The sequence below is a fragment of the Echeneis naucrates genome, chromosome 23, assembly GCF_900963305.1.
Source record: "Echeneis naucrates chromosome 23, fEcheNa1.1, whole genome shotgun sequence".
Lineage (NCBI taxonomy): Eukaryota > Metazoa > Chordata > Actinopteri > Carangiformes > Echeneidae > Echeneis > Echeneis naucrates.
The window spans coordinates 5401759-5687054 of NC_042533.1; the positions used below are offsets into that span (position 1 = coordinate 5401759).

General features: G+C 41.4%; 9 protein-coding genes across 20 annotated transcripts; 3 read left to right on the plus strand and 6 right to left on the minus strand.

The window, feature by feature from the left end:
• Positions 1-1519: 1519 nt before the first annotated feature.
• LOC115036512 (voltage-dependent calcium channel subunit alpha-2/delta-1-like) lies at positions 1520-70506 on the minus strand. 3 transcript variants are annotated; one of them, XM_029494700.1, is made up of 40 exons: positions 69769-70506; positions 56481-56562; positions 55022-55138; positions 42225-42284; positions 38990-39025; positions 38201-38324; positions 31035-31166; positions 30313-30382; positions 29672-29722; positions 28507-28606; positions 24904-25062; positions 24288-24392; positions 24123-24201; positions 23751-23800; positions 23501-23590; positions 22786-22848; positions 22025-22108; positions 21848-21922; positions 21299-21370; positions 21118-21189; positions 20978-21039; positions 20567-20643; positions 19391-19399; positions 17891-17899; positions 17320-17380; positions 17115-17221; positions 15268-15352; positions 15122-15184; positions 14098-14213; positions 13928-13999; positions 13535-13602; positions 13399-13437; positions 13240-13311; positions 11181-11330; positions 10058-10110; positions 9502-9557; positions 8470-8596; positions 7591-7703; positions 6930-7012; positions 1520-4187 (listed from the first exon to the last, which is right to left on the minus strand). In XM_029494700.1, exons 1-40 carry the CDS (start codon positions 69846-69848, stop codon positions 4065-4067), a joined length of 3246 nt encoding a protein of 1081 aa, XP_029350560.1. In that variant the 5' UTR covers positions 69849-70506; the 3' UTR covers positions 1520-4064. The 3 variants fall into 3 exon arrangements, with proteins under 3 accessions (XP_029350560.1, XP_029350562.1, XP_029350561.1); XM_029494702.1 differs by lacking the exons at positions 17891-17899; positions 19391-19399 and having other exon boundaries at positions 15271-15352; XM_029494701.1 differs by lacking the exons at positions 17891-17899; positions 19391-19399.
• Positions 70507-79333: 8827 nt separating this feature from the next.
• LOC115037198 (protein piccolo-like) lies at positions 79334-130047 on the minus strand. Its single transcript, XM_029495698.1, is given in 29 exon segments — positions 79334-82453; positions 82567-82712; positions 83379-83513; positions 84421-84482; positions 84667-84798; positions 85856-86054; positions 87165-87422; positions 88007-88253; positions 88343-88414; positions 88988-89081; positions 90211-90237; positions 91874-92004; positions 92231-92274; positions 92626-92814; positions 93280-93344; positions 93701-93809; positions 95830-95955; positions 97174-97249; positions 97470-97552; positions 98118-98165; positions 99846-101907; positions 103097-104640; positions 104975-106927; positions 106930-109024; positions 110494-110567; positions 111882-112116; positions 124212-125246; positions 126662-127621; positions 129680-130047. Coding segments are annotated over 29 exon segments (12540 nt in total). The 5' UTR covers positions 129875-130047; the 3' UTR covers positions 79334-82309.
• A 10840-nt stretch (positions 130048-140887) lies between these two features.
• On the minus strand, positions 140888-169952 carry sema3aa (sema domain, immunoglobulin domain (Ig), short basic domain, secreted, (semaphorin) 3Aa). 2 transcript variants are annotated; one of them, XM_029494887.1, is made up of 17 exons: positions 169295-169952; positions 157265-157425; positions 155797-155859; positions 152354-152473; positions 151534-151624; positions 151322-151441; positions 149224-149366; positions 149016-149130; positions 148829-148898; positions 146351-146495; positions 146021-146240; positions 145433-145524; positions 145307-145348; positions 144982-145139; positions 143279-143346; positions 143033-143181; positions 140888-142264 (listed from the first exon to the last, which is right to left on the minus strand). In XM_029494887.1, the coding sequence occupies exons 1-17, from the start codon at positions 169398-169400 to the stop codon at positions 141527-141529; spliced, it is 2601 nt and encodes an 866-aa protein (XP_029350747.1). In that variant the 5' UTR covers positions 169401-169952; the 3' UTR covers positions 140888-141526. The 2 variants fall into 2 exon arrangements, with proteins under 2 accessions (XP_029350747.1, XP_029350748.1); XM_029494888.1 differs by having other exon boundaries at positions 140888-142255; positions 169295-169400.
• A 59578-nt stretch (positions 169953-229530) lies between these two features.
• On the minus strand, positions 229531-241217 carry tspan11 (tetraspanin 11). 3 transcript variants are annotated; one of them, XM_029495580.1, is made up of 9 exons: positions 241139-241217; positions 239002-239109; positions 237284-237475; positions 235462-235536; positions 234289-234393; positions 233775-233933; positions 233389-233475; positions 232237-232361; positions 229531-231054 (listed from the first exon to the last, which is right to left on the minus strand). In XM_029495580.1, the coding sequence occupies exons 2-8, from the start codon at positions 239086-239088 to the stop codon at positions 232284-232286; spliced, it is 783 nt and encodes a 260-aa protein (XP_029351440.1). In that variant the 5' UTR covers positions 239089-239109; positions 241139-241217; the 3' UTR covers positions 229531-231054; positions 232237-232283. The 3 variants fall into 3 exon arrangements, with proteins under 3 accessions (XP_029351440.1, XP_029351439.1, XP_029351441.1); XM_029495579.1 differs by having other exon boundaries at positions 241117-241184; XM_029495581.1 differs by lacking the exon at positions 232237-232361 and having other exon boundaries at positions 241117-241184.
• A 2545-nt stretch (positions 241218-243762) lies between these two features.
• LOC115037096 (E3 ubiquitin/ISG15 ligase TRIM25-like) lies at positions 243763-246897 on the plus strand. The gene has a single exon (XM_029495573.1). It carries the CDS (start codon positions 243853-243855, stop codon positions 245206-245208), a length of 1356 nt encoding a protein of 451 aa, XP_029351433.1. The 5' UTR covers positions 243763-243852; the 3' UTR covers positions 245209-246897.
• An 883-nt stretch (positions 246898-247780) lies between these two features.
• On the plus strand, positions 247781-257751 carry LOC115037097 (protein arginine N-methyltransferase 8-B-like). Of its 4 annotated transcripts, none has more exons than XM_029495574.1 (10): positions 247781-247879; positions 248570-248794; positions 250157-250312; positions 250983-251046; positions 252115-252257; positions 252606-252693; positions 253868-253983; positions 255592-255742; positions 256669-256790; positions 256943-257751. In XM_029495574.1, exons 1-10 carry the CDS (start codon positions 247811-247813, stop codon positions 257024-257026), a joined length of 1218 nt encoding a protein of 405 aa, XP_029351434.1. In that variant the 5' UTR covers positions 247781-247810; the 3' UTR covers positions 257027-257751. The 4 variants fall into 4 exon arrangements, with proteins under 4 accessions (XP_029351434.1, XP_029351437.1, XP_029351435.1 ...); XM_029495575.1 differs by having other exon boundaries at positions 247811-247897; XM_029495576.1 differs by having other exon boundaries at positions 247811-247894.
• Positions 257730-267130, minus strand: cracr2ab (calcium release activated channel regulator 2Ab). Of its 2 annotated transcripts, XM_029495568.1 has the most exons (17): positions 265914-266691; positions 264705-264816; positions 264097-264286; positions 263852-263998; positions 262951-263041; positions 262741-262836; positions 262326-262513; positions 262019-262090; positions 261797-261845; positions 261614-261696; positions 260621-261341; positions 260354-260489; positions 259795-259876; positions 259442-259556; positions 259234-259335; positions 258939-259015; positions 257730-258721 (listed from the first exon to the last, which is right to left on the minus strand). In XM_029495568.1, exons 1-17 carry the CDS (start codon positions 266064-266066, stop codon positions 258634-258636), a joined length of 2502 nt encoding a protein of 833 aa, XP_029351428.1. In that variant the 5' UTR covers positions 266067-266691; the 3' UTR covers positions 257730-258633. The 2 variants fall into 2 exon arrangements, with proteins under 2 accessions (XP_029351428.1, XP_029351429.1); XM_029495569.1 differs by lacking the exon at positions 257730-258721 and adding an exon at positions 267054-267130 and having other exon boundaries at positions 259015-259335; positions 260354-260492; positions 260621-261248; positions 265914-266285.
• A 254-nt stretch (positions 267131-267384) lies between these two features.
• ccdc59 (coiled-coil domain containing 59) lies at positions 267385-269565 on the minus strand. Its single transcript, XM_029495578.1, has 4 exons — positions 269408-269565; positions 268750-269119; positions 268119-268227; positions 267385-268007 (listed from the first exon to the last, which is right to left on the minus strand). Exons 1-4 carry the CDS (start codon positions 269556-269558, stop codon positions 267843-267845), a joined length of 795 nt encoding a protein of 264 aa, XP_029351438.1. The 5' UTR covers positions 269559-269565; the 3' UTR covers positions 267385-267842.
• A 671-nt stretch (positions 269566-270236) lies between these two features.
• Positions 270237-280264, plus strand: mettl25 (methyltransferase like 25). 3 transcript variants are annotated; one of them, XM_029495571.1, is made up of 13 exons: positions 270237-270453; positions 271642-271824; positions 271976-272082; positions 272205-272771; positions 273053-273194; positions 275208-275302; positions 275466-275495; positions 276025-276098; positions 276802-276895; positions 277169-277243; positions 277709-277780; positions 279623-279752; positions 279913-280264. In XM_029495571.1, the coding sequence occupies exons 1-12, from the start codon at positions 270237-270239 to the stop codon at positions 279728-279730; spliced, it is 1764 nt and encodes a 587-aa protein (XP_029351431.1). In that variant the 3' UTR covers positions 279731-279752; positions 279913-280264. The 3 variants fall into 3 exon arrangements, with proteins under 3 accessions (XP_029351431.1, XP_029351432.1, XP_029351430.1); XM_029495572.1 differs by having other exon boundaries at positions 280115-280264; XM_029495570.1 differs by having other exon boundaries at positions 279623-280264.
• The last annotated feature ends 5032 nt before the right edge of the window (positions 280265-285296 follow it).

Genomic DNA, 285296 nt, shown 5'->3' on the forward strand with positions numbered 1-285296 from the left:
CATCAGTATCCACCCAGCAGCTCTAAGACATTAGAATATAACATTGGGACAGCATGCTGATGCACACTTCAACATAAAACATTATTCATGGTTTAAAGTTGATGGGATAAAACTTGCTAAAGCACTGGATGGTCTTTAAATTTCATAATGAATCATAAATGGCTTGAACCAATCAGAGAGATTGAGAGTAGTGTTTCAAACTTCAAACTGGCCCATCATACTCCTTTTTCTGCGGTCCAGTCAGGCCGGAGCGGAGCCAAATGCTGTCTCCCCAAGAGAAAGGCAGTAATAGCTGATCATCATACCGTATCATATCATGAATAAATACCTGACACCCAAGATATTATGCTTCCCAACATTACACACCAGAGCGGGAGCACAGTGAATATGTAATTTTTTCTTTTTTAAACGCAGTATCAGCCACGACCATGCAGTACTGGGAAACACTTTTAGACATCTTGCCTTGGCAACGTTGCAAAAATGTTATATCCAGATAATCAGGTTTCTCCATGTGAGAATAAGAGCGTTCTATATGGCACTTGATCTTCTTGAATATTAGTGAACATAAAAGGAGCATAAATACAGTTGTTAGCTTCACCACACTGTTTTAAATAGGAAGGTTATAGTTTAAGATGGATAAAAACATTGAGTAAAAAGTACAGATCAGACAACATGTAAAGTTACTGACGATGATGGCAGTGGTTTGACAATGGTGTTGAGTGACCATTCCTTGATCTGAATGGCGGAATGAACACAATTATAAAAAATGACATCACTCACTGTGTTGTAATAGCAATTTTTGAGCTAAAGGAATTGTGAAGCAGTTCAGAGACAATGATCAGTAATTATACGGTTTTCAGGTTTCATCTGTGGTTTCCTGCCAACGTGTGCCAGTATTCAAAGAGACACGCTGGGTTTTTCTGGTGGTGTTGTGAACAAAGTGTCTTCAAAAATTTCCTTGGGTATTGTGTATGTCAACCAGATGGCATTTCTAATGCAACTTTACACTAGTTGATATAAACAGCTGTAATATAATAGTTGCTCTTCAGATGTCAGCCTTCTCAGTGAATTAAAAAGGCAGCATCTCTGTAAGATTCTGGTAAGAAAAGCGTGACTGAAACCTTTGGTTTACACAAACATTTATAATCTGTTATGTTTTTGTTGAACACACCCATTAAGTATTCACAATGTTGTTGTGTAAGTAAATGAACCTTTTGATTCAGCAACTGGTTAGACCTGCTTTGGCAGTTTTTGGCTGCTTTGGCAGTAATAACCTGAAACAAACTCTCCCAGTACTCGCAGATAGGCCCTGAACACTGTTCAGGAGGAATTACAGACTTTTTTCCTACAGAGCTGCTCCAGCTCAGCCACATTTTTAGGCCAGCTGTGTGAGCAGCTCACTCAGCATCTCTGCTGGATTAAGATCTGGCCTGACTTGCCTGAATGTGGTTTCATTTGTTTGAAATTATTCTGCAGCAGATTAATTAGATGTTTACGGTCATATTACTTTGAAGCAGCCCCAGACCACAGGATGGCAATTTCATGTTGGCATGCAGTGCTTTTTTTTTTTCAATCCATACATATTCCCAGTAGTGTTGTGGAGTGTTAAGCTACTCTTTGGCTAAATTCAGGTGCAGTGATGTTATTTTGGAGAGCAGAATCCTCCCCCATTTAGTTGGACTCTATGCTGCATTTAAATCATGCGCCATGATTTGTGTATGGCAGACTCATTATCAACAAAAGATATTAACTGTGAGTCTTTAAGCCTTGAGCGGCGTTGTGTTTCTTCTCGGGAAACTATCCACAAGACTAAATCATTCCCATTTACAGAAAGTTTGACTGTGGTCTGATTAATATCTAAACTCTCGTCTTAATCTTAAATCCTGTGAGTTAGGGTCATGCTCATTTCAGCAGATGTTTCTTGCAAAGTAACTAACACACACCTCCAGTCTTATTTCATTGATTGACTTTTCAGCTGAAGGGTTCATACACTTTTTCATCCACCGCAGGTGTTGATCAATGTTATCGTAATAGGCAAAAACATTAAAATGATTTATGTCATTCCTATAAATAGATTGTGTTCGTTAATAAGAGTTCAGGCCACCTTTTTGAAGATGATCATTTAGTTACAAAGCAGCTGGTTTCGTTAAAACGCCATTTTTGCATGATAGATTTAAAACTTCTTATGTAAATAATCTGTCTGACTTTATTTACTATGTAATTACATTTTTGTCTTTTATTGAAGATACAGTGTGAGCACAATAATTCTTTTTTTCATGACAGATTTATATTTTAATTCTGAACTTTTGACGTCAAAATGCTCTCTACCTTAAATTTTACTGGCAAATTTAGAAATACACTGCCATAGAACTGCTTTAAGAGTTGAGTTTTTCTCCAGCGTGAGCAAAGCAGCAGTTTGGCTGTTTAGCATGTAGCAGTTATTTATTTTTCCTGCCATCTTAAGGATGACACTATTTCAAAATAAAAACTGTCTACAGTAAATCAGTTCAGTCTGTTCTTTTAATGTACTTGACGCAAAACAAAATACGCAAATGAAACAAGCTGAACTAATTGGGAAAAATTAAATCAAATGAGAATCATAAAACAAAAACAAAAACAAAAAGAATCATACGTACAAACTGCCTGCTGCATAGTGAGTTCCACATGATGGTATCATGCCACAAGATAATAAATTGCAAGTGGGACTCTCATTACCAAAATGAGATATCGGCTGTTGTGGTGACGTGATCAATCTGCAAAGACAAATAAGAACTGCACTTTGAATTTCAGTGCAGATAGTAGTCATTTAATTTAAAAAGTGACAGCAGTGAATATGAGTGCACTTCCTTTTCTTTTCTTGAACAAAATGTCCAGGACAAATGCTCATATTACCCGCAATCATCTTCTTTAGAGGTGACAGTAAAAACAAACAGTAGCATGCCGTCCTGACTCTTCAGTTAACATTAAAAATAAATAAAAACCACACTTGTCTCCAATCAGTAGCCACAGTATACAACGCTAAAGGGTTTGTCTGAGTTACACAGTCCACATGGCACTAGAGATTTTGTCCACTGAGCATACACAAGACACCAACCAAGGTCGTCCTGGTTGGATAATGTGTGCTATGGCAACACAGTTTGCACTGGAGTGACCCAACACAAAGGCAGTAAGTCCAGATACATTTGCCCCTCCTGACCAAGGCTGATGGTTAGATGTGTCAGCTACAAATTTAAAATCCAGACACTCAAAAGCAGGCGCTCCCTCGGTTTCTGTGCATAAACATAACAAGGAACATGGTTTCCACACTGCACATAAAGTATCTATATGAAAAGAAGACCAGGTGAAAGTGAAGCCGATGCCGTTGGGAGGCATTGGGAAAATGTTCTGGGTGGTGCTATCTAAAAACCACTCAGAGACAACATCATATCATCAGCAACCCAGCTGGTGCAAATGAACACCTCTTACTGCGATCGGAGCCAAATTCTCAACCATAAAACAATTAAAACCTAAAAAACTAGCCACTGCAAATCAATTCAAAATAAACTGTATGCTCACAAAGGGCAGCACTGATTCTGGCAGTGGTGAACATAACTGCTCAACATATTTCATAAACAGCAAGTCCCTTCCATTGTGAATTCAGTCCCTCCGATACCAGAAGACAGTCCGATCTCCCTCATCAGTCACATCAAGCCAGAGAAAGTTCAGAAGCCGCAAATCAAAATTCATCTCTGGATTCTTCTAATCTCAACTGGCGGGAACCATTGAAGGGATGAAGGATAACTGCAGTGTGGGGTCTTTCTTATCGTTTGCTTCTTTTGTCACTTGTAACCTTTACACTTTGAGAAGCACATGAAAATGTTATCCAAAAAAAAAAAAAGAAGAAACTGTCAGAATGTGTTGCTCACTGTTTGTTTTTGTTTTCTTTTTTTTTTTTCCTTTTGGCTTATTTGTTATAAGCATTTCTCATTAGGCGTTCATCATTTCGGTGGCAGCGTTGCATGCTGGTTGCCATGTTGGAGATACGGAGGGAGGGCAATCGAAGGCGCAATCAGATTGTTCAGAGGTCATGATGGGATGGCATGGTCTCTGGAGCCAGTCAGAACCCAGAGCAGCAACACCTGAAGAGCCATCATTAACCACAGTGAAGGACTCAGGCCGGATGCCCCACCACAGTCAGCGTCCTCCTCCTGGTGGCGCGCAGAGAGGAGAAGAAGTGACGTTACAGTCTGTTCAAACCAATACAACACACATTTTACAGCTTGCCATTTGCTAAACTCCTCCTTCAAAATGCTATTGTCCAACCACAGATGGATTAAGAAGTTGGTGGAAAAAAAACCCAAAAAACTACTTGGCTAAAAATAATTAAAAAGTCAGTGGATGATGAAATCTACCAGCCTACTCTGTTGTAAATCGAGCTAAGAATTTAAGGAAGTAAATCTTCCTGCTGCTAATAAAAAAAAAAACTGCAAATGTGAGAACTGAGAGCCTGACAGCCGTAGCCAGCTAGGAAAACGAACACGGGTGAGTCTTGGCAAATGGTCGATTGCAACTCTGCAGGGAATAAGAGGTCAGAAAATATAAAAACGCTTCAAAATGTTTTTTTATTATACTTGACTGGAAAACTTTGAGCCATAATGTTTGACCAAAACGGATATGATACTCTCTGTGTGCTTAGCATCTGGAGAGGTACAGGGGGAAAGAATGTCTATCCTAGTTATGTTTTTGGCCAAGAACACTGAGAAGTATTAAGAGACGCACAAACGTCTGGATGCAAATGAGAAGTAAGTGGCGTATTTAATTAATGTCTGTCTATGTCAGCAATCAGATCTCAGCAGAGATAGACGCTGGAGTTCTTTTGCCTGAGATGTATAATGATAAAAGGGGAAAGGTACAAAGAGCGTAGCCTGAAGTTCAAAGTCAGATGAGATGTTGAAAATGTTGGCGAGAATCAGACAGAGACAATGAGGCGAGTGGGGGAAGTTGAAGATGGAGGGTGGTAGAATATAAGAGGAAGTGACAGGTAAGGATGACAACTGAAGGAAAACGGCGAGGAAAGAGACATGAAGTAGTGGAACAAAGCGGAGATGTATAAATACAAGTGGAGATAAGGTGAGAAAAACAAACTAAGAATAGAAACACCGGGGGAAAGAGAGTGAGAGTTACACGCCAAAGGCTGTTAGATTGAATATAAGATAATGATAAAACGTTCATGAGGGAGGGAGAAAGAGCGAGCGTTATGGGACTGACCCGAGACAGCACATGAACAGTGGCAGCAGAAACATGAGCAGAGAGGAAACCAATGGGGAGCCTGCGCTCCTTCGGCACATGGCCTCATCCTAACCATCAACAGCCAATCACAGAGTGGGAAGAGAGAAAGAGAAAGAGAATCATGCAGCAAAAGGTTCACATAGTTAGCAAGAGGTTAGAAAGCAAATATGAGCAGAAAAGGTAGGAAAACTAGTTTTTTAAGTTGGAAAATAGTAAAAAAGACGAATGCATTCACTTCTGAGACAAGAGTGTGAGAAAGAGTTAGTGTGTGGGTGGGGTGTTTGCGTGCATATGTGCGTGTGTGTGTCTGTGGGTGAGCAAGACAGTGCAGGCATAAGAGTTAATTTATAACACAGAAAAACTCTGACATTGGAAAAAGACTATAGAGTGAAAACAAACAATCAAAGCACCGAGGTTTCACAAGCAGAGATTCTCATAAAGATGTTTGTTTAGCTTAGTTATTCACAAGATGAGTAACAACCGACTGTTTGTCTTTGCGTGGGAAATCTGCACACATACAGCTTTTGAGGGTTTGCAAAAGAAACAAAAACAAAACGACATGCACCATGTCAAGATATTAGTGATGGAAAAGTGCCATGGGTAAGATTTCTTCACTGATATAGTGCTTCCATATCAGGAGACCAGTTTTGGGATTTTGAGTGATTGCCAGAGAGGCTGAAATTTTTACCTTAAAAAAAAAAAAAAGTCATTCTGTTTTCTTTTATTGGCCTCTAATGCTGCTGCTGCTAGAGCTTTAGAACTTTCAACATAAATTGTCAAAAAGATCAAAATCTGTCATGGAAAAAAAAGAAGCCAGATAATATGGACCAAAATGAGTTTTACGATAGCCTTAACTATTTTCTGATCAATTGCAGTCTATCAGTGAAAGATGGGACTTTTTAGTTTAATTATTGGAACATGTTGACGACCTCCTCCATTTATGGATCAAATCACCTGAGTAGCCCGACTTTGCAGATAGACTCTTATTTTGTCTTTCAGATTATTTCTTGCAAATGAACTGTTTTGTTCTGCAACATAATTGAGCTACAAACCTGTACAAACCCTGACCACCAGTGAACTGAGTGAAGGAGTTATTACTTGTATAATGGTAGCTACATAAAAACTATAGAACCAACACTGATTCTCCAGGTGAATCTGTAATCCTCGCCTGGATATGTGAATAGTCAACACACCGACCATATAAATCATAATGTATATAGTCATAATATGTTACTGATGTGTTAAGATGATGTTATGTGGCCAGACTAGGTGATATAGGAAAACAGGGTTTACTGCCCAGGTCTACCTCTGGATATGGAAAATAAAATGGCAGTTTCAGATTTATAGAGGTTTAGTTGTTTGGTGCTGTATCTCTTGAGTTAATTGTTTGTCCTGTGAACTATCATCAAGCTTCAACTGTTCCTGACATGGATTGATTTTAGCAGTGAGACCTAAACAGTCTCAGGGGCATGAAATTTAAGTTGAAAGGCTTTTTCCATTTCAGGCTTCAACTTCTTTAATTTGTATGAAAGTAATAAAGCAGCAGCAGTGTCACTGTTCAGCATCTTGGCCATATCATACATGAAACCCTACACAGAGCAGCCTTTGCAACACATTTGTCCAGCTCATATCGCAGTCAAAGTTTACTGAAAGTGACTTACATGTTCATTGTTATCAAAGCAAACCGCAGGACCTTTCCTGTACCGCGGACTCTCTGCCATTTCGCAGGGGTCAGGGCCTTTAGCTGGGTGGGTGCGTTCAGGAGCATGACGATTTCTGAGCTACTCTATGTGAACAATCGCAGCCACAAAAGAACAAACTAAGGCCTGATGACCATGTGTGACTTAATGGAAGGACTGTGAAATAAGTGATTGAATAATGTGGCAACCGTTTATGAACATTGTGTTTCCAAAAAGCCTAATCCATAATTGACCCCAGCCTTGTATGATAAGCGAATTTAGACTTGTTTATAAGCAATTCATCAGATTTCTCCTGCACATGTGCTACACAGACACCCAGTGACATGAAGACATGTTTGAGTTACAGGCCAAATTTTTTAATGGCCATTAAAACCGAAAACACTCTTCCTGTTTAGACAAGATAAATTGAGAAAAGTGATTCAAGAATACAAATGACCAAATGATTCCATAGAACTGTTTACAGAAGTGCCTAGAAAGAACACAATTTTTCTCGTGAATTTCAGCGTAAAAATCTGCAAATTAGTTATCATCTGAATAAATTTATCTTCAGATGGAAACATTTTAAAAGTCACTGAATCAAACGGGCACAATGTCTCTTAGCTGTGTTAGATAAAAAGGATACATTGCTCTTCTTCCTGTTTCATCAAGGTGGCGTCACAAGACGAGCAGGTGAGTTTTGCATCAGCGATGATAAAGACCAGATTCGTCTTGGGCAGCTTTTCAGCGTGGTAGAGCCTTTAGAGGAGCACACACACGGGAGACACGAGAGCAGTTGTTAACACGTGGGCTTGAGTCCAGGAAAGGCAGAGATACTATTTCAATCAGACATGCTCACATGATATGCAGGTAGCTGAATGTTTAGAGAGCAAAGAAAGGAAGATACAGATTCTGCTGCTAAATTAGATGACCATCGCACACATGTTACTAAACAACACCGTACAACCCTTAATCTAAAACAAACCCCTCAAAATGTGAACACAATGAAGAGAGCAGTGTGGATCACTAAATCAACATCCCTAACTGCTTTTATTCATAAGGGGACAAAAACCTGCTGTGCCACCCCACTGTCTTCTGAGACCTTTACTGAAATGCACATGTCGTTGGTGCACAAATGATTTTCTCTGCTTTTTTTTTTTTTTTTTTATGGTGGTTGTTAAAAAGAAACGTGTGTGTAGCTAATGTGCAGGAACGCTGCACGGCATGCGGGCAGGCACTCCATTAGCCCGGCACGAGGGGGCCTTAAAACAGCGTACGTACACAATGAAGTGCACAGTCTCACACGCTCTCACAGACACGAATGTGCCAAGACGGTGGTCCGTGCTCGTGACTTGACTTCACCTTCATGGCATGTGAATTTTTACAGTCCACCTCTGGGGACTTCATTTGTATCTCATGGATGAAAATGTGTCGGTGCAGCTCAGGGAAGGTGTTTAGACCTTGAACTTTACCTGAGGGGTCTGTGTGTGTGTGTCTGGTTTGAAGCTGGATTTGAAGCCGTTACCTGGAACAGTTTTCGCAGTCGACTGTGCCTCTGAAAGTCACGTTGGTGTTCATGAAGTAATACTGAGTTTGCTTGGTGATGCAGACTTCTTTAAGCATGGCATCTGAGACTTCATCATCCATCTCAGCTGCAGAAGGACACGTGATCATATCAATAAATATATTACTTTTTTGCTGCGTGATTGGAGTTCATGAAACCAACACAATGACCTGTGAGAAGAGATGGGAACTAATATCAAAATCTTTTATCCATTTTATCTACATCATAAAAATAATATAGTGAATTTGAAAATTCTGTCTCTGCACCTGACCAGCTTCAGCTGAATGTGCCACTCCTACTGTACATCTAGATGCACAAGAGCATTCTGGACTTCCATTTAATAGCCGCTTCTGACTCCACGGTGCTTAATCCTGGCTCTTACTGACTTGTTCCTCCTGTTCATCGCTGACTGCTTCACTCACTCCAATATTCTTACTTCTTGCAGATGGCTTTGGTTTTAGTTTGTCTGGTTTTTATAGATAATTTAGGTGAAAAGATGCTTTAACAAGTATCATCTTCATCATTAGACACAGACAACTATAAACCTGTCATCTTGTGTTTTTTATTTGTATGAAGATTTATTTTGGGGCTTTTTTTTGTGCCTTCATGTTCGTCAGTAACTGGCAGGAAACAGAGAGAGAGAGGGGGAAACGACTTGCATCATAGGTCCCGGGTGTTTTTAATATGCTGGTGGTCAGTTTTTTTTTTTTTTATTTAAAACATATTTGTATTCAGGAAAAAAAACAAAACACAACTCCTCACTCGGCTATTTAAACATTAATTCTTTCTTATATTAATGAGCCATAAACAGTGATTCTATATTTTTGGTGTACGTGAGTATTTTACCAAAATGTTATGACAAACACCACGCAAACAGTGTGTTGAAGATCTTGCCAAAGAGTCTGAAATTGAACATATATTGCAATTGAATTTTTTCGAGGCCACTGTTAAAAAAAAAAAACAAAACAAAAACGAGAACAACTGGGAACTCACCTGCATCCAGGAAATTGGGGAATGTGATGCTGACCAGGAGCTGTTGTAGAATTGACCTAAGTAAAAAGGACGAAACCGCACAGATGACAACATGTCTGGATTCATTGGAACATTACTTACGAAAATTCGCTCTGTAAACACTGTTTCCAATCAAAACGGAACAACATGTTGCTGGTCTAAAGTCACTCCAATGTTTCATTAAAATGTCTTTGTTTTGCATGATGATTACAATGTGTGTGGTGCCAATGTTCTTTTTTTATTGAACATATTGTTAAACAAGCTGATAATGATATCAAGACATAGAACATAAATCAAGGAAAGATTGTGAGGAATGTTGACTGTCTCGAGAATAATTCAACTATTAAACAGATGCCATACATCCATTGTGGAGGAACAAATCCTTGCCTGCTTTCCATTAGGATCTGAAGTTCAGGAATTACATTGTTGTATCTATATTATGTCATTTTGTTATTAATCGTTAAATAAAAAAGGGATGATATTAATGCCAAACATACTGGAAATGGGCAGTAAAAAAAAAAAAAAAAAAAGGACTCACCAGGCTGCAGCTGTTGCCCACCATCCTAAATTCAAAATATCTGCTATTGTGGGCTGAAAAAGAAATCAGAGATGTGTATGATGAAATGTCCCTTGAAAGACTTAAAGCAGTTTGAGCCAATCTGGACTTCCTGCTGGTGTTTACAGTGACTGCAGACACTTCACTTTTGCCAGGCACAGAGACCAGAAGGTCCAGCCAGAGATTTTATTTTGCTCCCTCTCAGGAAATTAGAGCACAATCCTCTTCAGCAGATACGAACATAAATATGTAAACAAAGAGCGAGTGAGAAAACAAAGTAGCACACGGTTTAAATAAAAGGCCTGACATGTTGCTTTGATTAAGCTTAGCATGCGAGGGCCTTGTTTTGGTCAGTCAGTGGTGTATCTTTTCTCCTCAGTTGACGGTGTGTTGAGTCATCAAGGAGTCTTAACTAACCGTGTTGGAGGCATCACTAGTAGTTGACAATGTCTTTGATCAGAAGGCACATACAGCTTTCATCTCACCTTGGTCACTCGAGCGTGCTGTACACATTTATGGGCCAAATTGGGAAATTATGTGGAAATTTGTTTGATAGCAAGGGGGGGATTTTTTTTATTTTTTTTTTTTTGGCTTAACCCATACCTAATGCTTCACCCTTTCTTTGGTATGGGCTTATTCCTTCTAGTGTTTTACTAGTAGTATTACTGTGGACAATCTGCATCATTTCACTGCGAGTTGTACGTTTTGGAAATGATGAAAAACAGTGCCCCTTTCTGCAGCACTTGGCGCGCTAGCCAAGCACACCAGACCACCTAATCCTGTTACTGTTACTGCAACTCCTGCTCTAACACTTTCACCATATCCTCTGCTTTCCTTCTCATCTGCTCTACACAGATTTATGGTTCCCTGGTGAGTGACAGCTTGTGTTTGTGTGTGTGTGTGTGTGTGTGTGTGAGACACACCACTTGGAAGTGTGTAAAAATGGTTGCATGTGTACTTGCATCTGTCTGCATGCTCATGCAGGGACATGAGTAAATGAATGGATATCAAAATGTGTGAACATGTGAGGGTGGGCATGCACACATGGGTGCTTAAGTGTGTGTGGTAGGTTGTGTGCATCTAATCTCTGGCTTACATAACTCACCACATAGACAGATCGCAGCCCTGCGGCCGCCTTGCCCTCTTTCTCGGGGTCACAGAGTGACTGGTAGTCAAAGGTCTGCTTTAAGGTGAACAGGGAGTCGTTCAGGCTTCTCATGAGGACGGGATCGATGACACCAAAGAAACGTCCAATCTGATGTTTGGAAGGAGAACACAGAGAAAAGCAGGAAATTTAAAAAAAAATAAAAAAAAATTGGCATACGTCTCTAAGAGGAAATTTCTAAGATGGCCAAAAGTAGTGGATCTTTTACTTTCTGTCTGCAAAAGTGCTCACAAGCAGTTTGATACCTGCCAAGCTTTCACACAAAAGGATCAAAGCTTCATAAGGTGACCCACGATAAAGGTAGAAATGAACTATATACCTCACATTCAAATACGGAAAAGATCTTTGCACAGATAACCATAACAGACCTTGTTAAAAAACAGGACCTAACCATACAATAACATACACCAAAAGACTACCAGCGTGTGACCTCACAACTTCATGGGGGAAATGATTTCAGTGACAAAGGCCCACTGAGAAATGTTTGAACCCTCTGTGTGAGCAAAATAAACTTTTAAAATACACATTGTGTATGTCACTGACCGAGGATTTCCTCAATATTTCTCATTTACAGAGTGCTTAAACATTTTTATACTTTGGGCTTGGAGTAGTTAAATCTATGTAAACCACATGCACAAAGCTGGCTAGAATGTGTAAACGTGCAGAAAGTGTTCACAGTAAATTTATAGACACACACACACAGTAAATCTCCCTCAAACCAGCATGATGGACTTCACTTTAATCTGATTAACACAGTCCACAGGGTAACTATAAATTTCTACTTTGAGGAAGTAGTTTGTCTCGCCCTCTCAGAGGTGTGACATGACCGTGCGTATGGGAGTGTTGAAGTATTTGTGTATGCAGGAGGGATTATGTAAAGTTAATACATTCATCTATCTGCATTTGTGCTTAAAGTTGGTGAGCTGAGCATGTGCTTGGATGCATATGTGCGTGTGTCCATGAGGAAATGCCAGCCTATCCCTTTCCATGCAGCTTGTAAGGTCACTGTTAACAAGCTGTCCTCCACATATCCATTCCTCTTTGGACTAACAGCCAAAGCATAGATAAATCTTTCAATTTATAATGCAAAGAAGGCCTTCTCTTGTTCCCCTGTGCAATAACGCAAATACTGAATTAACAGTTACAACTCTGTTGGCTGCAGACTCCCTGAGGGCTGTGGAGAAAGAAAAGGAACAACCGGGAGAGAGAACGACGTAAAGAGCGAGAAAAAGCGTGAAGCATACCGAGGGAGAGAAACTTTGCTCCTGTAGGAAATATGATTGAGGGAACACAGCCCTTTCCAAAACAAGGCCTCAGGTCTCCGGGTTTTAGTGCTGCTGCCAAACTTCAGAGGGCGACTGATTTATCCAGCGCACACCCAGCCCTGATTAGGAAGGGGCCGAGCTGCATGAAAAAACATTTACTCAGACGACAGTGGGGGGCCCACTCTTAGTGCTGAGGATAGGGCAATGGGGTGAGGGAAGAAATGTGTGTGCTTCCTTTACACTGTATGTGTTTGTGCATGTACCTGTCAGTAATTGAAGAAGATGGTCCATTTGTGTTTCAAAGGCCTCACAAGCTTATTTTTGTTGGTTGGACAGGATGTTTATGAATTTACAATGAGTTGGTCTTTATTTATCATACGAAGAGTTTATATTTGATTTTAGTACAATATGAAAAGTAATATAAGAACCATGCAGTCAGCGAGGTGAGTGTTAAAGTTCATTTCTAGTAGTTTGAGGAACTTAATTCAACTCATGGTCAAAAAGGATGAAATACTGTACTAAAATATCCAAACACATGAATATGAGAAAGACAAAATAGTCATGTGGGAAACCTTTTTCTGATAAGGTTCTTGGATTAATTGCCTTCTAATACTTTTCCACCAGTTTTAATGTGAGGCTCTTGTGGCAGGTCATTAAAATTTTGAGCACTTTTTTTTGGAAAAGGGCTACCAATGATCTGAACTTAAAAAAAAAAAAAAAATGCAGAAGCCCACCTGATCAATATACTCATCTCGGTTGGACATCACCAAGAAGCCTCCATCATCCAAAATGACACAGTCCACGTACTGGGATCACATAGAGATGAATAAATATGGCTTGAATTCTCATCATCTTTCCATGAATAAAGGCTAAAACGTATTCAATACTCTTACCACATCGTTTCTCTGACAGCCACAGATCTCATCATAGCACTGGAAACACAGTGAAGCAGATAAAGGGAAGAAAGTCACATTCTGGGTCAAGTGTGTGTCCTTCAACATGTGTGTCATTCAGACAAAACATACTCACATTCATCCTCTGTGTGGTGTTGATAAATCTCGACATCCAGGCACTGACGTCCAACTTCACGCCAACCACTGGGATAAAACAAAAAAGCCAGACATCCTAGATCATGTTGGACCTCTATGTCAACTTTCCTCCCTGAACTTAGAAAATGCAAACTTGGCCAAGGATTACAGGAGACGAGACGACCTGAAGTGTGGTTTGTGTGTGTTTGTGTGCATATGTCAGAGATAGAGGGTGGACAAACGAGGAATAGCAGACTTTGAATAAGTGCTTTCGAGTTGGTCAGAAGAAACAGAGGCATGAATAAATGCCAAGAGAGAAATTCAACTTGTCAAACGGGGAGTATGAATGTACAAATACATGACTTTCTCTCAGCATGTGAACGTATGTACTCACCAGCTGGTTTAAGTATGATGCCATCAATATTGAGGTTAACCGCTTTACTCACCAGGAGTGAGTCATCAGTTGCTGCAAGAAGAATAAATCACTGCACATATATATACACTTATACACTTTATATAAATAAAAAAAACACATACCAACAAATCCCAGTGGCTTGTACTCACCGTTCTCTTTTTCGAGGTACGGTGTCGGAGTGAAGATGTACAGATCATTGTCTAAACTTCGCTTATAGAAACTTGACTCATATGTCTCTGCTTCTTCTTTCCAGTAAAACCCAGCACTGTTAAATACATTTACACATAACGTACACAACACTGAGAAACCATAGATGCCTCAAACAACTAGAAACCCATTCACAAGGTGAGACAACCTGTTGATTGCTGTTGGTTTGGGTCGTCCATGAATGAATTTACATTCATATTGAAAGTATATTGACAGAAATGGTTATGGATGTGGATGATTTGAACACAAAAATGAGTCTCTGTCTCCAATCTCTCCTCTGAGGTGCCTCGGCATTTGTATTGGGCATCATGTGCTTCCCATCAATGGATGTCTACTTGGCAAAATCATACGTGAATATAATGTTAAACTACATTATATGCTGCTGATAAAGATATTTATGTTTTCAACTACTGACTGAAGCTTGTTACAGAAAAGGAAGCAGTATTTGCTCAAATCACAGGCAATTATCTGCTGTGTATACGCTCCAGCCTTCATCTGGGGTCATGACCTTTGTGAGGTGACAGAGTAGTTATTTGAGTGCCTGGGGTCACCCTAATTGGTGAGAAGTTTGGACATGAACAATCACAATCCACTGACCAGATGATACCCTACTGTAGGATCCACAACTTACATATCCCATCTGTCCTGGGAAAGCGTTGGAATCCCCCAAGAGAAACTGGAATAAGTAGCTCAAGACAGATAGTGATGAGGACATATTGGCTGCTTTGCTTGGCCTATACTTCTTTAACCCAGACACTGACAAGCAGGACCTGATGTATGGATGAGTGTTGAAAATTTAGAAAATCTGGATTCATCCCATTACTCATAAAACAAAGAATTCCATGTGTAAGAAACAGCTCTCTTGGCAGACCACATCATTACGCCTTATCAGATAATCCCAAACATATTATCTGCTCCTTCCCATGCTCCTAAATCACCTCTGTTGTCTCAGCATTTGACTTGTACCTTTTGGGGTAAACCCTTGTGATTCCTCCATCGGTGGCAACAAATCTGGCCAATACACCCTGCCTGACAAGCAGAGGAGATAAAGCTATAAACCACATTTCACTTCAGTTTCACTGGATTGTGAAAAGCTCGGGCATTTTACTTACTGCAACTCGGTTTTCTTCCAGTGCTTGATAAGCTCCGAGGTAATGCCAGCATCCAGGAGCAACCGGTTCACCAGCTCCACATTACCTGCAGCGAAGACAGTACGACTTGGATTTCAACCCGCTCTGAGTAACAACTGTGCCTGCTGAGTGAGTGAACAAGTATTGAAATGTTGTCTCATCTTTGTCAGACTTATGAGCATCAGGTTTGGTCAACATTGATACTTCACATTAGTGTTTGAGGAACATCAATAGTCAGGATGAAAAATTATGTAAGAAGAAAGAGAGAAGGAAGGAAATCAGAACATCATATCATATCCAAAATGGAAATTGTAGGTAGTTCCAAGTGGGAATAAACTTCAGGCAATATATGCCTTAATTTTCAAGATCCAAAAAAGTCCAAAAGTGAGCAAAGTTGAGAAAAAGGAACTAATTACAAAGTGAAATAATATTTCTCTCACATTCACACACAACCGAAAATGTACCTAATACTGCCAAAGTGTAGATGGCGGTTCAATATAGGTGTAACACATTATTTTCTGAGACATCCGACAAGACCACATGACAAACAGAACAGGCGATAAAACCCGCTCGCCCATATTTTGGGCCTTGTCCGCCTCTTTGAACCCTCTGACGACCCGCTTCAGTCCATTAACATTGAGGCTCGTCGATACGCCCCCACCACCTCCACCAACCTTTATGACACACCACACACATCAGAGAAAACAGCTGGTGTAACACTTTATTTCCCCCCCACCTTCCCTCCTTGTGCAGTGGTTTTCATTAGGGATCCTTTATTGAAGGCAGCCCAGGAATTCCTAATGTACTTCAACTTCTTCGCCACTGCAGTGGCTTAACCAAGTAAAGCGTGTAACGATACTCGAGCTGCCAATAGTCCACATGGGCCATACTCCTCTCCCTCTGTGCTCCCTATGGACTCCATTAAACTAGCAGCTAATAATGGTGAAAGAAATATTTCAATTGGGTGAAAACTTTTATTGGATTGATCATGTGGAGATATTTGAAGCAGCCTCTTAAATGCAAACCATCAAATTATACTGCAGAACACAATAAAGAAGTTCTTTTATAAATATCGGGGGACATTTTGTTTTACGCAATAGTCAGAAAAGTGAGTGATGCATATCAATGAGTATAGAAGAAAATGGCAAAGATGTTAATGCATTGGTCAGATGTTTGGGAGAAGGTGAACTGGGCCCTGATTTGTGTTTTATTGCTCCGCTCGCGCTCTTGGCTTGACGTGCCCTGCTCTTTCTCACAAACACACAGTAATTGGATGAGGTCGAGCGGCTATAGGTGGGGTGTGGAAGGAATATTGCTGGTGAATATTGTGTGTGCACGAGCATGTGTGTGTCACATCTAAGCCGACGTACCTCACACATGTGCACTCAGGCGTATGATGGTCAGACTTTTAGAGTTAGCATCAAATGGGTAACACGAACTTTGGGGTTCCACATTACAAAGCTCTGCCTGGTCATACAGACCAAACCGTGCAGCCAGACCTGTATTTCACTGGAAAGAGAACCCTCTGGGAATAGGCTGCAGTTGGCGCTCTTCCATTAAATGTTCAACGCACATCTTAATGCCAAGCCAGATGGCTGAGATTAATTCACATATAAATGCTATATAGCAAATACTGTGCGTTTTAACAGCTCTTTGAGATGTAAATCGGAGTCTGTAGTGAGAATGGGGCCCGAGTGCACTGCAAAGTACATGAAGCCTTTTTATAAAAGCATTGATTCTCAAGGAAAATGTCACAGTTGATGATACCAAGAGTATGTTCGTGGGGAAGAGACATTTCAGAGAGAAATTCTTAAAAATGTGATACTCACACATGGGGTTGTTTGGAGTCTTTGTGTCAATGTAATTGTTGAACTCCATGAGAAACTCTGTGTTGTTTTTATTCTTGTCTGGTGGCTTCAGGTCCTTGCAGTACACCCTTTGGAATTCACAGTGAACCAATGGAAGAAGGGAAAAAAACATTTATTTTGAATTGTTTGGAAAGCGTTATTTAAAATCAGCTGCATGCCTCCTTACCTTGGTGCAATAAATGTGTAGCCATACTCGTCAAACTTGTCTGCTAGCAGGCTTTCAGAAACTGGTAAGAAGTACAATGTACAATGAGTTTCCCAATATGAGCATTTACTTTTCAGCTGAAATAAATGATGTTATACTAGACTGTACTCATTTGGACAGTGTAACACCTGTTCAGTATTTACCAATGAACCGGTAAAAGACAACTACAGGGATCAAAAACTGAAATGAGATTTCATCTGCAGGCATGACTGAGCAAATAAATATTGATTATAGCACACATTTCTCTGTCTTAAAAAAAATAAAAAAATAAAAAAATAAAAATAAATCACTTCTGCTCATGTTAGGTCTCTTTTTGGGTGGGATTCTCATGAATTCTGAAAATTACAAAGAAACTCACAAGTAAAAGTAGTAAACTAACTAAAATAACGCAGAGTACAACAAATATCTGAGTCTTTCATCAGCCAGGTATAAATAAGAAGGATAAAAAATAGACTTGGCCAGACATGCTGCGTGAAGGACCAACAAGGCTCAAGAACAGGAGGGAGATGAAAGTAATGGAAAAAATACTTGCCATTTTTCCCTGGAGTGGAAAAAAATCCCAGCAGAGAGAAAGTGAGCGAACAAGAGAATCAGCCCCAAGGGAGGTTAAAGACGAGGGGGGAAAGAAAGGGAGGGGGGAAAAAAGACAGGGTGAAACCACAGGGTCAGAGGTGGCACAATATTTTATTCACAGAGCGAGTCCTGAATAAAAATATTGCATTCCAAACAAAAGGTTTTAGGCCTTTGGATGTAAATGGCGACAGTGCTGATGGAGAACACAAAAGGGAGGCTTAGAATGTGGTCAGAAGTGTTTAAAGTGACGAAGTAGACGTGTTCTCAGCATTAGTATTAGCATTCCTTTGGTGATATAGTAAATCTGTGGACTTACACTGCCCATCAGAATATTAACCACAGCTCATAACCTTGACGTTCCTTTGACATTCTCCAAAGCACGCAGTGTCGACAGTTGATTATACAGTACAGTGAAATTTCTCATGACGACATAGGCTACTCCTTGTCCTCTTTGGTGGTCATGATTTGAAAATAATTGTCCCCATGTGGTTTTCCTTTGATATTTCGTCACCACTTACTAATCCAACAAAGTATCTAGTAATGATGGATAGCAGGGAGATTTGAAGAGCGACGACTGCCTGTATTTCCTGCAGTCTTGTACGCCTTTTTACACTGATGATGACATTCCTGTCAGCGTTGTGATTATTTTTCACATCCCAAATGTGAACGCATTTCAGCACGAATCAATCTCATAGACAAGCGCATGCAAGACAAGAGACTTAACAAATGCATGAGAAATGGAAAAGGGAATTGGGATCTGATATCTTTTTCAAATTGTCATTCATATTGTGTTTCTTAAAGAGTGTACAACAGACACCAGTCATGCTTCAGTTTCACATAAACCACAGAGCTTAACAATGTTCTGTGAGGATTTGGGCTTCAATGGCCACAAACAAGACGAAAATGATGACAAAGCACACAGAAGGACAAGCAGAAGAGATGAAAGTTCACGTCTTTAGAGGGATCCTGTCTTTCATTAAGAGTTATTTAACAAGGTTGTAAAATGTGAAGTGAGTCAAAAAAGAGAAAACTAAGTGCAGACTCACAGTTTTCTCCTTTATGGCTTCACCTTTAAATAACACAAACATCTTGTGTTCCTGTTACAGCGGGTTGGTGCCAAAACCACATCTGAGGGCCACTGGAACAGGTGGGGGTTCAACACACACATGCACAGACACACACACGCGCTGTCTGCAACATGCTGTGTGGGCATACATTGCATGCGAAGCGCCGTTTCAGGGAGCAGATGCCGGCTTGATTCAGTACAACAAAATTGTCATTATTTATCAGAAGCCATCAAAGGAAGAAAAACAGATCATGAGAACAAAATGTTTCCATGTTTGTGAGTCTGTTTGCGAGTCTGACACCGCATTAGAAGGGAAGTTACATCCAAAGACTGGTGTTGAGGAAAGCAAGAAGACACAGGTTAAGAGGTGAAGCACAGGAGGAGAATACTTGCCCAAAAATGCTGAAGGGGGTCCAACACACCAGGAATGGTCAAGAGTTGAGCAGGGCAGGAGAACGGGAGGAAAAACAGATGAGGAGAGGAAACAGGGAATTGGAAAAGACAGCATGGTAGGAAAGAAGGATGCTTAATTCAACTTCAAGTTGAAGTAAGGAAGGGGGGAGGGGGGTTATTTTAGACAATTTAGGGTGAGAGGAGGGTATTCACGTATAAACTGTCACAACAGCTGAGGCTTTGGTTACTGTTAAAGGTTGGTTTATCCAGGCCGGTTATGGCTTTTCACTTGTTTGTCCTAAATGAAACTCAGAAGTGATGAAATGTTCCCTGAAATGGATTACTATTGTCAGGGAACCTTCAAGGCTCTGCCAACTGCTTTTCACAGCACAAAGAAATAACGAGCCAGAAAGGAAGGAAATTAGTCTAATATGGTATGATTTACATCAAGGAGTTTTTTAATCCATGGAAAAATAAAAGTAACTATAAATCCGTTTATCAAAGCCCACGTTCAGCAGCAGAGCGCAGACAGACAGGCTAACCAGGGATGGCTCCATCTTAACTGCATTTAACGCATACGCATGCACACGCACACACACACACACACACACACTTATGCAGTACTATAAATCTGTCCTTTGAGTAACACTATGATTCAATGACATCTTTTACTACTGGGAACAGACGGGGCTCAAAAGAGACGTGAGATGACAGCACCACACATATGGAGCCTCTAATCCAACGTAACCATGCAGTAGGCCTGAGTCTGAACACACACACACACACACACACACACACACACTTAAACCGATTGATGAGTACTGTATGTGTGAAAGGGGACACTGGAGCCACTCGTCCCGCTGTCTGGCGACAAAAACTTTGAACAGCACCACAACTGAGGGGTGAGTGTTACCATAGCGACACCAGAGGCGAGGGCACGCAGGGGTGGTGGAGATGTCGACGAGTGTGCATGTGCATGTGTGCGGGGTGCTGCGAATGATGGATAGGAACCATAAGCTGAGGCACAAGTCTTTCTCAGCCTTACAGGGAGAGCAGTCACTGGACAGCGTTAGCAGTCACCTTCCAGCCGGCACTGTTTTTCTACTGACTGTAGGAGCAGCAGGGAAAAGGTGAAAATGGCACAAAGGATTTGGACTGTTTTAAGATGGAGCTTACATTTTGCTTGAGTGATTGTGTCACCGATTGTGGCCCGGATGTAGTGCATACTGTACTCTGGGAGGACCAGGGCCAGGCTGAGAGAGGGGAGACATGTGAGACATGTGAAAGTCCTGTGGCAAAATATTAAATTTCTTTGTTTTGCTGCATTGTTGAACAAAATTTTAATTTCATTGCCTGAAATTTTATTTGCTTACGCATGATCTTGCTCCTCCAACAAATTTTAAAGCAGAAACAATGAATAAATAAGGGGAAAAAATACAGTCCTCTAACAATGCTTAAATGCAATTATGAAGTGATTACACAAGAAAGTGCAAAGCATCTGGAGTTTCTCTAAATAAAAAAGGAACTTTACAAATGCTGGTGAACATTAATTCATGACACATGAAACACAGATGATATGATTTTTACCTGTAATCTGTCCCCTTTACTGGTGCGAAGGTGTATGTCCTCTGACCTTGGTCCATGTAGCGCTTTGAAAGCAACCGATGACTTGTAAGCAACTACATTTATATTAAGATGTACTTATGATTGACAAAAACATAAATTACCTCATCCTGGGATTTCACCAGTGTAAATATTTTATAATTTCCTCTCAGTCCGTCAATCATTTTTTTGCGTATCTGTGAATCAAAAAAGCAAACGTAATCAATCACACCATACTGAGAAGTTACAGAGCTATTATTCCTGACATAAGCCCATGGACTCGTAGACTTCATAAATTTCACAAACCTCCACTTTGACCTCATTCTCTATTTCTGCATCCAGGAAGTCCAGCGTTACAGGTTCATGAAACTTGGCAGTCTACATAGAAATTTAAACGATTAGTCAATGCTATGATTTATCATTTGCCATGCATTTGATCTCCTTTTTTCAAAAACAGACTGAGAATTTGCAGCCTTGAAGAGGGAACAAATTATAAAGTAAACTTGACTTTTGAAAGCTGTGATCATCTGTGACAAATGTGTGTGTAATTTCAAATTGAAAAGGTCAATGGAAAACATATTGTTAGGTTTCAACAAAGATCCTGCAGCCATATGATCAAGTTATTTAGTTAGAAAAAGAACAGGAACTGAAACGTGGGGAAAGTGATACAAACTGACATGTCTGATTAAGGTGTATTTTGTCACATTTAACAGTGGGTTGGCTGTAACTCCTGTAGACTTTAAAAGATGCCAGGCTAACGGGACTTTGCATGGAGGGACATTATTCAGGTTACCAAATGACATGAAAAATCCAACATCGAGTTGTTCTGAATGATGGGTGAGAAAGCAGACCTACCGGGGGCTGCAGATTAGGGTGAAGAAGCACATATCCGTTGGGGTCAATGGCAAAGTAGTAACCATTTGGTCCAAACTGCAGGAGGAAGGAAATAAAGAAGGACGCATCTGTGAAAAAACACCCAATAGACCGACTTGTGTGCGTGAAAAGGTTAATTCATGTTGTGTGTGCTCTTACAGTAAAGCGAGGCGTAAGTCTCTTGATATCTTCTAGGGAAACATCAATAGCCATAACCCCCAAGATGAGCTGGTTTTGTGATTTCTGAGGGGAAACAAAACAGAATGAAAGAGCCACTGAAAGACTCATGTATGAATCCTGTTGTTCTTTCTGGATGAGTCAAGTCCCACTGTGCATTCTGAATGATTTCAAGGAAATGGGGTGCAACAGAAATCTGGTCAGTCTCATAAGCTGCCATGACTCACTGAAAAGGCATTTCCAGCCATGTTTTTAGTCATAGTGGAGGTAAACCCCGAACCCCTCGAGGTAGATCTGTAAACTCATCTTGAAGCATTTAGCTACTGGATCATTTGTCTCCCTGATCTGCAGGTTTGATCTCATTTTTGATCTGTACTTCATGACATCCTAAATTCCCTTCCTGTGGAGACACCAGGGAGAGCTTTGGCAGACCTCAGCGGCAACAGAGGACATAAGGAAGAGCCACAAGAAAGTGGAGGATAAAAGTAAAGGATGGGATGATAATTAGGGGTATTCATGTTGTATATTTATTTTTAGGCGTGTTGTGAAACTGCAGATTTGCATTCTCCCATGGGAGAATGTAGGAGACAGCAGTAACAAAGCAAATAAAACAAAAAGGTGGGATTTTTATTTATTTAACCCTAACCCTTTTTTTATTTTAATTAGATTGTTATAGTTGATATAGTAAACTGAAAAATTAGGATCTACATGAAATTAGTGGATAATAGTGATTGTCTGCCAACCTTTGAGCCTGTGTTGGTCTTGTTGAAGACGGGGAGAGTTCCGGTAATGACCAGGCCAAGCTTCTGCAGGACCAAACACACAACAAATGTAAAAATTCATGAAGTATTTAAACAATTAAGTCATGTCAGATTCATTTCTTCTGGCCGAAATTCCCAGAGTAGTTCATTTTGTTTTATCCAATGATGTCTGTGAGCATGAACGAGAGCTACAGCTTTGAAATAAGAAGTTTCCCTTTACAAAAGGCAGAGACGCATCTGGTGCTGATGGGGTCAGTACAGTCACAACAGTTGACAGCGTCTTATCAGTAAACTGATGGCAATATCTAAACCATTTGGCTGAGTTTACCAGTCTGCTTTCTTATCTGTGCGCTTGCCTTAAAGAAAAAAATCTTGACAGAAGCTTTGGCGGCAAAAAGGAAAAAGTTGCATGCAGACTTTGTGAAAGTACAGATTAATCTCATTTCAAAAACACCACTGGAGCAGAGTTGAAGTTGAGTTTCACCAAGACGGTAAACAGCAAATGTTTGGGACTACAAAACAAGAATTATCTGGAATTCTCCATATGACAGAAAACAGATTTTATCGTGTTCCTGTGAAGCTCAACAGATGTCTACAGATCACATGATCACAACTCATGTCTCAAACTTCACCGGGGTCCTTTAAACCCGTCTAACATCCTGTCATGGTGGATCTGTTTGAAATAAATAACACATACCAGGGCATCCAGGTAGACATTGGTCCACTGAACCTGCTTGGCTTTTTTGTCAGCCTTAACCATAGGCCTGCCCAAAACGTCCAGGTATTCCTGGAAAAAGAAAAAGAAAAATGAAAACTTTATTCTAACCTGCACCGTAGCCATTCAACCACAAGAGGGCGTAAGATACATATGGTTGAGTGAGAAAGCACAAAGCACAGTAGAAGGGGAATGCTGTTTGCACAAATAAGTACTGAGTCAGTTTCTTTACCTGAGTGTTGAGCCGAATGGCCCCTATAGATGGGATCTCATAGTAATAGCCTGAGACAGAGACATAGATTTATTTTAATCCATTGTGAAAACACATATAATGAAATGTGATGAAGTCAAATGAGCAGATGAGAAATGATTACAGAAATATTTCATAAGAGACAATAATTATATTTATCCACCCACTGCTCACTACTGGCTGACTATGACAAACTTGAGTCTGAGGGGCTATTGTGTGGCTGTGTTATTCTAGTCACTGAAGATCACTTGTCTACATTTGAAAAATACTTTTTTTTTTTTTTTTTTTAAACTTCATCCCATTAAAAGTCCACAAATCCAGTTTGAGTCTGAAGTCAAGCTGTCAGCCTTGTACCTTTATTTGCACAGGCCATCCACTGTATTGGTCCCTTGTCATAGTTGTGTTGACCAACTGAAAATGTGAAGATGCGCACCTGTGGGGGGAAGAAAACGTAGCGTCGTGACGCTGATGAAAGCCTCCTGCGTTCTTTCTGTGAACCTTATGTGTTATAAGTCCTACCGCTTGCTTTGGGTTGTATTTCTCAAAGATCTCTTCTGCTCTTTCCTCCCCTCCATCAGTAAAGAGCATGATGATCTTGTTACAGTTTGCCCTTGACACATTTACCTGGAAGATACAAAGGGAAAAAAGGGGGGGCGGGGAGGTGGATAACAAGAACAGGCTGAGGAAGTGATTGCCATCTGCATGTGTTGGCCTTGGACTCATTTTGTAGAGCGTTAGCTCTTGTGCTGAAACATAAAAAAAAAAAAACAAACAAAAAAAAAAACAAAACTGAAATTTCCATATCTACCAGAAGGGGTCGCCACATAACTCTTGATGGAAACACCGCTGGGACTGAGTTTTTATTGCATCTACTGGCCCATCAATATATTTTAATGGCTGAGTGGAAATAATAAGTTAAATGAAAAGAAGCATTAAGCAGATTTCAGATAAATGTCAATCTATATATTTTAATGCACGTTGCTCAGTAAAATGTTTAAATGCAAAAGATGACATCTTCTACATCACAATTCCCGCCCCCCCAATCCAAAAACCACATACACACTCCCACGTCCCTTATGTTAGACACAGGAAACACTGAAATATTCCACCATGCTCTCCCACGCTGACACATTACCTGTGCAAGCTGCTCGAAGGCCAGTTCGAAGCCGCCTTTGTAGTTGGTGATACCCTTAGCAATGATGTCCTTTACGGCGTCTTTGAGAATTCTCTTGTTGCGGACGTTGGCCTGCACCAGGTTCTTAAAACACGCTGTGTGTGTGGCCTTATCACTGAACTAGAGGGAAGAGGGAAGGAGGGATGATGGGAAGTGGTGGGAGGGCACTTGCACATATTTTCTTTTTAAATATGTGGCTCGTTTTCCCTTCGTTGCAGAGTCATGCAGTGTCCCTTAAACATATAGCATATCCTTCAAGTAAGATATTTTGAGAGAGATTAAATTATTCCATTATAAAATGAAATGAGAGTTGAGAAATGTCACAAAAATAGCTCTGCTTAGATAAGACTTTCACTTCTTTGCTGTTGTAAAAATTTGTCATGGGTGAAATGAAATCAGTTTTGATCAGATCTGCACAGACCGAAGGGATCTAAAGGAGCAGAAGGAAGGATTGGTAGGAAAGCAGGTAGGGACATGAAAACAGTGGCATAAGGAGGTAAACAAAAACACAAGGAAAAAAAAAAAGCTTGATTACAGTGAGATTTTGCCAGGCAGGTATTAGTGTAAGTATATTCAGACCACCATACAGTAAAGTGTTTTTAGATTAATATTGATGAATAGTTAATGTGGAGGAACAGATGGGATCAATCCTATTCACACAAACACACACACATACATACACATGCACGCAATCTATGGAGGACTGAGAAGTGGCTCATTAATACCTAACATCTGTTTAAGACTTGACTGTAACCCTCCAATTATGGCCATGTTCAAAACACAGACATTTGCATTCCTACTGTGCATTATTTTCATACACACGCACAAGATCATTTTTATTCATCCTAAAGTCTAGCTGGACTTTTCCTCAGCAGAGAAACTTTAATTCAGTGACACTTCAGCTTCAGTTATCATCCTGAAGGTTTTCAGAGCTCATCAGGCCAGCTGCCAGCTATCAAAGCAATAGTGAGTGTTTACTGGCACATCAGTCACAAAATTATAGTAACATTTTTCATTGGTACAACACAGAGAAATGTTAAGAGTTTGATGCAACATATGCCGAGCACTCTGTAAAGAGATCAGACAGGAGAACTGTGCCTGAAGTTAAAAAAAATAAAGGAAGAAAAAGAATGTTGTGAGATTAACAGAAATGCCAAAATCTCCAAGGAAAAGAAGAAAACCTCACATAACTTTTCCCAAGAGCTATTTTTCTCCATCTACTTGGGTTTATGTTTTTAGAATGCCAAAGGATGCTGCAGCTCACAATGTGTCTTTCCAACTATTCAACATGTTGGCGGAAGTTTCAGGGCAAATGACTGCCAAAATATCCGTACTCTAAACAGAAAAGCACGCCTACTCACATACTAATATAAACCAAAGTGATGTGATGGCCAGAGCTTCGTCAAACTTATAATACACGTCTTTAAATATCACAGACAAGGTAATAAAAGCTCAGCAGAGCTGCATGCTGTATGTGGGCATGCGCTGTACATATACACAACTGTATATATTTTGTGTGTATGCTTGTGTGTGTGCTTGTGTGTCAGAGAGAGTGTGCATGTTTGTGTAAATGCCTTCTAGTGCCAAAGCAGATCCTGAATGTAGCCTAGGGTGAAAAATGGTAATGAATGATACTGAGTGAATTAATTTTAAATCATAGTTTACCCCCTTCAGTCCTCCATGAAGTGCAGAACAGACTGTCTAAACATTTACAAAAAAGCTTACTATTGACCAAAGGCTCGATGATGTGAATTAATAAAAATGATAGTCATGGAAATATCAATAAATGCTGCTGAATAAAACATATTTTATCCAGATTTGACAGTAATTCACAGCCCTGCCATGAAATATTAATTGCCTGAAGCATCTTTGAGATGAAAAGCTGAATATCATCTTCAAAACCTCTCAAATTTCTGGAAAAATCTGGATAGAATATAAGAACAGCTACGCAGAGCCACAGAGCTGTAAACAGACCTACCCTAATTAATTGCAGTTGTATTATGAATGCTGTAACAGAGTGCACCTTCAGAAAGGTAGTGGAAAGTCTGCAGATTGAGCTGGATGTCTTCAATATATTTAATACACTGCTGCCTGATTTCATTAACTTCAGAAGCTCCTTCACTTAGCTGATTTGAAAGCTCCAAACAAAACATAAACCAATGCTTTATTAAGGGAAGTGAAAGAAAATGTATTTAATGGTTCATTTGAAAATCAAACTGAAGAGTAATTCATATTCCCTCCATTAGGAGAGAGAACATAAGAATCAAGGCGGTGTTATAAAGAGCACAGTTGCATTAAACTACATAATGTGGCCTGAGCTAAAAACGTTAATTTAAGTTGGTGCCATTTAGCTTTTGTGTGAAGTATCCATAATGAGATAAAATCAACTGAAGGAAAAGAAGATTAAAAATCAAAACGGCAGCGTTAATGAACAGTGACATTTTGGAAATTGTATTTGCCTTAGTCTTCATAGCGGGCCATTGTGATCAACAGGTATCACTGTTGTATAATTCTATTTATCGGAGACATCACAAATGTGACAAATAGTGAAATATTTTGGCAGTCACACAACGCTCTCCTCTTACAATCCATTTTAACCAGGAGGCAAAAGGACTATTTGGTGGTGATTCAATCCCCATCACTTTGATTCACCTGAGAATATGTAACTGCATTAAAACGTTGCAAGCGTCCTTCAGTTAGCTAACAACATTAGCAAGCTTAAGCTTTGCTCATTGGTTGACAGACGGCAGCAGAGCTTCAGAGTTGCTTAGCGACAGCATCAACATGAGCCTCAAAATCAAGTTAGAGCGATAACCTTCACATCCAGAATGATTGCCTCCAATAAATCTTCGCTCTGGGAGAGGCACATATCGATGACCATTTAAAACCGTATTATTTTTCCTTTCCTTCATTAATATCTCCAGGAAGCGTGAATTGGAATCCGATCGGGCCGTGGAGCTTTAAATGATGATGGATGAAATTTCCCTCATCAGCATGTCAGGAAATCCTCTGACGCCTGAGACACCTACAGGTTTTCAATTTGGCTAGCAGAAAGTTTTCCATGAAATGCCACTGATTCAGTGTGTGGGTCATAAAGCAGCACACATTCATTCGTCAGGCACACATTGGATTCAGCTCTGATGGTCTCGACATATTTTTCTCATACATTTCCCTTCTTAAACATGCTCCCATTATCATACTATACATAGACCGCATACATACTTTGTGTCAAATACATGAGCACACAAACATTAAAAGCACATATGCAGCCACAATAAAGATCCATCCATGTGTGGTACAGTTACCCAAAAGGTCACTGCCATATTTAAAGTAATGACTCAAACCACTGGAGAGAAGCTATTCAAACAGTCAAATAACAACCACATTAATATTCAGCATTGTCTGCACCTCGAATTTCAGCACACATTCAAAATGTAAACATAAAAAAAAAAAAAAAGAAAAAAGTTTGTGAATTGAAGTGGAAGAAAGTTGAATATTTCTGTGATGAGTATAGGACACTTCTGTTGGCAGTGAAATTAAAGTATTTGTTGTGTGAATACTCACGGAGACGACGTTCACGTAGTCGTCATCAGAGAGAGTCTCTAGCATCCTGCTGACAGACGTCCGGATGAGTTTGAGGGTGAGACCCGAAACGCTGCCACTCCTGCAGTTTGGAAAAAAAGATGCCATGTTATACAGCGTAACAATACCAATAAACGTGTGTGTGTGTTTAAGGACAGCTGACCCACTTACACAACATGTAGGAAAGCCAAAGCCAGACAAAGATGGGAGAATAACCCAAAATCATTTTAACAAATATTTTGCTCAGTCAGGTTCACCTTTGATATTTTGTGCAAAGAACAACTGGACCGTTTGTTTAGTCAGGGTGAACCCCTGCACCTCTGCCATAAAAATATTACGAGATATTCCATCTGCCTTCTCGTTTCTCACATTAATGTCCAGACTGCATGTGCGGTTCCATCCACCATATTAGCAAAATGCCAATTAATAGTCATCTTCATTCATTTCATTAGTTGAGTACCATCCTCTTGTCTCTGCTATTAACTGGTATACAAGCTATTGATGTTATAGTAAAATGCATATCCAAGATTCCTGCAATATTCTGTATTGAACCTGGGAACTGCTTCCAGACCATCCTTGAATAATATCATTTAATTTAATTAAATCCTGCAGGTCACATAATAAAAAAAAAAAGGAGTTTCAGCATGATGGGGGCAGATCTGAGTGCCAATTACCATTACTGTGTTAAGAGCTGCAAGTGGACAAATTTGGCTTTTTAATAATCACACTGCATTTAACCCCAATGCTGTGAAATGACTGTCATTTATAATGAAATTCCAGCCAAGTGGAGATGATCACAGAAATCACTTTAATGAAGACCTCCTCCTCCTCCACTGACATGCAACTGTGAAAATGCAGAAATTGGTTATCAATGTAAATACACCAGGAGATGATAATTTGATTATATCTGAGCTGCTGCTGTGAGAGATATCACTCCAGGATCCTCTGTGATCGCCCTCATTGTTCTAACATTTTTCAGGCGCACATCACAGAAAGAAACACCTGGACTATAAATGGTGAGGTTGTTCAGGGCTGAGGCAGTTGTGAGCACAGGGCTGTAGCGACCAGTCAGAGAGGAAGCATCAGGCCCACCCGGCACACAAAAAAAAAAAAAAAAGCTAAAATCTGACTGTAATGGATCACTCACGCATCCACCAGGATCAGCATGTCCTTGGGTGATGCCGCTCCTTGAATGTACCTGGTGAGTAATAACAGACATTGTGAGACGTTGAGATGGATATTGACCACATAAAGAGATGTAAATGTGCACACAAATAGCAAAAACTGTAGTCCAGAAAACTAATTCCAACATAATGCAAAGATTTAGCACCCCCCCACCCAAAAAAAAAAAATTAAATAAAAAATACACACGCGCACACACACACACACACACATACATTTTGTTCTTCTTTTTTAAAAATAAATAAATGTTAATCAGAGTTTGAGCATACAGAAGCCAAAGGGGCTTTTGAGACTAATGAAATTTAACAACATAGTTAAGAGAATTGGTGGCTTCTGGCCATGTTATAATGATATTTTGGAGACTAATGAAGCCTTTATATTGGTACCCGTTGATCCGCAGAGACTTAATCATCACAGTTCTGATGTGGTTGTCTTGCTTTGGTCGGAGACCTGGGTTTGATACGTGCGTGTGTGTAAAAGCACTTATAGTTAATCAATTGTATATAACATGCAAATCTAGTTTTTGCAAATGAATGTTTAATAGGACAATTAAACAGACCAGCTGAACATGCTTGACAATCACAAGAATAATGGCTGTACACTCACCATGGCCGTCTGCGCACGTCATAAAGGTCAATCTTATTGGGTGAATTGCTTGAGTCCATCCAAGGGGATGCTGGGATTTGGCAGAGAGAAGAAAAAGTGGGTAAAGTTATGTTTAACCTGTCTGACCTTAAGATTGGATTTGAGGTATTTAAATATGGGCATTAGTGGGGGAAAAAAAAAACCCAAAACAGTCAGCAGCTGTGTGACTGAACATCCCAGAAGTAATGGGGTAAGAGGAAGTAAAGGGGACTACAGATTTGTAAACAAGGTCACTATGTTCTTAATTACTGTTAAATACCACATGAATCTGATTATCCTATCACACCACTAAGTGTATTGCAAAACGGTCTCCCTCAAAAAGTATAAAAATATGCTTTCTGAGAAGTCCACAGGCCTGAAATTCAGATTCTTTGTTGAAACAGAAAACACACCATGTTTTTTTGGAAAGTTCTCCAACTAATTTTTGGTGAGCTGCTTGAACACTGTTCTGGTATATGCTTTTATAAAATGATTAATTCACGACTCACTCTCGCAGCCCACAGTCACAAGACGGAGATGTGACAAAGTCAGCCAACAGCAAGAGAGTTTGGAAGAACAACTTAGCTTGTGTTTTATCCGCTGGCAGCATGATTTAGTGATAATTTTTTGTCATCACTGACCACAGGAGGGTCAGCAGGCTGATGGAGAAATCCCATTTCCTGTCGGGATGCTGAGATGCTCACCTGGGTAGTAGCGAGCCAGTCCGGTGGCAGAGCCAAACACCTGCCAGAGGAGTGAAGGATCTTCCTCTTTGTTTTTCCGAAAAACATCCTCCAAGGCTTCTGTCCAATTTAGCTCATTCAAAATTATGGTAGCTGGAAAACACACACACACACACACACACACACACACACACACACACACACACACACACACACACACACACACACACAGAGAGAGGGAGAGAAAGAGAGAAGGATTAAATGAGTCATATTTATACAGAAGTACGAAATCTGAAAAATCACACAAGCACAAAATGTCAAGGCTTTTTAAAAAAATCATTTACTCTGAAAAAGCAATTCAATTCAGAAGGAGAAACCATGCCTCAAAGTCTCACACAAACGCACACACGCAGCTATTTGCAAGTGTTGCACTGCTGGCACTGATGACTTAGAGGAAGGCTCGTCACATTTACACTGAAACTGACATCATGCTGCATTGATGAGAAAATACTTTATTTAGTGTTCGGCTCTCAAATCACACACTCGAAAACAAACATCAGCAGCATTTACAGCAGTAAGAAATGAGCAATAATGAGGAGTAAAGCCACAAGAGGAGAGGAGAAATAGATAGAAGTGATTCAATTTGATATTTCTGGAATAAAGACAAAATCCTCTTCCGGGTACTCCGGGGACATACAGTAAATGTTTTGCTAACCTGTTTGTCTGTAGGAGCTCTTACTGACTTAATGCTCCAACAATCTAGTTTGATCCAAAAAGGCCACACTCTGCCTGGCAGAGTGGGCTGCATATCAAACTGATGCTGTGCATGACTCATACTTACATGGGAATGTGTGTGTGTGTGTGTGTAAATGCCCCCATCTATATGGGTTTGTGTGTGTTTCCGTGAAAGCACCAAGATTAAAGATGCAAGAACAAAAGAACAATAACACAAAAATTACAAAATAAAAAAATAAAAGCAAGAAAAAGGACATCCAGAAAAATATGGGTTTGCTTAAGTCGGGTCGATTGTAACAGATGACATGTGGGTGAAAAAAAAAAAAAAAGAGTTATGATGAGTTAGTGTGAAGCATCTTTACCAAAACAGAGTTAGAGAATTAAACTGACAAGAAAACCCAGCAAGAAGAACTGTGACAGCGAGAGAGAAGGAAAGGGAGGAAACTGACACCTGACTCAAACAACCTCAATGTCCCATCCATACTTTTAGACTCAGCACAACTAATCTTAACCCTAAAATTTGTATTTAAAAATAGTTCCACAGAGAAAAACAGTGCATTTAAAAAAACAAAAATATTTTCTCTTCACATTGCCCCCTAGCCCTCACCCTCACCTCCTGACTTCCTCTTATGCCAAGGGTCTATTCCCACGCTTTTATAGGATAAAGACAGAGTCGAGGCTTTAAATGGCTCCCTTTGGCATTGAAGAGCAAAGTGTGTCCCAATGATAAATGGTGACGATGTGTTCAGGCTTGAGCTCTGTACTCCCCCAGAATGGCCTTCAATGGATTAGTCCTGCCTGTTTCCGTGACATCAGTACAAGAAGTCCCATACAGGAGGCGTTGGTATTTTTCACCCCTTTCACAGCTCAGACTGAACAGAGAACTAAAGTAAAAACTAAACTAAACTAAATGTAATGACCAACCCCCTAGGTGGACTGTGTGTGTATGTGGACATGATAAACAATAAGACAGAAATATGTTCTTACTGTCTGTGTTTTTAAAGGTTTTGTTTGAGTAAAACTGACAAATCCCACAGGAATTTGGATTCAGCACACACACAAACACGTATTGGCTTCAAACAGGAAGAGTTGGGCACCACTGATAAGCCTCCAAATAAAAATCAAAAGGTACGGCATGGCAGTGTCCTCGAATATCAGCCAAATACTGGAACAACTCAGAGTTTCAGTGTAAACAGATCCATCTCTGTGAAGATGTGTCTGTTGCAGACTCGAGGTCACCTTGATGAAAGGACGAAATGAGAAGTATTGCCACAGCCATTCACGGTCCGGTCAGGCGTGCTGGAATGGCCTCAGATTTTGGGGTGAAATACTTTTTGCAGAGCAACAAACATGGTGGATTAACAATGTCTCTGCAATTTCTGCTAATATTTAGCAAAGCTATCATCTAACATTTTGTTCATCATTACATTTAATACAGACTTTTGAAGGTGGAAAGAGACACTAAGCTTTTTGAAGCTTGCTACACATAAATTAGCAAGTTTTCTTAGTTAATAGGACAACAAGATCACACAGTTCAGCCTTAATATTTGTGCTACTGGCTTGTGCCTCATGACGATCATCAAACTTTCTGTTATGTGAATGTTTTGTTCTGTACTGAAAGGAGGGTTAAATAAAAATGGATGCAGCTAATTAGCTACAACAGCCTTCCTTCATGTTGACCCCTCCAGCTCTCCACACCGCTCAATGGTGCAAGTTTGCGTGACAAAATTTGCAAAATGGAAATTCACATGAAAAATTTGCGGATAATCTGCCAAATTGAAATGGTGGTGTGAGCGGGCACTCATTCAGCAAATTAAAGTTTAATCAGCTTCATGTGCTACACTCAGTGAACACCATTTAAAAAAACATCTCAAAATGAGGACCTGACATCTCTCTGTTTCAGATAAAAAATAATTACGAAAAGATGCCCCAACAACAGCCACAGAAGCCTCAAACATTGCAGAATTCAAATACCACATGGTTAAGTCGGGGGAAGAAATGAATCATTCATGGAATGAGGAGACATGGGAACTGAATATGGAAGAGAAAATACTAAATATTCCCTGCGAGGCATGTAGATGATTTCAAAAACAAATCAAACAGGATTGGGCAGTGACTGATGAAGGTGGCGGTGGACGGGGATGAGGGAGACAGCGGAGGGAAAGCTACATGGTGCCATGCCAGGTGATGCCCTGCGGCACTCTCTCTCATCAGCTACTTGGTGGCTGAAACTGCCGCTACATTTGAAAGTAATTACATGGTGTGGGCTGAAGTGGTGAGAACCTGCAATCATCGTATCAGAGGGGGCCCTCCAGTTGATGATACGCCGCCACTCACTTCTGTCTCATCGTGACATGATCATAAGCACATCCTTAGATAAACAGCAATAACAGCCACATATAGCTTGTAACACAACATTAGGATCATCAGTTCAACAGAGACTGGCCACTTCCATTTTATGTATCCCTCCATAAACACAGTTTTTATTTGTCTTGATGATTAAAGAGGAATACATACTAAAAGGATAGTACACCGGCAACCAGTATTTAGGGCAAAAACATCAAAACAGGCCCACAAGACACAGCACCACATCTCTCAGCATCAGTACTCAGCAACACATGCCCCGACAACTTCAACTGTTTTAAAAGGCACAAATAGTTTGTGCAATGAGCATCGAATGGCACAATGATACAAGGCTGAGAAATCCCAAGAGAACACAAATCCATGTTTAACAAAACTAAACAAGAAAACAAGAAAGAAATCTTTCAAACATTGTTTGCTTTAGCGACTTACTCCCAAAGAGCTATATTTGGATGAATTGCTGGATGGACACATGGGAACAAAACCTATGAAAATTTACTTAATGGGTGTGTTCAGTTGAACTGGGGCTATGTTGGATTATATAAAAAATAAATTCAATAACAGTGATGTAAAATAGACTATTGATTGGTAAATCGCTCAACGCTGTTTTCACTGGAGTCAAAGATGAGTGCAGAGAAAATGTGTGAAAATTGCCCACAGTGACATGAAGACATCGGAACATGACACACCACGATGACCAGGAGGCAAAATAACAGAATATAGACAGACTTTCTGTAGCAGAAGGAAAGTGTTGAGATCATGTTAGTGAGAAAAGCCTCTTTTGAGCCTTACATTGACTACATTACAGAGAAAAGAGTCTATAATATAATGTACAAGAAAGCCTCGTTTTTTTTTTGTTTTTGTTTTTTTTCTGAACAGATGAAATAAGATTAAAAGAAACTTTGTGAACTTTTTAGCATGGAGAAGTATCCAACTGCAAATCCAAATCAGCTGATTAAAGCATTCTTGGAAGACGTTCAACTTGTCACAAGGACGTGGGTTGCAGACGTAATGACTTCACGTGGGGGGAGAAGGGGGAAGGAAGGCTGTACAAAGAGATGGAGAGGACGATGGATAAAAGTTTGGCAGCCAGCATTGTAAATGAAATAGGACATGTGTCAAGTGGCACAAGAGTTCAAAAAGGAAAATAAAAATCTTATGCTGTGAGCCTTGCCACGGGGGCCGTGACTTCAACACAAACACACTGACACACACAGTGTCACAGTATCACAGCACATCACAGTGTTTGCATGACTCAGGCTGACAGGTGCCACACAGCGTTGATGCAAACGGGCATCAGACGAGCCTCGGATCTTCTGCCAAGGCCGCGATGCTCTCCTCTCATTGCATCCACGCCAGACTGCCTAATGAGCGAGAGGACACGGAGACACAGCTGTGAGATTCGTATGCTGTACAGTAGGTGCATGTAATGTGGCATACAGACATGCCGAATCTCACAGCCCAAGTGTTTCTCTCTCTCTGAAACACATCCACACGTAGACAGGCTGATTCATCTTCACTGTGCACACATGAACATGATAATGAACCCCAGTCTGACCACCCACTCTACATCAGCTGGGAGAATAGATTTCAATCAGCAGGACTAATCCGGGGGAGGACAACAGTAGCACATTTGTTGTCACATACACCTCTATTAATATGCTCATTGATGTGGGGCAAAGGAGTGGTGCAGGTTGGGGTGAAGGGGTAAAGCTATGGAGGGAGGGAGGCAACAGAAGAGAGGAAAGAAGGTGGGGGTGAGCGAAGAAAAAACAAATCAAGGAAAAAGGACAAAGAGAAGAAGGAGGGAACAAGAAGTTGCAGGAGTCACAGAAAAAGTCACCAACAATTAAGGGAAAAAGGTGGATAACACAATTATCCTTCAGCATCAGGAAAAGCCACAAGGACCTTGTCTTGTCTAGACAAAAATCCCATAATCAGGTTACCAGCCTTCCCTTCGCACGACAAGATAGAAGATCAGGGCGTGTCCCAGTGTTTGTGTGTGTTTCTCCTCCTACACTCGCGCACAAACTCGAATAGACATCACCATGGCAACGCTGACAGTGCTGGCCGGCCAGAGTGGCATCAATGTGGCAAGCCGTCCTTTGAGATTGGGAGAGAGAGAGAGAGAGAGAGAGAGGACCAACACCATTCCAGCCTCATAACTGGGACTCCACCCAGACCCCACCCACCATCGCCTGCCCCACAACTGCGATGATCAAACACACACACACACACAGAACTGTAAAAATGAGGATTACTGAGTGGTCTACTCATTACAGTTTCAGAATACGTACAACTTAAGTTGTGTTTTGAGGGAAAAAAGAAAGGAAGTAGGGAAGAAGGGAAGCAAGCAAACAAGAAAGATACAGACCCATATATAGAAAGAGAAAAAGGGCAAAAGACAGACTAATGAATAACTGTGGGAGCAAAACCCCCCCATCTTCCGACGTCATGGCCCACCCCTCCGCCCTTGCATCATTATAACAGCTGCTCGTAAAAATAACTGAGTGCATTTGGCCATTTGGCAATGACAAAAATGTCTGCTCACAGAGGCCTCCGAGGCCCGTCACACTGCACATTTACGGTCCAACTTATGTGGAGTGATTCACTGTATATGGGCATTAAAGTCATGTGACCGAGTCCACTGCATTTAGCAGACCCGCTGTGACTGCCATTAGTGAAATTGATATTGAATGCTCAATCAATGCCAAGGAGGCCATAAGCCCATGATGTATTCCTGGGTATAAGGAAATTATTTCACTGCTGAGTTTGTGTCACATTCAGTAAATAACATTACATCATTTAGTTATGAGGTATCACTTGAAACTATCCGTGATGTGTTTATCGCACTAGCTTTCCTGTATCACTTAATACTCATCCTTTCATCTCATCATATATTGTCTCCACTTCTGGATGCTATTCTTTTTCCTCACCATCCTTTCTGCCAAACGGAGAGTGTATGTCCGCAAGGAAGATCGTGTGACCTCCCACGCATGTTTCAAGTGTGTATCAAGACATGCCTGCATCCTTTTGTGTCAGTCAGTGTCAGACAGGACATGTCAGTGTGCTCTGCTTCTGTGTACACTGTCAGTCCTCCAAAGTTAGCCTGTTTATGTCTTGTTATCTCTTGTGAAGAAAGCTGGGCTTGTTTAACATATTAGTGAACTCAAAATCACTAGCAAATGGATAGATTATTCACCATAAACACCCCATGATATCAGTACAAAGCCATTAGCCAGATAATATTAATTTTACAGTAATGTCTGTTTTGCATCTGGCACAGTTGGGTCATAAAGGATAAAAATCCAATTATGTGGTCCTTGATGACTCAAATTTGTCTAAAAGAGGTTATATAGCAGTAATAGTATTCTTTATCATTCCAGATTTAATTACTGCAAACCAAATCCAGTTTGAATGGTGGCCTGCTCTCTGTACTTTCCTGTGTTGTGTCCAACACATGATGGGAGCTGTTCCAGGCGGGAAGGGTGGAAAATTATCCCACTGAAGTCATAGCTCCAACTGTAGATCAGCTTGATATCAGGGAAGTGTAATTATACCAAACAGAGGCAGAGGATTGAAAAAAGTAAGTGTCTTAGATTTCAACTTGCACTTAAACTTATCCTGTTTTAGCTGAGCAAGATGTGCATGAATGCATTTCTGTATGTAATGTGTCCCTGTTAGCGTTTGTCAGCATGTTAATATGCTTATTGGTGCAGAAATTAATATACTACTAACAAAAAGACCTATCAGGCACTGAATTTCTGCCAACTGTCCTGGTAGGTCAGCAGGGTCAGCAATGAGCGGGAGGGAAAGGAGCAGCTGGTGACCAGGCTAAATAGAGGGCCTAATATGTTGGTAGCGGGGCTAAATATAGACTAAAATGGCCTGACCATGGTGTGGACGTGTCTACACTGCAGACAGCTCTGGGAAGTTGTGCTCCACATCAGGGAAACATCCTGCAGATACTGCACACAGTGATGACAGGGATGCTGCATCAGAAAGGTGGGAGGTGGTGGCAGCCATGTGTCACTATTGACAATATGAGAGAGACGTTTCTACATTACGTGTGTGTGTGAGAGTGAACTTACAGCCCTCATATATATCCGTAGGGATGTGCACGGCGGTGGTGTTGTAGGAAACAAGTCGTTTGAAGTCCGGGTCTACCTGGAAATCATCTGGAACATATCGGTTGATCTTCCCTGTCTGATTAAGCTGCACAAATAAAAGGAAGTTTTAAAATCAGAGTTTTGAAAAATAAAAAAGGAATTAATTTCTCTGGTTTGAAAGTGCTCATGTGTATGTATGTCCATTTTCATGGGGTTAGGGTGGTTCTAATTCCTTCTTACTATGCGTGGCATGATGTCAGTGGTGAGTATTCATCAATACGTCACAACAGACGGATGGAGATCGAGAGACTGAATCTAAGTTTTGGACAGCGAAATGTAAACCCAGGCAGAGAAGGATAACAGAGAGAGGGGGTCTGTCAGTCAAATGCAGAGTGACATTAGTGTGCCGTGGGTGTGTGTGGTCCCCTCCCAGTGGGACAGTGGAGAAGAATTAGATCCTGATCCCTGTTCAACAGATCACACAGATGAGGTCTGAGGCAAAGAGCCTTCAATGCCTCACCCATCCTCATGTGTTTCTGAGACAGCAGAAAAGATACAGTACATCAGTCCCAATGTAAGGAATATATACTACACAAAGGTGAAATATGGAGGATACTTACAGGCTATCAATAAAGCATAATATCAGGTTTGTTGCCATGGTAAAATGATCCCTTGAAGGCTGGATATGGATTTCTTGTGTGACTTTATTTGATAATTTGCATCTCTAACCACACTAATAGAATAACAGACGAAAAATCAAGTTGTACTTACATCATCTTTGGCATTGTAGTAAACTATTTTGTCAGCCTGCAAAGAGATTAATGGAGAAACAGTGAAATCATGATAAATGCCAAAATAGAGAAAAACACACAGATGAATCAAATTTTCCTGATCCCCTTTGGTCAAAGGTTTGAAGTGACTACAAGCATGCTTTATCACTCCTGACAAACCCAGTAAGGCTCAATAAATCTTAAGTGGGCTTTATGGAGACCTCACAGATGTGAGGCTTATAAATGTAGGTTGTTTTAAAGGTGGAATTAAAGAAAAGGTCATGGAACTAAATTAGTTATGGAGTTATCATTTTACTTGAAATCAGCAAAATGATTTCCTGACATGGAAAAGGTTAAAAGCTCAGATGAGCATTAAAATATTGAAGAATTGTCATTATTATTATTATTATATGTCATTATTGTGATGGACAGGAAATGTGAATATTATAGAGGGTACAAGCAGCTTTAATCTGATCTTAAAATAAGCTGTGGAAGTGTTTTGAATCTTGCTGTATTTCCTCGCAGAGCAGTGTGGCTTGTGTGACACTGAGGATCGGTGGTGTTGGTTTGCTCCACACTCCTGGGCTTCCTGTCAGTCCACAGGCTAGCAGGGTGCTAACGAGCTAGCCTCGCTCCTGACATAAAGATGCCCTGCAGCTACAGAACCGGCTCACTGACTCCCACCACCTGCCTACCGCTTCTGGAGCTGCAGGCCAACAGGGCAGCAACTCCTGCTGCCACTGCTACAGTTAGCGTCCCTCAAACACTCTGTAATTCACTCAGATATAAAGGATTTATCTGAGAACATGGAGCCAAATGCTAAGTTCAACTACATGAACAGACAGCAGGTCGAGGGTCGCATATGCTGATTTGCACAATGATGCAAAAGAGCTGATAACTGCAGACTGTCCCATGATGTTTTCTGTCAAGTCACATTACTATAGACTTTACGGGGTGTGGATCACATGTAGGTGATGCCATCACACCCTTTAGGAGAGGTTTCTGTGTGAAGAACACGCAATGTGTGAGATGTGAGGAAAGAAGATGAAGGGAGTGGAAGAGGAATAAAAAAATAATTTGAGCTGTCACTTATGAAGCATGTTGTGGTGGGTGTGATGTTTATCTGCCAAATGAATGTGGGTGAGCAATCTGAAGCTGCATCTTGCCCAGATAAGAGGAAGCTTTTTAATGTGTTGCAATCTGAACATGACCAAGTGTAAGATTATGCCCACATTTGTAAAAACCTAATGACACCATTAAACATGCCATTCAATCCCTGAAAACTCCAGCATTATCTACTCCTACTAGTTATGGCTCTTTTCCATTAAGCAGCTACAAACAATAGAGATGAAAATATGACCTTTTCTTCCACAAATTAAAGTTTATATTGGTAGTTAGGTATCGCATTTAATCATCAGCAGTGTGCATCAAAAGTAAACATCATAATAAAATACATCTCTTTAAAGAAGTTTTTGGAAAAATGGTTGAAGTCACTGAAATACACCAAATATACACATGGAAGTGTTCTTTTTTTTTTTAATTCAGGGAGGGGGGCCCAGTATCAAAAGGTGGCAGAAAAGGAAAGCACACACTTTTTTTTATTTATTATGATTTTACGATGGATGGTGGACCCAAAAAAAAAAACAAAAAAAAAACAAACAAACAAACAAACAAACAAACAAACCCAAAACATTAATTCAGCATTGATTTGTGAGTCACACAAATCAATTAAAGTATTAGTTAGTATTCAGGCTGATTTACACTTTGTGAAACTGTAAAGACACCACTGCATAACAGAAACTTTAAACTCCCACACAGTACGACCACACCGCATGATAAAAGATTATTTGACAAATCCTGGATACCAAATTTTTGTAATAGTGGCCAGGGGCTTTTGTTTACTCAGCCTCAGAGGATACTGGGCCTTTATTAGAGGAAAGGCTCGTATTAGAGAGCATTAGAGAGAGACCCACTGGTCCATGTGAAGCTAAGGTAAATGTAAGCAGCTGGCAACATCTGCCTACCTGTATGGCTCAAATTGTAAATCTTTTTGGGTTTACAAAATCAAATAATAAAGCATAACAGATTTAAATCTTAAGCCAGAGCCTTTTTATCCTTGCACATTTTTATTTGAAATTGCATATCCTTCCACATTCAAATAACACCCAACTAATTTGCTGATTTATCAAAAGACTGCTAGGAATGTCATCTAGTGTTTCTGTTACGAGTTGTTAAAGTGTCATTCTGAGGGCTACAAATATACCGTGACTAACTCTCTGAATCTGTCATATTTTGGAAGTCAGAGATTACGCTGGTGTAAATTGATGCCCAAATCCTCAAACACCTTTGCCTCCTTAAATTGCATGAGAGTTGTTTAATTGGTTTGGGCATGCAGGAATCCCCTGAACATAAAATAACCATAACAGCCAAAGAGCTAATTTTGCTTGCTAGCCAAGCATCCTGGGCCTAAGGAATACCACGCATGGTAATTAAAATGGTGCATAAATGAATCTGTTCCCAGAGAAGATATTTCTTCTTTGTTGTCTAAGTGTAAGACACCATGCAAGAAATAACACTGAAAAGTTTTCTTGAGCTCATAAACTAAATTGCAAAGTTGAATTTCACTAAAGAGCGTGCACACAATGCCATTTGTCATTTGTTATATGGCATCAAAGAGTAAGGCTCATTGCGCTGCTCTCATTGCCAGTCAGGGGAAGGAAATGTGCAATTTGCATTTATTACGAAAAGGCCAGCGCTAAACCTCAGCATCATGGGCGAAGAGCTGAGAGAGCTGCAGTGTAATTCCCGTAGTGACTGCCTTCGTGGAAAGGGGTACAGCTTTCATTAGGTAAAGTAATTGAATGAATAGTGGTAATAAGTGTGTTCCTGTTATTTGCTATACATTCCCACCTAATGTATTCTTAATACTATGGTTAATAGACTATGTCAGAGAGTGAGCAGTGCGGGTGTGTGTGCGTATGCTCATCATAAGCAAGCCTAGTTGTTTCTGCCTGTTATGTAAAATAATGAAACTGAATCCTTTGTGAAGTCACTGTAGCATGATTGTCACTGTAATGAAATATGCCATCCAATTATTTCAATCATATTGGATCATGAATAACGTGCCCCGCCCCCTTCCCAGGCTCCCCTTGTGGAGTTCATGGCACCACTTGATCCGTATGTAACACAGACAGTGTTAATGAACATATCAGATCGGACGCTGGCAGCTAACTCACCTCACTGTCCTCCCTCCACGAGTGCTCCATCTGATACCGCTCTGCCTCTGTCGCCAGCCTCTGAGGGAGGAGACAAACAATACATGAGCCCATGTTTTACATTCCCAGGAAAAAAAAAAAGTTTTAATCTAGCTCTAAGGCTGTGACGTTACGGTCAACATCATAAAAATCAGCATTCGCACCAACTTACACCAAATCCAAGGAGGACATTTCCATTGGCTGATTTCAAAAATAATTTTTAAAGCATTAAAAAAAAAAAAAAAAAAAAAAGACAAATAAACATCATGCCTCATGAAAAAACGGTTAATTTAAGGGAAAATACCAAATCGCCCTCAGCTCCTACTGGCATGAATTAGGCATGTACTTTGACACAACGCTGCACTAAAATTAGATCCTCAGCTATTCCATCTTTTCCCAGATCTGATCCTAATGACTAGGTTAATGGGTTTATAATGGTCCCAGCTTTTAATCTCTACCTGGTCCAGAAATTCACTGTACTATTAATTTCCCTTGGGAAAGATCAAATCCAGCTCTTTTGCAGTTTATGTGTATGGGTAAATCAGGGTTTTATGTCGGGAGGCTCAGGAGTAAATTAATTTATGAAATGAGAGGAGGTGGGAGGTGAAACAATAAATTATTGAATTAATTTTGCATTGAAATTAACAAGATCACAAGAAGCAGAGGAGCACGAGAATCACATGCATTCCCTTCTCTTGGCTGTTTTGAAATAGCACATCAAAAACTCTTTAGCCTAATACCAGTTAGTTAATATTATTGGAACTTCAAATTAAACGCACATAACTGAACAGTCTGGTGGAAATCAATTCTGCTTTCCTTTAAAAGGAAAACCTCTCCCTCGACCTCACATAATCAACTGGCACTGAGGCAACATCTTGATCATGAAGCCTCCCTTCCTGCAGATCTGGCTTCACATCACTCATCCCGCCTCTACACTGTCCCGTCCCATAATGCCTGCCGGATGGGCTGACACTCACAGACTGAAGCATGGCTACCTCGGCAGTTTCTTGGCCGTGTCTCATTAGGATGGACATTTTACAGCGGCTGTCAATGACAGCGGGACCTCGCAGCCAGCAAAGGAGTAAAGGTGAAACAGCGTGTGCGGTTACGGCGGGCGAGGAAGGCTTGACTGCACTGTGAATACAAAACATTTCTCTTTTTTTTTTTTTTTTTTTTTATACCAGGAAGAATACATGTCACTTGAGAGAAAAAAAAGAATTGAGCTACATTTATATGACATTTCTGGTATACGTTCTCTGAGTAGGCCAGTTACCCTTCTGTCATCATGCTAGACCTTTTTGTTCGTGACTCTTCATGCATCCACACACACAAAAAAAAAAAAAAAAAAAAAAAAAAAAAAGCATTTCTAGTTTTTTGAGTAATATTGGTCTTGACATTTGGATCGTGGTGGTCTTTTAAGGGCACTCAAAATGCCTTTCAGATTTAGTTCCCAGTTGCCAGTGACTACAAAGAAGCATTGACTTAATGAGAATATTCTGCTGGTTTCCAGTCAGGTCACCATTGGTGCGAAGAAACAGAAGGGGTGTGTGTTTCTAACTAAATTACTTATCTGTTCCTGTGGTTACAAACTCATCAATACTGGTTTACTGTGGAAGCCCATTTCAGCTCAAAGCATGAAATATGATAAAACTGGACGACTGAAGCTAAAGCTGCTGACATATTATGCTTGTGCCACTGAGAAAAGCTGTTAATGAGTTCTATATTTTAACAGATACAATCTTGTTCTTTCTGAATATGCACAGCAACTATTCTAATCAAATTTGGAGCTACAGAGGTGAATCACAAAGAAAACAATCATTATACAGCAGCACATTCACTCACCTGCACCTGCATCTCATGTTGCATTCAGTTTACTTTGTTTATTTAAGTAATTTCACTTGAAGTGGACCATTAAAAGAGACCTGCTGACCGCTGCTTTAACTCCTGCTGGCCTAATGTTGCAGCTGTCACGATGAATTCCCCTCAGTTTTAGATCACACACTCAAAGAAACAAGCATTCATTAAAAAGGATCTCTAGCCAATGGAGAGGTCGCAGAACCAAAGGTAAGCAGCTGTAACAGTTTCTCCTTTGCATCTGCTTTAGCTATGTCAAATCCAGAGCGTTGTCACGCCACACCTTTGAGTGGTGGCAAGGTGCTACGTGAACACGTCAGAAAAACTAGGCTGCAGCACAAATGCAAAAGTTCTGTAAGTAATGAGAACAAATAAGCACATCAAAAGTATGGACTGGTTAATGAGCTGGCAAAAAAATGATGTGAGCAAGCTGTTATAGAATGACTAATGAGTGCATATTGCTGAGGTGCAGATACTGAAGATGAGCTGATCCTGGGTACATGCTGTGAAGCTTCAAGTCAGTCGTAGAGCAAAAGAATCAGCTGGTGAAAGTTCCTCAACATGTGTAGTCAGAGGTGAAGGAGATCTGTAGTCACACATGCTCCGCAAATACGCAGATGGAAGTTAAAAGAAAAATGGACAATGTGCAAGTGAGGAAAAAAAAAGAGTGAAAACTGAAAGTGACTATGCACACACAAAGACTCTGCTTGTCTGCTGTTGGGAGAAAGTGAATGATGTCCACTGGAATGTAGCAAATCTTCTTAAGTCAGTACATGAAGATCCAATCAGAGCGTTTTAAGTGTAAATAATACAAAAGACAGTGCTATTTATATAACAGGTGTTGCAAAGATGAGCCAAAAAAAATTAAATAGAATAAAATAAAATACTGATAAATACACACAAAATGGAGTTTTTATCAATAAAGAGTTATGTTTTTACACAAAGGGACTGAGAACACATGAGAATATTAAAACCAAAACCTGTGTGTATTTGTCTAAAGTACTAACACATGTACCCTGTGCAGACAAAGGCACCATCTCTGTTCTCATCTCCAGGAGCTGCCTTATTCTCTCAAATAAAGTGAGAGAGCAGCGTAGGTAGGAGAGAAACAAGACTGATAACCCCACACAGACACAGTATAAACGTCTTCAGCATCATTTATTGTCTGCCATCTAAAGACCTTTGATCACTGATTTCAAATGTTCTGCATGTACCTGCTCTGATTAAGGTTTTTGTGAGCAACACACAGAAGTACTGAGTAAACATACACACTTCCTTCTCTGACACATTAGTCCTATTAACACACACACACACACACGGGAGAGCAGAGGAAACATGAGCATCTGCTGTTGTGACTGGCAGCACTTTAGTCAGATCTATCCTACTCAGTCTGTAGGGAGCCAGGAGGAGAGTGGTGAGAGAGAAAAGGGGGCGAGGCAGAGAGAGAGAGACACACACACACACACACTTTTACATACTACAAACACACACAATGCATCCGCCACAAGACAGTGGACATTAGTGGGTGCATATAAGTTGATTAGTTACCTCTTTCTACTACAACCCTGGTCTTTCACACACAGTAAAGCCCTGGCTGACATGTTAACTTGTTAATGGATGGTGCTAGCGTTTCCATCCACGGTAAACTGGTCTGACAGGTCATCTCACCTGCAGCAAACTCTTCCAGGCAAGCATGCTTTTCTATGTGCCAGCTGGCTCCCAATTACAGCTGGACCTGGCTGCCATGTTGACATGCTGAACACACCTGTTCTCTCTCACACACACGCACAGTATGCCACCATGTCTTCAAGTACTGTTAATTTGGCCTTTTATATTACCCTGTAATGTTCAGACAAATCAGCCAATACCACTTCAGGAATGATAAAGTTGACAGCATTTTGGCAACAAAAATAAGTTGGATTTATTCATCTTTGTCCGTTTCAGAAACTGTTCGCTGTTTCGCTCACTGCGTGTCTCTATAGCACCTCTGATAAGTTTTCACATGGGACAACAAACATGAAAAACACAAAGCAGGAGAGTGCGACAGCTGGGCTGACAATAGCAGCCAGCCACACCAATTTTCTCTCACACACACACACACACACACACACACACACACACACACACACACACACACACACACACACACACACACACACACACACACACACACACACACACACACACACACACACACACACACACACACACACACACACACACACACACACACACACACACACACACCTGTATTTTACTGATTCATCATTTTCTACAACATTGTTGCGATCAAATATTAATGGATTTTGGTGCAAAGAGCAGAGTTGTCTTTGCACGACATTGCATCACACTCAACAAAAGGCCTCTAAAATATTTCCTACCTTGCAGTACTTGTCCTGTCATAAAGTGTCATGTACATAAAGTTTGTGGTGTATCTTTCCTAGCTGTAGAGAATAACTCCTTCTCTGTTTGTGAAAAAGTTTTAGTGTGTATGTTTATTTGCGAGCTGTGGAGTTTAACTATATGCTTTGCAATAGTTTTGTGGATTTGCCAAACCATCTGTTTTTAGCTTCTGTGTGACGCCTCCTCACAGCTAAATGTGTATACATCATTGCCATTTTTAAATATGCTTCATACTCCTCTGGCATGGAAATAAAGAGCAGGAAGATGGCCACATTGGCTGAAGGCATGGGAAGAGTAATCCCTAATCTATAATTTATAGATAAGTGTCACACTGGACACTGTCGAGTCCTATGGCGAGTCCCATGTAGGCGAAATAGTTTATAGCAAAACTAAAATGTTCACAGTGAATTAATGAGAATCAAATTTTTAGAATTTGTACATTCTTATGACTGCATATTTAATCCCAAATATTACATTCAATATCTTCTATATTTTGAGGCCATCAGTTGGTCCTTTCAAATTTTTATGGGCCAAATAATGAATAATTAAGAAAATTGACCAGTCATGAATGATTTTCGACATTTCCCTGCCCCCCCCCCAAAAAAACAAAAAAAAAACAAAAAAAAAAACACACTATACATATTTACAATAGATGGAAACGAAAATGTAGAAACAAATTTACTGAAACTGATTTTGTATTATGGCGTATAGATGTAGGAGCAGAATGGATTCCTGGGATTCTGATTAGACCCAGTTCTTCCATCTCTGTGCACATGTATATATGAAAAATACAATTCTAACAATTTGTATAGTCTCCATTTTGTGTGTGCTCCCAGTCCTATGATTAATCATGAGCTACCATAGCAACGGCAATTTCCCCCCTTCGCCATGCAGTTTGACTATGACTAAAGGGGGCAATATTTTAATGCGTCCAGATGAAATTAATCATACCGACTAAGATCACTTTGTAACTGGCAAGTTAGTCCGGGGATGCCATCAGCATAAATTCACAACAAAAATAACCTGCTTGATATGTGACAAGAGCGGAAGAATTTTTATTTAGTCAGCCGTTTTGAAACAATAAATTTAAACAGCACAGCAGAGAGAGATGTTTTGGGATATGGCGTCATTGTGTGAGTTGACCGAGTGAATTGTTCAGATGGCCATCATAAATAGAGCGCGTGTCATTATCTCATTATTTCATATGATCTGAGAATAATTAAATACACACTCATGGGGAATTGTGCAAGAGAAATTGTTTTCACTCAATAAAATAAACGTGAGTGAAGAGTATCATGAACATGTGTGCGTGTTTGTGTTTGCATGCCTACTCTGTGATTAGGGCTTCAACAGCAGTGTCTAATGACTCACAGCATGTCATCCAGTGTCAGTTTAATAACGCACTTCCACACACTAGAGATCAGTGACCTCTCTGTAATTACGCACAACTACATAACACAACAGTTAAGAGTTCTGTTCAAGTGCTCACCCACTTGATATGCTGTCATCCTTGTTGGAAAATGTAATGAATTTGGATTCTGTCCTGGTAGAAATGTTGTGTTAAATGCATCCACATGGTAGATTATGGAGGATGAGAGTAACTGAATGAACTCATTTTAGTTGTGCCGTGTTGCGTGTAAGGAGACGGTGAGAGTGATTCATTTTGGGAGTGAGGAATCTGCTTATGATGCCCACGTTGCTTAGCGACAATGGTGTCATGGAAACACACTGTATCTGTGGACACAACACACACACACACACACACACACACCTCAAAACCAATGCAAGAGGCCGGAGTTGAAAAGTAACTGTTCTTGTTTCAAAAATGGTGACCAATGGTGGCTCAGACTCTGGTGGGCTGCCAAACTGTTTTGGATCTGCTGCCAAATTGCTAATGCAATCCCAGGCCTGAAATAACCTTCAGCAATCAATATTCAAACAGCACAGCCCCAGCTGTCTGTTCCATGGAGCCGTACCTTGTCTTTCCTTTATGTTAGAGATGAGGAATGGGTTCCAGCTCCACTTGGCAAATGAGCCCAAATTGTCTGAATCTTTTGCCGCTGAGCTGATCAATTCCCTTGATAGATGCTGCCATGACAGAGAAGACGACGCTCTGTGGCTTCATTTCACAAAGAAATTATTATGATAGCTTGAATGTGAGGCATTTAGAGAACAATGTTGAATAATTACAGATTGTCTTCATTCAATCAAAGCCTAAAAATAATAAATTAGCTGTGCTGATGCTGAAAACCTGTGCAGCCCTAGTTATTTTCCCCACACATAGAACTGATCAGGACTGATAAGCACAATAAATAGTGCCATCAATAACATCTCATAAATTCCTCTCCCTACTTTATGGTCGTCCGTAATTTTAGCTCTGTCCAAAAAACATATTTAAAAAAAAAAAGAAAAAGAAAAAGAAACTTGCTCTCCCTTATCTCCTGTTACTTGCCATCTCTGTTTGATTTTAATTACAGAATCCTCTCTACAGGTCAGTCTGTTCTCTTCCACGTGGGCAGTCTGTCTGGAGGAGGTCTTGGCAGGCCGCCATGTCCCCCTAAGCAGGTGCTTATGTCAACAAGCTTCCCTTAAAGCTGGTACAAAGCATCACAATCCGAAGGACTTCCTTGAAGGCACTCGCACAGAATAACCTCCCCCTTGTCCCAAAAAGTCAGTCCCCTCTCTTCACTTTTAGGCCAGCCTGAGACTAGCCATCAGCTAAAACTGATGTTGGCAGGCAGTTTAATCCCTCTTAGCTTTTTAATGTCAAAAGTGAAGACTCTGAAGATTTGATATTTCAGAGGACACAAAAAGGATGTGTTACTACTTTTGCAGCCATTTTATGTTCGGTCTACTGCATTCAGCTGTAACGTGAGCAAAACATTTTGTCAGAAGTAACTTCAGTTAATCGCCTTGCCAGCAATGAATATAACAAACTTGACAAAATGAAAGCTTTCACCAGAGAAGCACAATACTGACCCTAAATCATGCAACAAACATTGTCTATAGATATGTCAGCCTGAATATAACATGTCTTTCCTGTATAAAACTATTCCTGGTGAAAATCGCCTTCATCTAATGCACCTGCACTTTCTTACATATAAAACTTTAAAACTCTAATTTGAGCAGAAAATTATTCATTGTATCTAATATTTTCTGTAGCAGCGGCTGTGAAATTCTGCTTTTCAACCACAGAAGAAACTCTCCTCACATTTTTAACAGAACGGATTTGGAGATCTGTGTCAGTATCACTGTATCACTGAGAAATGACCTATCCCTCTGGGGGAAGTTCACCACAGGGCCCATCACAGAGTATTGGTGAAGAGGCACAAATCAATAATTGATGAAAAAGGAGTCAGAGCTGGCCTCGATATCAGAGAGAGGCCATCTACTGTAACTGTCAGTGCAGGTTAAAAAAAGAAGCTGCGGTCGGTGTAAAGACCAAATGGACTGAATGTGCTCTGGGTTCATTCACAATTGATAAACAGGTGTCACTGATAGTGTTGCTGACAGTTACACAGTCAAATACAGGTTGGATGTATCGATGAAGGCGATGTGTCCGAGTCTCAGACGCACAAGGAGACAGAAAAGGAGGAAAGGAACAAGGCAGTGTAGGAGTGCACTAATACTCTTCATCCATCTCTCAGCTTCCATCTATTGAGTCGACGAAATCACACAAAATCTCTTAAGTCGGTTTACTGTTTGTGTGATGATTACAATGTATTACAACAATTTAATTATTTTGGAGTTTAAAGTTAAAATAAAGACTGACATGCTGAGCTACTAGCAGCACAGCACTGGCTATAGTAAAGCCATCAGCTCACACGTTTCACTCAAAATAAATAAGCTAATTTTTAGAAAACAAAAATAATGTATCCTCCAAGACTAAAAATTATTTAGTCATTTTAAAAAGGATATACTTAAAAAAAAAAAAAAAAAAAGTTATGTGGCTCTTTTGTCCAGATAATTTTATTTATGATACATGCTGCAGATTATGATAGTTTTGGAAAGTGTAAGATACACTGAATCTGAAAATCAACTTATTATGACTGAATCTCCAAGAGGGAGTGCAATTTTGGATGCAAATTGCATGCCAGATTAGGTGCAGAGGCCATAATATCTAACTTCCTATTGCTTTTACAGCATCAGGCTGCAACACTCTCTCTTCCAAAAAGAAAGGGAATTAATATTTCATGGGGCTGATAGTCTTATTTTAAATTGAATTCATGTTTCAGGATATAGTAAGATTTCTCCCTGTGTTTAAAGATATGAGGATACATTTTATTAGAGAAAATATGTAGGTTGGTGCTAAGTATCTACATAACCACATCTTTACTGCAAATAAGAAAGCAAAAATCTGGCTCCGTATTTATTTGTTCTATGATGATGAAACATTCTCTGCTGGTTTGTTTTTGAACGTGCTGCGAAGCTTTGCAGCTTTAATAGATAGAACTGCCAGAAGGCAAAAGATGACTTAGAGATGCAGAAATGGGGGGAAACAGGAGATCAACTTTTAAAGTCAAACATGTCCTTACTTTCAGAAGGATTTATCGTCCCGATTCTAACTGCAGTGCAGCACACACACGCACGCACATCCAAAAGGGAAGATATTGGAAAAGACAGAAAGGGAGAGAATGGGAAAACAGGGCACAGCCAAAATGGGAATGAAGAGTGACAGCGAATGAGGGTGAAGTCATGGAAAAGGAAGTTAAGAGGAAATCACAAGCAATGCAGACAGAGAAACCAGATTTGCAGGAGGGATGGAGAAGAAAAATAAAAAAAAAAAAACAAAAAAAAAACCAAACAAAAACACAGGACAGGATTTTGCTAAATAACGCCACAAGTGGCAAGCCTAATCTCAAGAGTAGTAACAGCAGTGAAACTGAACAGCGACAGGACTCGCCTAAAGAAGCTCCTCTTCTGAAGTAATAAAAAAAAAAAAAAAAAAAAAAAAAAAGAGATGTAGGAGCCAATTTTCAGTCCTGCGCACACACACACACACACACACACACACACACACACAATGTATAAAATATCCCTTGAAAAAAACTAAACAAAACAAAAAAAAAAACAAAATCGAATAGCAGCTATGGCATACTGATTGCAGAATATTGTGGCGTAACATGAAAGAGGGAGATTCTTTGATCAGCCTTGAGTGGCTAGGAAATAAAATGATTCCCCCTTTCATATCACTGGCACTTTGGAAATATTATTTTGGAAAAGGTTAAAATAAGCGAGTAAGGAACGATGATCCTGACACAATAAAAGAGAACGATGCATTTGCAGCCTGAACCCATTTGCTAAATGAGATTTTTTTTTTTTTTTTTTTTGGGGGGGGGGGGGGGGGGTACTGCAAGCACAGGATGACTAAAAAGAGAAAAACCTGATCAGTGTGAAAGAAGGAAACAGAGGGTGAGGGCTGGGCGATGTGGAGCAGAGGGAGGTATAGTGAATGGGTGGGTGGGGGGTGTTGGTGAAGTGAATAAGAAACAACTGAATAAACGTAAACGCAGCAACTGAATCGAGGTGAGAGGATGGGCGGATGTCAGACTGATGGACAGGAAATCCAAACAAGTCCCTGATTAAGTAAATGACAGCAGCCATCCTTTAATGGGATTGTGCTCACAGACAATTGCTGGAACACCCGCACACAAACACAAACACATAAGCACTCGGCCAACTTGTCTCCTCTGGGCGGCAACATGCGGCTCTTTCTTGCCTCTGCCTGGTTCCCTGCGGCTTTGAGGAAAAAATAATATCAATAAATAATAGCTATTTAATTTAAATACATTTCATTTAGTTATTTTTTTCAATGTAATAGTTTTAATCCTAGAGATTTAGGTGATCTTGCAAAATCTTTTTTTTTTTTTTTGTCAATCAAAATATGTATCCGGCCTTGTTTGCATCACCTGTTGCCGAGAGGCTGGTGACTTATTTTGAGCTCTTGACCCCCGTTAAGCTAAGGTGGGTTTTATTTGGCCGACCCCTGGCCTAGTGTGAGGGCAACAGAAATATCACCAGTCCTGCCTATTTCCAACACAACACATTAAACTGTTCAGCTAAAAGGGAGGAAAAACAGAATACAGAAGACTTAAGTGGGTTTCCAAGAGCTCAGGCAGTATTGCTGCCTTAAAGAAGCAGTACACCTTTAAATGGAGTCAGAGTGATACCATCTCTTATCATATTGAAGAGCAGTCAAAAAAAACAAAACAAAACAAAGGCAATATAGCTTCAGTAACAGTTATAATGGAGGCTGGTTGTTCATTCATCATGCACCCGTTACTGTATAAAACATAAGTGATACTATTGTGTTCTGCGATATGTAGGACAATTCATGACACCAAAGCAGTAATACAGATACACTGGTTATTGTAGAAACGATGGGAAACCAACTGTATTATGAAGAGAGTATGAGCTGTTTATAATTTATGAGCTCCAGCTTGGATGCTCCCAAAAATACAATGTTTCTGCAATTAACATGAAATCAGATTATATTCCCAACAACGTCAATGGTGATATGTGGCCCCCAGCACAGTGACACAGTTTAACAGGTCATAAAGTGGAAATACTGCTGTGCTGTCTGCTAAAGTGTATGGTACTGTGAAAGACAAGCACACTAATAAATGGAAGGTCTCTTACAGGCCTCTAGTCTTTTATATGCTGGAGCTGAGGCTAAAGGTGCTCTCCTCATTTTTTTGCTACTTATTTCTCTCACACACACACAAAACCATTTTCTTGCATTCTCTCAGACACTAAGCTATGACCTCTCCCACAATCATTCCCTTACATGCTTATGGCATGCTGTGTGTAATCAGCCCTTCAAGATAGAATCTGGGAGCGATGGAAGGAGACATGACACACGGAGGAGGAATACAGAATGATAAGAAATAAAGAAGGGGGGCTACTTAGAGTGGTAAATCAGAGTTATTGTATTAGATTAGTGTTAGCCAGGTCAGGAACATTACAGATGCTGCAGTTGTCCTCTCCCAATTTCCATTTCAAGTCATAATTCAGCTAAGTGGACCTGTGACAATAACTTAGATAAATTGATCACCCTCCTGTTGGCTCAATTCCATTTCATTATACAGAACACCACTTACAGTAGTTACCAAGCTACAATGGGACATCTCCGCTTTAAAGCTGATGCAATGACAAGTAATAGAATTTTTAAAATGAAAAAAAATTACATCAGCATATGGTGTTTGGCTAAAAAATAAAAAATAAATTTTAAAAAAGAGCTAAACAACTGCAATTATCTTGTGCAGGTGAAATACATAACAGATGGTGCTGATAAAATGCAAGAACAGTTTGTCTTCCAACTTCTCAATTCACTGAGCAGTTGTGTTTTTCTCCAAAAGTGCAGCACAATAACACCAGAAAAAGAATTGTCCCTCATCACCCTAGTAGTTATTAGGATAAAAAAAAAACCCCAAAACAAAACAAAACAACAAAGCACTTAGCTGGATTGATGGATTAATCAATGGCAATGTAACTATGGCAACAGTTTGTCAGGCTTTAATTGGATATTTCTGGCTCCTCTGAGCCAGAGTGATTGAGACCAGGATTGCCCGGCGATCTTAATTTAGCTAGAGAAAGGTTTTATGGATCAATTTAGTTTGCTCTTAACTAAATGCAAACAAGGTTTAGAGTCTATAGCCTCCACTAGCAGCTCTGTGATACTGTACTTGTTAACACTAGCATGCTAACATTCTTACAGTAAAAATGACTTTCAAGAAGCGAATTCTTCCCATGTCCACCATTGTTGTTTTATAAAGAGATTTTCTGTGTGGTTCACACACATGTGGGAAATCAAATCTGGCCCAGCCAATCGTCTGGTAAGCCATTCAACAGAGAAAACTATCAGGAACACTTCACTCCGAATTGGAAGCACTTAGCTAGTGTAGCCCTTATTATTTCCTTTCTGTTCTGTTCAGACATCTGACCCAAGAAAACAGCCAATATGTATTAAGTACGAGGGGACAACAGGCCTTCATGGGTCAGAGTTCAGACAAAGGTTTCCTGAAAGTTTTTATACAAAAGTCTTTTTTTTTTTTTCTCTCTCAACACTGCAAAAAGTGACATAACACACATACACACAATGCAAATGTTTTTATCATTATTCACCATGTAGAAACCCAGACTGGTAACTTTGCATTAAGTCATCTGGCTGGAGGATGTCTGCTTATATTGGATCAGTGCATGGCCTGAAGCAGTGGCTGTGTTCCAGCGTCTGTTCTGACATGAAATGAGGAGAAGCAGATTGTTTCTGTGTTTACTTGGGCTCTGGCCATTGAGCCAGGAGAGATGCAGGACCTGATTTTGCAAAAAAGTTTAAAAGCCTAAAATTTATACGATATGTTTCTATCTCAAAATACGGAATGAACAGACTTTAAGAATCAGTGTGATGGCAAAGTATCATGAGTCCAAAGAGGAGATGGGCAAATGGCATCCTTCATTTCATTGATTTCCTGGAAGTATTAGAGCTGCAACAAGACAATTTTGTGTTAGGAGATCACACTGACCTTTAGGGCTTGGGAGCGGTTAGCGAGCAGTTTCTCTATGTTCCCGGCAGCCGTTGCCACCAGTTCCGTTGCATTGTTCGACCCCACACTGAAGTGAGCTTTGTGTGTTTTATATATCTAAGACACCAGGGGAGGGAAAGAAAAAAAAAAAAAAACTTCGGTCAGAGATAAGCAGAACAAATATATATATGATAATAGATTTACAACTTTGAAAGGCTTAAAGATGCCAAAAGAGTGATGATTCAAGTAAGTCATGGCAACCTAAAACCCAACCTAAAACCCTAACTGTAGGATAGACAGGTTTCTGTATCAGAAAACCCAAACCCTAACCCTTCTTTGACTGAGAATGCTCTGCAGCAGTGGTCATCTTCTATTCTTCATCAGATCAAGCAGCCAATGCCCAGTGATTCAAAAACAGATCTAGGCATCCACTGATTAAATTGCATTGTCAGGTTATGTAAGAAAACCATTTACTGTGCTATGGAATATGCTCCAGCAAAACATATAAGAAACACAAATGCCAAACAGCCAATTATTTAGCAGCCTAGAGGAATTCTATTGTCCGACCTACAAACCACAGCACTGACGCGCGTGCACGTATTTGTTTTTATCCATCCAAGCAATCTGGATAATTCCTCACATGTATTATTAACGTGGAAGCATTATAACACCCCTTTTAAATTCTGCATGCTGTTTACAGTACACCGTTTAAACAAGTGGGTCCCAAAAAGCATACAACATTTTAAATGGATTCAGCTGCACAAAATATGGTCAAATATTTATTTCAAACTTTCTAGTGATAATCAATTCACCACAGCAAGTTTAAACATGTTTTATGGTGGTTTCAGTGACATTTTACAGCTGACTGATTCTACGCTTGAAGTGAGCGGGCAGCAAAAGAGCCAGATGCATTAAGTCACTCAATGTGGATCCGAAAAGCTCCCCGCTCACAGTTTGTGTGTGACTGTGTGCAGGCACTGTGGCCATCACAGTATCGCGGTGATGTTGATCTTATCTGAGCGTGTACACTGAGGAGGCAGACTCAAATGATGCCATGCTATGTGTAATGAGAGGCTTTTATAAATAGACCAATGATGTCTGGTGACAACTGACGTCGTGCAAGTGACAAAAAGTACACATTATGGAGCTTGTCAAGACTGAATGTGGATTTTATTTAAACCTTATTTATTTTGCCAAGACTCGAGCAGCCTGCTTGTTTGCTCTGAGCTGATTATAACCAAGTATGGATGCCAAATTTAGCCACAACGCCCTATGTTACTAAATCAGAAATTTAAGGAAATACAAGAAATACAACTAGTAGTAACTCTAAAGTAATATACTTTTATTATTAATCACTTTAGGGGAAAATGTGCACAATAACTGCAGTAGAATCATAATATACTTCCTTCCACAAAGACTAAAAAAAATAAATAAATAATTGACACAAAGTCAAGTTTACCTGTATTAACTCTGGCAGGCTACTGGCTGTGTCTGTTAATGTGATCAACTCTTTTTGCATCTGGTCCACCCATTCCTTTATCCTGAAACACACACAAAAAAGTCAATTAGTCAATCACACCGAATCCAACGAAAAGCTTTAAAAATTCACTTTGAATATGGGCCCATGTGGTTATGTGACCTTCTGCCATAACAAAACAGAGATGGAGAATGGAAGCATGAAATAATAATGCTTAGCCAAGTGAATACACCGTTCCATTCCTCATGGGCTGTGCATTATGGTAAAAGCTATTCATAGCTGTATGCATGAGTGTCACATTCTCTGCAGTAAGGGAGGAACAGTGACAGATAAAAAGCTCACTCATTACAGTTTACACTTTGTTATATGTGACTTCAGCATATCTAAGATTTCTTGAGTCAAGAAAAATTTGATTAGCTGTTGCTGTATTTCTGTGACCATGCCAGCGTCCCATCATACCTAAACAGTAATTTCTAACAGGTCTAAACAGTTGTAAAACACTTTGATGCCCTGTGACTTAGCCATGAGGATTTTAAGAAAAGTGGTCGCTGATTTGAAATATCTGCCCCACACTTCAGTTCATGTTATGCAGACGTGTGCATGAGTGGAGTTTATGAGACGACCATAAGTGTGACTGTCATAACACCAATGCATCACTTTAAACGGCAGGTGAGATATGATATGGCTACACACCCCACATGCACTGCTTTCTAAAATGAAGGATAGCATGTCTCGATCATACATTCATTTCCTCAAAGTGTTAAATATTTTTGGGAAATCCAGCGCATAGGTAATAAAATCTCTTTTGCAATACTTTTGTCAAGCTTTAGTTGTTCTTGACGGGCTGAAAACAATACACCTACATAGCCTTCAGCAGCTTCTTCACCATGGCCACTGAAAAATACATGGCATAAATCCATAAAGAAAATTGCCCTTTCTCCCCCACAGTGTGAATTAACCTCTTCACCTTCCACACCGCTGAGGGGCCTGAGACATACGAACCCTGTCCATGTTATCTTATTTAAAAAATACAGTGTAACATGAGAAGGGTTAGCTTGCACTGGAAAAGTGTGGCACAGCAGCCGCGTAGTATATTTAGCCCTCTGAGAGACAGCTGCTCATGGCTGACGACAGATATAGGATGTGCATCATGTCAGCACATATTTTTGGACCCGTATCCACAACGTTGTACTGTATATGGGAGATACAAGAATATAATTGCCTACTGAAGGCTTTAAACTGGGTTCATGTCTCAGCAGGGTATCGCTGATATGTTTGATAACTACTGTAGGCTTCATAGAGCCAGCTCCAAACTCAAGATAAAGGCCACTAACTGTAGGGGGCAGGTAAGGTTGTTGTACATTTCACTTTTCCATTGATCGTATTTACCATATTTTCTGAGCTGTAGCATATTCTCATTAAAGCTACTGCCCTTTAAAAAAAAAAATTAATAAATAAATAATTACATCCTGCTGTAAATTGCTGATCCAAGTTTAGTTTTTTTTAGTTTAATTTTCTGTGTCTGTAGAGCTTCTTTGCAGAACCCTAATGAGGATGGTTACAATTGCCTGAGAAAAGAAATTGTGGTTAGAGGCGGTTGCCCATTTCAGTTGTCTGCAGCAGCTGGGAGCTCCTGCATGAGGCCGGTTCGTAATGCAACACAAGCCGCTTGCTTACTTTGTGCAAGAGTTCTGATATCGCTCTGATCTTGGTTTAATAAAGTCTCTTGGGTAAAAACTGAAAAGTTCAACAGAACTTTCTCTTCTCCAACTTCTAGATGTGACAATCTTCCTCTTATAAGTCACAAGCCTATCTCAACACCTGAGTGTGCATTTTCCTCATGAATAATAGCAAATTTGATGTTTCTTAAAGTGGAGTTTTCAGTGAAACATGTATTTAGTAAGAAAATGGAAAGTTGAGTGAGACATGGGAAAATTGGATTGCAACATAAGCTCGCCCCATGCTTGGTTCCTATTCTGCCTGTCCCCATCACACTCTTTCAGTTCTGCTCCTTGAGAAAATTTGGAGGGGGGGGCATGAAGAACCACCAGTGGAAGACTGCAGGGCTGGAAAGGAGAAAAGCCGTCAGAAACTCAGTCAAGTGTGAGACCTGCTGGCGATACAAGCCCCTTTTCTCTCACACTTGTCCCACTGAGTCATTTTTATCATCCATTTGTGGAGCAGACTGTTTTTCTGACAGGCAAATTGTTGAGGCTCATCGTTTCTTCTTAATCTTCTCCGCTCTTTTTGCTATTAGTGGTCACTTTGAATAAGAATGTGGAAACGACGACCGGCAACCAGAAACCGCTCACCTTTCGACTGCGGCTGTAAAAAACCAAGCAGAAAGGCCTCAGACGATAAGGTCTACTCATGACTCCACTGGATCTTAGCGACTGATTTGGAATCAATAAGGCATTAGATAAACAAGACAAGCACTTTGCTGTTCTTTAGACTGAACTGAGCTACAGCGGTGACTAAAATTAAGTGGCACTGAAGCGACTTTACACATCGAATTTAGTTTACTTGTTACAGAAAAGACTAATCAGCTTGTGAAAGCTTCTGAAATCTAACAGTCTTAACGATAACAAGTGATCTAAACTGGATTCAAATAGAGCTTTTAATCTCAATAAGAGTCTAAGAATAAATAAGGGAGAAATCGCAGATCATTTTTTCCAGGTATGGGATGTCTGTCCGACTGGATATCACTCTGTTCAGCAGCTCTTACTGTCTGTGGCGATTTTTCGATCACTACCTTAGACAACACACGCACGCTGGAGATGAGAAGGCCTGATACCTGTGTAACTCAGCTTGTTGTTTACCATAGTGTAATGCGACTCATGGTGCATGCAGTACAGATCATCACAGGTTCACTGACTTCAGAGAGTTGCAGACACACTTGGTTGGAGTTCAGATGAACAGATCGTGTGATATGAAGGCTCCAACGCTGAAAAGATGACATTAAAATTTCATCGAGTTCTTTCCATGTCCTCGATTACAGGCACAAATGTGCCAGTAAGTTAAATGGTGTGAAATTAGAAGAGGTGCTTGTGAGTTGTGTCGATATTATCACTAACTGCACCGCACCACCTCACTGCTCCATCCTTGGGCCAATTCAGAAAAGCTGACGCACAAGATGACGTGTCATGTACAAGTCTGTAGAGACCGGTAGATTTTCTTACTGCTGATTTCCCTTAATCCTCCACTGTACTAGCCAGCTGTCATGTGTATGTGACTGTGCGCCTGTGTGGCCAAGTCAACAAAGTCAATGTAACCAGAGCACCCGGTCTTTCAGAGGGCAGCAGAGGGGGAAGCCCAGGGTCAAAGGTCACAGGACAGGTGCAACTCTTGTGAAGAAGCTCTTAATTTAATGAAGGGGGCGTGAACCATTTGTGTGCAAGTACAGTGAAGGTTAACTCACCTTTCAGAGTGAGTGAAAGACAAAGTGGCAGCTATAAACTTTAGGCCAAAGATTAAAGCTGAATTATCAATATCAATACAAACAATGGAGCAGATGGCAGCGATGTTCAGTTTGGATTTGAAATATGTGAATCTTGTTTCAAACGCATGAAATCACGTTGTCTGCCGTCATTTTGCAATTCGAGAAGAAGGAGTCAACTTCAAAGAAATAAAGTGGTTGACAGGCAATTAGAGGAAAGACGCTATCTTTGGTCTGTCAGTCAGGAGCAGACTGTCCAATCTGAGCAGTGAACACAGGGACGCGGACACAACCCCAGAATAGAGAGCATGACTCAGCACGAGAGTACTACTGTCTTACCCCTGACCACATGAACCCCCCCCCAAAAAAAAAGACTTGTAGGGCAATCAGCCCAGAGAGGGAATACACTTCACTCAAAAACTTTAACTTTGATATTCACTTCTATTGGGTTTAACATATAATATACAAAAACTTTTCTCACTGAAGAGAAATTTAAGTTACCAGTTACAAGACGAGCAAGCCGCTTTGTAACACATATTTTGAAATGAGGTGTTTATTTGATCAAGGACACACTTTTGGAGGTGAGAATAACATTCAAGACATTCAGGTTCTGAGACTGAAGGGTCGTTGATGAAAACTCGGCCCATTTGTAGCCGACTCCTACTCGTTGGATAGTTGACTGCTGTTTCCGAGGTCAAGAATGAGCCATCTGAATCAAAGTTTGTGGAATGATTGTACTGTTTGTGTTTGTTTATATATACTTTAAATTCTAACTCCAACGCAAACAAATTGTCACAATCTACTTCCACAATTTCATAACATCTCTGCAAAATCCATCTGCTGAGGAGAACTGTGTGATGTGGAAAGCTTTGGACCAGCCACTTAATGGAGCTTGTGGTCAGATTGTTTGTGTCACTTATCCAAGATGTCTTTTCTAGACATCACAGTTTATGGACTGACTTGATGTTTGGTTGGTTTAAACCTGCTGATCACAGTTGGACATTTTTTGCACACTTTTCTGCCTCATTACCAGATTTGCAGATCCAGTTAGTACAACGTTTAACACGGATACCAACTGCAGCAAGACATCAAAGACCAGCTTTACTGGGCCAGAATTAATCTTTAAATATAAACTGAACTCAAACTTTCCTAACTTATTCTCAATTTTTTTTTTTATACCAGTGATTACATGAATGATTTTTCTAGCTAAACCTGTAATACCAAATGCAGAGTTTGTAATCCAACTTTAAAAGATGTTTCCCAGACAGAGTTCATGCAGGGAAGATGGAGAATGATTCACCTTCATGATTTTTCTGTTGAATCCTGCGTGTACTTTCCTTTCAAAGTTATTTCTACATCCTTACTAGAAAGAAAGGCAGCAACACAACTTTAAATAAATACCCTGCAGACTTGACGCTTTGGGCTGTCTAAGTTTTGGAACAGTTTTTCATAAAAAATGTCTTATGATCTCACCGGTTCTGAATCATTCATCTTAACTGAACTCATGGTATTAATAATATAATTTCATCCAGAGTTTGTGCTACATTCTTGGTCAACAGGGGAAGAGAAAGAAGTTAAGTTTCCTCTCTTCTCACCAAAGGATAAACATCATGCCATGTAAAGACTCTTTGACAAGTTTAGGCCCTGAATATTGATCCAGCGATTTTGGATGCTCCAGTGTTCCAACCGAATTACCGAAAAACCGCCTTCATCCAAAACTCTAAGGCCCGACATGTCTGCATGAAAGCAGCCACAAGAATCCAGGGCTCAATATCCAATCTCAGCCTTTCCACCCCAGCACCCTGTCATCTTGTAAACATCCTTGTGTTTTTATACTCAGTCCAGTCTAAGAATCCCTGCTTGATCTCTTAATGCTATCAAAACAGTCATGGAGGACACATGTGGCAGCAAACAACCCACCCCCTCTCTCATCTCATCATATTGTGGAGTCATGCTTTCCAGCAGCAGGAGACAGTTTGAAGACTTAAATCCTTCTCTAATGGTAGTAATTTGGGCCTCTAATCTGTTCCTAGAGAGAGAGAGAGAGAGAGAAAGAGACTAGGCTGACATCATTACAGGAAGCAGAGGAGATGCACATAAAAGATGGGATGTTTCAGAATGGCAGTATGGATGTAATTGAGTCACTTGGGGATGGCTAATGAAAGCTCTGACTATAAAGCAAGGCGTCTAAAAAGCAGCGAGACTGACAGAGGATTATAGAAGACAGACGGACACTCTCAAACCCGTTCGTCTATCTTTTTCTTTCGGCCTATTCTTTCACTTTATCCTTCCAACGTAAATATATCACTGCTTCTGCATTCACTCTGTCCTTCCACCTTTGTTGCCAATAAAACTACAAACCTGTGCTTTCTTCATTTTTTCCTTTGTGTCATTGCTTGCTTGCTTTCTCACCTTACAATCACCACATAATAAATGCGTGCTATCCTCCTACCCCGCTGCATGTATCACCATGTAGCACAAAGAAGACAGTTGATGATATCTTCCCCTCTATTGAGGTCAATAACACTATAATTGCAGGGTTTGCCAATGTCTTGCAGCCTCATTATCCTCAATGGCAGGATGTTATTGATGTTTGTGCCTTGCTTGTAACAGTTTCCTCTTACCAAGCCAGTCAGAGCATTGTACAGCTGCCCCCTGCCTCGATGTGAAGAGCTATGTTTAAGTGAAGCCCTAACAACACTATTTTCTGCACTCATCAAGCACTTATGTTGAGGTGTATTACAGCTGAGGCAGAGCTGACCGGAGGCTGAATAAGATCACTATCAAATAGTGAGGCGGTGCTGATGGGAAATTATGCACAGAAGGAGCATGTGTGGCTTACAAGAAGCTGGATCCCGTGGTAAGGATTTAACAGGTGACTTTTGGCCGCAGACACAAATTGACTTCTAAAACTTGATTGAACTTCTAAGTTAAATTTAAAGTTGTTACAAAATACAACAACAAATAGGAATTTTAAGAAGTGGGAATGAACAGTTTTGTTGGTTTACTACTGTATTTACTGACCTAAATATTTCACCTTGAACGGCAGGATGATGCAAAGAGTACATATATTGGTGACTTTGGAAAGTTTTAACTAGAGTCAAAGTCCCGGCATTACTACAATTTTTTAAGTGAAGTGACTTCCTCTGGTTCTGGCTCTGTTTTTTATGTCATTATAAATAAAGGATTGACTCTGAGCAGAACAGGCCATATGAAGGAATCACTTCGGGCTTGGGTTTGATATTTTTGTGGCACTCAAGCATTTAAGATACTGTATGCATCATTCCTGTAATGTCTCAGGTTTGATTCTCTCTGTTACCAAGACCAATCTATTTCCCAACTTTGAATAAGAGTGTAAGCCATGGACAAAAAGGCATCGCAATCAAATATTCTTCATTTTTTCATTCCACAAAGTCACACCAGGGCATTTGGATATCCGAGCACCGCGCTGGTCTGTCCACTCCTACATGACATTACCACAGAGCACCAGGGGCCTCTTTCTTTCTACCCTTGCCCACATTGACCTCATGCTCTGAAATGGGGCTAGCTGGGGCTGACTCGCTGTCCCCCTAGCGCCTGCTGTGTCTTGTCCACACCCTCCATGTCAAACGGCATATACATCCTGACAGAATTAACAGCTCCCATTGTATCACCTCTTCCCACAGGTGTCCGGACACATTAACCCAGAGGAAACAGAATTGTTGTGACGCCTGCAAGTGTTTGTACTCGCTTAGAACAATCACACCTGCTGCCTAAGACTCCAGCATAATACTGGAAATTATATTATATTTACTGCAGGCACATACAATTTTTCTCCAATATTGAAAAACAATGACTTCCGCACAAAGACTGTCAAGGATAATGAGGTGAATATCTCATTTATTCCTGTTACTAAAAATACAATCTGTAATCGGACACTTCATGCAGTTGCATGTTAATATGAGGTCTAAAACTGATGTCATTAGAATGTGGTCTGATCCACCAGACCGCTCCTGAGGAAAGTGTTGCTTGTGTTGTGTTTGGATGTGAGGTAAACAGTCTGACACTTTGGCCACGTGCACAGATTTGACTGCAGGAGACTGGAACCCAATCTCTATTAAGAGAGCATTAAAATATCTCTAATATGAAAGAAAGCTTGTTAGGATACAATATCTTACCCCTCAGTCAATTAAAAATGTTAAAAGGAAAATGCAGAGTTGTTATTGTAGTTAAAAATTTCTCTGTTTTTCCCTCTTACTCATCCTCATCCCTCTAGCTGTCTTTCTCTGTGCTATGTGTCATTTTGAACTTTGCTCAAATGACTAACCCTCCACATCCCTGTCACCTTCACACTTTCTGAGCAAACTCTCTACCCATCCATCCACACATCAACACAACCCTTCTGCCTCACTGCACACACACACACAGAATCATAATCTTGGACAATGTGTATAAATAGACAGATTAGAAAGCACCCCCCCCCCAAACCAAAATGCCCAATTAACATCAACCTATACGCCTACACAGGCAGACCTCTGTTAGTGCTGAGCTGAGTACTGTCCAGTGTGGTCTGAACACTGACATTAAAAGCTCTAATGCAGCAATACAGCTCCATTAAGGGGCTTAAGAGAAGCCATCACGGGCCATCATGGATCCTCTTTTCTGTGCCTCCCTCCAAATATGACACATTAGATAGGTTTGTGGTGTCTCGCTGGAGATATTTTAAGCACTTAACGCATCTACAGTGTGATTTTGTTGGTTTACTAAATCCCTCACCACATTTCTGGATAACTATAGGAAACCTAAAACATCAAATTTGTCCAGGAGACACTTTCCACAAGTACTGTTTTTCTTTTTTGGGAAATGCCAAGAATATGGCGGAGGTGATTATAACTAGCAAACTAACTCTGTAAAAGATAATCTTAGATGCTTAGACCCACAGTTCGTTGAAATGAGATGCTTGAGTTGTTAAGTGAAAAACTGGGCCCGTTTATGTAAATTATAATTTATTGTTATCTTAAGCAGTTTATACAAACATAAAAAAAAACAAAAAACAAAAAACGTGATAACTGTTTAGATAAGCTATAAGGTTTGTTTCAAATTTTAATCTTACACAGCCTACCTTCTTTCGACAATTTCTACTCCCAAATCTATTCTACGTGTTCCTCTGTATGTTGTAATCCATTTTGCTTCGTTGTCTTTTCCACTGTTGTGTATTGTATTACTTTACTAACTACTGATCAGCATGGGAGGGCCCTGTCGGACATACAGTATGCCCTAAATGCTTATAAATAAATGAAACTCAAAATAAGGAACTCGAGCCTTGAAACTGCACTCCCCATGCTTTACAGTATGGTATACAGATGTGCTTCCTGTTCTGGACGGGGCTGTTATCCAAACAGCTGTTTGCTATTCCCAAGGTTGTCCAGGCAACGCTGTAATGGAAAATTCTTGGGAATTTCCATGTGGCCAAGGATTGTGGGGAAGCAGAACACCCGGTTTGATTCTTTAAAGCTATGTAAAGCTCATTTTCACACACGCTGTTTGTCGGAAGGAAGTTAAAATGGCAACGTTCACTAAAGCAACAAGCAGAGGCCACACACAAGCAAAGGGGTCCGCAAAATGTCAGTGGAGAGGCCGAGGAGGGAGATTTATGGGAAGCCCCCTGCAATTCTACAACCGTCTGTCTTGTATCCATACCTACATCTGAGTCGGGACACTCAAAAGCCCTTCCCCACAGACAAAGCCCATCTAAATTTAGCCAGAGGAAAAGATTGAGTAGGGGAGAAGGGAGGAGAGAGAATTTGTGAGAAAAATAGGGAAAGGTTTTGGAAATGAGATAAGAAACACTGAAAGAAAATGCTTTGAAAGCAAAGAGCAAACATTCCCGATTGTTTAAGATCATGCACTTTGGTAAAGTGTGTGTGTGTGTGTGTGTGTGTGTGTGTGTGTGTGTGCATAACAGATATAGCCCACCAGTTGCTTGACTCTAGGCAAGTGCATGCCTCCTGAAATATCTGCTAGAACCAACTCCCCCGTTGGTAAGAGCTGTAAATCTCAGCCGAAGAAATCCTACACAACCCTGAGCTGATCACTTCCATCTACTCATCTTCCTCATACCTCCCAGGATTATTACTGTCATACACCAAGATAAAAATTTAACAAAAATTGAAGTGGAGAAAACAAAAACTGTTTATCAACTGACTCAAAATTGCTTTCCATTCCTTGGTAATATTCAATGAGACCCTGTTGATCATTGTGTCTCCCCTAAAGCAAGACACAAGAATCCAAAGCTTTTTTCAAGAAAGCCTGGAGCATTTTTCATTGTTGAAAATATAAAACTGATTTAAAAACTACAAAACAAATATATAAATAAAATAACCAAAGAATATTGTGCTGTATGTGGAGACTGAAGCCAGCTAATTTTTCCGAGACACAGCCACATTTTCTTATTTAAAATCTTCTGAAAAACAGATTTGGACCTAAAACCACTAACAAGTTTTTTGTTTTTGGGTTTTTGGTTTTTTTTTTGCTGAAGGCCAACTTCTAAATCTTGACCCTACAATCTCACAAATACTGTTTGTGATCAGTATGTGCATAGTGTATATATTACATATTTGGTTATATTAGAATGAATGACTTGAACGTTCAGCAGTGAGTCCAGGCATTCAGGGGCCAGAGGAAGCCTTGTCATGAAATAAGATGCACATGGGCGGCTTCAAGTGGGAACTCAGCCATATCCTTAAGTCCACTGTCAGTTTAATTTCAACAGGATAAAAGTGTCAAGGCAGATCCAAAAACGTCTTATGAAACTGCTCCTGTCGATGAAATTAAACCAGAGTCAACAACATTCTCAAGGATGGATTGAAATCAGATGGCAGGCCGGCTACTCTGGTGGCAGATTTTTTTCTTGACATTTTAGGAAATTAGCTCATGTACTTTGCTCCTGAGAATTAAATTAGTGGATGTAAAACCACTCCCATGTCTGGTAGTCAATGTGTGAAGCTGGGCACAGATGCCAGTCATCTTATTTTCACACGCACCTGGATGCAGGAGAACACACCTGCTCTGCTTTGTATTATAAGCAGCTCTAGCCTGTATCTATTCCCACATCATTGAACAACAATAACATTGAACTTATGTTAAAGAGGTGTTTTATTTTGGAGTCAGTATTACTGCCCATTACCTTCCAATCCACAAATCCAACTAAACAACAGACAAGCCTTTTTACATAATGCAATACAGTCCAGCAGTACCACAAAATGAACAACGTTTAACCAAGAACTCTCTGAAACAGTTTCAACAACACAAAGTGAGGATTTAAACCTCATCTAATAAACTGACAAGCAAGTGTACATCTGTACAATCTCCCTGCTCAAAGCTTCCCATGCTGCTCTCTTTTCAGATGAACTGCCTCCTCACATCTTGGCCTCTGATCGCCAGAGATAAGGCCGTAAACACAAGAAGCATGGCTCTTTAGCTGGTTGAGCATGAAATCTAGTTAGCTTAAGAAAACGGCAGAAAGTGACAGTGGGGCGAAACTGAGAAGGAGGGTGACAGAAACTGTGGACAAAGAGGGAGGATGGGGACAAAATGCGTCTGACAGTGAGGAGGCTGATTAAGTTCTGGATGTTTGAATTCAAAACAATGCACTGGCGAACGGCTGCACAAAGATCGGAAGGTGTCTTGGGAATTTGGTTTTTAGGATGTTAACGGTAAACGGTACTGAAGCAGAATCCATCCAGCAGAGTTGATATGGGCATCTTTTTTTCTCTACATCTCTATCTTTCCTTTTTATCTCCCCTGATCTCTCAGTGTGTTAGCTGGCGCCAGGATCTCTGGGGCACAGTCTATGACATCAGACTTTGCAATTCAGATTCTATGATGTTAATCATCTGGCTTCAGGCAACTGGGGACAGAGGAGAGGGGAGAGAGAGAGAAAGAGAGACATGGGAGACGCATAAGGAGTCAGACGGAGAGAAGACGGACGGGGAATGAACAAGGCGGAAGGAAAGAGGGATGAGAGCGAGAGCGTGAGAAGGGATGTGGAGAGGGATGAGAGGAAGAGAGGGGACGTGAACATCTGAAGCAGACAGATGTTGGCATGTGATGTTAGACATGGAGCCCAGAGATACAGTCACACTTCAAGCCATGAGACAAGGAGGTGGGAGAAAAAGAAAGAAAGGCCAGAGGGCAAAGCCTGAGTACACAAACTCAATGTAAATGTCTGCTTCAAATCAGCCACTCTTTATTTTCTCTCCTCAAAGAAAACATGCTGGGTCTGTCTCTCCATCCTTGACCTTCTAGTTTCTCTGTTTCTGTCTGACTTCCACCTTGAGGACCCAGCCTGAAGCTTGTCGCTCAAGATAACCATCACCAACACGACTATGACTGGCTGTAGTTAAAGACAGAGACGCCGTGTGAGTGACAGCAACATTGATGTTTGGTGTGATAGCACTTTCAAATCAAGAAGCTGATGTGAAAATACAGCCCATGAGAGGGGCCATTCTGGCAACGTCTGTCTTTTCCAAATTCAAATGAAGAATCCCTTCCAGCCTTGTTTCAAGCTTTCTTATTGCCTTTCCCACTAGACTACCATTTCCACTCAATAAGTCAACTGCTTCAGAGGATGTGGACCTGCAACTCGTCAGGCGTGTGTGAATATCATGTGCACAACCCACAGATCAATCCACTTAGTGCCCATGAAATATAGGGAGTGGGCAGGCCACTCTGATAGTCTGACATCATTGTACTCTACCATTAGGCTGAGTGCCATCATGGCTCTGGAGGACTGTACTTGGGCTGCATTCAAAACCAAAATAAATAAATAAATAAATAAATAAATAGCTGTAGTCTTGGCTCAGTTAGAACCATCTGGAAAGTCTTAAACCTGTTGATTAAGTGTGAGCTGAACAGGCTCACACACCTACACATTTATTTAATTTGGGAACTGTATTCCTGTGACTGTGGTCGTATCATCTGTTACATCTATTAATGTTGCACTGCAAATATAGAGGCTGGGAGTCAAATTTAGACAGACTCAGAGCTCCTGCTATCTCTACTTCACACGAGTTCATATCCCAAGTTCCCATTCTGCAGGATTATAAGAAAGTCATCAGCTCAGGCTGTAAATGAAGCCAATACTACTTTTTGCAATGAAGAAGAGCAAAATCCAGAACTACAGGCCTGCATGTGGGGAAAAAAATAGTTAAAATCCACGGAGAAGGTGAAAGATTACAACAAATGAGCAGACTTCAGAGCAAACTGGCAGACAAGTACCCACTGAGAAACCATATGGTTAGCTCTGAGTTTGAGACTTATAAAACTCAGCCAGCAGGAAAACTTCAGTTTGACACCTCTCAAAAGAGGTTTGCCCAAATTGTTTAGCTACAATCACAACAGGGAATTTAGAGTAGAATAAATCAGATTCATCTACATAAATATTCGAAAATGTGGATCCCTCAGAACAACAACAACAATCTCTTGGAGTGTCAAGAGGGAAAGTTTGGGAACCTCCAGTCACATTCAGACCTCAGTCTACCTTCGTGGGATGAGCCACATGTCACACACTGCAAGCTGAGAAAGCTCAGCAGCTTTAAATACACAATATGACGAGGTAAACTTCGAGCAAAAGTAAAATGCAATCTTTATCACAGAGAAAACACACCGCTTCTTTTGGAAGCCTCAGATTCAACCAGCTGAAACTAATCAAGTTATCAAGTAATCAGCCCTCTTAGTGAACGTATATTTCAATTAGATTTAAATAATAATAAAATAAACCGACACAATGCTGGAACACAGCATGCTATCAGAGACTTTCAGGAGCCAACAGGCTGTTTTTGAAGCTGTACTCACATCTGAGCTGATGGGAATTGTCCGGTGGACACAGACGAAATGGTCGACAGGAGTAGAAGTAGGTAGATTGAGTAATCCATGGCTTTGTTTTTGTTTTGTTTTTTTAAATCTCCCCTTCGACAGGGATCCAGGCAGAGGCGAGAAGAACTGAGGAAAGGAGGAAAGAAAACAGCTCCACAGTTCCACCGCTCCGTGCGTATTTCTCAGCCGGACGCCTCACACCGCCATCGGTGCGCGTTTGGAAACAAATCTCATCTGGTTTGCTCCCCCTCCCACTGTTCGAGTTAAGGAGTGAGCTTAATTTGGGTCCAGCGTGTGTGTGTGCTGTTGGCTATCACAGCAGATCTGTGGCGTGTGTGTCAAAAAATAAATGGAGAAAAAGGGGTGGGCGCATTTAGATCCTCAGCTCGGCCGGCGAAGCGGTGCCACTCCGCACACTGCAAAAAATAAAAAGTTCCTGTCATTTAGCAGTCAGGTTCTTTCCTGTTTAGCACATGGGAAAGGAAAGTCAGTTAAACTGGGTGAAATCTGTTCACTGGTCCCAGTTTGGTTTTTAATTCGAACTATCTATGCACCATCTTCTCTCTGGCTCTGAAGCCGCATTCCGCTTTAATCCGACAGATTTAGACCTTTTCCTTCCAAAAGTGGAAAAATTGATCCTATGAAACACGTTGGGTCGAACTTCACTCCTAAAATATCCGGAAATAACAGATGACAGAGCAATTTGGAGCCATTTAAAGTGCGGATTGCTGTTTAGTTTTTTGTTGTTGTTGTCACAGAAGTGTTTCCGGGCGCCCTCTCAGCCCTCCACACGGCAGCGAGCGTCACGCAGCCGGACACTTGGCACTGACACCGCCCCTGCACCTCTCAACACCACGCTGCCACCTTCCTGTGTGCTTTCCACTCAGACAACGAGCAGCCCCCCCCCCCGTCAACCAGACATGACCTCCACCTGATGGTCACCTCAATGGTATGAAGTTCTGTTCTCTTTCTCTGCAGCCTACAGAACCATTCTCCTCTGTCTCTTGTTTTGTGCAACCATTCATTTCGCCTGCTGGGCATCTACTCCTCACACCAAACCTGCCGTCGCTGACATTTGCTGGGCTTTGCTCTGCCTCCTCCATAATGGAGCTACACCTCAAATCAGGTGGGACTTGCCAGTGCACATGAGGACAGGGTTTGTTTGTCTAGTCACATGCTGCTGGAAGCATTTTTCAAGGCCTTTGAAGAGACTGTTGTCCATGTCAGACTGTGAAGCATCGCAAAAAAACCAAACAAAAAAACCTGGCTTTTGTTCTAAACCTGTGTTTGATTTTTGCAACTGCCAAGTGCATCCTCTTTATGCAGAGATGTTATAATAATAATATTCTGCTTGCTCCGAGGGATGTGGCAACCTTAATATGAAGTGACATTTTCTTTCGCTGGGACAGTCAGCAAGGTAAATACCAGACAAATATACTGTACTTTCTAATGAGTTTCTCTCCAAAGCCCCTTGTCAGACATAAACTAATCCCTGAATAATTTCACCAGAACTTAATAACAAAAATTAATATGGAACCTAAAAGTTATTATTTCTGGTTTGATTGACTTGTTTGTCTGCCGTGAATCTTCCATGTCTCTATATACAGACAAACACAAACAAGGCAAAGTGCTGCTCACCCGCTGCCACAGATTCACTGTACAAATAACTGTCCGCGTTCCCCAAACTCAGGTTTCACTACAACCCATGCAAAAAGCTGCTCCTCTGGGACCTCTTGCCCGGCAGGACTCAGAGGTGGGGAGCGGGAGTGTATTTACAGAACAACAGTGAAGAGGCGGCTGAGGTTACAGTGCCAGGCAGAAAGAAAAGGGAGAGACGATTTTTGATGTGCAGATCTATGAGAAGATGCATATGGAAGAACGAATGAGGAAACCGTTCAGCTCATTTAAAATTACTATGAATCCTGATGAATCTTATCTGGGAGACAAAAAAAAAAAAAAAAAGCACCAGCTTAAAAAAAAAACAAAAACGTAACACCAATCCGTCATGCTACTTCTGTTTTTGAATCAGGCTGGCAAATGCAACACTTCAATAGGATTATATGGGATTCTTCACAGGGATTAGTTCTGTTTGACAAAAGCTTCTTCAAAATGACAAATGCAGTTTAACTAAATACATCCATTTCCAATTAATGATCAGATTGGCACAGTGTTGTTTTACCTATTAACTGCCCTTGAAGGGGCTTTTTATTGAAGTTCCCTCTGTTGCCAACAGTGGTTTCGTTCCATCAGTGGGTGGTAGTGTTGTCTTGATGTGAGATTCGGCCTTGTAGTCTTGTATAATAAAAGAGGTAATGTCTAATTGTTACGTCCTCTGGGCAGATCGATGTAAGAAAGTGGAAGTAGACAGTGGATGGTTAAAAATGGTCTAACTTGGACATTGGTGCTGTAAAAATATTTCCTATTTGACATTTTGAACTCAACCTTCAGTAAAGGTTGTGTGTTTCTCAGTTATGCAGTTCACTGCACTTTTACTGCAACCTGTTGACCACAAAGGTGAAGCTTGCTTCAGGTCAGGATTTCAGAAAAGAGCAGCAAAAGAGATAAAATCCAGAGTGTGAGTGGGTGGTGGGGGGGTTGATTTAAAGGTTGTGTTTCCAAGTGTTTTAGGAATGTTTGTGTGTGTTTGTGCGTCTGTGAGGCAGCAGGTGTGGCCTCTATCCCCAGCTCCTGACCCCGCCCACCTGTACAGGGAATTGCCCAGCTGCTGTCGCATAGCAACCTCTTCGACGTCTCCACGCCAACTCCTCGCCACCCCGCCACAAGGCTGTTGTTTTCCCAACTACTGAGTGCACACGTTGAGTGTGGTCTTATGCTGGGATCAGCACAGGGGGGCAAAACAGGAGAGAGGAGGATTCAGTTTAAAACAGGATTACAGATGGGAAAACAATAATCAGTTCCTGAGGGGGCATTTTTCAATCTTAAACAGGTGCTCTTGACTTTTCATTTTTAATACCAAGGACAATGATAGTCTTTAGTATCAATTATACATGAAAAAAAGAAAGATTTACAGCAATAATATGGTTCAAATTACATGTTTTTAATAAATAAAGCAGTGCATTAAAACACATTTAGAGGTCAAAAGCCTGTAAATTTAAAACAACTGAAATGTACTCATTGTCATTTTTATCAAATCCGCACAGTATTTTGTTTCAGCCAACTCCTGAACAGCTTGTACTCATGATGTTTGGGGTTTGTTTTTGTTTTTATTTTATTTTTTTATATAAATGCTGACAATGATGAAAAAAATGCAGGTTGTAAGCATTCAGCTGTCCAAACCACATGAAATGATACAATATGGTGAAGCATCTGTCAAATCTGTCTCCTGTCTGAAAAGTTCACATGTCCCTGTCACAGGCACTCATATTTTTCTGTTTATTGCAAGACAAACAAACTGAGCTTTGTACTGCTGAGGCTTCACTAAAATTCAAAAACTGCATTCATGCAAAAATGTACTATAATCATTTATTAATTCTTGTCTGCTGGTGTGTTGCCCTGGCAACAAATGATTCCCAAGTTTAAATTTTAATCCCCATCTCCCGAACACAGCGTCCTGGCAAAGATGGCGAGTGTTTTATCTTCACATAAGCTGACACAGATCCATCCTTCACTGTCAGATCCAACTTCTTAAGAGAAAAGAGAAGGGCGATGTTGGAAGATAGACGAAACAAGCTTACAGAAGGTTTTCATTTTATTCTTATAAATATGCTTTCATTAGAATTTCTCATTTCTCACCATGATCTCTGATACACTGAGCATGAAGCTTGCAGCAATAGTTAGAAGTAAGTTTTGTATTAACAAAGGAAACGGGATAGCAGCTAGTTTTGCCCCCACGTCTGTAGTTGAGCTAATTTACCTTGACATAAAAAGTGGAGACAGCAAACTAGACTGACCAGTGGCAAAAAAAAAAAAAAGTTCAACCCGAATGCTCTCTAACATATTATCTTAGACAGTAAAACATGAATCCATTTAAGCCACTCTTCACGATCTACATTAACCATCTGCCAGCATGGCTGACATCATGTTCATAACAGTTATGAGAGTAGTATGAACTTTTGGATGATTCTCAGCAAGAAGTGGATAAACAAAGTTCTCCTCCTTTTAGACCGAAGTAAATGACACCTTTCTGGATTTTCAAATGCTTTAGCAAATTCATAGTAGTGAGGTAGTGAGGTTGAATAACCTCTTTTTGTGTTTTGACAGGTTGTCATCAATAATGACACAGTTTTTGTAGGTCACCTCACATCGACACACACACACGCACACAAAAAACCACAACATCTGTTTTTTTGCACTGCAGTCCCCTCCTCTGTGGTGGTAGCTATGGCTGTGCCTCGTTGACTCATTGAAAGAGGAGTGATGGCGAGTGTGTGTGATATGATGTCTCACTCGGGACAGGGGCCGCCTCAGTTCCCTCTGTGCACTGACTGATCACATTACTATTAGTCAAAGCCATTCTGTCAGGAGGAGAAGCTATGACCCAGCAAAGGAGGGCCTCAGGGTGAAACAGGCATCCAGTGACAGGAAGTCAGCTTCAGGGGGGGATTTGAGGTGATAGGACATGAAGGGTCCTCGCTGTCCTGTTCAATTTTTATTTTATTTTTTCTTTTTACTCACAAATTCTTGTTTCCTTCCAAAGAAATTGTGTTTTTTCTTCTGTATTTGTCAATGTTGTCTCTTGATAAATCCTCCATTCCTAAAAGGAGTGACTAGTGACAAGACTCTTGGTCTCACCAGATGTGAAGTTGGAAACTGCCCCGTCTAACAGGTGGCTCTGATCAATCTTTCTGCCTCAGTTGTAACCGCACACTAACCAAACTTATTGATCCATAACTTCTTCATTTCCCATTTTCTTCATTTATCTTCCATATTGTTGGGCTGCATCACATGTCAAGACACTGACATTAGCCACTGGTTACTGACAGTGTCTGTTATCAGTGTGTCAACTCGACAGCTGGAGTTTTCCAGATAATCCAGATAGACTTCATAAATCTCTGCTGGAGAGCTTCTACCATGACAACGCTAACATGCTAATTTATCATTAGCATGTTAGCTGGTACAATGCTCTTCATTAGTTCAGTGTGTTAGTGTGTTGCATTTCTAAATCCTGCACAAATTACAAATTACTTTAGTTTTGCACAACTTTCAGACTCATGGACCAAAGTATTAAATTAATCAAAATCTGAAAACATAGTTAAGGCATCAGCAGCGTTTTTACAGTTCATCCAGAACTGGACATCGTATAACTTCTGTATGAGACTTCATAGTATCCTGTGGTTGTTGGAATATTTCCTTGAAAACCACAAATGTCAAACATATGTTGTGTGTTTGAGGGTCAGCTGGATTCATCCTCACAGCCATGCTGCTGGGTGATTCAAGACCTCGCTCACACTACATGCTATTACTTTTCACTGAATCTGCTTAACAACTTCCAATCCTTCTGCAACAAAAATCAAAGGCTCAATTAAAACTATTTACAACTAACTCCTTAACTGAACATTTTTGCAACCTCTTTACACCTCAAGCCATGTTTGATTGATGTGTGACCCCTGTCTGACCTTTAAAGAGACAATGCGATCAATGATTTTACCTCAGTGTGGCCTCACCGGATTTTACAATCCTATTCATTTTGATCAGCTTCACTGCCCAGTGAATCACAGATGCATGGGCGACATGGTGCATCTCCAGGTCCTGCATGATGCAGGCTGCATCTTTGAAGGCAAAAGAAGAGAACAAACATCTTTAGAAGTGAAGGATCTGAGAGATCCATCAGAAAGAGGGAGCGAGAGAACAGAGGGAGAGATCCTGAGAAGTGGGATGGAGCGAATGAATATGAAAGACAAGAGGCAACATAAAACAAGGGGGTGGGACTGGAAGGGTATAATGTAGACAGCGGAGCAGGATTTGGCAGGAAAAGCCTTTGATCAAACTGCGAACATTTTCAGCAAAGAAGCCATTTACCTCAAAGTCTGACAGCCATTTTTTGGAAAGAAATAAGAGTTGTGCAGATAAATGCAGTAAATCAGGTATTTCATATGACATTATATGCACTATTGGGAAAAGAATGAATGTAATTGATTAGTTAAAATTACCAACCAATATTTACTGTACTCAAGAGATACAAAGCATTTTCTCATCAAATAGACAGAGCCACGCCAACCTCCTTTTTTTTAAGGTTGATCACTGTTCTTGGAAATGAAGCGACTGCATTTTAGCTTACCTGAACAAAGAGACTGGACTGGAAACTGAGGAGGACAAAAGTGAAAAAAACAACTACAGCACATTAGTGTCAATCCCACACTCACTGACAAAAGAAATGATCATTATTAAATTGATAATAATAAAAAAAAATCAACAGAATCATTCAATTCTCAAACATAGAATTCAGAATATGCTGAGTAAAATTGCAAAACCACCATCATGGGGTCTGGTTAGTCACATTTCATTGCTGCCTCCGTGTTGCCTTTAGTTATACATGATATAAAAATTATCTGAGAGGAGCTATCTCCATATTTAGATTATACGTACTGCTATAACTGAGATTTTATACTGACTAAATATCTCATCCCAAGAAAATATCCTTTGGGTGTTTGATAAACTTCTTTTGTGGTTTGAGGTGCTGAAGTGTTTAAAATCTGTATCTTATGTTCAGCATATGTTTGTTACAGACTCAGCAGACGGAAGCAGGTGGTTTCTAGCTGCAGCTGCAGCGTCACCGGCCAGCAGGTGCTGACACACATAATCCATCGACAGTCTGTAAACACATTGACACACACACACTTGTATCTCTGTCTTTGTGAGGACACTCCTTGACACTGTTTAATAATTTCCATGACATCATTTTCCCAACCCCTTACCTCATACTAAAACCACATTTTAGAGACGTTAGACCTTTGTTGTTGTAAGCTCGAGCCAAAATGTCTTCACTTTGCTAAAAGAAAGTCTTCATTCTGTAGGTTGTATTCCTAAAACTAATCCTTACAAATGCAGAAGTACAACTACACAAACACACGCTGTAAACATGTGAAAACACTCATTTGTATCATTTTCCTTATCTTCCACTCTCACATCACATATTTGACAGAGGGGAACAATATGTCAGGTCGAGGGCCCAAAGAAAACCTCCACAGATACATCACTGGGTGATGCAACGTGAATTTTAACTCCTCCTGCTGGCAGGATTATATAATTGCTGGCATTGAAACAGAAAACCCCCCATATTTTTATAGCATGTTCACTGAACATTGGCCCCATGAGATCATGTGGTGAAGGACAGCATGATTATGTGTGTGTGATAAGAAAATTGCCGCTGGGCATGTTTGACATTTAAGAGTGAGCTATGGGAGCTATATTTAACCATGTTCATGTTTAAATCTGAGTTTCCATTAAACATAAAAATTTTTAAAGAACAAGTACAAAATGGAAGATTTTTTGAACTTAAGTCAATTCAGGATATATCTATGTCTGTACCTTTCAAATTCTCAGGTGTGTAGGACAAGGTAATGGGAGTAGAATGACCAAATTGATAAACACAAAAATCAAAATGAACAATGTGTATTATCCTCAGTCTCACCGTCTGTCAATGACATATTTATACCATGCAATGGGAAGCGTTTTGGGAGGACAAAAAGCAAGAAAGAAAACAAATGAATGAACAAAAAATTAAAGGTAAGAAAACTAGATCTCCAAAATGTCTTCATCTAAAACTGTATTTTTTGTTTACATCCATACGGGTCATTCATTTGGAGTATTTTCATCATTCATTCATAGACACAAAACAACTAAAAATATTTCACACTCAGGGAATCAACAACACCTGTATGATCTTTTAAACTCACAGGCTACAACTCAATTACTTTCAGTGTTATTCAGTGTCATTCTATTATAATTAAATCAACCCTGGCTCTTTTTAAGCATCTGAGTGTAGATTGTAATTTGACCAAGGTTTGATCACAAAGAACTCATCTCTGATCACACAATAAGTAAACACGCTCCAGCTTCTCTGTTTCTATTGTGTGCATGATTCTCATAAAAACACATTGACCCCTTAGACAGAAGACAAGCACACAGCTGCTCACTACAAACATCTTGGCTTTCCTCTGAACTTATATCCCCTCTGACTAATTCACCTCTGTTAGAACTGACTGAAAAAGTGTAAAGAAGTCCTAACCAAAGCAAGATGGTTTTTTTTTTCCTTAAAAAAAAAAAAAAAAACAGGTAGTTTGGATTTTACAATAAATTTATAGCTCTTTCAATTGGTCTAATTCTCTGGAAACATACTATATTTAAGTTAATGTTTTCACCAATGACAACTGGCTTCTAAAGTGCCTCTGAAATGTCCTTTTTAATGTTTCATTGTTCATAAATCAGCGACTCCAAACAGAGGACCAATGACATTCAGATTTGTGAGGCCTCTTAGAAAGTACACACAATGAAGTGCATATGTATTCTCGCTGATTCTTTTTATGACTTGCCAAAGCCACAAAGAGGACATCTTTAATTTTTACCGGCTGACAGTGGAAAGAATAGTGACACTCGAGTGAAAACCTCGAACGAGGGCAGATAGAAACACACTTAAGAAGAAATTTATTATAGCTGAAGATGGAAATGGGGCAGCTGCAGGAAACACCAGTGGTGCATGTCCAAGTGCAGAGCATGCTTTAGGGATATTGTATTGTATGTAAACAAACTGAAGGCCCCTTTAAGCAGAGAGGTTGGTGGGAAGTCTGTCAAACATTTCGCAAAGCCTTTTTCACCAAACACACTTTTCACTGAGTGAAAAGTTGTTATCACTTAATAAGGAATGTGACAGACAGAAGAAAGTCTTAAACACTCATGAGTTAGATTAAAATTTTCAACGCTGCTGAGAAAAGAAGTGGTGGTTTGTCCTGTTCACCATTTCTGATGCATCGACAACACAACAGGTGTGACAGCCCTCTCAAACACAACACACTCACTCAAAGGGCTATAAAGGAATCGAAATACTCGTCCATACAAAATTTCGAAAATGGATCAAAATGAAATGGCTCCGCCTTGTGGGTGTAAAGCGGTACCTCAGGTCACTGATATTTCTAAAATCCAATCAAGAAATTCAGAGATGAAAACACAGCATAAACCAGAGATTGATAAAGCTCATGCTTGAAGTTAATTTTTTATGTCATGCTGACCAACCACTCTCACTCTCTCTCTGAGGTCTACTTCTGACGATGTGGTTCACGGAAAGCACACAGCTGGATCCTGCAGCTGCAGTCCTTTTTGTGCAAGTAAAGAAAGTTAAAAGAGCTCTGAAACCAAACAAAAAAACCTGTCTGACAGTTTCTCCCTTCTCAACCTTCCGGGCTTTCCTCCTGTTCGTAAAGATTTCCAACCATCCACAGCCTTACAAACTGTTATTATCCAAAATACATCAATAATAATCCAATATTCAGAAAAGGCCAATGGCAATACACGACGACTCGTCATTTGTACTGATATTTAATATTTAGACATGGGGCAACAGCCATTTTTACAGCACAATTTGCATATTTTATCAATACCTCCTGTATACAATCACAAAACCATTACAGTAGTTTTTTTTCTGTTTACTTACAAGTGAAAAACCAGACAGGTTTTACAAGCATAATCTTTGTACAGTCAGCATACATCATCGATAATTTTAATACGTTTTCTCCATAAATTCCCCTCTATAACATTTTGTTCTATATCTTTCTCTACCTCATTCATTTTTTTCTTTTATAATATCTGGACACAAAAATAGTATGAACCACCAACGAAACATGCAACATCCAGTGTGAGCACATTTAAATTCTCCTGCAACTACTTGAGTTGTTAAGATAGACGTCTGTGTAGTTAGACTCTGGTAAACCTTTAGTGTTTGGTGTAGATTGTTGGTTAATCTGGGTCCCTAGAGACAGACAAAGTCATTTCTCAGTCTATCCACTGTACATTGAGCAAAAGAAAAACAACCTCCTGTTACTTGTATGATCACACATCTTTTTTTTTTTGTCTGCTAAAAGATCTATTGCTTCCCAAACCCCAGTATAAAAAGCTATGTATTTACAAGGTTGGAAATAGAGAGATGGCATCTGTGTGTGTGTGTGTGTGTGTGGAGTGTGTGTGTGACTCTTTCTTTGTTACGAGAGATTTTAAAGTCAATATTCTTAGACAGACAACACTTAAAATAAGGGTTATGCATTGGAGCCAGTGACATGCATGAACATGGTGAGAAGATGCCAAAATGTAACTTAAAAAATATATAAATGAGAAAGACAAAGTAGCACACACTGACCTCAAAACTACTATTGTTTCAGGTATGACGTCCACTGATCACGATGTTCATTTCTCATACACGTACTGGAAAATGAAACTACTCCAAGGGTGAGTGCATAAAAAGATGGGAATCATTTGAACCGGAATGTTTTTTTTCCCCAATTCAGGATGTCTGAAGGGCAAAAAAGTTGATTCTCTGAGTTTCAGTCCCTCTAAAGATTGTAAACAAGCACCACATTGTGTATAAAAACAAAATTTCTCAACTTTTCTTTTATGTACACCTGATATGTACTGTAAACAAATATAATACAACATATGAAATTGTCTCACAGGCAATAAATAAAAATTCGTATAACAATATAAAATAATACATTAAATAATAAAAAAAATCATATTAAAGCAGTAACCATATTGAGGAGGACATAAAAACACAGGAGTGCAAAATAAAAATCCATATAAATGCTTCCTCTCCCTTAAAGCGTCACACTTCCAGCAAGTCAAGATGCAGTTACCACCTTTATACAGTAGACATTGCATAGAAATCACTCTAATAAGTTTAGTTTCGCTGCTTGGTATGTTTGAAAATATTGAATGAACCAGTTGACCTGCTTCTTGACCACTACGCAAGCACACATGATGACTATTGTCAAGACAAAACAAGCGTTACAAGCATCCAAAGACACAGGGTTTGAGGTGGACTCGTGAAGACAACACAGATTTGGCTGAAAAATAACTATGACAAAACATCAACAAGGTACCATAATAGCTTAGTCCTATCTTCGAATGGTAATGTGGTTTTTCATAGAACGTTTGCGGCACATTTTTCTTTTGTACGCAACAAAACCTCTGGATGTTGTCATTCACTTTTCTTTACCTCTCTAATTCCTCACCTTGATAACCTAAATAAATAAATAAATAAATAAAATCTCTGATTAACCATTTTTGTCATGTTGATGGCATCTGTTTTACATTCTAAGGAGGAAAAGTGCAAAATACCACAAAAGCGTGTGTTTTGGAGTCGACTGCCCTTACGAATGAAAGCAAGACTGTTATAAGACTCGTAATGTGCTTGGATCTCACGACGAAAAACAAGAGGTGCTTGAATCTCACATTCTAAGGGGTGTCGTGGATAAATAAAACTCTATGTCACAATCATCAAGACTCGATTGTCTGTGATAAAGATATCTATATATCTATCTATATATGGTATAATTCATTTCCAGCTATGACACATCACTATATACAAAGAGAACCTTGGAGGTGATTTTTTTTTTATGTTTTTGTGCAGAACATGGGGCACTGCATACCAAATACAGTAGATACACTCATGCGCACAATATATAGTGTCCAATTTGTTATATATTCATATTATTTATTAAACAATAATATGATAGAAGTTAGTTTAAGGTGAAAAAAGATGGGGTTAATAAATTCAAAACATGCTTGTTGGGATCTTTTTCTGGAATGATAGGTAGTATGTTTTAAAATATACTATGCTTCCTTCTCAGGATAGATTTTTAAGTACTTAAATAATTGCGGAGAAGACAAATGATTAAACTCTATGCTAAATATCATAATACAAAAATAAATAAGAGGTCTCCATAGGGGGAGTCTTCAATATTTCATTCTCAAAATGCTCTGTAAATCAATAAAACCCTGCAAGTCATAATAAAGCAATGAGGAAAACCTTTCATGGATAAAACAGCTAAATAAATAAAATTTGAATCTACAAGTGTGTCCATTCCCTGTATCTATTAGAATTAAAATTTCTCTTCTGTGTGAATGACTGTGTGCAAAGTTGTCCTAAATGTGTACATCTGTATATGTGTGTGTGTGTTGGTGAATTAAAGTGTGTAATACCTGGTTGATTCCGCTTGACCTCCGAACTCAGCACTTGTGTTCTCCTCAGCCCTGGCCACTCTATTGTACACTGTTTGTCCTGTAAACATGTGTTTGTTTCCTGCAAACACATTAATTCTTCCTTCTATCACCCCACATGACAGAAACTCGCCAGAACTCCTCACCTTCCAAAACTCCAGCTATCTGGGCCCTGAAATGAAGATCGAAGTAGGAGTTACCTTCGCTTCATCCCATACCCAAACCCCAAATTCCCCCACCCAACCAGAGTGGACCAGCGTTTCAGATGTTAAACCTAAGTGTCCCAAAATGTCAGACACCTCCTTGTGCCCTCGCAGGTTTAGTCTTCTGTGGATTTCTTCTTCCTCTTCTTCTTCTATGAGTGGATCTGAGCGGTGCTAGCCAGCAGCTTATGCCAGCTCACCACTCGCTTGCGAAGGTCCACTTTGTCCAGCCAAACATAGGCCTCCCCGATCAGGGTCTTCTTCACAAACTTTCCCCCATTAGAAACCAGGAACAGCTGTAGAAACCCAGAAGACAACATATCTCACGGCTGATCACTTTATAGATATCTGGAAGGTCACGTAATTTGTCATGAAGTTAGGAAGAGAGAGGAACTTAGGGCATGATTACCTGCAGAGAGTGTCCCGTCGGGTTCATACAGAAACGGAAGGTTTCATTGAAAGAGGGTTCACGATCATGACGACACACTCTGGTCTTTTTCTTGATGATCCTTTTCTGAGTAGCAATATTCACCACGTAGAGTTTGACATAAAGATCTGTAGGTACACGCACACATCTTTGTAAAAGTGACAACATCCAAAGCCCTTTATTTATTTATTTATTTTTTTAAATCATATACGTCATCTGTATAACCGTCCTATGTCAAGTTTTCACATTCAGATTTTTCTGCAGCTAGCCACTAGAGGGCAACAAGAGAGTTCTCACACTCAAGAACAGAATTTGAAGAACCGGTCACAGAAACAGGTACAGATTTAAAATGTTTGTGTTACGAGGCAGCAAGGAAGATTCTGTGCTGCGGAACAGCCCAGCACTGTTCAAGAAAGTAAAGCTTTGTGTCCCATCCCATCTGGAAGCAAAATGCAAATCGAACAAGTGGCAAGCAGCTTGGGAATTAGGATGTAAATATTATGAGGAGGCAGTGAGGTGGGTGGCAATCTGTGAAGGAGAAGCCTGATATCACTGCGTGTACATCACAGACAGGTTTCCAGTCTTCAGTCCAGTCCAACATGTAATCTGCCTCAATAGCAGATACCACTGGTGGACATTGTGATTCAAAGTTCTGCTGGTTTTTGATCCTACGAGACATTTACATTTATCAGATTAGGTTTTCTCTTTGTTCGCTAAACAATCCTGAATTTAATAAGGTGTACAGAGAATTCAACGTGTGTTGCCATGTGTGATGTTCAATTATTGTGCGTTACCAGGCAGGTGGTCTGGAGTTTTGAACTTGTAGGTGATGTTGCGACACTGAAGAATCTCAAGGACCAGGTGCTCACCCTCCGTCTTCATCTCCTTCCTTAGAGCAATCTTTATCTCCCCCATTACCTGGGATTTACCTAATCACACACACACACACACACACACACACACACACACACAAAGTCAGATTCAAATATACTGGAAAGAATCAACATAATCACTCCCCCAATCAGTGCTTTGGTTATTTATTAGTGGCTGACAGCTGCAAAAATGCAGCTCTCATGCTACTGATGTGCTGGCAGTATCCCTGACCTCAGTCAGATGAGGGATCTCGCATGCCTGCCCTCTACTGGACAAAGATTGCACTCACATGACGACCAATTTCAAAGAAGCAATCACATTTATTTGTGTAATGAGGATGCAGGAAAGTTAAGAGGACCTGCGGCTGTGTTGTTTCCGTAGCAACTGAATGGAAATGACTGCTGAGTCAACAAGACCGAGCAAAACTGTAAGGGCAGTTAAGTGTGAGAGTGTGTGTGTGTGTGTGTGTGTGTGTGTGTGTTTGCAGGGCAGGCAACAGAGACACATTAAGTTTAGAGCAGATGAAGCCAAAGACATAAACAAATGGTGCAATTAACTGTTGTGCGCTCATTTGCGTTTCCAAGCTGCAGTTTTTGTTGTGAAGGTGAGGGTTAGTGGGTGACCTTCAGGCTTTTGCAGCTTTTTACAGTCATCTTTGCACCTTTGCTGTAGTTATGACTCAGTTGACGCATTACAGGCAAGATGAGGGAAATTAGCGAAGACAGAATAAAGAAAAGAACCTTAAAGTACCAGAAGGTTACATTATACACAAAAGGCACTCAAGATGTGAAAAAGAACATAAATACAAACTGCTCAAAGTAATTTGCCCCTACAGTATATCCTCTGATCCTTGAGGCAGGAAGCGTTGTGGTAAAAGTGGAGATTACTTTGTTACAATTGAACACATGCTATCTGCTAAAGCTTTGAAATAACAAAAACCTGGATTTATAGCCCATGCCTTACCTTCGCCGTCACTGTGTCCCATCGCTGACTTCATCACATCTGTGCCGTTTGGGATCTTTCCGCTGAACAGAGAGGAGTCAGAGAAATGATTAAAGTGCACAACAGGTATTCGATGTCTATGTATGACTTTGAATGGAAGCGGGTGTGTCTGGGAGCTACGAGTGTGGCGGTTATACATCAAATTGACATTTATCATGAAAGAGGCAGCCTTTTTAAGATTAGAGCAATCTGAATACAATGACTCACAATCGGGGCACCTGGAAGATGGCACTGTCCACCTCGTTTGTCTCTCCGTCTTCGTCCAAAAGGCTGTAGGCGCTGCCACTCAGGCCACTGTCCAATGAGGCCGCTGTAACCGGGGCGTCGCTGGATCTGTAGCTCGACCGAGCTGTGCAGGGATACAACCACATCCATCATGACAAGGACAAGTGACAGGAAGAAAAATTGCGCCTCTGCTGGATTCAGGAACATAAAAACTACGGCCAAGAAGAATTAGTTAATATCTGCAGCAACCGAAATCCATCATAAACAATAAAAAACATTTTAATCAGTCATATTCAAGTCAAACGGGAAACTTCTTTAAAGCACATAAGACTGAAAAGTAATGAGTAACACACAAACACAGAGGACTAGCAAGAAGCAATATGGACAGTGTACTTGGAATCTTACTCTCAGACAAAGACAAGACAGGAATAACACACAAACACTTAACATGGCACAGACAAGTAAACTCAGAGAGTTATCACACATATATGTTTATGCAGACCAAACAAGAGGCACATAGACCCGACTGACAATGTTAGTCTACTGTATGAGCTATTTAGAATCATCTAATATCTCCATTTCAACATAGATTTTGAGTTTAAAAAGGTAAATTACTTATTTTTTTTTTACCAAACCTTTTTATATCCACCATATTTTGGATGTAATTTAAAAAGTGCATTTTTAAATGTCTTACATTTCAAAAGCTTGCTCTCAAGCAGCAGATAAAGTATGAATGAGATGCGTGAATGTGGTGCGGAACAGGATCCATGTCGACACGCTTTTCTTTCAAGCCACTCAACACAATGTCATTGACTGATTGGAAAAGCTCACTAATACCAGTTCAATGAAGCAGTGGGGGAGTCATGACGCAGCAGATGGAGACTTGGAGTTTACTCTCAGTGAATCATACCACGGGCTGATACATTCATTTCCTGGTATTAGTGAACTGTGTTGACGGCTGTTAATGAAGTGTGCCTCGCTGCATGAATCTCTGGTGGTGTGGCTGAGTGCAACTTTCTCTCTGTCTTCCTGTCTCCTTTATTAACTTGTAAGACTCCTCTCTCTTTCTGCAGGTGTGCGTTAGTAGTATTGCATCCTCTCTTTCTCTCACTCTCTCTCTCCTTCCTCCATCTGTGCTGCAGTCACACGACAGAGTGGAGAACTCTTGGACGAACGCTCACCTCCGATGCTCTGTGGCCTCTCTTCTGACACAGCTTTCCTGAGGGTCAGGTGTCTGCCGTCTGCTCTGCTCCCTTTGGCCGACACAACCGATGGCAGGGCAGGCAGCCAATCGGACTGGGCTCTCTGAATGGTGAGCACGCCCACTACGCTGTGTCTCTGGTGCCTCAGTGAGAGGCGGCCTCTTTGGCCTGGATGTGTTTGTATTTGCAGGCGCAGGTCAGATGTCAGGGGGTCAACGCCAGGAAACAAAGGTCATGGGGTCGAAGTTCAAGATGGAAGGGAGGAGGAGGAGCAAGATGGAGATTCAGACAGCGGTTTATCTTCACCATGGCAACCAGCTTGACTGTCAATCACATGCAGCCACAGTGTGCAGTGCACATTCGCCCCTCCCCCATGTCATTAATGGGCAGGGTATGCAGCATCTACTGAGGTGCATTGTGGGTCCGGTAGTTATTGAAACAAATTAGGTGGGTAGTGGACTGCATGCACAGCCATCTCAGTGGAGGAGCTTCAGAAAAGCTGGTTATCGCTTGTTGATAAACAGAAATAAAAAATAACTTCAAAAAAATAAGAAAATAAAAATACCAAAAGAGGTTGGTATGATATTTTAGGGAGGGGGGGTAAGATTGCAACTTTCTTCTGTTTTTAAGGTTGGATCCATCACCATGAAATATTTACTGTTACAGTATGTACCTGCAGAAACTTTTTGGTTGATGTTCTTTCACTGAACCTGCATTAATCTGCTGCTGTCTGTTGGTTGGTTGGTTAAAAGTGAGCTAGATATTTTTTCTGTTTCCTTTTCAGATTTAACCTTTTCTCTATATTTCTACTCATCCTAAGTTAATGTCTTAAAATCAAATCTAACTTCAACCAAGATAGGAGTAATTATTTCTGTTAGAAAACAAAGTAGGATTAACTTAAATCATTTATTTCTGTATTTAATGGCTAAATGCTTTTAAGTAAACAGGAGTGGCCTTTTATAAGCAACCACTATGCCTCTTTTGGTTTAATGAAAGGGCGTCAAACTGAGGAAGTCAAAGACAGTACAGGTGAGGTGCTGGCTCTACACACTTGTGAGTACACAGAAGAGAAGCAGTGAGAGGTTGACACACTGAATACAACGGGGGAAGAGGACCAGAGGGTATAAAGGGTGAGAGAAACCAAGACTAGAAAAGGAAACCAAAAGAACAGGGGGGAGGGAAAAAAAAATAAAAAAATAAAAAAATAATCAACAAAAGGTCGAACAGATGAGTGCGAGGAGGCCATGCTGCGTAGGCTTTATTTGCGTCTTGGTTTACTTGGTTGGAGGCGTTGCGGTGGCTGCTGCTGTGACTGCTGTGGGGCATCGCCCGTTGCTATGGCAGCACCTCCGCTGCTTCCAGTGCTGCTGTCCTGATGGTGTTGCCGTGCTGCGCTTTTGCTGGAGCGTGAAGCGCCTTGCGAGCAAGAGTGTTGGCTGTGTCCATGGCTGTGGCCTTGGCTCTGGCCCTCGGACGGGGAAGGCTTCGATGTGCCAGGGCTACTGTGAGATTTCTCGATAGTGGGAACCTGCGTGTCTAAAACAACCAGATTCACCAAATTACCAAAAAAAGCTATCTCTTTCTGTAGTGAAGTGAGGCTATTACCTCTATCACCTTGGTGAAAGCTGGATAGCAAGAAGCTACATCTAAGCAGCATGGTAACTGCCTTGCAATTCTATTAACCTTAAATTTGATGATTTTTTTTTTTTTTTATAAGGGAGCATTCAAAGCCTTCCACGACCCCTGTTGCCCTCTAAGTTAGAAAAAAGAGGGAATCTAAGGCTAGGCCTCTTAGCTGGGTGGCATCATGGAGACCAAGAAAACAGACCATGAAAAAGCAGAAAGCATGAAGCTGAAGCTCCAATGGGTGTGCAAAAATGGGCAGGGAAAGGTGCTGATAAGAAAGAAAGGATTGCAGAAAGAGAAACAGGTCGACAAAGGTGAACACTAAGATAGGAGGAAAAAAAACAGAGGTGAGAACCAGTGACAGGAAGAGAGGACAAGTTAAGAGATGTGTGAAGAGGAAAGAAGAAGAAATATCAAAAAAAGAAGGTACTGAGGACTGTTAGGGGATGAGGGTGATCGACTCGAGCGGGAGAGAGGGTTTCATCATGTCCTACCCTTGGACGGATCTGGGAATATCCCGTGGCTTCGGCTCTTGATAACAGATGATTTTGGGGAATCCTGATTTTCATGCGAAGAGCCCGTGGTTTTGGGGGAAGAGTGCTGGGACGAGGGTTTCGAGGAACCGTGTCGGCTCTGGCCTGAGTGGGAGCGCCGGTGGTGGTCTCCTTCGCTCTGCTCCTTTAGCGGCAGCCATCTTGGGATGTTGTCCAGCTGGGCCGTGTTGGACAAGTCGATAAGGACCTGGGAACAAACTGCAGGTTTAGGGGCTCATGCACAAAATACGTACCGGTAGACAACTGAAGTGAGTGGAAACTGATAAAGAAGTTTACCTCTCCTAAGAAATCATTAGAGGAGCACTTGTCATAGTCCCAGACGCTCACCTCCAGGGTTTTCTTCCTCAGCTGGAACACACAAACAGATAAACAATTAAAGGGCCCATTTCTGTCTCTATTTCTATATAGCTCATATTAGCATTACTAATTGAGAATGCGAATACGGGCTATGTATCAACACTTCAAACAGCTCACCTAATGCATGGTTACCTATTGTGGGTGAGTAGACAATAAAGTTTTAAAATGAACCTTCAAGTCATTCTGGGAGCTCAAAAAACACAAACAACAGACATTCAGAATTATGCTACCATTGGTTTGGGTCCAATAGAAATCTAAAATAAGATCTAAATTGGCATAATGAAATCCCTGTGGCATATCCATCTGCTCCACTAAAACCAATGGCCACAATAAAAGTCAGCATGCCAACAGAAAAAAGGCAATATTTTAGTGTTTTGAATCATTTTAACATGGAAAAGACACATTTAGTGTTTTTGTTTGTGACTATTGACTCTTGTCTCTCTGACATTGTCTTTAAATGATGTTTCAAAACATTTCGATATAGTGTGAGAGCAAATCTGCGTTGGTGTGTTAGTTCATTTTTGCAAGCCACGTTGCCCGTGTGTGTTGGACCACATACAGTACCTGCTCCAGGTGGATGTTCTTATAGATGACAGTCTGATTCCACTCAGGGTTGAGACTCTTGCCTGCATGTTTGGACCTCCGCTTGTTTTCAGCACTGGGGAGGGGGACACATCACAGGAATGGTCACAAGCATGCTAAAGTCCTGCAGGTAAGTGGGGCACCACAACAGAGAGCGCACAATATGTTGGAGTAGGGCACAATTCGACAGTAGAGAGGAAAGAATGAGTGATGCACATTGTTGGACAGTAACAATGTATGGGCCTACGTGCATGGATGGCAGGATTTGATGTTAGGGTCTGCTGCAAAAAAGTCCATTTGGATGTCCATCAAGTCATTTAGTCACATAAGAATTTCTTTACCCTAAAACAAGTGAAAATAAATGCCAGTAAGAAGAGAGATTCACTCAGCGATTACATTTTTCTCAGCTAAAATTTCAAATCAATTTGCTGTAAGATGCAGAAACACCATAATCTCACTTAATTCACAATTCAACTTGTTTTTAGGGGGAAAAAAAATCATCACAGATGACTCATTGGAATAGAATGAATGACTTATTAAAATGAATTTTTTGCAGCTTGTAGGGTTTGTTTTAAAATTGTAGGATATGATTAAGTCTGTAAGAGTTAGTTGGCAAAGACAAAGACAATCTACTGTATATTGGAAAATAATGGAATGAATCAGCTGTAGAGCAAAAATAATGGGAGTGTGTCTTGAATGTGGCGAGGCATTGAGGGTACAGTACGATGTTGGGGCACAACAATACTGAGGGATTTTAATCACAAAACAGGGAGAAACTAAAGTGCGTCAGGTTCAATGTTGGGGTTTCAAACTACAAATGTTAGGAACAAAAACAGACCGTCTACCAAGAAAACACAACAGTCAGCTGGGAAAGCATGAATTGTCAGTACAGAGGGCTAGATATTGATGTGTGCTATGTTTGAGACATGTTAAGGTGTTAATATTTAGGGGTTTTTATCTTACAAAATGCAATGCAAAGACACTAAGCCTAAAGGTGAGGGGAACAGCATGAGGACATGGGGACTGAGGGAGAATGCACAATTTTTCCAGGGTGAAGGGAGTTAGTCAGACTGAACTAACTGAAATCTACCAATGGGCCTCCAATCAGGTAGAAAACAACCCGGACATATAGTTACCTTCACCATACTCACAACCAAATTTCAACCAAAACAGAACCAAAGTACCAAAGTGGGCAAGTCACATACCTGGCGTTCTGGACAACCATGACCTGACTGAGGGGGTCCAGCATGCATTAAATATAAAGAACAACATACAGAAACAATAGTCAGAGGGAGGGTCGGGGTCAAAAAGTGTCTGTGGACTGTGAGTGTGAATTTGGATTCATCAAAAGTGTCTTCAGGAGCGGGACAGGAGCAGGGGACTGTGATATGCTGCAGCAGGTGGATTGACTTGGTGCTTTAGTGTCTCATGGATTGCGTATGTGTGTAAAGAGGGCTTTCAGGTGATGAAACGCATCCTTTGGCAACCCTAGTGGAGATCTGCTGTTCAAACAAATCTTTGTGCACTGGAATCTATTCGAAATCTTGTACTTGGACTTTGTAAAAACTCTTGTATGAATATAGGATTCATACACACATATCTTAACTGAAGTCACAAATCCAAATCTGAATGTACAATAAGTACGTTTATGCTGTTTCCGTTGTTGATCTGCATCTCCTGATTTAGTCTGCATTTCCTTTATTTTGTTGTCTGCTAAACCTGCTACTGCTTCCTAGTGAACACTTGCATATTAAATTTGTCCAGCTTTGCACCTGCTGACGTGTAGATCTGTATACATTTTGCCAGATCACAAGTTTTTTTTTTTTTTTCTTCTTCCCCTGTCTGGTGGATGGAGCAAAGCATTGCAGGACCTCCATGTGGTTGCCAGGAGATCTGTGATGCAACTGAAAAGCCTCTGTATGGATTGCCATTGGTGCTCTGATAGCTGTGAGATTGACAATGTATACACACAAAGCATATACAATATGTACACAAGTACACTTAAAAGTGCATGTTTCTGTAACCACTTTGTGTTCGTTGGCGGCAGGACTTGTGGTTGCCACTCTTAGAGTGAGTTTAGCATAACGTTAACCCACAGTAATGTTTTCATCTGCGCACGTGAAACTGAAGGCCTGCCAGAATGGCGGCTGGCTGGAAATCCCACAGCCATGTATTATTGCTTTTATCTGAAAGCATCACAGTTTATAAAAACGCCCTCTCAAGGGAGCCTGGCAGCAGAGAAGGTGGGAGAGTCAATTACATTAAAGCGCAATCACAGTGAGAAAGGAGCACTGGATGTATGAGTGAGTGTGGATCATATTGCAAGTAAACTGCACTCACACCTGCAGTGGAGCACTCATCAGGGGCAACATCAACACAAGCACTCTGAACTCATATTATTTACTTAACATTTATGTCTGTCAGCAGCAGTCAGGGCTGCCGAGTCCCATAACTGGAACATAAAACTTAACATTTGATGGACCTGATGTGTTAGTTGCATATTTGCAATGGAACTGATATCTAAGAAAGTTAATGTGCCACACATTGAAAGATGCCATGGTAAGCCAAAATCAGTCATAAATCGATTTTAAAATCAATGAAAATTGGATTTGCGCTTAAAAAAGTGGCTGCCTCCATAGTCTGGATGTGTGTGGATAAAATCTAAGCAGGTGTACTTGAAATTCCAATTCCAAAAGTTGCTAAACGGCAGCAAATAGAGAAATAAAAGCCACAAGTTACACACTCATATCGACTTTGATATATCTAAAATATATTTCTCATTTTGTACCACTGCATCATTTAACTGGCCTCCTTCTTGCTCTGAACCACTTTTGAGGGGTGCTTGCAGGTCCCACACCCTCGACTCACCCTCTCCCTGGAAGGAGATACACTTTAACAAATGGATCAGAGTAGCCATTGTTGTCCCTTGGGGCGAGGTTTCTGGCCTGCAGGACATGAACGATCAAGTTGCCAAGCTGCTTATCGTAGTGGATTTGAAGCTGCAAAGAGAAGCACATTCAATTAAAACAGATTCAGATGCATTTGTGGAGAGAAACACTGGAGGATGACAGAACTGTGGAAAAATCACTCCAGGATTTTGTTTATATTTTCATCTGATTTTATGTTTGAGTCACAGTGATTATATAAAATGTTGGCATATGCTTTTACGTCATCAGTAACCATATATTTAAATATAGATCAAAGAATGTATTGGTTTTTACAGACCTGGATCTCTCCAGAGATTGGGTGGGACTGGGTCTTTGTTCCCTCTGCAGTCTGTAAGAGATAAAAGCAACATATTTAAATGGTGCGAGCAAAAACCTGTGGGTGGAGAGTTTGCATTACTGTTGCGTGTTCATACTTTACACTGTGTTGCACCGTGCTGTACTTCATGCATTGCTTGAGGGTAAACTCTAAGTCAAACTCAGAATTGATGCATCTGCGCATCAGTTTCAATATTTTGCACAAGTTACAACCAGGTTCACGTCCTTTTTCATCTTTCATTGGCGAAAATAACTGTTCATAAAAGTTACTTGAACATGGTAATAATAATCTGTAACCTGTCAACTCAATCATTCTGTGCTGAACATAACTGAGAACCCCTCTCCCCTCCCGTGGACTAGCCTTGCTGCTGTGGCGTTTCTTGCTGATGGACGGAGATCCTGGCTGAGCGGGACTGGAGGTCGCCGAGGTGGTGACGGGCAGGCCTGAGGACGAGCTGGATGTGGGAGCCTGCTGCTGTGACACTTTCTGCAGCTCGGCTGCCAGTTGCTTGGGGTCAACACCTGGAGACCTGGGAGGTCTGTCGCCTAAAACGTTCATACACACTGACATGAGAAAAGATCAGCATCGAACCCACACAAACCAATGTGTTCAGACAGTGGCACAAATGAACAGAGTGAAACTGCAGAATATCGCTAAGCTTCTACTATAAACCATGGTTGATATTTTAGAGAAGCACAAACTGTTTCAGGGTTGAAACCAGCAAACCTTTGGTCACAAACTCAAAGACATTTGAAACCATGAATAGAAAACTTGAATATTAATGTGACATAATATGGTAACCCTTTGAAAACAATCCACTGTTGTAAGAATCAGTGTCGCACAGACAGACAAGACAAACAGGCCAGCAAGGCATGGCTGAAATCAAGGATAAAGCAAATTACGGGTGAAAGCAATTTGAGAAGGGAGTCTGGAAGAGACAGAGATGGTGGTGGTGGTGGAGAGGATGAGAGAATGAGTAAGGTGTTGAGGTTTGAAATGTTGAAGCTCACCTTTGCTATGCTCCTGGAAATTCAGGTGCTGTGGGCCCTCAGAATCAGCCAGCATGTTGAGATCACTGACAAACAAGGAAATTATATATAATTCAGTAAAGTTTAACTCAAGTGGAACGATATAGATGAACTCATTCAGGAGTGGCAGAGCTAGCAGTCCTTACTTACTTTTAAACATGAAATGACATGAATTTTTCATTGATTTCAATGTGTCATTGAGGAGGAAACTGACTGTTGCAAACCGAGACAATGCGAGAGCAGGGGGAACTATTAGGTAAATGAAGCAGGCAGGAAATTTAGAAAAAGTAAGAGCTGGATTTCAGATCCAAAACGAGCTGAAGAAGAAACTGAGAAATAATAGCAGAATGAATACGGTGGGCTAAAAATATATTGCAGGAGAGCAGTGACAGGTCATACTCACAGTCTGACACACACATCTGCATCACTGCATGGCTGGCTGACGAGCCCTTGTACTTCTTCGTAGGTTTTCCCCGTCAGAACAACTCCATTCCACTCCAGGACTTGCATTCCTATGCAAAGCATAGGAAAAAAAAAAAGTAAGAGAGCTTAAGTGAATATTTTCTTGATGGAAAAAAGGGATCTATTTGTATAGACAACAAATCCATGCCGGCTACAAAACATAGGTCAATCCTTTGACTCACAGCGATCAACCTTTTGAGAGAAAACAGGTTTGCTACACTCAAATGGCATGCGCATCAGATTGCAAGCCGAATGTGCAGAGATGAATGTTGGCGCCAGCACAAACGGCAGCTGTGTGACAATGCTGCTCATGGCAAGTGAAAATCAACTTGAAAATGTTATTCCAGTGAAAGGGCTAAAATTTGCAGGACAGTTCAAACATGATGCATTATGGCTTGGGAAGATTAGGCAATCCACTCAGTTTATTCTTGCCACTGCAGCAATAATAATTGTCTTGTAGAGCAAACCTTTTATTTTTATTTAATTCAGCAGTAAAAGTTGGTATGAATCCACATAGCACAGCAAACCCACTGCATCCTCCAGAAAACACACCCTGCACACTGGCAGGACTTACACAGGTTGAAACAGCTCATAAGGATGGTCCTCTGTTTGCGACGATACTCTCTTGCTGCATGTGTGAGTGAAAGGGAAGCTGCTTTGTAGTTTCACAGCACATTATTCATCACATCGGCCACATTTTATGTCTTGTGAAATCTAAATTCCAGTAGCAGCAGAGAAAAAAAAGCACAGACTCCTGTACACGCTCTCTGTGTCATGAAGCCTTTTTCTTTTGAATCTGGAAGCATTTCTCAATGTTCACACCACAGAGGGAGATACTGGCAGAAGCAAAGTAATCAACAGCCATTCCGCTTTGTGTTGAGGGTGTCATCATGGCTAAAAGCAACACAAACATATCTTGACTCTTGCCCTGACGCATCATCAGTGTCAACCAATGTCACCGAGGTCTGAGCTGAGAATAAAATGTATCATTCAGCAGTAAAGTATTAGCTAAACAAGGAGCATATCAATAATTCTGATGTTGTCTTGATATACAATAAGAGAAGTCAGCAGGATCAATCCTTTGCTCTTAGACTTTTTCAAAGATTTAAATCCTCAATAAAGCCTAAAATCCTATTTTTGCTAAATATACAGTGCATCCCTTTATTTTGAGAACATTTCACATTTTAATTTCACACAGTTTATTTTATTTTTTTTAGATTTTTTTTAAAATCACTATGTCTCAATGACGCAGTTTTCACTGGAAATCTCTGAGAACATTGTGATAAAGAAGTGGAGAGACAGTAAAACATAAAAGGAAGTGAAATGAGACACAAACAGGAACAGAAAGTGTGAAAAGAATTGCCCACGCTCAAACACACACACACACACACACACACACACACAGAGCACAGACAGATGGATTGCACACACTGTCCAGACTCGAACTGGGCAGTATTTCTCTTTCCCTATCTCACCATCCATACATCACCATTGTGGCAGCTTCGAAAAGGCTCGGGCCACAGCTTTACCAATTGCTCCGACACCTTCAATGTGCCTCAATACAGAGATTATAGGCGACTATGAGAGGACAGATGGACTGGGAGGGTGACAGGTTTAACTGTTTCAAGACACCCATGTGAAATCAATAACACCTTATGAAAAGTGTGCCTGTTAATACACCGCACAGCAATTCATCTTCAGGTGTCAGTGAGACGTGTATTGGTGAAATCACAGGTCATATATCTGTGGGATACAGCATTATAGTTACATGGTGACTAAAGCTAACTGTAGCTGCTGCTTCCACCTTGATATGTGACAGGTATGGAACTTTTTAGAGGAGCAATCATCAAATAAAACATCATTTGTGCCAAAGATTTCTAAAGATATAATTGTTAGATTCTATTCTCATGTCAGCAGCTGCTTAGCTTCACTTAGAAAAGGAAACTAAATGATTCTGTCCAAAGGTAATACAAAAGAAAAGGTAAATATTTCCTCAAATGTGAACCTATAATTTAAAAGCAAAGATAGAATGGGTCTGAATTTGCAAATTTGCTTTGATTTCCTTTATACCTTCAAGAATCTTTCCTGTTTGTTCTGCAGCTCCACCAGGCAGGACTTTTGCGACATAAGCTCCAATGTCTCCATTACTGCCAGGGACCTCTTTTCCTCCAACCACGCGGATACCCAGTCCATTTCCTGTTTATGATTAAATACAAAGACTGGTGAGTGCCATGTAATAACGTGAGTCTATAATCACCAACATTGACCTTTTACACACATAGTCGAGGTATGGATACCCCACAAAAACCTTAATACTGGAGACAAATACTTTTGTACAGCAAATGTGAGAAAGGAAGGTCCCCGGCTACGTTTCACTTGATAAAGAAAGTCATCCTTAGCTCAACCTAAAATTTCATTTACTTGTTTTTTTTTTTTTTTTCATAGCTACAGACTGTAATAAAAATGAATATAGTCATGTCACAAATTATTCCAAATAACTAAATTGAAAGGCTAAAATTTTATTGCACTTTTATTATTTGAAGACAGACGCACATAAAACCCATTACGTTATATAACAGAGATTTTAATAAATGAGGTTCTACAGTTATTGCTTTTTCATTTGTGATAGCATACTGTTACGAATCCAACTCCTGTACTGACTAACCACAAATCATTTATGGGTCTAGTATCTATCTATTCCTCCGCAGGTCACACATAAAAAGTCCCTCAGCTATGCAGAACCACAACATCATTCTTTCATCCAAAAAACCAACCAAAAAAAAGTTAAGGTTACTGCATTAGGAACAAAATTACAGAGGCAAAATGGCTCACTTCAGCACCAGGCCTTCCTTTGTGGGTTGTTTGTCAATTGTGTAAGATAATCCTGAGTGTTAGGGATACGCCATTTTGAGCATGGCAATGAGTGATGAGTGTGGATAAGCGCCAAATCAAAAGGGAGGCCAGGAAATTAAATGTCTGTCTGCTTTGAGCCTGAAGGAGCGTCATGATGGAACGTAACGGCAGCTGAAATGACTTGCCAGTTTCCTGAGATTTGGCCCAAATTTCAAGTAAATATAATGCACGAAGCTTCCTAGTCATGCTCTGTAAACCTAATGAGATCCGGATTAGGTTCATATTTTACTGTCTTCGCCCTTTTAAAACTATTTGAAATCTGTTTTATGATCATTCAAATTAAATAAAAGGAAAACATTGTCTGGGCTGCAAGCAGTGCATATTTGATGCAGTCAGTAAGCAATGGGGTTAATCAGGATCTAATGCATGCCTCACAATCAATAACGCATTAGCCTTAGCTAAGCCTTTTTAACATGAACGCTCACCGCTCCTACTCAGACACTGTCAGACATGCTGATGTACGTCTTACTGAATGAAATGTGGTAGACTGTGGCACTTTACCTGAGACACTGCGGTCTTTGGGATCCCTCTGCAGTTTAACCCTGAGATGTGGGAAGGGGTAGAATGGACCTTTTCCCTGCATCATGTATGTACAAGGGTTGGGGTTAGGGTTATGAGAAGCAGTTTATGGATTCTTTGCAATATAAACATATAGTGGCTTTTATGTGCATTGCAATAGCATCACAGCTGACATATCCATACATGAGACTTCCATGTGAATGAGGAATGCATTTCATTATTGACTGGAATACAGTGTCTGCGCATACAGTGCTTGTGTTTCAGCTTTCCTGCTTCACCTGTCTCTTTTCTTGTCCGTTCTCTGAGCGTCCATCTCTTGGTTTGTCAAACCAGTCTGTCTCTTCTCGTCTAAGGTGGTATGCTTCAGAGATACAAAAACAGAACAAGCCCCGCTTTAGAACCAATCAGAAAACAAGGACTTTTTCATCCTGCTCGAGAGGATGGCTGTCATTTCATTTAAAGGTGATTGCAGGCCACTAAGGAAAATTATATTGAAAAGTAAATTAGGATAAAAATACAAGGAAGAGGGACAAAAGAATTTTTGAGCCAGTATTCAACTTTTTTTGCAAAAAAGAAATAATAGTGTAAAAAAATGTATTAGTACATTAAGTAAATAAGCAAAATCTAAACCTTTGGTCATTTTCTATGAATATAAATGTTGGGTATGTACATATATATAATTATTCACCAATTATTCAGAAGGTGAGTGAGTTTTTTCCAAAATATGTACAATATGGTGTATGTGGCATATGAAATCATTAAATTTGTAAGTATTGCAAATGAATGTGGTTTTTATTTGTCATTTAACAAGTGTCTTTGACCTCCCCAACATTTAGTCATCATTTTGTGCAGCTCCGCATTTGACCTGTGGTACAAGGTTAATACGTTAGGGAATGAATGACTGAAGAACTGAACTAATACTCTACCATTGGTTGCATCGTCTATGTTCAAAGCCATCAGGGACTCACTTAGGGCTGGAATCAAGGCAAATGAGTTTACATTGCAAAATGATGGGATTAGTATGAATTTATTAACAAGTAGGTATACTGCATTCAAGACAATGCCAAAATGGGACCTTTAAATTTTTAAACCAGAAAAAATACAGTAAACAACTGAACTGTAATGTTGTGAATTTTGTCTCATGAAAAGGACTGACCAAATCTGTGTAGCTTTAATGAAATACCTACGACATTAAACACAGGAATTATTGTGATAAAATGTAATACCTCCTGCAGGAGTGGGAATCAATATTATATAATGGTTTTGGCCTTTACAAAGTTTTAAAAGAGGAGATTGTAATAAAGGGAGAGTTAATCAAATTCTATATCCTCTTTAAAAAAAAAAAAAAGTTTTTAGTTTCGGAATAAGACACTGTTCAACACATTTTACAAAAACTAGGTCCTCTGATGAGCTAGCTGGCTAACTACATAAAAGCATGCTTTCAGAAACCGTGTAAGGAAAAATTATGAAAGTGAATATTTTGGAAGCCAATTTTGCAGTGTTCAGTTTTTCATTGGTTTCTTGTTTGGTAATCAAAAATACAGAAAATGACAGGCCGTACTAAAAGAGAGTATTCTTTTTTGATTAAAGTCAGGCAATAAAACCTTTTGGGAATCCAATATGAAGGAATTGTTGAGAAAATGTTGAAGATAAAAATGCATTGCATGCAACATAAATTGACCGGTACATCACAATACACATACTCATGACAAGACATGCAGGTTAGCTTTATATTTATTACATATATGCTGCAACCAAATATTCAAACATAAAAACAATGGAAGTCTTTCTATTGTGATGACTGATGTGATGACTGCTTAAAACTATTTTTATTCCATTGCAACGCAGTTAATTTTTAAACGTAACTTTACTAAAGTTGGTATCTTTATAACTGAACCCCTAAATATGTTGATCAGGTTAAATGTAATTATTAAATACACCACTATCATATCCACTTTACACACCTATTAAATAGACAATTAATGTACTGTTTTGCTGTATTATTAGAGTACAATAGGTTTGTTCATTTTGACGAGTAATTTTGGATGAGGTGGTTACATTCACAGCAATCTGGACCAATTATGTAATTTTTAAAGTGGGGTAGCACTTGTTAAGTGCATTATTTGTAGAATAGGAACAATTTTTCTAAATATTTTTCTATTTCCTAAATAGGAGCAGCTACAAATGACAGCATGCTTTAAATAAAATATATTATGCTATAAGCAGAAGCCTCCCACACAATGTAGCCATAATAGAAAGTTAGAATGTGCAATTCCATGCAAAGAACTAACATAGGAAAATTTTACACCATATTTGGAATGCAGACAGAAACAAAGTGCAGACATCAAGATGCATTCAAGCCCAGCCTATCAGACAAAGAGTGAAATGTAAAAAAGGTATGCATGCACACATGATCTTATCAAAGTGAGCAAACGTACTGACAGCAGAAAATAAAAGGAAGACACATCCACCTAAAAAATGACTGCATAAACACATGACATTTTCAACAGATACATGCAAGCTTTCAAGAAATACACAATTGCTAAATATTATCCATAATAGCAAATGCATGCAAAATGAAGATTGACCACAAACGCTCAAGGATGAAACATTACATCGGAAAAGACAAACGGTGCAACAAGTCTTTTTTTTACCTTCGCTATCTGACATGGTGCCCTGAAGGTCATCCAGAAGCACATAACCCCTACCCCTGGTTGGCTCTTCCCTGATATGTTGCTGCTGCTGGGAGTCCTGCAAGGAGAGGCAGGAACCAAACTGGTCCCTTGAATCAGCTGAGATGGGTGGCAGAGGTCCCGCTGATGCACGGGCCATGCCCATAGGCTGCCCAACAGGGCTCAAGGGACTCTCTTCTTCTGAGTTCTGGGCCACAATGGGTATTCGGCCACGTTGCACAATAGGAAGGCTGGTTGGTTTCGTGCGACCAGAGGGTGTTTGATAGCTTGGTCCATCTCCAGAAGATTCCCCATCCCCTTTAAGCCTTAATGAAGAGCTGGAAGGGTCCCTTTTGATAGATAAGTCTAGGCCATAGCATGATGTGGGCCTGGATGAAGGTCTTGAGCGGCTACCACTAGGATAAGCAGAGTCCAAACCCAAACTATGACCCAAATTTAGTGACCCGGCCAAGTTGGCACCCAAAGTGGATCCAAGGTACTTTTGCTGCTCCGCAATATTCTTACGAAGGCCAAAGGTAATTTCATCTTGCATAAGCCGGCTGGATCTTGGGGATGCACTTGTAGATCCCAGATAGCTGGTATAGTCTGTTTCCAGACCTCTGCTGTCTGTAATAGAGGAATACTTGGAGATTTTAGGATCTAATAGAGGAGTCTTGTGTTTTTGGTACAACATAGATGCTGGGAGTTGTTTAGCTGCCTGCTTCTCAAGAGTAAGTCGACTGATACTGTACTTTTCTGACTTTGGATAATGTCTTTGGGAGTAACTAGACATGCTAGTGCTTGGGGTATAGTAGTGCTGGGAGAGACCTGTCAACTGTTCTAAGTTTTCTGTCCCACCTGTACTTCTCCTAAACTCTTGCTTAAGCTGCTGTTTCAGCAGTTTCAGTTCATATGGTTCTTCCATCGCATCCTCTTCATCAGGGGTCTTTCCCAAAGTATGGAGTCTGGACGTGGATCCCAAATAGTCAGTAGATCCCAGATCCGCAGCACTTCTTCGTAGCAGCTTCTCTGCCTTAGCTAACTCCCTCTCAGCCAGACTATAAGATGAAGACAAGCCCGTGGAGCCCTTAGCTAGTTCTGCAGCATCTTCCAGCAGCATGTAACTCCGAGGTGTATGGTGATCCACGTCTGAGTAATAGGAATCAGAGACAGTTGACATGGGGCTACCTGCTATGCTTCCCACCTCCAAGGCTCTTAGGTCAAGGTGGTTGCCATATTTGTCATACTTGACTCCCAGGTAAGCTGAAGATGTGGGGTCAGGCTGGCGGCTAATGACATCATATTTAGTTGCATCCAGCTCTGACAAGAGCGCTGCTTGTCTGGCAGCTTTCTGCTGCAACAAAAGCATCTGATGGTAGCTCTGCTGCTGGGAGCTAGTGAGCGAGGGGACAGAGGAATAGATCGAATGCGACTGGTAGGACTGGGGTGTCTGGTAGAGAGTCTGCTGGTATTGGCTTTGAGGGTATTGATACTGGGAGTATTTCCCATACTCATGTTTGGTTTGAGGTGGGACAAAGTCATCCAATTCTGACTGAGGAGCTGTCCTGGGACGTTCAAGACCATGACCTTCAATGTCTTCATCTTCCCCATCTCCATGTCCACCTCTAGTCTCTCGGATGTTACTGACTTCACTGTCTGACATATAGTCTCTGTCTTCAGCAACACTCTGTAAATAGGCCCTCTCTCTCTTTTCTCTCTCTTTAAGCAGTGCATCCTTTCTGCGATTAATGCCCATCTCCAAGTACCTAAGCTTGGCATCAATTTCTTTCTCCTCCTCGTCAAGCTCTGCTTGCCTTTTGCGGAGCTTGGAGGACTCACGTTCCACCAGGTCCAGCTCGCGATCAATGTCTTGTAGGATCTTAGCACGAGCCATGTTTGAATTGCGGCACATTCTTCGGCGGGCAGAACCAGTGCTGTATGCTGTCTGGCCACTGGTTGTGGACTCATCCTCCGATGGTGGATTGGGGAGAGTCCTCTTCACCTTTTTCTGAGTGCCTGTTGGTGTGCCACCGGAGCCTTTCCCCTGTAGGAAAAATAAATTAATTAAAATTATTATTTTTTTTATAACACTGTAGCGATTTCATTAATCTAATCTAATGTTTGAAAAGGAAAAGGGTAACAATTCTGGTCTTTCTTAGGACACCAACATGGTTTATTTTAATTCTTGAAAAATCAGAAAACACTGTTCACTGATCACTATTTTTACATCCCGTTGAGATATGTATTGCTGTCCATAAATGTTACACACTATTCACTATGTTGTACAATCCTTAGTGTAGTCTCAAAAGAAGTAATTTATTCACATTAAGCCTCTGGATCTGACAACTCAATAGATTCCTGCAAGCTCATCTTATTTCCCATCTTTTTATGTATGTATGAGATTCTCTTCAGTGAATTGCTTCAGCAAAAGGAGAGTTTTATATCCCAACATGGCCAGGATGCCTAAATGCATGTGAACAACCTCTTCAGTTGTTTCATTGATGTCGATTGTATATAATGACTATGAACATTCCAGTCTGTACTAGGTAAGCTTGCTAATGTCTCTGTTGTCAGAATCTGAGGTTTGAACTGAGATAATACCAATCTGCAGGATGAAAACAGCTATTTTATAGCACCAAATGCACAATATCTGCTTTAATTTCCCAAAAGATTAAGTGTAACTCCATTTGCTTGTGCGCCAGGCTCAGAAAAAATGTCCTAACTCAAACTGTTCAGGAGTGTTAAGCAGTAATGGTGTGGTAAGTTTTGTGTATTGCTACATCTAAGGTCTAGCACTCCCAATAAAACTTAACAAGCATTCCATACAGCATGATGTGCAAGTTTCTTCATGCAAACATGGAGAGATCATGCGATCTCATGTGTGGGGCTCTGTGGGGCATGAACAGTGACCACTGAGCCATCTAGTCGCTTGTGCGACATGAGTGTGACATAAAAAAGAGGATGGTTTTGTTGTTGTTGCAAGATGTTTGATATGTATGGAGCAGTAATTCTTAGATTACATTAATCCAGACAGGAATGAATACTGAGAACTGAATTCATACCAGGCATACATTGAGTTATAAAGGTAATTTTGCATGTGAATGAAATGCTGGAATTCTTAAGTTTGATTAAAAAGAAAAAAAAAAAGAAACCCAGGAAAACTACCACCACTGGTGCTGTGGTAGTGTATGAACAAAATTCACTTAAGATAGAAATAGTGGTAGTATACTCACAGTATAGCTATCACCATACTGGGTGCTAGATGTCGCCTTTTCTTCCCCTGTTGGACTCATGGGCTTGGGGTCAGACATGGATCTCTGCATGGCCTTTGGCCCCCTGGGACTGGCTGGAGAGGCTTTTGATGGATCTGTACTTCCTCTTAGCTTTTGTGGGCTTGTATCCCCCAATGATTTCTCATAGGACACAAACTCAAGGGATTTACTAGGTGATATGCAAGGGGAGATGGGGGAATAGAGAACTTTTGGAGATTTAGGAGGGGCTTGAAGTGTAGAGGAATCAACTTTGAGGTTAGGAGACTGGCCTATTTCTAAGGGGGTGGGCCGTTTCTTTGGTGAGGTCCTTTCAGAATCAGACAGCTCCATCCTAGTGTCCATTCTAATGTTCCCGTCTGTATCTGTTTGTATAGAAATCTCAGTATGGGCTTGAAGAGAAGTCTCGGACTGCCCACCTCGATCACCCCTGGCTGTGCGTGGCCTGCTCTGTCGGCTTCTGGTCTGAGCTTCCCATTCGTCTTGATCCTCATCATCAGTCTGCACACAGCTGTCGACACTCTTTTTAACAGTTCTCTTTTTTCTTCCCGCTGTGTAAGCTTTGCTCACCGTCTCATCCTCTTCATCTGTCTGGCACCCGCTGTCTGTGATTTTTCGGGCCAGCACTGTGCCATCTGGTCCTAAAACAAGTGCCTCCTGTAGGCCATGCCCTGGCATATCTCCACCAGGGTACATCTGACGAAGCTTTTGCTCTTCCAGTTGGACGCGCAATTGCTCTTGGAGTCTCTGAATCTGCTCAAGTTGCTGCTGTTGCTGGGCATAGGTTTCTTTCTGCATCATTAGGTGAGCCTGTCTTTCCTCTTCTTGTTGGGCCAGGATCTGCTGCTTCATTGCCTGTAGCTCCTCAAGTTCCTTCTGCACCAGGAGTTGTTCTTGCTCTCTAAACCGCTGAATCTCCTGGCGCTCCCACTCTAATTCCTCAGCCAGGCGCTGTTGTTTGAGTTTCTCCATCTCTAACCTCTCACGCTCTGCCTGATACTGGCCATCTCCAGGAACCATGGGTGATGACAGAGCTTCCAGAGAAGCAGCGATGGCCTCCAGGGATGCATCAGTGTAGGTGTCAAGAGATAAAGATGCTGTTGCTGTTGTGACAGCATCGGCAGCAGTAGTACCCCCTCTGGATATCTCCAGATTGAGTGGAGCATCTTCTTGTTCTTCTGTTGCAGTAGTGGAGATGGTGGACAGGAAACTGTGGGACCTCGTAAGTGGCAGGTTCTGCAGGTTGGACAGGGATGGCATGGTGTCGCTGGTATGCATACCTGACAAGGTGTTGTATGTTGTACTAAAAATGGAGCCAGGCTGGGTGGTAATGGCATAAGTAGATGGGATTGGTGCTGCAACAGAGGAATAGACCACCCCATTTGATGACCTCAAGACACTGCTAGTACCAAAGAGCGTACCAACAGCACTTGTAACTCTGGCCTGGGAATATGGTGGAATTGTCATTCCTGTGTAAGTTCCTTTCTTGGAGTAGTCAACAGCTTCACCTGTCAAAAGTCAAAAATATCAGGTGAGTCCAAATAATGCAGACTTATTAAATTTTGAAGAAAGCCACAAGTCCAAATTATAAGAAAAGTGGAAAATGAAAAAAAAAAAAAAAAAAAAAGTCCAATGTTGAGAGGCGCAACAAGCATAAACAAGATGTAAAGAGACAGCATGCAGGCACATGCAAAAGTGATACGATGAGAGAAAAAAAATAATTGTCCATGCAAAACAAAAAGCAAAAAACAAACAAAAAATGTTTGCCAAGTTAGCCATGAATGAGTGGCGGCAGTTCAAAGTGACACTTAAGTGACAGGTCTGCAATCTCACTGCACTGACCTGCATCAGAAATCTTTGCTGAAGTAAGATCTACTGCACCTTCAGTGGTGCCACTGAAATTATAGCTGTTCTTACTCTTATAAAAGAACAAGCCAGCTTCTGCGAGGTTGGTGTCCGACATCGAAGGTTTAATTCCACCAAACCCTCTCATGCCATAAGGTGATCGGTCATACTGATAATGATCATCACGATATCCAAAGCGATCTTCAGGCAGAGGTGTGGTCGGCTGCTGAGTAGTGCAGCTTCTGGCAAAAGGGAGCTTGTAGACAACATCACAGCACACAGCTCTTTTTCCTGCAGTTAGATCCACAGGTCTGCCGTCATCATCTGTGATTACAGCTGTGACTGCTTCCGCTGAGGCACTATCCACTGATACCACAGTGTTGAATGGTTTTGTTGTGCTAAGGTCAACAGCTCCTGCCACTGTGGTTGTTCCTGTATTTAATCCATTGGCAACACAACTTGCAACACAAGTTGGCGCAATAGTGACAGGGGTGGTCTGGAAAGTTCCTCCACCAGCAGTTGACCCGACTGACAGGTTGATAGGGATCTCTGCACCAACATGAGAGGGAGGCTGAGAATCAATTGGTCGATATATAATTTGAGAAACAGGCTCAAATGCTTTGTTTTTTGTTAGCTGAAGGGGAACTGATGATGCTTGAGGCATATCTACATTGTCACATTGCTGAATTGTTGCAGAACATGTCAAAATAGTGATACTATCAGTCACTATAGAAACAGTCGACGATTCAGCACTGAGGTTTACCACAGATGACTGCACTGCGCTGTTCTGGCGACTGACATCAGTCACAAAGGACTGGCGTCGTGAGTCGGGGCCAGCAGACAGATCCACACCGTTTTTGTTTGATTCTGGGTCAACCTTCACAGTCCTAAGATCTACCACCTCAGAGGGCTGGAAGGCCTGCCCATTCTGTGCAGGCATTTGGGGCTTAGGTTTCTCCATTGAGATTGGGACACCATTTGCCCTTGGAGCTGGCACTGGTGGTGGGGTTCTTTCATGAACCACAGAGACGGTTGTCCTTTGGACTTCTGTGGTGACGACTTGAGAGATAAGGTTCGGCATGACCACAGATGGCTGTGCTGAGGCGGATACAGCCTCAATTATGTGACATGAACTAGACACGTGTTTTTCTGGGCCACAGATCTCTTGGTTTTCAATGGATTCTGTAACTCGTGTGTACGCCAGAGGCACCCTGGTTGTTTGAGGAGGGCTCGGTTTTGGATGCTGCTGTGGATATGGATGAGGTTGAGGCTGTGCTTGGTGATAACTTTGGGGCTGAGCTTGGTGTGAAGGAGATGATGGGCCATGGCTACTGGGAGCTTGAGTTGAGACACTATCTACTGGAGAGTTCGGCTGAGAGGGCAGTGTGATGACCACATAGGTGTCACGAAGATTGCTGGCATATCTTGGAGAAGAAGGAGACTTTGGTGAGGGTTGGAACGCCTTGCTCTCTGAAGAGGGACTCAGATTCAGGGCTATCTCAGGAGGCCCGGTTGGAAGTGCAGTGGGTCTTGATGGATGTGGGACATGGGCAGGTGAAGAAGGCTGTGACCCAGGCTTAGGGGCAATTGGTGGCTTGACAATATGTCCTGGTCTGTGGCTGTCCGCAATCCCAGCAGGAATGGATGGTTTGGGGGGTACAGGAGGGGGAAAATGAGGTTTGTATGTTGGTGTAACTGCTTGTCTTATAGATGGTCCTTGAGCTGTAGATGGCGCTACTGTCTCTGGTCTGATTGGAGCAGCTGAAGCCTGAGCTGGTAGTGGAACTGGAGGTTTCCTGGGAAAGACAGTAGGTTTGGGTGGGGTGGGAGGAGGCAGTGGTGGTGCAACAGGTACTTCAGATTTTTCCTGAGAATCAGCCCGACGCAAGACACTCGGCTTGGGGGGCACAGGGGGGGCAGTTGAAACAACACTGGGAATACTGGGTGTGTACTGGGGACTGTCGGTAAAGGTGATACACTGGAAATGATGGGGTTTGACACTCTTGGGAGTGCACTGGATAAGTCCACAACATCCGTCTGGGATGTTGAGTTTGCGGCGTGGGATTGCTGATTTGACGTAGATAATGGAGGAGGCTCGGTTTCTGTTGATGCTATTTCCTCTTCTTTTTTAATGGTGCTCTCTTCATCAGAAGACAACTCTCCTGAAGAGCACTGTGTCACTTTTAAGTCTGGGATGGGGTGGAGCGCTCTTCTAGATGCAGTCGCTTCCACTTCTGGCTCCAGCTGAGTCGGACTTGTTCCAGGAGTTAGCACTCTTTTCATTAACTCTTCATAGGCAGTTTCAGCATCTAACAAAGGCTTCCCATCTTTGGCCAATGTCACTGGAGTGCTTTTGAAGCAGGCATCCTCAGCTGGTTCTAAGACAATTTCGGGATTAGCATTTTCCTTTTTTGGCTGCATATTTTGATATTCCTGCTCTAGTTGCATGAATTCCTTCCTCTTCTTTATCATGTCTTCATAAACTTCATCTGGTGATCTCAACTTTTTGGGTTGAGCAGGAACAACCATCTTTTCTGGCTCTCCATAATCAACGGTTGAATTGTCAATAAGAGATGCATATGCGTAGTCTTCAATGAGCATGCCTCCGTAAAGGGACTCCTTTTCTGACTGATATTCACCTTTGTCAAGTGTTGGAGACTTAGCCCTCAGAATGATTTCTTCGTATGCCTCATCTGCAGATTTCAGAGGTTTTTTCTCAGTTTTATCTGTATTTTGATCATCTGTTGGGGAGTGAAGAGATACTGATGTAGGCAGTTGATATGTTTTCTGCACTGCTGCGATCTTTGCGGCATTAATTTCAAACCCTTCAGGATCTGATTCAATACTGGGGGAGAAATCAGAGCAGGATGACCGCCTGATCTCCTCCATTTCAGCTTCTTGCCTCAGTTCCTCGGTCGGTGATGCATCTTCAATGGGAGACAGATTGCTTGGCGGTGTCTTTGGACGCTCTCGCCTCCTCTGGGCTCGAATCTCTTCTTTGTCTTTCTTGGATTTTTTCCCCGAGCCCTTCTGCTTTTCTTGCTCCCTGAGCAGTTCCTCTTCCTCACGTAACTCTTCTTCCTCAGAAGAGTCTTCAATAGTTGGCAGCATTTGACCAGGTTGTCTGTGTTTGGCTTTTCTGTGTTGTTTACCTTCATCAGAACGGATATGGCTGGGACTGCTACTGTCACTGTCTTCATCCAGTGAAGAGAGAGATGTTGGGGATGTCCCAGGAGTGAAGCTGGATGCATGTAGACTGGATGACCCCTCACCTCTAGACCGATCATCTGGCGAGTCTGTAAGGCTTTCCATTTCAGGCTCTCCGTCATCATTAGCTATGCGCATAGGGCTGCTGGTTGCATTCAGCTCCATACTCTGAAATTTGCGAACTGCAGTACCGCTTTGATGCTCTTCGTCTTTTGGTTTTGGTCCTTCCTCTTTTTCTATATCAGGTTTATCCAAAGAGCCATCTCCATCATCTGGACTTATAGTGCTTTTCTTAGTAAGTCGCCTGGCTTTTCCTGATGTGATGCTTCTCTCTATAGCCTCGGTTTTCTTATGCTCCATTTTTTTCTTCTCATCCTCTCTGATCTTTCGACGGATTAAGTTTTCCTCATCGGATGGGGAACCATCCTCATTCTCACTCATTTCTATTATTTGTTTTCGGATAAAGTCCTCATCATCCCCTGACATTGGGCTTTCTTTTCCCAAGCTTTCACTGCTATCATCCAAGGAATCTGCCCTGATGTCCATGGGCACAAGGAGCTTTTTCTTTGTGGTGACTTTGGTATTTTTCTCAGATAGTTCTCTGTCATCTTCTGAGCTGGGCGAATCAGGTGAGAGAGGAAGGACCTCCAATTTGCGCCTGGTCTTTAGGGTATCTGTGAATTTCTCCTCCTCATCCTTTGATTGTGTGTTTGCCTGAGCCTCCAGAATGGGAAGGACTGTATTTTCCAGCTTTGCTAGGTCCGATGGGCTGGTGGGACTGCTTTCCTTTGTACCCATGTCTTTATCTCCCGGGTCTTTCAAAGTCTCCACATGTTTGACCTGTTGGATTAGAAAAAAAAAAGAAGAAAAGAAATAAAGTTGCTGTTTGTTTGTTTTTTTTAAGGAAACATACCTCAAATTAAACTTTTAACATCTTGGGAACATCTTTGGTATATTTTTTAAATATAGCAGAAATAGAAACGATTGATGTTCAAATACAATGAAAAATGATCTATGATACTTCTCAGGACTATCGTCACCTCAGCAACTGCATCTTCATCACAGGGATTTCCTTGAGGCTGAGCTTTAGCCTCTTCTTTCTCCTCCACATTAGTGCTCTCCTCCTCTTGGGGTTTGTCCTGCTCATTAACTACAGAGACTGGAATTTCAGGTTCTGCTACAGGGACTGATGCTACTGATACAGACGCACCTCCATTTTCAAAAGCTCTCTCTGATGCTTCCTCCTTCTTTGACACTGAGCTCTCTCCTATTTCAAATAACGCAGTGCTGTCTTTGCCGAGAACAACGTTTCTCTCTTCTGATAGTGAAATGTTTTCATGGATGTTGGCAGTAATAGGTTGTGGCTCTGCCTCTTTTTTGTCAAGTTTCGCATCTTCCTCTTTCACTGACTGCTCAGCGACTTTTTCCAACCGTTCCTCGCCGCTGCCCGTCAGATGTAACATCTCACTCTCTACTTCCTGTTTTTCAGCAGCACAGTGTGTCATTTGGGGAGCAGCTTCTGTTTTGCCCTGAATGAATTCCTCCTCCTCACTGGCTCGATCTCTGACCTGTGTCTCACTTGTAACAGTTGAGGATGGCACCTTCTCTAGACTTTGCACCGGCTCCTCTACACTGACCTTTTCTTGCTCATTAGAATCAGTTCGTGGAAGAACAGACATTACTGCTGTTTCCTCAGATTTACTGTCTTCTTTTGTCACGATATCTTTGCATGTCTGGTTTTCCTCTTTCTGCGCTTCTTTCTCTGCTTCGACTGTCGATTTATCTTTCTCCCCTGACTTCTCTGGCAGTGACGCTTTCTCAACAAGGCTTTCACTGTCAGGTTCATGGTTTGCTTCTTTTTCTATCCCTTTACTTATCTGTAGCTCTTTGAGGATTTGTTTAGCTACAGTCTGAGCTGTGCATGTTTCAGTAGATGAGGGTGCTAGATTTTGGTCAGTTGCTCCTTTTTCTAAAGCTTTCCCTCCGTCAGCTAACACCTCAGTGACCTGCTCTGCAGCTGCATTCATCTGAACTGCATCATCTTCAAAGACTTTGCCACTAGATGATTTACTCTCTGTGGCTGCTGTTGAAGTCCACTCTTCAACAGTTTCAGCAACTTTACCTTCAACTATTTTTTCCTCAGCTGTGTTCTTTATTTCTTCCTCATCAACCTTCTCGTGTATTTCCTGTTTAACTTCTTTCAAAACAACTTCTGCATCAACTTTTGTCTCAACAATTTTCTCCATGCTGGCTTTTTCAGGAGCTTTGGCTTCTCCTTCAGCTGGAGCAACATCAGGTGACTTATCTGCTGTGTTAAGTGGAGCAGAGTCTTCCTTGTTTTCTATGGGGCTTTTTTCTGATTCATTAGCCTGACTTTTCTCTTCTGAAACTGAGAGACAGTGTTTTTCAGACTCTCCTGAAGAGCTTTCAGGTTCTTCGGATTTCACTGGTTCCTGTTTTAATTCCTCCTGGGTTTCATCAGGTTTAGCAACCTGAATGTGGTCTACAGGAGACACATTTTCTGTAGCTTCTCCAGGAGGATGAGAAGCATCTGCTGTGACTTCTGCCTTTATTTCTGAACTTACCTCACTATTGACATCAGGCATGAAACTGTCAGCCTCAACTTTTTTAGTGGTATCTGTTTTCTCTGCATCAACAGCTGTGGTTACTGTTCCTTCTGCAGTATCTCGAAGTTCATCATCATTCTCTGTCTTTATTATTTTCTGCTCTTTTTCTCCTTCATTTGTGGCTGCAGAATCTAGCTTTGAATCGAGGGGATCTGAAACTTCTTGTGTAAGTGCTTTGGAGATCGCGGTCTGCCTTGCCTGAACTGAATTTGTTGTCACTTCTGAAACATTTTCTGGAGTGGGCTCCCCTTTCTCGCCATCTGTCAAGGGAGCTGCAGCCTCGCTCTGAGGATTTGGCTCCGTTTCTACCTCAGCAGGGACGGCTGTCTTGTCTAAACCTGTATTAGTCAATAGATTTTGCTGCTCACTTTGCAGAGGGATAGAGAGGTCCTCTGTCACACTCATGGAGCTAATCTGTTTTTGCTCATTTGCTGGGATATCACTGACAGGTGCACTCTGTGCTTGTTGTTCGACATCAGATGGTTCTATTTTAGTGTGACAATCCTCTTTGGTTTTCTCAGAGCTACTCTCTTGTTCAACTGCTGGGATTTCACTGGCAGTTGCACTTTGTGTCTGTTGATCAGAATTAGATTGCTCTGTCTCAGATTGAGGAAGGTCCTTTGTCATTTTCTCAGAGCTACTCTCTTGTTGATCAAGTGGTGGGATTTCATTCACAACTGCACTTTGTGTTTGTTGATCAGAATTGGACAGTTCTGTCTCGGGGTGAGGATGGTCCTCGGCTACCTTCTCAGAGCTACTGTGTTGTTCTACTGCTGTGATTTCACTGGCAGTCTCTCTTTCTGTTTGTTGATCAGGATTAGACGGTTCTGTCTCAGATTGTGTTTGGTCCTCTGCTAATTTCTCAGAGCTGATTTGCTCTTGATCAACTACAGGAATTGCCAGTATATTCTCAGCTGCAGCTTTCAAAATCAGAGCCTCTTGCTCAGACACTGGTTCAGCTTCTTGTGGTTTGTTTTGTTCATTTGACTTTGGTGTTTCCTGAGGGGCATTATCAACAGGAGGGGCACTAACAGAAAGAACAGCATCATGTTCAGGTGAAGCTGATGTACTATCAGGTGTGGGAATGGGTGCAGGTTCTACCTTGGCATCAGGAGCAGGCTGGGTTTTGTGTGCTGCTTCTACTACAGGTTTGCTAACTATAGCAGCAGGGGCAGGAGCGGTGGAGGGAGCGGGAGAAGGAGCAGGTGGCTGCTTCTTTGGAGACGCCATGGATGGAGGTGGTGTGTCTCCCAGCTGGCCTGTTACAGCTCTTTGGGTCTGACAGCTGAGGCAAAGCCATTCTTTCTGTAAGACAAAGATGAGAAGAAATTGTTAGCAATTAGTATTAACTCCTAGACTGAATTCCTGCATTTCGATTTATACCACTAGACTATAAAACACATTATATAGTGTTAAGTACTATGTGCAATCCAGACAAATAGTTCTATGTGTTTTCTGAATTTTAACACAGCTATGAGGGGGAAAACATTAGTTATAACGTCACTGTGACAAGGCACCAGTCTGACTTCTTCTATTTCAAGGGGAGCTTTTACAGTTAAGGGATTTAGATATAGGTCCATGCATAATACATGGTAATGGGACAGGGGTTTACCAAGGCATGTCAGAAAGAGTCGGGTGGCCTTTTGCAGACGTTTCGTGTGGAAGGGACACAGTGCAGAATCTGCATTTGCCATGCTTTAAACATGACAATAGGGGTATACCTATATCCTAAAGCACCTGATATCTAAATATAGGCTTTTAAATCAACAACTGTTTGTTTAGTTTGTTATATTTCTAATCAAATGGCAGACTTAAAGCATGCCTTTATTTTCAAGTTCAACCATTTACCCTCAATCTGTTCCCTAAAAATTACTCGTTGTTACTTACTTGATCCAGTTGCAAATCTTAACACTGCTGCAGCTTGCAATGGGAGAAGGATCTGTAGTCTCAAAGCTCAGCTAAATCTATCCTGACATGGTTGTTTTATGTTGTTTATTCCCAACTCCTCACTTAAACACGGGCTCTTGGGCAACATATCTAGACTGAAGACCCTGCTGGGGGCTGCAATTTAAGGGCGACAGCCATTATTAGAGTTTAGGATCCAGTACTTTTGCTTCAGGTGTAAATAATAGTGATAATTACCAATGTTTGGATTTCAGAAAAAAAAAAAAAACCCTGCCGGTTTGCAGTTGAGGAGACATGTAACACAGACACATGCACACTCATCTGTTCAACACATGTATACAGTGATTATGAGAGGTAATAGTCAGCATGTTTTCGAGCAGCCTCCACACTGACTTAAACAGCTCAATAGACATCTCACCTAATGTTCTGCTATTTTCTGCACCCCCCCACCCCCCATGAAAGCCTCTGCATGGCTCAACAGCAGGGTTTATGCTAAAATTCAGGCTTCAGAGGAGATCACCAGCATGTTAAGCCGTGCAGCAGACAAACCACCTCTCTCCAAGTGTCAACTCTCAACTCAGTGAGAGCAAAAGGAACAGGCAGACAGGAGTAGGATGGAAGAAGAGCAAATGTTGCAGTAGCACAGTCTGGGAAAATAAAGCAGGAGCTGCCTTCTTACAGTCCATACCTACACAGTAGGATGCTTCCACTTAATGACACAGCTGCACACAAATAATAGTGCCATGCATGTAGTCCAAACTATAAAAAGGAAAGAAAATGTTAATAGTGTGTTAAAAGATTTTATCATCTATGTGAAACTGTGACTCAAATGTTGACAATGGTAACGAAAGAGATGGGTTAAAGGACTGAAGACATCAGGGGGGAATAAAAGAGATGCCAGCGCTCTTTCCATGTACTAAGGTTTGCTGACGTTAGGGAGAAATCCTGTTAATCCTGAGAAATGATGATGGACACAGTACAAATGCAAGTACGTTTTGTGTCTGTGTGTACGTGCATGTGCGTGTACCAGCACGCGCTATCAACATGACCCCTCCTACTCGCTCCTGCTGGGAGGACTTGAGATGGGAGCATCTCCAGCTTGACAGCTTTATCGGCTAAACCAGAGAAAGCAGGCAGTGATAGGAGGAGAGATGGCTGCCGACAGGAAATGCTGAAAACCCAATCAGACCGTCGGTCAGTAGCAGCCACTTCAGAGCTCGTCCTCACTGACATTATCAACACATGACTACAGGAATGCTTTAGGCTTTTACTGCCACCTCAAGAGCACATGGCCAAAGTACCACTCTCCCTTTTTTTTTTTTTAAGTAATTTGGAAACACCCCCAGACATGTTAATTTAATCACCACTACTAAGTGGTCAACCATAAGTATTTCCTGCTGACATGTCTGAAAGCAATCACCCTGAAATGGCATTAATTGTGCTTCTGGCTTCATTTCAAGCAGCACACACAAACTTTGGCAGCTCCATCTTTAACTGACAGAAACCAGTTCAGATGTCTCTCTAAATAACCTGGATTACTTTTCATCTGAGAGTACAGAGATAGCATATATGTGTTTTTAAGAGGCATGCTTTCTCTGTTGCTGATGCGCTGAATAGTGATGCATTTAGACATCAAACAATTAGATAAAATTAGCTGGAAAAAAAAAACAACAACAACTAAATCACGAAATATTTGCTTACATTGTATGGTAAAATGTAGCCACAGAGAAATTTTAAATCAAACTCATGGTGGTGGTATAAGAGATACCACCAGTTCCATCTCTTTTTTTGTAAGATTGCCTTGCCAGTCACACTTACAAGAAATGTGTCAATATATAGCATTTCGACTGCAACTTTAAAATAAATGGAATATGCCTGTGTGCTTCACTCACTCTGTCTGCTGTGACAAGTTCAGGAAACTGCAACAGTCAGACAACATCTTACGAGGACGGTTTCTAACCCCGCATGTGGAATGATGAGCTGACAAGCTCCAGTCCACAAAGAAGAGTTTGCGACTGTGCTTATGACAGACATATACCCCGATGAAAAGAATGAAACAGCTTGGAAGAAAATGACAACTTGCGTGCATCTCTCCCAACATGAAACTCCCAAACAAATAAAGGGTCACACATAAATGAGTTAGATCAGATTCAGTTTGAATGCGGCAAGCTTTCAGTCTTCTTCAAACTTTCTCCAAGGACGCAGAGACTAGAGACAAGATGGGTTGCACCCTTGTTTGGTTATCGTTTACAACTGGGAGATGGAGAGTTGTGAAGGTCGGTGAAGCTCTTTGATTAAGACGAGATCCTATAAAGGCTTTACTCAGCTAAATTTAGCCAGAGTCTGGCACAGAAAGATGGTAGAGGTAGAGGAGCTAGAGCATCATGAGACAATAGATAAAGACAGATGAGAGCAGAGATGAGCCAAGAATAAGAAATTTGAGGACTAAAAAGGTGATCACATTGTGAGACATGAGAAAAAGGAGCATGAAGTAGAAAGGGAAAGGGTGAGGCAGTGGAAGAGAGGGAGCTTAGTAGTTATTGGAGGTGACTCAACACCAGCTCCTGCCAATAAGCTTGACATTATCACCCAGTAAATCTGCAAATCATTTGCTGGGAAGTCGAAACAATCTGCCGTTCAGGGCGACTGCCAGGATGACCTTCGAGTGTTACGGTGCAGGTTAAAAATTTAGCAGATGTCACTTACACATTGGCCGAGTCCTATCCGCTTTCAGACTAGCTTCTGTCCCATTAGCTTCTGCTGATCAGTGCTGATTCTCAATTAGGGAAAGACACAGAAAGGGGCTATGAGCATGCCTGAAAAGTCAGTGATGACAAGTTTCCACATCCAGCCAGTAGGGAAGAAAAAAAACAAAACAACAACAACAACAAAAAAAAAACAAAACTTTATTAAGCTCTAAAGGTGCTGGTGTTGCCATATTTCCAAATAATCATCCATAAGCTTGAAATTAGAGTTTTAAAAATCGATATGCTAATGATTAAATAAGTATTACTGTTCTGAACACTTGTTTATTTTAGCCAAAGATAAATCGGATTCTTTTCTTAGCATGTAGCCACTAAAGCTCCCTTGGAGGTTTGCCAGTGATAGCGTGCCAAAGACTAATGGGATTGTTGATTAAGGCAAACAAAGACATCAGCTTTTATCATGTGTGATCATGTCCTATTGACAACTTATCTTAATAAAATTTGTAGCCATATTTCCTCATGTGAATTTATTCTTATTGCTGACATGACCTGGATTGTGATTAATCAACACTGATGTTCAGATGCATCAAAGATCATGGATGTTAACAAAATATAATTTTTACTATATGGATGATTAAGCTGTTGAGAGGCCAGCGTCCTTTCTGCTTAATTCACCTTTCAGTGCTAGAGCTCTTGCTAAAATGAAAAACTGGAATTTGCTGCTCTTTTCTCAATGATGAGTGTTGCTGAGTGGCCAACTTAATTATCGTGTACTAGAGTGAAAGCAGAACATAACAGCATCAGCTCCTTTGCAGGCCAAAAAAGATCTTTGTCCTAATAAGTGTCCCACTGTTATTTATGTTCCTATCTCAGAGTACAATGTGCAGAATGCATATTTTTCCCACTGATCCCTGCACATGTTGATGTAATTTTCATTTAAATCCTGAAACTAAATGCTACGTGAGTGGTGATGGCCTCAAGGCTGGAGGACTGGGCTTAAAACCAAGAGACTGTTGGCTTTAATCCTAAAATAATGTGTGTCAGAATGCAGGCTGTGAAGATGAATAAATGAGAGGGTGCTGTCCAAAAAAAAAAAAAAAAAGAAAGTTGTTTTTAACCCTCAGCTGCTTGGAAACCAGCACTTGGGAACCGTGGTCGTACTCGTCATATCCCAGACGGGTATGTGTGTAACTGCATGTAAGTGAAGCAAATTGTTGTGGGCCCTTCTGAGCAAACATTCCCTGGAAACATGAAGGTTGAACAAAAGTTGATTATCCAATCCTGTGTATAAATCTGTCACATCACTGAAACAAGAGCCAGAGCGTTTCTTTTCTCTCTTAACAAAGACGTCAGGCTCTGTCGCTCCATTGAGGACTGATATTCCCCTGCCAGGTGAGTGTATCAGCACCAGGGGAGAGAACAAGTGTGTTACAGCGCACACGTGTACGCTGTTTTTTTTTTTTTTTTTTCCTTCTTTTGGAGGATGTGACAGAAATGAAGAGGTTTGAGACAGGACCTATATATATACACCGAGCTCTGGGATGAAGGAAAGAGAGGCATTTGTTTCAGACCATTTTCTGCGTCTGCATCTGTGCTTGTTTATCCGGAACTCACATCATCATCTGTGCCTTCTTTCCATTTCAAATAGAGGAAGCTGAGTTGAGTTTAAGACAATCGAGACTTTCTACCTTGTTTTCTGTCTTGTATCTTTGCTTAAAAATGCTCGTTGCTCAGGCTTCATCTTAAATATTATATTATTGAAAGAGCCATGTTTAATTCGTACACGTGTGTAACTACTTCTTGTTCAAATATGCCATTATTTGTTTCGTATCAACAATGAAACATGTGACAATGTACGATTTGAGGGATCATGTGGGGATTCGGTGGAAACGTTGGGCTTAATGAGCTGTGGGCTCATTAAGTGAAACAAAAACATCTGTAAGCTCGCTGTTATTTAAAGCAGACAGTGTATAAGACAGACTGGCAGAAAAGAAGCTGCGTTTCCATATAACCATCGAATAAATTACATCCTTGCAGGATGCAAAGCAATGAATGTTAATTACCTACACTGGGTATTCAACGGTCATGTCTAAATTAACCCATGGAACAGAAACCTATAATTTATATCTGCTTTACAACCATGTATGTCCCTGCGTGTAACTGTTATATTTCATGGATGTTATCTGTTGCAAACTTACATGAAATAGAATAATTTATTAATAATTAATTAACAATAATGATAAAAAGATAAGTCATATAAATTATGTCTGATAAAACATAATACAAGTTTTCAGTTCATTTGCTTTTGAGAAAGGTTAAATATATCACTAATAAATGAATGTGCTAAAAAAAAACTAACCTAAGAAAAAGAAAAAAAAGCCCTTATCAATTTGAGATACAAGTATAGTTGTTTTTTTTTTATTACATAGTTCATACTGGACTTTAAATTAATGAAAATATTCCCAATTTAAGCACAAGAAGTGCCAAAGTGGAGATATTTCTAAAGAGACATTTCCCTCCAATCGGTCGACTAAATTTCTACTTCAACAAGCACCGCTGATCAGAGAAACAGTTCAGCCTGACAGAAACTAATCAAATCAACACAGTAGGATGCCACACAGAACAACTGTCATGATGAATTCAAGTTATTTCAAGTGTTGACTACTTCATATACCCAATCAAACTCTTAAGATGTGACAATTCATCAGATGCTCCTTCTTCACAGTAAATTCTGCCTATAGATGGTGACTCATGAGCACTAAAACAAACCACGACAGTCAGGCTGTCATAGTCTGCACTGCTTACAGCAACATACTGTAGGTTGGCATCCATATTCTTTGTGACACCGCCGCCTCCCTCATCTCACTTCCCCTGTTGGGCTCGTCTACCTGTCAGTCTCCTCTCCTGGGTCTACTCACTGTCTCTGTTTTGGGCCTCCGGTCCCTGTTCGGATCATCTCACAGTGTGTTTGTGTATCTATTTCTCACATTATAATGAGATGTGAACTTCTCTTTGTGTGCTTGGTGCTTTTATATCTCACAATTGTAAATGAATAAACAAAGGAGCAGTTTGAGGCTACAAACTTGTGTATATCTCTTTCAGCCCATCCATCTTACTCCAGTTGCTCTCCCTTCACCACATTCCTGTTTTTTCCAATAACGAGGTACCGCCTTTAAAGGTGGGGATGGCGAAAAGAAAAAAAAAAAAAGATAATCCACTTGGCTCTCAGGTTTTCTAATGCATGAAAATGATTTTTGTAGGTGAAGCCATTCTCTAATCCAGGTTCTGTTGCTGGTCTCACCTATTGAATATCAATTTTTAGGGAGAGAGCCAATCCATTTTAGGGAGTCAGACAATACATCCACCCATAAAGCCAACAAGATTTTCTCAATCCAAACCAAATTCTGTTTAGTCACTGTGGTGGAGCGTTTGTTGTGTGTGTGTGTGTGTGTGGGGGGGGGGGGGGGGGGCAGCAACTGTCAGGATGTAAACACAACACCCTCTGCTAGCTAGATGACGCCTTTGCCAAGTGTCTGCGTGTCTCCGCCCGCCTGTCCTTGCCTCTCTGTCTCACCATGGCTCGGGGCTGGCATACACAATGTTTTGGCTTTTCTCCCCCTCCCTTTTCCAAGGCACCAAACCTCACTGGCTAAAATATAGACTATTATTAGTAAACAAGCATCAGTAAATTAAAAAGTGGATAGTTGAGTAGGGGTTGAAAAAGAAAAGAAAAGTCAGTTTGCTTTGCCTTGGGACGGTTGATTTTGATCACAGCAATTTCTGAAACAATAGTAAATTACTTACAGCTTGAAAAGGGTCCTGGACCTACTAAATGTAACGTACAAATGCTCAGGCAGAACACATACTTTACATCTACAGTATGTTCCCATTCCTGTCAGTGTTCATGCTGCCAATTTAGCTCACTTGTCCCGCCAACAAAGCAACATATTCTCTTCTGCACACTCAGGGACACACACATACACCTGAATGTCTAAAAATACTATCTATTTCAAGCCTTCCAAGGTGGTCATGTGGGGGACTCTGTGGGTTGCCTGGTGCAGCAGAAAAACCCATTAAAAAGAGAGAATATGAAAGTGGCAACACAAAAGAGTTGTAATAAAGAATAGAAAGCGGGAGAAAAAGCTGCCCTGCAGTTGCTTGTGTTCTCTCTGTTGTGGCTCTTTGGTGGGTGGGACTATTTTTGTACATTTTAGCCCCCTGGGCAAGTGATGGGAGAGTTGTGAGGCAACTGGACTGTATGGAAAAGAGACACACTAACTGGAGTTACACACAAACAGGAATCAAAGTACAGTAAATTACATATTCCTTTATTATGTGTGTTGTATATGCACAGTTAGATATTGAGAAGTAAGAACAAATGGGACCATACAGAGGTTCAGACTTTACTGTACAAGTGTGATCGTTGGATAGTGCTGAAGACTGCAAGCATGCTTGACATTTATACTGTATGTGTGTATGCATGACCGCCAAGTTGGATAGTGCTGAAGACTGCAAGCATGCTTGACATGTATACTGTATGTGTGTATGCATGACCGCCAAGCCTTTATCTGCCAGTGCAGACTCGGAAGGGTTCAGAGCGTGGGAGGGAGGCATGGGCACGACCATGGAATAACAATGAGGAGGAGGACACAGGAAACACCATGCGGTGAGTGTGTGTACTGTATAAGCATATCGAGCCTCAGAGGATAGCCAAACAAACATGCAAAGACGGACATAAACCGAGGCCTGAATTATCTTAAATTATTTATGTGAACACATAGATCTGCATAAAACCAGTTTGTGCTATTTTCATCTAGTTCTTTTTGTGGATTTAACAAACAAAGCAGAAAATTTTACAGAGCTTCAGACACTATGCTCATTCAGATCTGAGGGCTTGTGTTTTTTTTTTTTTTAATTTCCTCTTGCTCTGAACCTGGTTCATGTTTCTACGTTTCCAGCCTTTGAGGCAAAACAAATGCTGGAGATGAAAGTTATGTCAGACTTGCAGCCGAAAGCTGGTTTCATAGGAGATAAGGGCAACCTTTTTTCCAAAATACTGGACCATTACTTTATAGCTGATAAAATACAAAGATGAGCGGTTATTGTATGTCTTTGTTTATCCATTTGATGCCTAAATCTTTTCAATATGAATGAATCTGACTAAAATAATGAAGGCAATGGAGACAAAGAATTTCAGTTTTTACGATTATCCCTCTCACACAGCCTTACAGTTTTGAATAATTAAAGCTTGGGAGACCTTTTGATATATTACAGCAAAGCACAATCCTCTGATGGGTATAATATATACCGCAATACTGCAAAGCTCCAGACAAGTATTATTATAAATAAGCAATTTGCCAGAATGAGCAAAAACTCACTGATATAAAGTGAAATGGTTTTTATTTAATATGGTGAATTTTTACGTCAGACTCAGTCTCCAGGTCATGAAATGAGCTATAGACTGTCTTAAATTTGCTGTGACTAACTATATTTTGGGGCTTGGAAACTAATATAAGATCTAGTTGGTCTAGGTGATGCAGGATGTAGCTGAGAGCTGAGAGCTCTGCTTTTATCTGGATTCTCTGATTTGTGCTTGTTAGAAAAGTAGTGCCTCTTCCATTTTACGTAAGATGTGAGAGAACAGTGAGAGAACTCATTACCGTTAAGGGCAACATGACAAGGAGCCTGAGCTATGGTAACATCACTGAGCAGTGAAGACCCAGACACACATTTACAGATATCCCTACCTCAAAAGGAGTGACGGGGGAAAAGCAGAGGGGTAGCACTACCAAGGGAGAGTCTAACTAGGAGCCAATTATGTGTTTAAACTAAGGATAAAAAAAACCAAAAAAAAAAACAAAACAGACATAATTCAAGAAAATTTAGGAAAAGATGAAAGGACAAAAAAAAATTGAGAAATTATAGTGATATTCTGAGAAAGGTGGCAAACAGGAACGGGGCAGAAAACAGAAAAGATTAAGGTTTGAGATGAGGAGGAAAGAAGAAAGAAACCATTAAGGTGATTGCCACTCCTTCTGAGGTGTCTATTTTCTTGACTCATTGATGGGGACTAAGCACAGACACCTGACTCTAGGATCGAGTCTTGATTGAAATGACAGGCTTCCTGTTGCCCTTTAAATCCTTTTAGGAAGGAGAGATTACACCTTCACATGCACACGTGTTGACACACAATGTGCATGCATGCTCATCCTGCACTAATTTAATAGAAAAGTTAGAAACGTAGTTAATAGCCTGAAGTATCGCATGTATACAGGCAAACTCATGAAGGAAAAGTAATTCCAGCAAGCAGTAGATCTGATAACTCCACTATATTGCAAACAAAACATTCTTTTCAGCACACAAACACACACACACACACACACATTCACTGTGACCCACTCACATGCGTCAGCAAATGGCCCCTTGCTGACAGCCAACATTATGACAGCGAATGACACGGAAGCGAGGTGCAGTATGTAGGGGGTAGATGACTCAACCAAGGTGCCGTATGAGAGCGAGTCTCTTCCACAGAATATTCCACAAGGTATTACATCAACTGAATCCTACTATTTCCACTGAATTATTAAACTTAATTTAGTCCAGCATGAGTCACATAAGATTCATGATTCTTGTGCAAGTGCCTGGATCCGTCCCTCTAAGTAACAACATTCAGCTGGTGATAGTGGCTTTAAGCGAGGTTGTTGTTAAAAAAGACTAATCTATATCCAATTAGAGCATCAGAGGCTCGAATGCCCATCTCTCAAGCATAATTACATTTTCTTCCCCCATGCTTGGCCTCAATTAAGTGATTGTGCAGTTCAGCTGCTCATTACCCCAGCGAGAATGGCAATTACCAGCTGTAGGAAAAAAAACAAAACAAAACAAAAAACTCAAGACAGAGCTCAAGACTTTAATGGTCCTGTTACCACTGTAAACAAACATCGGCCATCTTGTTTTGTGCTAACCATGTTGCAAGGCATAATTCAATTAATACTATCGAACATTCATTACTGTGCTGCACCACAACAAATCCATCGTTTCCAATCCGCTGTGACCAACATAAGAGCGAGTTTCATTTCAGCATTTCAAAACGTTTTTCCAGAAGCAGATTTGGGAAATACATCTATTCACTTTCTGGGACAGAGTTCAATGAGACTGATGATGGCAGCCTGGCTGTCAATAAAGAACATGGCTTAGTCCAAAGATCACAGAATTAATCTGTTGGCACCTCTGAAGCTCACACGCAATCTTTCATCAAACAAACTTTTTGTTTCTTCCTCTTTCCAGTCTTAAAGCTAATCTTAGTTTACAGTCGTTTAATCAACAGGAAGTGAGAGCGATATCAATCTTCTAATCAAAAAAGACTAAATGTCAAACTAAATTCAGAGCACTCTGCATTCGTACAATTGACTGATACTAAAGGAAAGGAATGTATGTACTCCTTCGAAATCCGATATTCTTTTGAAATATATATTTCTACAAGAAAACGTTGATTTGCCATGAGAATTTAGCAGCTCCTGCACACGGCTTCGATCCTCTAGCTGTTACAAAAGCTCCTCAGAGAGCCAGAAATACAGAGCAGATTACAGAATGCACACGCAAACCAAAAGCTAACAAAGCAGCAACACGTGAAGCCAGGATAGAGTTGCTGGTTGACAAACACGTGATTGTGCCATGAGTCACTGACCATGCCAAAAATCTCAATGGCCTACTGCTTTTCCAGTTATGTGGCTACTAATTTGCAATAAATGTATAAACCCTCAGCAAATCGATTAAAACTAAGAAGCGTTACGCAGAATTATACGCAGGTGTAACATGGAATATATTTAGTATATATGGAGTGATGTGTTTTGTCTGCATGCTGAGAAACCACTCAACTGAAACCTCTTTTTGGCCTCTACTCCCACAATATACTGATTCTACACCATAGAGTGCCATCTGTTCACGGGGATTCAACACACAATCATGTGATGGGACGACGCGCAGCATTAACACCAGCAAACCATTCCCTGCACCTCAGAAGATAAGCACGCCAAGTGTTTGGTTTCCATGTAATCAGTAAGCAAGCTGAGACAATGAATGGGCACATTCTCGCATACACAAAGACACGCAAGCAAACATGTATATGCGTATTTACATATTTTCCTGCATGCAAGTGTTTGACCACCCCCACCCAAAAAAAAAAAAAAAAAAAAAATAAATATTGTCTATTGGATGAAAGAAGGAAGAAAAAAAAAACCTAAAGCCAAAAAAAAAAAAAAAAAAAAAAAAAAAAGACAAGCACTCAGACAGTGAACATGGTATTGACTTTCAGAGTCAAGTGTTAATTGTTTCGAGTGCTCTTTGATGATGGGATGTCCATTTAAACAACCTCATTTATCTTCACATTTCTGGCTGCCCTGTCCACTGAATAAAAGCTTGATAGTCATGAGACTGGCATTTTAAAATGCAGCATAATTGACCACATCCATTCACTCAACGGTCAAATGTGTGCAAATGTCATTACAGTGTCTGTTTGAGGTGAACTAATGTACTTAGTACAACTAATAACATGCTATCTTCATTTCAGAGTACTTTACTAGTTGTTTCTGAGGACAAAAAATTCACAGCTGAAAACTGTTCAGCTTCTGAAGGTATCTCTACAGTGACCTATTTCAATGAAACATCTACAGGATGTTTGCGTTCTATTTATAAATGACAGAATGCATAAATTACTGGTAGGTGCAGTGTGTTGAAAGCACAAAAAGGTGTCGAGCTGAGGAAAACTGCAACAATAGTAAAGTTTCTTACCTCTCCTAAATGGGGAGTAGGATTAAATCCACATAGATTGCACACAGTCTTCTTGCATTCAGTGCAAAGGCTGAAGTTGGGTGCGTCTGATGATCCGATGTTCAGCTCCACCTTACAGAGAGGGCAGCATTCCTTTGTTGTTGAGGCTGGGGCGGATGCAGGTTTGGCTGCTGGAACTTTCTCTTCATTCTCCACAGAAATGGTTCTGGGGGGTTTCTTGGCTTTGGCAGGTGGAGTGTCAGGAGCAGATTCCGAATCAGGGGGAGATCCAGGTGCAGAGAAGGGGGAGTCAGGTGGTGAGCCGGGGCCTGAGTCAGGAGGAGAACCTGGTCCAGAGTCAATGGGGGATTCTGGTGGTGACCCAGGTGGAGAATCTGCTGTCTTTTCATCCTCTCCAGTGACTAGATTAGTGGCTGAACTCAACAGAGAGGATCCAAAGCTGAACATCTGAGAAGCAGCAGCAGGAGGTTTCGCAGATTCGGTTAAACCTCCAAAACCTCCAAACAACTTCCCACCCACTGACTCCTCCTGTTTTGGTGCAGCCTGCGCCTGAGGCTTCGCCGTTTCCATCAAACCACCAAAACCACCAAACAGTTTCCCTGTAACAGATTCTGCAGCTTGTGAAGCAGCTGCAGGAGGTTTAGCTGCATCAGTCAGGCCTCCCAAACTGATACCTCCTAACCCCCCAAAGAAGCTAGACTCCTGTTTGGACTTAGCTGGAGACTGCTGGGGTGTGGACTTCTGCTGAATGGGACGCCCTGTCTTGGGGTCAATTCTGGGGGATCCGACTGAGGAGCCTGGCGAAAGGGGTCCCGGAGAGGTAGGACCCGGAGATTTCTGTCTCGGCGTAGTTGGCGGTGTTAACCCTGGGTCGGTGGTACTCTGCTGCTTTATCAGCAGCTTGCCAGGCTTGCCAGGTGCTTGTCGCTGGGGTGAGGGCGGGGCCGAGCCTTGTTTTGGTTTTGTCATGCCAGGCGGATCCACGCCTCCCATCGCTCGCTGCATCTGGCAGTTCAGACACAGCCACTCTTTACCCTGTGCATGCAACAGAAGATGGGTCACATTTGACAGGAAATCTTTTTCACACTGTTGTGAGCTCAGACATTGACGGCATGACATGGCAATATCAACACAGGCAGACATAACCAGTTAAACTTATGGAACTTTTGGTCCACAAAATGCAAAGACCAATACAGAGAGACATGTCCATTAATCAATGTTTAAGATGCTGCTGAATTCTCTTTTCTGCAGTCATTGCCTCTTTATAGCCCAAGAGAATTCAAATCTGGTAACAGCCGCATAAATAATGATCAGTCGCTGGATATTTAAATTTAGACAATGCTCACATTTTTGTTTTTTCTCATTACATTTAAACAGAAGCTGACTCCTCCTGAAGAATGTTTGAGTGTCACAATAACCAAGCCTGTTTAACAGGTCCCAGTGTGCAGAAACAACAACTGCCCATGTATCAATGTCTGATATTCACTCCATTGTCAGCAGCACTGTATTGTTTACAGTCATGACAAAGAGAAGTAATTTATTGTCTTTGTCAGGACAACAGTTAATTTTTCAACGCCTCCTTCCACAATGGTCTTTGTTTAAAGTCACGGCCTCGAGCCAGCAAGGACAGTGTGATCATTATTTATAACAGAACAAAGTGAGTACTTTTGTGTGTAATTGTATTTTTGCACACGATGTAAACAGAGACCAGGCCATTTCACTCAACTGAAAGCACACTGCAGTGTAGGATACTTTTACTGTAAACATCAATTAACACGTGGAGCTTATTCACAATTCAACATCACACAAAAATCCGCTTCTGCCATTGATCAGTCTGCTGAACAACTGACCCTGCGCTGCATAGTCACAAATCCCAAGGAGACGCTCGGGCAGGATGAGCCAGTCATTTTGGTGTGCTGTAATCAAGGCCCACCAGCGTTTACTGTCCATGTGTGACGGAGCACCCTCACTGGCTAGCACAGTATCTTCCTGTGGCCATGACATGAGTCACCTTGATCAACATTCCCTGGGTCCATATGGTCCCTCTGTTCCTCAAAGCATGTGCCACTCTTATAAGATGCATTCCCTCCACCGAGCTCAGCGAACAGAAAGGTGCTGCCAAAAGGCTACAGTTGGATTCAGCCAGACTGATCTAATTTATTGATTATTGCTTTATCTAATATACTACACTAATAACCCTAATATCCATTGCTTTCAATTCAGTTTGATGATTTTGACCATCAATAAATGGATATTTCCAAAACTGTATATTTCACACACAGTAATCACGTGTGGCTGCTCTCAATAGTATGCACTGTCCTGTACATGATTATTTGATAAATGCCAACTGTATCACAACATGTGCAAAACACTTTGCACATGCAACATTTATTGTTATCTAACATATCACAGGATATTTCTGAAGATGAAAGAAGTAAAGAGTGTCTTACCGCTGAATCTGGGGGGCTGAACCCACAGAGGCTGCAGACCTGGTTTTTACACTCAGTGCAGTTATTGTAGTTAGGCGGCTCCTTGGACCCAGTGTTCATCTGGGTGGTCTTACACAGTGGACAGAGGCCACCTCCAGTCTTTCCAGGAGGCCCTCCACTTGTAGCTGGATCCCCAGTTTGCGCTCCAGGGCCAGGTGGCCCTTGCTGCTTTGGCCCAGGCTTACCTGGGCCTTGTTGTGTGGGGCCACCTTTTTGTGGAGGAGGGCCACTCTGTTTCACACCTGGACCTGGTTTGGGGGGCTGTTGGCCAGGAGGTGCTTGGCCTGGTGGCCCCTGACCTTGCCTGGGGGCCTGCCCAGGTGGTCCTTGGCCAGGAGGACCTTGGCCTGATTTGGGGCCCTGGCCTGGCAGGCCCTGAGCTTGCCTTGGTGCCTGCCCAGGGGGTACTTGGCCTGATTTGGGCCCCTGACCTTGCCTGGGTCCCTGGCCAGGGGGTCCTTGGCCTGGCTTTGGCCCCTGCCCAGATGGGCCCTGACCCTGTCTCTGAGGTCCTCCCTGTTGGGGTCCTCTTGGACCTGGCCCTTGCTGAGGACCCTTCCCTGGTGGCTTTCCTCCCTGCTTGGACTCAGGTGTTGCAGATGCATCTCCCTCCTCCTCATCCCCAAATATTCCAAACTTGGGGATGTTGACATTGTCACCCATAGAGGATATGGAGGAGGAGACGGAGGAAGTCATAGACGACACGGCACTGAGCGGGTTGGCCCCGCTGAGGAAGCTGGAGCCAAACATGCCAGTTGACTTGGTCTCTGTGTCTTTAGGCTCCTGCCGGAATCTGGATTCAAAAAGGGTGAGGGATGAAGGGCTGCGGCCCGGTGTTGGCTTCCCAGGTGGACCCTGGTTGAAGGCGTCTACAGTTCGGCTCTTACTGAGACCTGTTGGGCCCCTGGAGACCCCTACCTGCTGGGATCGCTGCTGAGCATCAGATTCTGAAGGTCTGGAAGCAAGAAAAAACACAGATTGTGAGAAATCCCCACGTATGCTCAATGTTTTACTTTTAACCTAAATTTAATAGCTCAGATCAAACACAGTCAGTCACATCTGCCACAATATATTCCACTAATACATGTACAAAGGAAACAACATTAAAACTGTTACATCTACATGCAACTGTCTTTTATGATTATCCCAATAAGATATTACAAGAAAAAATCTTTTTAGCAGTCTAATATGTTGCAGCATAATTAAGACAATTATGATTCACTTTTTTGTCTTCCAACAGTCTTGATTCATATTTTTAACCAATTTGCCATAATCATCTCAAACAGTGTTGTTCAAGATATTAGCTTCACTCCACTGTTTCCACAGTATATAGTAGGACTGTGCTAATAATAAAAGTTAAGATCATGGCGCTAGCTCTCAGGCCCTTTCAACACATCAGTGGACACAAAATGTGTAGCTAGGAGCCCCGGGGTAAAACTGACAGGAAAGAGAATACCACTGACTGACACAGAGTGTAGATCACTCAGATATAGAAGGAAATGTGCGGCTCCATGGGGGTAAGCTGACACGTCTTTGTTAGCTCTGTATAAAAGGCAACTCACACACACACAGCCGGGAACAAGCATGGGAGTCAACAGTACCCACTGAGAAATGCATCAATGGGCTGATTGGATATTGTTTTGTTACTGTACCGATGAAATGTGCATCACTTTCTTGCTGCTGTTTGAAGGTCCCCGATGCTTTTTGCTAGAATTAGATTACCTTCCCAAGCAGCAAAGTTTAACGCCGTCATAAATTCAGCATCATTCATTTTTACAACTAGCAGGAGTGATACATGACTTGACACGGTGGGACAGATGATGTTACAATGATGCTGTGCAGTTGATTTCAGCACCACGGACAGCGGAGCAGACTGAATGAACGTGATAATAAAAAAAAATAATAATAAAAAAAAAAAAAAGGAGAAGGGGGGGCAGTGATGACATTAAGGCTGCTCTTCTATTTATAGTCTGATTAATTTAGCCCCCACCCACCCTCCAATCTTTAGCTCCGATATAAATAATTTCCCCCTCAGTTGGAACCAATTAGCAGCAGCGCACATCATCTCTTTCTGCTTGATATCGAGGAATCTTTCACGAATGGATAAATAAAATCGGAAAATCGGAATCATAATGGAGCTGGCAGCAGCTTGTTTTCTTTGACAGATTCCTACCACACCGCCTCCACAACGAAGCGTATTCCTCCCCCACCAACACTAATGTCTAATTTAGCAAAAGTCTCTAGCAGATATATCTAACTGATCGTGACACAGAGCTGATAAAGATGGGGAGTTTGTTTTATTGGTTGTTAAGGCGTTTTCTGATGGAATGAGGGGGGGGGGGGCATTGGGCACGACTGATTTTCTTACCCAGCAGGCATTTCGAATATTTCGCACAAATACTGGAGGTGTGTCTCTTACGCTCTGATCTCTCTCTCTCTCACACACACACACACACACACACACACACACACACACACACACTTTGGACTACATTTTCTCTCTTAAAGGACAAAAACGACATTTTTTCAGTGAGAGGTTAAAGTAAGACTTCTGCATCCGTGGAAAAAACAACTGACACACAACGTTCAAAGCGACAGGGCATCGATAAGATGTGGCCAGCAAACAGCATTCATTTGATGGGGGGGGGGGGGGGGGGGGGGACAGCAGCCTTTCTCAGTCATGATAATGCAAAATAAATGGCTTTGAGGACCGGATCGTTTCTGGGGGTGGGGGGGCTCCAAATGGGCGTGAACGGGCTCCCTGCCTCTTCAGAGCAGCTTCCCAAAATGAAAGCTGCACACATCCACAACGCATCCACTCGTTTCAGTGTCACGTCTCATAATTTAGATAGTGTGAATTTTCGATATTACTTTTTTTTCCCTCTTAAATACATAAATAAAAATAAATAAAGAAATAAATAAAATACATAATTAAATGCTAAAAAAAAAAAAAAAAAAGCCCTGCCTTCGTGCAGCTGCTGCTCCGGGCTGCCTGCCTTGCGCCCTTGACACCGCAGCAGCGAGCTGCCTCCTCTGCTCCTCGCTGAGTTCACTCAGGTTGACCGGAGTCCCATCGGAGACCCGGACGAAGCCGCCCTTCCCGTCAGGTGCCAGCCCCTCCGGTAGCCCGGACGGCAGCCCTTCGCCTCCTTCCAGGCTCGCTTCGTTCCCCATGATCGACCCCTCCCGTCCCCGGTATCCGGATCAATGGGCGATCCGAGCTTCTTGGTGTTTTTTTTTTTTTTTTTTTATCTCCAAAGTGCGCTGGAAACACGGTGTTCCCCGGTATGGCGGAGCATCTCAGATTTTGGTTTGGCTTTTTATTTATTTTTCTTTTTGTTGCTGGTTACTTCCGTCCCCCCCCCGTTTCTCCCTGTTTTTCTGTGTCGCGCATCTCTGCAGCTGCTCACTACAGTCAGTCACCACAGTTTTCCGTGCGGGGGTCTCCGGTTTACTACCGATCACAGCGGCAAACGGGGGCTTCCGGTAGCGCTTACAAAATAATCTTCCAATGAGCCTACTTGGTATTAACGCAGGTGTTTACATTTTGCAAAAAGAAGGTAAAATTGTGTTTAGTTTTTCTGATAAAGCCCTCACGGAAGAAGCTAAACGGCATTTTTTTGTACAATTGTTTATATAAATATGTATATATGACAAGATTTCCGATTTTCTTTGTAAGATTTCTTTCACTCCAAACTCTCCAAACTGATTTTAAAGCTTTTATATTGAAAAATGGTGTCACTTCCGCTCACGTCTACGTCACCACGGTTCTCTTCACGCAGATGTTACAGCCTCTGCTCTCCTGCTCACTGCGCATGCTCCACCTCTGACAGGTGATCAGAAGACCTCAGCAGAGGAAATTGTGTATTTAAAGGGGACAGACTCCTCTAAACGCCTGGTTGGATTGTTTATAGAGGCAGCAGGAGGACAAGTGGGGTACCTGATGCTCTTCATTTTTTTTTATTCTGATCTGATTTCAAAGTCAATAAATTCAAAGGAAACAGTCATAAATTATGTTTATGGGATCAATTATTATGGGCTCAGAGGAAGGGCCTGTGGGAGAACATGTATATTGAATAAACACACACCAATCGTCTCAAACTACAAAGTCTCAGTGTTAGATTGGAAAAAACGCTTTTCAGGCTTCATCAATAATCAGCCCCTAACCCTAACGCAACAATTAGAGTTAATCTAAAGCGTCATTCATCTAATTTTAGGGGGAATAAAATACTCAAAACATCAATAAAACACCTGTGAGAGGGTTCAGATGTCTCATTACACGAATAATGCCCCATATGCCTTTTTCCCGCCTGCTGGCAGTTGGAGGATTGTTCAAATAGGCTGAAGGAAAACCAGGTTGTCTGTATTCATTATGCATTTTTTTTACCTTCTGTGAAAAATGAGTATAATAATAATAATAATAATAATAATAATAAGCATCACAAAGAGAGGAGAGAGAGTACATTGTGTCTGAGACAACAATATCACACCCACATGTAAGTAATAATGCCTTTGCATTACATCAGCCTCCAAAACAAACTGTACTCAGAATGTGCATAACCAGCCACCACAACCAGCGAGTGGGATATTAAAACACGTCAGGTCTGCTGTGCATCAAGCAGATGTACTGCGATATGGCAGCGGGTGCTCATTTGCTGTGTTGTCTGTGGAGCTCAGGGGCACATGTGTCCTGGATGCACCCAGCTCAGACCCTCAGTACCTGGGCAGAGATGCAGGGGAAAACCTGGGTGACAAGAGCCAGCACCGAGGGAAACAAAAACCAAAAATCCATACTGATTGCGTTTGTTCCTCCTCCATGGAAAAGATTCTGAGTAAAAGCATGATGGTCCATGTGACACTCCGCATCACTGTTTAAACCACATCTTAGCTGTGATGACAGCTCCTGTAAGCAGGATGTTAGATACCAGCCTATCCTTTACAATTCCCTGCTGTGGGGTGTTTTGACTCAAGCAGCACAAAAGGTGGTTAAAAACGAAATGGGGTAATGCATACAAGCTTGGTTTGTTGTGTTAAAGACACAATGCAACACATATCTGTCTTTTTGCCAAGAGATAGATGAGATTCAATACTGCTGTCATGTCAACCTGAAGCCAGGGGACCGTTAGCTTAGCATAGCATAGCATAAACTCTGGCTGTGTTCAATGCTAACAGAATACATCGATGTTGAGGTTGAACCATTGACCTTGGTGGGTGTTGTAGCCGCTGGGTTCACATCTCAGTCATGGCTCTTGCCTCACTGTATCTTTCACCGTTTCCTTGCAGCGCTTTCACCCAAACAACTGTTTTATTCAGCCTTTACTCATTCCTATGTATAAAAACAACTCTTTTTCAGATATAATTCCCCTTTCTTTGGGCCTGTCCTTCTCCCTTCGCGTCCCTCCTCCCTCACCTTAGTGTCTGTGTAGGCAGAGGTAAGTTCTTGTTTGCTTCTGAGGTGATAAACGATGGTAGTATTGAGAGGCTCAGTCCCTCCCCTTCTTCCCACTGATCGCTGAGGCATGGCCTGATTGTCTCTACGCCGTGAAGCGGAAGGAGCTCATACATGCATGCGCTCTCTATCTGTATCTCAACCACTTATTCATATAAAAATCACACAGACTAACTACATCTATTCATGCAAGGCAAACATATTCACCCAGACCGTCACACAAACACACACAGAGGTGTGAATACGCAACATCAAATTCAGGCCTAAGAAGAAGTGCTCTCTGAAGCATGCATAAACTGAACAATTTACACACATACACAACCAGCTATTGAATTGTATCCAGCCATAACCTACCTATCCCAAACCTGTTTTTAATTAATATGGATAACCTGATCTAAAAAAAAATAAATAAAAAAAATATTCCATTAAAGGAAAAAGATCTGCACGAAAAAATGCCTTCTATCTGCAGTACAGACATTATCCTTTGACTTTGGGGTTGGCCCCCCTCAAAAGTGGTCACAGGATGTAAAATCATTAATATGATAGCAAAAGTGAAAATTTTTTTAACTTCTCTCTGAACCTTGTTTTTGTTTTGTTTTGTAATAAATACTAATGACTTTCACAAAATGGACCTTTGATAACCTTTTTAATGAGTTATTTGCATGAAACCTCTGAAGACTTTGGAGGGGAAAGGGGCTAAATAAAGTTAAATAGGGCAAGACACTGGGTCAGACACATAAAACGAGGATATTTACAAGTGCTTGAAAATGGCAGGCCTTTTTCCATACTTATTTTCCCCTAACCATGTACAGTATGTGAGACCTGTGTGTTCGCCCTGTACAGCCTCACCGATGTAACACGAGCTGGTAACCAGATAACTCACTCTGTGTTGTGTTCATTAAATTTGAATACTCAGTTGGGGTATGAATTCAGAAACTGTAAGAGTTTGATAGTGTAAAATCCCAAGTTCAAATCATGAAAAGCTTCTAAACACAACAAGTTGTGCAAAGACAATTCTCCACAGGTAACTCATATAGAGCCAAGATGCCTGTGAAACCAGATATCTCCATAATCCCCATCTCTTTTCCAGACACAAGTGAAAAAGCAGACAAGAGTTACATACCTTGACTGTATGTGTGCAGAAGCATGTATCTGGTGCCATCCTCGGACTCAGTGTGCGATAAGGAAGGTTTCCTCCCAAGTGATGGTATACTTGAAAGTGTGGTTTAATTTCTGGTATATTAGGATAGGACTGAGCCGTTCTCATCCCTATCAGCAACCTCTCCAAGCACCTAATTACATCCTCCACGCCAATTTCTCTTGACCAGCGAGATACGTAGACTAAAAATACTTTTAAAGTCACAGAGGCTTCCCTTCCTTCCCTGTCATCGCGCAATCTTACAATCAGGTAATCACATATGCACGAGCAAAGACACCAAGGTAGGTGTGCACATGCCACTAACACACACACAATCATGAGCAAAGACACACTCTTGTGCAGGGGTAATAGGTCCCTCTAATCTTCTTTTCTTCTGAGAGACAGGCCAATCACACACTGCTCTGTGCTGTAAGCTGTTCTCTTGTACACACAGTCCTGTGGTAACCTTCTGCCATGGCCGAGAATCGGGTTAACATGCTGGCAATCAAGTGAAACCAGAAAGATGGCTCCTGAGTCATTTATTCATGTCTTGCCTAACTATATTTCGTCCTCAGAATTCTTTTGTCAGCACAGCAGCCACTAATGCCTTCAAAGCTGCACAGAGATGCCACGAGAGGAGCAGTAAACACAAACAGGGGCGGTGGAACCAACATTAATAGTACATATAGGATTGCTCTGCATTATTTGTGAAATGGGACATATTTCTTTCCTCCCAGACAAATTCTCTGTGAAAAATGTTCCTTGGTCCCTGAAGGCACACAAACACAACAAAAGTGCTGGATTCACAGACTCACTACAATACTGGAGTTATATAAGTCCTTTTGTTTCATATGAATACACAGCAGCACAAAACACAAAAGCATGAACACAAAGTCTACAAGACATCCATATGTTAGTGTGAGTAGAACTTACCAAAAAAAAAAAGATTGATATGTCCTAAGTGTTAACAGTCCCCTGTCCTCATCATGACTTAAGTGGATTTAAAAAAGGTGTGTGGGGTCATGTAGGAATTCCATGTTCAGGCTCACTTCTCCAGGTATGTGTCCCAGCCCTTCTGACTGTGTAATATAAGACAGTTGAAGAGTAATCTAAAATCAGGTCCTGAAGGATTTAGTTCCACAGTTGTGATGGTGCTTGGCTGAAGGGCGTGGGAAGGAAACTTCAACTGGTAATAAGACTGCTAATAGGATTTGCCGATCACTGTCTGACGGCCAATCTCCACAGCCTCTGTCAGCAGCTGATTGCTCTAACAGCAACAAACATATAGTAACTGAAACTGAAGTACTCTGAGTAGAGCCAGTCAGTTCACTCAGTTGGTTGATGTGTTGTTCCTTGGAAGTTTGTATTCTCCTTTTCTTTGTCTATCCACTGGAGGCTGCTCAGGCTAATTAGCAACCTTTATTTTATGTTGCATTCCTCACAAGCTGCTTTCAGTACAGCTGCCTGACACAAACCTTCAGAAAGCCTTCTGAAATGGGAACCGACCATCTGATGTAGTTGCCGGGATAGCATTCTAATGTCTGTATATTAAATAATAAAGATAAGAAACAGCTGAGTTGGCTGTAGCCTGAGTCCCCCCCCCCCCCAAAAAAATGCCTTCCAGCACTTTGGAAATACCTCACTAGATTAAAAAAAAAAAAAAAGTTCAGCAACTTGTAAACATAACTCCACTCAAAACCACAAATCTTTTTATGGAACTGTGTTTAAGCTGAAGCATTTTCTAATACAAAATGTATGTGTAAGGGGATTTATGGAGGATTATTTCTTGCCAATAGGGCCTCCAAGAACTCTCTGCTCAAAGAAATTGTTTCAGCTACCCCCCCACAGTAAAAAAAAAAAAAAAAAAAAAAAAAAAAAAATATATATATATATATATATATATATATATATATATATATATATATATATATATATATATATATATATAAAAAATAAATACAATTTTAGATTTTTTTTTTTAATGAATGACTCAAATGACAATCCAATCAGCTGTAGAGGTGCTGTGGGGGGTTTCTCTCATTGAGTTTCAGCTAAGTATGAAACTATCTCTTTAATGTTAATTTGAATTATTCTCTATTCTTATTCTTCAGTATAGAAATAAAACTTGAACAGAAACTAAATGTTTCAAAAGCATGCCTCTTAAGGATTTGTTTTTTGTCCTGCCTGCTGTCTCCTCTGTTCATCCCCCACTCTGCTTTCATTTTTCTTTGTGAATAGACTGCAGCTGACATCTTAACTGATGCTGCCCCAGGATCTAATGGGCTGATTCATCAGTGATGGCACAGGCCTGGGAGTCTCCCTCCAAACGGAAAAAAAAGGACAGTCATTTCTGAAAGAAAGGCATAAGAGATAATGTGGAAGTAATGTGGGTTTCAGTGCCAGTTAAGTCGCACACACATACATAAACCCCCCCCCCCCCCCACACACACACACTTCATGAATCATTAACACATCACCTGTTAAGGTAGGCGTGTCGAAGCTGGTGACGCCATCACTTTTCAATGAGGTGGGCAGGTCCCTTGTGTGCACTTCGACAGAACATAGACGAGTCACAACGAAGGTAAACACAGATGTATGTGTCACATCATTGAGAAAAGGGCTGAAATATCTCTGAGCTTTCTCTTTCATCACCTACAATGTGGCAATTTGATGTGTGGATTGGAAACCTTTAGCAGGCTTTGCTGAAAGCATCCTTGGCCGTAACCCTGCAGCCTGCTGTGAATCACCAGTCTCTCCAGGGATGGACAGGAATAGGTCATTGATCACATCATCAATCCAAAACAATCAGTGAATGGAGCGTGCATGAGATCACGCTGCTGTGCGAGTCAGTTCATATCTCTCCCTGCACACACGTCCAACTGTGAGTCTAAAACCTTGTAGCTCAGTGTTGAGGAGCTGGATCACAGCCATATAAAGCATGGCTTCTTAGTGACAGACATGGAAACAGCACTCCCAGAGGCAATGGCATATACAGTAAAACCCAAGGGAATTCATGAGCAGGGAGATAAAACAGGGAGGTAAACATGGCTTTGATTTTAATCTAAATAAATGTTGATGCGGGTGATGGCTTTTCTTCTTCATTTTGCTGATGAAAATAAAATAGCCATCTGAAATCTTTATAGCTCAATGCGATTAAAATTGTGAATAATGGGGGAATGTTTGCTTGAAAAATGACTGAGATGATGAATCCTAACCCAAATCCTTGTTACCAAAATTGCTGCTATTTATTTTCCTGTCAACTTACGTTGATCAACTGATCATTTCAGCTGTGACTAATATATGCAGGTTGAGAGAGATATCAGGTGGCCCTCCTGTTAGCACAGAACAATAAGAGCTCTGCACTTTAAGCTTCTAAAATTATTTTCATATAGTCCCAAAATGTATCCAGTGTGGTGATATAAATGAAGTTGGGTTTATAATCAGAAGAGGTTACATTCCTGCACACTTTAGAACAGATCACAGATGCCAGTCAGGCATCAAATTCACTGTGACTCAATGAGGACAGAGACACAGGAAGACGCATGAAGCACATTCTGCTTTCACATGTCTTTGTTCCTAAATATGCATAGAGATGTCAAAAAAAGTTTGCACCTTCAAAAGCAGTGAGGAGAGTCATCATGGGAGATGGAGATTTCAATTCAATAATTTGTTTATACTAGGGGCCACACTTCAAGATATAATGTGCCTCACCTTAAATAAGTGCAATGCTAAACCGCTGATGCATCATTTTAATCTTAAACCTCCAATAGAACTGTCAAAATACGTTGAAACTACTTCCTGCTCTTACATTTGGCACTTTCCAGTTAATGCAATCAGTGAGGAGTTAAGCGACAGCTTCACCTTGAGATCACTCTGGGATTCAGTCTTGATGGAAAATGTCATCTATCATCCTGGAGAGTCACTCCGTATCAGATCCCTCTCCGGTTGCCATGGTTTCTGCAGCAGCTGCCACTCACCTGCAGGGTACCTAATTATGGGATCACTTGAAGATTAATGCAATGCAGATTACAGTTCACTGTAGCAAAGCTCATCTATAGCTCATGTGTCGAACAAGACGCCTGACCACTTTTCACAGCGTTTAATTCAGCTAAACTGCATGTGAAGGGATTTCAGAGCTTTGCCAATGTTTGAAAATCAGACAGAGGTTGAGAGATGAGAAGGAGATAAAGAGAGGAAACAGGAGAAGCCTGCTGATGTGCTGTCCTGCCATTGAGCTGAACCCCCCGCCAGTTGAAATATTTCATTTCCCAGGACGCAGTGGGTTTGCTCCTGGGCAAGAAAGAATGAGTCTGAGTTTTTGAAATCTGAAAAGACTACGTTCCAGAGTCGTGAGAATCTTTGGATTAGCTGATAGACTTATAGAACAGGCGTCCACACAGAATACATTTTCCAATAATGTGTGCCTAGCCAAAGGCAACAGGAGAAAAGATTAGACATCATTTTCTATATTTTCCTTTCTTTGTACCTATCCCAGCACAAGGACAATGGACTGATATCCTCCGAGTCACCAAAATAATGATTTAATCTAAAGGCTAGATAGTAAAATCGTATTTAAATTTTCAAGTTTAGTTAAAACTTGTCTTCATTAAACTGAAAATTGCACAGCCCTGTTGCTGAAACATTTGTCATATGTCCACTAAAAGAAAACAGAACGAGAAGTTTAAAAATTTAAGTAGTAATTAATTATAAGGGAAAAAAAAAAAACAAAAAAAACAAAAAAACATGATACAACAGAATATTGAGATCATCTAATATCCAGAGACACTAATAAACTACTGGGTGGGCCGAGTCTTATTTTTCTGCGATTACCGCTTTCACAAATGGTTCAAATACCAACTATGCCATAAAACTATTATAAATAAAAATAACTATTAAGAATGTGAATAAATAGAAGTGAATACTGATCAGTAGAGCCTTGCTTTTTGACAGCAGCAGGCCTTGGCAGACTGTTGCTGAAAAGAGTTTGCAAGAAGAGACTAAATGTTAATCCATCCTCTACTGTAGCTCTGAGGAGACACTAAGAGGCGAGCACTTCAGACAGCAGAGAAACCTGCCTGAAGCAAAGCAAACAGTAATAAAACCCTCCAACATAATGGTCAAGACGTCTGCTTTCTGCGGCCGCAGAGAGTGTGTGCTTCTTGAGACACACACACACACACACACATTCAAGGACAGCAACAGGACTAAGCAGGCTGAGGAGACAAGATGCTTTAGGAGGAAATTGTGTCTGACTGTGAAGGTAAAGGATTTTTGAAAATGTCTCGACATCAGGGCACCAGGACCGAAACTGGCTGTGATGAATGCAATGCAACAGCAGCCTCTGGTGGCTTTTTCTGAGAATCACGCTTCTCTATTAAAGACATCAGCCCACTTTTGTTTAGGTTTATTAGTTTTATTTATTTAAAAAACAAAACAAGGAAGCCGTTGGTATGACTTCACAGTAGGAGAAGCCTTCATCAATAATAAATGCAGTTGCAGGACTACAACTAAAGCAAAGTCATTGTTAAGCTTAACACTTTGCTCTTCCTGCTATGACGGGCCAAAAGGCTATGAATTATATTCCATACTAATTAAATCAGTTCATAGCACCAAGTGTGCTTAAACAGCTTCTTTGTGGTTCATTTCAATCGCTGAAGTGGTTTGTTCACTGAAGAGTTTTTTCACTGCAGTTCCATCAAGAAAATATAAAAATCTCACTTACCTCTAACTTGCCCAGTTTTTTAAAAATATCCTTCGGTGGAATATCTGTCTCCATATCAACACAATGAAAGTGATTAAATTCAATGAATCACCTTAAAACCCTTCAGATTTCAACAATAAATCTTTCCCCTGGCAGACGTTTTGATTTGGCCCAGCAGGAGCAGCACAGATGAGACTAATTTTGTTAACGAAGGCTCTGTCATGTGAAGCATTGCAGTTAAAGTGACAGGAAGTGTTTTTGTTTTCGTTTTTTCTAGCTGCATTCTGCTCTTGAACTAACAAACGCAGGTAGATGGAACAAAATGAGGCTGAGTGCACCATATGCAGACCATTTCTGACTGAAATGAGAACAAAGAAACATTTTTTTTTTGTAACGGAGATGTTTATTTAGACAACTGAATGCATGCCAGAAAGAACTGTGTTACAGCAGGGGTAACTTTCAGCTCTCTCGCTTTTCTAACTCGGAAGGAGAGACCCAAATCAGGGACACACCACACTTTTGAAGTGTTGGTACAGGACACTATCAGCTCTAATTTATTGCCTTGTTATTCTTGTCATGTATTGAGGGGACAGGGAAGACAGGGGTACCGTTGTCTTATCAGAGATTAAGGAGCTTTTATCTCAAACTGCTTTGGCCAGAGTATCATGAATTGTTAATATCACTGTTTTGGCAAAAAGACAAAAAAGTAATTCACACCTCGGTTTAAGGGAACTTTACCTCTCACACAAAACACATAAAGAGACAATAAAAAAGATGCACTTACTGTAGGTAGCATTCACATGCAGTATCACGTGTTTTCTCCTCAGACTAGATTTAACATTTTCTCCACTATTTCTTACAGAGATTCACAGCTAAGGTTTTTTTCAGTTGGGGGAATTATCTTACACATAATGGCTACTTGATGAATAAAAGACATGTTGGATGGATCTGGTAGAAAGGAAGATGGAATAAAATGATTTGTTATGAAAGGCAAAAGGAGACAAAATTGTGCTTCTTGTTGGCGAGATCTCTGTCACAAAAATTAATGACGCAAAACCCCTGTACTTAATTCACTTTCAAACCTTAAGTCCCCAAAAAGGGACTCCATGATAAAATTTCACTCAGTTGGTCCATCAAAGTTTTCTTAGTTACTGTTGCCATTGTTTCTCCAATATATTGATGAGCCAAAAATACCATAATATCAAAAATAAATGCAACCCTTTCACAAAACAATGAGCAATAAATAATAATCAAGTGGTGTTCTTGTACTGTATATGTACTGTATATACACAGAGAGTTAAGTTTGTTGTATATATGTACACAAAACAAGTGGCAGTCTAATTAAGACTGGGTTTTTAGTAAAGTCTACAGCTGGAATTCGTGCCCGGATTCTATAAATCCCAGAAAAAGCAACAACATAATAACTTACACAGATATCCTCAGGGAGCAGGAGGGATAATGCACAATCAAATTACTATGTTGTTTGTAATTTTTGCCCCCCCACCCCCAAAATAGAACCACTGGTTTGGAAAGGAAAGAAAATATAAAATAAACAAGTAACATTTTTAGGTAGGGTGTTAAAAAAAAAAAAGCCTCTAGAATTTCATAAAATAACTAGCTTATTAAAACAATGATTGACGACATGCACAATGCTTTCCCAGAATCAGGTGGAGAGGGTTGAAATGAAGCACTTTCTCAGCATGACTTTGCAGTTTTTGCATGTAATAATGCTTCTATTCGTTTTTGAACAACATGTGGGCCACTGGTGCAAGCTGTGCACACCTTGAGGCGAACTAAAACCCGTCCCTTTTCTCCTCTCAGCGTGCTTGTTGTTTTTTTCTGACTTGAAAGACTATTTAGGAGGTTCTTTTGTCCTCAAACAGTTCTTCAAAATAAGAGTTTTTCTGTTGCTTTTTTTTTTTTTTTTTTTTTCTCCTCAAATCTATTTCCATGTACACTATCTTGCACTTCACATGCTCAAAGTCAATGAGGGCAGCAGGTTGCAATGAATGCATCATTTCTGCTTCCATACATGTCCGTGTGTCTATTAATATCTCCGCAACTGTCCTGTCAGCATATAAAGTCTGCTCACCAATGAACACCTCACGCAACGTTTTAGTCCCAGTCTTATTTTAGTAGCTTATGTACAGGAGGTTGAAGTGTCTGCCAGGCAGTATCCCAGGCAACCGGCCATATCCTCACACTTTTACAGTCTGCTTTCCCGTTTGCCTGCCCTCTGTTTATCTTCGTCCTCTTCACAGGTTATGTGAATTTGTGGTTGAGTCTTTGAATGAGAGCTTCAGAGTTGTTACATGTGTGCAGTTCATGTATTTCTACCTAAAAAGTGTGTTTGATGTTTTTTTTTTTGTGTGTGTGTGTGTGTGTGTGTGTTTTCTGGCTGCTGCTATGGAGAGGTCACTGAATCATATATTGAACAGACAATCTAGAGAATGTGTCTGTGTGTATACTGTGAGTGATGCGTGGGTTTGTGCTTGTGTGTGTAGATCTGGTTGCATGTGTGCATCTCTGTGCTTCTTTCTAAACACTCCGTGGAGGTCTTTGAAGCTCGTGGGTTCTCCTGTTGCGTCCCTTCTTATTTTCTTGCATCCGTCTCCACTTGGCTGTGTGCTGGCTGCTCACCCGTGATCCCCCCACAACTTGAGAGCCAGCCAGGCTGCCCTGTCCCTTTTGGTTGCTTTGCGTCTTCGGGTTGTTGTTCGGTGCCTGGCCACTCAACGTGCCAATATTTGTTTGACCCTTCTGGGTATTCTGGTTTCGTCCTGCTGCATCTGCTGGTGGAGCTCCAGACTGAAGCCATGACCTGCTCTGTGGTGGACTGGCTTGTTGCTTCTGAGCGTTGGGAGCTGTAGCTTTAGGCCGTGCAGCATTGGAGCCGCCCGCGCTGTCAGTTTTACCCTGACCATGGCTGTTTGGCGTCTTCACCCTCTTCTGTTTGCGTTCTTTTTTCCAAACTCGATCACAGAACTCCTCTACGCTGTTGAGGTCCGGGTGGTCCAAGAGAGACAGGAAATCTCGATACCACATCCTGTGCTTGGCAGAGTGACCGACGCTCCCTCCTGCACCGGGTATTCCTGGAAGGATCTCGCCCAGTTTCTGGGTGGGGATGACCTGGAGGTTGAGGCGCAGGAGAGGCTGAATGAAGCCATGCTCGACCGCCTGGCAGTGGTAGATCCCAGTGTCAGACTGCGTTAGGCTGCGTATGAGCAGACCCTGGTCTGTACGAAGCACTCTGTCATCGAGCTTGATCTGAAAAAGATGGTGAAAATATAGAAAAGGGGAATCAGACAGATTGATGCAAGAAATTAACATATTCTGTGAGCCTGGGCCTTATTATTATTTTTTTTTTACTTTGAGGTAATTAAGCATTTTGACCACCAGAAATGTCACAGTACAACATTTCTACAAATGCGGATAAGCAAAAACACAAATCAGTATGCTATCAGAGGCAGAAGGATACCATCAGTTGGCAAACATGCATGCAAACTATGAAAAAAATAATCAGCTCTGCGACTGCAAAAAAAAAAAAAAAAAAAAACCTCCACTGGGCACCCTTAATGATCCACTCACATATGTTCTGCACCACTATTATTAGTATCACAATAACTGCTCCACACAGATTGATGTTGGATCAACCTTCAAACCCACAGCTCCATTCTTCAAATGGATAGTTTGTACACTCTCTGCCCGGTGAAACAAATATAGCCACAAAAGAAAGAAAAAAAAACAAAACATTCTCTTACATCATGAGGTCAGACGTCATTCTAAACATCCACACCCCACGGTTTCCACCCTGACCAGGGCATGAAGGTTAGAGGCCAGTAGTGTTGTAGGTTATAACAGGATAACGTTAGGCATAAAATGACTTCTTGCAGTCAGAATTTTAATTAGCTCAAGACAGATATAATCAACATTGTTCAATTTGGGCTGTGTGAGTTTTGTAATCGCTGAACCATTAACACATTTAACCAGTATGCTCCCTGGTTTTCAGAAAGAAACAAGGAATAACTTGAGAAACACACACACCTCATGCTTTCGTTCATCATTGGGCTTCTGCAGCTGCCAGTAGATGAGCGCCCTCTGAGACTTTGGGCTGCACTCCAGAAACATGCTGCTGTTCTCCACGCCGAACACAGTTCGGTCCTCCACACTCCCGCCTAGGCCGTCCATGTCGTCTACTCAAACCAAAACACGCAGAGAGAAGGATTGGGACGTGTGTGTGAGAGGAAGCAACAGTGACGGTTTGTGTTGGGGGTGAGGTCATGAGGATACCATGATGCTGAAGGTCGGAGCACTGGGACAGAGGGTCTCCATTTCTGATGTCCTGTCGTCTGGTTCGCCTGGGGAGAAATGTTGCATTTAATTCAACCTCATACTGAGATATACTGACAATTTGGGCAACACAGGTTCTACAATACAATAGACCAGAAATGCATTGATCCTGATAATGTCCCCTGCACTGCTTGTTTTCAACCACTAGGGGGCAATGTTAGCTAATGCCACTGCACATTTAGAGGTATTCCACAATAAAAAATTTGCATTTGTTCAGTCTTCACTCTACTGCTAAAGCATGTGTGGAAAAAAAAGGAACCCCGGCAGCATGTAGGAAACATAAACCTGTCGAGAAATGAACAACGTGCTTCATTGCTTTCTGACGAGCCATTTTAATGAAACACACAGCACTGTTTCGCCCTTGAAATGCTTTGCAAAAAGCAGCTCCGCTCTTTGTCCTTTCGAAGTCCACTATGTCATTCAGCTTTTTTTCATTCTTACTGCAGATGTGAGGAGTTTCCATAGCTTTGCTTCTCTGACTAACTGCAAATGTGTCTCCCACGTTCCAAGTTGTCAAGGTTTAAAATCTCTGACGGACGCAGTTAAAAAAAAATCCAGCAGGAAGCAGGTGGGGTAAGCCAAAGGTGAGGCAAGAAGGAAATAAAATAAGAGGAGGAGAAAAAGTCAAAGCAATGTTGGAAGAAAAAAAGAGACTATACAGATGAGGTGAGATTCTGGCTGCTTGGATTCTCGGTTATCTCGCCTGACTTACATATGCATGCATATGTCGACACTCATCTCTCCGTCTCTTTGTCACACGTCTGTATACATTTTCATCTTTCTGGTCATCTGAGTGCGTGCAGGGCTGGCTGTCTGGTTCCCTTTTTCGGAGAGGGAAAATATTTGCAGTGTAGAGGAGGGCAGAGAGGAGCCGGTCTTGGCCTTAACCACGGGGTGTGCCACCTTGTCTGCAACCCCGCCAAGCTGGAGTATACCCACTTCTCAGCTTCTGCTGCTGGAAGAATGAGTTGCAGGGGAGCAGTGCTGCGTATGTGTGTGTCTGTGTGTAAATGCATGTGTGAGGGCTATAGTGGTCAGCCTAATCCTGCTGGATACAGCTGAGGGTAATTTGAGGGTGTGCATGTTCATACCTCCTGGCTGCTGGGTGAAGTGGTCAGACGGCTCCTGCTGACTGTAATTTAGTGTGTGTGCTTGTGTATGCCTGTCTTTCTTTTCGATGTGCTTGTGTGTGCATCTTAACTACAGAGCGATGGGATCATAACTCTGAGCAGCTACAGGAGTTATTACCTCTTTGAACCTCTTGCATTCTTAGCCTGTGTGTATTTAATGACTCTATTTTGTGTTTGCGTAATACTCCTCCTCCAGATCACTTCCATGTTTAGCTGTTTTGGCATGTACTGTGTATTCGGGTACATGTGTTTGAATAGATGCACTTGCTAATAGGCCAGTGCAGGTCTGGATTAACAAGGACGTGTGATGAAAGGCCCTTGGGCAAAGTCTTTAAAACCATTTCCAACAGCAGAGTGCAGGTGCACTGATAACTCCCAGGTGTGACTGGATATGATGGCATTAATGCGAAGGCTGAACATTGCAGAGACAAGGCATACATGAAGGATTGTCTAACCCTGAATAAACCCAGAAAAACTGGTTACAGCGCAGTGTTTATGTGTGTCAGCTCCCACCTCTTGGCGGTAGGAAAGTATCTTGAGCATTCGGTGCCGTCCCAGGCGCAGTAGGGGTCTCTGGCCAAGCAGCACTCAGCACAAGCTTTCCCATACACCTCGCAACGGTGTAAAGACATCTGCGATACACCCAGGGCTGAGCCAAGGTACAGCTGTTGCTGTGGGATCCAAAGAAACAGCAAGGACTTAAAACTGAATGGTCCTGCGTGGCTCAGGAGTATCAGTGTTTGCCGAAATCCCCAGAAATGTTCCCTTATTTTGATTCCCTCGGACTTCTTGTCAACAACTTGTGTTTGAATTAATAGGTGTGAAAACAAGTTTTTACCTGCTTGGTCGACAGCTCCATGGCTGTGATGGGAGTTGGCTCCTGTACAAAAGCAACACAGCTTGTTTAACACCATGTATTCCATCATCATGGATTATTGCTAACGTTCAGTGTTCATTGTCATACCCTGAAGACAGTCATCTCTTCCAGGACCACCTCTTCCAGGTCATGCCAGCTCTCTCGGGGGATTGTCACCACCTTCAGCACTGTTCCCATATCTAACAGCCAACAGACATATGGGCAGTGAACACAGACACACACATATATATATAACATTTTTTTTTGTTTGCTGGTTAATGATGCAATTCAATCTGTCTCAATCTGTGCGAGCTGCCCTCTATTAAAGCGTCCTCGATTTGTAAATACTTTAAATAAATAACATTTATTTAATTGTTTGAGGGTTTCACAAGATGGACGCTACAGTGAAAGGTTTGCAATAAATTGGATTTGAAAACATAAATAAAATACAAGAAAATTGATTATCTGTGGAAAATGGATTTAAATACAAAGAAATAAAAGTTGAAAAAAGTTCCCTGTGACTGTATTAAATCTCATTTTCTCACAGCTCTTCTGTTTTCTCTCATTCCAAGAGAAAATTAATTTAATGTAAACTATTGTGACAAGACAGGAAGCAGACAACCTTCGACTGGTGAATGACAGACAGCCAGATTGATAGATAGAAAGATACAAACATGGCAGTGTTGATTTGCGTACCTGTACCGATGAACATGACATCATACTGTCCATCCTCTGCCTCCACTCTGTCCACCACCAGCTGGGAGAACTGGTAGTCCACATCCGTCCTCACCATGATGGGACGTCCTCCTATCGGATGCACCGGGTTGTACATGGCCGGGTGCACTCTGGCAAATGTGATGACATCATCAGGGAGGTCTTTGGTGGAGTCGAATCCTCCAAATGTTTTACTGGGACACTAAGAACGACAACAAAAATGGCAGACAGGTAAGTTTTAGAACATTTGCATTCCTGTGAATTTGTGTCACAATAATTGGCATGTGAGCCACTCTCAGGGTGAAAACTCACAGTTCCTGGGCGAGGGTAGGGCACCCTTCCTTGGAAGGGCACCCACTGGTAGTTGGGCCCATCTCTGTGTGCATAAGGCCCCAGGAAAACTCTCCTGATGTCTGCCATGTTGTACATACACACCGCCGATCCTTTAAAGATGTTACTGTGGCGAAAGAGAAAGACACGGAGGGGGTTATCCAAAACGAAGAGTTTCAGTAGAAAGGGCAGTGATAAAAAGAAAGATAACAAAGGGATTTACAAATGATCGGTCACAAGACAGGGATTAAGACCTTATGTATTACTGAAGAAAGACAACAAAATGACCTTTCATCGCTTGAAGACAGGAGGGAGCAAGGTTGTCATTATATAAGTAGAGGAATGACAAACTGGAGCTCCTCTCTGATTGCTTCCAGCCTCTTGCGAACAGACAGGAATTTGGGCACAGCACCAACAAAACAGGAGACCTGGTTCAGAGTATATCTGAAATCCCCACCAATCTTTTGAGAGCTTTGGCTCAAGCCAGATGGGTGGGTTTTCTTCTCGCTAGCCAGACAAAGTTCAATGCAGGGCAAGGTCAATCAATCATGCAAAAGAAAAGATAAATGTTGTGGATTTTATTTCAATTCAGTCTATCCTAAGTTGTCCAAAAGACAGGAATTGGAGCCATGACTCATTTGAGTGGGGAATCTGGGGTGTTCCATGTAAATAATCCAAGATATATATTCCAAACGAGTTATGGTCATGTGGAGATTAGGAAAAAGTCAGATGGCTGTGTCCTCTGAGCAAATTATAATAACCTATGACCACATATGAGGGGATTTCATGGTTTAGATAGATTGTAAAGATTCACATACAATCTCAATTTCAGCCCTCATCTTTTCGGGTGTCAGTTTTTATAGATGGCAGATTTTCATTTGGACTGCAAATCTCTTGCATGTGCAGGAACCAAATGCTCCAGTGAGATTGTGGACGTCCTTTGTCTTGCTGACTGCGACAGGAAGTTGTATCAGACTAATTAGCGATGTGGCTGGCATACACAGCACCCACAGCACTCACAGCACTCACCAAAGCATGGAAGATGAATGGATTAGCATTTGAAAATGTTAATTACAGTGAAATTCAATTAACTCCAGGGGCAAAAAAAAAGACGCTCATATATCTGTGCTTATGAATAAGGGTGAACACGGTTTGTGTAGATACACACAGTTTGAGAGAGAGAGAGGCGCACAAATTCGGTCAACCAGACAAAAATGCACGTATAAACACAAGCGCACACGCACAAATAGGGGCACAATCAAACATTGATCTGTCGGTGGCAGCTTCTTTGTGCCTCATTAAGCAGTGATATTAAAAGCCGGCCCCTCTGAATCTCTGCTCTATTCATCTCAGAAAACCGACCACTTAGAAAACCAATTAAACCTCTCTAATTCCTCAATGCCCTATAATTGAATTGTGTGTGTGTGTGTGTGTGTGTGTGTGTGTGTGTGTGTGCGTGTGCGGCTAGGCACATAATGTGGGTACGTAGCTGTACATCCCACTCCTGCACACCGACCTCTTGATTTGAATACATTCCAGAGAGCAGAAAAAGGCCATACGGGCCTGATGATGCAAGACACACATCGGTGTGCGTTATCTCGCGCCGCCATTCTATTCGGCTTCTTATCATTAGCAGTGATTGATGGTGCTTGTCCTCCCTTCAAAGCGGTTTTGAGACACTACTGGACACAAAATACAACCCCCCCCCCCTTCCTCCCAAATGCAAATTCATCATCATCATGATAAGTGCCACCATCTGTGCCATTTCAACTCACTTATCTGCCTTGGCCTGCGCCTTCACCTCTCCACATACTTCAATACAGCCACACCCGGCCTCTGAAAACCCCATTCAGTGCTGGGGCGGCGGCCAGGGGAGAGACATAGGTTCCCACTGAGTGAATATCATGTTTCTCTCGCTCCCTCCTGCTCCCTAATCTGATTTCCCTATAAGGCTCGGCCAAGGTTTCAATAAAAAAAAAGGGGACAGGTAGCCAGCAAATGGGGAATTGGCTTAAAGCAATCTCCAACCTGAGTGGATGGGATGGCAGCAATATGAAGGAAAAGCTACCATAAGCAGCAATATGAAGGAAAAGCTACCATAAGAGACCTGTAAGTGGATTATCACTGTCTGGGAATTTGGTAGGGGCCACGCTTGGTCGCTCCCATTTTGCCGTGTCATTTAAAATGCTAAGGAAATTACAGATAAAGAGATGTAGTGAAAGATGTGAAAGGGAAGAATTGCTGAAAGGAAATGGGAAGCGTGTGGGTTTTTTAAATACAGAGGAAATAACTTGTCCGGGGTGGTTGCCTGTTGAATATATATCAACTTCTGCTAGTCTCCTAGCAACAAATCAACAAAACAAATACAGTATTACCAGTGTCTGTCGAGCTACTTGAAAATATGAGACCCTGTGCACACATTTTGGAGGTCATGGTAAAAAGATCTGGATGGGATTGTACCTGGATGTGGTGAATACAGCGTAGATAACTGGATTCTTCGGGTCCTTGGAACTCATGAGAAACACATCCTCTGAAAATGCAGAACAGGAGTGGGTGAAGGTAAAGCTTTTAAACAGCATCGTGAAGAGGATTTTAGTGTGTGAGGTCATTTTCTTTCTCCATGAGGTAATAAAGAATGCACACGTACGTAGCTCGTCAAAGTGTGTATCAATGCCATTGACCCCCGGGACCGAACACAAGAGCCGGGCCTTGAGAAAAGTGGTCCACTTGTTCACCAGACTTCTGTGACCTCCCATATCATTCTGTAACAACATCCAACATATTTGTTCATTCACATCCATCGATCTATAAGAGGAAGTATAAATAGAAAGATCTTGTCGTGTGTGTGTTGTTACCTTACACAGTTGTCCAATCCTGGCGATAGTAGCCTTCCCAGTGTGCTCTCCATCCATGGCGTTCTCTTTGAAGAACAGGAAGATCTTGTCGTCTTCAGGGTTGTCGCTCTCTGGGATCAAGTGCACGCCGATGAACCTTGGGTCTAGTGGAGAAAGAGAAAACAGACATAGCAGAGTAATGTTGGGCACAGTGAGCGCAGGGACTCGCACACACTGCTACACAAACATGATCTTATGATCCAACCTCTGTCCCAATGACAAGCCTTTCACCCCTATTTTACACCTCTGAAACCAATCCCACATGATACTCTCCAGTCACGGCTCAGTAATAACAGCCATTCACTTTACACCCCGGTGTTATAATATCTGTCTTTATCCCAAGCAAGCCCTCCAAGTCCAAATCCCCCATAACCCCCTTCTCCAGACCACATCCTCACATACACACATGGGTCTGATTGTCCCCGGTAACACATGAATAAATTTATCTCGACTTTAAGCACAAGAGGAAATCAAAGTTAAACGGGCAGGCTGAGGCCTTAGGGCTGCGATATCTCCCGACTCGAAGGGGCATAAGGACTGAGGAAAAGCGGCCGCAGTCACTGAGGCGTCGTCATCCGTAAAACGAGCCGGTGCCTGAAAGCTCGGGGGTTAGCTAAAGAGAAACAAGCAGTGCCATGTTACGCCTCTGTGGCCGTTTAGGATATAGAGTAGCTGTGAAAAGGGAGTGTGTGGCCAAAGTGGGGAGCAGATTTATAAGCGCTGTGCGGGTGCGAGACCTCTGGCATGAATCATGTGTACCCCACACACACTTCATACCAACATTACTGTGAATAGGTTCCATTAAATCTACACATTAATAAATTCAAACTTTGCATGCGCTCCAATGCGAAAAAGTGGCTGCTGAGGTCATACAATGCAGTGTCCAAACAAAAGGCCACTTTGTTTTAGGGGTCCAACCTCCATGATAGTGAGAGGGCATTTAAAGGTGAAGAGAAATGTGAATAAAATGCATGAATCCAGGCCAGCAGAGCTATTTAGCCCCAAATCCCCTTAGAAATGGCTGCAATTAAGTATTCATTCCCCCGTTTCTTTTTTGTTACATTTGAGTACCATGTACCCCCGTTGATAAAGGCTCAGCAGAATATCCCCATTCCAGTAATCCATGCAATTACAATCCTCCTTTTGTGGAGAAGGAGCTGGATTTTACCGAATTGATACGATCCCTGGTGAATTTGTTTGAACAAGGTGAAAGATCGATGGGGATTAATGTGGTAACAATGACTTCTCCCTTTCAAATCGCTCTTTATTAATATGTCACAGCAATCAGCACTGTGGACGCCAGTGTTTGTGATTTTTGATGGTGCTCTGGAGTTGTGGGGGGTGAAGGGGGAGTGGGGGGGTGAGAGGAATTTGACTCCACTACAGGAAAACAGCTGAGAGCGGATTAGTTCTGTGGGAAAGAAGGGGGAAAAGGGGATGGCACAGCTTGAGGGAAAGGTTCAAACTGACCTTTTGTGGCTCCCTAAGTCCTCCGTGGTGCCGAAAGATAGCCAGACAGCCTGAACAGTGTATAGCCCTCACGGCCGCGCTAATCTTACTAGCACAGGCAAATCCAGAGACTTTGTGAATGGGCTCTGATATCTGATGTCTGCACATGAATGGAAACGATTGGAGACTTGTGGCTTGTGAGAGAATTTAATACTTTAAAATCCGTTGAAAAGCTCAGTGGCCCTCTTGCTCCGAAACCAAACAATTACCAAGGTTTATGTCCACCTTGCACTCGAGGTATATTGTGTGCAAGCCAAAACTGTCTTTCCCGTTGAAGTTTTTTGCTGGTGTTTACAGGTGATAAAGTGTGAAACTTCTAGCCTTACTTTCTGAACGCGGTTGGTTTCTGGTATTAGCTTTTAGCATATCGACTAAATTCCAGTGATGACGCTCCGCAGTCTCATTTATTCAGACCAAAATAAACACCTAGATTTTCCCGGAGTACACAAACAAGAAGACTGTACAACGAGATTGTACAAAACAGAGACCAACTTTCACAGGAAAATGGATTCCTTTCAGAGAAAAAGCTTTTTTTTTTTTTTTTTTTTACCATTCAGCCATCTTGAATCATGCTGTTCTGTCCTGATTGGATGATGATCTCCCAGGGTACGGAAAATAGCAAAGTCCCTTCCCATGAAATCAGCAGATGTGCCAGAGTACAGTTCTCCATCTGCCAGTGAGAAAGTACAGTTAGGAACAAATGACCAGTTCTGAAATGAATGTACATTTCCTGGCACCGAATAAGGCAGGGATCAAACTCACCGATCAGGAGTGAGGCTGAGAGCATTTTGGGGTCATAGGGGCTTTTCCCGCGGCCGTTCTCGAAATGTGAGGCCAGTCGAAAGATGTTGTCCTGTGGTGGAATGGGTCAGAGTTCAAAACAAGGGCAGTGGAAGCCACATTAAGCCGAGCTAAAGGCTATACACTTATAGCCTGTGCTTCAAATTACAACTTATTCTGATTATAGCACACTGCTTTGGGAATAGATTACAGAACAACAGAGTTGCAACTGTACAACAAGCAGAAACAAAGAGCAATAAAGAAGCCTCAAGAAGAAATGGCACAAGTCACCCAGAGTCTTTCAAAAAACTCACTTTTCTTTGATTCAATTACAATGTAGGCTCTTCTGTGCTAAAAAGCCACATAGTGCAAACACTCAACCCCCTCACTATTGTCGGGCTGCAGAACCCATGCTGGTACATTGATTAACCTGCAGACCTTTATCAGGATGACTGATTCAACTTTATGTCGGGGAGCGGTTGGTTCATTTCCACTCTCGAACCAAGTGGTGACCATTTTCTTTCACAAAGGAGAACATTGATGACAAGATGGACAATGTAAGGGAATTAATACAGAAAAACATTTATGTGATCTGGTGTGTCAACACAGCTATTGAGCAGCTGCGGGGCTGCCGAAGCAATATTACATTTTCTCTGTCATTAGTTTACAACAGTACCAGTGTCACATTTCATGACTTCTTAATGAACGCTACATTGAAACCTAAATTACATTTTGCATATATATAACTGATTAAAACACCACAACATTTGGTTAACTAACATTAAGGCATCAGAGCTGTTACCTCTGCCCTCTTGCCCATTTCCAGATAAGCACAGATGGGGTGGAAGGCTCCTGTGCCGCAGATGTACAGGTGGGTCTGGTTGTATGGTTGAAGGACCCGGATGAAGTTAGAACATTCTTTCTGCAAAGAAAAAGAAATGAGGCAATGAACATAAAAAACCCAATTTCTGGATGATTATGCACACAAAGACGTTAAAAATACATTTTGTGTGTGCAATGTGTGCCTCTACCTGTCACAGTGTGTTACACAGTTTAACAAAGCACACGAAACATATTCATAAAAAAGAAATGTGCAGGTCCACACTGCCAAATCTGCCTTTTATATTATAAAGTTTAAATTAAGTTTTAGGCTTTATTAAAATAAACCAGACACTTAGAATCGAGAACGGCTCTGTTGCGATTCAACTGAAAATGGAAACTAATAGAAAGCAGAGAATACCGTTGAATAGAGAAATGCTTTGTTGGAATTTTTGTTTAAAGCGGGGACTTTCCAGCTAGTTTGGAAATGCCCATATGAAACTGAGTCTCCTTGAAGGAAATCCCACCTGTAAGTGAAATCAGGCAAATCAACCTCAGATCTTTAATGATACATATGTTTGAATTTACTGGAGTTATTTGGGTTGGCTCTGCAGCACACGCTGATAGTCCCAGTGGTGTCAGACTGTTTATTAGACTGCTAATCAAGGGGATTGGTTAATGTGGGAGGGTTATTAGCAGCCTCGAGGAGTTGATTCGGGCACATGTGTTTAAGAGATTAGCCTGAGGTTTGCCTAATTATAAATACTTGCTGAATATCTACCTCACAAATAAGTACACATTGGCTTGGGGACGTGAAAACACATCAGATCAAATGCAGACAGTCAGATGATCTTTCTTTCCCCCCTTGAACATATGCATCTCTTCAGGCATTTAAACCTCACAGGCACTTCAGTTTGACAGTTTGATGATGTTCCTCAAATGAGACATAAAGGTTGGAGTGATGACATTTTACCGCACATAACGAAAACTGATTCTGGCATCTGACACCAACAGCCTTTTCCAAAAAGAGAGAATCCTGCTGTTAATCAAAAAGGTAGGAACTTTTTTTTTTTTTTTAGCATTGCCAGCCTCTTAACAACACTTTAAATGTGAAGGTGGAGCAATTTTAGCTGGCCAGTTTAAGATTAAATCCTTCCAAAAGTATAAAAAATTTAAATCTGTCAATTAGTTGTATATTTTTCAATAGTTTAAACAAAAAAGACACAACATGCTCATTAGAATTTGATAATTTTAGTAACTTTTGAAAGAGCGTGGTTAGCTGTTTGCACACTTTCTGGCCTTTGGGCTAAGCTAAGCTAATGAACTTCTAGAAATTGAACCCCACTTACTGCACAGGCACGTGATTGGCATTAACTTTCTGCTCTTTCTCTCGTGAAGAAACTGAATACGAATTTATTTTTCTATTTTAAACCCTGTCCAAATTCTTTTGTTGTAATACACATCATGCTTATGTGAATAGTTTACATCTAGCAATTTAACACCTGTTGTCTGCACAGGTTCATTAACCCGCAATCCCAACAAAAGTAGGCCACTTGCACACGGTAGTATTGCCGAATTCACAGAAAACCAAACTTGTCATGTGGCTGACCTCAGCACAGAACATCTCTGTGTCGAGGAGACTGTAACTTAATGACTTTACCCCCTGTGTTTCCTACTGGTGAAAAACAGGAGCACATGTCTCCCACCACATCATTCTCACACCCTTATTATATGTGTCTCACAAGCTCCTGTGAGTCCCCTGTCAGTTCTGTTGTCTTCAAGTAAAACTCATTAGCTATGTGGGAGGTAGCTTGTACCGTAATGTTGGCAGACGTTACGTACCCAAGTTACTCAAACATGCGGCTCTGTCTGGCCCGAAGGTGAAAAATGGTTTCCCTGATCACAAACCATGTCATTATGTGAAAGCCACAACACCCGCAGAGGATAAATGAGTCATCATTGGATTAAATTAATGACTTTCATTGAACGAGGTAATGATGATGACTTACCATGGGAGAGATGGGTAGAAGTATGTGATTTTTGGACAAATTGAGTGAATTTGTCCAAAAAATTGAGTGAATTTTCAAATCATGCTGAGGCATCTAATCAAATATGGAAAAGGCTTTAATGTAGACCACCTTGAAACTGTTAATTTTTTTTCTTGACTATCTGTAATAACTGGGGGAGTAATTGGAAACGACATGAGGCTGTTCTATAAAATTGTTAAGCCATACTCTGGTATCTGAACCCTTTGTTCTTTGAAGCAAATTCAACAAAACCTGGGCCATGTTACACACTCATCCTGCCAAGGAGAATGATACAGCCATCAGGCATTTTGGAGGGGGGCAGCTGTTACATTTGTTCTGCGGCTGTAAATTTTGGTTTGGAGAAATGCATCACTTTGGGAGCTCTGAATGCCTCAGTAATGTCCTAATCAAGGCCTCCTCGTGCTCCACTCTGTTTCTACTCTCACCGCCTCATTTTCAAGGGTAAACATTTTAACAGCACGCAAATACCTCATCATTGTGTTTTGTGCAGATTTTGAGCTGCCAGAGCACACACTCCTTTTTCCACTATACGGGCGAGCGAGGGTACCGTGTTGCTTGTGCGGCTGCGAGTTTGTGTTTGTCCGTGACTTCGACCCCGGTGGAACCTCTGTGATTTGAAAGGACTATGTAATTCAGGATAATCCTAAAACCCTGCAGCCACTACTCTCAAGACCCATCCAGCCATGAAATTAAGATCAGATACCACACAGTGACGGCCTATCCAAACACCAACACAACGATAACGCTCGCTAACACCGCCGCGCACACAAACGCAAGCTGGCGGCATATATAATGTGTTCAGCAAACTTGTGCATAATTGCACATGTGAGCTAACACAAAGTGCCAGATAACGCAGGAACACAAACAACGCACTCCCACATAAATATGCACACATACGCAATCTCTCAGGCACATACACAAACATCCTCCCAACATTAAACTGTACATGACAGACGCAAAACACCGTCTAAGGCAACGTGTCATTTTGCCATTGAGTGAACACTTGATTGTGACTGAACATCTGTTGTACAGGGTTTTTGTGTGCTCAGTTTGAGGGTGCCTGTGGGGGATGGTCTGCAGAGAGTACAGTGTGCCAGAGGTGAGATGGGACATGGCCAATATCTCTTTTATCTGGGCTAATTTCCTACCTCGCTACAGCGCTGCAGGGTGTTGGGTCTTGACTGTTACGTCAATCCTTTAATCTTGATTTCATATTAAATGTATTCAGGCGACCAAAGCATACATCCCAGAGAAATATGAAAAATTATACAGCCAGCCGCACAAATTGGCCAATGTAAGAGGCAAAAAAAAACAAACAAACAAAAAAACATGGCAGAGAAGAGCTTAAATTCTGATTCTATCATGAGGGTGGACTTACCCCAAGGTCTTTCCCTGCCCACTTGCATTCATCCCTTTTAGAGGGAGTGGCAGGCCAGGCAATCTGTGAGAATTCAGAGAAAGACAAAGTCACTCTATGTGCTGGAGATGGAGAGAAAAGGTTCATATGTTGTTTCATGAAACAGGGAAGCAGTGAGTCACAGCAGTGAATCAGAAGAAAGTCGGATGTTGGTGTTACTTCAGGAGAATGACTTTTTATTTGTCATGTTTTAAACTTACAAACTCCGGTTGACTCATTTCTTCATGTCAGTTTCGTATTTACATATAATAAATAAGTGCTGGCCTAATATAGTGAAAAATTGCTGAATAAAAATAATAGTGGTGAAGAACAATTGATGTGAACTAATAGAGAGGAACTAAGTTAATTAAAATGAACCACGTTAATGTGAAATATAGATTTACAGAAAAATATTACCTCCCATGTGAGTTTTTGTTCCAATATAACAATTTATATTCTGCAAATGTCAAAAGAGTTTTCAGCACTAAATAATAAAATTTAAAGGAGTCAACAGTTCAGATCCTTACCATATGGTCATACCTTCCACTTGGAAAATGAAGAGAAAACTGACTTTTGATACTTTGTTTTGGAAGAGACACATTGTCAAGTAAATAATGGCTTTCTACTGCTCTTACTGTGAATCCATCTGTGGACCCCAGTGTCACATGAATTATAAACACACATGGCGTATGAGTGAGCATGTGTGAGCAGTAATCAGTAAGGGACCGATTATATTCTCAAAAACTGGGTGAGATTTTTTTTTTTTTTTTTTTTGCTGGTGGCCACACAGATGTGGAAAAGCTTTGTACATGTATGTCCATGCATGCGTATGCATTATTATGTTCATACAACACACACACACACACACACTCAGACTGACATAGTCTGGTCTTAAATATTATCTCCTCTCCAGATCAGCTGAAGTTTCCTCTCTTGGGAAGCTGCGTTGCATATTTCAGGGTAATTACATTAGATTTGCTTAATCACTGCTTTTTGGCCTTTATCTTCTAATGATGCAAAGAGCGGAACAAAAGAGCGTAAAGTAAAAGTAAAAAACACACATCCGAGCCAAGGGCAAAAAGAGAATTTCAGAGACGCACTCTCTGCATTGACTATGTATTTTTCAACTCTGTAATTCCTCTGCTCAGCTCGATGCAGCCTGCAGGCAAGTCTGTGTCAGTCTTGTGTGTCTATGATAGCTGCTCGAATCAGATAAAAAGACTGTTAACCTAGTCCAGGTGGAGTAATGGAATTATGGACAACTCAGACAGGGCTGAGACAGAGGGGAGTGGAGAAAGACATGAGAGTAATGGACTCCAGAGGGAAGTGAGGGGAAAGGAGGAGAGAGGAAAAGACAGGGGAGCTGTAATAACTTTGCAACCTGCATTCAACTTCATATAGAAGTTTTGGGTATAAATGAAACTGCAATGGAAAACACTTTGAATCTCACCTGTCTGTGGTCTCTGTTGATGTTGACGAGGTCAAAGGAGAAGATGTGGTCCTCAGCTCCGACCAGCAGTCTCCCTCGCTCCTCGTCCAATAGGAAAGTGTCGTAGCTGGAGCTGTTGGCTAAGCCATTGAAGGTGACGAGGTTACTGGACTCTAGCATCTCTGGAAGAGAATGAGAGTTGATGTTGATGAGTGTATGTATGGAAAAGACTAAAAATAGATGCAAACAGAATAAATTAGTGACCCAAATTTCAGTACATCTCAATGGTTTTATATTGATTTACAATTTGTGAAAAATATAATAAAATAAACAAACAAACAAATATTTTCTAATATAAATGCAAAAAAAAAGGGCCTCTCCATTCCAGAGGTCCTGTTGGATGAATTTAGCTACTCAGTTTCTCTTAAGCATGTTTCCTTAATTGCTTTTCCACACACATTTGCACAGGCTTAAATTCAGACACATGTCAGTCAGGTATAGCGTGAGACATTTAAAGTGAGCACAGCATGTCCCAATCAGGGACACAGCTCAGACTGTTCAGGCGTGTGATTGGTTGAATAATTCATATGAACTCAGGGCCAGGGGGGACACTATGTGTAAGTATGTGTGTGTGTGTGTGTGTGTGTGTGGCATGTATCTTTAAATGGATTATTATGCATATTAAAATTAAAGAGTTTCAGGCTGCACATGTACTTCTGCTCTCTGTTCCATTTAGGTGTACAAAGTCCTGAATTAGAAAAAAAAAAACAAACAAATAAAGCTGGCCATACTAAATGGAAACCAGCACCAAATTTTCCATATGGACTCTGGAGTCTGACTAAAGGCTGCTGAGGTCAGGTAACGTTCAATCACCGAAGAGAAGCTCCATCGGCTGTGCGAAGCAATAGTATCATATTAACAAAGAACAACACTCCCTTGCTGAGAGCAACATAACCCAAGATTATGTGTCCTGTAAATGCTAATGTTTTGTGGAATATACATCCAGCAGCTTTGGCATTCTGGGAAATTTTTTTTCCCCAAAGTTTTGTAGACTAAGGAATTAAAGATTAAGTAATTCGTTGATTAAGGCATGTGTGTAGCATAATAAAAGCACATGATAAACAAAAATAAGAACAAGAATAAAAAAATTATATCCCCTGACATCATATCATTATTGAGTTCAGAAAATGCCTCATATATATATAATTAAGAGTAAGACAATGTTGGCAAATTTAGCAGCATCTCGCACAACAAAAATGTGCAGTATGTCAATCATCAGTGGCCCCGCAGTGTCGCCTGTATTATAATTATAATAACAACAGTAACATTTGGTTCGCAATTAAATAAGATGAAATTGAATTAATCTTCTAAACATCTGCTTCTGGTTGTTCCAGTGGACACGGACCATGTGCTACATATATTTGCACCACAGGTACAGTAATGCATCAGCCAGTCTGTCATCCATCATCATCAGTGTCACCACATAGCATGGACACATGCAGGCATGCAATATAGAAACCAGCACAATAACACACAAGCGTGCAAACATGTATACACTATATACATATGTATCCACACACACATATGAGCGTGCAGTCCAGAGGATTGTGATCTCCCTGCTCTCCCCACAAAGCTCTGATTGACGGGCTGCTATAGGAGCCATCTGCGCCCACTCGCACTGTGCAAGATCTTGGACATCTGCGTCTACATAAAAGAAAGATCTGATGGAAGGGGAGATGGAGGAAGTGGAGTGTCAACCATCTCTGTGTGCCGAGCACCGGTGGGGTGGGTGAGGGCTCAGAGAGGGAGTGGTCGTCACCTAATAAAGACGGTTACAGCTCATCTGTGTCATTTTGGTCTGAGGCTAAGGGAATGGAGTGGATGGGTGTGGGCATGAATGGAGGTCTGCGAATGTGTGTGTCTGTGTGAGAAATTGTACTGTACCACAGATGGGTTGAGCGTATGTGGGTGGGTTTCAGAGTGTGTAGGTATTTTATTTTATTTTTTTATGCACTGGCCAGTCCATGCAAACCAATATCCTGCCAATGATATTCATACACACAATAGAGAAACAGTGCTGCTGTACAGAAATTACAATGACAAAAAATTCAATACTCAAGCCAAGACATGTCTTAAAACAATGTTTCAATCATGTAGCAGCCAATCAAATCGCCAGTTTTACTTAGTTTAACAATCAGAAATGACATCGCGGGGTCAGAAAATGAGATAAAGGAGAAATGTAAGGAAATGCAATTTCCAGCCAACAGACTGCCAGAGGTCCTCCTTATGTTTCAACTAAGTAATGGAAAAAAGAAAGGGATGTGGCAGAAAGCCAAGGGAAGCATAAAAATGGGAATGAAATGGAAAAATAAATAGCTTGACTCTCTTGAAAGATAGTGATATTAAGGCATTCCAGCAATAGATAGTAAATGAACAAACCAGAGGGCAAATAATATCTTCAATCTTCTCCCTGTTTCCACTTAGGGGAGATTTTTCTCAACTCCTCTTCACTGCCATCTTGGCTCTACATGAGACGACCTGTATCAAGTGAACCCGAGGCTCTGGAGCTGAACAGGAGCCAGGACCGCCCTCCAAAATGGCAGAGTCCGAGGCCCGTCACGAAAGGTTTTTCCCAGATGGGCCAAAGTAAAAAAACACACGCGCATATTTCAACACGTGGCGATCTCTGACAAAGACAAGGTGGCCTGCGCGCAATAAAACATACAAAGACGCTTTATCTGAGCTGGGATCTACTGTGGTTTGGAGAATTGGAGGAACTGGGGCGTGAGCACCGAAGGACCTCCAACCTAAACACAGACACGCTCGTTTGAAACTGGGAGAGCGCACAGCACAGCTCATACAAAATATAGTATCCAGGCTCAGGACAAATACACACACACTCAGTTAACATATACACACTGTAGAATAACAGACACACACACGCACAGTTAACAGGTCCAACGTGAATTCACTGTACTCTACTTTTAAAATGCACACACCCAGCGCACCCTTACTGTGACATGCATATATGAATATTGACCTAAATGTTTACACTGCATTAATTCCCCCTAAACACACACACACACACACACACACACACACACACACACACACATACTTCTTCCCAGACAAAGTTGTAATCCAATAAGTATTTCTGCTTATGCAGCATGAACTTGTGGAACAGGGAGCGCACTCAGCAGCTTCCACCTCTAACACACTCCCTGGCCCCAGACCCCCCAATAGAAATGCATACACACACACACACACACACTTGAACACACCGCCTCTAATGTATGTGTCTGCATACACACGCCACGTGGCCCCTCTCCTCCTCACCACCCACAGTCTGCTTACACCCACCACTGGAACATGGAGACATTTAAACACATATACTGGTGTGTGCATACACATTCCAGTCACTTCACACACACACACACACACACACACACACACACTGTTCGGTCACTGCTGCCCACCTCCATCCCACTTTCTCTGGTTACACACATCCTCTGTCTGCTCTCTTTCACTCTCACATTCTGTTTTTCACACCAAAAACATGCAGACACAGTGGCCTGTGCACACTGCCACAGACACACGCAAACGTACACACACATACAAATATTGAGACGCACCTGTACATGCAAAATTTTGCACAATCATTGTGTCCTGCAGTCTATCACGGTAGAAATATACTGTTTTATTATATGTTTCATACGCTTTCATACATATATGTATTTATACACAGCCAAGGCTCTCTTTCATTTTCAACCCCTGAAACACAAAATACATATTCACGAACACCCCATGAAACAGGCACATATAAGGAATTCATTCAAATAAATTATCATTTGTTCCTCTGTCATACTCCATTATGGAAAATAACCTGGCTCTTGTCTTGAAAAACCCCAGGAAGAAAAAAAAAAAAAGAAAAAGAGCTACATTCAAAATCCAAGTGCAATTGTCTGTGGAGTACTCTTCACTCCCCCATTCTCCAAACAGGCAGGCGTTTTAGACGCCTACATGCCACGCAATAGCAGAATAATGAAACGGTATGAAAGAAAAGGCGACAGGGCATTAAATTATGTTTATCTGAATGTGTGTATGCGCGGCTGTGCGAGTGTGTGTTTGAGTGACATGAAACATAAAAGCCTGACAGAGGAAAACACTTGACTGGGATTCAACAGAGGGGTAATATTCCATTAAAATAATGAAACACTTTTCAAGTGTTTCTCTTGTTCATATATACAATGCATGCTCAACATGGGGAGAGCAGCTTTTAGCGTGTAAAAAGGTGCTCGAGTGACACATTTTACTTGTTCATTTCCTGCTCATTGACATTGTTCTTTTTCCTCTGTAGTTGGCAGAAGTGTATCTTAACTGCACACGTGTGGTTTATTCATATGTAAGTCTGTGTGTATTTACCGTGAAGGAGCTACTCTGTTGACAAGCAGGAAAGAGCAAAAGCAAAAAAAAAAAAAAAAAAAACAGTCTGAAAATAAAATGGCAGCTCAAAAGGAACCAGAGCAGAGAATTACACGTGTTTATCTTTCAAATACAAGGCTGGCTTCAAGCAAAGACACACAGTACTGTAATATCTCCAGCGGTTTGGTTTGGCATGTCAGTCTCTACCTCTGAATGCTTTCTTTTTTCTCCGTGTGTGGTGCGGTGTGCATTTCACTGTTCTCATGATGGCCTCGGCCACAAAACACAGGTGTCAGGAAAAAAAAAGAAAAGGCGGGAGCAGCCCCATGGAAATTTGCTGAGAGCTTTGCTTAACAAAGTGTTCAAATATTATCCCGAGCTCAAGGATAGCTGCACATGCCTCAAAAGTTCACCTCCCCTCGCCGTCGCTCTCGTTCCCTTTTTCTCTCTCTTTCTAAGCTCAGTAGCAGGTGTGGGTTGGTTTCCATGGTGACCACGTGTATAATACAACCTGGACCATTGAATTTCTCATTCAGGTGCAGATGACTGACTGCACAGACAGGAAATGTGCTACCTTACACACAGTATCATTACCAAAAAAAAAAAACAAAAAAAAAAAAAACTGTGTTGATTGATTAATCATTACAACCAAACTACATATGTCAGAAGTTCACTGTTGCAGAAAGGATGAGTAAGTTTTCTGTGATCCTCCTTCTGGAAAATACAGATCCAGGCAAACTAATTGAACCTGTTTTTCTATTTTTCAACTGTAGTGACTCATAGACATAATTCATAGTCATTCATAGTCAAATGCTGTATCTACGGGACGATTTAATACCATATTGTGTTTTGTGAATATGACTCAGAGTACATCCAACCGTAGGATATGTATCAGAAGGACTAACAAGGAAAACGTGACCACATCCCGAGCCACAGAGAACCTATATGGGTAGTCTAAGTATGTGTTGAATTTCACCATGCAGCACCATTCATCTCTCTAAACCCAAATGCTAGACTTCCTCATCACCACACGACATTCCTGTTTTCCCTCGAGAGAGCGAGAGAGAAAGACAGGGAGTGAAGAGCGACGCAGAGAATACGAGAAGAGTTGACAGGAAAAGAAAAGCAGAGAAAGCAATAGACAAAAAATAAAAAAATAAAAAAATCGAGCTGTTAAGGAAGGCAGAAACATGAGCGCAGATAAAAAAAAAAAAAACTACTAGTGGTGGTCCAATATGGAACCATTTCATTAGTGTGTGTCTCTGCCTGTCATTGAATGGCTGGACCACAGAGGACGGTTTTCCACCAGTGCTGTGACCACAGACGGCAAGAGGCCTGGCCATGCCTGCCACAGAGAGCCCACTCACACACCACTAAATGCTCCGGGGTATAACCAGGCTGCTCGGTTCCTCTGGTTCATATTCATTTTTTAGGAAAACAAACAGCGACGGACACACTTGCAAATATACACACATCCATTTAGCATTGCAAATACAGCCACAAAAGCAAACTTGTTCACGAGGGCATGAGCACACACACAAATTACAAAATCACTCCTCAGCAAAGCCGTGCAGAGAGAGGGAGATAGTGCTATCTATTGCGAGGCAGCTTGATGGATTGACTCGGAGAGCGACCAGGCTGTGGTTAGCCTGGTCATGTCTGGAGACACTGCCTGTTAGCAAAGCCTGTCAGCTGCACGGCGGAGCTGAATGTCAGCTTTGCCATTTTATTAGAAATTAATGAGGCAAGGCTACAGAGCTAAATGTGTCCCAGACAAAGTTGTGACAGTAAACACATTGATGCGACAGACATGAGAACGCAAACGCGCACGCACAGATGCACATTTCAGCTGTGCACAGGAACAAAGTCAGGTTTTGTGTAATAAATGAGTCGTGCCTGAATTTTAATGTGCTGCCCTTTCACCGGAAAATCAAAATCAATAAATTCCTTCAGTATTGCAATGTCAAGATTTTCATTTCTGACCATCTTGCTGTAAAATGTTTTAAAACCGTTCCTTGTTATCTCGCACGCTGTTTGTGTTATTTATAACAGGAAATGAGAAATAACAACTCCTAAACTGCTGTGATTTTAACTCACTTTTTTTTTTCCTAAGTTGACCTTGAAATGTGACTTTAAAAACAACATTGTGTCAGATTTGAATTTAAACCACAGAGTGTCTCGAATTATTTCACATCCATAATAACGTCTTTCATTCTATTTTCTCTGCTTCTTCCCTTTCTTTGTTTTATGTCTGCCAGTCCTTCTGTCAGTCCTTCATTCTGTCTTTCGGCAAAGATGTCCCCCTCATTCGTAACTCGACTCTGTTCAGATTGAATGGTGCGCCCTCTCTCCATCTGATTGACAAGACTTAGCAGGTGGCGGGACCCATTCATACCCTCAGTTCAGCAATCTGCACCATGCTGTAACCCAAGCCCACATCCCAAACACAGATGCAAAGGCGCTGGATATTTTTCCAATGTGCATGTCCATACAGTGCTTATGTACACACAGACAAAAACGTACACCAAACGTACACAACTGTGGTATGCACACATATTAATCTTTGTGCAAACGCACACTGCGCTGACACTATCTCTGATTGTGAGCTATGAGCACACATCCAGTTTTAGGCCATCATCCTTATAAGTCCCGATAAAATGTATTTTCAAAAGCAAACAATTATTTCCAACAAAGTGTTTTCTGAAATCTGGGGAAATTGCATCACAATCCAAAATACACAGCAACTTGAAAAGCTTACCAAACTGGTCGCACAAATTATTCTTGCTCATTTCCCAGCAAGTGGTTGTGTGATAATATATTTTAATGACACCTCCTACATTCATTTATTATATAAAATTACATAAAATAAGAAGCAAAACATGTTGATGAACAAAATATAATATTCTGCTTGTTTGGGTGTAAAGAGAAAAATGGCAAAAGAAGTGACAGATTTTTCCAGGCACCTGATGAATAGCTTTTTGTTTTACAAGTGTGGTTGTGTCATTACACAATTATTTGTGGGGCAATGAGTGTCAGCGCAAACACACACTTACACACTTCATTGTGCAGTTTTTCAGTCTTGTGGACGAGGGCGGTGGGAGCTTACTAAACACTGCGGTCAGGTATGTGAGTCAGCGTGAGGAAACGGAGTATATTCGGATGTAACATGGGGCCATAGTTGAAAAAAAAAAAAAGCAAACCACTTCAAAACATCGGTTTATACAATTGGTATGTGGCTGTGTGGGAACAAAGAAGAGGAAGATCACTGCATGTGTGTGTGTCCGAAGAGAGTAAAAAAATAAATTAAAAAAACCATGGCCAAAAGATATTTATCAACTGAGGTGCAATCAAGGAGACAGGGAAGGGGAAACAAGTACAAAAAAAATTACAAACACAGACAGACACGCAGCCTACTTGAAGATTGTACTTAGGGTCTGTGGTATTGTGGTTCTTTGAGAAGGGACTGAGCCGCAGGAGGGGGGGTTAGCTAGAAAAGAACGATGAGAGAGAGAGGGCGAGGGAGGCAGACATGTCCAAAGTTGGCGCGTTGGGAGAACACCTTATAATTATCTACATCCGCTCTGTCAGCCCAGGCCCACAGGACAGACAGATACAACAGAGAGAAACGCAGGGAAAGATGCTCATTCACATATAACAGACAAAACTCTGATAAAACAGCACACACGCAAACACCCACAAACATATATCTACACGTATATATTTTCACAGGCAGGCACGCCCACACACAAACACGCAGGGCCTATTATGGGGCCGCGTCCAGACTGCGTCGAGTGCGGTTCCTCACCAAGTGTCTATTTTGAAGCATTGCAAGCCAAATCCAGATTCCCTGTCTCTTCCCTCTCAGCTCAATCTTTTCCTCCTCAGTTCCACCCTTTTTGACAACTGGGGACGGCTGTGGCAGCATTAAGAGGTCGTACAGTAGGCTCCATAATTAGCCCCAGAGCTGAGGGTAATTATCAGGCTGTTTAATGAGAACTTTTGGTTTTAAAGTGCTGGCTCCCTTCTTAGGGATCATAATAGGGTCAACTTGCTCAGCTCCACGTAGGGATCTACTGTATGTTCATCAATTGACCTTTAGGTGTCAGTGTTCCTCCTGACGGCGGCCGACAGTGTGGGAGAGAGTTGCACATGGACTGTGCTCAGGAATGTGACCGTGTGCAGGTATGGATTGATCCAAGGGAGAGTATCATTGTTTGTATAATACATATGGATACTGTTATCGCCTCAGCTGCTACAACTGAAGTCCTAGATGATGATTTGTAATGAAGCCTTGCCGGATATTTTAAGCGATGTTGACTCATTTTTACTACAAAATCTTATTGCCATTTTATTCCTTCCAATTACTCCACAACATTAAAGTCATATCAACATGTGCAATATCTCCTCTGAGCAGGATTATTTTAACTTGGACTTGAGTTTCACCTCATGCCTCCCTCTCCTTATGTTACTAGTGAAGGCAAAGAAAGTAAGAGCTATTTTAGTATCAAGGAGAGGAGAAAATCATTAACTCTTGTGATCATCGTTCTGTCCTCATGAAGCCAGATCCTCTTTGCTGAACGTCTAACTGACCCCACTGGGAAATCATTTACTCTGCACTTGCTGCGCCAGCTGTCCCATGAGAGGTCATTTTATCTACCTGCCTCCATTGCTCAGACGTTCTGCCTCTCAGACTGCTCACTCTGCAGTCGCTTGGCTGGCCTTTCCTTCGGAGGAAAATCACTCACTTCTGTGTGACTATGTGTCCCTGGAGGCGTGTCATCAGCGCTCATTGGAGAGCGATTTCATGGGACCCTGCTCACATGCTCTATGTTTATTTGACTGCCTCAAATCACAGGGCCCGCTTGTTCTTGGGACCGTACCTTGGTCTGTCTTTCACTCTGTGCTCATGTGGTTGTCCCAGTTGAGGACCGAGCCCAATCTTTTGCACCACGCTTGTGTGACTGTCCTTCCCAGGAGGGTTCCTCCTTGTTTATTTCACTTAATTACTATGCTGGCATGAAGGAGGGAGTGGGGGATGAGTGACACTTCACTTAACGACCAGCCGCTTCCTTATGTGTCGTCTACTGTATGTCTGCCAGCTTCTCCTTCATTAAAGGCAAATTTCCTCCCCTCCATCCTGGCTTCCACCATCTTCCCCTTCCTATCTCCATCCACCACAGTGTGGGTGTTAACTCAGAAGCGTCCCCTGACAGGCATCAAGAGAGCCATCGAACACCTGTGGGCCCGAGACACAGGCGCAGACACTGGCGAGCGTTGACACGCAAAGACAGCAGTGCATGATATGCTCTCGTACAGTGACATGGGTTTACACACACACATACACACAAAATGTTGCAACGTTGTGATCACACGCAATTACGCGAACAAGAGCACAATAGAAAAAATTGTAATTTGTGAGCTCATGCTGTCGGGCACGAGCATGAGCACAAAACCAGGTGTCTAATTATATGAGCACATGCCAGACCTGACACTTTTTTGTAGTGCTAGAGCACACAGAAACTCACACAAGCGACACACCACTTATAGTCTAAGAGGGGGAAATCACAAGAGAGGGTGTTGAGTCCTCACACCAAGACGTGGCAAGAACATTCACATGCACACACTAACAATGTGCGTGTGAATGTTTGCTTTGATGTACTTTCAGTAAAAATTGTTGTACATCCACTAATGTACATCCGTCATGACAGAATACTCTTTTCCAGCAAACCTGTTCGGCTGGTTTGATGATACACATCCATCACAGTCCAGTCAGCAGACACAGTGTGATGTTTGATGACATATTTCTTGTCCAGTATTGTTCAGCAGCATGCTCCCTTGTCAGACCGAACAGCGAAGACTTCACAAAAAGGGGGCTCTTCACATTCTATCATTCTAACAGATGGCATTGTAAAGAAGGGATGATATTTTCCCATCAGGCTTGGCTTCGTGTGAACTGACATGATGGACCCCAGGGGATGTAAACAGCCAGACCCAGGTAAGTTAGATTGTGATTCTTTCCAGATAGATTTTTTATTTTTTTTTTTTCACATGGTAAGTACACATTTTTGCCCTTTAAAATCATTTGTCATGATGGCAACCACACAAAATCAGGGGCATCAGGAGACAATGGAAAAGTGGAGAGGAGGTCATTGTATTGTGACTTTACCTGACAAATGACCTCCACAAATAGAGACTGAAAGGGTGATAAAGGAAAATATACTGTCCCAAGATTATAACTTACACTCCATCTGAAGAATAAAGTATGCCATATAGCAGGCCTCTAAATATAAGTTATACAAAGCTCTTGGCTAAAGATAGAGAATAAATTAAAGTGACAAACATCATATTCACTCAATTCAAGACCAAAATGTGATTTCCCTCAACATGGACTGAAATTATCTGAGAAACCAAAGCTTTGGGTGATAGTCAAAGTGAAGAGGGGTACTTTCAACCTCACGTTTTTACAGCTGCAAAATGACAGCAAATCAGCCTCGTTCATAAATTTTCAGAGGGCACGCTTTATGAGGGTAACAGGACTAAAATAAAGAATCGGGAGACCACACTCCCAGCACTATACTTTCGGTCATGTTTTAGGACAAAGAACCACAATAACCTCCCACACTGACATTAAAAGGAGGAAGAAAAAAAAAAAAAAAGAAAACTTCCAAAAATATGTCAAAAATGTTGACAGTTATTTCTAGCTGAGATGAAAAGTCTGCTATTACAAAGAGCCTGATTTAATGTAGGGTGTGAGAGAGGAGACGAGACGGAGCGAGAGAGAGAGAGAGAGAGAGAGAAAGAGGGAGGAGGAGAGGAAGAGCCGGCGCTCCGCAGTCTCCCCTCAAAATAACACAGAAGGAGAGAGAATAACATGTTTGCTGTATACGTCAAAAACTTGCACGTGCACAATATAAAAAGACGCACAAAATGCTCTCTCATCCTCTAACGGGAGACTCTACTGCTGATATTTGATTTAAAGAGGAAGCATTAAGTCAACATGTATATGTAGTTTCCCATTTAAACAAAACTCCACAACTCCTAACTTGTATTCATTTCATATACAGTAACGAGAAATCAGCAAACCTGCAGAGACCCCTTAAAGAAACACTCATGACCCAGGAAGACTTTTTGGGACAGAGGCCATTTAAACAGAGGCTCAACTGCCTTCTCAGAGCACTTAACAGGGCTGTACCGTATGAGCAGAAGGGGACAGCAGAAGGGGGAAACTGGCACAGGGGCCAACGTATACATTTAAGTTAAGACGAGAGCCCTTCTTAAGCATATGGAATCAATCTGACTATTTGTAATGAGAATAGTGGATTCAGAGAGACGTGCAGAGTGGGTACGAAGGAAGGAGTGAGTTAATGAGAGACAGCAATACAGAAGCTCAGAGTTAGATGCTGACCAAGAAAGAGAAAGAGTGAATGAGACAAACACAGAGGCAGAAATAGATTCACAGAAATAGAGGAGGAAAAAGGGATACTCAACATAAAAAGAATGGATGAAAAGAAAAGCATGAAAGAGCACCCACGGGCAAGAAGGAACAGACCAGATGAACAAGTCTGCGTTAAAAGCACCACCAACCACATATATATCCTGGAGCCAGGAGAGAACGGAGAATGGGCTTACCCTTGTATGACAGCTTTAGCCTGGGTACGTTGTGCTTGGGTTCAACTCCTCTCCCCAGCTGCACCGCCCCGCACAGCAGCACTACAATCCCAAACAGGTAATCCATGGTGCTGGAGTGCTGCTGGGTGGCCTCCAGACCAGGGGGCACTCACACCCCTACCAGTTCCCCTCAGATGAGGGTCTCCCACCGGGGTTCGCCGAGCCTGCAGAGTCCTTCCAACGCAAGCCCTTAAAGTGGAGGTTCAAGGGACAAGGGAGGGAGGGGGGGGGGGGGGTCGGGAAAAAAAATCCTGGCTGTGCTTCCCCAGTTCAGAGTGCAGATTGTGGGGGGGAGTTGTGGAGTGTGAAGTGGGTGGAGGGGTGCCGCTCACATGGCTCCCAGTGTGGAGGTCCAGAATATGTAGTCCTTTGGCTTATCTGTCCTCCTCCAGGTGAAGACTCAGCTTGGCTTGAAAGAGATGACAGATACAGTAAAGGTAAACCAGATCACTTATCCACAACAGTAAGGCTCTCCTTTTCTAGAGTATTTCTTTTATCTCTTTTTGTCTTCTGGCTTCTTCTCTTTGAGCAGACACTCACAGCAACCCTCTAATCCTTGTGTGCGGCTCCACCAGACTGCGAGAGAGAGAGAGAGAGAGAGAAAGAGAAAGAGAGCTTCACCATCCACGGGAAGAGAGGGGAGGGAAGGGGAGGGAGAGCAGCTGAGAGAGAGAGGGAAGGGGAGTGCTGGTGAGGGAGAGAGAGAGAGTGGTGGGGGGGGAGATGACTTAAGACCGACAATGAAACCAAGTAAATTACCTAGGAATTATAGAGGATGGTTAGGTTTTTATAGTGTCACCTCTTCCTTCCCCGTTTCCTTTTTTTGTAAGTCATCAATTCTCCATTTCCTTCATTCTGACATCTTTCCTAAAGAAAACTCTTTGCCTTCCCTTTGTTACTTCCTAGTGCTTGGCAAGAAAATAAATCTTTTAATGAACTGTCCCATTTCAGGAATGAGTGATTTAATGATTTAAAGTCAAATAGAATCGCTTTCAGTCAACTGAACAGCAGGGATGGTGACACAGCGGTGTTTAGTTTTGATGATTTGTCTCCCTGTCCCTCCTTTGTTTTCCTTCCTCAGGCATTTTCCTCATTTTTCATTTCACCCATTAGGGTTTTGCGAGCTTTACAAACTCTAAAGCAGTGTGAAGTAAATTGTTAGCTTTTGTTTATGAGACGGCAAGAACACAAGACTGCATCCAAAGGACTGACATCATATGTTTTTGGTTCTTTTTTACATTGTGTTAGAGCCTTTTCATCATGCAACAGTCACTTTATACATAGCAGCTGTTCCACATCGACTCATGATGTGTGATAATTCACTTTACAATATTTCAGGAAATATTCTGTTTTCGCAATTAAGATTAAGATCACAGCCCCCCCTTTTAATTTTAAATGCATTGTGGGTCATATTTAAGGCTTTTCTCGAGGTTTTCATGTTGAAGCTTGAAGTTCAAAACAAAGTTAAGTAAAAATGAGACTGAATGGCATGAATGAGGAAAAATAATCATGGGCCTGGGAAACATTTAGAGGAATAATTGAGGTCCAGGCAAGACAGGACAGCAGTCTCATGTCTCATTTCTATAATGGTCATATCACAGACACTTAGCCCCGCCTTCAACGCTGTAGATGATTAGGAAGATAATTTATGACGGTCTTTATTTTTAAAATAGGTCTCATATTACTTTCTAGCATTTGTTTTCTTTTGAGTTCAAAATATTTATTTACATATTTTTCCCAGGAGTTATAAGCAGTCAAAGTCACAGCGTTCCCACGGTGAGTTTATGTTTTTGTCGTATCCAGATCTATGAAGCCTGTGGTTAAGGGGAACACGTGCTGATAGTTAACCTGTATAGTCTGAGACGGATCCTGTCTCTGGTAAAGTCATTCACATCAGCAAGGCAGGTCAACAAAAGCCCTCCCCTACCCCTCCTCTTTACCCCTGCAGGTGTTTGTGTGTGTGAGTGGGCACCTCCTGCTTCCTCTCCGGGGGTGAAATAGCAGTGGTGAGGTGATAAAAGCTCTGATAAACAGGGGTGCTGATGTGTCAACTCACACACCTTAAGACCCAAAAAGAAAACACTGACAAATGAGCTGGTATAGTGAGCGTGGTGAGTGTGTGCTTGTGATATAAGGGCACCCTCATTATCCAGCAGCCCCAGCGGTGCTGCGCTTTGTTTTCAAGCTATAGCTGCATTGTGAAATATATCTGATCTAGACCTTTGTCCATGTTTGTGTTTTATAGAAAATTGCAGACCAATTTTTTTCCTCCAGAGTTTTGCGTATCCTTTATAAATTCTGGCCAAAGTACAAAAAAGTTACCCTGCTAAAACATGTGGGACATCAGTCACCATATAGAAATACCATCCTTAAAGCCTAATTATGGTTTATTGCAGCTTGGATCTCGTTTTTGTAGTTTCAGTCATCATTCCTTTTGGTTAAAATAACGTTTTATTCTCCAAGTTAACTGCTGAGCTCTGGAAACACAGTGTCATAGCTATAAAAGCCAGACAGAGGAGGAAACCCCTGCTGAAGCAACGATTTAGCCAAAGTTATCAGGGAAAGAAAACTGAAGGGAAAGTTTGAAATTACAATCCAAACTGTCCCCCATAAATATCAAACAAAGTGTGAGTGATGATTTTTCTGTTTTAGGATTGATGGTAACTGTAGGCCACTATGTAATGTAATAAGGGATCATTGGCAATATTTAGGGTGTGTTTGCTTTCTGTTTTATGTTCAAATAATCTGACTTCATGCTTGATTTATTTCCAACCTGTGTGATTATCTACATGCTCACACTGTCTGAATCATTAAACGTCTTTTTAGCCATGTCACTGAGCTCATAAATCTCAGCAGTTAACTTGAGTATAATATTACAATAATACATATTACATCTATGTCTACGAGTTATGGAAGTGAAACCTAAATAGAAATCTGCGTGTGTATTCCTTTAAGCATATAGGTTTAAACAATGTGTTTTTGTGTGTTTACAGCGTATCCATGCATGCATGCTCTTCAAGTTGTTCTGAGTGAACCTGGTTGTGTGCGCCTGCATGCTTTGTGTCTCCACTTCCACAACTCTGGCATCCACCATCCTTGTATCTCATCACCCCTTTAGTTTAAACAGCCTTTTTAGCTGTTTACCCAAAACAATAAGAGGTGCAGACAGACACATGAAAGTACCCTCTTCTCTCACTTGGCCTCGCTCCATCGACCTCTGCCTCTTTCCTCTGCCCTCGCCAGCCGCCTTCCTCCCATTTTTCTGTGTTAGCCAAACTAATAGCAGCCTGGCTACCTGCATCAATCCCCAGCGGCAGAGTGAGATGTGCTGGAACACGCCTTTATGCGTTGCCCTTTAGGGAGTGCAACAGCCAGGCCTATCCCTGTCGATCTATTTTCCGACACCCCTCTGCTCCACAGCAGCCTGAGTAATGACGACTTAATAAATGGTGACACGCCGTTGGCGGTGGAATGAGATGCCCATTGACAAGGAGCTTCCAGAGGCTTTCAGCGCCTGCCGGTAAAAATAGAAAAGGACATGAGACGCCCTGCTTATGAGGACACAGTAGATAGAGGCTCGGCGTCAGACAGGTCTGCGTGTGCGGCGAGTGTCAATGCGCTGTTACTGATATGATGCTGTATCTTCATCTGGCAGTTATGGGAAGCGCTGTTGATGTTCTGCGTGTGTGTTCGAGAAAATGATTATGGTAACACGACCTCAGATGTCTGTTTTACAAAGAACATCGGAAATGTCCCTCCCTCCTCTTCACGAACACTGCCCTTTTGACCCCTCTCCCCCGCGTACAAACCACCATTGTCATATCCTAACTGACCCCATGTTCCAGGGGCCATTGCCACAGCTTCAACAGAATAGTTAATTGCGGTTTCGATAAATGACATGTGAAGTTCAAGGTACGAACAACCATCACTTCCTTTATGCGACAGGAGTTCCTCCCACAACTCACTTCCTTTTCACAAACACTACCTCCCGCTCCACGATACCGGAGGTCACACAGCAACTCCTTACTCAGCAAATGACATATCCAGGAAACACAGATGAGGAAAAGGCGTGAGATAGCCGGGAAAGAATGGAACGAGGACAGCGGTAGAACGGTAGCAAGTATGACAAAGCAGCATTTGTGTGGTTGCCAACTGCTCTCCAGGGCCTGAAGCTGCCTATCTGACAGGATATAGCAAACTTGGTTGTGCTTGGTGTGTGTTGTCATGTGCACGTGGTGGGTTGGGAGAGAAGTGCACATATGGTCATGTAACATCATAAAAGATGCAGTAACCAATGACAAGTAAGGAAACTGAAACTGTAAAATGTCAGCCTGTGGGTGAGTTATACTGACAACCTTTATAGCAGCAGGGAGGAAAAGAGTCGCATTAAGTTAAGTAGATATCTGTAACTCTATTCATCACACCCCGGGCTGTAAAAATGAAAGATCTCCCTAATGTATCAACCAGTTGAGCAACCAATATGACATGATTAAACATTTACCTAGAAGTGTAGGCAAAGGAACAAAAAAAAAAAAAAAAACCCCACATGTGTAGGGAATCATTATTGTATCTCTGTAAACCCTTCTGTCTCTGCGAGAGCTATACAAGCAGCTATAGATCTCAGTATATGGAGCCTGAAAATACGTCTCCCTTAGCATGTGAAAGTGTCAACTCAGGGTTTCTAATATTTCTGAATCCATGTGAAGAGATCATTTTAACAGAGAAGACATCTGGAATTTGACAGAAAGAGTGTCTGGAACGTATTCGATTGAAGAAGCACACTCTGACCTCATTCTAAGAGAAGTCTTTATAATTATTTAATATCAAAAATCATTCCACAGCGCTATCAGCTATGAAGTCAAGTGCTGACAATTGTTCTCTTTTTCCCCTCACTCTTCGAACAAAGTGGTGGTTTCATTAAAAATCCATTGTGGGGCTCATTAACAATGCTTCCTCAACACCAGAAGAGTATCCAAAGCCTGGCAGATGGAAATGGGAGGTTTCCCTCCATTTCATCACTTCTCAAAAGGTCAGAGGTCAGCCCCGAGGTTTACAATGGGGTCGCGCAACCTCATCGTGTGCATGACGGAACTTGGGTAATCTCTTTTAGTGAGCCCATCCACCTACACATACATACGCTCCACTTTCATGTGTGGACATCTCGCTTCCGCATCCACTCAGGACAAGTACTGGAATGAAAGCATAAATAAACAAAAGTGGAACCACATTGCACCATGGGAGGGAAAACACCACCGAGCTGTAACATCTGCTGCAATGAGAGAGGGATGAGGGGAATTGGTTGGGTGTATTTATTTGTTGCCGATACATTTCCATCCATCTTCTGCTGACTGAAGCCTCTTGTGGAGCTTTGCCTCACACAGATGTGTCCGTTCTGCTCAGACGATGACGGCGGTACGAGGCGGATCAGGAAACTTTTAAAGGAAGGAAATTCAGCTGAAACCTAACACTGATTCATAAAATTGGATAATATCCTGCCAAAACTGGTTGCTGACGTTCGTGTGGGGGCGGAGGACGGGGGAGTTGTTTTGTCTGACATCAGCTGGCATGCACTTGTTGAGCAACAATGTAACCATGTTCCGAGCAGAGGTGTAATCTCTTTGGAAGTCAATTACAATAATATACATTACATGTAAACCAAGAGTGTTTCTACTTCAGAGCAGCCATGCAAAAGAATGAATGAGTGACTTCCAAGTCTCGGATGAAAGACTCCTGAGTCATTTGGCTCAAAGAAAGCACGTCATGAAGCATCACTGATGCGTAAAAGGACCGAGAGAAATCTTGAATCGAGGAGGGCATGGACTAATCCAAGAGCTGAAGGATTTCTTTAAATCGTATGTATATGTAAATGCAAAACACACCATTTGTGAATGGAGGTTTGTTGGGGGAAAGCTTAAGCTCGGGTTGGGCTGAGACAACAGTGAAGAAGCTCATTATTCCCTCTATGTGGCTGAATTGAGGAGCTTACAGGTCTCTGAGAAATCTGCTCCCCTCTCTCACCCCTGCCTCCCACCTACACCCACCGTCAACGTGAATGGGGCTTGTGAGAGATCTCTCAAAGAGCATTAGGCTCTGTGCTAGGCCTCTGAAAATTAACGTTTAAACCAACTGAGGGGCAAGGTTTGGTCCGCTTGGTTAAGGTGGGAGTGTAATGAGTAGTAAAACTATCACAGGGGAACCAACTTTTGTGGTTCTTTCCATTGTCATCCAGAGTAAGTTGAAGTGAAATTGCTTTTATTGTAAATCAAATGTTTTCTTACGATTTGTTCACAATAAAATGTCAAAGCAGTTGAAGCATGGATGCAGTTGTTATGTCAGTATATTTTTCCCTTTGGTCTGATATGGCTTACTTTGTTTTAGCCTAAAGGGCAGAGCTGACTCGAGCTCTTCATTATGACTTTTCTCCAAAATAAAGGTCAATTTCCCATTTCTGCTGAAATAAATAACATTAATAAATAGCATTTTAATATATGCCTACACTGTTTGTGATTCTGACCCTTAAAATGTCACAAAATAGTTAAATACCTCCTCTTCTTTTCTTATTGTCTCTTTTTACTATTATAAACTGACTGATCTGCTTTCTCTACTAGTTTTGACATCGTTTCCAGTATGGAGAAAATAAAATTCAAATCCAGTTTTTAACTAACAGCAGCATGTGATTATATCATGACAGTTCTGCGCTGTCAGTATACTGATTTTAATTTCCTCTCAACAATTTTTTATGTTGCATCACAGACACAATGCTGTCAATGTGTGATTTATTACATAACACTGTTCTTTCATTGGCTAAATTGAAAATGCATTGGATAGCAAGAAAATATCACTGATTGCAACAGGTGAACCAGACTCCAAAAATCTGAACAAAAGCAGACACTGGCAATATTTCTTTTTCATTAATAATGCAGAAAGAAAGAAAGAGAAGAGGCCCACCCCGAGGAGCCAGATGCCTGTCTAGGACTAGAAGCAGCATGGAGTCTGACATGCAATGTTTTAACCAAACAAATTAATAATGGGCTGCTCACCCAGGAAAGTTTGACATTTGTGTTTGTTAATGCAGCTTTGATTAATTGTTTCAGTCCTACACAAATAAACAGAGCCTCAGCTTAGATTAGCATCTAAATAGGAAACTGAAATGGGACTTGTTGGCTGAAACTTGCAGATTTAAAAAAAAATATGAACGGAAAATGCTTTGAGACTAAATAATGAATCTGACCTCCCACCAGCTTATGTAAAGCATGCTGCATGAATGTATCAACAACATACCGAACACACATCCCGGGCTTGGAATGCTGTTTGCTGCCATCATATTTCATATAGATCAAGTTAGGCAACAACATCTATACCAACTAACATCTTCTGCAACCATAAACAGCTTGTATATCCACGTCTGAGTCACTGATGGCTCAGAATCGGACTCGTATGTGAATACTCTGGCTGCTCTGTAAATTTTGCCAGTCACAGAGAAATTCTCTTAGTATTTCTCTCTATAGGTCGGTATGGCTGACGGGGCAGGAACAGTGACACAGCACTCCAACCCGCTCTTATATTAAATATTTACACGCTTGTGAAACATATAAAACTAACCGCCGGCGCTCACGTTACTGCTCGGCAGAGGAGTCAGATTTAATATGGCTCACATTCGCTTCCAAGAATTTGTGTGTTAAATAAGGAGAGCCGGAGAGACAGACAGATAGAGACACCAACTGCATTCCCATTGCTGAATAAGTGTGTAATGGTCAGTTTGGGATTTATTTTGTTGTTTTGTTTTTAGTAAAACCAAGAAGCTTCAATCCCACATGAAGAAACTTCACTTCTTTATAGAAACCATTTCAAATCAATTTAATTTATTACGTATCTAACTGATTTAGCAGATCATACACAGAATGGTTAGCTAAGGGATTCTGGCTGCCACAGACAGAACCACAATTCAAAATACAGTGACCTTGATTAAGTGTATGCAACATCAGTTCAGTCACGCCGTGTTTAAGTGTTGAGCGATAACATATTTCCTAATAATCCTCTCTGTGGGATGAGCAGCATGACGAACGACTATTTCATTTCCAGCAATAATATTACACTACTATATCAGAAAGTTTAATTTTGTTAGGTTAGTCTAAGTCTTCTGGAGATTAATGAATGCATATGAATAATTCAAAAATATGCCACCTTTAAATGTCCTCCAAATGATCTTTTGCTGAAATAGTAGGGGAACATGCACCTGTGAATCTGGATTGTATAAATAAAAAGGTGCGTAAAAAGACCAATAAATCACTGGTTACAGGGAGAATTCAGTAAATTCCTTCTGAAATGACCAAAGAGAACAAGCAAACCCAAAGTTCATCATTCCCATATGATTTCAGACAAAAGCTATATAAAAGTAAAATCACATATTTTAACTCAGTGGCCGAACGTCTCCTTTTAATATCGTAGATGCGTTGTGGCATGTTGGTGACTCAGCTGCCACATATTTCACCATGCTGATTTACCCCAGCTGTGTGAACAGGCAGCCGCTGCCACGCCAAGGGAAAACATCGCTGTGTTTTATCAGGAGAAGAAAACTCATCACAGATACACGACCGTCCTGCTCAACTGGCACCAAACTTCATCACCTTTCATTACCCAAGTCTGTTTTTCCTCCAGATAAAAGGCCATCCTCATAAACAGAGTTGTGGCCTCCCATTTTTAACAGCCTAATTATCTTTTATTTATTGTCCTTGCCCTCTTTAAAAGCCATTAGCACAATATTATCAGTTCAAATTTATCAGGGCTCATAATAAAACTTTGAAGAACTTCACAACCTTTGAGCCTAAGTCTATCTGAGAGAAGTGCTTCATGTCTTTCACTTTTAACTTTTTTATGAGACCCGGTGTCACATAACCCTGAGAACAAGACTGTCATGTACTCTATTCATTTCTCTATACAGACAAAGTCCACATATTCAGCTAGCTTTACAGCATTCACATAGGGCCCGGGGTGAATACAAACCATCTGTGTAAACACATCCTGACGGGCCTGTATGGTGAGCGATGAGTCCCACCTGTACAAAAAGCACAATACCTCGACAAAAGTCCCCTGGGAATCTGAAGTGCAAATGTACCTTCTTTCAAAAGTCACACAAGCTCACACAGCCTCTTAGCATATACCTGGGAGAGACTGTTCCTCATAAGAGCAATGACCGAAATGACTCACTCCAATTTGAAAAGGGATAATTGAAGGACATCCTGCCATGCTAATGAATCATATATTCCGACATCTCCTTTCTCTCCAGTGCAATCACCCACTCACAAATGGATGCTTCACATTCACTGTCCCTTAGACACCTTGTAAATCAAGTATAATTGACAGACAGAAGTGATGAAATGCAAAGCAGTGCAACGAAATGACTCCATCAAAGCAGCTCCATTAAAAACTCCTAGGTGACCAATTATCTTTCACACTTGCCGGGCAAATAACGCAGGCAAGGCTGATCATAAACAGCAAACTCTTGGCAGCTGGCTGTATTTCAAGGCAAGTTTTAAATGATATGAAAGTTTTGTTCAAGAAAGAGCTGATCATTTTTGTTAAATCATAGAGGTGATAAGAGCTCTCCATTGACAAAGCTTATCTCAGTTGCTAACGGGACAATATGCACACAGAAAAAGACACACTTGAACCATCATCTCCTGCAAACCATTTACATTTGTTGACCAACTTATACTCAAGAATTTTTCAAAAAGCAAACGGTAAAAGATATCCATTAAGTTATGACAGCTTCCTCTTTTTTCCCTTTAAGGGCCCTGTCAAGACAGATATTGGTCATCGGTTTGAATTTGCAGGTGAAAGTTCACCAAAATAAAAAGAAATGCAAACTGAACCAAAGTAGCAGATGTGCTGTTTTTGGTGATTTCGCTGAAATGCATTGATTTATGGCTGAAATATGTTGCAGCTTTATATCCTGATCTTACGGGGGCCTTAAAAATTTTCACTTGGACGTGTATGAGTTTCACCAGCATCTGTTTGAATTCATCTATTCCCAATAGGTGGGAAAAAAGTTTGAACTACTCATCCCAGCATCATCCGCAAGGTTAAGATGTAAAGCAATCCATTCCTTCATTTGCTCTCCCTGACAGCCTGCCGACCAAGAGCCACTCTTTTCTACGGTTCAGCTAGGACTATTAAACCACTGGACAGATGGATTCAAAGCACTGTCCACAGGGTGATTAGGTTTCATTATGGCAAATGAAACACCCCATTACTCTTTACTGCATTATAATAAATGTCTTTAAAGAATGTCTGCATGGGTGAGAAAGAAGACCATTCAGAGATCAGGACGATCGTGCTGTCATGCTGACTTTTGAGGATTCTTTTTTTTTTTTTTTTTTTTTTTTGGACCACGAGAAAACAAGAGACACAGAGAAGATGAGGGAGTAAAGAGGGGATTTAATGGAATATAAATGTCAACAGTTTGTGTCTGTACAATAGGCCTAGTTAAAATAAATAAGTCAGTGTGTCATTTGTTCGACCAGCACTGTCCATCTGGGGCCTGACAGCAAATATCACGAGCTCGAGCTTAAAGATCCAGCTTCAGTAGCCTCGGATGTGGGACAGAATCCAGAAAAACAATCAACTGACTGAACAATGACAGAGCTCTGGTTTGCTGCTCTCCTCAGCGTCACAAATGAGGGTTGGGGGGGGTAGTTTTTCTCTTCGCTATTAAAATGCTAACAATTAAGAGGCTACAAATACCAGTCTAATGGAGTGGGCCCAATTTGTGCCATATCCAAAACTCAACACCCAGCACCCAGCACCCATTGCAACACAGGGAAGTCTGTTTGGACGTTTCCCCAGAAGTTCTGTTATCACTGCATGTCCAGAAATGAATGTAGGGAGGGTGGACGGTTTTTCGGGGCAGAGGCTTGTTGGAAATATGGAGTGGATAGTGGCCCCCAGCTGAGGCTGTCTGGCAGCGGATCAGTCTCATTCCTCTTCAGTCGGAGGCTCCTTTTCTCTGACCCGTCAGTCCTGACGTCTCGGAGAACTGACGCAAGAAATGCGGCTTTAAAAAAAGCCTCTGGTCCTGCTGGTGAGAACTGGGCAAAGCTCGCTGAGCACATTCTCGAACGCACAATCAGATCACGCATTGACATACAGGCTCCCTGTACTCCAGCCATCTTGCATTTCAATAGGGAGTGCCAACAAGATACTGTACATTTGTGGGGGGCCTGTGTGCTGTTTCTGATAGAAAGAACAGATAAAGATGATATCAATGTATTAGGTGTCTCAAACAGATACTCTGCATGGGTTCTGACACTGAATCACGCCTTTGAACTGAGGCCTTTGTGACGACTGTAAAACAAGTACTGACAGCGTAAGAAACCACATCAGTCCCCTGCACATGAATGGTGCATAATGTGTTAGTGCTGAATTTTCTCCAGCTATAGTCAAAGAGTAAAAAACGCCCCAAAGCCAAAAGTCTATTCACGGCTTAATATCAATGGCCATTATGACAAAGCTGCACTATGGCCAACTTTCCTACACACTTCTTTGCTTCCAAATGGAGAACAACAACAAAAAAAAAAAAAAAGTGAGCGTGGATAAATGGAGCAACTTGTTTGCTCCAATAAAATCAAACGTTTCCAGGATGGTGGCACAGCGGTTCACCAGTTACCTCAGGCATAGAAACTCATCACATCCTGTTTTTCCTGTGCCAGCGTGGTCGGACAATAGCGGCGCATCTCATCCCTGTGTTTTTCTTTAGGGTGGATTCTTGTTGGGTGATGGATGGAGCAGTGTCCCCCTGTTTCCCTCTGATGTTTGGGCTCCGCATTATCCCTCTGCTCAGTGTGGTTGTTTTGGGCGGATTCTGCTCTAATCTCATGTGCTTCTGTCACACACTGTGATGAAAGACAGCTTGTTGGTATTGGCTCCAAACTGAGGCTGACGCACAGGTGCACCATGAGAGAGAAGAGGGCAAACTATAAGCTCAGCCTGGCCTGCTTCTTCGTCATTCGCTTCTTCGGTGAAACTCAGAAACAGGACAGAATAATGTGGTTTTAATCCAAGAAACATGCTCAAAACAAAGAAAGAAATTAGCTAACTAATTGGGATTTCTACTGAAGGACACCTCGTTCATTCTACAGCAGGTCCACACACGGGCTTGATTTTAATGTGAATAACCTGGCAATTTACTGAATTCTGCTGTTTTTCCTCCTCTAATCCTTTAAAATGGGTGGAGGTTTTTTAGAACAAACCCCTCATTGTGTTCTTTGTTGCAGCGTTTTACAGACTTGACAAGTTTAGCCTCTGAAGCTAAGCTATTTGTGATTAACATGTCTTCATCATCTATATACAGGATTACCTTAAAGCAACAGTTGTCAAGGGAAATATGTCGGAAAAACACACATCACAAAACAAAACATGTCCTTTAGCGAAATACCATCCTTTTGAATCACTACAGCAAGGACATGTCTACTTATACCTGCTTGTCAGGTGTGTTTGATAGTCAACAACATTTACTGACATTTACATTCAGTCATTTTCCAAATAATTACTTTGACAGAAATGTAGCAGACAATCTTGAAGCCCAATCTTTCTGAACTGAAGGTTGATATGTGAATATGAAATACGTTTTCTGATCTACCGTGACTTCACCTTTTGTTATTTCTGCCCCATCATATAAATTTTTTCTTGCCGTTGTATTTGTGTTTTTTGCCAGTTGAAATGATTAATATTGGCAGCTGGTTGATTGTTGTAATCCAACTGTGCCGGGTTATACAACCTGATGCTTCACAGCATGAAGCCAGTAATCCTGCCAGACGACGCCTATAGTTTACGCTTCGCCAGGAAACAACACATTTTGATTACAGTGGCTGAACTCAACGCCTGAGAACATACATTAATACGAGTCTTCTTCTTTTGCCCTACACCTGCCAGGGTGTGATGGGTAAACAGAGGCTCTGGTGGCAGTTGGTGGTCCATAGCGTTCAGTGGTTTACTGTGGATTTGCTTCACTGGCGAGCAGTCCTGAAGAGGAGAGGATTACCTCAATCCTCTCAGCCTGCTTCACCCCTTCCAACTCGACACTTCAGATTCAAACAAAGGCTCGGGGACTGCGGGCCTCAGGCTCCCGGTGCGCCGCTAATCCCATTCCAGCTGGACAACAATCCGTCTGGCCAGTGGCCCCTGTGGGGCTGTAAACCCCCGGTAAGAGGCTTGGAGGAGAAGTCAGACAGCTCGTCAAGGATGAGGACTTAATTAGCCACGAAAAGTCAACCTGGCTAATTGAAAAGATTCGACCTGAGTGTCGCCACAGGAGCAGCAGAGTGGAGGAGAGCATTTTTTGTGTTTTTTTTCCCCCCACTTTGTTCAAGGTGTTCTGTTGCCAAGCGAAGGAAAATGCCAGGGATGAGGTGCCCCTGCTGCTTCAAAGTTGGCATCCTGAAAAAGGGCCTGCTTGTAAGGTTAATTGGGCCGGACACAGTGCCAAGACAGAGTATAGGGGAAAATGTCTTGAAGTGTTTTGCTGGATCTGATCTTAATCTTTAATGACGGGCTTAAACGGTGGGGTCAAGAGTGGAGATCTGGGAGTGATTCTACAGGCTGGTTTTATTAGATGCCCAGAGTTTAATAAAACAAAAACAAAACAAAGACTTTGTGCATTTCACATTTGTGTCCACGTCTATGTGCTTGTGTGTGCATATCTGCCCAACTGTGCCAATAAACCGTAAAGTGTGCTTTAGGTGAGACAAATCTCTCTGATAAGTTTGTGTACTCAAGTTCAGCTGATGTCAAAAATCAGTCAGCACTCAGCGGGAAGACAAAGCACACACACCTAGCCGAAATAAAACAGAAACTCTCTTGACCCCCTCTCTTCCTCCACTCTCCATCAACACTCTGTTTAAGCATGCCATCGCCGCTTCGGCATAATGTGTTTAGAAATGTTGCACTCCCTCAACCTCTGCGACTCTGTAATGCATTTTGCTACATGAACCCCATCTCTCTTATCCATAATGTGTTTAGATACGCCACCTCTGCCTAAACACAGCTTGTTTAAAGAATGCCACACTCTACCTCTCAGGCTCAATCACTGTAACACGCTTGAGAGCACAGGCTGCCTCTCTCTTTGTGTAATTTGTTTGACGATGCTAGCCTCTCCGACGCCACTTACGCCTAATGTGCTCGAACATTCACAGAATCTCATACAGCCTCCCCCTCCATCCTGAGGTGAGGCAGCAGACAACTGTTACAGCAATTATAACCTGGATCAACCTTGACTATATATATATAAATACTGAAGGGAACTCTACTGTTGAATTGTATCTAATTGACCGGATGGTGATGTCGTTCTATCGGCTGATCCAAGACTTCCCTCCAAACGGAAATATTTCAACAGCTGCTGAACGGATCACTATGCAGTTTTGTACAAACGTTCACGGTTCCCAGACAATAAAGCTGTCCAACACGAGGGATCCCCTGGCTTTTCTTACACTAACACTTAGTCCACTTGGAGTTTCTTAGATACACATAGTGTTGATTAGCAAATGGTAGAATGCTAATAAAATAAAAACTTAGATACTCCCTAAACGTCAGCATGTTAGCATTGTCGTTTGTAGGTTGTGCTGCCTTAGTAGAACCGTATCGACAAAGTGGTGTGCTCTTAAAATTACTACATAATGTTTTCATTTAAATTTTTTTTTATAGTGACGGACTGGCATGCAGCACAGGAGATTTCAGTTATTAGCGCAATTCAAATCAGACCTGACAAGCAAGTAGGTAAATTAGTGACATCACCTGTCAGAGTTTTGTAACTTAGGTCTGTCTGTGACAACATTTTTTCCGCTGTGTCGAGTCAAATGTTTCTTTCGGTTAATCCCCCTCTGTCTCTGTCTGTCTTCTTTCTACTCCTCTAAAATCCTTGCTTTGATCCAAATCTTTCTTTCTTCCGGGCTCCCGCCACCTCAAAGCAAACTCAACACTGCCCCACAACTGTAGAAACCAATCATCCACAGCTATGATGCTAATGGTCCTCACAGGCTGACGATACTGTGCACAGTGTGGTCATAAGGGATTAGGGCGGCTCTCTGCACATGGACCCATCACTCATGGGTGAGGACAGCTGAGAGTCGAGGCAGATTCAACAGAAAATGATTTAACAACTTCAGAGCTGCTTTGAATTCTCTGTCCTTCCCTGTGTACATCCATGTGGTTTTACAATACGCTAGCCGCCTAATTAAAAATGAGGAGCAAAGCTAAAGGTTAAGGTTATATATTTAGATTTTTATTCTTCAAGTAATTGCCATAACGTATCCGAAGAATTAAATCATATCCCTATTTCATGTACAAATAATCCGTTGGCACACGGTTTGCTATCATCGCCGTAATCTCTTGTCTGTTTAATATCAAATGCAGCGCTTCTGGAATCAGCTGAAATAACACCGCCGGTGTTTCAAGCAATTAACCTTTTCCACTGTGTAAATGGTTGGGGGGGGGGGCTCAAGTGGGAAGGAATGACTGCCTGTGCACCTCTTCCACTCTGGGAGAATACATGGCACAGGGAGGCCCCAGCTGTGACAGGAATCGGGCAAGAACCTTAAACAGTGTGGCTTTCTGTGTGTGTGTGTGTGTGTGTGTGTGTGTGTGTGTGTTGAAGATTGGGAGACAAAAGCACAGAAAAAAAGAAATAAATAAAAACTAAATCAGTTTGGTTTCCAAGGCACCGTGTGCAGTTAATAAAATGGGGGAAGGGGAGTGCAGTGTGGATCGTAGTGGAGGAGTAAGGGGAGGTAAAACATTAATAAAAACCAAATAAGTCAGGCTTGACATAAACACCCCTTTGTTCTTTGATGTGATGGCAGCGGCCACACAGTCAGCGACGTGATACATCATGCACAGGACTGCTTGAGATCCCCCCCACCTTTCTACACACAGACACACACACCGTCACCACCCCCTCTCTATTGCTTCAACAGGACCAGATATTCTCATGTTCGCTTTGGCTGTGTCCAACTCTCTCCCTCACACACACACACACACACACACACACACACACACACACACACACACACACACACACACTTTGAGGCTTAATATCCCCTCCACCTCCATCCCCTACCTAGGAGTCTAATACCCAACGCTTGATAATAGAGCGCTGTGTCTGATTCGTGTCTGCAGGAGGGAGCCATGAAATTACCTTCCTATGCATCAAGGGCTATAGCATAAAGCTGAACCTCAATCACCAAAAGAATAAGGTCTATTGTTACAAGCCAAAGCTTTTACGAAAGTAAGCGATCCTACTTAGAAAAAAAAAAAAAAGATGATAAGACTTGATATCGCTGAATAGTACTACTGTCGCCCAGAGTTAGAGCTTTCCAGAAATCCAGGTCAAGCCCTCTCTGTGTCTTTGAGATCTAGGAAGAAAGTCTTAAGTGAGTGATTATATATTAACCCCAAGTGCAGGAGAAGGTTGTGGAGGGATATTCTTCAAGGAGGGAGAGTTTTCATTTGGTTTCAGCAAAGGGTTGTCTTGTTTTTGTCTGCTTGGAAGCCCCAGCTTAAGTTGAGGCTATGAAACTTGGCAACAGCAATCTACCATTATCCTCTTTTCAAACCGTATAATGGCATGTTGCATTGAAACAGTGGCGTTCAATGACCCCGAGCGCTACAGGTAAAAAGGGTCACAGCTTTCTTTTTGCTTGAAAGGCCTCTAATGGCCAGAGGTCAGCGTGTCATGTTTGTCCTGCCTGGAGTGAATAACAATGGATTGGGGTGGCGATGGACAGAGGCAGGCAGGTAGACAGATAATTAGATGGATGAGGAGAGACAGAGCTGAATCTTATCAGTGAGACACAACAGGGAGGCAGACAATGCTGGATGTCGCAGTCTTTCTTTTGGATCCACTGAGGCACGTACTCATTAAGCGTTTTGTCCTGCATTCACATTCTAATAAAACAAGTGTTCGAATGGCTGCAAAACAAATGTTGGATGTGTTTGGATTGTTTTTGCCTATAATGACTTTTATTTTATTTTATTTTTTATAAGACATCAGTTCTGACTCTAGATGAACACGATAATCTGGTCCAAAGAGCACTGGGATGTTCTTTTCATAAGATGAAATTCATTAACAGAGAGAGTCCATGATTTATTTAATTTAAAGGAAGAGGATGAATAAGTGAAGAGGGTGATTCAGGACCTCTGAGCAGAAGCAATGCTGGACTGTGTGAATGTAGTCCAGATCTAATTAAGACAGTTTGCTTTACTAAATTAAATGCATATTAATTTATCTAAGATTTCATATGAATATAATGAGTCAGATTGACTCAGAAGTGATGAGGCTAATACAATGCAATTTATAAAGCAGTGATGCAGCAATGATGAAAAATGATTCCTGCTATACATATATACCACATGAATGTTAATACTAAACCACAATGTGTAGGCCTGACTCTAGAAGTGAAACAGGCACTGAATTATTAGTTTGTTTTTGGTTACTGTGTTGATTAGGTCATACACAGTTATGTCAGATTGTTAAAGATGTTTGTGAACCTCTGCGCTGAAAAACAAAACCACCAAAAATGTGTTTATAGCACAGAAAATAAAAAGCTGGAGAGCAAAATTTATGATGAGAATTAAGGCTCAGATATTCATCCTTTGTTCAAACGCCGTTGGGAAGAAAAGCTCACACAAATGTTTACTTAATTACCAGAGCAACAACAACAACTCCGTCAGTGGCTGTTGTTGGTAAGTGACTTCAGCCGGGTTGATAAATTGCACACGAGTATCGATCAGGGACTTTCAGTGACAACGAGTGGCAGCTGCCCAACACGGGTCGATCCCTGAACCGGGACTGACATTGACCCAGTTCCCTCTCTGCATGAGTCCTGTTCCTGCCCAAGGCCATCATGACTGTCATCAATAGCCAAAGCCCTCTAGGGCAGAATGTGCATGAAGTTTTTGTGGTGAACACATGCAGAGAATTACATGTGGAGGCACTGGACCTCAGCCAAAAACCCACATCCATCACTTTACTGCCTGTGTTATCAATGCGCCATTATAGTTAAATTAAAGCTCAGCAGATTTTCACTCAGTCCTTTCGCCTCATTGGTTACATGGTTGTTGTGTGATTTGGGCAAAATCATTTTTAACTCTCAACTTACAAAAAAATGTGAGCAGATTTAAAAAAAAAAAAAAAAAGGGGGGGGGGGGTCAGATTGGACAAAGAGTGTTGATTCTTTTCCTCCCTTTAAGGAATTTCATTGTACAAAATTAGCATAGATTTTATTTAATTTTTTTCAAGTTCATTTTGGGATTGAATTTACCTGCCCAACTGAAAAACAAATGATACTGAACATATGTGTGTTAATGGTCCACTGTTCCTACCAACAGTCTCCGAATGCAGGACCTTTTTTGTTAATGTGTCGTTTACTGTATCTTTCACTGAGCGCATAAAAATAACCATAAAAAGTTTAATACTGCTGCCATCATTACAAGTGATTACTGTCTTGCATTTTGCTGTTATGTCCATTATCAACATACTTGTCGCCATCATTAAGCTAATAGACAGTGCAATCTTGTTTATCTGCAAGATTATACATTTCTATTGTATTCCTCAGAAAGTGCTGTTGTAGCATACTGTAGCAATCTAACTTCAGTGGAGACAGGAGAACACAGTTTAATCTAAAACATGCAACATCTTCTACCCATGAACCAGCCAAATTTCACAGCCTGTAAGTTTTCTCCAGAGTGGACACATCTGAAAACACCAGCTTTGGATATTAGCGTTGACAAGGAGGAAGAAAAAGAAAGGACTGTGCAGACAGTTTTGGCTGCTGTGGGTGCGTAAAACTGTTCTTAAGGTGATCGACTTTTTAACCTTGTCAGTGATCAGTCAAGTGTTGCAAATTACAGGTATTAAAGTTTTTTTTTTATTTTTTTTTTTTAAATCAGAAAATGACATCAGAGCGATCACCTTGTTTGCAGGTCAGGACGTTCAATCAAACCATTTATGTCACACTTCTGTTTCTCTTTACATGCTTTCAACCTTTTGCTGACTCGACCATCATTGCTAATATTTTCTGCCTGTCAAATCAACATGGTTCGCACAATTTCTAGCTCACACACGGTAATGTGACAATCTGTGCATGAGTTTACCTTCTTCCATTTCTCACAGCAACAGCCCCCGCCCCCTCTCCCCACTCCCAGGGGACTCACTCCAACAGACAGCACCAATTTTCTGCTAATTGGGCCTCAGGAAATTGCTCCTCGTTTTAATTTACTGTTGGACAGCCATGAAGACATGTGATCCACCGCTGCTTCCCTCCCTCCCTTCTGTTCTCCTCCACGGTGGCTGCAGGTGTGAGGATGAGAGAGGTACACTCCACTAGACTTTCTCCCTCTCTCTCTGGAAAGTGAAACACTATGCAAAAGTGGGGAGACCAGTGCTGAGTTAAAAGGTTAACATGGCGTGATACCCAGGTGCATTAAATATGACACGCTCTGGGTTTAGAAGTCGACTACAGAGACACACACAGCGGGGACGTGACTGAAAGGAATTTACAGTTTCAAACACAATAATACGCCCAAAAAGAAAAATAATCAGTGTGACCCATAACACAGTAGGATCGGATATTTTAAGAAACACAGACTGTCACAATATTATCCACTAAACTAGTTCACTATCCAAACAGAATCTGTATTCACTGGAAAGAGTATTAACCTTTGCTATCAGGCAGCGACAGCCCGGACTGTGAGATCATCAGGATCAAATAACGATAACCAACAGAGCTGCACGTCCAGAGGATTGTCTAGATAAGATTAACAGCCATATGGTGACAAAACTAACACAATAACACTGACATTAATGACAAAGATTGCTCTGTAAGCTATTACTGAACAGATATCAGGGGAAATCTACACCACACTCTAGATTTTCAACCCGAGATAGAGACAGAAGGGTGAAGGAAGTGTTCGTTATTACACGGCCATTAAAGGGCGATAGGATTACATTCAAAACTGTTCAAACTTAACTAAACTGTCAAAGTCTGGAGAGCAAATTCATTTCTGTTTTTGTAAAAAGCAGAAGTGAAAGAGCATTAGGCATTAATTCATCCTATATTAAAATGTCTGACATATGGCTGAGCTAAATATAAAACTATTTATTAAACCAAATGAAAGTGTCAGCCCTCCTGCTGGTAAAAGGTTTTCCTATTTCTGCTTGAAGGAGTCATGAATCGGGACAATTCAAGGTGTCTGCAGAGGAGAAATGCTCTTAATGGAAAATTCCCCTCTGGTCTTGTTTTTCTCTCTCTTCCTTCATTTAGTTTCTGAAACATTATCTATCATTATGAATTCTGTCATTCTGTTTCTGAGTGTTTTGCCAACATAAGCAGCCAGAAATGCTGGTTTGGAAATCGTGAGGTTTACCACTCTCCTGACAATTTATAAACTATGAGAATTATGTATTTTTACGTAGATTTTAGTGGTCGAATTTAGATCAGATTTGAAATACAGTGATTCTCCTTCTGAAATAAATCTCTCCACAAGGCTCCCTCAATGTGGCTGTGTGCCACGGCGCTCAGAGCCATTCGATCACATTTCTTGCATACGTTTACTGAACCTTTTTGCACAAAATGCAACGGGAGCGTTCCAAGTAATCTGGCAAGTTTGTGCACGGCATAAACACTCAGGCATAAAGAGCATCAATGTCCACGAGGTGCAAAGACAAACCTCTAAGGTGCCAAACTAGACTCTCACACAGCCAACCATAATCACACATGTTGCAGATTAACTTTATCCAACCTTGGTTGACATTCACACCAACACACGCACAGCTCCCAAAGGGCCTGCTCTCACCCTCCAGCCTGGTTCATCTGGATCAACCAATCAATATGCACGCATGTTTTAGCACCGAATCCCTCCATCCCCGCCTGTCAATACCGACATGTTAACCCAGCCAAACATCCATCAGGCTACCTGATATGTTTTCTGAGTCAAATACCATCATCAATCAGCGCTGGACTTTTATAAACCTAATGACCAAATATGAATCAATAAATCATGTTTTCAAACATTCTCTGGTGACAATATGCAAAGCAGAGCTCCGGCACTAACAGTGACCTCCGTTCAAGGACTTCAAAAACAATCACAACAAAGAGGCACCTCTGAATCAGTAAGATGGCCTTTCTGTTATTGATGTACTTTGCAGTAGGCCGCCGTGAACAAGCAGGAAATTCACTCCAGCATGAATTCTAATAGTGTTCATTGATCCTGTACTTGCAGGGATTAGTGGGCTAACAAAGGCCTAGTTAAGTAGTCATTCTTCATAAATCTGCAGTGTTTAAGCTATTTTTTTTTTCTGTTTTTATTAAAGTGAGTGTTGGAGTGAAGTGTGTGTCTGTGTGTGTTTGTGTTAATGTGTGTAAAAAGGACAGACGAGGAAAGAGGAAAGAAATGGAAAGGAAATGGGAACTAACACACACATGCAAACGCACACACACAATCAAAACTACCTCTTTCTTTGTCTTCTCTCCAAAGCAGTCATACACACACACACACACACACACACACACACACACACACACACACACACACGCACTGAGCTCATTACATCCACCCTGCTGCCTGATGGCTGGTTGACAACTTAGCACCTTCAACTTGCTTTCACACTTCCCAAACTCCTCTAACTGCTCGGCCACAGCACAGTGGAACTCATTCATTCGAATCCTCGGCGGATGGCGAGGAAACCAATAACCCGGCGAAACCTGTCTTCCCCGAATCTACAATATCTTATCAGCGCCAACTCCTGACTTTACTCTCACACTTTAATTGTTCACCTACTGACCAAATAGCTCCACTCAGGAATACTCCTCAGTAAAAGTAAAAAAAAAAAAAATGTTTTTCTACTCCACCTAAAGCAATGAGGGGTCGTGTTGTGACTAAAAGTGTCTATCCATCACAAAGATAGGTATGTGTCCCTTCAGGGGGCTTGGGCAGGCTGTTGTAATAAAGCATGCCCATCAGTCAGAATAGAGCAGACTTACTGTCAGTGTGGCCTCTATATGCTTTACACATTCAGCAGACCTCCTTACTGCTCCTGCTCACTGTGCAATAGCATTGTGGCTTAAAAACAGTGGAGGGCAAACTCCAGGGTTATAGAACAGTATATATATGGTTTACAAATGATTATGACCAGAGGTGACAAATTTAATATTGCACTCAACAACAAACACTATGAAGAAAATAGCCTTAGTCACATTGAATATTTATAGGCTCATTAATAATGTAATAATAATGATAATGAATCTCATGAGGAGCATTTACAAACGGACTGTTTTTCCCTTTGTTGTCATTTTGTTAATTCTGCAACCAGCAGAAAACAAAACATTGTGCTGCACTGCAGTCAGTACAAAGACAGCGGCTGCAGCAACAATGCAAGGGCACTTATCAAGGATGAAGCTGCACTGCAAGGACGACTGTGACTTTTTTTTTTTTTTTCCTCTCCACCCACAAACCACCGTCACCACCTCCACCAGCACTGTGCTCTCAACACAACCATGGATTGTTGTGTCTAAGTCACAGGATGGTGAGCTTTGGTTTGTGTCTATCCATTGAATAAGTCACAAATAAGCCAAACGTTAAGTCTTGGCAAAAAACTAAATGACAAAGTTAACATCCCAAAAAACCTCATGCATCAGGGTAAGCTTCGGTAAATCGCGGTACGCATTTTCTAACAGCACCTGAATGAAGTGTTTGAGGGCTTGCTGAGTTTTATGGCGTGGCAGGTCATCTGCACTATGTTCAAACACCCTTGGGGCAAAGAAGGGTGAAAGCATTCGTTCACAGACCCCCAGCATGTACAGCTATATATTCCACATGGGTGGAGAGCAGTAAAGATACAATGGGAGATCAATGGGAAGGAATGTGTTCTGGATTTATATGTGTCAGGTATCACCTGTCAGAAAGTAGAGAAGACATACAGGCTGAGCTCCATAATGAAGAGGCCAGGATTTGTAAATGAGGTTTCCATGTTTGTGGGTTTTGGCTTTGGGTTTTTTTTTTTTTCATCTTGTCACACATTTGTTTTCTCTTTTACTAGTGTCTCTGCTCAGGTCTTCAGAGGTAAAATGATTCCTCCAACAAATTGCCTTAAAATATACTTTACACTGCAAGTTAACCTAATGTTGTGCATAACAGCTACTTATTGGGATTCTAGAAGAACGTTAGATCGAGGTCACTTTCTCTGACCTGGATGACTGAGAACCTTCACAGACTGTAAATCTACTGTCATCCTTCTCTACTCTGAATGTGGGACACCTATTGTACATATCTCTCAGATGGGTGTTTTTTGTGCTCTGTAGCCCAAACTACTCTCTGACTGTCTATAGTTTAGCAAAGACAACTAGACGGTGAGCAGCCGCTGAGTGTTTAGTAGTTATCATTGTCTTATTACACCCAAGTCTGAACTCAGCCTTTATTTGTATTTTCTCAGCAACACGCTGGAAAACATTTGTGAATGTATCTGTATATCAACACCTGCCAAAATACTCAAAACCTCCCCCGTGTTGGTTCCCATCACAGTCCTAACCCACATTTTGCCATGAGGCCAAACAGACACACACACACACACACACACACACACACACACACACACACACACACACACACACACACACACACACACACGCGCACGCGGACTCAAAGGTGAAAACAATACCAGCTCCGCTGTCACAGGAGCAAGACAAGCTTTGAATTTTTCCAAATACTGATTTCCCAGCCTAAAGGGAACTTGTACTTCATCTATAGGTCAAAAATGTGGAATAGAGTTTTGATTCTTGACATAAACTGTAAACTCTCTAAGTCGATGAAAAGAAGAGGCCATGTGGAGTCTGGGGCTGCTGGGGTAAGCCATTATCTCCTCTGTCCCCTGGGCTTCTCCAGTCCAGGCAGGGAGCACGCTGCAATTCCCAACTCCAGCCCGAAGCAAGTATTTCAGGTCATCATTTGGAGGACAGACCCTTTCCCCTTACATCATCAAAAGCAGCCTCTTTTTCTTTGCTGTGCCTTGGAAGAGATCAGGACAAGGGTTCAAGAAAATGCGACATCTCCGTCTTGATACCCATCACCTGTCACGATGTGACCCAGGTAATGCACTTAAGATGGCCCACCAAGCCTTGGGGGATATTTCTGTGTTTTAAGTATTCACAATAAAAACACCTTAAAACATCAATGTGTTCCCCTGAGGCTGGGTGCACCGCTACCCTTTGACCCCAAAAGGTCAGCTGACTAATTAGGCAACACCTCTGTGGTGCACTGGAATGCTCTGTGCCGAGGGCGGAAAACCAGAAGTGGGATCTGTCAATTCCCTTCTCTGGGAATGTAAACAGTCACAGGAAGATACTTAGAAACAGGTGATTATTATGTGTGTACAGTCGCTCCCTCTGTGTACAATATGTCAAGTGGAAAATGACAGATGAGAATGAGGTGATAGTTACGGGAAGATTAGTCAGTTGTGGTATGTTGGTCAGCGGCAAAGCTAAAATGTGTGTGTTTGTTTCCCTACCTGCCCGAATGTGATGTCATTCGTTAACTTTAACCTTATTTCATTGAAGAGCACCTTTTTGTTCACTGTCCCAGTTGCTAAAAGGGGTACGGTATCATTTAACGTGTTTAGATGGATAGTATGAGCTGACTTCTAATGACATATAATGGTCTGTGTCCTACAGCAGTTTATTGGCTTTTCAAGGACGTAATGATAGTCAATGGCCATGCATTACATTTCAGACCATGGCCCCCATTAGGTCCAATAGGATCTTTCATCTTTTACCTTCCTGCTTGTGAGTAGTGGAGGATCCTATGTCATTGTCAAAACGCTCTCCCCAAGGTGCAGGAATCAACTCCAGGCCACCTTGACACAGAATTCAACATGATTGATGGTAATTGCCTTTTGTGAAAATGCCACAGCCACTGAAGCCTCTTTATTTTCCTCCCTGCCTTTCATAAAGAGCAACTAAAATACTTCACCTGGTTTATATGAGGAAATGTTAGTTAGTCTAAAAAATGCATGACACATTCAGCTCTCTGCGCTAAATGGCTTAATTATGCTGATGACATGTTGCGATTCATTGGCCCATTTGGACGCGGTGGCTGTGGTTGAGCGTGGCTGCATTTAGACGGGATAAAATGACTATTGTGTGTGTGTGTGTGTGAGGATGAACTGGGAAAATGCATAAGGAAAGGCATTTGAAACTAAAACCAGATGTATGTACGAATGTGTTCTTGCGTGTTTGTGTGTCTGTGTGCAAGGGGCTTGTTTCAAGTGTGCTGGCCATGCCATTGCTTGGCTAGGGATTTTTTTGCTTTTATACAGAGTTCGTGGTGTGCAAAGTATGGCTGGTACAATTAAAAGAAAGAAAAATGAGCTACATGTTAATTCAAAACTGCTTGAGGGTCTTAGTAACAGTGAAAGGACAAGCGTAATGGGGGCAGAAAATACCCAGAAATGCTTTTCTGACTCAGCAAAGTGGTAACATGCGAGGAAGAGGACTACGCCAAACCCTGACATCCTGCATACGCATCACTGTGACATACTCTCACCCATGGATGACCTGCATGAAGCTGTCATCTTTCATTAACGACTGTTACGGAAAGAAGAAAAAAATAAAAAAGATTAACAATGTTCAGAGCTGGTCACTCTGCTATGGCAGCAACAAAACTGAGCAGCCGAAAATCATTTGTTTGGGGGAAGTAATGAAGAAAGTGCTGTAGTATGGCCCAGGACAGCCAAGAGACTCATTCCACCACGACTCCACAAATGTCCCCTTTTCCTAATGCCTCGAATATTTCCAGCCGTGCCAAATAAAATTGTTCCAGGTGTGCCGATGAAAAGGACTTACCCATGCTACTAAAAGAAGGGCCAAGGGCTGTTAAAGCACAGAGAGGTGAATTCAGCCCGGCTTTGTAATGGCTCAGCTGAAGCAGTGGCTGGTGGCTCTAGGGGAGGCTGAGTGCCCTCTCTCACAATACAGAGCGGTGTTTTACTGACAGGTGTCTGCTAACCATTATAACACATGGCAGATTAATTCAGTCTCATAACATTTGACCGACGCAAGGATCCAGAGCCTGGGGCGGGTTTTTCATAAAGGTACCATTGTGATGTAAAAGGGTAGGTTGGGATTTCAATTCAGTTTCATTTCTACATCAACTTAGAAAAATACTGAGTGGTTTTTTTTTTTGGCCTTTTTTCTGGCATCTTATGAGCATAAGCATGAATTGACTCATCGAGAAAAGAGGCCAGTGCGTTTCAGAACTAATTCAATCTTGCAAATGTAGTAACTGTAATGTAGTTACAAGAAACTTCAGACGCCAAAGCAGTTTGGGTTTGCAATGCCAAGCGAACCATAAAGTCGACTCTTGTATTTGGGACTACAGAGAAGTCAGTGAGTAGAAAAGGCCAGGATTCATTAGTAACTAATAGATCACAACAACTTTCAACAGTTCCTGCTATTTTGGATTTTTATTTTTATTTTTTTTAAGGCCTTAACAATCTCCAGTTCTAAACCAGCGGAGCTTTCTGTTCAAGTTTCATCAGTGCCAGTAAGCTGAAACCTGAGAAGAGAAAAAAAGGGCACTTCTGCGTATGGAAAGGCTTAGGTGAGCAGTAAACTCCCTCTTTCGGAACTGATGAAAAACACCTGGGTGTCTGAGCAACGACATCAGCCAGACGAATCAAAGCCAGAATAGATGATTGAGAATGAGGCGGCACAAATCAAAACCTCTGATCGTCCAGTCAGGAAGAAGGAAAACGAGCAGGACTGGCTCACACAGTTAGACTGGGATGAAACCCGAACCGGGCCGGCCAAAGAGACAGCACAGACAAAATATGAATACAGCAGAGAAATCAACACATTAATCAAATACCAGGCAGTAAACATTCAACAAACAAACTGAGATCTGCACAAATAACCAAGATCCAGGTTATAAACTACAGAAGAACTTCACGTTAACAAGCTCGACTGCATGCAACACACTAAGAGCCACAGCACAAACAAAATCAAGCCAGAAATCCACAAACTGCTTGCATCATTTAATCAGTGTGTGAGGTTTAGAGCGACAGTCTCTTCCCACTTTCTGTTTCTTGATTGTGCCATAAAAGATTAAAATGGGGCACTTGGGTTCTCCCCCCTGCTTTGGCGGCTAAATGTTTGGTTGAGGTCATTAGAGAGACGCCTGTTGACAACAATCAAATGAGAGCAGAGGAAATGCAAAAGAGCTTGAACGTTCCCTTCAATGTGGAAAAAAAAAAAAAACCTAAATAAAAATAAACAAGATAAGTGCCCCAGGCAATTTTACATCTAACTGTCCTGAACTACACACTTTTTGGACCAGATATGTCTTAATTAAAACTCTCTTCATGAAACACGAATTACACCTTTGCAGAGTGTACATCAACTGAAAATAATTATATTTTGGATAATTGTAGGGGTTTGATGTTTCAATTTCCTCTTTCTTGGCAAATAGTTTGTGAACGGAAATGAAACACAAATGTCACTAATTCTGTGGTCCAAGGTTTGTGATGGCTTTAAAGGCACCCTTTGAAATGAGCCCTTCACTGATGCATGCAGACTTTGTGCGTGTGAGTTATGAGGAGATGACACATGTCAAAGATTTTGCCTTTACTTACTTTCAAAGCCTGACGCCGCCGCCCCCCTCCGTACTGTACTATATGTTTATACTGTTGTATGTCTGCTGCCTTGTGCAGTGTGCTGGCGTCACTGCTAATGGGTTTGTCAAATGAGATGTTGCTGAGAGCAGTTGTCGTAGCCCCGATGTCCAAACTGGCAGCATTCACTTTCCACTTCCAGTCCCAGGAGAGAGTTTGACCTGACTGAAGTTACCACAACGTGCTTTCATGCAGCCCAGTCGGTCATCTAACACTGCATGCACACGCACACACACACACACACACACTCGCAGCTAATATAACCAGCTAACGTGCTTTCCTCAGAGTCCTGAGACCTTATTCATTATTCTCTATAAAAGTGTTCTGATCAGTCATATGAACACTTCAGTCATCATTCATGCCTAAACGTTCTGCTAAAACCGTACAAGAAAGCCAAGTTTTCAACGTGTGTGTGACATCAACACACAGGGAGTGGATGGGTTTGATGACATCATCCACGAACAAGGGCACATTTTCTTTCAAGGACATGGCGGATTTTCAAATGGCATGGAAGCCGAGTAGATGTAGTGTTGCCTGGCACAACTTCCCGTACCTCCGAGTTTGACGGCGAAGGAAAAGAAATGAAGCCTGAAAGGGGTCAAATACAGCAACACCTGCAGAATACTGAACAGCTTGCGAGCTTCATCGGGGTCAGAGCGTTTTCAAACGGCCGCCACAACAAAACATTACACATGCATATTTCTAATGAGGCGCCAACATTTCCAGTCCATAAAATCGTCTTGCCTTTTACATATAATGTGGCAGAGAGCAAAAAAACATCTCCTCCATTTCAACTAAAAGAAAAAGGGATCTTGATAAAACAAACTTCTTTTCATGAAAAAGATTATTCATTAGTTTTCATTGTTTGATTTGATCGTGCCGAAGTTAATGTTTAAACAACAAAATGTAGAGAAGGCACCTCAAAGAGCAATAAAATCTTGTTTCCTCCACAATCTTTCAGTGCTTTTTGCAATATCCTGTGAAAGATTAAATCCTGTATCAAAAACAAAATCTCTATAAATAGCAAAGATAAAACCAGATGGAATCTTCAGGTAACCTTAGATTTCTTTGTGTCAAAGGTGAGGGAAATGTCATTCGGGTTAAAATTAGAGTCAGGCTTAGGTTATCTCACTTGAAACTTTCGCTCATAAATTCCAATTTCCGCAGAAAATGCCAAGACAACAATGGTTCTTCCGGCATCGGGGGGGGTCAACACAAACTTGCACATGCAAATTTTTAAGGTCAGACACACACACGCTCACAGGCAGAATATCCGCAGTGCACACACAGCTCATGAAAAACACCCACTGTGCCCGCAGATGAGGCTGAGTACACAATAAAGCCAGAGGACAGAGACCTTAGCTGAGATTTAACAGGAAAACAGCATGGCAGAACGTTGGCCAGCCAGTAGCCATCTTAGAAAGAAAACAGCCGTGTATTATTCCAACCCAAGGAGCCCGTTTCAGCCGTTTTGCCTGCTCTATAGCGGAACCTGTATAGGCTTTGACTGATTTTACAGTAACTACTACTGTCTGTGGTCTAGAATAACCACACCACCCGTGCTTTCGTTGGAAGTGAGTGAAACTGGTGACCTCACTGCATTTGACAGGACCACCCTTACGCGAAGCCTCCTGAAGAAAATCAAAGTGTCGCAGTTTGAGGCCTTATATGAATCCAGTCTCCCCGCGAGACGCCGACGTTACATTTCCCGTACGCCAGTGAAGCGCCAGGTTCGGGTCGAGGTGCAGCTGCAGAGCATCCATGTGCTGATATTTATATGTGAACCTGGAAATCTAGCAGAGCTCTGACACCACTTTTAACAAGCCTCCGTGGGCTGTGGCGGACATGCAAACACAAACACACACACAGCATCGCACAAGCAGCATGCAAACAAACACACACACACGCTCCCACGTGCACGTGCACAGAAATTACAACATTGGCCAGCAGTTCAAATGACCTCAAACTGCAAGTACCTATGTGTTTTTCTCCTTTACCAGCAGTTCTATGAGCATACACTATATTTCTATGGAATTTTTTTTTTCCTGCTGTAGCAATTTTTCCTTTCAAATAAACTGCACTGAAATCAAAATGGAACCCATCCATCTCTGTCTCAGAGGCCCTTGTTAATAAATACAGCCAGGGCCTATGAAGAGAGGTGAGCCTGGGCTTGCATTGAGGTGTATGTCTGTGATGGAGATTAACTGTAGGAGAAATGTAATGCTTGGAGCATTGTTGTGTTTGTGCTTGAATGTTTGCTGCCCAGAGGACAAGTAGAAGGCACCCAGATCCAAATGAGTCCCTCCTTTGGTGCTGGCTCAGCAGGCTCTGAGCCCTCTTCATTCAGCTCCCTGATTGCATCGGCCTTCTGTCCACCTTTAGCCATTGATTCCCATGTTCCCAGCCAAGCAAGTTTTCAGCTTGCCTTGCTCTCGTCTCACTGCATACAACCAAAGCCACCTCAATACTGGTATTACCACGGTGTTACCTGTATTAGTGCAGAGGTCAACGGGTTTGAGAGGGGCCGGTTCATGTAGAAAGGAAGATGCATGGATGCCGGCTTAGGAAACCTGACATCATGACTTACACTCTGCTGCACGGGTAAAATAGGGAACGGCTTGAACAATCCCAAAGGTCAGGAGGTGCTGTTTCATCATTCCGCTTAAGAGGTCTATCCCTCTGGTTTAAGTTCAATTATTGGTATTTGAAGTCCTGTGAGGAAACACTTCAGTAAAGGTTACAGAGGTTAGAAGCAAAGTGCATAAAAGCATTCAAAACTTCCTTCAGCTGGAAATCTCAGTTTCTGAAATGCAAACGCACAAAAACTTTTAGGCACAACCTTCAACCGGAAGTAGCCCTGGATCAAAATCACTGAAAGTGAACCTGCTGTGAAAATAATATTATCCTTAACGGTTTTTGAAAGCACAGAAGGCACACTGTATTTAAAAACTGTGTCTTTCATAATAATCGGTCCAATTATACTATACAGACGTTTTAAGTCTGTAATGTGTCCGGGCTGGCATGTTGAGATCGGATCTGACTCCATCAGAAGTTCATTACAAGCAACTTTGCATTAGTACTGTCATTCATCATTCATGCTCAGCTACGATGGAGGTTTCATAATGGACGGTAACACGAAACCGGACGCAGAAGTGGGAACGTTTTGCAGACAAAGAAATTTCTCCAAAAAGGCAAAGGAATGCCAGTCAAGCCTTTGAAGATTAGAAACCTAAGGAGGCAGTCTGATAACGTTTTCTGGACTGGAGAGCTTCATAAAGAGCGTTCCTTGATTCCTTTTCTTGTAGAAGAGCACATCATATTCATGTGTAGGGTTCGATTGGGCAATGACTTTGGACATAAAGAAAGGACCTAGTAACCTAAAAAAAAAAAAAATTAATCTGAAATCCTAATGATGTGTTCAACCAGTGAAATTATAACTATGAAATAAATTGTGTGTGTGTGTTTTTTTCCCCACTCTGTTTTAGCTTTTAATGTTAAATTCCTCAACACTTCACCTGGAAAAAAAAAAATAAAAAAATCACAATATTAAAAATGTGAAATTTCAATATGCAAAGAGAAGAATTTAAACCACATAAATTCATGTTGCTTTAAATCCTGTGGTTCATAAATTTTTAACATTAAGTTTATAGATTGTGAAATGGGGTTTATTCATGTGCATTGCTAAATATGGAAAACAAAAGAAAAAGACCGAAGTGAAGACCTAAACTGCCCCAAAGATTTCCACTTAATGAATTCACTCCTACATGGATCCAGAGGCTTTAATGAAAATCAATAGTGTAATTTTCTACTTAGATAACCCAATCCTTCAAAACTCATTCCCTCATTTCCTCATGGTGGATCTTCGATTATTCAATCAAGTACCCACCCCGACAGAACCTCGGTACAGAGGTTATAGTTTTAAAGTCAGTCATCTTAAGCTCCTGGCCATTTCACCCCCGCCCCCAACAAACGCTCAAATCCAGTACCTGATGTTGTATAATCCCTCTTACTTACGCATGCTCCTTATTTATGACTTAATCAATGTAGACCCAAAGACCTGGAGGACGGTCGATATGATTACAGGGCTGTGAAAAATCTGTCAGGACTTGTCCAGCCCTGACTCAATTGTGCTGACGAGCCGCAGCCTCAGAAGATACCTATAGGTTGTCAGCCTTTGAGATCTCACTCAACAGATTTCTATGGAATTTGCATAGAGTTAATCAGGGGGAACGTCCGTTAGTGCGAGTCAAACCGCAATCACAAAATCTGTCCTATTGAGCTCCTTCCCAGCCCAGTCTGAGGCTTTCATCTAAGCACGCTCATGTTTTCCCAAGAGATATTTAAAGACCTTTACCACTAAGCCCCACTGGGCCTACAGAGCACCGTCTGTCACATTGTTAAACCGTTTAAATTTGGGTGGGCCCAGTTGTTCTTGGCTGATTTCATTGTGCCACACTGTTGAGTTGGCATTTCGACTCCTGTTTCCTGCCAAGGAAATGCTAATGCTTGTTGTAAATGGAAGGTACTGCAAACAATTATAAAAGTGTCTAGACACATTAACTGTGTTGTTCAGGGTGAAAGTGATAAATCTGGAAATACATTGCATGATACATCAATGAAAGCTGCTATGTTTGATTTAATAAAAAATCAATAGCAGTGGAAGAGATTTGCTTTATAATACAGAGGAAACATAATACAAAGTAAGTATTTTTCTTCAAGCAGTGTAGTACAGCTCGGATGTTGTTACACTAAGAAAAGCAAACCGAGCTAATTAACAGACCAAATAATTCTTCATGGAATTTAATGAAATTGACCCAGAATCTGTATTTCACAATGTGTACCTGTCGAAGTTGATAAATCAGCTTTTATCATGTGCTGGAACTTCATAAATCTCAATGTGCACATGAAAGTGGGGCCTCTGCCGATGCTGTGCCAAAAACGATTCAGAATCTCATGAAAAGGAATCGGCATCCAGATGCAGTTAGCATGGGGTTTCTGTTTTTTATTTAATCTGTGGTCCGATCTGGGACTGAGGTAAGCGTGAGCTGATCGCTACCAACAGCTGGTATGTGTTCATTTCCATTGTCTGGATCATCTTTCGCTCCCGATAGGCAGAAAAACAGGACTCATAATGTGGATGTTAAGATTTTCACTGGGACATGATGGAAAGACAGAAGAAAAAACAAAACAAAAAAAAAAAAAGTGCAGCAGGAGAGGACAGTGAGGGGATTAGAGGATAGTAAGTGAAAGTGTGGGAATGAAAGACAGAGAGGCAGAGAGAGTGAGAGAGGTCGGGCCTCATGGTACCTGATCAAACAACTTGACAGTGTGTCAACACACATCTGGCGGAGATATGTTGCCTCCCTCCCATCATGAAACTAACTCCTCCTCTCCTCCACATTCTCTTGATGCACAGCGATCCTATTAAAATAAGAACAAAAAAAAAGAAAAAAAAGAAGGTAGTTTGATATCAGGGCAGTCATACTTCACTACAATAAATACTGATCAGGAAAACTAGACTCCACTCCTTTCATTCATTCTTGTTTGTTCTTGGCATCCTTCTCTTGTTTTTATGAACTGGCCCTTTAATCCCATCCAACCACAACAGTTGCAGAGAACACAGGGCACTGGAGTATACATTTAGGCAATTGCACAAATGCAAACATGTCCTAACATTTACAGCAATGATTGAAGTCAAGTCCTGAAACATAGGAGACTCCAAATGAGTTTTTTTTTTTTTTCCCCTGAGGGGCAGGCGGCGTGCATATGCACAGCGCTGAACAGTGACCATGTGTGTTTGAAGACGTGTTCTGGACACATCTCATCTGATACGACTTCCGTACTGTAATAATAAACCACTTCATCTCTTCGAGAAGGATGGAAAGAGTGTTCTGGAGGTCACAGCCCCTCCTGAAACTACACACCAGATGCTGAGGGCATCCCTGCTGCAAAGAATATACAGAAATAAAAGCCGATAGTAAAGTAAGCACTCTTCAATAGCCTCTCACTCCTGTGGACATGAGGCATCAAAATGGTCTGAAGTCAGGATTGAGACAGGCTGAATAACTTCTTCGTTTGTGATGTATGAAAGAGACAAGAGTGGCATCTAACATAAAGTGGAGCCATTACTGTTGGTCGATTTAGCAACACGCTTGGTGAAGATCTGACTTGACGATTCAGGAAAAAAAAAGAGTTGTTCTATTACACAAACATGTCCGCATATAAATTAACACACACAAACAAGCTGTCCTGAATTCCTCTGTGACATAATCATCTGTGTGTGTGTGTGTGTGATCATTAAGTGGTTGTGGCAGGTTGTTTTTGCCCAGGTTGCCCTCTCTGCATCTGGTCCCTATAGTGCCTCATTAGAGGAATTCCTCTGGGAGCTGATGGGCAAGCAGGAGAGACCACTGCAGACGTCCACTGTCTGCGAAGCTGACAGGACTGATAATGTCAAGGTCTGGACAGAATTTGAGGGTCTGCGGGGGGGGGGGGGGCATGATCTGATGAGAAGCTGAAGCTGAGGAGGCATGTGAATACGGTCACAGCATGTGACCTCAGCGCCTTGGTGCCAAGATTTATGTCCATAGTCTAACTTCATTTAAACAGCAGAAACAATTCCCCAGTTATGCATAATCATGATATATCATGTTATTTTTTTTTATTTTGTTTGAATTTAATTGTTTTTCTTTTTTCATAAACTTATATTCCATAACTTACTTTATTTATTTTTTTCTAGTGTTTGCCGTCAGTGGTATTTTGATACATTACATGTTCCACTCATGCTCCTCTGCCAGTTTTAATGAAAGAAACCTCATGGGCTGCTGTGGTTTATACTGCAAACTTAAGAAAAGAGAGAAAAGTTCTGGTTTCATGGTAAAGGTTCTGATTGTTAGGGCCCTCAGCGGGACACAAATCCTGAGCTACATTGTATTTGAGTTGAGGCAGAATTCTAAGTGATGGTTGTCTCAGAATATCAGCAGATAAAACTAAATCTACACGGATAAATTGGGTGAACTGACCCTTTAAGGCTCATCACCTCTTTCATCTTTCATTCTTATTTCTCTCCTGCTCCGCCATTTCCTTTTCCCTCACCATTTATTTCACCAAATCCTTCCCATCTGATATTTTTATGCCACTGACTCGTTCTCTGTCTCTAGCTCACTGTTCCTTGACAGACTTTATGCAATCAGTGCGAGAGACAGATAAATATCAGTAAACAGTGAATGATGTCTCCCAGCTGGTTCTGATTTTTCTGCTGTCTTAGCAGGTCAGTCAGCGTCTTACACCGGATCAGAAAACCTGAACATGATACCTTTCAAATCCCAGTAGAGCAGCGGGCTTTGACCACTGCTGTCCCTGAATGATACACATTCAGAAGCACACAACCGTGCACACAAAAAACGCAAACATATTCACAGTCAGTACCAAAGTGAAACTAATGTCATGAGCACCCAAGGCAATCACAAATCCATACCACTGTTGAACAAAAGTATATGTGAATATATATATTTCTTCTTCTTTGATTGTTCAGTACTCACTATTACAGAACATGACAGGTGCCAACAAATGTTTTTTTCCTCCATATAAGAGTATTATTTTCACTTAAAGTCAAAGTCTGCATTTGAAGTCATTTGAGTTGCATTCTTTAGCTGTCTGGTCCAAAGGGTGAGGGGAAGTTCATAGCCCATCAATGCAAATGAACGGCTTTCACAAGCAATTTAACTCTGCATACGTGTAACGCCAGTGGAACAGCTTCTGTGAAAGTTGGAGTCAAAGCAACTTGGCACTGAATTCAGTTTTGATCTAGTGGGAGCACAAAATAACCAGTTAATGAGATATTTCCAAGTAAGTAGGACTGAAAGTCAAACCTCCCTCTGATTTACAATGAGGCGGGCTTTCAAAGAAAAACCTACAGATGAAGAGTAAAGCATTGAAGTTGATTTGATGGGAGAAAAGAAAATGGTAAGGCATTATGCTCTTCCATTGCATTTTTTATCTTCACCATGGTTCTAAATGCAATAACCTATAATGTTGGGAATCATTGTGTTGTCGTGACAACATATTTATTTATTTTAGAGATTTTTCACGAAAATCAGTCAATTCATGCAGCTATCCTTCACACGATCAGCTTACAATAGTTTGCTACTGACACAGACCCGTGCAAATTATAAAACTTTTATGAGGGAGTGTAAACCAGGCTGTAAGTAACCACTAACTCCGCGGTGAATGCTTCGTTTCAGACCATTTTTAATGGTGAACACATTCCCATTTCCCAGCTTAGTTCTGGTCCAGCTATTGATAAAATGTGAAGCTAACAGCCTAATAGGTCACGGCCAGTCTTGCATCATAGCGGAGTGCCAAGCCTTCATCAAGGATCTTATGCTGCTTTTTATTGTTGCTGAACCACAATCCACCAAAGAAAACTAGCACCCTTCGCCCTTTCTCTCATACATTCGGTGCCACATTTTCTTTGTCCTGTGCACGCTTAGTTCCCTCCATTGCATCACTCTGGAGGAGCATAGTTAACTATTGGCAGGTACTCCAAATTCGTGTTAGTTTTAATCAAATGTGACTGCCCATTTTAAACAGGCTTCAAATAAGAAACTGCGCTCCCTCCACCTAATCCCACAAGGCTGTGAATATCCATATAAATGTGTCGCATTTGTCTAAATTCATGAATTTGACAGCTAACAGTCGAGGCAATCATTTAGGCCTGACAGACACCATGGTGCACTGAAAAAATAAACAAAGAAGAATTTAAAATAGCAGTCCCATTTTACAATTTCATCTTCTTTCCCTTTTGGTTATACTAAAATCTCCCAGTTTCCCTGGGCCTGAGGAATTTCAGCAGGATTTTTCAGCATCAGCTCAAAGTGGAATTGCATCCAGATGTGGCCTGAGCCCGGCTCACGGTCAGTCGGGGGTGGAGATGCAAAATAGGTGAACGGGTTAAGAGGGACATGGAGAATCCATGACGTTTCCGGCACACTCCAAGATGCACTGAATAAATATGCCCCCGCTGTGACCCTAACTAGGCCGGCTATGCCACCCCAGGGGCTCCTGCAGGTCCATTAGACCTGTTCAGATACCTTAGAGCTGACCTGCCCTTTTTCAAACTCAATCTGTGTCCCACAGGAGATCTGTTTTACTGCTGTACGGTTATACACAGCCACTGCACAACAACAAGAGTCTCTCTATTATGAAAGAGAGCGAACCCATATACCTACAGGAGAGACCCTGGCTCTGCCGACGGAAAACAATTCAAGCACTAAATTGGGTTTTGATTCTCTTTCTTAACAATATCCAGCTGTCACACAATGGGGACATGGAGAAAACCCCAGAGGATAACATGTAAGGCTCCTAAAAGAGTACTTTTCATCTGTGCATTGTAGAGCCATGTCTAAAATCGGCCTCTCCTTCTCTGTAATGGATTCCTGTGGCTGCACTTGGCCGTCATGCTCAAGTTGGTTGGGTTGCATCATGAAAACACTTGGAGGAATCAGACCTCGGGTTAGCTGACGTCTTATCGTCCCGTCTGGTGTAAAACGAAACAGATACATGGCATTGATGTTGAAGAGCCTAATCACAAAATGGCCAATGACTGCATTCTTCAATACCAGCGCTTGGTTAGCAACATATTGGGGATTTTTGATGACTAATGGGGGAAAAAAAAAAAAATGTCAGTTCTACTTCACCCCTCACCCTTGATTCACCCATTCTGGAGGATGGAAAAAGAAGACGCATCAATTTTGTGATCAGTCAAAGAGGAAACAGAGAGAAGGATTCACTAACCTGGGCCAAAAGTGAACTAAACCGAAAAAATCTGCAGCACTTGAGAGTAAAACTGAAGCCTGGACCTGACACATTAAAAAACAAAGCCCTCAAAATAAAAGTGAGTACATTAATTAACACAATTAAAGCATTGTCTAAGTGTTACTTTCACTCCATAATGTTGTAATATACAGTACTGTCACCTCAGCAGCTCTTCCTCACATTTTGAGTCTCTAACCTACTTTTGTGTCAGAGCTAGCGGTGACTCTGCAGGCATTATCAGCTCCTTTTAACACCAACACTCTCAGCACTAGAATCAGTACTGCAGGCACTTATTTTCACATGCTGGAGAGTAATTACTGAACGCTTCCAAGTCATTGGCGTGCTCCCAGTGCCATAGCAACTGTAATTATCTATTCATACATTACATTCCTTGGAAAAAGTGTATTGATTCCAGCTGCGATGGGGGGCTCTCTGCTGTTCAACGCGACGGAGAACCAGCAGAATGAAACATGTTTGTATATTTCATTAACAGAATCCTCATTAACAATGAAACAAAATCCAAAATACATCCCGCTAAAACATAGTGCCTTAAATTTGAAATTGACACTAGCAGGTCTGACAGCGTCTCGCTGATGTTAACACATTCATATTCTCTGCTGTTTCACATTTCTAAGTAATGAATGATCTCTCTTCATATTTTCCGAGTGTAAAAATAGCAATGCTAAAGGTTAACTTTTCATCAAGCACATATTAATCATATTGCCAAAATTATTTGTGCTTGGAATTGAATAAAATGCAACCTGACAGAGAGGAACCATTTAAGAAGTTACATTGCCATATGAAGAAAATGTTTACTTTTCCCACGGCTCATCACTGATTGTTCCTGGTTAATCGCACAAGCTGCATGAAATCCACCAGTGGACTTCTCTGCCTCTGAATCCCAGATTTCAGCAGGCGTAGATGTTATTCTGGGTTTGCCACAAGATTATTTGGATTCGTGTCAAGGCTTTAAATTGAAAAACCACAAGCATCCGGAGCGCTTAACCCAAACCCTTGACTAATCAGACCGAAGACTTGGGAGCACAGCGAGCGGTTTTCCCGCAGGTACCAGAGCGTCAGTGAACTGCCGTCCAAACGGGGTTTGACTCATTCACAAGTGGCCTTTTGCTAAGAGGTGTTCCAGTCACTGGCTTTGTGCTTTTTCCCATAGTAGCCTACTCTCTGTTGAAAATGAAGTCTATGCAAGTCCATACTGGCCACTGTGGGAATGTTGAAAAAATGTTTACCTCAAGTCTGAAAAAGAAAAATTATTTTAAGGTTATTTGGGAAACCCTTTAGTTTCAATACATGAAACATCCAGAAAACATTGATCAGATCCACAAAAATAATGAACACAGAAAAAGAGTGTTCATAAATTCTAGATAAGCATTTAATTAACTGAGCATTCTTTTTAAATGAAGCGTAAATTCTGAACAAAACTTGAACGCCGACCTACATAAAATCTTTTCTATTTCTGCTTCAAAATGTCATCAAATGGTAGAACAGTGTGTTTTTTCTTCGTCAACTAAATTCTAATACTAGAAGATCATGTTTCTGCTGATCTTTTTCTTGGTTTTTGTATTCCTGAGACATAATAATGAGTTAAGACGGAGTAGCTCTCTGTGCTCCTGACATCTAAGGACTGAATAAGCATTCTTGCATAATAACTATTATCCCAAAAGCAAAAGGGATCCACTGGGCCCCTAATTGCAAAATCTGTACACAGGACTAAAAAACAACCTTAGGGGAAGACTGTGCATTCTCTCAAATAACAGAAAATGGAAATAATAATGATGATATTCCCAACTTTTCAGAAGTGGAGGAGATGAAAGTAGTCCAAATCAGTTATCTGTATTGATTGCCCTTAGTGGGACCTTTTGCATGTGTTCTGATAAGGGGTGAGAAATTCACGGAACAAACCCACATTCAAAGATTAGAGACTAAATAGCTGAACTGTATCCGCACACGTGATTGATGCATGAACTCGCGTCTCAGTTGACTTAAGCTTCACCGCTATTCGAGCAGCAGAGTTATAATGGCATCCTGCCTGCACTTAGCCTGCTAGTGATGCTGCATCTCCTCCTAAAGTACGGTGAAAATAAGAACTAATTACGCTTTAAAATGTGTCTTCATCTTTCACTGCAGCTTGTAGCTTCATACGTGTAGAAACATGAACTAGATTATTGTGCTCTCCTAACTAATCCTGATTCCCTGCCCCATCAGCCAAAACCACTAATTGGGCAACCACAGACACTCTTGCCAGATTCTCCAGAACTAGCAACGATCTGAAACCCTGAGAGCAGCACCACAGTGAACAATGTGTAGCTGCTGTCAGAGGTCATTGAAATTATCTGTCTACAAATTACTTTGTGGGCTCATGGAAATCTGAGGCCTCGGGCTGAGGGGGGCGGAGAGTGGCAAATTCAAGTCTCATGGATAATGTAGAGTTGGTCCGAGCCCAGGAAAGCATCATCACAGTTCAGATGATCTCTCTGCGATCCTAACCGCTGACATAGAGGAAAGACGCATCACTGCAAAACACCAGATACACAGCCACAGATCTCATATCAGATTCCTGACATACTTTGTGCGATTGAAACATGGCCAGATGGAAATGATACAGCTGGTCTTTGTCATATGTTGTCATTTAGGATGGATTTACACAGAATTTCTGATTTATTCTGGGGCTGTGAACATCCAGCAAGCATTGACATTAACATTTAATAGTCGCCCTACTGAAAGAATATTATCCTTGTAGGTCTGTCAAACTGACAGTAAAAACTTTAAGCACTAAATCTGAATCCAAAACTGTGGGCCAGCATTAATATAGAAATCTACACTGTGACATGTTCGCAGATATGTCAACACCTGTGTCACTGGCAAGTCAGCAGGTGTTTTCCCTGTCTGTTCTGCACTAAACTAGACCAGCAGTATTCTCCCACCAAAGACACTGACCCACAGTGAAAGTTCAACCATCCTTCGCCCTTATGGCGGTTAGGGTCATACAAGTGGAGCACAAGTGGCAAAGCAATCACTATAAACTCAAGATGGAGTCAGGGCTTGGGAGAGCTGGTTCCTCTCCAGACAAACAGGGTCATTAGCACTTTCAGAGGGAGTCCCAGCCGGGGGTCGGGACTTTGGGAGTTTGATCTCAGTGAGAGCGTCTGAAGCCATGAAATGTGGGGGCAAACCTAAACCATGGGGAAGGGCACAAATGGTAGAGCGATCACAGGGCTGCAAACGGAGTTCCGCTTTAAAAGAGGTCAGGTGGCTTTTTCATCTCCGCTAAAGGCGCTCTGCAATAGTGACGTGATGCACAAAGGACAGACGCTGTGTTGATTGACAGATGCTAGAGGACGGGGTTAATGCTATTCTGCATACACCCAAATAGCCGAAACAAAAGGACACACAAAGCAAAGATAACAAGAGAAAGTGGAGCAAACGGACTGGAGTTCGAGTTCTCCCTGATACGGGAAGTTGAGAAATTGGACACATTAAGTGATGGATGCTAAACTGTCAGTCCTAATAGGCAGCAAGGCGGAAGCACTGTACTGCTGCTTCAGGAGTCCAGGACAGAACAGTCCAATGATCAACACAAGGGAGCCAATTAAAAACCAGACATTGGCAGCCGACTGCATTACACTGACCCTGATGTGATGCTGGAAATACAGAATCCACGGAGACGGCTTTTTCTCCCCCCATTTTATTTTTATTTCCTGCAAAAACCTACCCAGCATTTTCAGTCTTCACACTACAGGCTTTTATTGATTTGTGGTCTCTTGTTTAATCTCTGAGCCTAGACTTTAATTATTTCTAACTGACTGGCTGCAGGAGAGTCTGGTTTCACCCCTTGTTATGGTGAAAAGGGATGAGCACTGACATCATTCTCTGCTCTGATAAGATGGAGAGCCTAATGACAAGGTCACCGAGGTGGAGGAGGTGAAGCTGCAGTCTATTCTGAAGATACCACATTTCAGCGAAGCTTTCTGTATCCTGTTGCCTGCAGAGATCAAACACGGAGGCTGCCTTTTTTTATTCTGTGATTGAATTTGTCTCAGTTCTCCGAGTTAGGTTGTTTTTCTCCCACTAATTGGAGAGAAGGCTCAGACACAGGCGGATGCAGGAGATAGCTGGAACCCGGGAAGGTCACTGATACAAAGTTCTTTGTTTTCGTTCAAATGCTTTGAAAGTTTCAAAAGCTTTGTGTTGTTTCAAGAAAAATCCCACGAGGCAGTGAGGCATTATTAAACTGGAAGGAATCAGCCAGGTGACCATGTGTATGGGGTACGTATGTTTGCAAAAGAAATGCGTCGCAAATGCAGCGGCATTAATTTCTGTGTGGGAACCAACGCTTACATTGAAAGCTTAAGTATGCACCAACTAATTGCATTCTGTGCAATCAATCCTCAGCCAATCAAAGTGAAGTAAGAGCACACAAACAGCTTTTTATCTTTAGCTTCTATGGGGCAAGGAGAGTTAATAAAATTCAAGCGAAGTCTGCACCTTCATTAATTTATGAGAAGATACTACACATGAAAAACAGCATTCTCTGAACAAATATCTTCATTAACTTGAACAAATTATAATGTCCCTTGAGAAACATTAGCAAACTTGGTGACAAAGATAGTGAATGCGAGAGTGTCAGAGATGTTTGAGGGCGTCCAAACGACACCAGGGAAGGCGCAGCTGTCTGTAAATAGCATTTCCCATCAAGCCTTTGGTGTCTCCTCATTTTACACCCCGATGACCTGACAGTTCCACCTGACTGACATTCACAAAGTGTCACTACACACTCACTAAAAACAAATAAAAGCTCAGTGGGATATTCAATGTGGTGCTTGTGGTTTTTACCCAAGTGCCACAGTCAGTCATCCTTGTCTTCCGGCTGAGGTGATTCCCTGCGTCACTGTGGTTCGTCAGCCGGGTAAAACAGTCGGTTCATCTATCATCGTCCTTCGCCAGCAGACTTCCACCATCATGCTGTAACATCTGCCAAGTGCCACGACAGATAGCCGAGAAAATTATGGTATACCACATCTGGAGCGTTCAGAATAACTATAACTCAGTTGTTTGAAGATCAGGATATGAAACACATGTCTTTCATTCAACCCTCAAAAACAAGGAGAGTTACAATCTGCTGCTGAGGAGCTGGGATAGGATGAGGTAGGATGCTGCTTCAATGAATATTTCCTCCAACCAGCACAGTTAAAAAAAAAAAAAAAAAACCAAAGGGGGTGGTCAATGGATAGTAAAGCTAATGATATGCGAGAAGGAGGTCAAGGTTCAAATGGTGAAAAGGCCACTGTCAATCGACACATCTGTCAGGAAATATTTTTCTGTCCTTACATCTTCATCTGGTGTTTTGAGTTTCAAGGGTTTCTGGTACAGTGGATATATAAATACAGCTTACATGCAACTCATTGGAATCCAAACAAAGATTTAACAGGTCGTCGCACCATCAAAGGGCTCCTCAATCACCACTCAAAGAGATCAAAAATTTGGACACACTGATGTTTAGTAAACATACATAAAATCTGTCCAACAGACCATTTCGATTGTGGACCACACTGGACCGAAATGTTGACTTAGTCTGAGCTGCATTCCAACCCTCCAGTCAAGCTAAATTAAAAACTCATAAGAAACCTTCTGGTTGGCAATCATTTGCTTTTGGTCATAGTCTAAGGACGTAGTTTTAATGATGTGGATTAATACAAGTCTCATTAGGATTTTAGAAGTATGGTCTGTGGGTGGCGGGAATACTCGCACCATGCACTATTTTTGGCTCTGTGTTAGACACAGTGCAGACAGAGTCATCTTTCCAGTTGGGGGAATGTCAGGCTGCCTGGGTGAATTCCTTTCCCCTAGTTTGGGGTTTGACCTCTCTGGCCCGAGCCACAAATCTTCAGATCCACAGGTCTTTAACTGCTGGTGTCCAAGATGTGCATCCACAGGCGTCATGGCCTGTTTGAGGAGACGAAAGGAGGCCCTTGTTCTCTCAGTCACGTTCTGGTGTAATTCTTTCAACAGGAACCTGTTACACTGCCAATGGGCGGTCTGGTGGCCATGTTGCCCCCTACTGTTGGCATTTGAAAATGGCCACATCATGGAGGTGCAACTATCACCCACACTCTTTATTTTAGAAACAAAAGAGTCACCTTCAAAACCACAAGCTGCAAATAGTCATCTGTGGTTTGACTTCAGGGTCTTCAGATTGTGGTCTTGAGCAAGATATGTCATCAACTGCTGGACAAACTGACATATAATTTTAGTACCCAAATTTGGCTGCCATTAAGAAGGACTGGTTGTCATTTAATTTGCCATTAATGACTCACCAGCCTTAGCTGTACTCTACTATGTTAATTGCTCTTCAGCTAATATGAGCATATATTCTTCCAAAACTAACTCCAAAGGAAGCTTGGCCAACTCACATCATGATAGCATGATACTGCGTATTAGCTCTTCTCTCTGGGTCACACAGATAGCTCTGATCTTTATATCCACTACTACTGTTAGAAATAGCGGTTAGTATCATAACAATATAGATTTCAATAATTTCTTGATAAATCAATTCACTTTTTAATCTAAAATGTCAGCAACAGTCCAAAAAGCTGAAACCAGCAAATATTTGACTCGGTTGCCATCAATCGTCTCCCCCACTATTGTAAATATCATTTATCAAGACAGGATCTTTTCCGCTTTGCTTTTACCTCTAAGTCAGTTTACCTCCCACTCACTCATTCTATCACCTCTCTCTCAGTCCTTCACAGGCTGGTGGAATCAAGAGGATGAAATCACGCCATCAGTGAGCGGCACCTTCACTGTCACTGGCATTAGACAGCTCCAGAGAAGGCCATAATTAAACAACTCAAGCTCTGGTAATTACCCTACAGTGGCCCTAATTACCCCATTCTCAGGGTGATTACAGCCTACAGGGGGAGGGGGCCAACTACAAAAAACCCTCCCTGCCTGGGTGAATTGGGGTGGCAATGATGGAAGCGGTTAAATCATAAGGCTTTAATCCAGAGACAGTGTGGAAATGGAAGAAATGAGCAGGCACACCGAAACAAAAGGGCTATCTTGTTCCTGAAAGCTGAGGTGACCGAACAATATATGATCCTGTGATCCCCCCTGGAGAACAGAGTCGTGTTAAAATACGCTAAAGAACCCGTAAGTGTGTTAAAAGAAACAGCCGGACATAGCTGTTTAAATTTTTACCATAAAGACCTTTGTGCCCTCCACACGAACATTACATCTGCATCAAAAACCACTACAAGATGGTACGATGTTCACGCTGATGGACCCAAACACCTTGAAACTTTGCCAAAAGGTTACAGTCTATCGCGTCCATCATGCAGTGTTCAAGAATGTATCTTACACAGATCAGCGCATCTCCTCTCTGTCTCAGCATTTTTAGTACAAGAGGGGCTATGCTGCTCTAAGCATATCGCTCTGTTCCCTCTCTCCTTCCCCCCAGAGGATGTGCTGACTGGGGGAGGGATTGATGCGCCGCTCCAACAGACACTAGTATGTCGATTCAGCAGCTGGCCGAAGGGACAAGGTAAAAGGCAAAGAATAAAGTGACATCTCTACTAACTCTCAAGAACTTGTGGCATCCTCTGTGAAGGTGGATGCCAAAAGGTCTTTTGTAGAACAATGCACAGTAGGATACGTACATGCATCTAACACCTTGGGGCAGATATCAAGCATGACTCAAGTAAATAAATGATCACCTCTCTTGATAATCAAACTTTAAAAAAAACAAAACAAACATTGCTCTCTACTGCAATTTATTGTAGGGAAAGATTTGACCCATTGCCAATATGACGAGGCCAAAATGGGTCATTAAGATCAGAAATAACTGTCAACTTCAGTTCAGCAGAGAGATTTATTTTGACAAGACATATTAAAAGCCGCAGAGGAGAAACTGAAGTGTTGTTAAACAGCACTGGACAGGATGTGAGAACACGCCCTACACCTTGCAGCCATTTGTGGCCATAATGGGGGATTTGTTTTGCCAGAGCAACAGAACAGCATCATTAGCATGCATTTGGCATTATTTATACGTCTGCTGGAGGATCTGAGTGGGACATCTGCTATGTGTTGAGTGAGTGAAGAGGGCCATTTGAGTGAGTGTGCTGAGGACCCTGATTGATGTTGCACACAGCAGAAAGTCCCGACGGTCCCATTAGCAGCTACAGTCTGCATTACTGTCCCGCCCGTCAGCCGTGATTGAGGACTGCTCGGCCGCCACAGTCATCGGTAAGCTGCCCTGTCTATGAAATGACACAGAGGGGCAAATGAATTGAATGCAACACTTCCCCACTGAACACTGGTTGAAACCAAAGACACGCTGTGTTTTAATACAGCCCTCAGCCCTTGTGAAATTGCTCCCTTTTCCAGCAGTGTGCATTTGGCATTCATCAAAATCGATATCACCTTTCATTTTCATGTTGCCTCTGTGGTTTGTTCTTAGTCATAACTCAGTCATGATTCACTTGGGACGAATAAAAGAGGGATACTGTTGAATTACTTGAAAATATTTACATGACAACACAATATGATATTATGTATGTGCTGCTGGATCAGTGCTTTGTCTTGCTGGGTCCAGATGCAACATTTCATTGCTTCCTTTGTCCCTTGGGTGAGTAATAATGTTGGCCTTATTCACAGGTGCAGCATGAATAAGATATGAATTACCTTACAAGTGGTGCTTTAAAAGGTCACCTTCTAATATATATGTTTCTGCTGCACAAGAGTGAAAAAACAAAAGTCCAACAGAGAAGAAATATGTCCGTGTTGAACATTCCAAATTGGCGATTCCCAAAGCTTGTGGTATGTCTGATTTACCCACAAAGCCCAGAGGACCATGCCATATGTCATTCTAGTGCTCTTAAACTCAAATCAAATGTCTCTAGTTGTTTAAATAGCTCCAAGTTCGACTACCCAGGACATCACTGGAAAATAAAAGGATTCTTATGCCAAAGTAGCGAGTCCCCAGCCCCCAGAACAACTAGATTCATACATGACAACAGCCCTCAGATGTGTTTGTCATAAAAATAATTTACCCTTTCAGTCTAATTACCCTGATCCCTCATTCCCCCAAAGGCTTCCGACTCACAATGGAGCTGTTTGAAGAAACCTGAGCGGGGATCTTAGTTGACATAATTGAGATAAATATGTAACTCAACCAAGGCAAACAAGCATGGATATGTAGAATTCAACAATAACTGAATTAAGACACGACAAGATGTATCTTAAGCTCTGGCACGTTCCCTCAGAGGCTCCACTTATTGAGAATCACTAGAGCAGGGTACGGAAGTGTGAGTACACATGCATGTGCAAACACTAGTTTCTTGTCTGCATCTGAACATCTGCAGGCTATAGTGTATGTATTACAAAGCCCTTTGTGTTGTGAACGTACATCTTCTCATTGCAGTTGTTTGTGCATACACACAAATGAATGTGTGTATGTGAGTGTGCATGCATGCATATGTACATCATAGACAATCACTCACCATGTGACACAGATGACTTTGTGAAATGAAGGGAAACCGAATTAAATCAGCAGGATTCGGCTGACTTCAGACAGCTTCAAAGTAGGAGGAGGAATGTTTGCCGTAGTAGAGCTGATGATAATATGAACTCCGTGGGGCATCAGTGAGGAAGCACAAAAGGCCACCAAAGTCATGCCATTCATGCTCCTCACATGTTTTGGATGGAATCGCAGGCCCTGTCTTTCATGCTCGCTCTACTTTTCCAGCATTCCTTTTCATGTGAACAGTGTTGCAGACCCTGTGTAACAATAAAACAAAGCCTTTCATTCAGATTGACACTTAGATTATAAATAGAATTTAAGATAGTACTTCGTCCAGAGTATATATTTTAGATAGTCGGATAAAGTTTTCCAATTCTAGACCAGCAAAAAGCAAACGGAGGTGCAGCACGCTGGCTCCAGCAGATGTAACTGTGGATGCTCATCATAACTTGCTGAAGACACATAATTTCAGCCAAAGACCGTTCACAAAAAATAAAAAACACATTACATTGCAAAGAACATGGCAACTTACCACCTGCCTTCAAGATTGCTGCAAATCTACTCTAACAATGCCTCTGACAGCCATCTGATGCAGACAGTCTCTCAGGCAATGGCGGGAGAAAGCAGGCAACAAGGAGAAAGCAGCAGCAGACGGCAGTGTCAGTAATGAGAACAGATAGCAGCTTGGCTACAGCGTCTCAACCCATTGATCACATGGCTGAGAAGAGTGATGGTGCTTGGCGCGGGGAGAGAGCTTTGTGCATGTTCTGATTCTTCTCAGATCCATTCTAATTTGGTTCTATATTGATATCTTCTCTCCTCGAACTCTTTGTGCCAAAGTCTATCGCATGATAGAGGGCGGAAAAGAGTAAACAGTCTTATTATGGCCAGAGAGCAATATTCACCATTGTGCTGAAGGCCGATAAGATTGGCAACATTTATGGATGACTTCATGACTGCTGCATGTGCATGGGTGTTCGATTGCAGTGATCTCTTCTAACTGAAAGCTATGTCGATACATGTATCAATGTTTACGCTGGTCGAACAGCTGAGGAATGAATTATTTGATTGAGTTACTGTAACACTTGGCTGGCTTGGAATTTATCACCATCAGTGAGTGACCACTAGCTGGTCACTGAATAATGCTGGGGGGGGGGGCAAACATGAGGAGAGCTCATGGTGGTTTCAAGTTGTGGGAGGAGGACTTCAATTGAGGCATAGATTTGGCCTCTTTCCTTCTTTTCTGTCCCTCAAAAACAATTTCGTCCTAAACGTGTCTCTCTCAAGGTTTGTCTGATGTGCATCAGCAAAGGGCCACATTTTATCCAACACAATTACCTTGTACTGTTTCCCCTTCTTCTATCCTTTACGCTAGATCATGCCTCATAAATGTCATCCCACTATGTCTCGGCATCAATCTCTATGCGGCTGGGGCCCAATGACCCTCCAAAACAAACCAGTCTTGTTGAACTGCTCCCCTGCTGAATAGTAGAAGCTTGGCAGGACGAGAGGAAACAGAGAAGTATGGACTGGAGGGAGGGAGATGCAGGGGAGAGCTGCAGCAGCAGCAGCAGCAGCAGCAGCAGCAACAGTGGGGTCTCCAGTGGGAAAAATATCAGCAGCATTATGGAGTGGAGTTGAGCCTGCCATCACTTTCAATGAGAGGAAGAGGCCTGTCAGAGCACACAAAGGAGAAAAAGACACAATACTAGACAAAGAATGAAACGTAAGGGATGGAGGGAAAGAGAGAGGAATAGAGAGAAAAAGGAAAACAACACAGGAGGAAGTAAGAGACAAAGAGAGGGATTAAAAAGTATTCCAATTAGAAATAGGGGGAGACAGTGCAGGAAGGCGCTAAAGAGAGCACTGATGAGAGACTTAGATAAAGCAGCACAAACACATGCAAATCAAAAGAGATCGAGAAAAGATAGAGGGCTACAAAGAAAGAAAGACAAAGAATCAGCAAGAGTGAGCAAAAAAAGAGCACAGGCCAAAGAGAAATTAATTAATGACTGAGAAGAATGAGGCGAAGAGGAACAAAAGGGAAAAAATAGACAATAGGAGACAAAATTAGATGAAAGGGAGAAAAACGTCCTGTCACAATGGCACATCAGAGTCTGCATGTGGCACCACTTGATAAGACGCGTCTTTGCCACCTTCCATGCTGGCACCCAAGGCCCTCCTCCTCCCCTCCCCACCCCAACCATCTGTGCCACGCAAACACACCAAGCTGTCCGTCAGCGGCTCGAGCTCACGATAACGCCGGTTTTGTGACATCAGCCCCAGAGAACCGCTCCCGATGACAACGAGGGGCCCCTGGATCAGTGACATCACCAACCCACAAGTAGAAAGTGCCAAACAGTTAGCCCCCACAAAGGAGGATTTGAGTCATGTGAGCTGGGATTCCAACCACAGCAGCCAAATGATTATTCTGGACAGGGCTCAGAGGAACAGAAAGACAGAGATTTAGTTCCTTGCTGGGCCTTTTGGGAAGCTGATCGACTTCCCAAATCTCAAATTCTGCTCTCTGTCTTCACTCGCCACTTTCCCTTTGCCTTTTCATCTAAAATGGCTGTGAACAGCTGTGGGTATTTGAGTTTCGGCTTACACGCCACCCAGCGGGGCAGCACCAGCCAGCCAGGAATGACTGACATCTGACAAAGAGGAGATAGGCGTGAAGGCAGTAAGGCAAGGTTCGACCCAAGGATGAATGACGTGTCAAAATCTGCTTACTAAGAATAGAAACTTGTGACCTCAGTGTTATTTATTGACACCTTGAGGGAAATGAGTGAAATTCTAGGGAGAGAACGATGTGACTTTCGCTTTGTTGAATAATGTAATCTTGGACTGCAAATTTAAGAATTAAATTGATGTCTTTTTGTTTTTTAGTTTCTTTTGATCAATTATTAATTTAATCTGTTGACATTTAGTGGCAAAAAAATAAATCCTTTTTCAAGAATGACAGGAATGTTTCTTCAAAAAATAAAGATATTATACTTGCAATCATGCAAAAAAAAAAGAAAAAAAAGAGAGAGAGAGTGAGAAAAGCAGCAGGATCTTAGATTTAGCAGCTGATTCATACCAATCCAGAAGAAACATTGTGAATTCAGCCTAAAACTTAAATCCTTTAATCACCAACAGCTGTCTCCAGTATGAGAAAGTATTGCAAATGTAACTTTTTTTGCTTCTGTTGGTATTCAGTCTATTAGAAAGGTTGGCATGTTAACCATCTAGCCCCAGCTGAATGCAGGGCTCAGTCTACCCTAAAGAAGAAGCACAGCTCAGAGGATGTAAAAACGATCATTATCACCAAGTGTCCTGGGTCAAACAAACCCGCATTGGCAGGTGAGACATTTTCCAAAAAGCTCCTTTAATAGTTAGTCCAAACTAGACATAATTAATAAAAAGGAAAAGAACCAAATAACAATTTATTATAACTGCAACTGTGGAACTACCAGAAATTCAGAGGCTGACTTCAAAGAAATTATTTATGTTCTTCCTCTTTACCACTTCAGGTTGTAATAGTAAATGATAGCAATCATCCAGTAAGAGTGTAGCCATATGCACAGATTGGTGAATGTGCGTGCATATGTTGCACTAAAAATCTTTTGAGAACTACAATCACCACTTTGTAAGCCTTCACAAGCCAGTTTCCATTCTTATCTGTCCAGATTTACAGTATAACACATGAAGCGCATATCTGTAAAGTGAAAGGTCTGCACCCAAGATGAGTGTCACCAATTCAGCATGGGACTAAATGTGGTCACATTCTCCCCCTCTGGTCCTGCGTGATGATGAATAGGGCATTATGATGTCACTGTGAAGATGACCTTTGATTTTTTTGGATATTAAAAATCATTATGTCATCATTTTATCCTGTAAAAACATTCAATCTACCCCAATAAGAGTAACAACATGTCAAAGGCAACAAATCAATTATCACCAGTGAAAGGCAAAAGAGGGAAAAAAAAAAAAAAAAACAAGGAAAACATTTGATGTCTACAAGTTTGTTTTTTAAAGACCAGACTTTGTCTGTCTTCCTCACATGAATTTTCACAAACTTGATATCCGGTGAAGCGGAGAGAGTTCCTGCACTGCCTAGCAGTATATAGGAGAAGTTATAGCAATTCCTCCCAAGCCTGGGCAGGTATCCAAACAGCCTCTGCAGGCTTTGATGAAGTGTCCTGTCATGATGTCAGCCTCCATTGGTCTCTTGCTCACCTGGGACCTCCCTCACTCTTAACAACTCCTGGCTGAGAGGAAAGAACAAAAAAATAAGGAAGAAAAAGGGGGGATGTAACTGGCCTCCTTGTCTACGGCCATTGCTTCCAATTTCTTCTGAAACCTTTCAAAAAAAAAAAATAAATAAAAAAAAAACTACTACTAAAACTTAGATGTGGATTCATTCTTATCTCATATCTCTCCACTCTTCTCTCATCCCTCCTCCTCTCCTCCTCCTGCTTGCTGGCTGTCAGCAGGTTAAAAAATGGCTCAGTGCTAGTGAGGGAGAAACAATTACTCATGGCGCAGGCTGTATGGACATTAGAGACTCTGTACTCCTCTGCGATCTCAGGGCCATGTGCTTCTAATTGAACGGTGCACTGGAGGAATTATCAAAGCTTAGGATTGCATAATGAGGACTGGCAGAAATTTGCAGCAGGCAGTGACACTCTTTGTCTCAAGAGGCACACCGTGGTTATTCTGGATTCTAATGGAAGCATGCCAATAAGTGTCTGAGAGAAACAACCATTTTTCAGGATTCCCTGATTGTGTCGCAGATGCGTTTGTTACAGAATCATCACTTTGTAGGATCAATCCCTTATGCTGCTAAAACCTGAGCTCTGGTCAAATGGCAAGTCATTCAAGTGAGTATCCTGTTTCTATCCCTCAAGACAATTCTGCCTTCAGATCCCATTTCTATGCTTGTGCGATGTTCAGTAACACCTACCCTGTTTTTCTCCTCACCACTGTTGTTCTGTCATCGCACAACACCAGTTGGCTAGAGACGGACATGGCCGATTTAGCTTGCCAAATGGAGGCATGTTCATCCTCACACAAAAAGACACTTCTGTAATAGATGTGTGGCCAGGTTTTTTTTTTTATTATTATTATTATTAATTAATTTTTTTGTTAAACATCACACATGAGCCTGCACATGTATGTGTTTACCATAAACAGCAGAGATGCACAGGAGAGCACATTTAAATGCCGGTCTCCATGGTGATTATTTTAGTGGCCGTGTGAACTTGCCCTCTGCATCTGTTTCTGTGTTTGTTGGTTGTATAAAATACCATTATTACTTATTCATAACCGCATGACTTTTTTCATTCTCTACACAGCATTCTCCAAGCGCCATAAAGGAGAACTATAAATACTCTGGCCAGAATTCAACATTAAGGAATAAGCACAGGGAACAAACAGTTCCTAATGTCTTTAGAAGGCAAAAAAACAAAAACGTTTTGTTGAGGCCTGTTCTTGTTTTACTGTGGATTGCTGAGGGCACAATTCACATCATTGCCATGCCATTCATGCACACAATCATCACAGCTCATCAGCACACAGTCCAAGTTGAAGGTTTGTACCTCTAACATGGAAGGAAGCCGGAAAGGGATGTCTGCCTGATCATGCCAAAATGGCCATTTAGAGCACCGAGTCCATCTGGTGGAAAATAGGAGAATCACACACGCACACGCGCGCACACACACACACACACACTACATTTGACTCTTATATCATTTAACTTAATCCTAATCCTGCTGCTTTAGTCTTTAATGATGACTCTAACCAGCATTTAAGAGTAAGAACTCACAGAAACTTTCATGGGTGCTTCTGTCTAGATAATTCTGGATACACACACACAAACATGTACAACTCATATGCATATGAAGACGCCAGAAGTAATGTGAGGCATGTGTGTCAGAGACAGTCTATGTTACGTGTAGTGAGAATCCTATTCTGGCAGAGGAAAAGAAGTGTGTGCATATGTTTGAGTGTGTGTGTGTGTGTGAGATGGTATGCTAGAGTCATCCAGAGTTTCCCTTTCACACAGAGAAAGACACATAGACGCGCGCATACAGTTGCGGTCCCAGTATTGGTGAAACTTTCCCTGCCACACAGAAGAAACAGCTTACCAATGTCTGCTGAACTGTCTGAACACCAAACCGCACTCAAAGTTCAAACTGTCACCAATAAATCATATGCCCAAATAGTCTCCAATTCAGATCACCTGAGAGAAAAAACCATAATGAAGAGTTGACTTTAAAACGTCTCTGACACTGACCTGCATTCATGTGTGAAAGGTCAGACTAATGCCACGTATCAACAATCACTACTACTGCAACGACAGTTATTTTATATGATTCACAGAAATACCCACGTGGTTTGAATGTGTTGCTTCAATGTGTTGTTTTATTTGTATTGACCTCATTTCTTGTCGCCCCCCTACCATCATGATAGTAGACATAAGAATGACAAAACTAATGAAATAAATGCATACATCACTTCAGATCAGTGAAATATTTGAAAATCTAAACTCAACTGAGGTGTTTTAAAATGAAAGCAAACCAGATTATAGCCAATTGCTCAACAAAGAACACTCAGCACTCCATATTTAATTCAGAGAGTGAAATCACATGCAGGACAAAAGAATGTTGTTTTAGGATCGCTAGTCGAGTGAGTGTAGATTTCACTCACATTTGAAAGGCTTAATAGGGCATGCAATTGAAGGTAAGCTCACTTATTTTTTCTGGCCATATTTCCAGATGGGTCAACTCAAAGCTGATGACTGCTCTGCAGTCGTGTATCAGGGGTTCACACTGCTCAGTTTCTTCATACTAGTATGCTGAGGAGCTTTGTAGGAGGGTTCCTTTACATGAAAAACCCGGATTTATCTTTGTTTATGAGTCACAGCTTGTATTCATTCAGTTTGCGGATGTGTTTCACAGATGGGAGGCAGCAGCAACTACAGCAATCACAATCAGGTTCAACGGATGAATCCTGATTTACCGAGCCACGCTTCATCCGAGGCCACGTTGAAAAGGATATCCAGACTGTAAAGCACCTACAGCTGCTACACCTTAAGGCCTGACATGCACCTTTCTGTTAGTGTGGAAGAAAATTGAGGCTGGCACTTTAACAGCCGCATGCATCAATGGAATCACACTCCTATGCAATACCATACACTGTTTATCTTTCCACAACTGCATTACTGCTTCATAAATATCAAAATTAAATTCATGTATATGGTTAAGATTATGATAAATGCCTCTAGTGCTGAAACTGCCAATTAGAATATTGGATTTTGTAAACACATCATTTCCTGGTGAGCCATGGCACAAGGAAATCCATATGTCTGCTGGTGACTGTGCCGGAGGTACGCAAGAGTTTAAAAGCATAGAGCATATTTCAGTCTGTCTGATTAATATGAGTGGGCAGCCCAGCAGAACAGTGGTTAGCAGCGTTGCCCCACAATAAGAAGGTCGCAGGGTTGGCTTCCGGGCTTCGGGCCTTTCTCTCCCTGTGTCTGCGTGCATTTTCTCCCACCATCCAAAGACAAGCATGTTTAGGTGACTCTAAACTGTCCGTAGGTCTGAGTGTGACACTGAGTGATAGTTCGTCTCTGCCCGAGTCTGTATGTTGGCCCTACAACGAACTGGCGACCTGTCCAGGGTGACCCCGCCCTCGCCTGGCGTGAGCTGGGATTGGCTCCGGCAACCTCCCGTGACCCGAAACGGAAAAGCGGTAGAAGACAAATGAATGAATGATTGATATGAGTGATAGCAGATGTTGGAGAAGTTAGAGAAGAGAAATTAATTTGTTGGGAGGGATGTAATAACACTCTTGATTACTATAATGCACATTCGAAATTAAAGTGGATGTGTGGATGAATTATAAAATCTAATTAAATTTCTGCCTCATTAAATAAAAATAAAAAAAAGTTTCAAAGTGGTGTATAATATAAATAGAAATAAATAAACAGTGCGGTTGTGTTTTACAAAGTTGCCCGTTACCCAAAACTGCCATTAAGCACAAATGAGCCTGCTTTCTGAAACAAAGAATGTGATGCCTCTGCTCATTTAGTCTAAATTCCCTGTTCAGTTTTGTGCATTTCCCAAATATCTTTGTGGTCCCTTTCAACCAATTTTCCATCTGGCCTTATTGCACCTACTTTAACTCTCTAGGCAACGTGTTGGGATGGCACAGTGCCTCATATCGTGTTTACTTCCTAAAGGGCACCCAAGAGCCTGTTCACCAATTACAAATTCTCCTTCTGTTTCTTCCTCTAAGCTTGCTCCACTCTCACGACCGAGTCAAGGTCGCTCCCATGCTCTCCTCCAAAGCCATCAATCTCAGGGGGAAGAGCTGAACTTCCTCTCACTCCATTTTGTATCTGTGCCACCCATCCTTTTTTTTTTTTTTTCTTTTTTTTCATGGATGATGAATACATTCCCCTTCCATATAAAATATCCGCTTCCTCTTCCATTCATTTTTGTATATACAAACACAGGTTGACAGAATAATCTGGGTTTACACAACAGTCTTATCCTTTTCGACTGGCAGCCCTGTGTTGAAATCAGCAGGGTTGCTGAAAAACTGTCAGTCATGTTTTTCCATTGACCAGAGGGGTAGATATTATGTGGAAACCTCAACCACACATGCATCTTTTGATCATGTACATGACTACAAACTAGAACTGCCACTTTAAATGTATCTGCCTCTGCCAACCAATCAAGTTACAGTTTATTTTTATGTTTGTGTGTAAAATGCGTTGAAGGTTTGATTTAATTTTATAGAATTCTTGAGCTATGGCCAAAAATATCTTTTTCAAGGTCACAATGACCTTGACTTGTGACTGCCAAAATCTAATCTGTTGTCCTGAAGTCCAAATGAGCCATTGCGTTGTGCCAAATTTGAAATTCCCTCCCCTTCCTGAGATATCACTTTCAAAAGAATGGGACACAGGGAGAGAGAGAGTGAGAGAGACAACAAGAAAACAATACATCTTTATCGCAGCTATCACCAGCGCCTAAAAACTGCAGAAAGCACACAAATGTATTTTATTCTGCCTCGGTTGCAGCTTTTGCCTTTCTTCCAAACTAAACGTTACAAAGCTGAATATGTACTTTTTGTCTCTGCATGCAAACCAACTGGCAGAAAAACCCACTGGGTGTAGACAGACTACAGTAAGGTTGTAAAAGTTTACAGACTCCAGCCCTCACTTTAAACAGAAACACCACGCAGTCGATATAAATTACAGTGCAAAGACACCATCAGCGAGGGCCACAGACGGCATGTTGAAGTGCAGCACCCCGACATACTCGAAGCATGAAATTCCATCTTGTTGGGCTGCTTCACCACATGTAAACGACACAACATCCATCACTTTGAGAGGCGTTCTTTGGACAGAACAGACACTTCTCTCTGGCTCTTGCTGGGAAACTAGTCAGTCGAATGCGAGTGTAATGTAAGCAGATCCGATCGCATACCACAAATCACAACAGTCTGTTCAATACAAAGAATGGGCGTCACACAAACATGCTGATACACAAACCTAGATCATGTAAGCATGCTAATTTAACTGTCACTATTTATCAAAAATGGTGGACGCTGGTCACGTAGACAATGCCACATGGCTCTCACTCCAGTCTCCCATTTCCATTTCTAAAGACCTCTTTTATCATCATTTCACCAGGTGCAACTATGCTACCTGTGGTGGAAGCAAGATATATCACAATGCGGTTGTGAGACCTTGAAACCACCCTACAATCTGTTTGGTATCAATCAACGCCCCCATCTACATGACGCTCATCATCATTATCAGACAGGAGGCTCTTGAAAGGGCGTCTTGAAACACTTTCTGAGGTTTGTTTCCATCTAAACTCACTCTCCCATGGACAAAGACCCTCCTACACATACACTGTGAATCACACACACATACCTCAGAAACCACAATTTTCTCAACTGTAGGGGTACTGGGAAACAAGTGAGAAACATTTATGAGTCCTGGGTATGACCACTTAGCCCCCATTTGAAATGACCCTATGAAATGTTCCAGTTGTATACAGCCACATCAAGTCTGGGAAAGTGTTTTCAAAATGAGGGTGAAAACCTTTTATTTCATTTAATATTAGAAAATCAATTGTAATTCCTGATGTATTGTCAGTAGTGACAATCTAAATGAGTTGCAGCAATCATAAATAATTGTAAGAAAGTGGTTGCAGTTCAGGAAAAACACATGCCAAAAGATAATCTTCTTCGAGACAGTGGTTCCCAACCATTCTGGCTTGTATGAGAAATTAACCACAGAGACCTTAACATGTTGTGTGAAAGTAGTGCTGACTTTGTATTTCCACAGAGAGTTTGAAGGATTTCCTATTGATTTAAAGTATTATGAGCATTTCAGGAACCAGCACACTGAGGCCCTTTGAGTTGGCACCGGTACTTCGAAAAGTCAAATAAAAGTATTTCTAATTCAATATGAATCAAAATGATTATGTTGCTTTGCTGAAGTTATCTTAGCGCACCAACGCCTCCTCCGTGGGTTTGATTCCTTCAGAAATCTTTCAAACACATTTACAGTCACAGCTAATGTGTTACAGACGAGATGCAAACTCGTTCGGAGGTGAATATGAGGGTCAACGTAGATTCAGAAACCAGATCTGACACAGAACCAGATGAGAACAGGAATAGACTTTTTATATACTAGACTGAATATTAGTCACAAATGTAGCTACTCCACCTGAGCTCCTGTTTATTCAGGGGTTGCTGGACAGGTTCGCTCTTTAAAAGTGTCTGTAAATACTTCTGCTGTTTTCCTAGATGCACCTGCAGTCTGTTTAGAGATGATTTAGCCTCTTTGGACAATAGTGGTTTGTTGCGCTGCTTTTAAGTCCATTTCCAGGTGCCCTTTAATAGCTGAGAAATGTTAACTGACATTCATCCTAATTTGACTGACCTTTGTAGTACCTGTCTGTAATTTTAATGGACCGAACTTCAAAGTCTATTTCAATGAGTTATTTACATTGTGTTCTCTGTATCTTGTTATGCCTTGAGGGAGTTGCGCTGAGCTACAAAGGCCAAAATAAAAAGCTGGTCCTTGGATAATGACGTCATCTTAATTTTCGGGACAGGACACTTATTGTCCTGCTGATCAAAAATGCAGACAGGGACGATTTCGAGAACAATGCCAACACAATGAATCCTCCACCAAACTTCCCCCCTCAGGCGTGTTACATTCAACACAATGTGTTAGTGAGGACTTTTCCCACACATCTATTTTTCTAAAGGCACAGCAGCATTTGATCACCACAACCGAGGCCTTGAGTTTAACTACACATATTGGACACAGGTGCAGTTAGTGAGACAATCGCTGTCCTGTGCCAGAATATATTTTATGAGATCAACAAATGCCTTATAGACACAGAAAAACCCAATAACTCAAGCAAGGGATCATGTGTTGAAATGCACTGAGACATATAGAGAACTAAATTAAACTAAATGCACTGATGTATAAATTACAAGTGACAGCAGACATCAGTAAGTTTTGTTTTGGCTCATTGTTAGAATACTTCTCTCCGCTTTAAGTGGATTTGCAGGTATTGATGTGTCACCTGTACACATGCAAACTCACGTCTACGGTGGACAGACAAATGATCCTATCACATATGTTCCGAGCTAACTTCTTGAGTTGTTTGGTTGGAATAGCGTCCCCATGGCTACAATGTGATGAGGATCAAGGACGTAAGCACTGCATCTGAGTGTGTGTGTCTGTATGTATGTGTGAGATTCAGAGGCCTCAACACATGGGACTGTTGAATCTCCAGCTGCTCCCAATTCTCCCTCATGGTTCTTTTCTGGAAAAGGGGGTAGACCGCATGCTAATGTGTAGAGGCCCTAACTTGTGTGCGTTTCTATCTTGTCAGTATCAGTGTATCCTTATTCTACATCAATGTGTGTGTGTAACATTTGTAGGAAATGAGAGCCATCCTCCTATAGCTGGGAAAGACAAAGGGACTGACAGACTCCATAGGCCACATGAAGCCAGACTGTTGGAGAACATCCAAACGCTTCAAACTTTGTGCCCTTATTCCTAAATGGGTGACAATGATAGATCGCTCTGAACCAACGCAGTGTCTTGTAAGTAATCTGGAGCTGAGGGAAAACAAAGAAAAAGAGAGAAGTCATGCTTCAAAGACAAGTAGTTAGGTCATATGGGAACAATATAGCACACACAGTGAGGAGCAAACAATCTATGTGCATGACCGTGTTTAATATGTGGAGACCTTAACAAGAGCCTGAAACCGCACATAACTGCACCAACAACAAATCCCGATCAGTGTGGTTTGAGCTAGGAAACCTACAAGATTTTCCAATGTGAATTTGTGAGAGACCCCACACGTAACAAGTGTTCTCCCAATGTTCTCTCACTAGAGCCAATATATTACACGATAAAGTGAGCAACCTCGAAGGGAGATCTCACTCCAGCTCACATTATTTAGAACAATTTATAATTTATAATTTTAAGCATACACAGAGGAAATCCAACAAGACAGATTTGAAAGGATTGACGTGAAGCTGAGGCAGAGTATAGTTTGGACCATTTTGACAAGTTAACTGGTTATGAAGTGTGCTTAGATTAGCAGGCCCAGTTTGTGAAAAATAAACAGGAGCTTCGGCAATATGAATCAGTTCAATGAATTTTGCTGCTCCAGCTTGTCTTTTAAAGTAAGTACCAGTAAGATTTGGTCCCATCTTATAACACATAATATACAGACTGCTTGTAAAACTGGCTCTTTAAAAGTATGACAACACAAAATTATTAGTGGGTGGTGGGAGCGACCCTACTGGCCCAGATTTCTTAAAGCAGAAGGATTATTTCACGTTGAGACTGCACCACAGCAAAAGAAAAACCTTTGTCGCCCTCTAGTGGTCAACTACTCCAGCTGACATCGTCCATACACTGCATATAGATCTATAAGAGACAGAAACTGTTTATAGTCCTTAAGAACAAAAGTTGTCAATGTGGCCTAAAAATAAACCAAGTCGACTTGACAGTATAATCTGATATCCTTAACCGACTCATAGCTGCCTGTCAAAAACAGCTTCATTTAAACAAGGCACGCTGTTAATGCAGCATTATTCATTTATTTATGAGATTCATATCAATATTTTGAATAGCACAACCAGTAGTTTGAGCACATGCCAGTGTTGTATCATCATCAACCATCTAAGTACATTAACAACCTTCATTCAGATGTCAATCAGGAGAAACTACAAATCCAACAAGGTCTTTTACAAAGAAATGGGTCACACCAGCTACAATTGATTTTTGCTGGAGATTAAAATGAAAACATGTCTAAAAGATATTTAACTTTTTCACCTCTGCAGCAGAAGCGATAAAAATCTATAGCCAGACAGTCGAGGGAGAAAAAAAAAAAAAAAAAACCCTATTCATCAAGGGGCCAGTGCAAGATTATCCACTTCTATAGTAACGTTATTGTTCCATATGTAATGACTACGGCAAAAGGAATGGCATCATTAGCAGCAGTATTCCCAGACTGAGGAGTGAAAACATCCTTCACTTTTTCCACTCTGGAGGACGTAAAAAACTGGTGGGTGTGAGGGTGAAATGTGTTTGTAAAAATGTCTGTAAAAATTACAGTTGCATCATACATTAAGATAAATATCTCCTTATATGTATCACTTATTCTGATTGTAATAGCACGGTTTTAGAGCCACGTTCAGCATACGTTAATAATGGAGAATATGCTCAATAAAGACCACTAGGTGGAGTCAAAAATTCAGCAATCTGCACCCCAAGTAGAACAGGCTTTTCCTATTTAACAGTCTGGAAATGCCCAAAATTCATGGCAAAAGGCTTAAGTATTACAAGTATCTTTAAGTTCATCATAATCATATTACAAAAAAATGTTGTGTTATTTAGTCAGTAATAGAGACATAACTAGAAAAATAAGGACAGTAAACTAGAATTCATTTGCTGCCGTTTACCACAGTGCATCGCTTGTCCCTTTTGAAGATTTCAGGTGGAGAATTACTACATAATCATTTGTAAACATAATTTTGTCAAGGAGGCACATTGTGTTTACAAAATCTACAACTCTAAAACTGCCATCATTATTCAACAGTTACATGATTATACACAGCACTTACTTAAACGCTGGAATGGCCTGATTATCCCTTCATATAATTCTGAACAGTGAAAATGTGATAAATCAATCTGCATCATAATAAGTTTAGTTGAAGGCAATATTGGTAAAGACTGAGATTTTTTCAGTCCTGCTCAAACAAAAGCATGCACCTCAGCCAAGGCAATGATGCAACCAGACATTACGCTCCAGAAAGCCACAATCTCAGTCAGGTATCAGGAATGTCTAAGCCTGGATTGCAAGATATTGCAACTCAAGTACAATACTGTACAAAAGTAATCGAAAATTAGCCTGACTGAAATGAAGCCGACCTGAAACATGCCTGTACATTTGGCTCACGTGGTCAGAGTTCAAAATTCAGAGGTTGAAGTTAGTTTTCAGGAGGTCATTGCTCCAACTGCCTGTTGAAAGTCGTGTGTTGGGGTGACTGGTCTGCTCAGTAAGGGTCCATCTTGATCCTTCTGTATAAACAGCAGGTGAACACCATCCCACAGATCTGAAAACAGGAAGTGGTAAATCAGGAGTGCTGCTCAGTCACCATGGATGACTACAGGAAGCTTGACTTGATAGAGAAGGGTGATGGGGTTAGATGGTGGTTACTATGGGGATGTCAGGAGTCCAGCAGCCATTACTGCAGAAACACGTGTGCGCACAAGCTTGTTCAAGCCATTTCAGATAAAGCAGTGGGGTGGGGTCCAAAAACAGATTCATGTATAAATATTTACCTTCATATTGTGTTTTCCCGAGACTACATCCAAATACTCTAGAGCTATTTGGAGCTTTATAATTTCAAGGAATATAAAGTAACATAAAAAAAAAAAGATCTATCTAGTAATTTACATACACCTTTGTGATCTTCCAGCTCTTTAACAAAAACTGTGGGCACTAAGGTGAGAATATAAAACTTAAAAGATACAACATCCAAAGATCACAACGTCTAAAAATTGTGCAGCAAGGACAAATAGACCAAGGTCACTGGGCCCATCATGCTTCACAGATCGAGAGTCAACTATCTGAGAGTGCTGAGATGAGAATGAAATCCAAGAAAAACAACCCGCTTTTTCTTTTCTTGAGATCTGTTGAGTACACTGAGGAAAGTGCTACTCCTGGTTGCCTCTTTCAAAAATGTATACCTGGGTAGACTATTTTTTCAGCAAACTATGACTATAGCAACAACAGCACTGCTTTACATGCACAATATTGGAGTGAGAGATACCCAAATAATAATAATTTAAAAAAAAAAAAAAAAAGGGATCAAGTGCAGTGTGTAAAAGATCCATTCCTTAACAATCACTACACCTTATTACCAATTCACAACTAATTAAAAGGGGTTTTCTTTAAAGGAAATGTGCCTTTAAGAATATACCAGAATGTGTTATGATAAACTAGAATGCATGACGGTGTTTTTGGTAACCACATCCATGAGCAGATGCAGTTTTTCTCAAGACATTCTCAGGATGTTTGTTGTCGATATTTGACCTTTCTCAAATCATTATGTACTTATCAGACGTAACAGTCCTTTGCAACAGCATGCAGGGGAGCAATCTGCAATAAACAGCCAAAGCCAGTAAGCTGCATGCTTAGAGATACATACAGATTTCACATGTAACACACAGCAGACAGTCACACAAGGGCAAACATGCTGAAAGATGTTCAAATTTTCACAGCACTCTCCAACCTTTTCTCTTGAGTTGATTAAACCACAAAAGATGCTCTAGAGCTAAATCACAATGTACCGAAGTCCTCCTCCTCTTCTTTATAGAGCAGATATATAAAGCAGGCTGTCATGGCTGCCCCAATGAGCTACAGTGACAGGACACACAAACACACATCCACATATAGACAGGACAGAAAGACAGTACAACGCATCGAAGACAGGTTAATGGTTTACAAAAGACAGATGTCACAGATTAAAACCACAGATAGCTTGATTTGACATGTGCCTCAACAAGTCTGCATTGTGTCAGAGAATGAAAGAGATTCTAGATACAGGAAAGTTTTTAGACAGACTGGAACAGTTAACAAACAAGACGGTAAGGCTTTGGCACAAAAAGAGACACATATTTGGACTGAGCCACACCAAAAATCTTGATTCATTTTTCATCTACATAATTAGCACTTCATTATTATGTGCATTATCCCATCAGAAAATTGGGGGGTGAGAAAAAAATATGCACATAACTGAAAGCAGTAAATCTGAAGCTTTTTCAGTTCCCTTGATAACAATTTTGAGAATCACGACTCGTGATATTTTATTGAAAACTTCCCTTAATATAACAGAAAAAAAATCGATCCTTCTGTCAGCAAGATATCTAGTATTTTCCTGTAGTGCATTGTGTCTACATGCAAAATGGTGGGTAGGCTTTCAAGTAGCACTGCAACAAAATCAAAACATAAATTTGTTTGGTCTCGGGTTTCCCTCAAGTAATTTTACAAAGAGGTGGTGCACAGCTGCAAGAGGGCTGTCAGGCCGCAGAAAATTGGAGAAAAATCACTGCTGTGTGCCTCTTAAAAGCTTAAGAGCTTGAGTCCATATCAGTCTGGGACAAATCAAATAAGTGGTAAATAAATGAATAAAATCAGTTAATGGTGACAGACAGTAGGTGGAGATGAAAAGAAGCAGTGGTACATTTTCAGTAAAGGAAAGACAGAATCCCATCGTTGTGGGTTTTGGAAGATTTTAAATCAAAGAAAGGCTATATTTCATTCAAAAAAAGTTCGAGGCAGTGTCTCATGTTTGATAATATTATACTTTTGTTTAGAAGACAACAGCAGCATTGTATTCTGTTTATTCAATCACTGTCTGAATTACAGATTAGATTTTACTTACCTGTAAACAGGCTACTCCGATTCCCACAGCACCAATGACCAACAGATGATCTGCCAGAAACTGCTCCAACTTTGTAATGCATCCACCCTGGAGAATCAAATGATTACAGTTAATAATCATACTAGACAATCTACACAAATAGACACTAAGCACACCCTTGAGGCAACATGCTGCAGGGAAGATTCAAGCTGCTTATTTATCCAAAGTACACAGTTTTTTTCAATTTTGAATACAATTTTAGATATTTTTTAATATGTTTTAACATTTTCACATCATAGCACATAATATCTGTTGTGTTCAAGAAGCAGTAAGAGAGGGAATTGGACATGAAGGTGGAAAAATTCAGGGCGGTATGGGTAAACATTCGATGCATTTAGTCCACTAACCTCCACCTTGTAGATGTTGGAGGGGTGGTCTCTCTTGCCACAGTGAGGGGTGATGGTCTTACAGCAACTATCAGGCACAATTCTGTCTTCTCCCTGCTTCGTTGAAATATACACACTCACCATCCAATCATTGGAGTTGTTGCTGCCACAGCACTTGAACTGTCAGATCAGAAAGAAGAGAAGTACCATTTGCACCATTTGTAAAACTAAAGAAAGTGATTCTGCTCTGGCTATTTCCCTCTTATCATTGGGTTTGCACAAAGTATTGTTCCAGAGATTAAAAGAATTTGATTTTGAAGTAAAAACAAGCATTCCTCCTAACATCCCTCATAAAGCACACATTCTCTTAATGAAGAGGGTTTGCCAAAACGGCCCTTGACCTCTGAGTGGCTCTAGCTTTATAAACAGATGGCTACACTTTTAGCAGCCACCAAATTAACATGAGGAAATTTGTAACACGTGAGGTCACATAAACTTGAAAAACAAATAAGACTTTTGTAAAAATAGTCCATACATCCTGTTGTAGCCTGTCCACTGCTAACGTGATGGCCTCCTTCCCTGGCTGGGCGTAGTTCTCCGTCAGGGTCTGGTTAAGATGTTGCTTCAGCTCCTCACTCAGCTGAAAATAAGGAACAAAGTATGGACTAAAAGTGAGAAACAATGCTTGTATACCTCAATTTTGCACAGAAAGTAGATACACGTAAATCTTCAGATGAAGCTTACTTGACAAAAGTTATGGAGTATCAAGATTAGGGCAAGATAGACAGGTAGCAACTCCCAGGGTGCCGTGTGTGTTGTGATTGAAGAAGCAACAATGAACAACACTTTAAAATATATGCTTTGATGCGTGCATCCTTCCATGCACACGCACGCACGCACACACGCACACACGAGAGCCAAGAGGAAACACTGAGCAGAAGAGAGCTTTTATCTCCAAAGTGATTCTACCCTGTGCTGAGCTCTTTTCCATTTTAATAAACCTGTGTTTGCCAGCAGATAGTGGTGTTCTCTGCAGTCCTGACTGACAGGCAGATGTTCACAAGATAAGATCCTGAAACCTGCGTGTTAGATAAACCCCAGATGCTGAAGATATCAGATCAGGTAGCAGTGACAACCCAGACACAAAAAAAGCAAAGCTTAAAGATCTAAAGAAGATTTTCTATGACTCATTATCACTCGTATCCAATGAGACGGATCAAACATGTTTTAGACGTTCAACAGAAGCAGGGTGGAGGGAAAGGTTCCTGGACATTTGAGTCAATGCTCATGAAAAGAGCCTCCCCATCAAATGTCAGCCTGAAAGGTTCATGGTTAATACAAGAGGTAGCAGCACCAGACATTCAATCTTGACAACCTATCATGTTCAAAAACCTCTTCAGAGCTGCTCTCCATCATTCACCCAGACAACAGATAAAACTGAAAACTAAAGCCCAAAAGCAATTAAAATATTGTCTCAGCCAAACACCTTCATTGCTATCAGTTTGCATCTTTAAATCTGTCAACTACAAAGACAGACTGTTGATCCTCTAGAATGTAAAAGATGTGAAAAGCAATGCTTTCTTCCAATACAATGTGACAGGCAAGGGACAAGGCCAGAAAAGTAACGACTGAAGTTGGTCTGGTCATTTGGATGGTCATCATAGAGCACCACTTGACTTCAATTAAATGATAAGCAGCAATCACTTACCCTCTGGTAATATACATAAGCCAGTACTCCAGCCACCAGTTCAATCAAGAAGATGAACAGCAAGCAGAAGAAATACTGCGGATGAGAAAAGCGACAGAGAGAATAAATGAGCAATTCTAGAAATGAGACAAGAATTCAGATTTCACATGTCAGCACAGTCTCTGCCAACGTATCTGAGGAAGACGCTCATATGTGACAGCTCAATAAAAACTTCTATCAACTGCCATTGTGCTGCATCTGTCACTTCTAATGCAGATGGCAATGCAGTACAAAAAGAGGCAACCAGAAAGCAATCTGACAGACTGTAGAATCCGATTTCTATCTGGTACCTGCTGAAAAGCAGCTCCATATATTGGGGAATTAATATATATATTTAATCATTATAATTATTGTAATATAAAATGTCATTATAATTATATTATTAATATTTAAATCACCATTATGTCGTTTTTGCCAAGACAATGTATGGAAATTGATCACCAATCCAGCACAATAACTGACTAAATTAAAAACCAATACCTTATAAACAGACACTTTCTAACTAAATTCCATTGTACGTTTGGGAAATGCAGAGTAGTGATGTAAAGCGTGTCTCGACCAGATCATCTGCCCATTTAGAGCATTTTGAGACACTGTCTCCCAATGAGCAAGATCAAAAGACTCAAATAAAGCAGGCACATGCTTTCCATTGTTCAGACAGTTGTTCACACACTGTAGACAAACGCAGGACGCGCCACATAACAGACACAAAAACTAATTAGGCACACCTGCTGCAGAGCAGTATATAACAGTTTGACAGCAACACTAGCGCTGTTTCAATCGAGACCATTTCAGAGAGGCAGATGCTACAGCATATCCTGCACAACACGAGCAGCAAAGTTATGGCACACTGTTAAACAAACAGCTGCAGGGAAGAAATTATCTCAGTGAATAAATATCGAAGACACTTACGCAAATGTTCTTTTGTGTTGCCATTATCACACGTTATGTCACGCAGAAACACAGCCTGTGCTGTCTCTGTAGTTACAAGATTTAAAAAAATTATAATAATAAAAATTACACTGCAGTCCTGTGTCTACTGCTCATACAAAATAATGGCTTTATTTCTTTTCACTCTCTCTCTCATTCACACACTAACCTATAAATAGCACATCAATAGTTGGTATTCAACCAAAATGCACCTGCCAATATTTTCTACAAAAGCACTTCTTAACTCTTGCAAGACCCTTTCTACTATTGCTCTATCGAAAGTAGATAGACCTATAAATAGTCCTGCGGCAGTGAGAGTTCACCTCCCGCTTGCTTCTCTCCCATTGGGGCCTGTCTCTGTAAAATAATGAGGACAGTACAATCCAAAGCTTTTGCATACATGTGGGAGCACGTAGAGCGGTGGAAATTCTTTACAATTTTGAAACACTCCTTGAAACACAAGTCATTTGGTCCAGTGGTGCAGTAGATTAATTTAATATAATCTGTCTACAAAAGAGCGAACTGCAGACAACTCTGATGTGCAATGATATAAATTTCAATTCATATTACCAAATGACAAGGTGATATGATTGTTTAGTCCTCAGCCTAGAATTGTTTTGGCCAAGGCTCAGAGTTTAATTAGTTTCACTCATACACACTAATATCAAATATCTTCTCAGTACAACTCAAGTATTCTGCTACTGGTCAACACGCTATTTCAAAATAATTACAAATTTAATATGAGCAACCTTGTGCAAGTGTAAAAAATTCCCCAATCAATCATCAGATAAATATAATACCATATAACCAGAAATGTTCAACTGCTGGTACAAACGCGGGTTTCCTGTCTCACCATGGACAGACAGCTTCTCTGTTCCCGGATGACAGCACAGCAGCCCAAGAAGCCTGTAACCACCACCAGGCTGCCAGCCAGGATGAGGATATATGCTGAGACAGCAAAAGTGCTGGAGGCCAGCAGACTCAAGTAGTCACTCTTCTCCACCAGTGTCCAGACTCCAACAGCCAAAACAGCAGCTCCTCCCATCTGGGGGGAGGGAAGAGTTGTTGGTGTTCGAAAGATATTACAATATAAAGACACAGATAGCATATAACTAATGAGTGATTAAAAAAAGACAACATGATAAAAGAGGCATAATAAAAGCACAGTCAATGAACCTATGAATCATTAAAAGAAGGAAAGAGGAGGTATGCATGACTCACACAGAGAAAGGAAATGGTGGAAAACACAGTGGGCTGTGTTCATTCAGTCTTTAAGATAAACAAAACACAAAAGTTACAGCCTTGAAGTGACAAATATGAAAAGGTTTCATTACCGGATAAGTTACAAATGTAAAAAAGGTTAAAAAAGGAGACAGTGAAAGGGGTATAAAAGAAGGAAAATCTCAAAGAGAAAGAGTGAAGTGGATAAGCCTGAAGAACATATGAGCAGTGGGACTTCAGAGGTCGAGCCACGGCATAATGACCATTTCCTGTCGAACAACACAGGATAGCAATCCAAGGGTGACATCCTGAGCTGTTCCTTTCATCTCATCAGGTTCTTAAGCATGTGGAAAGGAAATGCCTCAGTCTCTACCCCTCATCCTTCAAAAATAAGATCCCCTTATTAACAATAACATGCCCAATCAACCAGGCAGAGATGGCTACATGTAAGGCCCAGTGGGAAATGACTGTTTTTACATTTTAGTGTCTTCAGGACTTTCCTTTTATGTTAAACTAGTAAGACAGAAGTAGGTTCCATTGAATTATAATTAAGTGACGATAAAAGGCTGCTTTGTTGCTTGTAATTCCTCATCACACCTCCCATAGCATGCTGCTACTTCTCTTCCAAAAAGGCACATAACAACCCACCCAAACGGTCACAGCAGGTTCCTGACTCAGTTTTTGGAGACATGGTACAATACATAAATATACACATATCACAAATTGTTGCAAGCGTAATAATGTGTAGAAAATAATTACTTTCCTTAAGAGATGAATTTTAAGGTGGTGATGGAGCAATACCCCAAGCCTGAAGATGAAGCTTGGTCTTTTTTGTCCTTTAACCTTTCCCCACACAACAGATGGCTCTCGTCCAAATCTTCTCTTTAACTCTGGCTCAGGCTTTGAAAATGAATCAAAGTGACCCCAGACACTCTGCACAGTAGCTAGAAGAGCATACCATTTTAGCAGCAGAGTGCAGTATCATTAAATGCCGTGCCAGAAAGCAGGTCTGATACACTGTTCACCATTGTACACTGACAAGCCCTAAATAATCTATGACGCACTTTGGGCCAAGTCCATAGCTCGAGCCTTTTTCAGAATCACAACTCTGTAGGGCTCCTTCTCTCTCCGCCTGCAGTTTTTAAAATGTATTAAAATATTTTGCTGTGTCTTTAATTATAAAATAACCACTTCCCATTGATTAAGTACCTCTAATTGTACTGTTTAGAGCAGCATATTGCATATTACAAGTCCATGTATGACAGGGAAGCCATTTCAAGGGTTTTTCCCTTTATGGTTCTTATGAACTCGCTCGCTATAAAAGATGATTGCCTTCTTAATTCCACTTACCCAGAAGAGGAAGTTGAAAACAAAGAGCAGGTACTTGAGGCACACGGTCAACCAATCCTCCTGGTCATCTTTATAGCCCGCTGACATCTTTCTTCCTCTAGTTCACTTCTGAGAAGACAGAATTTTTTTTATTTTTTTTTTGCTCAATACAATAAGTAATGGTACATATAAATAATAGGAAATATATATTTAGCAGCAGTATAAAGGGGTAAAGGACTACAAGTCTGTGGCAGTTAAGAAACTTTTGCAGTGTGACTAAAATGTTCCCCTTATGCAATAAGCTCATGACAGCAGCAGAACAAAACAAGTTAAACGAAAATTTAAAAGTGTGCGCAATTGATAAAACGAATGAAAAGCCCTTCAAGATAACTTCTAACTTCTCCTAATAATCAACTCCAATTACCGCAGTGTTTATCTGAGCAACAGATTTAATTAAATTAAAAATTAAATGGAAAAAGGAGTAAGGGACAACAGCAAGTATTTGAGGCTGTCCAAAACAGCCTCTGTATGAAATGTCTGCCACAGCACGAAACTAATATTATTTACCAAAGGAATACAGCATCAAATGCCACAACAAAAGCAACATGCCAAAACCAATAAGCCACAAAATAAAACTGCAAAGGTATTGATCACAGTGTTGTCAAGAAGAATTTTCAAAAGGCCTTTGGGCACAGAAAACATTTTATGTTAATGGCACATTTCTGTCAATGCAACTTCAGATTTTAATGTATACTATTTTCTAAGTGAATCTCTGACTTTTATTATGGAAGTCTCCATCAGCTTTTGGCTCACCAGTTGTTTATCGATGCTCCCAAATTCAACATTGTCTCCTGTTATATCCACAAGCTACATCTTTAAATTATTCACAACACTAAACAGATCATAAACTTCTGAGTCCTCAATTGAGCTTTCAGATTCTGTTCAGTAAATAAAAAAAAAAAAGAGAATAGCGGGAGAGGCAGTTAAACCCATAAAGAGAAAGAAACGTGCACAAGTTCACAACAGTTTGAAGATACAGCTTTTGTTTCTGGGGGAAACGTGTTGGAAATATTATTCTCTAGGGAGGTAAAGTTTGTATCACCCAACCACACCTTAAATCAAGTAGTGGTTTACAGATACTTCATTGGTCTTCACCTGGATATGATGGAAATAAATGGAGTTTCATTTGCTTCATCCTTAAAAAGACTATATAGCAGCTCCTATTTCACTCTTTACATTGTGCACCGTGCAAATCTGTGGTTGATTTAGGGACACTGTCACTCTTAAAATGGCATCTTATCAATGGTGTGAACTCCCCAAAAGAAATTGCATTGTGTGTGAAAGTAGAAAAATATCCCCAGAACTTCATATCAATGTTGATTTTGTGTGTTGGTTTGTTGTAATGTAGGTAAAATATCTCTATAAGAGTTAGAACAATCACACAATGCTAGTGCCTGAAACTACTTAACCGGATTATAAACACAGAGAACAAAGTGAAAGAATCAATCTAAAAACTACAGGTGTGTTGTCCAGGACCTCAGACCGACACATGGTTCATGTGGATAAAACGATAGCTACAGGAAGCTCCTTCCGTGGCCTCACCTGATCAGATCACCTGTGACCGCACTTCATCCCTGCTAAGATACTAATGCGCAAAAAGCGCCAAGCGTTTATAAGGCAAACAGCAAGTTCAACATGTTGTCTGAGGAACATTTTGCTGTTGAACTGATTCCCCTGTGTAAATATTGCTCTTTTGAACACCGATGTCAAGCTGGTTAGTGACTTTACAGAGGTTTACTTTTCGTCAGAAGGCCCTCGGCTATCGCTTAAGAATCCGTACGGATGCGTCAAAAAATACCACCTGGTTTTGGCATGCTGCCTCATAAATGCTGGACTGTGACCTCAGCAGATGCCATTCGGTTACACAACAAACCAATAAATACATAAATAAATAAATAAATCAAAACCAAGGACAAACTTTGTAGCTGCGTTATTCAGGACGGCGTGTACGCTGGAGCATCCTGTGGAGAAATTAAAAACAAAAAAAAAAAAAAAAACACTCCTCCACCTGCGACGTTGATGAGGAGGACCAAGTTTCACCGTTTTAACAGTAAACTAAGGTTTTGTTTGACTTACGTAGCAGAGAAATACTCCCCACCTCAGGACAGAGTACAGGGCGCTGCGGCAGGCTGCGTTTGGTCCCGTCCGGCTTGTTGCTCTCCGGCCGTCCGGCTGCGCGTTCCTGCGGATGTTGCCTTTAGGTGCAGCTCATATTTTCCAACTTTGTTAGCATTACAGGACGCGGACCTTTTACCCTTTCAGACCGGAGTGAGTCCGAGATCCTAAGCAGTATTTTATTCTTCAAATATAGTAATTTAAATATAATGTTTTATTTAAAAAATCTTTACTAAGTAGGCTAAAATGTAAACTCTACTAAATTAGACACTGCTTCCTTTACAGGTGGAATATCCAGACAGACGTTTAGAAACTTTGTTGTAAAAACACCATTTGATTTAAGTTAAAATACATATTAACTTCATAGCACAACATTCACCCAAGCCATGAATGAACGAACATTTCTGACGATCCTTGAAGGCAGCACCAGTGTGAACTTGAGGAAAGAATCACAATGGGGAAGGAAATGGAGCTGCTGCTGCCCTTCTCCACCACCACAGGCTGAATACCAGCCTGCCATTGACAGCACACCCCTGGTTACAATATAACCACATACCCCCTGAAGAATTTCACACTGAGGTGTGCATGAATAAACAGAGGAAAAAAGAGCCTCAAACTCACTCTGTAGACATTGTTTTTTTCCTTTTTCACAAGACCAGGTTGTACATTAACAAATGCCTATTTATAAATGTAGACGAACACTTATGGTTGACTTGGAAACATCTCATTATGAATTCCAGTCAAGCCAGTAAGACTCACACTTAATTTTCAAATTGTTCTTCATTATGTAAAACAGACTACAAAATGACTGAGCTGAGCATGTATGTGACCCCAGAGGGAGAGATGGTAATTTGGTATTTCAGCGGCAAGCTGATTAACTTGATTTGATAGTCTAGACTGTTGTTGGTTTTTTTTTTATCCAGCCAAGACTCATTTACTCATCAAGAAAGACTATAATTTATGGCACCAGCAAGCATTATCCAAGAAATGCAAGAGTAAATAAGAATACCAAACTATAAAATGGCATAAGTGATATCTTGTGGTACATGTGTATAAACATGCTCATGACATAAATACAAAATAATGCCTTCTAATTAAAATAACTGAGAAAAAAAAGGAGTGGGGGTTGTTATTGTTTTGTTTTTTTTTATCATGGCAAGATATCCTCTTTGACCAACACAGACTCTTTATTGTATATTTGGTCTGTTTTGCCACTGCTGTAATTCAATAAGCTTGAAAGCCATTAGGAGAAGATGATGGCTGCAAGGAGAGGAACTCTGCAGTGGTCACCTGCACAGACAGCAGACAGTATACCAAAACAACATTACTTAGCAGAGGAAGTCACCCATCAGGTCAAATTTTCCTAAATAAACTTCATCCAACCAGGACATAAAAATCTGCTGGAAATCATCTTTCTGTAACTTGGAATTTTGAACATGGCTGTTTCCATTTCCTGACCTTTGGACAAGTGACACGCAGGTGAAGCAAACGGAAAAAGGGTTTTCTCCCACAGCCAGCTCATTCACCTGGCCAGTGCACAGTTTCCTTTTGCTAGTCAGGATAGCACCTCTCATGCTTTGTAGCCCACAAAGCCCTGGAATGCACTCTCCCAGCGAAGGGGGCATGAATAGGGAATGACTGAGACTGCATGTCAAATACAAAGCAGCTAAGGAGAAATCAAATTTACTGTGCACACTCTCCAAGGTAATATAAAAACTGTCTCTGATTCACAGCTGTGGAATCAGAAATCAGAAATAATACTTTTTTGTTTCATCTGTAAAATCTGTTTTGTACCACAGTGGTTCAGCCTTCAGTAGGAGTACTGCTGAGAATTGTGATACTCACCTCCAGCAAGTTGTGCCTGACCTCTTGTGGTCATACTCACCTAGAGGCCACATGACAGAATGGCTCCACCACTACGTGTCAGCCCAGACCTAAAGCCATCGTATCAACATGTCTATCTGCCACCTCTTTGAGCTGCACAGAAATATCCCAAGAGTTATCAAATTCCATTAATTGGGCATTTTCTTTCCCAAGGACAAAAATCCTAATGCCTTTGAAAATCAGTCTGAATGTCTGTCATCATCATTTTATGCTGGTTCGGTGTTCATTGGTGAATGCCAGCGCACTATACTATGATATGTGGGAAAAAATTACGCTAAATATATTGTCATGTTGAACATTTTGCCGTTCTTGTCATTTATCACAAACCGCCGCTCGCTGCCACACAGCCGGTTGTTAGAATCTTCTCACCAAACTCTTCCTTTCTCTTACTGAAATAACATGAACTGTGACATAAAACTGTTGCAGTCTATGGAGGAATTACAGCAGCAAAGAAAAAACTACCCTCAGCTAACTGCTGGGTTGAAAATTAACCCCCACTTTGACCTTGACCTTAGCTGCTGATTAAATATGGAACAGAACACATTACTGGGTGACACAAATGCCAATGGTTGACAATTTCACCCAGAATGCTCGACTGTTAATTTGACTCCAATTAATGAGTAGAATAAATAGATGGCAGCCAGAGAATTGGAGTCGAAAGAGTTAACATTTACCAGGAAGTGTATACGGGGTAGGGGCGGGGTCTTGTGACGTCATCGCACGGAATCGAAAGTTCCCCACGAAACTTTTCGATCGCTTCTTTTCGACGCTTTTCGGTTCCTATATTGCCTTTCTGTGTTTCCTGCCGCAGACATGGCAGCTGCCAGCGGCCCCCGGTCGGATGACAGGTTCCTGTGTTCGGTTTGTCTGGATGTGTTTAACCAGCCGGTCTCCACGCCGTGTGGTCACAACTTCTGCAGCACCTGTATCTGCATGTATTGGGACAGCAGTGACGCATGCCAGTGTCCATTGTGCAAAAGGACATTTTCCACCAGACCTCAACTCCAAATCAACTCGATCTTGTGGGATTTAGTCGGTGAGTTTAAGAAGCAAGTTCAAATTAAAGCCTCAGATCCAACTCCGGAGCCACAACCTGACGCTGACGTTCTTTGTGAGATCTGCTGTGAGAAAAAGGAGAAGGCCATTAAATCTTGCCTGACGTGCCTAACGTCTTTTTGTAAAGTGCACCTCGAGCCACATCAGAGAGTTGCTGGTCTTAAGAGCCACAAATTATTGGAGCCTGTGAAGAATCTGGATGACAAGCTGTGCAAGACACACAACAAGATAACAGAACTGTACTGCAGGACTGACCAGGCCTGTATTTGTGTCTTGTGTATCTATACTGATCACAAGAGTCATTGTATTGTTCCCCTTAAAGAAGAATATGAAACAGCAATGGCAAAAAAAGATGAGGCAATAACAAATATGCTAGGCCTGGTCCAATCACAGTCTGAGAAAATAGCTGAGGTTGAAAACTCCCTTGATGACTACCAGAAAAAAACTGAGAATGAGAAGGAGGCATGCACGCAAGTATTTACTGGCTTAATTGGTTCCATTCGGAGAAGCCAGGCCGATCTGAACGGGGTGATTGAGGAGAGGCACAAGGCAATGAAGCAGAAGGCTGAAGGTTTCCTTAGACAACTGAAAGAGGAAAAAACTGAGCTCGAAAGCAGAATCAGTCAGCTACAGCAGCTGTCACAGTCTGAGGACCATCATCATTTTCTCCAGAGCTTCCCAATCTTGAGCTTACCTTTAAACACAGACTACTCTAACATTTGTGTTGACTACGACCTGTCGTTTGAAGCAGTGAGAGGAGCAATGACTCTGCTGGAAAAGAGCGTTTTGACATTACATGAAGTAATGGAAGAGCTTCCTGAGATAAAAATGAAAAGAATGAGAGAGCATCCCGTGGACTTGACCCCGCATCCTGAAACAGCACATTGTTCGCTTGTCATGACCGAAGATAGAAAACAATCAACAAATGAGAAACTTGTCCAGCCTTTAAATTTGTTTTTACCTCACTACAGGAGGTTTCCCAAAAAGAAATTGGCAAAGAATCATCTTCAAGTGATGGGCCAGGGACCTGTCTTATTGCCGGCTAGGAGTGGCTCCACGACCCCCTGCGACCCAGAAAAAGGAAAAGCAGTAGTAGTAGCAGGAATCTGTTAATAGAAAGGGATACACAGATGTCAGTTTCAGGTGATCTTTGGCTTTGGGATTCAAGTTGGGTAGAGGAACCTTTAGTTATATATAATTTTACCATTTGTGTGGCACATAAAATGAATAACATTATGTAATTCTTTTAAATTACAATGGATATATTTACCACTGTTATAAGGTAGTGGAGTTCTGATTTTAAGGTATTTTGCTTTCATTGTGGAAATGGTTGCTTTTAGATGGAATTCAGTGGCAGTGATTCTGTTTGGTTGCGTCATGAAAGGTCCCTCAAAATGTTTACCCTGCAGCATTTGGATTCATCAAAAAATTTGTAGCATGAATTGGAGAACAATTTTGAAATTGAAGTAGGCCAAAGGGGTCTGAGGGTCTGATTGCGCCCTCATCAATATAAAACCCTTCAGTGCAAAATTCTGGTTATTTAATGTTTGTTTTTTTGTACTTTATAGTTTATATCTATATCTGTATACTTTTCACTGACACAGGGAAGTAGGAACAAATAGAACGTCAGTGTTTTGCATAAAAGCATAAATGTTTAGGGCATTGACTCTATATTGAAATAATCAATACAGCTCTTCAATGAAATTCAGCAGATTTGTTTATCAAGCCCTTTTTGTGGTATCAGCGTGGTCAGTCACTCGTAGCGTGCCCACTTCTTTTACTCCTGACTCCTCCCCATGTGCTGCTGCCCCCACACTGGTTTGTTCAGTGCATGTGCGTGTATGAGAGTGGATGCACACATTATCCTCGAGGATGCGTGGGCTGGTGTTCTCAGCTGATAGAGCTGATCCATAACTGACGGAAACCTGGTGTGTTTTGTTGTGTTTCCTCGTTCATTGGTGGGACACAAGCTCATTTTCCTTTAGTGAAAAATATTTCTTTTGGTCTTTGATCAAAATAGGTTTCCACCAAATGATTTGATTATAGCATGAAATGAACGACTTAGATGGAGACATCAACTGTAAAAGTGGGAGCATTTTGGAGAGAGAGATATTTTTGATATAGTTTCCAGGGAAGGCGATATGCAGCATACATGCAAATGTATCTCAGCGTTGAATTTAAACTGAAGAAATACATACTTTGTAAGGAAATGAGATCCTCAGTTGGAAGGTACATTTCAACAAAAATCTATCACTGTGTCTTAGGTTTGAGATATACTGTTTTTCATTAGTAATATTGCTCTCACCTCTGTCTCTTGCTACCAAATAGATGAGTCAGTAGTGTAAGTGGATAGTAAATGGATAAAGAATAATTCCAAGAAATGGAAGGGGGAAATTTTTGGAACAAACACCAGAAGAGGCCAGGGAATATTGGATGGTCTGCCTGAAAATGTGTGATTATAAATAGCCAGCCAGATCCAAACAGCAAGCATGTTGTAGTTGCAGTAGCAGCACAATCAGTGATGATACACAGTAGGTGTGTTGCCTGTAGTGGCCAGTGAAAGCACTTGGCTGTGATGAACAAAGAGGACAACATCCTTGAATGTTTAAACTAGAAATAAGGTTTTTGTTGTTGTTTTTCTTTTCATGCAACAGCGAGAAGTTCCAACAGGATGGGGTATTACAGTAAGGGCCGAAAAGACCAAGTAACCTAAAACACAATTTCACAAAAAAAAAACCTCTCACAAAAATCTTACGTTGCAGAAAATACTTTTACAATATTACTTTTTCATGACACACACACGTTATTGTACCGGTCAAATTAAAAATTACACATCTAAGTTGCATTTAGTGATCGGTTAGCCTGTAACTGTCATAACTATAGTTAATTTACATGAACATTTTAAAGCCTTGTAGTGTTTTTTTTTTTTCCTGACACATGGAGACACCTGTGTTAACCTTCCTCACCGTGCTGATCGGTCCGTTCAGCTCCGTTTCCTCTCTGTGAACTGTCTGTGTTATCCTCATTTCGCGTCGGTCCGCGGGCTCTCGGTGCACGCGCACAGTTTCACGCCCCTCGCGCTCCCTCAACTTTCTCGCCCGGGAAAGCCCATCGGGATTGCGCAAAGAGGACTTTCCACGGTGCACGCGGACGACGGGGATTTTAGCAAGTGTCTCCAAGCGGTGCAGTGGACGAAGAAGCAGCACGCAAACCGAGTGCCTTTTTCTTTTCTTTCCTTTTCGTTCCTCTTCAACTTCCACATTCCTCTTTTAACCTCCTGACATTTGGATTCGCGAGCTTGCAGGCGCTCAGCGGGTCGCACGTGGACACCTCAACGAGGCGCGCGGCTATTAATGGACTCCTGCTGGGATCAAACCTGCAACCTTTCAGCCGCAGTCCGCCCCCCCCCCCCCCTCCTCCCAGCCAATGGACTGCCGTGCCATCCACCGTAACAACCTGTATCACACCTTACCGTACGGATTCCTACACCGCTCGCCTCGCGCAAGTCCTTTTCACAACTTTTCCGAGGAGATGAACTTCGTTGAATCGAAGCAGTTTGTTATCGCGGCGTTCCTCCTTGTGTGCATTCAAACCACACACCCAGTTGCTTAGAATAATTGTTTGTTTGTTTGTTTTTTTTTTTTCACGCGTTCTGCTGAGAATTCAGAGCCGCCGTCTACTTAAAGGAGTTGTAGCCTAAATCTCGTCGGCTCTCATGGGACTCAGGCATTCGTCGCGTTGTTTGCTGCTACGGCGGAAGATGGCGGAGGCGGACAACTCGGAGGTAGGTAGGGACCTTGTGGTGTCCTGCGCCCGGTTTATCGGCAGGAACGGGCCCCCGTTGGTCTGTTTCTTTTTCTGGCGAAAAGGCATTCAACTTGAATATTATTCTTTTTTTTTTTTTTTTTTTTTTACCTTAACGTTATTAAAACGCCGGCCACGTTGAGAATAAACGCTGCACCGATGACGTGCAAGCAAAGGAAAGTGCTTATCTCGGTGTCCTGCAGATGTTCTGGGAGATCCGAGCAGACTGGTGTAACCGCGCTTCTGGCGACGATGCATGCAGAGGATTCAGGTTAATTCACATTCAGGTTAAAAGATGAGATTAAAAGATCGGGTTAAAAAAAAAATCAGGTTAAGATGCAGAGACGTGTTAAACGCGGTCGTTTCCGCTGTCCCTGGTGCTGAAACAGACAGGCATCTTTTGCCGGCTCTTTCTTGAATGTGTCGTTACTCCAGTCTGAGTAATTTAAAAGGCAACATCTATCTTTCATTATTCTTGATTGCTTGTTGCCATTACACTTGTGTGTTTAATGCATTTAATGCATTAACATTCACGTTAACTAGGTCTATTCACACACACATTAAAACAGTCTTAATTCGTTCTTTTTTGGATTCTTTGTTGTCTGTGATTTTTAATCTTTATCTCATACAAACTCCTATACCAGTTTACTTTCCTTTTTGTGCTTAACAGCGGCACCAGCCTGTCACGTCCCCCCTCTCTCAGTCAGCCCAGCCCTCCCCACTGCCTAAACCAGTGCCTACTACCCACCATGTGCCCTGTGTTCCACATACGCCTCATGTAGCAGCTTTGTCCACTTGTCCCGGTCGAGGCAAGATTGCCAAGTTCATCAGTCCAGAGGAAATGACATCACGGGACTACTACTTTGACTCCTATGCCCACTTTGGCATCCACGAGGTATGCGGGCCAGCTTGATATGATTGGAGTACAAAAAAAAAAAAAATGACACCAGATGCTTCTTGTTGTGTTTAACCTGATGTTCCTTAACTTTGCCAAAATTATTCTGGCTTTCTGCCCGCAGGATTTGTGAAAGACTTCTGCTGATTTAGTGCAGACAGATTTCCATGAACAGACAGGTTATGATTTTGGTAGAGATCCAAATCTTCTTTCTGGATAGATGATATTTTTACCCATAACTGAGAAGCGAATGCATACATATTTTAAATCTTCAGTTCAATAGATCCTAAAATCATTTTGTCAGTTAAGCATACACAAGACCAGTTAAATCCCAAATAAGAGCCAAAAAAGCAATCATCCAGGAGAGGCAAAAACTCAATGAAGAGTGAGTCAGTCCTCCAAGGCTTTAGAATCTCCTGTCCAAACATGAGTTTTAACAAAGCATGAAACCAAACACCTTCAAGAACATGATAACTCAATCACCTCCCAGAAGTTTTAAGTTTAAAGCTTTTTACAATGATTCTTGTTTTTATGATACAAAACTAGTTAAAAAAAAAAAAAAAAACTTCTCTTAAATTGAAATCAACCTCAAATAAACCAAAGACAGCTATGTGCCTGCCAGCCAAAAAAAAACGTACGTTTCAGGGAAATATAAACTTTAAGGAACCACACTGGTGTAGAGTGGATTGCAAGTGACAGAAGGTTTTTTTTCCCTCTTAGCACTATGGACATCGGACTGTAACAGTCTTATCTGCATGCCGTAACTCATTGCAGTCTGTGTCACTCTTTTACTGTCATCTGCAATCAGCTGTTAAATAGAGCTAACCCAACTAATGACCTTGATCTGCAAAAAGGTGGCTGTACAAAAGTTTAGGAACATATAGACCTTTTTAAATTGTGTCCATATTTAGCATGTGGGTCAGGTTTTTGTCTGCTTGCAGACAAAGAGAGTGCCCTGATTAAAGGAGTGCAAAGCAAGAAAGAAGTGAAAGTGGGGTGTGTGAATGGGCTCGGGGAGATGGATATCAGGCAGTCCCCAAAGGCTTCAAAGGCTTTGCGTTGTACTCCTATCTATTTCCAGAAGTTCTATCACTGTCACAGAGGTTTTTGGCCTAAATACTGCTTTTCTGCCCCACTGTATGTGAAAAAATGCATTTATATGCTGAAGGAACAATTCGCTTTTCCATCTTTTGCAAATATGCTCCATTATATTTTCCTTTGAGCACTTTTACTAACCATATTTTGGGTAGTAGATCGGAGTTCAGTTTTTAATCTAAAGCAGTTTATGTGTTGTTCAAGATGCCAAAAGTCATGATGTATCAAAGCTGAGCAATCTGAATGTTTGTCTCCATTTTTCAACAGGAGATGCTGAAAGATGAGGTGCGGACGCTGACCTACCGGAACGCAATGTACCACAACAAGCATGTGTTCAAAGATAAAATTGTCCTGGATGTTGGTAGTGGGACAGGGATCCTCTCTATGTTTGCTGCCAACGCCGGTGCCAAACACGTGTATGGGGTGAGGCAGATAAATGCACCCACTGGACAAATACTTTAATGTAAGCCTCTGCCAGGCACTGCTATTCTTTAAATCTTTGAGATGAAAAAAGCAGCATGCTCATCCAGTTTTCTACTTTAATATAATGGCTGGCTTTGCTGTTATGTTACTTTCTCATCTGTTGCCTTTCCCTTCCTAAATCAGAGATATGACCGCACACACACACACACGCACACACACACACACACACACAGTGCCTTTTAAAAAAAAATCCTCCTAACTGGTAATCACTCTCAGACAATCTTAACCAGAGGTAATAAGAGATATCTGGCCCCCCTTAGAGCAAGGGTGCAAGTCATAGGTTATACATTACCAGCAGTGTCTCCCATAGTTATGTATGATTCATATACTGTATTACATCTATGGATGGGTGAGAAAAATGATTTATTAGTTTTCAAGTAGCACATGGTGTGAAATGCCGACCTGGGACATAAATGTTGAGATAGACTATCAGAGTTTGATTAAATTTTGTCCTTCAGTACCCTGAAGGTGAACCAAATGATTTTGATAGATAGCACACTTATATATATATATATATATATATATATATATGTGTGTGTGTGTGTGTGTGTGTGTGTGTGTGTGTGTGTGTGTTTATATACGTTTTATTTTTTTATTTTTTTGCCTACAGATAGAATGTTCAAGTATATCCGAATATTCAGAGAAAATTATCAAGTCTAACCACCTACACAATGGTAAGTTTTCCATTACTCCAATATATCTCATATCCATCTCCCTGTATGCAGAGCTGTGTAATGGCATCTGGATTAGAAGCAGCATGAAAAATCTGCACATTTCCATCATTACTATCACACCTGACAACATTAGTCACCGTTTTGATGCTTAACTGTCAGCTCCATGCCAAAGAGGCATCATCTATGCCATCAGTCAGAATCGTTCCTCAGTTGGGCTGATTACCATGTAAAACATCTGCCCGGAGCTTCACAGATGAAGGACAGGCAGCAAATGGTTGGTTTCATTACCTGCAAATTTTGTGGTTAGACAGGATTTTGTTTCATCTTTTACATTATTAATACGGCATGTCACGGATGAGCTCAGTAAGACAGAGGAATTAAAACCCAAATGGCAACTCTGTCAGACTGAAACCGTTATTCATGCAATAATGACTGCAAAGTATGATCCTGGACCAACCATTCAAGCAAATTAGATTCAGTACTTGTTATAAATTAGCAAACAAACAAGTGAAAACTGGGATCCTTAAGGTATTGAAGATTGAGAATGGGCGGATTTAAAATGTTAGCATTAGTTTTTTTTCCATATTGCAGTGAAAAGTGTGTGAATGTGTGCAGACAATGAACTTTACTGACTGAATATTATTATAAAATCAATCTTCAGAATGTATACATGCTTGTTTAGCAAATAATGTAAAGGAAGAGAAAAGGTGTAACTGAGATACACTTCCTTCACTTGCAAAGTTTGTTTAAGTATCATTTGCGTTTCCTTCCATCACTTCCACAATTTCTACATATTCTACATAAGTCGAAAAATAAAGCCTTTCTTGTATTTCCATGTCATGGGACAACCGACAGGCAAGCTGAAAACAAACCAAGCATAATGCATTTATAATGAAACGCTAAGGAACGAGATGAGAGCATTAATTAAGCTGTATGAATGTATAGAATTCCCGAGGCAGCAAAACATTGTTATCTGTTAGAAGAGACATTGTCCAATCTCCATTATCGCAACTGAAGGCGCTGTGAAGTGATGTGCTGCCTGCTGTTTTGTGGCTCTCCGCATCGTAGTCATTACCATCTTCAAGGGCAAGGTGGAGGAGGTGGAGCTTCCTGTGGAGAAGGTGGACATTATCATCTCAGAGTGGATGGGTTACTGCCTCTTCTACGAGTCCATGCTCAACACCGTCATCTTCGCCAGGGATAAATGGCTGGTATGAAATTCCTGCTGGAGGCTTGGGGAGGGTGCTTGGCCCTGTGTGTGTGTGCGTGCGTGCATGTGTGCATGCGTGTGTGCAGCTGGCTGGACAAATAAGGCTTTTGACACATAAACATACCAGACAGTGATAAAGTAGAGGATTTACTGAACTGCTTTCTTGCATGTGTCTGCTGCCCAGATGCTGAGGTCATACATGAATGATCTGGTTTCTGAGCTCAGTAGCTGCCTGCAGGCTTTAAACTCAGCACATGTGATCTTACATTACAACTCCAGGTGTGTGAACAGTAAAGAAGATGGATGGCCTCTGTATAGGCCAGCATTGATTGCCTTTTCTTGTCTCCAGAAACCTGGAGGCCTGATGTTCCCTGATAGAGCTGCTCTCTATGTAGTAGCCATTGAAGACAGGCAGTACAAGGACTTCAAGATTCATTGTGAGTAGTTATAGTGGATTTGTTGCTGTTTCTTTTCAGGTTTTTGTAAAGCCATTGCTCTCCCTTGTCTCTGTTTTGCTCTGTTTACCTCTTAGCTTTACATAATTGATGAGCATTGTGCAGAAGTGAAATCACCACACTGAGAAAATGGCTCCAGGTTTAAGTCATACTTTATTAAGGGTTATAAAAGCTGTAACTAATAGATTTATTAAAGCCAGTGTAATTGGCTGATGTTACTTTATGAAGTGGCCATCGGTGACAAGGACTGGCATTTTCTGTCCACTTGATGAATGGAAGTCTACATCTACTTGTCTGTTTTCTCTGATTTGCATTATAACCATTAATTAAGCCATTAGCTCACGGATAAGAGCCCTTAAAGGAAGTTTAAATCAATGAAGCTGCTTATTTCTATGGTGCATTCCTTGCTCTGAACTCTCTCCACGTCTTCAAATAACCATCACAGCAGGAGCGCTGAGCTTAACCTTGCAATCCAGATCAAAGCACCAAAATTAAAGGTGCATGGACACACAATCTGGGTCAATAACTTCTGCTGAGGTTCCTTTCACTGCACAGGTAGCCTTGCCTTCCTTAAATGTAGACTCTCTCAAAGGTACATAGGCTTTCACTCGAATCCCAAAAGAATTCAGACTACCCAAACCCTGGCGCTCTTATTTTTAGTTTCTCTCTGCGTTGGTGGCATATTCCACCTTCCCATCATACAGACTTAGCGTTTGGCCCACTGACAAAGCAAGGTGGAATGGAGGGACAGAGGGAATGGGGGAGGGAAGCCTTGCTTGCCGTGTTTTCTGCCCAAATTCTATTTAAAAAAAAAAAAAAGTAAAAAAAATGTTGCCAGACACGGTGGAGGAGGTGGAGGAGGCCGAAGTCTATTTTCAGCAGGGCTTGTCTTCTTCCACACAGAGTCAGACAGAAAGACAGCATGAACGCGGGACTGCTCTTCTTGGCAGGGGTTAAGCGTTCTGTTTTATTTTCTGTGCCACCTTTTTTTTTTTTTTTTTTTTTTTGTGCTGACAGCTTGGCAGGAACAGAGAGAACGGAGCTTTGCAAAGTGAAAAAATAAATCATAAAGTAAAAATCCATAAAACGCAGACTGTCTCCAGGTGTATTCTCGCGGGTAGCTGTACTTCAGATGTTTACGATTGTGTGTGCACAGGGTGGGAAAATGTGTACGGCTTTGACATGAGCTGCATTCGCAACGTGGCCATCAAAGAGCCTCTGGTGGATGTGGTCGATCCCAAGCAGGTGGTGACCAACGCCTTCCTCCTCAAGGTCAGTCTGTGTCCACGATTCCGCGATTGATGGGCTGTGAGCAAACCTCAAACATTCGTCTTTCACACCATCTGGTTGTATACCTTCAAAAAAAAAAACCCTACATAGGGCAAAGTTTCTCTTCTTTTGTCAAAGTCAGCGGCAGTGGCCAATTCCTAAGCCTCTGAGCATTCCCTGTCTGCTCAGACTTTTTTTGTACACAACAGAGGTCTCTGGTGAGCTGTAATAGCCTGTGGCTTTGCCTCCATGCTTCAAGATGCAACAGTGGCTTTCCTTTTATCTCACAAATGAACAGAGGATAAGAGCATTCAAGGAGGTGATAGCTTTTTGGTTTGTCCCCTGTGCATTTAGCTTTCCTTTCATTGCTTTAGCCTCTTTCACCGCGTCTTTTTTTCTCTGCTTTATATATATCACATGTCCTATTTAGAATATCTGTTAGCTTCATTTGCCTTTCTTCTGCTTTCTCTGTGACGCAGTGTTTGTCATCTCTGCTCTCGCCATTTCCTTCTTGACCACTCGCCTCTTCAGACCCTTCATCTTCTGTGGAATTCTTCAATTCGAACAATGTCAGGCCTCGTTGGTCTGAGTGAAAGGTCTCTCTCTGTCCCCCCGTCTGTGTGCTGCGATATGTGTGAAATGTCACAGTAGAACTGGTTGAGTCACCAGAATGAAATGTGGCTCTCTATCACTTGGATAAGCAGGAGGAGGGCCATTGTGTTCAGAAAGGTGACTTATTGGTTTGATTGGAGGCTGCGATACTTCTTCATTAATACCACACTGTCTGAAAATTAATTCTCACGCCTCGATTTCACATGCGTGTATTGTACTCCTTCACCCTTTTCCTCTTGCTGACAGCCACGTCACCCCATCTTGATTCTGCCACTCGTCCCTATCATGCCAAAATTACAAAGTCACTCGCAGGGACTTTTTCCCCCTCTCTTCTCTCTATTTGCTGCATATGATAGTGGCCTGGCATCATTGGAGAGGACAGAGGTGTTAAATTACAATCTGTCATGCTGACGCCACATGGCCAAGTGATGCAGAGCCCAACAGGAAAAGCATGATGAACAGGTTGCAGTGTAACGCCCCTCCCTTACCCGTCTTATTAATTACAACATCGTCTACATGCAAAGCAGCGACACATCTGCTCCTCTGCTGTTAGCACCCAGAGTGAAGCTTGGCTGGTAACAAAATGTGATACCTAAATGTGTTGCCATATTCATGATGTAGATGCAAGCAAACACAGAGCCACTCTGTTCAGTCACTAATACAGAAAACCTCCCTCCCTTGTAGGCTTGAAGGAGAACACCCACACAGCATGTGTACTGTGAGCAGGCTTCATTTGCCGGCAGTGATTCAACCTGTGGGCTTTCACACAAATACACGCACACTCACACATGTACAATAATCATAACGCACAATCAGGAAGGATTGATATGTACATTTGATGCATGTGTGACAGAGACGGAAAGCAGTGGTGACAACTTAAGTGTGCTTTTACATAACAGTGCCACTTTCTAACCATCTAAGTACATTAACTGAAAAGAAACGGATGTCTTGAGAGCTGTCCTTATAAGAATAAACAAATTATTATCTTTTTTTAACCAGGAAGTGGACATCTACGCCGTGAAGCCAGAGGACCTGTCTTTTACCTCAGCGTTCTGTCTGCAGATTCAACGCAACGATTATGTCCATGCCCTGGTCACCTATTTCAACATCGAATTCACCAAGTGTCACAAGAAGACTGGCTTTTCCACCGGTGAGGCTAAAGCTATAACTTCATATGTTTTGCTACCTTTACAGGTTTGGTTCACAAAAATGATGAAAAGCATATTCGTTCCTTACATGTAGCATAAGGACCTGGATCTTCTCACATCCTGTCAGTTTTCGCCACCACCTTCACACAGTTGAGGTCTATCTTTGCGTTGTATTGTATAATGGGCTTGGATTACACTTCCCACGTTTGTCTGTCAGTACCACCTCAGCAACTGTACAAAAACACAAGAGTCACAGGGCTGGGGTTAGTTATTTTAATTAACTCCATTGACCTAGTGAGAGGACAGAAGAAAAAAGCATTTATAAAACAGTATGAGAAAGCGCATGAAGGGAACAACTATTAAATTTAACTTTCACTCTGTGACCCATCTTGGTGTCCAAATATTTTGAGCACAAGTATTTTAAGCAGTAAACTCAAGGTCTATGAAAATGATGTGCCTGCTCTCCAGCATTTTAGCTCTTGGCTACACTCTGCTGGTGTTACATGAGCCAACCCTGTGTTCGCGCCGACGGAATCACTGAGCACCTCTGGTAACATGACAGGACGCCTACAATAGCAAGAGTAGCAAAGTGGTTATGTAAGCTTATGTAAATACATTCATACATTCAGTGCTTACATAATCCAGTGTAGAGGAGGTTCTATGTTTGGCCGAGTTTGTTGGGCCTGAGGCTGAGCATCACTGAAGGAGTTCTGTCCTATAAGCCTCTGTATTTCTCCCATTGGTTGAATAACTGTCATTTCCTGTGCTAAACTGTGTAAGTTTATTCCTCATTGCCACGCTCTTTGCACACTATTGTTTTTCCCTTTTATGCCATTTTCCTCCCTCTTTCTTAATTTCTTCTTCTCTCCATATTGCCTTTTTTTCCTCCCTTTCCTTCTCCCTTCCACTCTCTCCATCCTATCTTTAGCTCCAGATGCTCCCAGCACACACTGGAAACAGACTGTGTTTTACTTGGAGGACTATTTAACTGTCAAGAAAGGCGAGGAGATCTTTGGCAGCATTGCTGTCCGGCCCAACGAGAAGAATGTGGTAAGAATCATAAAGACGGTTTGGACAAAGTATTAAGAAAGAGATCAGGCAATCTTTTTTCCAGTCTTTGAGCCAATCTGTTGTTCTATGTGAAGCTTTTATGCTAAGTGGATATTTCTTCTTTTCACTTTATTGATTATTGTTTTATCTAGCGTGACCTGGAGTTCACCCTCGAGCTCGACTTTAAAGGACAACTGTGTGAGGCCGCCATTTCCCACGACTACAAAATGCGTTAGGAAGAAGAACAGCAGTGCCCTGGTGCCGACCTTCCCTCAGCCCCTCTGGATGCACCTAGAGATGGGGGAGGGCACACAACTTTCCAACAATCATTTCCAGTTGGTTAGCCACGGAGGGCAAGCGAACGCATCGGACTAGATGCCATCAAGCCAGCACCTGAGTGATGTCATCAGAGTAGGCGAGTATTTTTCAGCAATAGTGCCATCACGTGTACCAACTCTTCAACGCAGGCACGCCGTTGAATGTAACCTCCTAAATGAACTTGATTTTTTTTTTTTTTTTTTCCCTATCAATAGTTCCCTGAGGAGTTATTTTGAGTATGAAATGAAAATCATTTACTGGTTTTCATATTGTTTGTGCAGCTAATGGAGAGGCATTGATCTGTGATGTTAAGAGGGTTACAATACAGTCATTAACAGTTTTCCCTTCAGTATTATCTTTATGATTTACGTACTGTAAATTTGTATTGAAGTTACAGTAATCAATTGTATTTTATTTCATTATTTATTTGCATGTGAGAGTTCTTGGGTTTTTTTGCATCATTGGTGACCCAGAGATGAAATGTCATTTATTTCTTTATTTGAGGATAACTCAGAAGAATTGTACTTTTTTGCCAGAATAAAAACAGAACAATGCCTCAAAACAGTAACAAACACAGATGCAATGTCATGAACCACTTTTGTTTTCAGGACCAGAAAAAAAAAAAAAAAACACAAGAAAAAAAGGCCGTGATGATGAATAAAATGTCACGAAGAATCAAATCTGAATTTTCTTGTATGATTTTCACTTAAAATTCCTATTTTAATGAATTCCAAAATAATTCAGTGTAGCGCAACAAAGTATAACTACATAACGTAACATTAAGCTACAGATGGAGATAAATCAAAACTTTATGGTTAAACTGTAGTATATTTATGATTCTTCTCTTGGGTGAAGGTTGTTATTGAAAGGAATTATTTTACAGAAATATATAAATAATTGGGCCTCGTCAAATCTGCTATAAACATACACCTCCAGTGATCTGATTACAAATTGTCAGTTCTTTCAAATGTGTGTCAAGTGACTGCTTCTGATTGGATCTCACTCCCTGCTTTAGATACAAATAAACAGTTATGGGGTGTTGCCAGCTTGCTTCAGTATAGTTATGGACACGTACTTTAAAATAGTAAAAGCGTTTCTATTATGCAGCAATGTTGGGACTGTAGCAGACTGACTGTGCAGAAGATGTCGCTCCTTCAATGTCACCCAGAATGCATTTAGGTTCAGAGTACTAGAGGAATGTCACCACATGTGATCCAGACGATTTCTGAAAGCTGTCCATGTGGGATTGGATCATCCAAAATGGATGTTGGCAAGTCTGAACAGGTCCTTTAAGACTACTACTTTTGATTTGACCAGATAGGATTTCCTCTGAGCTTCATCACTTATGTTTGACGGTTTGTTCATATGTGCATCACCATCCTTCACGTCCACATCACTGGACCGAAATGAAGACGTGGTTTTAACACTTTTGTTTTCAGACGCTGTAAAATCCAGAACCCAGGAGTCAATGAAAGTCGATGTCTTTCAAAGTTTTTTTCATTTTCTCTTGCTTATCAGGGTGTCCTTATTTGCAACAGGCTTTCTTCTTTATGGGCTGAGCACTGAGGATGACTGTCGGGTCTCTCACCGTGTCCTCCTGCTCCATCAACACTCTGAGTAAATACAGTGAGAGAAAGATCCGTGTGAGCCAATGGCGTCATCATCACCGTTCAAGTCACTGACAAAGGGACACAAATACAGAAAACACTTCCACTCCCAAGTAGTTTTATAGTGCATCATATTTTATATGCTGCAAGCTGTCGCACAGTGTGTGGCTGTATGATTTGTTTCTACTTTTTGCACTGACTGATTCACGATTCTCATTTTTACCTGGCCAGGTGCGTCAGAGACTCTATCACATTCTTGCCAGTGTAGGCACTGACCTCAAAGAACATGACTTTATTTTCCTGTGTAGGATATGTAAGCAAAGACAAATGGGGATTACAACAGCATTTGAAGGATCCTGGATGAAAAACAAGCAATATCAGTGGTGTTGCAGTTGTTTTCTAATAGAATCGAGAAAGAACCGGTACTCTAGCATACTTCTGAGTGAAAATAGAAAGCAATAAAAACAAAGAAAGAAAGAACATTGGTCAAGCATCCCCAAAGTTTAAGTTATACTTGCATAAGCCAGTTGCTCGGCTTCTTTAAATGACACCTCCCTGGCTTCATCCATGTCCATTTTGTTGCCAAGGAGAAGGATGGGGATCCCTTCTCCTGCAGCTTCCTGAAAAAACAAATGTGAGACAACAAATGTGATACAACAAGGAGACAGCAATCTCCTCATGAAGAAGGCTGGAGTTGCAGAGGAGCTCTTAGGTCAGAGGTCAGACCTGGACATTGATGAGCCAGGGGTGCACAGCCTTGAAGCTCTCTTCCACGGTGACGTCGTACATCACCACCACACCATCTGCTTTTCGAAAGAACTGCTTGGTTATGCTGCGGTACCTGTGTCGATGACAGGGTCCCAGCGTCAGCACACCCACTGCTGAGTACACTAACACCAAAAGTGAACTAGTATTTCTAGAGGAATCATACACTTTAAAATAGTACTATGAGAAACCTAAGTATCGTGAAAGTATATTATTGTCTTGGGTATGAAACAATAATTCATAAGAATTTCAACTACTGCTGTACTTTTTGATTTTATTGAATCATTTCTTATTCAATCTTCACTTTAACTCACCTCTCTTGACCTGCTGTGTCCCAAAGTTGCATGGCAATCTGTGTATTGTCCAGGGTTAATGTCTTCACACTGTAGTCAATACCTGAGAGCAAGAGACAATTAAGATGAACAGAATATAACCAGGACAAATAATCTCCTCTTGCTGGACGGGTTCTGTTAGGTCTCACTGAAATGGGTTATATTTTATATTTCAGGTATTTAACTTAAAGTTCAATTGTTTTTGACAGAACAACCAAGACCAAAAATGGCCACAAGGGGGGGCGGTGTTATATAACACTAGCTGGGCCTCATTTCAGACAGAGAGGGGAGAACAACTTGGAGATAATAAGGCTGGAGTCAGGACTGGGAGAGATGAAAGTTGGGAGGGGGGCTTAATCAAAAGTGACATAAGCTGCAGTACAATGTGTGCCAGGCAGTGTGACTTTGCAAGCCCTTTCATGTGATGGTAAGTCAGCTTCTGTGTTAGCATCCACAAACACACACACGCCGTTCACATTTGTTTGAAGCAGCCTCCAACATGTTTCAGCACAATACAAGATTATGGTGTCTTTCTTCTCACCCACAGTTGCGATGGTGGAAGGGTGGAAATGGCCCTCACAGAAGGAACGCAGCAGGGACGTCTTCCCCACACTTGAGTTGCCAACCAGGACGACCTTAAACAGACGGTCTGGGGCAAACAGAACTCCTTCCTTTGTCTTCTGATAATGGGAGAGGACAAGCAGGGGACCGAGACAGAGACAGATTGGATCACACTTTAATTCAATTTCTTTTTGTACATTGTTAGATTTTTTTGTGTCACTTAAAAGCACCAAAGCTGTGGACCAACTTGCTTAGTCTCCTTCACGAGGGGCTGTCCATTTGTGGATGCAGAAGTCCTTCTCCCTCTGGGAAGACGGGATTTCCTCACAAGAGGAGCTTCTGCCAACACTGGAAGGTGACTGGATAGTGAGGTGGTGGAGAGGTCTGCTGCCATGACAACACCAGATCCAATGTCGGTCTGTGTGCTTTCTTCCTCCTCATCGCCTTCCTCATCCTCCTCCTCACTGAGCTGGTGGAGTAAGGGCTGTGGCCCGCCTTGGAGGAGGTGGGGTAGGTGATCCTCCTCGATGGAGATGACTCGACGGAGGGGCCACCCATCTGGAGGGGCATCCAACACTTCCTCTTCGACTCCTTTCTTCTTCACTATTTCTGCTTTGCTCTCTCTTTCTCTGTCCCGGCCCGTCACCCTCTTGGAGGCAGCCGTCTTGCTGGGCCCTTTTTTGGCTTTTGCCTTCACATCATGCACTTTGGAGGGAGCAGTGGTAATGTATCCGTTGGCTAAGCTGGAGCTCTTCTTTGCTGCAGCACGTTGTTGACATGCTGGGGCACTAAGAGCAGTAGTGGTGGTGGAGGAGGAGGAGGAGGAGGAGGAGGTGGTTCTGGTGGTGCTGCTGGTTGTGGTGGTATCATCCTCACTGCAGGAGGAGGAAGCAACAAACACGATTTGAAGGTGCTCTAAGGGCAAGGCCTCCAGAGACTGGTAGGACCCGTCCACCAGCAGTGGGGCTCTTTGGAAACAGAGGAGAAACAGGGGATATACCAGATCAGTTCACTTGATTTCACTTGAAATCTGGTGGCCATTGTGTTCAGTTGTTTCTGATTTTAGTATAATTTAAATAAATAAGTTAATTTAGTCGAGTAATCAGATATCCTCTGTTTCTCCTCCTTTGATACATGATTTTCACATCGCACTGAAGAGGAAATTCTTCTTTGACACACAGGAAGCAATTTGACTGGGGTGATTTTCGTTAAAAGAGTACTGGGATGATAAATGAATCACCTTTTTTCAGGCTGGCTGGTGTCATCAAATATGTTGGCGAGGCCCGCTCTCTGCTTCTGCTTCTTTCTGAGTGAGGTTCGAGGCTTGTGTAAACAAAAGGGGGATATGTCACACGGCTTTTTAAACAAATCAGACTGGTACTGCCTTAAAAAATAACCGTTCCGTCAAACAGCATTGACTTACTACACCGCAGCATATGTCCCGCTCATCCTTCAAATGTTTGTTCATCTCTCTGAAATGAAAGTTTGAACCGTTTCATTGAAAATATGCACTTATATGATTTCATAGATTCTGCCACCCAAGTCTTACTTGAAACTTGCTGTGGAACCTGATGTGGAAAAATTTGCCAATTAGGGACAAGATTAAAAAAGATTATAAGTAACAAGGTGGGATGTCCTCACGTACCGGAGGAGATCAAGCTGCTTCATGAGACTTTGTTTTTCTCTCTGAAGTCCTTCAGTGATTCTGTACATCTCCCTGAAACAAGACAGAAGCACCCATTTCTCAGTAAAAGCACAAGCGAGTGTGTGTAGTCCTGTAAACCTAACATGGCTACTTCTATAAGTGTGAATTTGAAGTGAAAGCTTGGTCTAGGGTTATTTTTAGGATTAGGCATTTCTCATACATAGTTGGGAATTAACTGTAGTGAGGAAACTCTTTGAGATTATTGTTAATACCTAGATATGTGCAGTGAGTGGTTGTGTATACCTACATCTCTTTCTCCTGCTGCAGATGGGCCGCCTGCTCCTGCAGTATGGCCAACTGTTCCTGGGCCAGCGACAGCTCCTGGCTGGTGCTCTCCAGCGCCCGTGACAGCTCGTCGTTGGTCATCTTCAGCTTGACGTTCTCCACATGGCTCTCCTGCTTCTCGCTGCTCAGCTCGTGGCACTGCAGCTCTAACTGGAGAGGGAAGGAATGCTGAGTGTCAGGAGAAACAGAACAGTTTCAATCCCCTCCTCACAACACATGATGGGGAGGGTAGAGATTAATATTACAAATGCACTTTAAGAACTTAAAGTGGACTGCTTTCTTGTTGGCATTTGATCTTTTGAGACATTTCAAACTGAATATAGAATCAAACTCTTGAGTGAATTTATATTGTTTTCATGCTGTCCATGTCCACTCACTCTTTTCTGTTTCTGGAAAAGCTGCTCCAGCTCTCTCTCCTTTGAAACCAGCTGGAGCTCCAAGTCCTGGCTTCGCATCTGAAGACGCTCAGAATCCTGCGTGGTCAGGACGCAAAAAAGTCAAAAGATCACGCGGTTAAAGGGGCGGCCCACAATGAGAGTTAGGCATCTTTGCCCCGAATTTGCAAAGAGCTTGAGCTTTTTGTGCACCTGCAGTAACAGCCGGTCCTTCTCATTCTTGATCTGTGCCTCCATCTCTTCGTATAAATGACGGATCTCACTGTCATGTGTTGCCGCCTTCCTGCAGAGAGGGACGGCACTAGACATCAGATAAGCCATTTGAAAGACACAAAAAATGACATAATACCCGAACATGTAGGAACAGAATGGCATTGTTGTCTGCGACTGAGCTTAAGATTGTATTATTCCCTCCGTAACTGTAATTACACGTAAATACTTAAAAACACACACACAAATGCATCCAAACACAAAGTACTGAGTGGTATTTACATTCCCCCTGACAATTATTGAGATCCAAATCGGCCTATTAGTAGAGTCTAGAGGAATAACAAGCTGTTACACCGTACCCTGCAGTGCCATGCGAAAACTACCATATGCACATTTTATGTCACATTTTAACACACTCTGTACAAACACACACACACGCCCCTGCAATATGCTATATATTACACCTCTCACTGCTTTTATGTTCTTTCAGAGAAGCTGCATTAGCGCTCACACCAGCAGGAGGGGGTCAGACTTCAGAGTGTGCCTCCAGATTAGCAGTCATTTGACATGGATAATGGGGTTGTTCTATAGAGTATTACAGGTAAATCCATGTAAACACCCCGCATGGGGCAGTGAGATAAACACAATCACACAAACAAACCCACCATTATGTCACCCATTCTTTAGGTGGCTAATGAGCAAGAAGAACTTTTGTATTATGTTACGTAACGTAGAGCATCTAAATGCTTTAGGTGTGGGAACCAATAGAGGAATGTGACCTTTTCTCACAGCTGTACATAGATGCCTTTAATCCCTGTTTTCTGATTTGGTTATCCCTCCTGCAAAACCATACAATAATGTTCTCCTTTGGTTGTCTAACTACCTCTGGAGGGCGCTCTCCATTTCCTTCCTTTCCTGGTGGGCTTCTTTTATTTGGTGGGTGACCCGAGCTAGGAACTCCTCAAAGTTGGACAGGAGGTGCGGCTCATCTCGCCTGAGCTGGGCCCAGAGACTGCGCACCTCGCCCGGGCTGAAGAGCAGGACAGGCGAGAAAGCACAGGGAAGGAGAGGGGTCAAGTTAGGCCCGGTCTCACAGACTCAATAAGGATTCACTGCGATCACACTCACTCCTCGAACACATTACTGGCCCCCAGACTCTCCAGCAGCATACAGAAGTGCCTCTCTTCCTCATCTTCAACAGCTGACAGCTTGGCTTCCCACTGACTTTGATAAAGGGCTTCCTTGGTTCTCGAGCTGGGGCTGGGTGCCTGATATTGGTCATCTGTGACAGAGATCCTCCGGCCATGCAGGAACTGACCTGACAGAAGCAACATTTTTAGATACACACCACAGAAGCTTCTGGAAAATATCTTTTCCATTAGCTTGAGACTAAATTACCAAAGCATATTCTACTGTTTCATTTCCTGATTAACATAAAAATGAACATGTACATAACAATCTAATGTTGTCCAACTGACCTCAATGAATTAATTAACCTCTGCTTGTGTTGTGTTTATGCATTTAGCGTGTAGGATTTGGTTATTTCCACATAAACAGTGTTGTTTTAAGCATTTAAAGGCTTCAAACACAGACCATGAGCCATGCCATGTGTGTTATTTCTGTTGAAAATTGAATTATGCATATTCCAGCTCTGACAGACAGAATGCTATTTGCACTGTAGATCAAAGATAAGCTGCGTGAAGCAAACTAAAGGCCACCAACAGCAAGAAACCTACTGAATCCAGAGGAGAATGCCTCCAGTGTGAGGTAGCCGTTGTGGTCTGTATCCAGAGAGTCAAACACATCCTCCAGCTCCTCTGCAGACAGAGGCAGCTCTCTGTGCAGCCTCTGCCAGGGCAACATAAACACACAGGATATTTAAATGCTATTGTTCCGAAATGAACGCACACTAATGTGCACTAGAAAATGTGACAAATTCTAAATTGGCATTTTGTAATTAGAGGTACAGTTAGATTAGAACTAATTAGAATTTTTGCTAACAATATTATAATGTGAATATAAATCAATAAATGCCATATAAAAAAAATCCAGGATCTCAAATTTGCCATGTAAGCACTAGCTGATCCACGTGTCACGATATGGAACTTTTTATGAAGGCTGCCAATACAAACAAGTGCAACAAAAGACATGAAGCTCAAACAAGCTCCGTTGCTCTAATTAACCAACAACACAGCTCAGATATTGTGAAGAGGTTTTCATGTATTGTGCTCCTCCTCTCAGACAGTGAAAATCAATGTGAGCTGTACCTGCACTTACGAGCATTGCCATCAATGGTGCCACTCACAGCGGCTGTTTCAGCGTGTGAGTGGGTGAGTCCTCTTTTTACGAAAGGGTGATATAATGTGGAAGAATAAAAATCTCAAAATTGAAAGACAGCTGCGCTATTGTTTCCTGCTTGGCATTCACTGCCATTATATCCCCACAGGTAAGAGCATGCCCTGTTGACCTTCTGTTCTTAGTCGGCCTTAATGAATGCAGAGCATTTTCAGAGAACATTACAAAGTGAAGGTTATCTCTGTAAGGAAAAATATCTTAGTGTTCAATCCTGTGGAGCTGAGATAATTAGCTGATGAGATACATCAAGTGCAACAACCTTTGAAAAGCAGTTGATCGTTGAAGTGAAATTGTGAGCTTCATATATTTGCCTTAAAGACATTATGATGGCTGCGTTCAGCCTTGTGGCCTTGACAGACATTTTTCCATGATGATTTAAAAAAACCAAACTGATTAAATGGCATTCACTTCAGCAGAATTAGATTAACAGGTAAACCTACCAATTAAACTCTTTTAAGAAGTCAAATGCATTTTGGTGGCTCATAAAGTAACTGTGCTGAAATATAAAATCATGTGAGTAAGCAATGGTTGGGGCTGAACATAAACAGCCAGCCCAGGACACACACACACACACACACTCCTTTTCTAACCCTCATATCGGTGCGGGTAATGAAGCCTTTGCCCTCCATGTCACAGGTCTGGAAGAACTCCTTGGTCTTGTCCAGCAGGGTGATGTGACCCCAGTCTGAGCCCCTCCTGTCTGGGTTCGGTCCAAAGCCGTTCACTCTGATCTCCTCCTCCATGTCTGTGGCTTTGTAAGGACACTTGGGAGGCACGGTTGTGTAGGTCACACGTACTTCAGTGGCTATCAGAGGTGGAATCAGACATCAAACCTCCTCACTTGCCTACTGGCATCCTGTACGCTGAGTCTCTTGCAATCGCCATGGTGACAAAAACAGGAAGTAGCATCAGATGGTGAGATTGTTGATAAAGTAAGTACACTCAAAGCTGGCTGAAGGCTCCTGTGAGGCAGAGAGAAACATAAGAAATACAGCGCCCAAACTCAAAACGTCTTAGTCCAAGACCTGGAAAGGTGAATGCTGGTTTACCCAAGTAATGAAAATATTAATGCAACAGGACAACATATGTTACAACTTTACAGTACTTCCCTTTTCTAAGACGCCTGCAAAAAGCAATTCACAAAGGTATGTAAACACAGTATAAAGGATTATCTTAATACCCCACCATACAGAACACATGATGGCATAATGCCTGAAAGACTGTAGGAGCTGTAACCAACAGGCTTAATTCCAGACTGCACAATGTATCTCCTTTTGTGTTTCTGCGGCGGTTTTCTGTTTTCATCACAGCTGCATGACTCAAACAAAGTTTTAAATACACGTCTTGTTTGTTCTGTTCAGAGCTGGAGCTCAATCTGTCTTGTCAGAGATTGTATATATGCAGTCATTGAAATCTGAGAGGCAGATGAAGGATTTTGACATCAACTAAACTTAGTTTTAGCCAAAATGTAATCATTCAAGCAAACCTATTAAGAAATGACAGTGGTTGAAATGGTTTGACATAAAACAATAAAAACCTTTTAGCAGTTAAAGCACATGTGCAGCAAAATGCACTCTTCTAAATAAGAAGGATTGTAAATATGAAAAACTCTTGGCCTTGTCTTGTGAAATAAACTTCGATAAAGTTCTTCCATTAAGCAGATTGAGTCCCGTTGAATAACATACAAACTGCTTCTTTAAATAAACCAGAAATTGAAGGAGAGATCTTACCTTTTACAAATGATATGCAGTATCAACGCCCTCAGTATCAACAGAGAAGTAATCGTGCTCTGGGTTTAGGAAGTCTTGTTTCACAAATGAATGTCAGACAAGTCATTCTGCAACCATGTGATGTCATGAGGAAGCAGCCTTAGGGTTTCCAGCCTCTGTCCGAAAGCTGCTCCCTCGCTGAGAGAGAGAGACAGGGGGCTGCAGATTGAACTCTCTTTATGTGGGCTACATGTATGCACCATGTTTACATGTCTTTGGAACCATGACAACAGTGGGCTCAAGACCTCAGCGTCTGGTATGCTAATGTGTTGTTGACAGGGATTATATTAAGATCTAAGGGAAAGCTGTTACTGCATTACTCTTTGTTGAATGATTATTATGTAAAGTTTACTAAAGCTTGTGTTCATTTCCCATTTCAAAATAATTTACAGGAAACCAAAAACATTTATTGATGGATAAATCAGTTATATCAGCACCTCATCATATCTTACAATGCCATCTTGTGGTCTGAGACTAATTTGGGCTGCAGCTTTAGATTTTCTGGAACAAAATACTGGAAAATCGCAATTTAAAAAGAAAAGCACAGACCACATTGAACAACCACAAGATTTTACTGTGAGTGTGGAGGCAAATCGGTCTCACAGTGTCTCTATATACAATTCGGGACTGAAAAGTTTTTGTAAAAGCATGATCCCAACGCACCTCATCAGGCTCTTAATAACATTGTCAAATAGAGGGGGGTGAGTCTTTTTGTTCATTCCTTCCACAGGATCAGCTTTCACCCTGGAGTCATTTCCCAGTTCCTTGGATTTTCTGAAGCAAATACTCCATCTGGAGGTTCAGATTGGGCTGTCCTTTCTTGGTCTTTTTGCTCAGCATCTGGAAAGTCTCCATCTTTTTCTGTTTGTACTTCTGAATGGCCTCTTCTCTCTGCTGCTTGTTCTTTAGGTACTCCTGCGGAAAAACAAAATTATGGATAATTAAAAGCAACTGACCAAAACAGAGGACGCTTTGTTTTTCGCTACGGATATTAGTTAATGATAAACCACAGGGGAAGCAGCTCACCTCTTTCTTTTTCCTCCGTTTTTCTTTGGCACTCTCAAATTCCTCCTGTGTCCTCTGGTATGAAGTCTTCTTTAACATTTTTTTCTTCATGCGGTTGCTGATTGGAAGGCTGGAAGAGAACATCAGAAAAGCTATATTACAGCTTGAAAAATCACTAGAAAATAAAAAAAAAAAAAAGTGAAAAATACATTTGGCATTATTCATTTTTCATAGCTGTCCTCAGAATGACATCATTAAAAGCTTTGTTTTCCTGGCTCTGAAACTCATGACATAATATATTGGAATTGAATTTTTGTTTCTATAAAACAAATATTGAGCATTTGTCACATCAGCTATACATGCAAATGACTCTAGCATGGTTGTGTTAATCTTTTTGATTGAATATGTAAAATAACTTGCAGAACTTCTACCATGCACAGTGTGTGTTGTCTTTTTTTATGCATGGCAGTGGACATTTCATAACCTTACACATACACATGTACAACTTCTTTTTCTTTACATGGTTAATCAAAACAGTAAGTTACAAATTCAGGAAAAGGTTCATAAAAGAGCCGCCAAGGTGCGTCATTTTTAATATATTCTTCATGCAAAAGGAAAAGAAATATGTAAAAATTATGAAAATTGATCTGACCTCTCTTTCTCTGGGACTGTCAATGGGTCATTCTTTCCAGTAAATGAATGTGTCTGTTCGGATTCACTAGTAACTTCTGGATCTGCATCAGGAGCTTGGGTCTGTTGTGCAGCAGCATCATCATCATCATTTTCAGCTGGCTCCTCTTCCTTCTCTTTCCCTTTCATTCTCAGTTTACTTCTGTTGACTCTGTTGGTCCAGGCCTCTTGTTGCAGTTTCTCTGCTTCAGCCACATACAGATGTTTGAGATGATCTGGATATTCATCTTTGTAGAGCTCGTTGCTTGGGTTATTCTTCTTCTTCTCCTTCCGCAGGAGCTTGTTGTACTCATGTCTGACTTTCTCCTTTCTCTTAAAAGCAAACCCTTGACCTGAAGAAGAAAGGTGGTGGATATATTATATGCCGGATTAACTAGAAGATTCAGATGTTTAGAGCCACATGTTTTAGATCACTTTATTTAGTATTAAATTGAGATACACAAAAAGGGGGAATGGGTTTGGCAACAAGCATATGTGAGGATTAACTTGCAGGCCCACCTGCAAGTCCCACCCTGCTGGGTCTTCCCCTGTTAGTGATATTTCCCATCTTGCCATGCAGTATCTAATTATTTTAGCTACAACAGAAGCTGTTTAAACGTTTGGGAACAACTAAATCTCACCCTCGTCAACGCTGCCTTTGAATACTTTGTTTTCCGGGATCCATTTCTTCTTCTTCATCTGGACACCGTGCGTCTTGTTTTTTGCCATTTTCCTGTTGCCATCTTTCGCGTTAAACTTGTTCCCTTTGATTTTTCCATCTGTCGGTGCCATTTCTGTTAAATCGTCTCAAAAAAAAAAAAAAAAAAAAAAACGTGGGATGTTTACATGTGGGAGTCGTGCCGACGCGGAGTGATGACGCAAGACAGATGAGACATGACAAATCAACTACAGACCACCTATCGAGAGATAGTTGCAGACATTTTTTCATCATCTTACCAGTTAGATCATCAGAGTGTATCATCTTACATCTTACTTTAACATTAATTAATTCATCAAATCCCTGTTTTATAAAAACTGTACTTAATGAAACCAAAGTGAGAACGTAAATATACAGATAAACAGATGACTACATGTAAAATAAAATTATCCCTAAAGGCTTTGGGAGATCATCCACAGATTACATATTACTACATATACTATTTGTATATGTATATTGATTTTTTCAGGCGAGGTGTTTGGTGGTCTGACAAAGATCCAGGGTTGTTGAAGACTTTACTGTCCCGATTGCTGCTGTTTTCATTTTAGATATAGTCAGCTTCGAATAAAAATCTGCCTGCTTTTTTTTTATATATATATATAGCTGTGGATATTATGAGCTACTATTGAGCTATTATGCACTTTTGGATTTTGGGATTTTGCTTGCAGGAATCCCACCCAACCATCGAGCAGCAGTTTTCGTGGTTCCATTACTAACGCCTGGGTCCTCCTCCACGCTCCGCTCCGGCCAACATGGCGCCTTCCGCTCACACTCTGGGAGAAGTCCAGCAGCGAATAGACGAAGTCAGGCGCTTTCTGTCCGCGACTCTGAGCATCGCCAACGCTCACACTGTGGAGTTTTACACGCAGGACGTGTGGAGACGGTTCGTGGCCGTGACACCACAGGAAGTCCTGTCGGCCGTCACTTCCGGGAGCGACCTGCAGAGGGAGCCAGAGTCCAAAGGAAACGGTAGAGAAATTCAGTGTGGCAGCACAGCAGACAATAAAAGCAAATAAAAAGAAAACATTAAAAGCGCAGACTACCCCTGGATGCCTCTACCTACCCATAAACATACATTTTCATAAATAATTCGTGTATTATTTCAAATTTGGCTTTTATTTCATTGATTACAACGATTTTTTGGTTGGTCTTCACCCGCAATGATTACTCATGAACAGTGCTACAATGAGTAACCGGTTAATAAATCCGCCATATTGATCTTCAGGATCAATTTATAGTTTTGGAAAATATTTTCATCTTCCTTTGTGGGAGGATTTGCTGCCTCTCTCTATATAAAAATAAATTGGGATTGTAAATTGTTGGTATGGCAAAACAGATGACATATCTGGGAACCTTTACCCTTTTTCCCATTTTAAAGCCCAAACAATCACTTACTCAAGAAAATGTCAGACAGAGTAATCAAAAGTGCAGCCCTACATGGATTATAGGCATGTTTAACCTGTATAAACTGGCTGCTGAGGGTCTGGACATTTGACAGAGTATTAAAGTATTGATTAGTTTGCCAACATACAGTCTATTTTTGCCAAATAGAAATGATAAACACCAGCCAGATGTGTTTTTCACAACCTGGCAAGTGGCAACACAAAAACTCTTTAAAAAAAAAAAAAAAAACCAAACCACTAATTAATGTTCTTATTTTCATGGTTAAACATTTTTTTAAAATTTAAATGTTAAGGGTCGCCCAGTTTACAAGAGAGAAACACTTACCTCCAGCGCTGTCAAGCCAAGTGAACAGTTTTCTGGCATTGTCTGCCATCTTTTTTGATTTAATCTAATTTTGGGAGAACATATAGTCAGCAGTTTTCATGGGCACCCATTTTAGGTTGGGAGGAACTCCAATGAAAGCACATTTACAGTGAGGTCTGTGGATTATCCAGCAGTAACCAGAACATCGGAAAATGTTATTGCTCTTAAATCCTAAAAAATGTCATTTTCACTGCTGAAGGCACCACAAAATCAAAAGGCATTCCCTTCAGTTGTACTGGGTGTTGAAGAAACCCTTTCGGTGGTTTTATGTCTTGTACTAAAATTTTAGTGAATGTATTAAGTTTTAGTGTCCCCTGCATACACAGACATGAATATAATGTTCCACTATGTTTTTTCACGCTCATTTCTATGTCTTTTCCTCACAAGCAGAGCGGTCCAGCACCCGATTTGGGTTTTGTAGTGATACAAACCGGCTGGTTGATCTCCATGAACTCTTGCAGGCAGCCAAAGCCCACTCACTTCCAGGCCTTGGAATCTGCTGGAGCAGAGATGAGCTACTGCAGGTCCTGAGAGAAAATAGGTCTGAGTCTGGCACTGCAGCAGCAGACATAGGTAGGGAATAGGGAACAGGAAGAACGCTGAGAATAGGACACCAGTCAAGCTTTGCTCAGTTATGGCTGTAACTTTGGTGCTGTCATAGGATTCAACAAGAATTTATTTCTGGGTAAATATGCAACATTTTCTCATATTTTATCAAATCCAGGCGCTGAGCTGGAGCCAGATGAGTTCATGAACTCCAAGAAATCTCACGAGGTCCAGTCCATGTCTGAGGTGGTGGCCTATTTGGCTCAGTACTGCCGAGTCAAACAAGTAGAGTAACATTTTAAAAGTTCCTTTACATGCCTTAAAGTTTACTGTAAACCAAGGAAGTTTTGTTTAGTACCCTGATGATTGTGGATTACATTTTTCCTTCCATCCACTCCCCCACCCAGGTGATAGATGTGGGCTCAGGGAAAGGCTACCTGAGTTCTTTCCTGTCCCTGAAGTATGGTCTCCGGGTCTATGGCATTGACTCCTCCAGCACTAACACTCATGGCGCTCAGGAAAGAAACAGGAAGCTGAAGAAGTTTTCCAGGGCCTATCAGAAACACAACAAGAGGTCACAGGAAGGGGAAACACATTCACCTCGGGATGAGTTAGTAGAAATAAAGCCTGGATCAAATGGAGACGATAATGTTTCATGTGCTGGAGGAGAAAATGAGTTACAAGAGGAAGAGAAGGTGTTATCAGATGTGAACCCCGCAGCTGAAAGACATTTAGAACTGAATACAGAAACAGACGAGCTCTTCCTTAGTGCGCTATCTGTGGATGTGATACAGACTGCATGTCCTAGAATTCCCCCCAGCCAGCTAAGCGCAGAGGAGAGGGAGAGGAGGAAGAAGGAGAACCTTGAGAGGAAAGCTCTGAACCGAACCGCCAGTGGCAGCAGCGTGTTTTCACCCCTCACATCTTACGTTACTGCAGAAACAGAGCTCAGAGAGCTCATCAGCGAGCTGGAGGTGAGCAGATCCAAAGTCGCCGGGAAAAAAAGGAGAAAAAAAGACCAATATTGAAAATAGATTTACTGCGTGTGTGGTGGCAGATAAGTGTCCAGCCGGACAGTAGCAAGTACAGTAGATTCCCACAGTGACTCCTTAAATTACAAGTCTGTCGCACTGGGCGGGAGTTTGCATTGCTGGCATGATTGCCAAATGGGCAGGGTATCATCGCTAATAAATTTCACCATCAATCTCCAAACCCCTCCTCCTCCTGTTGTATGCACACTTTCACCAAACTCCAGGATGCCGTCATGGTTGGCCTGCACACATGTGGCGACTTGGCTCCCAGCACCCTGAGGATGTTTGTGGCCAAACCCGAGCTGGCTGCAGTCTGCAGCGTGGGCTGCTGCTATCACCTGCTCTCTGAGGAGTTCGACCAACAGGGTAATCACACACAGTCAAAGAGAGATCGTGACCACATGCAGATTAGAATGTTTTGAGTCTGTGCGTGTTGCTAAGCTGGCAGTGCACTCGTCACACACAGATAACATATAGTTTTTGTTCTGCACAGACATCGCTGTCTTTCATTCTATTTCTATACATCTCCTTGTTTTTCATTCTCATCTCAGCCACCCTCATCGTACGAGTCATCACTTTATTCCAATGTGAAGAGAATATCAGATCATCCCACATTAACACTTATTGTCATATCTTATAGTAAACAAGTCAGATGTTTCTGCTAAGACTCTGGAGACACAGCCGAGTTACCCTTCTGGAGATGGAGTTGACTTTGGAAACCTGCTGTTAGAACCATTAGAGTGGATTTATAGATTTAGTGACTGTGTAAGTCCGCTGAAAATGAGATTTTTTTTGACCTTTTAATATGGAAAGGAATCCATTGGAAGAGACGGGACCCCTCATCCAGTGTGAACTATTTCCTCCTCACTGTTATTTAGTTATCCTTGAGCTCCACACTGCTATTCTATAACGCTGCCTTAACTTGCCTGTTAACCTAAATGCAGAAGAGCAGGCTGATATCATCCCTGCTTCATTCCCCTCCTCACGCCGAAGTTTATGAGGTATGAAATCGTCCACATGTGCCTTAATACTTTGACTGTAGCCTCTGTGTATCTAAAGGAAGGCGGCCTCACTGAAGTCAGTAGAGTATCGCGTCATCTCTTGTTAACAGTGTCACCTTCGCCTCTCGTGTCATCAGATCTGTTGTGGTTTCAGCCAAGACAGAAAATGATATCACAACAGCTGATTGGAAACACTCCTTTCCCTACTTTTTTCTCAAACCCTTTTGAGAAAGGGAACAGAGTCATGCACACAAATAGCCAGACACACACACACACACACACACACACACACACACACACACACTTTCTCTCCCTTGTTGGCCTTGCATTGCAATCTGGGATGCAAGCCAGCTCCTATGGTGGCCTGCCTCACCCTAGGAAGGAGCTTTGTGGCTCAAAAGCTTCATTATAAAAAGCAGTTATACATTTATAAGGTCTGGTTATTTTAGGAATGAAGCACTATCTTATATTTCTTGTACATTCTGAGGCCAAACGCCTGCTATTTACTCACAGAAAAACAACTTCTCAGAGGTAAGTACATTCAGGCGTCTAAGGTCTGGAGCCAGCATGTTTCCAAGTGTACGTGTCCACTCATACACAAGCACATCAGAAATATTTGTCTTTCTGAATTGTAGTGCTTGTACACGGCCACTTCAGATGTGATCTCTGTGGTCAGCACAAGGCTAGTTACTATAAACAGCGCTGCGTGCACGCTGTTATCCACCTGGCAGTCTAAGGAAAGGCCTGTCCACTTCGATCGCCTCAGAGTGCCTGTGCCTGGGCTGAGGAGAAACTAACCTGACTGGTGTCGTGTTTGCATGTCCAGAGAAGTTTGTGCGAGTGCTCGACCGGCCCCAGCTGCACATGTTATTAGTGCTTCTTTTGACTGCATCCCTCAGGATTCACAGCGCCCTGGCCTCAGTCACTGACCCTTTTAGAAGTGACATGAAAAGGATGGCAAGCTGTCAAGCAGCCACACTCAGTGCCCTCCCACTGGAAATCAGTGTGTGTGCGTGCGTGTGTGCGTGCACGTGTGTGTGCTACAGTAAGAAATATGTGGTTAATGTTGCTGGTTTTAACAGCAACCAGAGGGCAAGAGTTCTGGCTTTTTAAGGCAAAAATATTTAGAAGTTTATTTTTCTTAATTATTCTGTTCAGTTTTGTATTAAATTAGAATTGTGACCTTTTGGCAAATGCATTTACTGACTTAAACTGTTATTTGAGGTAAATATGAAGCTCTCTGTCAGCTTTGCTGACTTGAACATTCTTTAGAAAATATTTGAAATTCATATCGTCAAATTGCAGCTATGTACTAAAAAAAGAAGGGATTAATCAACACATTGCTTTGCTCCTATTATCTCTGTGTGTGTCGCCACAGAGTGTTTACATGGCATCTGCGGTTTCCCTCTGAGTCAGTACCTCCGTGACCAGTCCTGGTTCTGCGGCAGAAACGCCAGGATGTCTGCATGTTTGGTAAGTTAGGGTGACACCACAAAAAAAAAAAAAAGAAAGAAAAAATGTGCATGGCAGCGTGTTTCTGACACAAACATCTGGTGTTGTTGACAATGATGGCATTTTGTGACTTCAGCCTCAGCTCTTTTTTTTTCTCATCTTCACTGTTTTCCTAACAAAACAGGCACTGGAGAGAGTTTCACTCGGCCAGGGGGTAAGTAAGACCTCAACGCTGCAGTTGCTATCATAAACCGATAGTCACCATTGCATATGAATGGGAGTTCAATGCTTTTCCGCTAAACTGTAATTACTTTGCACCCATCAAAACAAGTCCATCAAATTCCTTCAAGCCACAAACACAAGTGTTGAGTCCAGACTGTACTATCTTCATTGTAGATCTCCTGCATGCATTCAAACAATCAGCCCGTTGACTACACTGTATTTATTTGAAATGTAGAACGCAGAGCTCCAGGCCAAGGCTGATACACGATACCAGCAGCCATTAATATGGAATGTTTATAAATATTAATGCAATCATGGAAAGATTGATTACTTTTTGGAGCTGGAAGCTTAATCTAAAAACAGGCCTGATTGCCTGCTTGTGTTGCATCAGGCTTGGAAAGTGTCAGAAATATTCATCAAGTGTTCGTACACATGCTGGATGAGTCATAAGGAAACAGCAAATGTTTAAATACAACAGACTGCATTATATTTAATCAAGTTTCCTTTGACCTTTTCTGTAGATTCAAATGGAGTCTCTGTTCTACCGAGCAGTCCTTCACGTTATTCTGAGGGACCATTATGGCTCCTATAAAAGGTAAAACACAAGACATGAACATCTGGAATTAAATATCAGTCCTCATTCAATTTCTCATGACATTTAGCTTCATCATTAAAAATATAAAATTTGAATGGCATGTCCACATACAATGTCAAAAGTGCCTTCTGTGGTAATAAGGTCGAACAGTTGCAACTGAAAGGGCAAAATCTTACTCACTGTTTGTTTTTGTTGTTCTGAATATTTTGGTTACAAATGAACCAAGCCGTGCAACAATCATAATAGTCAGGAGTAGACCAGATGTTGGTAACATGTCAAGATCAAGCATCACACATTATAGACTGAAATGAGTTTTCATACAGAATTCGATAGGGGAAGAGCAGGAATGGCACCATTAAAGGTATGGTTTATTGTGCATTTTGACTGGCAAAGGACTTTCAGGTTTTTCAGTCCAGAACTTTGGTGTAAGATGGCCATTGCTCTCCTCTCTTCAACCCAGATTTCATTTAGCCTTTATGAGGCATGCCTGGTGCAGACAACGAGCATTACTGGCCACTGCTTTGTGACCTTCAGCTTAATGGCTAACATTGGGTTCAGATCGAACAGTCATTGGTTTTCTCCATTCATCACTGTTTAGTCCTGTGTGTTTAACAGTTTGCCTCTGACTTCTCAGGCTTGATTTGAAAAAAAAAAAAATTTAAATAAAATAAAGAAATCACATATGTCTGTTTTTCTTCCCCAGTGAGAAGCGAGTTGGAAATGTCTACTCCAAGGCTAAATCATTCGTGGATTATGTTCGTCGAGCTCTAACCAGACTGGACCAGGATGAATCAAAGGTCAGGGCCAGAATACCGCAGTTGTTTTCAGAAACAAGCTGTAGAGAGTGCAACAAAAATACTCAGTATCTCAATATGATCAAAAGGAAAATGTTTCCTAGCTGCTGTTTATTTAGAAAAAATCCAAATTCATGTCAGATTGATAAATGAAACAGGTGCTTGAAGTGCTTGTTCTTTTGCTTGATGGTTTTTCCAGCCACTTTTCTTCTTTCACGCCAACTGCTCTCCTTTTGTGACTCAGAAGAATGACACCTTCCTCCTCTTTTTCCTCAGCTCTCTGACAACGACATCCAGGACTACCATGACAGATATGCACCACGGATGGGAGAGATGCACGCCTTCAACATGGTGAGTCTTTCCTATATCCTTAATCTTTTCTTCAAAAAATCTAATAAAAAAATAAATCCTTAATCTCATACTATAGACACCTTTACACCCCAGAAACCTGTTTTACTTCTGTTCAGTGTAGGACGTTTTCCTTCCTGTAAAATGAGATGCATAACTCCAATAAATTGAAGACTATTAAGTGAGATCATTGCATCTGCAAGGGAAGTAAAACAGGAATGACTTTAGAGGACAGGAGGAAAAGCAGCCGCTGGTTTCAACTCAGGCCGCTAATTGTGGTGTCAACCAACAGAACAATTTTCCTTGAAGATATTAAACAGTTGAATAGTTTTTGGAGATCGTCCACCAGTTACTGAGAAGAGACAAGTCATGGTGGATTTTTGGTATGGGGAGGAACATTTTTTGACCAAAAATGTGTTTAATAACAACAACAACCAGATGCTGTAAATGTTCTTTCTTTTTGTGTAGTTGAAGGTGACCTTGGCCCCCTGCATCGAAGGTCTGATTCTGCTCGACCGCCTGTGTTATCTGAAAGAACAGGTAAAATGACTTCATAAGTGCGTTTTACAATAAGACAAAAACTGAATAGACCCACACCCAGGATGAAACTGAGGAGGAGGGAGTTAAGTCACAGGGGGAAAATGTGTTTGAATGTGTTTATACAGACTGTTATGGTTGCACTGAGTTGTTTGTGGGAAGTTTGTGGTACATCTGACATTAAACATCAGTCCACATGGTGCTGTTTGTGTGCACATGATAGAGAGAACATATTTAAATAGTTTATATCTTAACTGATTGCAAATAAAACCTAGACTTTTTATAAATAAACTAGATAAAATCTTTCCTACAGCCTCAATGTACAGTTAAACTGCTTAAATGTTTTTAGTGTGTGGCATTTCATTATGTATAAGAGGAAACTATTAAGGAGGGAAAATTTTATTAAAAAAAAAACAAAACAAAACATGGAAATAAATAATTATTAATGATTAGAATTGTTTTTGATAAATATGGTTTCACCACAAGTTACATTGACCTTTCGATCAAATCATAAATGACTTCTTCATCAAAAGCCTATTTGACTTCTTATAATAAAATAGTAAAAGAGGAATCAGTGGAATTACATAAAAGAAATGTTTGCTTTTCTTTTCTTTTAAGAGATAAAAAACATTCTTTCAAACCAATTCTGTCATTAACAGCAGATGCTCAGTTAAATTACCCAGCAGCCATCTGGTACACAGGGCTTACTTATTCTCCTTTTTCAGCTGGACTCATCTTCACGATTTGGGATTTGCGGTTGGGATTTGACATTTGCATCCTAGATGATGAAAGCAACCGTGTAGATCTCAGCCGAAGTCGAGAATTTAGATTCAGATCATTGACGATAAAATAGGTGTCGGCCTAATTGAAGCCAGCTCGCAGTTTATTGTCTTCGACCTCTCCAGGGAAACACAACATGCTAATTTTTGGCCTGAACCACTGTGATACGATCAAATGAGCTGATGGCTTTGAAGTTCTGATTACATGAGATTGTGTGTCAGATGGGCTTCCTTGATAGGGTCATGCAATCATAGTGTGTGCAACGTCAAGTTGGTCATCTGTGAGTGAGTTCCCTCAAGGAGGGAAAAGTGGTGGTGGTGTATACGTGTGAACGTGAGCCATGTGATGATTAGTGTGTCGATGCATGTTGAGCCTGAGAGACGAACACACACACACACACACACACACACACACACACTCGCATTCAAATCTGCCAAACTAATGCCACTCCAAGGAATCAGCTTCTTTTTAATCCCAATTTTGAGACAAATTTCTGATTTCCCACTCAGTGAAAAGAAGTCACCAATATGTCAGAATGGCTACATGGCCTCCACCATTGGAATCTAAATAAGATAGAATATTAACACTAATACAGTTAAACTTACATGCAGATTAACATTCCTCCCAGTAAAATCTATTTAAATTGTGTAACAAGAAAGCTAGCAATGAGGTAGCCATCTTGGAATCATGTAGAGAACCAGGGTTTCCTGTTCTTGTCTTGGTTTATACTGTATGTGCTGACACAGTATAAACCCAGCAGAAGTACAGAGGTGCCGAGCCTGTAGTGTCGCTGTAGTTCTACATTCAAGCACTCAGCCATTAAGGAAGACAAACTTGTTTTACGCATGAACGGAAGCCCACCTGACACAATATTTGTACAGATGTTGCCTCTCAGGAGGATTCACTAGCAAGAACGTCACACAGCAAAGGATGCCAAAAGGTCACAAAGCCAAACTGGGATGAGAAGCAAGCTTCTTTTTCTTTCATTTTTCTCTTGGTGAGTTTTTTGTTCAGTTTTTCATTGTCCTACTTTGTTTTATGGGTGTGTATCTTTGTGTACTGCAGGAAGACGTCTCACAGTCTGCTTTAGTGCAACTCTTTGATCCTCTTCTGTCGCCAAGATGTTACGCTGTCGTCGGACTGAAGAACTCCAGAAACAGAGTTACAAGCTGATGGACTTCTACAAAGGCACATGGTAATAAAACACTGAGGGAGCAACGATGACGCGTGATCAACAATTACACTTTAAACATTGTTGTGTGATGTCTGTTTTGTTTCCTGCTCGTTATAATCATATGTATATGATTTCATCTACATTGTGTAATTTATTTATGTTGTCTCTGTATCACTTCCAGGAACATCTTGTGTTGCTTTTATATGTTTTTAATGAAAGACAAATCTGAAATATTTCCGGTGCGGAGTCCTTGACTTTGACGACTCATGAGAACACATGGCTCAAACACCTGGAAAATCTGTCAGCTCATCGATGGAATTATATCCATCTCTGCCTTTTTTCTTCATGTTTGAGCGACTCTTGAGAAAACACTTGTTTTTAAGGATCATCCAGGGAGGCTGGTGATCAGATCTGGAGACCACATTGCTCCCAGGCTCCTAGACCCAAGGAGGAGGGCGGTGGGAGGGGAGAGGACCCCCTTGATCCCCTTTTTAATCTTTACTTCTGTTCAGCTGTGTCTCGGACCATTCAATAAATCATTGCTCTTTTTATATGTTTGAAAACAAATGTTGGAGTTTGGAGTTCACACATTATTCATGGTTATGGTAACTACATTAAAGCTGATAGAAAACAGGCACAGGGGGTGGGAAATGGAGCATTTCTGGGACCAATGTTATTCTCTTCCATTTCAGTTTCATTGTTTTTTAACTCCACTAATGAATAAGAATCCACAGTGAAAATACTAAAAGCTTAGTTGCTTTTTAAACCACAAGGAGATGAATGCAGTCATCTGCGAGGGGCAAAAAGATAAGCGAATGGATTTTTTTTTTTTTTTTTTTTTTTTAAGTTTGCTGAAATTAATAACATTGATGAAACCATGAGTTATAGACAAATAGTTGACAGAATTAGCTAAAACTGCAGGATAGATGTTTAAAATAACCAGAAGTAAAACATTTTTTAACAAACAAACAAAAAAAAAAAACCAGCTCAAACGCATAGCAAAAAGTGAATTGTTGAATAGGGTAAATGCAATCTAGTAAATATTATTTAGAATTGTTTCAATATGTTTGAAATAGCAAACGGCCTAAAAAGTGGTGATTTAATCTCTTGTAAAGTACAGCAGCATGAAGTGAGGGGTCCAGCAGTATCACAGATTGAGTCATTGACATTGATGGAAGCTGTTCATGAACACAGCTGATTAAAGCCCTATTGGAACACTTTATAAAATTATGGAGACCGTCTTGCAAGAAAATGGGAAAGAGGGATTATGATACTCTGATGCGAAGCACTTCCTCTCATCTCGTCCTCTACTGTTTCCAGCTGCAGCTGCTTGCACATCTGTCAGCCATCCATAGATCTGTCAACGTCAACTTGGTGAGGCCGTGTCCTGGAGCTAGCTTTATTTTTATCCGGCTACAGACAGATGGTGAAACTCTCTGCTGTGCCTGGACCATGTTTGGATCCGGCACCGTGTTTTACGCTGACATGTTGCTGTGGTGGCCAAACCAGACTGACACGAATGCAACCGATTCAAGATGCGAGTGAACTCTGTTTGAGGGTATAAATGTTGCTGGGTTTTGTTGTGGCCGCATGACTCACATCCTATTGGTCCGTCCTGTTCTTGATGCCCGCACGCATATTTGCGTGTATATATGTGTATATAAACACACACCCTGGCAGTGTCTTTCATGTGCCCACATGGAAGGACAAAAAGAAAAAGGACATGATAAAAGGCCTGCTTTCACCAAATACAATCAAACACGCAAACTCTGGGTCACACACAGGAAAGACAGCAAAAGCTCTCAGTCCAACGCAGTAGATAAACTACAGCTTCCTCACTTTGCACTTAACACAGGAAAAAGGGCTGCAGGATGTGATGCGGCCTGGGAGACAGAAATAGTCCGTGCGGGGAATCATGTGAGCCATTCCCACTTCAGATGAGTTTTCTTTGCAAGGTATGGATGACTCGAAGCGGAGGGGAAATGGGGGGAGTGCGTCAAACACTCAGGGCCCTCAGCTGCAAACACCGTTTCTCACGGTGCCGTTTGGACGGGAGACAAGTTCCTGCTACCCTCCTAAATGTGAAAATTCATCTCAAGGTTCCTTCACAAACAGGAAGGGGAGCTACATTTCAGCTTCATCCATTAACATCTACGCAATTCGTTCACTGCCAGTGAATGTGATGTGCTGAGCTGAAAGAATGTCCTTGTGAATGGGGGAAACTGACTCTGAATAACCTCGATATAATCAAAGGGTAAAATTTTGGAAGGGAAGTGGCAGGCGTTTTCAATGAGACCCGGCAGCTTGAAAATGAGATAAAAGCAGCCGAAGAAAGACATGGGCCAGTTTCAGTGATCGTTTGTTGAATGTCAGAAAGGACGGAGGTGAAAAAGCCCTTTAAAAGTCTACTGCTGCATCACATTCACACACACACTATGCACCGACCTTTATTTCTAGCTCCTCTTTCTTTCGCACAGTAATGTTTTCCACCTGAGTATAATTATCATGTGGTCCTGTTTTAACTGTCCCAGCCAAAAATTGCTTTTTTAATGATTATTGTTGTTTTGGCCATCCCAGAGAACGGATGATTTCTGTATTTCTCTGCCAGATGTCCTGCCTGCGATGAACATGGAATTTGGCTGCACATCACATCAGACACGCACTGCTTGCTTTAAAAAAAAAAAAAAGTCCTCACCTCATGTTGCAGCAGATTTATTTTCTGAAGTGAGACACGATCAAAAATGCATTTTTCACCCTGTCAGAGTGGGAGTTGTAAACAAGAACATGAAGCCGTGTACAGGACACATTTGGGCCTGTGTGGGAGCGCTGCTGTTTTCAATGTGAAACCTCAAGATGCATTCTGCATTCCAAGGCCTCATCCCTTCCGTTAATCTTGCCCACTCCTGTAATGTTATCCACATTAATATGAAGTCTGAAACATCCACAATTGTATAGAAAACAGCCAGAAACAGTGGCAGATGTGGCTCATAGGAAGTGCCACTCAAACCTCTGATACTATTTAAGAAGCACAGGAGAGACTTATATCGCCGTCCATCCTGTTATCAAAGCGCCATTGGTCATTAAACTGACACGGTTTTGACAGATAGCTCAGTCTGATAACCACTTCGAAGAATATAAATCCAAATTCTGTGCATTTCCTTCAGTGAGCTGTGATTTAAAGGTCATTAAGCCTCGTGCAGTCTAAACAGACTGTAAAACACGTTTCCCGTCACAGCGTGTACAGCATGTTGGTACAAACTGCAGTGTGTAATGGATGTGAAAGGGGAACACTGAAGTGGAACATCATCGGGTTATGAATTTATATAAAGCTTTCCTGGTGTAGAGTAATTCTCAGTGGGTTTCCTGATGCATCAAGTTGTACGAATTAGATTTAAATCAAGGAAGCATTGCTGGTTCTAACTGAGGAAGCATATAGTTTCAGTTAAAAAGCCTCTGAGGTAATATACCTAGTCAAGTTTAGTATTTCTCTGCATTCATCCCCTTCTTGCTTCAGATACATCAAATTTACTATGCAAAGTATCGTGAGCTGCTGCACATTACGTTTAAAGCCTCCAGGGCTTTTTATTTGTATTTTATATGGCCTTTCATTTGGTCTTGTTATATATCATTTAATTTTCTTCAGAGCTTTCCTCCATTTCGTTCAAGCCACTGACCCCTTTTAACCACCTTTCAAGCCATTTCACAATAAATCATTAGTGCGGTATAGCAGCCAACGTAAAAAATAACAAACCCCCATTATCTGTATCCATCTCAGTACAGCACCAAACCCAACCATTTTCCACACTGTTGTATTTCTGGGCAGAGGCAGGAGGTGACACCCATGCAGATGTTCCATAAAACCAGGGCAGATTTGATCCGGCTCCTGACTTTAGGTTAGCTGAGATTCAACACAAATATTAATACCATCAGTGTGCTATTTATGTGAGGGAAGGGCCCGGCCTGGTCCTTCCAGCTGCACTTATCTGCTTCCTGTGTGATGTTTATCTGCCTGGGGGGAAGATGCAATGCTTCCGGAGTAAATAGCACAAGGAAATAACCATTACGTGCTTCATATGCCTTAAAAGGGAGCGGAAATCTCTTAATAAGAGAATCAGTGGAAATATACTTTGCTATTCAAGGTAGTCCTTCTGGTCGGTTTAGTCTTTTTTTATCTTTGTGCTGAGGGCCTCAATGGAGAAGAGATTGGACCCACTTCAAGTAAAATATCTTTGTTGACAGACAAAACAAAGTCTGGTTAGGCTGAGAAGACCCATATTTTTTGCATTACAAGCTCTACAAATGACTGTCACTTTTTAAAACGGACGAAACCAAAAAGAAAAATTACGCGAGGAAAATACATTTGTCAAATATGACAAATATTTAGACAACGCGAGCAAACACTGCGCCGCTGGTTTCTCCTCATGTCATCGCAGCCCTCCGCCTCAACTTTAACGTGCAATTTAAACACGTATTTTAAACCCAAAAAAGGATGTTTTTATTTAGGACTGCTACCTGTTTACACCTAAAGAGCAGGCAGCACATTCATTATCCCTCACCACCGTGGGGGTGCAGCAGGTAATCACTCAGAGGGAGTAAACACATCTTCCCCTGTAATGTGTTTGTTTTGCCCCGGGCCTGTTTACACTACAGGAATATTTGTCCTGTTTTTCCTGAGCTAATCCCTCAATCATTTGCGCTAGCTGCTGCGACACAGAACAGGCCAGCGGCGAGGGCACACTGTTTGTTCTTGTGGGCTTTGTTTCCTCCAAAGGGTTTGGGTTTGTTTGGCTGTATGTTGTAATAGTTTTGATGACATAATCTAACAAAAGCAACAAGAGAGACATGTTTTGAGATTGTCTCATGGATAAATTGTCCAGAAGACTTCTTTTTTCCTTCTTTCAACCCAAATAAAGACTCTCATTTCTAACCTCTGGACTGTGATGAATGATATAAAAGTGGAAACACTTCAACAAAAGTTTCAGGGACAAAAACACAGTCTTCCCAAAAAGTCCAACAGCTTCCATAAGGTCAAGGTCACATCTTGTTCAGAATCAGGGTCATCGTTAAAAATGACTTCATCACTGTCCAACCCATTTGCAGCCAAGACCTTTACGCTCCATACATCCTTGTCCTGCCATCTGTTTTTCTTTCCCCGATGCGCTGCACTGGATTTTTCCTCCTGAATCCCTGGCTGTTGAGCAGACGTCAGTCCAGCTGGTAGTCAGTGGGACCAGGCTGTGTCTTTCCAAACAGACACCTGTGTGCATTCTCGCCGTAGGGTGAGATATAACGGTTCATCCATCACAGCCATTCACTGTGCTTAGAGTTAAGGGGAGTCAACAAATATTTTTTTCAATTGGGGATTAGAATGTGATAACGTGATTACTGTAGCAGCTGATTCTAAAACATTAATTGCAAAGTGAATAACAAACACTGACTCCTTTCACTTTCGCTTATATTATATACAGAGCCGTTATATGAGTATCTTATGGATTCATATGGAGTGGAGGGCTTACGTGGCCCTGCTTCAGGTGCATGTCAGTAAATATGATGCTAACAGTATCT

Coding starts and splice junctions, on each gene's coding strand:
- LOC115036512 (XM_029494700.1), bottom strand. CDS start 69,848: ATGGATTACTCAATCTACCTACTTCTACTCCTGTCGACCATTTCGTCT. Junction 42,285..55,021: donor ACCGCTCCCAAGCCCTAAAG/GTCAGTGTGATC, acceptor CTCCTCCCTCAG/AGGCTGGCGACAGAGGCAGA. Junction 23,801..24,122: donor GATGGCCTGTGCAAATAAAG/GTACAAGGCTGA, acceptor TCTCTGTCTCAG/GCTATTACTATGAGATCCCA.
- sema3aa (XM_029494887.1), bottom strand. CDS start 169,400: ATGGATTACCTGTTTGGGATTGTAGTGCTGCTGTGCGGGGCGGTGCAG. Junction 152,474..155,796: donor GGGCAGGGAAAGACCTTGGG/GTAAGTCCACCC, acceptor TTTTCTTTGCAG/AAAGAATGTTCTAACTTCAT. Junction 151,442..151,533: donor CTCAGCCTCACTCCTGATCG/GTGAGTTTGATC, acceptor TCTCACTGGCAG/ATGGAGAACTGTACTCTGGC.
- tspan11 (XM_029495580.1), bottom strand. CDS start 239,088: ATGTCAGCGGGCTATAAAGATGACCAGGAGGATTGGTTGACCGTGTGC. Junction 237,476..239,001: donor TTTTCAACTTCCTCTTCTGG/GTAAGTGGAATT, acceptor CCCTCCCCCCAG/ATGGGAGGAGCTGCTGTTTT. Junction 233,934..234,288: donor TGGACAGGCTACAACAGGAT/GTATGGACTATT, acceptor CTGATCTGACAG/TTCAAGTGCTGTGGCAGCAA.
- LOC115037096 (XM_029495573.1), top strand. CDS start 243,853: ATGGCAGCTGCCAGCGGCCCCCGGTCGGATGACAGGTTCCTGTGTTCG.
- LOC115037097 (XM_029495575.1), top strand. CDS start 247,811: ATGGGACTCAGGCATTCGTCGCGTTGTTTGCTGCTACGGCGGAAGATG. Junction 248,795..250,156: donor CCCACTTTGGCATCCACGAG/GTATGCGGGCCA, acceptor ATTTTTCAACAG/GAGATGCTGAAAGATGAGGT. Junction 253,984..255,591: donor CCAACGCCTTCCTCCTCAAG/GTCAGTCTGTGT, acceptor TTTTTTAACCAG/GAAGTGGACATCTACGCCGT.
- cracr2ab (XM_029495568.1), bottom strand. CDS start 266,066: ATGGAGGAGGAGATCAGAGTGAACGGCTTTGGACCGAACCCAGACAGG. Junction 260,490..260,620: donor TCGTGAAGGAGACTAAGCAA/GTTGGTCCACAG, acceptor CATTATCAGAAG/ACAAAGGAAGGAGTTCTGTT. Junction 259,336..259,441: donor CCTGGCTCATCAATGTCCAG/GTCTGACCTCTG, acceptor TTGTTTTTTCAG/GAAGCTGCAGGAGAAGGGAT.
- ccdc59 (XM_029495578.1), bottom strand. CDS start 269,558: ATGGCACCGACAGATGGAAAAATCAAAGGGAACAAGTTTAACGCGAAA. Junction 268,228..268,749: donor ACAGTCCCAGAGAAAGAGAG/GTCAGATCAATT, acceptor GTTCTCTTCCAG/CCTTCCAATCAGCAACCGCA. Junction 268,008..268,118: donor AACGGAGGAAAAAGAAAGAG/GTGAGCTGCTTC, acceptor GTTTTTCCGCAG/GAGTACCTAAAGAACAAGCA.
- mettl25 (XM_029495570.1), top strand. CDS start 270,237: ATGGCGCCTTCCGCTCACACTCTGGGAGAAGTCCAGCAGCGAATAGAC. Junction 272,083..272,204: donor AGTACTGCCGAGTCAAACAA/GTAGAGTAACAT, acceptor TCCCCCACCCAG/GTGATAGATGTGGGCTCAGG. Junction 273,195..275,207: donor TGAGGAGTTCGACCAACAGG/GTAATCACACAC, acceptor GTGTCGCCACAG/AGTGTTTACATGGCATCTGC.